Source organism: Misgurnus anguillicaudatus, chromosome 24 (assembly GCF_027580225.2).
Source record: "Misgurnus anguillicaudatus chromosome 24, ASM2758022v2, whole genome shotgun sequence".
Lineage (NCBI taxonomy): Eukaryota > Metazoa > Chordata > Actinopteri > Cypriniformes > Cobitidae > Misgurnus > Misgurnus anguillicaudatus.
In genome coordinates this window covers 5,113,507-5,401,864 of record NC_073360.2, presented here as the reverse complement: position 1 = coordinate 5,401,864, position 288,358 = coordinate 5,113,507, and the positions used below count along the sequence as shown (strand labels likewise).

Here is a 288,358-nt window from a genome sequence, read left to right as displayed (position 1 = left end):
CAGCTAACAAACATTTAACACTGGTTATTTAACATACAGTTTAACAAAACAATGAACACAATGCTTTGTGGTCCAACTAATGGATCTATTTTGGGAAATCCCACAACAAACACAAAGGTGCAATTTAGTTTAAAATAGTTCACTGCGGGCAACTAGACGTAGGATGATAGATACTTTGTATGATTATTAGTGTGCACACAAATGTTAATAAAGCCGAAAACAGCACCGAGAAGACTGCAGGGCTTTTCCGTGAATATAGAGTTAATGCATTGCTTTTGTGACCTTAACGGGAATAGGGCTGAATATCGATTAATCGCAACTAATTGTTTGCAGAATAAAAGTTTTTGCTTACATCATGTGTGTTTACTGTGTATAATAAGTATGTTTATATAAATGCACACACATAAATGTATTATTTTAAGAAAAAAAAAATATGGATGTAAATTATATATCAATTTAAAAATGTATATACACATGTAAATATTTCTTAAATATATACATGCATGTGTGTCTATTTATAAATACATAATTATTATAAACACATATATGATGTAAGCAAAAAGTTTTATTCTGCCAACGATTAGTTGTGATTAGTCGTTATGCAACCTTAAACTGGGACAAAGCAGATAATCTGTATCCGTTAATGTTTTGCATGTAAAGTAGTATAAGAATTTGATCAAAATGAACACAAAATTATTTAATTGTACAACCTTTTGCTTTAATCCACATGAGTTTGCATTGCAACTCCACAGGTGTGTGCAAAACTTAAAGCTCCATGTTGCCCTGTAATGCATGAATTTTTCAAACAGCACCTTGCGTGTTTCCAGCCTGATCTCACAGAAATGTGTATGTGTTTGACGAGTTGGCTAATTGGTATGAATTCGTACGAAGTGAATCGTAAAAAACGTACGATTATTAGAAAAAAACAATAATGAACCCCCCCCCACCCGTCCCTAACCCCAATGTCACTGAGGCTAAAGCAAATCGTACAAAAACATTCAAACGTGATTGTACGAATTAATATGAACTAGCCACCTCGTTGTCTTTCTAAGAAAAGCAAATCTGTCACTATACGGTAATAAGTGATTAGTAACCTAATATACATAATATCATATATTAAATACTTAAAAATGTAATTATTAACATGGACTTAGGTTAAAGGGATAGGATCTCATGCGTGATACCTTCTGTACCAAAACGTAATTTTTTGGGCCAATTTTGCCTTTATTTGATAGACAGTATGTTACGAAAGAACAAGAAAGTACCAGTCTGGTCTCACTTTTAATACGTAGTATTAATACGTAACTTTCAAAAACAAAAAACATACTTTTTTGTAAGTTTAAATAGACAATGAAGCGTACAATGCAGACGTATTTGCAACGTTTAATCGTAGCATTATTACATTAAACAATGTACAGAGAAGTATTAAAGTTATTAATCCACCAGAACGTTATCCTGGCTTCTCTCTGTCAAGGCACACATTTCAAATTTTAAAAGTACATCGACTGAAAGACATCAATGTCACGAATCTGTGATTTAGCACGCAAGAGCCAATGAGGGTTTGATATCATTGCCGTACAGCAATGTGTCGTAAAGCTTCTTGAGGCGCAATATTTACATTTGAAATCATAACTAACGTCAAAACCATGGTTATTTTATGGTTACCATGGTTTTACTACAATAACCATAGTTAATTTTCATAAAGGGGGTTAATAAGATGTTGTCAGACACTATCATTTCATTCATCTCTCTCTCTCTCTCTCTCTCTGTATGTATGTATCTATCTATTTATCTCTTTCTTACTCGTAAGATCACGGGGTTCAATTAAAAAAAACAGAAATTGTTCAAGTCAGTTTGTTTATCAGATGTCTCATAGAGATGATATACGCATATGTAGGCTTTTATAATGCACGCAGATTATCTTTGGTCAAAATGTATTTTTAGTCTTATACATCAGTAAAATGTAGGGTATAGAGCTTATATAGCCTCAGGACAAAATAATCCATTAATAAATTAACTAAATAATACGTTAACAAAGTCACACAAGACCCTCTGTCAGCAGGCAATTTTGTGTTTAAAAGACGTCTATTAGGTGTACAACCACAGCCCAAACGTCTAAGCAAAAACAAGGCAGAATTTGGGCTGTCGATAAAATTGTAACCATAGCCCAAAATAAATGAAATATATCAAACATATTCAAGTTTATTTTGGCTAGAAGAGGGTTACTCATAGGTGGACTACATCAGGTCTGTAGTTAACCTAGATGTCGAAATGACACGAGCAGCTTGTATTTGTTTACATGCGTGACCAGGGGCGAGTCCAGATTAGAGCTCAGTGTCATCACTACAAAACAACAACAACAACTTGCGGCACAAATAAATGCATCTGTCCCGTGCAATGTGGAACAACGAAAGGCTGAACATATATAAGAGATTTATTATCTAACTTTAAGTTCTTTGATGTCAAGTTTTTGTTACATTAGGGTTAAGGTTAGGTTAGGGTTTAGCAATTTGAGCTAAAAAGCAGTTGTCAAAACAAAAATAAGAGAAATGAAATAATCAATAATTAGCATGGTTCAAAAGGAACAAGGAGACATGGACTTGTATATGAGGTATATGAGGGGCAAAGATGCCAAAGATTTGTATTATAAAATCAGTTAGCTGTTTTAAGAGAAATCAAATGTTTGAATTTTTGTAAGAAACCACAGTGAATAGAAAGATTTGACACAACATCATAAAAATATTTGCAAATAAAACAAATTTATTTTTGCATCTCACTTTGCTCAGCCCAATCTTTGTTCCAATACCATAGCTCCAAACATCTCTATTCATCCTGAAGACAAATGTAAAAAAGAGAAAGGGAAAAACAGAAGGAGGTAGAAAGAAAGAAGTTCCTGTCATAACCACTGGTTGGGAGTCACCCCCCCATACACATATACACACACTCAGGGAGAGGGTGCTTATCTAATGTTCAGAATTAAATTTAGTTACCCTCGGGGGATTTGGTTAGGAGATGTCAGAAAGATAGATGGGCATTATGCTGGAATACCAATGCCAGAAATTATGATGCATGTGCGTGTGTGTGTGTGTGTGTGTGTGTGTGTGTGTGTGTGTGTGTGTGTGTGTGCACATTTTAATACCAATATAGACATGTATGTCTTCTCTTTCCGGCAGCATTATGTAAACAAGAAAATGGAAATGGCATCACAGCAAAGCGCTTTCACACAGCCTATGAATCATCTTTAAACTCATATTTAGTTGATTTCCACCAAAGTCACAATTAGATAAGAAGAAATAAAGTAAAAGAATTTAAGCAGAAAGGAAAACAATAATATAATTGCTGATGTATTCATCAATAATGACATCAGCAAAGAACAGGAAAATAAATCAATCCATTATATTACTTGATTAGCTAATGTGTTTTATTGTGATATTTGAATTACATTAACTAGAAATTGAAGATTTGTAAGTGCAAGTCAATTTTTTTTTAGCTAAAATAACATCATATTTATTAAATTATAATTCTGAGAGTTTATGTAATGGGGGACCAGGGCACAAAGTAGCTTTGGCTTTATCATTAAAAAAATATTTAAGTTAGATTTTTTTACACAGTCAACCCACACATCTCTACTACAAATGAACACTTACATTTTTTTTTCTGGGAACTACCATTATAATACAATTACACTGAAAGTGACAGGAGTGCAAACAGAGAACAGAGAGAAAATTTAGTTTAAACACAAATAATTCAATCAAATTCTGTCTATATACTAAAGGTGGATATACCTGTATATATCTGCTTGTAATAGATAGATATTCACACATTCATCCATCCATGATCCTTCATCTAACCATCCTTGCATTATGCATCAATGTATATAAATAGATTTTTTGAAAGGGCAAAAAAATCATAATTGTTAGTTATTTCCCCTGATATTGTATTAACAGTTATCATTTTGATGAATAGTATTTACATTGTTTTCATTTCATTATCATTGTATACCTAAGGCTTAACACACTGTGTGACAACTAACCCCGCTGTGTAAAATGTTTTCAATCCCAGCTATCAGTTAAACATAATTTTAATTAAATTAACAACAAGTTTATTATAAGCACTAACCTCTGATTCAATGAAAGAAAGCTAAATGATTTTCTTTCTAAGAATAGACATGTACAGTAGCTTATTTAACTTGAATAAATAATAAATATTTTTTTTATCTTGGCTTCGGACACACACACGCACACGCACACACACACACACACACACACATACGTCCGTCCGTGTCTGTGTGCCGTGAGGGTTCTCAGGAGAGTCTAGTGCCTGAAGTACTGGCTGGTCATACCTTTACCGAAGAGCTGCTCTGTGCCCTCAGGCTACTGTTTAACAATTCAACTCTGACTACAAATCCACAGCCTCTGCCCTTTATATTGTCTCTGTTTCAAAGACACTGCGCTGTAATGAATTTACAGACCTTGGAAAGCTGTTTGATATACTTCAGACAAGATCAACAGAAAAGACAGACTCTCCTCTTTATTTCCTTTCTTCCTCTCTTGCTCTTTCATTCCCTCTCTTTCTTCTGGCTCATTGAGTTTATCTACTTGCCACCGTTGCTCCATTAAAAATTAATTGTTCATATTATTTCTGTCAATAGCTGATACAATAACACAATGAAGAAGTAAAAGAACAAACATAAGGGGAGAGAAAGAGAGAGATTTTTAAAGGTCTATATTTTTTGTATTTTCTCTTTGTAATATATCCTTTAAGCTGACTCATCATTCTGCAACCATTTATATGTATTTGTCTTGTATAGTGGATGACCTAATCCACAGATTGTCCAAAATGCTGCAGCAAAATTTCTAAAAAATGGACGCAAATATGACCACTCCACCCCGTTACTTAGCGCCCTCCACTGGCTACCGATCCAGTACCGCGTAAATTTTAAATTAATCTTATTTGTGTATAAATATCTACACTGTCTTGCACCCAGCTATTTATCTGAACTCATCTCTCCTCATAACCCCACCCGAGTACTCCGATCTGGAAGCCAAAATTTACTAACGATTCCCTCATCCAGATTAAAACGTAAAGGTGACAGAGCTTTTGCCATCACGGGCCCAAGGCTGTGGAACAGCCTACCTTTACATATTAGAACTGCTCCCTCTTTAGGGATTTTTAAATCACTCTTAAAAACCCATCTTTTTTCCCTCGCCTTTCCTGAAGATCAGGTTTAGTTATGAATTTTTGTTTACTGCACTGTAAAAAGAATACTGTGAAAAATACAGTAACTTGCTGGCAGCAATTAGCAAGTAAGTTGCTGTATTTCATTTCACAGTATTCTTACTGTAAATGTATCTGCAGTAAAATTAAAATTACTGTGAACTCTTTTACAGTAATAATCACAGTACTGTATTTCATAACTACTACTGTAATAGGCACTACTGCTTTTATTTTGTGTACTGTAAAATGAAGACACTGTTTGTCACAAAAATGCCATTTATTTTCTGACTTTAAATGACAAAAATAGCATAGCATACATTTTTTCTGTGAACATCTCAAAACTTTTCTGAACATATACATTTTTTGTAATATGTTAACATTTTTCTTTGAATATTTCATTTAATTTCAACACTTTTCTGGACAATCAAAACAATCAATATTTATTAAAATGTTTCTGGTAAATTACAAATGCATAAAAATTAAATGATTTACATTACAGCAGGATTTCAAACCTGAATATTGTTTTTCTGCAAGACGTTTTTTTTAAAGAACTATTATTCTTTTAATACTGGACCTGAACTAGTTGACTTCATGGGCTGGACTCTACCCTGTAGTGAAAGAAATTGACTATTAATGTAAAAGTTTATAAGCAAGACAGATGGGTTGATGACATGTACATAAAACGAAATACATTTAAACAAAAATAAACACTTTAAGAAGTATTTTACTAATCGGGTAGTTGGTTAAAGAATGAGTACTCAAATATTTGTTCCTATCCCTAGTCAAAACTATATAAAAAACAAATAAGTGCTTACCTCTGGATAAATTCCAATGTAGTGGCTGCCTCATACCTTGCTTGTTGTGGTTATCGTGTGTGCATAGGATTTGTACCTTTTACTGTTGGAAGTCACGCACTATAACTGTGTGTTTCCACTGTTGTTTTACTTTTATTCCTTTTATTTTTTAATAGTGTTTATTTTTACCTTGCTCTGGTTGATCTGCTCTGCATTGTACAGCACTTTGGGCAGTCGTCTGACTGTGTGAAATTGTGCTCTATAAATAAACTCGAACTCGACACAGATAATAAACTAAAACAAATAAACATTTCCAATTTTGATATTACAGAAATTGTTAACTAAACATTGACAATTCAGCATTTACATATTTTTCAGCTGAACCAAACTGAAGATACTTGAGATAATATCCTGTTGTTCTCCTACATAGCCCACTGCACTCAAAGCAATTATTCACACAGAAAGTGTTGTATTAATTTGTCTTCTGTGTAATTTTAATATTTATATTTTTTATGATTTTCTTATCTATCTTGTTCAAATAGGTATAGGGCTTTTATAGTAGAACTGTAATGGGTGCTATGGGAGTGGAATGTGATTAGAAAAGTAATATTACCCTAACGAAAATTAACAATTTTTTGTGTAGTAACCCTGTTTTTTTTTTTGGTGTATTGATTACTATTAGCAAAACCATGGTTCATTTTCCTATGGGTATTAACAACATCATTTGGGATAATTGTTCATTGATCTCTTCATTCACTACAATTATTGTACATGGTTCTCATAATTTAGGGTTCTTCTTCAGTGGCTAGTAGAGACTTAAAATATTGGAAATGTGGGAGCAGGTGGACTATCTAGTAGACTTTGGCTCCCACTGTATTGTCATTTTTAGGTAAAGTTATCAACATGATTAAATTGAGACCAGTTTAATGACTGAAAATATTAATTATCATTGACAAAGAACTGTATGTGTGTTCCTATTCAAAAGCATTGACCAGGTGATGGGTGAGAAACTGTAATAATTCTTGTAATAATTTCTCCAATCCATTTCCAAATAATTGTGAAAAAGTGTATGCACCCTTTTTAGCTATGTATGTGTGTTTTAAATATGTTTAACAAATAATATTTTTGTCAATTTAAACCTAAAATCCACAAGAATAAACTACAGTATATAGACAAAAAACAGGTTGTATGTTAATTAAATGAGTGATTCATGCAATGGCCCATCTGTGTCTTCAAATAGACGTTAAAGGGGACATAGCATGAAAATCTGACGTTTAAGTGTTATAATTGGGTCCCCAGTGCTTCTATCAACCTAGTAAAAAAACAGCCTAGTAACTTAGTTTTGGTTAACCATTCTCTGCAAGCCTGTGAAATTTGGCTCCCCTTGTGATGTCAGAAGGGGATCTAATTATAATAATACTGCCACCTTAATGAAAATCTGACGTTTAAGTGTTATAATTGGGTCCCCAGTGCTTCTATCAACCTAGTAAAAAAACAGCCTAGTAACTTAGTTTTGGTTAACCATTCTCTGCAAGCCTGTGAAATTTGGCTCCCCTTGTGATGTCAGAAGGGGATCTAATTATAATAATACTGCCACCTTAATCTGCACTATCCAACCACGGCACTGCCATTTAGTGCAGCTCATTTGCATTTAAAAGGACACACCTAAAACTTCACAATTTTGCTCACACCTACAAAGTGGCAATTTTAACATGTTATAATAAATTAATTAAATTAAGTTAAATTTTATTTATATAGCACTTTTCACAATAGTTAATTGTTTCAAAGCAGCTTTACATTAATAGAAACGGGGAAAAGTGACAGATAGCACAACATAATACACAATAGCATAAGCAGTTAAATTTGCTGCGGCTATGACTCAACATTATATAAGCGAGCGTATTACTAATGTAACGTCTAGAAGAGGAAGCTAAATTAAGGCCAAGAAGGCTGCCTCCCCGGGTTAAAAATCCCCCTAGGAGAAAAAAAATAACCTGGGCTTTTAGCCAAGGAAATAAAAAAAGTCCTAGGAGGGAAAAAACCCTTGGGAGAGACAGGGAGAGAAAAACAAAATCATATTAGCGTAGGGGCCTTTCACATGTAATGCAAGTGTCACACAGTGATGTGGTTTAAATCAGCTTAGTTCCAGACAGACCAACTATTGTGGCATAATTATGTTAACCCATAGTTGAGGATTTTGCAAATTGGGTGCCCAATGCGAAGGTATATATGGTAACTAAGGGTCACCTTCCGATCTTTAAGAAAAATTAAACCTGTCGACCCGTTTGACTAAGGCCTGAAGCCCCACTGTCGTCATTAATGCAGGTTCAGTGGCAAACGGGTCTATTATTATGTGCTATTATTTGGTATTTTGAGCTAGAACTTCACATATGTACTATGGGGACACCAAAAATTTTACATAAAGATAATCCTAAACACTGTTGGTGCAAGCGGGAGACAGATGTGCCTGCATTGTCAACGAATCCCAAACCACCCCGAGAAACAATGTTCTTTGTTTGGGGGGGTTAAATTGCTCATATTGCCAGGGATGACATCTGAATGCCATTCTGCCATTTTGTGAGACTTTTGAGACTGTACTAACACCATAAATTCATCTTTATGGATCCCCTGAAGTCTCAATGGAGCAAGGGCTGAATCCATACATTCTTTGAACGTGAGAAACCATGTTTATTCCATGTAGACAGGGAACAAGGCATGTTTCGGGCCTTGCTGAGTCGGTTTGTGATGTTGTTACCTGCTCCTCCATCATGGCTGACAATACTGCCTAGGTAAGTGAAATGGGTGGTCATGGGTATATTTATCCCTTCTATTTGTATTTGTGGGGGGTTTGGGATGTTTAGCAACATCATCTCTGTCTTCATCTGGTTGATCTTAAGACCTGTTTGCTGTGCAAGTTGTTTAGATGACTGGTTTTCTCTTGAATATGTTGATGTGTGTGTGAGACCAAAACCACGTCATCAGCGAAGTTCAGATCCTCCAGTTGGAAGAATAGAGTCCATCTGATACCCCTTGGTTGCTCTACAGTGATTCTCATCATCACCCAATCCATGACCACGTTAAACAACACTGCAGACATCACGCAGCCTTGCGTCACTCCAGTCTTGACTGCAAAATTGATGTGGCTGCTTCCAACTTGGCCTGTAAAATTGCTATAGAAGCTCTTGATGAGAAGAACCATTTAGTTTGGGATCCCATATGGTCAGTATTCACCAAAGACTGTCTCTGTGTATGTTGTCGAAGGCCTTTTCACAGTCCACAAGTTTAGGTATATCTGCGTTTGCCACTCTGTGCACCGTTCGATTATGTTGCATAGTGTGAATATTTTGTCATTACACCCTCTACCTTTCTGGAATTCTCCTTGTTCCTTTCTAAGCTGGTCATCAATTGTACCTGATATTCTCTGTACAATGATTTTGGCAAGGATTTTACTAGGAATAGAAAAAAGAGTGATGCCACGCCAGTTGTTGCAATTGCTCAGGGCACCTTTCTTTGGTATCTTCACAATGATGCCTTTTGTCCAGTCATCAGGTGTCTTCTTCTTCGCCCATATGTCTGTGAACAGTGAACACTTGCCAGCCCTGGGGCTCAGCATTTAGGCTGTCTTGTCCAGGTCCTTTCCCATTTTTCAGGGTTTTGATGGCGGCAATGATTTCTTCTTTCTCTAGTGGTTCCATGTTAATATCCTGGTCAGCATCAGCTTCTTGTATCTCAGCATCTACGGTAGGTGGTGGTTTATTGGGGATTTTAGTGAAGTGCTCTGCACATCGATTTTCTATTTCTGTTTTGGATGAAAGAAGTCGTCCCTGTTTATTTGTAATTGGGGCATCTGTGTTTTGAGGAAACTTTCCACAGATCTTATTGGTGATCGTGTACACAATCCCCTGCACACCTTGTCTGGCTGCATTTTCTGCTTGTTTCACAAGATCTTCCATGTATGCCCTCTTGTCTGCTCTTATCTTCTTCTTTACAATTTGGTCTACTTCCCTGTATTCCGATTTGTACTTCTCTTGCAGCCTCTCTGTCTTTGCTTCAAGTACCTTTTTTTAGGTCTCTCTGGTTTTCAATGGATTGCCAGGTGTCAGTTGTTATGCATTCCTTCTTTTTATGTTTTGTTGTTCTCAGACGAGCTTTGCTGGTTTTCTTGATTTGTTCCCACTTGTTATTGATTTCATTTTTATCTGGTTATGTGATGTCCTCATTCATGTCAATCAGAGCTTGGAACCTATTCTTCAACTTCAGTATGAAGGCAGTTTTAATTTTGGGGTCACATAGTCTCCCTACATTGAGACGTTGTCAGCCCATTTCTTTTTGTCCTTATCTTCTTAATTTGAGCTTCAGGACTGCTGTTACCAGGTGGTGGTCACAGACCCACATTCTCCCCATTGCTTGGTAGTAGTTTGTTTTATCACTACCAACTTTTGCATTCAGGTCACCCATAACAATTTTTAGATCATGTCATGATGCCGCTTCTTAAGTATGATAGCTACCCCTTTATGGTGTTGGTTGTCATCTCTACCAAAGTAAAGTACTGTCTCCCCTGTGTTGGTCCTCTGTCTGCCCGATCCTGTCCATCTGCTCACACTGATGCCCAGTATGTGCAGATTGTAGCGCCTCATTTCAGATGTTACTTGTGTCATGATCCTGCCAGTCTGTCATAGTTATTTATAGTTGTTCATGGTCATGTGGAAGGATTGTGGCGATACCCATGTTTTGTGTGGATGCACATGGCCATTTGTTTGGGTAGTGTGCTGCTGTGTCTCGCTTGTATCCCAGCCCCCTTGTCTCCTCGTTAATAAATCATTATTGGTTACTCCGCTCACCTGTCCTTCCCTCGTTGTCTTGTTTAGTTTTTTTTATTTAAGGCCCCAGTGTGTTCTGTCCTGTGTTGGATCGTTTTGTATGTTTAGAACTGTTGCTTCTTGTGGCAACTCTACCTGTTTAGTCAAAGTCATTGTCATTGTCATTGTCATTGTCATAGTCAAGTTAGTCTAGTCTTGTCTTTAGTGTCATCTGTTTATGTGATGTTGTTTTCCCCCACGTGGGCCTTTTTTTTCTTTTGTTAAAAAAACAGTTTAAGTTCACCTCTACCTGCATTTGGGTCCCCTTCCCTGTGAACCGTGACAGATCAATCCAGCCAGTCAGAGACCCAGCGGTTTTTGTTGGAGTCACCTAGGACTTTGATGGACCGGCTGCTCATTGAGGTTGGCCTTCTGCAAGTCCGGCCTTCACAGCCGCAACCACTGCCACAGCCGCCACCATAGCCACAGCTCCTGCTGCCTGCGCATCCACCACAGCTCCTGTGCCTGCGCAGCCATCGCAGCCACAGCCGTCTGCCCCGACCACAGCCCGACCACAGCCGTCTGCCCGGCCACAGCCGTCTGCCCGGCCAACTTGTAGGCCATTGCCCAAGCCTCCCTGGACTTCAACCATAGCTCAAGGGGTCACTGAGGCACACAAGCCCCTCGACCTCAACAAGGTCTCGATCCTCCGGGGGACAACCTCCTTTAATTCCTCATATCAGTGTGTGATCTGTGTGTCTTTGTGCAAACTAACAACGTCTAACTTCTCAGAGCTAGAACATTGCATTGAGCTCCCAGTCGGGGTGTAAGAAACCACTGTGCAGATTGACCTCTCCCAGGAGCAAACGAACTAGACAGTGAAAGCTGAGAAAGGGCCAAAGCCATCTCAGACACCTCAGCTAGCTCAATTTGCAATCCCCACGACCCAAGGCATTACGCTGCCTCAGCAAACACAGGCCCTGAGCCGCAAGGAATGTTAATATTGCCCTCCTGATCTGCTCGGGAGCAGAGCGACTTTAGCAAGAGGCTCTCGCAATGGCTGCAGACCTCTACCTCAAGAGCTGCCTGAACGTGCTCCACCCCCAAACACTGCACACATAACTCATAAATTGCTCACTAGCCATTTAAACAATTTCTTAAACTAGTTCTGACTAAGACAGTTTTGACACAAAATTTGGACAGACAATTTTACGTAGAGCGCTTGCTGAATGACAGAAACCTGTAATGCGCTGTTTGCTTCTCCCTTTTAAACCTTCCATCAAACTCGTGACATAATCATCGCCTATAAGACAGGCTAGTTTTACAGATTATTCAGATGCGCAAATGCTGTGGCATTCTTCCCCAAAGTGTCATTTCATGACACATCGTCAAGTTTCCTCAAAAGGGAACTGATAAAATGTTTGTATACCCTAGTTTTTAGATTTGTTATACCCAATTTCTCTCTCGCTTTTAAGCCGGGTACACACCAAAAGATAATCGGGCTGATTTTGGGCCGATTTCCCCCCTTCCGACAATCCTAGCTATGTCCCGAGTATCGCGAAGGTTTCACAGATTATCTTATCAGATTGTCCCTTCATGTGTGGTGTGTTAAGAGTGTCCGAACCTGCTCGGAAGAACGTCGGAGCCGCGCCGATCGCGAATCGTAAATATTCAACATGATCAGAAATCCTGATGTGTGTGGGGAATCCCGAGAACAAACGCGAGCACGCTATTGAGATTATCACGTGAAACGAAACCATATCCAATCAGAAAGCGAGATGAGGGAAGACGGAAGCAGTCATGGTGCAGCACAAAGGCCGCTTCTCAATCCGTAGGTCGCATTTCCAGGCTGTATATACGTCATCAAGACTGTCTTATTTCAGAATATATAAAATTGGCTATTATTCGTTGTTCATCGTATATTGTTTTAATAAACTTATGACTTGTGAATGTAATGCTCAGTTAACTTGAATAAACCAGGTTTCATGACGTATGCAGCCTGCATATGCGACCTCAGCAGGCTACAGCCTTCGGATTGAGAAACGGCCAAAGTGAAGTTGATGTGGACAGTAGAGATGGAGGATCAGCTTGTTGATTTGTGGCAACAGCACGAATGTTTATACAACGTGTCTTGTAAAAATTATTCCAAGCACTATCATTGAAATGTCTTCCTGCATATCGTCCGCCATGCTTGTTTTGAAGTCTTGCGAGATTTTGTGGGATTTCCTGTGTTCACAGTCGAGACTCTGATTAAAAATCTGTTTGTGTGTGGTGTGCTGTCTTTAACACATAATGGCACACCACACACTATAGGAGCAAAACGGATAAATCTAGGATTTTTTATCCTCAAGTTTGTGGTCCATCACATTTTTAAAATCTTATAAGATGTAAAAAATCTTCTGGTGTGTACCCAGCATATGTTAGAGAAATTTAAGTGTGAGATTCTGGAAACAAGATCTACATTGAAGAGGATCCGTCGGGTCGGGGAAAAAATCATTCTTGGCAGAAAGCAGGTGAACAACAGGTTCTTTTCGTTCATTTTCTTTTTTATTTGAATACATTTGAAAATGTAATTGTTAAATAGATTTAAGGCCAGACTTACCAACAGCTTGCGCCAGTGCAAACCTTCATTTTGGCGTTAAATAATGACTGTCGGGATTTACTCTGATTTTGTAACATGTAACAGTTTATTTGGAATGCCAGGGGAACATATTATTCAAAAATATTGTTTGCCAAACCATTTTTTTTATTTGCTGGAGGAAATAAAAGAAGAGCCACTAAGTCACACAATACCAGGTGTTTCAAAACTTATTGTAAACCTTCACTTTTCAGTGTCCTATGGCTTTGTTAGCTGTGATGTCCGTGGTGCTGAATTCAAGCGCACCTCTCTACTTTTTTTGAGACCCTGAACTAATTTGCGCTGCTCTTACTAGATTGCGTTGGTCATTTTGGAAAATCACCTGTTGCGTTTGTGTTATTTAATTTGCATATTTTTAGTAAATAACCCGCAGATATTACCCGTGCTTTTTTGGAATTGCGCTCTTACGCTAATTTGCCCCGTTTAGTAAATCTGGCCTATAATAGATTTAAGGAAGGCTCTCTGACTTTGAGTGTTTTTGAAGACAAGAAGCCAAAATCATAGATCAGGACACAGAGAGAGAACCGCATGTTTCAGCCCTTTGAAACAGCTGTTTGAAAAGAGAATGATTTTGTGTCAAGCCCAATTTCTCAGGCTATTATCAACTACTGAATCCATTAACTCGGAGAAGAAACTTTAAGGTGCAATTATTCATTTTTATGAAATTCATTTTGTACAATATATCCTATCTGATTGTGGCTGTAAATCTGTATGTAAAATTGTAATTCTAAATATAGCTGCAAGCAACAATGATGGGATCATTGCTAAATAGTGGCTCTCGAAAAACAATGCATGTTAGGGAAATAAGTTTAAAGGGCCTTTAAGGAGAGGTGTAATGGTACGAACTGCGCAGAAGCAAATGCAGGTGAAAACACAATGTTTATTAAATAAACACAGAGAGAGAGATGACAGATTAAATGAATAGGCAAGCAATGTCCAGTGTTGTTGGCAATGGTGGCGAAGACTACGGTGGTAAGTTGGTGATGATGTTTATAGAGTGCGACGTTGGTGGAGTGGTGAGCAGTGGTGACGATCCAACCTGAACACGGGAACATCCACACGAAGACAACGACAATAAACAATCCAACTTGACAAACGGTAATCCACAAAACGACACGATGATCCACACAACACAGGAACCAAACAAAGAGTGAGAATCTGGCAGGGAACAGAGAGTCATGTGAGAATTTATGGAGGAGATGCAATGATGATCAGCTGGAGCGAGACAATCAACACACAGGTGAGCCGAATCACTCTAATGAGCACATGGCAGAGAGGTAAGCAAACAAACACACACACATCCGGGGATCCAAGGATCCGTCCTTCTTACCCACAAAAAAGAACCTGCCCCCGCTGTAGAAGAGGAAGGACGAATGAACCCCGTTGCTAGAGAATCAGAAATGTATTTCTCCATGGCCTCCATCTCTGGAACAGACAGAGAGTATAACTTGCCCTTAGGTGGAAACGTACCTGGCAATAAATCTATAGCACAGTCATAGGGACAATGAGGAGGGAGAGAATCAGCCCGTGGTCGTGGTACTCCGCTGGCACATTAGATAAATCCACTGCTTCCCCCTGAAACACAGACTCAGAAACAGTTAAACACGCAGATACAAGACAGGACTTATGACACTCCTCGCTCCAGCTGGTAACAGAACCCAGTTTCCAGTCGATCTTGGGGTTGTGAGTATGAAGCCAGGGATGTCCGAGAACGATGGGGGAGAGAGTCGTGTCCGTAATGAAAAAGGAAATTTCTCGGTGTGATTACCAGAGGTGATGAGTGTAACCGGAGCAGTGGTGTGTTTGATGGTGGGTAAATGATGTCCATTAAGGGCGAAGGGTGCAATCTGGTGTGTGAGCGGAATGAAGGGAATCTAAAGCTTACGTGCAAGTGAACTGTTGATGAAATTCCCCTCCGCCCCGGAGTCCAGAAGTGTATGGTCGGTGTGAGATTTCGTGGACCACCGTAGTCTCACCGGGAGGAGAGTGGATGTAGTCGAGGTCTTACTAACGGGCTTGGTCTTTTACCGGGCACCTCTGGCACTGATGACCCACCTCTCCACAGTATAAACAGTCCTTGGGATCTCCGCCGGTTCCTCTCCTCCTGGGAAAGCTGAGCTCGACCCACCTGCATGGGCTCCAGATCTGGGAGAACGCTGATGGGGACCTCGCTGGAGGACTGGATGGCTCAAGTCTGCGCTGTGTGCTGGTAGAGGTCCTTCTACGGGCAGCTATGGTCAGCCTAGCATCAACCCGGATCGCCAGATCAACCAGCCCATTGAGAGATGCAGGTAACTCCGCCGTGACTATCTCCCGCTGGATCCGATCCGCAAGCCCATGCAGGAAATGATCCCACTGCGCCTCCTCGTTCCACCTACACTCCGCCGCCAGGGTCCGGAACTCGATTGCGTAATCTGATACTGATCGATCCTCCTGTCGGAGCTCAGTAAGGAGTCTGGCAGCTTCTTTCCCGGCGACGGAGCGATCGAAAACCCTCCTCATCTCTTCGGATAATAGGGAAAACGAGGAACAGCAGATGTCTCTATTCTCCCACACCGCCGTTCCCCAGAGGGCAGCCTTGCCCGTAAGAAGTGAGAGGGTAAACGCTACCTTAGTTTCCTCGAGGTAGAATAACCGGGGCTGTTGAGCGAAATGCAGAGAACAATGAGACAGGAATGTACGGCAGTAATTAGGCTCACCGGAATATTTTTCGGGAATCGGTAACCGGGGTTCAGGATGAAAACTACCCCCTGGAGGAGAAGATGGTGCGGCCGGCGTGGGTGGCGCAGTGGGGAGCGGTGGATGTTGAGGACGCTGAGAGAGCTCGGACACCTTTGCCACCATTGCATGGACGGCCTTACGCATTTCCTCGATGGACTGATCCTGATGATCCATTCGAGCCAAAGTGCGCTGAAGAAACCCCTCGAGGGTAGCGGTGGGTTGGTCTCCTGCTGCTTCCATGTTGGCCAGATTCTTCTGTAATGGTACGAACTGCGCGGAAGCAAATGCAGGTGAAAACACAATGTTTATTAAATAAACACAGAGGGAGATGACGGATTAAATGAATAGGCAAGCAATGTCCAGTGTTGTTGGCAATGGTGGCGAAGACTACGGTGGTAAGTTGGTGATGATGTTTATAGAGTGCGACGTTGGTGGAGTGGTGAGCAGTGGTGACGATCCAACCTGAACACGGGAACATCCACACGAAGACGACGACAATAAACAATCCAACTTGACAAACGGTAATCCACAAAACGACACGATGATCCACACAACACAGGAACCAAACAAAGAGTGAGAATCTGGCAGGGAACAGAGAGTCATGTGAGTATTTATAGAGGAGATGCAATGATGATCAGCTGGAGCGAGACAATCAACACACAGGTGAGCCGAATCACTCTAATGAGCACATGGCAGAGAGGTAAGCAAACAAACACACAAACACACACACACGACACGGAGGAAACAATGGATTTCCTACTGTGACAAGAGGACTATGGCAAGTGACACACTTCCTGTTTCCAGTTGTTGGCACTATGACAGCGATTTACAATAGTCACATCTATGGAATAAGCCACTACAAACAAACATACTGCTCAAGTTATTCTAAATCTGACCATTTTTACTGCAATTTACTGCATTTTTACGGTCTTAATAATGTTGACCAAATTTGGTGACAGACCTATAACCAAGCATACATTTTTCACTTGATGCACAAACATAATAGAAAACACTTTCTGTTTCTCTTATTGTATTTATTGCTTCGCCATAGCAAAATTTTTTGAAGTCTTAGCATAATGTTGACCAAGTTTGGTAACAATCTCATGATTCTCTTGGAGTATATAAAAATTACACATTTAAAACTGGTTTATTTTACACACAGAGACTGATTCTCCACAGTTAATTTGTATTTGCCGTTCATGAATTCATGCACACCATGTTTGCAGACTTGCAATGCTTTTGGCAGTATTTCAGTGCAATTACCATGCCAAAAGTGTAAGCGTGGAAAAACTGAGGTCAGATGAGTAAAGATCATATTATTTAGCTTAAATATGAAGTTTTAGTCTTCCAAGACATGAATTACACTTACGATTAACAGTACAATGTTGCAAAACGTTGTTGTTTTGTTATGCTTGCAACTTGAACACATTTATGTATTCCTTTAAAATGTATAATTAGTTAAATATAAGTTAATTACTTGTATGTGGGTCATCTCTCTCTCTCTTTTTATATATATATATATATATATATATATATATATATATATATATATATATATATATATATTTTTTTTTTCCTTTAAGTAAATAGATGTATATTTACAATCATTAATATATATCTATATATTTTTATTATATTTAATCATTATTTGTCACATCCTTGACAATGTTGTTAGTGTTTAACACAAATGAATCCATGATGCTCACGCGTTTATGTCTGACATGGTTCCCAAACATGTCCTTCATCATTTCTCCCTTTGATCTGTGCAGTCTGTTCTATGAATGTACTCAGACTTTACATAAAATATTTATTATTTATCATCTTCTTGCCTCTGACATTATGTCGCACATGCATGTTGGGACACACATGCAATCCCATTAACCTTTAAGTCATAAACATGGCCCCAACTGCAACATACATGACTATCCAAAGCTTTATTACTCTGCTCTCTTTAAATACCACAGAGGTGTACATATCTCTAGGTATCCCTGTCAATGTTTTTCAATCATACACAGAGCAGGATAGTGATGTATGGGTGTGTAAATATAAAACCTTCACTTCCTGCCTGAGGTTGGTTGGTTCCATTATGGCAGGCGGTGGGGAAACCCAATCCTACTGAACAACAGACCTCTCATCAGTCAACACACATGGAGTCGACAATATTCCTCTCTCTCCCTACCTCTTTCTTTTCCCTTATTCAGAAGCACAGATTAGGTCAACGGTCATCTAGACATCACATGGCATTTCATTAGCATCTGCTCTGTGATAAATTGGCTAACTTTTGCGTCCCCAAGACTAAAATTAAGAACCAATGATTTATTGAGGTGTGTAAGGTCTGAGGCTGCCTTGGCAAACATTATTGCTACATTTAGTGACTTTTTAGACCTATTTTAACGACTGTGTTTTTCCTAAAAAAGCCTAGCAAGAAATCTAGCAACTGTTTGGATAAACTTAAGTACTGTACACTTTCTGTGTCATCTGTATACCGCCCAACTCTCAGACCGTACAGAGATGAGTTGTGAATGAGCTGTACACAAACAAAACAGCATTATCAAGGTACTGAAAAGAGGTACTAAAATTTGGCTCCTCCTGTGATGTCAGAGGGGATAATACCGCCCCTTATCTGCAGTATCCAACCACGGCACTGCCATTTAGTGCAGAGATCAGCTCATTTGCATTTTTAAGGACACACACAAAAACAACACATTTTTGCTCACAACTACAAAGTGGCCATTTAAACATGTTTTAATAAATGATCTATATGGTATTTTAAGCTAAAACTTTACATATGAAGAGTTTCGTTGCAAAACGAGATAAATCCATTTTTTTACATTTTTGTCAAAACATGTTTATTATTATGTTATCATGTTATTATTTTGTTTTATGGTGCTACTTAGCTGTATTTTTTAAGTTATGACGGTTTAAATTAAAACAAACCAACTGCAGTTGAATTGAAATTAATTGGAATGCACAACCAAAAAAACTGTGATTTCTGAACAATAAAAAAACGGTGGTTATCTCGTTTTGCAACGAAACTTTACATATGTACTCTGGGGACACTTGTGAAATGTCCCCTTTAAGGGGGCACAGTGCTCACAGAAATTAGTGCATAACAGACATTAAAAGAAATATTATAGAGCGTTCAGTCCTTTTTGCTTGGCACTCCCACTTACGTTTCTTACAATCTGAGCCCCACTGCCTTCATGTGAAAACCACCAAAATAAAAATGTTGACCAACTTTTATGTCAAATATATAAATTATGGATTAATATATAATGACATGCAGAAGTTACATCTGAAAAGGCATTTGTTTATTTACTTCTGTTTAATGCAGCTCAATTGTGCCATTAATGTATTTCCCACACAACTGTGTTATATTTTATATTATAAAACGGCTAGTTCCAATCCTTGATTCTGATTGGTCAACAGGTGTGCTTTATTCACAATAAAACACTGCTATGACCGCTTTACCCAACGGTTCTATTTAATATCACTGTGCCCTTAGCAACACCCTTAGCAACACATAAACATATAATGAGACAAAGTCTGAGAACAGTTTGTTGTTTTTATTTGAGTTTTCATGTTGTTATTCGCAGTCAGGGACTATTTTTTCTAGCGGAAGGAATGCTTTTATTGATTTAACTTCATGAAAGTTGCACTAATATTTTTTTTACTTTAATATTGTGTGGTAACCGTTTTATAAAAGCAATAAGGTACTCGAGGCAAGTGCTGTATCGTGAATAAGTAACGACTGAAGGGGTTGCAGGCACTCCGCTTCGCGTCGTGCCTAACAACGCCCTTCAGCCGTTACTTATTCACGATACAGCACAGCCTGTCGTACCTTATTGCTTACATAAATGAATGTAATTTTAAATGCATAAAGTATATAAGCGAAGAAAATGACATAAGTAACAGTCACGTGATTGATTTTAATGTTCAATACTGCAAAAGCAACAATGCTGTAATCTACACTTTTCGTTTATTTTCAACTTTCATTTTAATTGCAATTAATAAAAACTTTAAAAATATGTTTATATAAAATGATTAGGAGCAAATTTTGCACAAAATTTTACCTCATACTGACTGTGAACTCTGGTGTTGTATCCACACATTGAGGGTTAATGGCACATTACCATACTCGGGTTTGGAAGTGTTGTGACCGTTTCTGACAACGTTTTAATTCTTCAGATAACAAAACACAGCATCAAGGATCCCACGACCACGCTCAGATGCTCGTGACATCTGCAAATGCGTTGCGTCTGCAGGGCCTGCCCCCTGAATGAAGCAACACTTAACATGATCAAAAAACCCTATGGTAAAAATCTCTAAAAAGTGACAAGGATGCAGCACAGAACTGATAATATGGTACATATTAAACAGATAAAAGACAATTTACAGAATAAGGGGGGCTTCTTTGATTTGGAGATTGCATGCAAAAAAAAAACTGAGGTGGCACGTGTAAGTTTGAAAGGCATGACACCTCTGATCACGAATTAAGAATTATTAAGTGATCGTAAATTTTGACGAGTAGTGCACACATTTATAATATATTTGGTGTAAACAACATAAACACATGGATCCATTGTGCCTGGTGGTTCAGGCAGGGAGTGGTAATGTAGTTTGGAGATTACTTTCTTGGCAGACTTTGGAAACCTTAATACAGGGGTGTCAAACATACGACCCGCGGGTTAAACACGGCCCACAAAGGTGTCTAATCTGGCCCGCATGATGATTTATTATTTAATACATATTTTAAAAATCATTTGAGGAGGAATGCACCAGTTGCGCGTGTCTAGTTTAAAGCGGCAAAAAACACCAGCCGTTTCACAGGTGGAGCGAAGATGGACCTCACGTGGACCTCATGCACCTAAATATTCTGCCGCAAACAACCATACCTGCCGAGGTTGTGCCACGTAACGTGTATGAAACGGCCATGAATCAGTTTCTGCCTTAAAGGTGACATGCGATACACAGCAGTGGGTTCCAGTTTAGAAACGGTTTTATTTAAATGTCGTGGCTGGTCAGGACTCATAAACGTCTAGAAGTGAGAGTAGCAACTGCCCCAAAACTGGTAATGTTGACAGTGGACGAATAAATGTAAAGAAGCATGATTTAAAAGCATTTCAAACTATACTAGGTACTGTAATACTTTAAAAATCGAGTATTTTCTTTGCTAAATGATTATTCTCATTAAAATATATATATTCCAAAGAAAGCTTCATGATTTATAAATGATTTATAAATGATTTTGGCATTATTTGGCAATACCGATAGGATAAGGTATAATTCAGTTAAGGTTCCATACAGAGGAAGTTAAATTAACGCTTTTTAACCGAAGACCAGTGGTGTGATGCAGATTATTTTTACAGAAATTTGTGTGTATATGTTTGATAGACCCACCCCACACATCCACAACCCATGCAGGCAACAATGTCAGTTAGTAGACACGCCCCTTACTGCTGATTGGCTACACGTGTGTTTTGGTACTAGTCCCGACTACATTTTCCAAAGTGTTTTTCAAAAATCATGCACCCCGCCTTTCACACAATTATCAGAACACTAAGATTTAAAAAAGTTATCCGGCCCTCACATGGTGATGTTATTTACCATCCAGCCCTCAACCTAAAATGAGTTTGTTCGAGTGGCTAATTTTAGCATGATAATGCATCATGTCTTTTTTAACATGACAGCGAGTTCGCCACATTTTAATTGACCTCCACAGTCACCAGATCCCAACGCAATAGAGCATTCACATTGTAGATGTGCAGCCAGCAAACCTGCCTGTTGTTTTCATATAAATATTGACCAAAATCTCTTAGGAATGTTTTCAGTACCCTGTTGAATCTGTCATGAAGAATGTCGGTAAAAGTGAGTCCAACCCAGTGCACCAACCCGTGCCTAATAAAGAGGCTTGAGTGTATATATATATTTTCAGATGACCCAGTCCAGTCTGAGCTGTTTGTAATTATCTGTGTTCCCTTTTTTAGCCTTGACCTTGTGTGAGCTCAGAGTGTTTCCCAGTCAGCAGAACCGCTTTATCTCTGAAAGCAACAATCAATAAGGATAATTAATGATGCCTGCTGCAATGATAGCCTCAGCAGTCATTATGGTGCATTAATCCATACAGTCAGCATGGGGTCAAGGCCAGTCACCGCCACTCACCTGAGGGTGGGGCGCAAATTAAAATCATATCCATGACAGGCTCAACTGTCGGCCACGTTCTGATGCATTTACCCCCGTCACACTTTAATTAAGGCCTGGCCAATGCCCCTTCAACAACCCCATGTTTAATATACAACATTAACACGGCCAAGCAAAGCCTGACATGACTAGTAATCTAAGAGATTTCATAGCGCTGCTGTTGCTATTTTTTTACTCAGAGAAACATAAATTATCCGTAACGACAATTCACTTTTCCAAGCAGTCATAAAAAATGCAATTCAGCAGTGAGAATGTAAATTAAATGCAGAAGAGGAAGCTGCAGAATAACAGAAATGTACGTTTGCCACAGTCAATAATGACTAAAACTACAGTAAAACAACTTCAAGGACCAAAAACAAACATTCACACTATAAAACCTAATGAGTGTCGTATATCTTTGAGCAAATTAATTTCTCCAATCGTGTATTATGGCAGATCACAAGATTGTCATGCATTTCCACAATAGTGAACATATATTTTTTTAATTGAATATGAATGAAGAGTTAAGGACTACAAAGTATTTTTTAACCTAGCCACGCTGCTAGGGTTCACTTAGCAGGGTTTTGATTTTCACACCTTGACAGAAACTAACAAAAGTTTGTTTTTAAATGTAAAATTAGAGATAGCACATAGATTTAAGTGTGCAAGTCAACTCATTATTCATCGCCAGCAGATTAATTTGGCCTCACAATTACATGCTATATTATTGGTTATAAAATGAACAGGCAAATTCATATAGTGGGGCAGTGCAGTCTTATTATCATTACCCAATAATGTATTTATTGATGTTATAACACTGGTAGCATATACTTGCGGAAAATGAACCTGAAATATGTTTATTTTATGAAGATTGTTATGTAGTTGGCAGTGGGGGAGCCAGGGGGTGTCCGTGGTGGGATTAAACACCTATTACATTTGACTGGCCACCCCAAAATGTAATTCGCCTCTTTCATTTTTCCTCCCATTGAACGAAGTATTTAATTTAACATGCGGCAGCTCGGCACATTCTGCACTTTTTCATTCTTGGAACCAGCCACTAACAGCTTGTGCCAGCGCAATCTTTTGGCATTAAAAAAATACTGTCAGGATTTACTGAAGAAAAAAAATTGTGCTGAAAAGGCGTGGACCTTATTGCATATGCATTTGTAGGAGTTTCCCTTTCAGACGCAAAATTTATGGGTGGAGGGTTTAAATGATTCACGCAATGCGATTTACTTATTTTCGCTCATGATCTGCCACTGGTATTTGCTTATTTAATTATTTGATTATTTAACACCTAAAAAAGCATATTTTAAACCATTTTGCAATAATTTGCGCTAGTTTTCTTAGATTGTGTTGGTCATTATGGAAATGAGATTTTTGCGCCTTTGTGGTCAGTAAATCACCCACAGAAATTTCTAGTCCCATTTTGGAATTGCGCTCTCACACTAATATGCACTGTTTAGTCAATCTGGCCCTTGATGTCACAATGCCTAGCCTCCAGCCATTATGGCCACCACGCAATCATGGCCACCAAGGCAGAGCCTCCAGCCATCATGGACACCACGCAAGAGCCTCCAACCATCATGGTCCACCGCACTAGTCTCCGGCCATCATGGACACCACGCCACAAGCCATGATGGCCGCCACACCGGTGGTCCCAGAGGCTGTGGTCTCAAGTCTGGTGGTCCCAGAGATCTTGCCACTGTTGCATGAGCTGCCTGTGTTTGCCACTGCCATGTTATGTGTCTAGGCTGCACATTGTTCTTTTGCATCTTCAAAGAAGGTGTCTCCTTCGAGTACATGAGTTTGGCCCAGAGTCCACTCCAGAGCTCGCTATTGTTCTAGTTCTCATTCCTGTGTTGACTTCGCCCTCATGCTCCTTCCCACGGCCAAGATAGCTAACCTTGTGCCTCATGTGTTCCTTGCTACAGCCCAGATGCCTGCCCAATACTCCCCTGGCCTGTACCTTAGTTTCCGCAGGCTCCTTCTCAGCCTCCGTTGGCTCCACCCTGTTGGTCTCCTGTTCTGCTAGCTCTGTCATGGTGGAGTCCTCCTTCACCAGCTCCACTCTGGTGCTCTCCCTTGCTCCACTTGTTGCTCTTCTGCTCTGCTGGCTTTGCCATGTTGCTCCTCTGCTCCTTTCTGGTGCTCTTCTGCTTCACTGTGGTGGCCTTCTACCCTGTCAGCATCACCATATGTTCCTGGCACCCCTGCTCCTCCTCCCTTCTGAGTTATTTGGAATGCACTTCTACATCATCTTAACAGGCTGATTAAAGGGGGAATTATACTCAATGCGCTCGCTGGTGCACTATTCTTTGAAATGACAGGGGGTGACTTAAGTAATCTAGTCCAAAACCAACACAAATTAGAGGATAGAAGTCGTTCGCTAGAATAACCCTGGCACTTGCAACATCAGAGCTAAAACAACAATCTCTTAAATATAAATGGGGTCTTGCGCACTTAATGCTCACAACTGCCTAGTTCGGAATGACATAATTTTTGCTACGCATACAAACACGCTCATGCTGAAGCGCCAAGTATAAACAAGGCTTAAATTTTACATTTTCGTTGCACATTTTTTATGCTGATTGACAAAAAAAACATTAACTGCTATGGAACATTATTTTTATTTATAAATACCCTAAATAGTGCACTTAGTGCCACCAGCTATTGTCACAAATAATAAATGTTATACCAACTTGTTTTTATCATGGTCCTGATGGATATATAGTGTTATAAGTGCACCATTTTGAGCTGACTGCAGCAGCGTGATAAATGGGTTACTGTTCTTTATGTAGCCACAATAGTTTTTGAAGAAGTAAAAACATAAATGTAAATATGTTTAAGTCTTTGTGCACTGTTTTAATATACCTGTCCAACAGGTATACGACTGATAATAGCATTAATAAAGAATAATAATGTATTGAGTGAACAGGAATTGCTTGTCCAAATACACACACACACACACACACACACACACACACACACACACACACACACACACACACACACACACACACACACACACATATTTACATCTATTAGGTTATTGTGATGGGTTTTTTGGGGGGGGGGGCATGAGGGCTTCCTTGTCCTGTCTTTCTCCATTTTTCACTTCTTAGGAAAATACATGCATATAAAGGAGTGTCAGTCATTTGAAATTAACTTCATAATACAGCTGATGATTTGACTGGAGATTGCTGTGACGCATGCCATCATTAAAGATGGCAGGGTGTGTGTATCCACGCTGAATAGCTGTCACAAATCAGTAATGAATAAAGATGGCAGCAATGCATGATTAAAAAGAGAGTTGGACTGATTCACTCTCATCCTTTTATTTATATTTTTTCTGTGTATTTTCTTGTCTGGAAGTGTTTGTAATTAGATGTAAATAGGCCATTGTTTAATTAACAAAACATATCTGAGAGTGTTTATGTTGGTTTCAGTGTGAGAATGATCCATCCTACTGCTCATTATTGCTTTTAACCCTACTAAAAAGACCTCCCAGCCTGGTTTTACAGTAGCTGGTTGAGCTGGTGTAGCAGCTTAACCAGCTACTTCCATCTTAAACCAGCTAAGACCAGTCAACCAGCTTTGCCAAGCTTCCAGCCTTAGCTAAAACCAGCTAAAAAGTGTCCAAAACCCTTCTAAAACCAGCCTGCTGCACAAACTTACCCAGCTAAAACCAAGCTGGGAGACCAGCTAAAACCAGCCAACCAGACTAGGTTGGTCTTAGCTGTTATTTTCAGTAGGGAAAGGAGAGAAGACTCAACAGACATGCAGCTTATATCGGTTTTAAAGGGTCATGAAATACTAAACAACATTTTCTGAGATGATAACAGAGGTCATTGTGTTGCATAACATAGAACACAATGTTAGCCATCCATTTATTTTAACAGTAGGCAAAAACTAATCTCAGGACCCACCAATATATTTTTTATAGAAATATACAAAAAAGAAATACAAAAAGAAATTGTTCTAATCAAACCATTAATTAATTGTCATTAATATGACAACATTGTTTTTGAGTCATTCAATACAACCACCAAGTAACTTTGCGCAATCCACTATGGTCCCATCCCACAGTTTTAAAACCCCTTGTCAAACCACTGAGAGAATGAATGGGGGATATCTTTTTTCATTTGTTGTGTGGCTCTTCCTAAATCTGCAAATGACTTGTTATACACATAGGTCACAGACGATGCAATCATTAACACCTTCTTAAAAGTGTATTTGTAAGCATGGCCGTAGCCAGCTATGAGGCCACCGAGGTCTGGACCTTGGTAAATTTTTCACTCACATTGGCAGAGAAACACAGTCCTCATCTAAAAGACCTAGCTGCAAACCCCATGACCAGAGTTGATGTGCAGTCTTGATGTACACAGGACCCACAACTCTAAAGCAGCAGTCCGGCTCCCATTACTATTAAAGAGAGTGCCAGTGATATAACACATCTGCTAATATTTCATCATACTTGTTTTTTCTCTGAGCATGAGCTGCAAATGGGTCTCACACTGTGACCTCTGCATTTAACCCATCCGGTGAGAAGTGAACACACACACTGCATATCGTGAACACACCCGATGTAGCGGGCAGCTATTATTGTAGCACCTGGGGAGCAATAGGGGATAGGTGCCTTGCTCAAGGGCACATCAGTCGTAACCCGCCGGCCGTGAGCCTCGATCTGGCAACTCTCAAGATACAAGCCCGACTTTCTAACCATTAGGCCACGACTCCTCAGTCCATAGCCTGCATAGATGGAACCTTCTTTCCGGAACAGCAGTGATATAGTTCTGCTGGACCATGCTCTGTGGAGGAAGTAGAAAGAGATAGGTTAAAAGCTTTGAGAAGTGAAACATGAAATGTGGTATGAATTCTGTAGTGGGAGGGTAATTGAAGTTTATACATCATGGGGTTGACCTGTTCAATCTGAAGACTTTGTCTCGGACAAGGGACTACAACTTATTTCCATTTAATTCTCAAATATAATTGTTCCATCAAATACAGTTGTATCTTTCAGCTGAAAGTATCTTTCAGTTGAAATATTTAGTGGAAAGTCACACTTTTTGTCTAGGATGAAAGCTGAGATTTGTATTTCCAAGATCTTCCTCTCCATTTACCCATTTATACAGAGATGTTAACATGATGAGAGGCTCATGGTTATGCCCATAAGCAAGTAGAACCCTCCATACTCTGGAGATAAATTGTAGCCCATTGTCTGAGACTAAGGTCTTCAGAGAGGCTAAAGTTCCTGATCATGATGTTAAAGAGTAACTACTGTTCACCTATATAATTCTGTGGATAAAGATTCAGCTACACCCACTCCATGATGTGGTAACTAACAGTGTGTTTCATTATGTAGTGATCAGCCCAAGCCCTATTATTCCTTCCAAAGACTTTATCATCCTCTGTAAAAGCTATTGTCAACAGAGGATCACTACAGAGTTAACATCCACAATCATAGTTTATTAGTAGATGCTCAAATAAAACAAAGCAAGCAGGTGAGTATTAGTGTTTTTTGAATTGGCAGACAGTCATTTAACTTCAAGTATAAGCTCCTCATGTTACAGTTGCAGACTGGTGTGAAGATAGGAACTGAAGACAGATAATTCACAGCTAGGTCCAACAGGTAAGTGGTCTGATGATAGCTACATGTAACAGCGACGAGACTGGGCAGGGATGAGGTGCAGAGTGACTGCTTTTATAGGGAGTCTTGATTAGCGGGTGCTGGGTGGGAGGAGCCAGACACTCTAAAATGCAGTGTGGTTTACACACACCGTACAGCTTTAACACACATGGCTGGCAACAGTGAAGATCTGTGTGCAGGAGGGCAGTGCAACCTGCCCACCAGTATTCCACTAAGAACCCTCCTAAGGTTTCAAAGTGGTCCAGAGTCAGGCAACTTAACAATTAAAGTGCACAGTGAACTCTGTTGCCATGAAACTCCTGCTGGCGCCATTCATTTCATATTCGCTTCCAGCTGTATGAATGGGTCAGGTTACATTCGGACTTCTATAGTCCCTTTGCTGCCTCTCGTGTGGAAAATAAGAATATAGCTTCACTCTCCAGCTCATCACAATGGCTCAAGGATGATTTGTCTCAACTATGTGATTGAAATCGCCCAACACACTCTTTCTTTGGAGGCACTAAAAATCATTCTATGGTCTGAGATGAACACCTTTTTTGTTTTAAAGCAGATATATTTCATTTGATATATTGTATGTTTATATATTTAATGAAGAACATTTTCTAGAAGGCATTAAACTTTTGTGAAAATCATAAAAAAGGCTGGGGCTGGTTGGTAAATTTTTTTTTGAAAACGCTGGCGGGGAAAGAGTTAACATCTCAGTGTATAGCTGATTATCACGTTGCACTGGAGGGGAGATCTTTATCAACAGGATCTAATTATTCCTCAGAAGTGCTAGGGACTTAACCTTACATACCTTCTTCGTTTCTTTATGTCACTATTTGAGCACATGGGAGAAGTCAAAGTCAGCGCTATGACATTGAAGATGGCTTTCCTGGTTGCACACACCTCTATCAAGAGGACGTACAGGCACTGTCTGTCACCAATATCTGCCTGGAATATTGGTCGAGCTACTCTTACATGGTCCTGAGACCCTGGCCTGATTATGTGTCCAATACTCTATTGGAAACAGCCCAGACAAGTCCATCAGATTGTAGATGCCATTATTCGGTACAACTGGGTGTATTGCTTGAATTTGTGCCTGTTTCCTCTCTGTGGTGATAATGTGCTCTATTCTGCCCCACCTAGTTTCCTGTGCTGTTGAACACTGGACACTAAGAAGGTCTTTTTTAGCCCTTACAGTCAGGTCCATAAATATTGGGAAATCGACACAATTCTAATATTTTTTGGCTCTATACACCACCACAATGGATACGAAATAAAAAGAACAAGTTGTGCTTTAACTGCAGACTGTCAGCTTTATTTTGAGGGTATGTACATCCAAATCAGGTGAACGGTGTAGGGACCAAAAGTAATGGGACAGAATAATAATCATAAATCAAACTTTCACTTTTTTAATACTTGGTTGCAAATCCTTTGCGGTCAATTACAGCCTGAAGTCTGGAACGCATAGACATTACCAGATGCTGGGTTTCATCCCTGGTGATGCTCTGCCAGGCCTCTACTGCAACTGTTTTCAGTTCCTGCTTGTTCTTGGGGCATTTTCCCTTCAGTTTTGTCTTCAGCAAGTGAAATGCATGCTCAATTGGATTCAGGTCAGGTGATTTACATGGCCATTGCATAACTTTCCACTTTTTTCCCTTAAAAAACTCTGGTTGGTTTTGCAGTATGCTCTGGGTCATTGTCCATCTGCATTGTGAAGCGCCATCCAACGAGTTCTGAAGCATTTGGCTGAATATGAAACACTTCAGAATTCATTCTACTGCTTTTGTCAGCAGTCACATCATCAATAAATACAAGAGAACCAGTTCCATTGGCAGCCATACATGCCCACGACATGACACTACCACCACCATGCTTCACTGATGAGGTGGTATGCTTAGGATCATGAGCAGTTCCTTTCCTTCTCCATACTCTTCTCTTCCCATCACTCTGGTACAAGTTGATCTTGGTCTCATCTGTCCATAGAATGTTGTTCCAGAACTGTGAAGGCTATTTTAGATGTTTTTTTGGCTAACTCTAATCTGGCCTTCCTATTTTTGAGGCTCACCAATGGTTTACATCTTGTGGTGAACCCTCTGTATTCCCACTGGTGAAGTCTTCTCTTGATTGTTGACTTTGACACACATACACCTACCTCCTGGAGAGTGTTCTTGATCTGGCCAACTGTTGTGAAGGGTGTTTTCTTCACCAGGGAAAGAATTCTTCGGTAATCCACCACAGTTGTTTTCCGTGGTCTTTTGGTGTTGCTGAGCTCACCGGTGGGTTCCTTCTTTTATAGAATGTTCCAAACAGTTGTTTTGGCCATGCCTAATGTTTTTGCTATCTCTCTGATCGGTTTGTTTTGTTTTTTCAGCCTAATGATGGCTTGCTCCACTGTTAGAGACAGCTCTTTGGATCTCATCTTGACTGTTGACAGCAACAGATTCCAAATGCAAATAGCACACTTGAAATGAACTCTAGACCTTTTATCTGCTCATTGTAATTGGGATAATGATGGAATAACACACACCTGGCCATGGAACAGTTGAGAAGCCAATTGTCCCATTACTTTTGGTCCCTTAACAAGTGGGGGGCACATATGCAAACTGTTCTAATTCCTACACTTTTCACCTGATTTGGATGTAAATACCCTCAAATTAACTGACAGTCTAAAGCACAACTTGTTTGTTTGTTCGTTTCATTTCGAATCCATTGTGGTGGTGTATAGAGCCAAAAATATTTGAATTGTGTTGATGTCCCAATATTTATGGACCTGACTGTATAAGAGGGCTTTCTCAATATTCATACTACCTCCAGGTAAGTTTATATGATGTATTTGTCACATGGGACCTACCTTTTGGTAGGATGTGGTCTCCATAGTGTTTTTCCTTTAGGTGAGGGAGGTTACTTCCCAGCTTTCTATGTTACGTGGAAAGAGACACTGCTTGTAGGCTTTATTGGTAATTGCTCTCTCCCACCATATGGGTAGGGCGGCACCTTACTTTTTAAAATGGAAAGTCACAAAGGGCCACTGTGTCACTACATTGTGAGTGACAGAAAGAAAATGTATTTGGTTACTTATGTAACCTCCATTCCTTTATAGAAGAAACAAGACTCTTGCCACAGCACTGAATCGACTTCTGTTTGGGACTCTTTCGGTTCATCAGCACAAATCTGAATGAGTGGTGAATGCCATCTTTCTTTTATATGCAGATATCCAGGGCAAAGAGTGGCAAATTCAAGTCGCCAAAAATATCTTTGGCCTTTTTAAAGATAACAAAGTCCATAAAATTCTGAGAATTTTTGTCAGTTGTTTAAAATGTATTTTTATGAAATTGTCAAGACAGGTTACAGGAATCAGGATGAAAGTGCAAGTTCACGATGAATAAATAACATTTATTAACAAAAGAGGAAATAAAACACGAGAAATAACAACGGGCAGGTAAGTACTACAGGAACGCTGACAAGAACAACAGGAACAGACGTGGAACGGTGACAATGATCCGGCAGTGAGTGTAGCAGAGACAGAGGTATAAATACACACACTTAATTGTCAACAGGTGAAACAAGACAAGCAATCAATAAATAGGTGTCCAGGTGATAGTAATCAGAACAGACACAAAACATGGCACGGACTACCCGTGAAAGCACCCCCCCTCAAAGAGTGGCTTCAAGACACTACAACCTAAACGTAAACATGAACATAAACAAAAGTCTGGGAGGGCGAGTCTGAGGGGAGGGACGGAGGGCTTGGAGGGTGGTGGACCTCCCTGGAATCAAACCAGACGACTCGACCAGCAGGGGAACCAACTGCACTGATTCGACCCTCGCAGGAACAGGCTCGTGTGTCGCGGCAACCACCCTAGGGAATGAATCGGGTGTGGCGACCGCTAGCTTGAGCCCGTCCTGGAGTTCCGAGCGGTCCCTCTTGGTCAGCTCCAAGGGACATCAGCACTTCAAAGCTCGTAGATCCCGATGTCCACTACTCCCCCTTTAAGAAATTTCAGGGGAAGCTCTCTTCCTGGAACTCGCTGCCTCCTTAAATGGCCAGATCATTCTGTCACGCCGGGAAACAGGAAGTAGGACGCATATGCAAAGTTCACACGAAGACTGGTAAACATTTATTAACAAACCATGAAAGAAAACATGAGGAGTAAAACAACGGGCAGGTAAGTAAAAACAGGAACACTCAATACATGGAACAGGTACAGACATGGAAGAAGCGACAATGATCCGGCAGTGTGTATGACAAAGACAAGGGTATAAATACACACAGACTAGATAACAAACAGGTGCGATGAATCAGGTAATTAATCAATGAATGTCCAGATGACATGGGATCTGATTCCATTTATGGGGCTGCAATGGTCATTAGCTTCACCCAACAGGAAGTCCACCATTTTGTATAGGAAGGTGCAATGTGTAACGTTTACAAGGATCTATTGACGGAAATACAATATAATATAACTATAGTCTTAGTTTATACAGTGTATAAAGTGAACTGTATTGTTTTTATGACACTTGTCAACATTTGAAGTGGATCAAAAAAGTTCTAATGTTGCGTTTACACCAGCCGCGTTAGTGGCGGCAAAACGCGCTATTCGTGCATAGTTGGACGCTTGAACATTTGAGTTTACTCGCTTCATTCGCGCGTGAAATTCAAATCATTCGAGACATTCACACGGAAATTCGCGTCATAGAGGGGCTTCTGCGACTCTGCTGAGACTCCGCTCGCTTCCTGTAATCACGTTGCTACTACAGCAAGGTCCTGATTGGTTAACATGGCGCGGAAATCCGCTGAAGTTCAGATTTTTTTTGAAGCTCGCAATTCGCGCCGCAGGATGCCTAATCGCGTCTTTGCATTGACTTAACATGTAAATCACCCGCACTTGCCGCCTCTACCGCGGCTGGTGTAAACGCAGCATTAGATTGTTTTCAAACCTGAGCCTTTGTTTTGGAACTTTGGATTTTTTCTCTTGGTTCGGTTCATTTAGGCATATTAAAACGTGGCAATTGTGCTCGGATCCACACCAAAACAACCGATTGCAACGATTCGGTGTGAAAGCAATCTGGCCCAACGGACCAATGAACAGGCATCTTACTGCTTTTTTTAACCATGAATATACCTGATAGCTGTTATCCTGCCTAAGAATGTTGTTCCGCCTAAGTTTTGATTCCTGCTTAAAATAATAAAGTATAGCTTTAGCTTCTCTATGTGTTTTAAAAGGAAGGGGTGAGCTATGGAATCTCACCACTAGATGCTGCTAAAAATCGATGCAGTGGGCCTTTAATGAAAATTTTTAACATTTTCAGGACCTTAAGTTTTTATTAATAATTACTTTTTAAATCTGTCCAAATATAAGGGTAGAGTACAGTATCTTTAAAACGTGTGTCACACACTTTTAGATATTCTCTGTTTTGTGTAATGGATACTTTAATTTTCATAACTACTCAAATTGTTCAGCATATGCACCCTGCCACTACACCTGGCGTCTGTTCCTGTCCACGACTATTTAATTGGAGAAAGTGTGATATGGTTAATCTCAGTATTGTCTAGAAAGCCATTAACTGTGTAATTTCCTGTCTCCCGGCTGTGGGCTAATCTACTGGTTAAAACGATTAGAAGGTTCCTTTCATTTTGAACACGAATATAAGTAAGCCCCACCAAAAGAACCAGTAGAATGATCCTAGCTTTCCTGGCCTCTTAGGCTGTCTGTCTGTCTGTCTGTCTGTCTGTCTGTCTGTGTATGCATGTGTTTATCCCAAAACTTTTTACTATCATGTATTTATCAATTAAAAACATAATGAACTGCTTCAGTGTGTGATAGCTATAAAGGTACAATTTAAAAAGTCATTAGTGTGAGAAACATCACAGCCTGTCAAAAAGTCAATACTCAGTTCTTTATGTTTGTGTGAGCAAACATGAAGTAATTATCCCTTTATTAGGCACCAGAGCCACTCGCCAATAATGATCGTCAAGAATAAGCCATTCATTACTGTCAGCCACACCTGACTCTGGGCTTATTAAAAACATTAATAATGAAAAATAAAACCTAATTAGTAAACAAATACAATCACTCACGGGTGTGTTAGCGATATTACACACTTGTGACTTTGATACGCACTTAGCTTTTAGGTCTTTAACTCTGGTGTATGCATAAACACATAGAGAGTAAATAGAGAAAGAAAAGTGTATAGATTTGGAATGACACAAGTGGGCAGAGGAAACCCCTCCCTTTCTTTATTTCCCTTTCTCATCATTAGCTATAGCACGCTCTTCCTTGTTACTCGCCCCTCAGCGACCAAACATTCAATTACCATATAATAAGGCTTAATGCATGCTAAATACATGCAAATACATGGCTGGGGAGGACAAATAAGAGAGACTTAACCACTGTCATAAATGAAACTAAAGTTATATTGCCAGGGTTGAACCTGTTCTGAAACACTACCAAGGCACCAGGGTCTATTCTTGACCTTATATTGTTTTATTAATGCAGGTGTGTGGAGGACATGACATACTGGCCATTATTGAGATTTAGGATGTTTAGGATGGATATAAATATCACACGTGTTTAAACCTACTTCTTATTCGGTCTGGTCCCAGAGGGACAGATATCTTTTGGTCTGTCTAGACCTCAATGAAGAAGGCAGGTAATCTCTTGAGTATGAATGCGTGTATATGAACAACAGTTAAAGGTGCAGTGTGTAACTTTTAGAAGGATCTAATGACAGAAATGCAATATAATATACATAACTATGTTATCAGTAGTGTATGAAGACCTTACATAATAAACAATGATGTGTTTATTACCTTAGAATGAGACGTTTTATATACATACACCGAGGGACATGGAAGTCGCTTTTCATTTTGTGCTGCCATGTTTTTACAGTAGCCCTGCTTTACAGAGCGTGATTTGTCACTACTGTATTTTGTCTTAGACAACAACATGTTTGTTCGATGGGGACTACCGTAGCTTCTCTATGTGTTTCTGTGAACGGTAGACTGAGCCATTGGTTGCAATTCACAATCTCACTGCTAGATGCCGCTAAAACTTATACACGGCACCTTTTACTCATTCCCCGACAGCCATTTTTTGAAAAGGTGCCTGCCAGCATTTTTTCTGATTTTCACAAAAGTTTTACAAATTTTACAGAATTTTTTTTTTCTAAAATTATATAAACGAAATAACAGACCCTCTGCTTTAAAACAAACAATAAACATTTCATCCCATCTATATTTTCTCTGCTTATAAACTCTTCAATATGGCTATTTTTTTAAATACAATTTTTAGCAAAAAGCTGAAATAATTGCATTTTTGTGAAAGAATTTTGTTAGAAATTATCAAAACATACACAGAGTTTAAATTTAGTAAACAACGTTTTGGCTTCAGTTTTTTAATAAATTGGGTAAGTGTGGGTAATCGTGGTATTGCAGATCAGGGGCGCCGTAAGCTGAGCCCTCTTAGCTCCGCCCCATCTTTACTCTGCGTTTTAGCGCCTTCTTTAATCCACGGTCTCACAGTGCGCGTGAACTTCAGAAGGGAACAATGTGTGTGTATTTACTGCTATTTGCTATGATATCTGCATATGTGCACTTCCTTACTATAAATGCAGTTTACACAAGGTGACGCTGGAGCAATACAATGCAGTTTTCTTTTCACTGTAAAGTCTTCGCTCTGTTCACCCCAGTTTAAAAAAACACAAGGGGATTTACGTTCCCTGTTTTATGTTATGATTCTAACGCGAAGTCAGCCCTTATAAGCTGTTTAAATTAACTTAGCCCGTATAAGCTAATTAACATAAACTAGTAATGCGATCGGTTACACGCTAGTTTTGTAACGCAATATGCGAAGGAAGAATTTTTAGGCAGTCGAGAATAGAGTTCATTGTGATAAAACTGAAATGCAACTAAGGCTAAACTAGTCCAGTTATGAATATTAAAGCTTCTCAACTCGCAACAGGTTTAAGAAATCAATGGAAATCTATGTCGTAATCTGCTATAGTTGTCATTCATTTTATTTTAGAGTCCCGTTGATTAAAAAATAGTCTGAAGAATCATTTAATATAGCTAGTATAGCTGTTTTCTTAAAGAGTAACTAAACCCTAAACCAACTTTTTTTAGTTAATGATCTGTAAGAATGGGGTTTTATTAGTGCTGTTCATTGAGTTTAGTAAGTTTTTTGACATTTGGATATAAAGTGTTTCAAGTAAGCAATAAGATACGAGAGGCTGTGCTGTATCGTGAATAAGTAACGGCTGAAGGGCGTTGTTAGGCACGACACGAAGCGGAGTGCCTGCAACCCCTTCAGCCGTTACTTATTCACGATCAGTGTTGGGTAAGTTACTTAAAAAAAGTAATCCACTACAAATGACTAATTACTACTTTAAAATTGTAATTTGATTACATTACTGATTACTACATGCAAAAAGTAATCTAATTACTAATTACTTTACTTTTAAGTTACTTTGACAACATCAAATGTAAAAAAGCTACAAAGTGAAACTGTCAGAAACAAGGACGGATAAACCCAAACGCAGCCGATGACGGGGCTGAACAGAAAACACTTTATTATAACACAGACAAAACAAGAGCCCACGTGGGGGCAGAACAAACACGGAATACTGACAGATGACTTGACTATGATTCTAACGCTAGACAGAATCACACAGTAACAGTACAAAATGAACGAGCACAGGACTAAGAACACAATGGCATTAAATATGAAAAACTAAACAGGATAAGGAGAAAACAAGTGAGGGTAATGAACTAATGATTAAACTATTAACAGGGAGAAGAAGGGGGCGGAGACAAGAGACAAGACACCGAAGGTCATATTTGAATGCTTAAAGCTATTTTGGTGTGATTTGCACTCTCCTAAAATTGCTGGTCATAATGATGCAGAAATATTTGTAGCTTTTATAATAAGTTACACATGTTTAACATTTCTCATTAAACATTCTACATTCATCTATGCACATTCATTTGCGGTCGCGGAGACAGAAACTAGAGTTTTAACACGTCATCGCATTCGCAAGGGCTTTTTGGTCAAGTTAAAGAATGTTAATATTCATGTTAGTTCGTTAAATATAACAATCTGAAGTTGTTTTGGTAATTGTTTAAATAAACATATCGTCGCTGTCCGATGAAACTCACGTATGTTCATTTTGTCGATTTTGAGATTTTTCGACAGATTGAATGTCCAGGTTCATTTCCATATACAGTATGCGTCACATACCTAAATAGCCAATGAAAACTTGTGAAATCATGTCATCTGATTTTCACGTACCCGTTTGGTGTCAAAGCTGTCAATCACGCCGCATATCTTCCGCCTGTGAAGCATCTCGCCGGTCTCGTAAAGTTTCATCGAAGCTCAGCACTGGATATAGCCGAATAAACATTACAATGACTTTCCTTCGAGGTAAACGTTTCCCCCGGACGCTAGACTAACATCTAGGAGTGACTTAATTACGGTAGGACTGTGCAAACAAAGTATCTGTCTAGCATTGGTGTTATTTACGCTGGGGATGTCCCTGCCACTTTTTGAAAGCATTTGGTTAAAATGTTCTGAAAAATCAAGCGATGCTTAAGACTGGTTTTGTGGTCTAGTGTCACATGTGTTGTGTTGTATGCTTATGGTGTGTTTTCTTGTACATGTGTAATGAAATTCATTGTAATCATTTATTAAACGCGCTGCTGTTTTCTACGGTATGGTGCTTTGGCATTGTTCGGTTGAGCTGGTGTTGCAGGGACTGTTACATGTGTGATGTGTGCATTCGACATTGTTGAGGGTTTATACATTTATGCTAAGTATTTTCTTGTTGTTGACTGGCCTACGCTATGCCCATTTTTGATGCGTGTTATTCAATATTTTTCCCGTCCTGCAGCAATGTTTCTATAAGATCCCTTGTCCCCAACACCTCCCAACACAAACTGACGCCCCTGTTGTGTAGCATTACCATGTCAGTGTATTGATTCATTTTCCCTTAATGGTTTGCAAGAGACATTTAATACACTTATAATTAATATTAAATAAAGTAAGCGTATTTAACCAAGACGTAGGCTATTTAATAAACTGAGCGTATTCATCTGTCAATACGAAACGCGACTTTGGCCATTCTAATTAATGATCGGAAGAACGCGTATCGATCAAAGTTACTGTAAAATATGCACGCATGTCCATTTAAACTCAATTTTGGTCAAATGTGGATTATATCATGACACTGGCAAGAATATGGTTACATGTAAATATGCCGTACCAAGTATGACAACGCTACATTCAACTGCTTTTGATATACGGTGTTTTTTTCACTTTCTGAAAAGTTACCGTTTTGGACATACGTGAGTTTCATCAGGCAGCGACGATATGATTAATTAATGCAAGTGCACGCATTGAGTTCATGATTAAATAACATAGTTAAATAATGTTAACAAAGAAAACATTATTGTACATTAGTAATTTAAAAACACACCTGTACAATCGCTTCTGGCAGACCAGATGTCATCGCGCAAAGCCCACTTTTTTTGACATGTATTGTCTGTATTCCACTTGAATGATCAACCACCGCTCACACAGCATCCATTTGCTTGCGTCTCTGACGAGTGAGTAAAGCATATGCTCGTTAACTGACGCTGTGCGCATGCTCGTTAACAGACGTTGCTGAGCAACAGCAAAACGTCATTTTAAAATACATTTTAATTAATTTTTCAACACTTAATTTGTAACGCTGTAATTTTGTTGTCATTGGTAACTGTAATCAAATTACATACATTTAAAATGTAAAGCGTTACGTTACTGCGTTATCAGGAAAAGTAATTAGAGTACAGTAATGCGTTACATAGTAATACAGCACTTGCCTCGAGTACCTTATTGCTTTTATAAAACGGTTACCACACATATTAAAGTAAAAAAAATATTAGTGCAACTTTCATGAATAAAAGCATTCCTTCCGCTAGAAAAAATAGAAAGCTCAAATAAAAACAACAAACTGTTCTCAGACTTTAGCCGTTTCTCAATATGCGTTCGTGTCTGTACTTGCGTTCTTGTGGACTTGTGAAACGTCATCAGTCGCGGGCCTCGCGGCCCAAGTACTGTTCCAATTCATAGTTCGCATCAAGCCCAAGTTCACATAAAATCCCCGGATGTGTTCTTGATCCACCCATTTTATTGAGGATGCATCAGAGGAGACTTGTGTGGACTTATGACAGCGAAGTTTCCCCGAATGCATTTCGTGTCAGGAGTTCGTTCTTCCGAGTCTGAACTTGCAAGTTCGAACTACGAAGGACACAAGTCCGAGTTTGGCGTACTTGGTATTGAGAAACGGCTTTTGTCTCATTATATGTTTAGGTGTTGCTAAGGGCGCAGTGATATTAAATAGAACCGTTGGGTGAAGCGGTCATAGCAGTGTTTTATCGTGAATAAAGCACACCTTATTTCAGGCAGAATGTACATAGAAAAGATGCATTGTTGTTGTTCGCCATTTTTAAATGTTACAATGTCGTGTGTGTAACAGCTCAAGTATACAGTATGTCACTGAGACTGCCTGTGAAAATCAGAAAAGTCTCAAATCTTATTGTGAGATAAAAAGCATTACAGTTTAATTTCAAGCATTAATTTCACTATGATTTCAATCGCTGAAATGACATTACTCAGTCAACATTAAAGATATCAAGTTTATATTTTCACAAAATGTTCTTTACATTATATAGGATGATTTTATGTGGAAAACAGTAAATCACAAAGAAATACTTCAGCTGGGTTTTCACATGCATGGTCACATTTATCTTTAATCTTTAAGAATGTTGCATTTTCTCTGAATATTTGATTTAATGTACTGTATTTTTCAATTAAATTTACATTGCACAATAATTATCTTTGCTGATGACATTTTAGGTATCTATAAATACTGATAACTGTGGTCAAAACAATAGCAAAATAAATAGTTCTGTACAGTGTTGGGGGTAACGCATTACAAGTAACTTGAGTTACGTAATAATATTACTTTTCTGAAGTAACGAGTAAAGTAACGCATTTCTTTTTAAATGTACACATTAATATTGGAGTTACTTTTTCAAAAAAGTAACTCAAGTTACTTTTTTAGTTTTATTAATTTGATTAAAAAATATGTACTGAATTAAACTAAACGTATGCACTCTCTGTGCCTGTGTGGAAACAGTTTGAGTCAGAAACTGAGATGGCAGGCCAGAGCTAAACATTATTGTGATGAAATATGCAATTTCTGAATGCAGAACTTTTCAGTCATAAAAACACCTGCAAGGCCTGAAAGAGATCAAGCTTTAGCCAAGAAAAAGTAACGCAAAAGTAACTAAAAGTAACGTAAGCATTACTTTCCATGAAAAGTAACTAAGTAATGCAATTAGTTACTTTTTTTGGGAGTAACTTAATATTGTAATGCATTACTTTTAAAAGTAACTTTCCCCAACACTGGTTCTGTATTATTAAATTACAGACAAAGATTTTGAATAGCTACAGTAGGTTGGATTGTATGTTTGGTGTGAACTGGGTATGGTGGGGGCCCGACCCCCTATTTTTTCATAGGGACCAAACATATTTTTTTATGCAAATGTTTCTCTTAAAGGTGCAGTGTGTAATTTTCAAAAGGATCTCTTCACAGAAATGCTAAATAATATACAAAACTATATTATTATGGGTGTATAAAGACCTTTTAATAATGAACTGTAATGTTTTTATTACCTTAGAATGAGACGTTTTTATCTACATACACAGAGGGTCCCCTTAAGTGGAAGTCACCATTTTGTGCCGCCATGTTTCTACAGAAGCCCTTAACGGACAAACTTTTTAACTAATTTGTCTCCGTCGATGACATGTTTTTCCGGTGGCGGCTATGCGTTTCAAAAGCGAGGGAAGAGCAGTGGACTGAGACATTGGTTGCAATTCGCAATCTCACCACTAAATTTACACACTGCACCTTTAATTGACAAGATAAATCATCAATGTGGGGGAAAGAGTGAAAGGAATAGTTTACCCAAAAATGTAAATTCTGTCAAAATTTTCTCATCCTCATGTTGTTGTGAATCTGTATGAATTTCTTTTTTTCTGATGAACACAAAAGAAGATATTTTGATAAATGATGGTAAGCACACAGCTGATTGTATCCATTTACTTCCATAGTAGGAAAAAGAAATACGATGTAATTCAATGGGTACAGTCAACTGTGTACTTACCATCATTTATCAAAAAATCTTCTTCATCATTTATCACAATACTTCTATAATATTTGTTGTCCTACTATGGAAGTCAATGGATACAGCAGCTGTATGCTGTAAATTTTTATTTATCAAAATATCTTCAGAAAAACAAGATTTTAAACAACATGAGGATGAGAAAATGATGACAGAATTTTGTGTGAACTATCCCTTTAAATATATCATTTTATCATTGACCACTGCAAAAAATGAATGTCTTACTTAGTATTTTGGTCTTGTTTTCTAATGTAAATATCTGAAAATTCTTAAATTGAGATACATTTACTTGGTAAGCAAGTGGCTTAAGTTATTAAGTCTTGTTTATTGAAATAAATGATGAAAATCAAGAGGTTTCTTACTTAAAACAAGTCAAAATATCTGCCAGTGCAGGAAGAAAAATAAACTTAATTCCAGTTTAGACTTAATTCAATAAACTTAATTTAAGTTTACTTTTCTTATTGCAGATATTTTGACTTGTTTTAAGTAAACCTCTTGATTTTCATCATTTGTTTCAATAAACAAGACTTCATAAGCCACTTGTTTACCAAGTAAAGTATCTCAATTTAAGAATTTTCAGATATTTATATTAGAAAACAAGACAAAAATACTAAGTAATGCATTCATTTTTGCAGTGAAATAATTTGCTTCAAGGTCACATTCTTCCTGATCCCATTTTTTAAACCCTAGTTAGTGTGTAATGTTGCTATAATAGCATAAATAATACCTGTAAAATGATAAAGCTCAAAGTTCACTGCCAGGCGATTTATTTTCTTCAATAGAATTCCTCTTTAAAAGCCTACAATGAACAGCCGGTTTGGACTACAGCGCTCTACTTCCCGTTTAATGACGTCAGTAAAACAGTTCGTTGACTAAACTCCGCCCACAAGAATACGTCAGTCAGTTTGGCTCAAACGGCTCTGCTAAGCTAAGCTGCTATCGAATCCACAACATACTAAACAAACTACACAATCAGAACTCGATACGTATTTCTGAAGGAGGGACTTCACATAACAATGAAGACATCAGCTCGTTTTGAGGACAGTGAAAACAGCGCTATACAGATAAGTCAATTGTGTGAAAAATACCGCGTTTTTTTACACGTGAAACATGAACACATGTTATATTGCTTACTCTAAACACAATCAAAGCTTCAAAAACACAGAAAGAACGGGAGCTTTAAAACAAAGAGCAATCAGTCACTCATTAGCTGGCTTTTTTGCAATAATGACTATACATTACCATGCTTATTAGATTGCTGCTTAACAAATGAGTAATCAAATGGCCATGAAATATTGAACCGAGTCAAAACGATAAGTTATCAAGTATTCCTATTTAAAGTTCATATAAATAGGTTGTAATTGTTTTGTATTTAAATAAAGGAGTAAATGATGTTAAAAATGTCCTCCTTTAGTTTTATGTTGCCTTCTAGAAGGTGAGATAAGCCATTACAGAATTTACTCTGATCTTGCCGTTTTGATTAAACATAATAAGTGTCTGGAAAAGTTCAGGGCATGATGTTGTTTTGAGGCAAGAATAGGTAAGCAGGAAATTACTCTAATGCTCGTGATATCTGGAGAGAAACAGACAAAGAGAAACAGAGACGAGTCTCATCCTACCTCCTAACTAAACACACACACACACACACACACACACCCAAAGTACTTCACATAAGATTTATTACAGCCGAGCAGAAATATTATCTTCTGAAGGTGCCATTCATCAACCTCACTTTGAAAGCCACTGAATTATATGATGGAATTATGCAGATCAGGGATGTCTGAGGGTGGATTCCATTTAGTAACCTTGGCAACCTCAGGTATGCGTACCCATGAAGCCCCAATACAGCCCTGTACATTCATTAATGACAATCAGTGAGCCAAAGACAGGAAGGCGGGGCCAGTAATTGATATGTAATTGCTCGTGTAATTAAAATCATGACGTATTTTAGCGCCTCTTTTTATTCCATATTTTGTGTAGTGAGAGGAAAGGAAATGCGCACTTGTATGCATTTTCCCTACCATTTCTTTTTCGCTTAAGGACTGCGGGAATACCAGACCGCCTAATAGAACATAATTACTGAACAGCACTGAACGCATCCTAAACAGGCAGTTTTGCTTGACTGAATTTGCGTCTTGAATGCAAGCAGCAGCTAACTCGATTAGAATGCGAGCATGGCTTTTTGAAAAGTGCGGCCTATTGTAATTAAGACACACTCAAACCTATTTGTAGCTTGTGTCCTGATATTATGCAAACGACATGCAAATCATTTCAAATTATCCTGTGTTAGCTGTACCAGAGGTGGTCCGCTGAGAGACTTCGATGTAGTCTACGTGAGTTTACCACAGGGCAAAACAGAGAAGAGCTTCAATTCAGATTGCTGATATGAGACGGGAAATAATGGCGACTAATTGAAAATGAGCAAACCCAGAGAGGGAATAAAACCTGGAGAAGCTAAAACGCAAAAGCTGCTAAACGCCACTGCTGTCAAAAATTAGCTAATGATATGCACCTCGGCACGTATTGTACGTTCATCAAAAACGTTCACTTCAATTCGCTTAATCCCGGCCTCAGGCCATTCAGCATTAGCACTTTGTCGGCAGAATCCATTAAGAGTCTGATAAAGAACGCTCATTTACAAGAAAACATGTCAGACGCACTTAGAGGGTTTTGCATATTCATATAAATTATAAAATATAATTATTTCACTGTGTGCACTTTGAGAAAAACGTGTACAAAAGCTGTGGAGTGATATCTTTTCAAAAAGTACATCTTTGTACCTAAAGGATACATATTTAACCCATTTATGCTTTGTGTAAAAATGGCATGTAGTGTGAAAGTCGTGCAATACATATGGCAAATTACAATTTTGCGTGCACAAATCCTTCCCACTTACTTAATATGCCGCATCTTTTTATGTCATTTTATGTATTGGTTTCCCTATTTTTATTTTTTTTTAAACTATTGTCGCTTTGGGTTGGGATTAGTTTGGGATTTGCTTTATGATGTCATTTAAAGGTGCTGTGTGTAGTATTTAGAAGGATCTCTTGACAGAAATGCAAAATAATATACAAATCTATATTATATGGGGTGTATAAAGACCTTTTAATAATGAACCGTTATGTTTTTATTACCTTAGAATGAGACATTTTTATCTACATACACAGAGGGTCCCCTTACGTGTAAGTCGCCATTTTGTTCTACAGAAGCCCTTAACGGACAAACGTTTTTTACTAAGTTGTCTCCGACAATGACATATTTGGTCCGGTGTCGGCTACCGTAGCTTCTTTATGCATTTCAAAAGCGAGGGGTGAGCAGTGGACTGACCCGTTGGTTGCAATTCACAATCTTACCACTAGATGTCGCCAAAATTTACACACTGTACCTTTAATATATAGGTTTCTCTATGTTTTTGTCTATTTTTGAACCATGGTTGTTTGTAGTTGGGGTTAGAATTGGCATTTGGGTTAGCATGTCATTTTATTTAAAAAAAAGTAGTTCGAACCCCAAACCCAAGTGACAATGGTAAAAAAAACAAAAAGAAAAAATAACGTAATACATAAAACAACGTGAAAAGATGCGCCGTGTTAAGTGAATGGGTAGGACTGGCATATTATATGCATGCAAAATTGACATTTTTGGTTTATGTATTGCACGACTTTCCAGCCCAGTCTCACGAAATTTCGTTATATAGTCACGTAATTTTTGATTATTTTTCGTGATATTATCACGAATTTCCGTGTTTTTCGTGATCGTATAACAAATTCCGGTTTTCGTGTGATTATCACGTATTGGTTACTCAACTGTTTTGTCCTATTTTATTGTCGCTTTGGTTTAGGGTTAGATTTATATAAAATGACATCCCTACCCAAACCCATCTCGAACCCTAATGCCAGGCGACATATAAAAAAATAGTATAAACCAATACATAAAGTGACATTCTAATGCAAGCACCAAATCTAACCCTAAACCGAAGCAACAATGTCTTAAAAATAGGAAAAAGCAGTTGCGTAACCAATACGTGATAATCACACGAAAACAGGAATTCGTTATACGATCACGAAAAAACACGGAAATTTGTGATAATATCACGAGAAATAATAAAAAAATTACATGACTATATATTTCGTGAGACTTGGTTGAAACTCGTGCAATTCATAGACCAAATTCCAATCTTGCATGCATATGATATGCCAGTCCTTCTTGTTCACTTAATACGGCATATCTTTTTCCGTTGTTTTATGTATTACGATATTTTTTCTCAATTTCTTCTACCATTGTTGCCTGTGTTTGGGGTTCGAACCACTTTTTGTTACAAAAAATGACATGCTAACCCAAACCCCAATTCTAACACCAACTACAAACAACCATGGTTCAAAAATAGACTATATCACGAAACCTTGTGAGACTGGGTAGGACTTTCATACTGCGTGCTATTTATACCTCAAAGGCACGTATTGGTACCTCAAAGGTGACAGCTTTTGTATCTTAATTTCTGACAATATGCAATCGTAAGAAAAACCTTAAGTTTAACTATTTGTAACTCAACCGTCTACTATGGCAAAGAGCATATTTCCGTCTACGTATGTTTTTTCCACGCACTTATTCTTTGTGCATTAATTGTGCCTGAACACTGCCACATGCTTCAATGAAAAATAAATTGCTTTTAATTTGCGATTTCCTTTCTGCTACTGTCGGTGTCACTTAATTTCATTAGCTCTGAACCTGTTGATCGCTTTCCAAAGCTAGCTGCTCTCGAAAATGAAAGACGCCGGCTCCTTTTTATTTATTTATTTATGCCCCCCCCCACCCCCCAATTAATAGATTGTTCCCTTTCAACTAAAATGAATGTTATTGAAACCAATTAGCATAGACTGGAAAATCTCTCATTAATGAGAGGAGCGCGGGTGAGTAAACAGAAATGTAAAGATGAAATTAGAGGAGAGCCTCTTCTTGTTGTCCCAGAATAATTACACGCTTAGTCGCCTAATTGTCTGGTGAAAAGCGCTGCGGCGATAGTAACAGATTGCCGTGTTCATTAGGCTGCAATGGGCCACCTGCTGCTGGGGCCGCCGCGCTCCCGCTCCCCATACACGTGTTTATCCCAGGGGGGAGGGTTTGTTGGACCCAACACTCACGGTGGAAAGCAAATGAGCCTGCCAATATGCCGCAATGATAATGAGTCTTATGTGTTTGCTTTATAGCGGCCTGGTAATCCCCGTTTTGGGGTATGTGTGGGTCTCACTTAAATATGTCATTAAATAATTTGGGCTAAATTGCGGCTGCTGCGTTGTAATCTAACCGTGAAAAAGCGGGTGGTACTCTGGGATGTTTTTTCGTTTCTAATGAAATATTAAATCGCAGGAATAGAGCAAAACGCTACGTTTAACTCTAATTAATTCTGCATGCTCTTAAACACTCCTGCATAATCACACATCACCTCCAGCAGTGAATTGCATTTATATATTTTCAAGAACTTAACAATGCCAACCCGATTGCACAGATTTATTTGCTTCTTTTAAGACCTTGTCCCCGAGTATATTGCGCTTGTGGATTACAAGCATTTTTTGCTGACTTAAATGGTCATTTTATGTGCTTGATTTTGGTGCCGTGTCCATGGCACGTGCCATCTTCTGAACTGCCCTCTTAATGAGCTGTATCGTATGCACTCTGTCTTGCTTATTAATTGCTCCCTTTGTTCCCTGCCAGCACCATCTACAGCTGTTGGTCATAAGCATCTTGCTCATATCTGAAAGTGTACGATTAAAATCTAATTTCGTTTTATTCTCAGCGTGGTGGTAGCCATATATTTTATACTCGGAGCAATTGTGTGTGTGTAGAGGGGGAGAGATTGACTTGATAAAGTCGGGGTCCTCACAGGACATTTAATTTCCTCTCAGTAATTGAGATGGCTGTTCAGTTGACCGCCATTGAATTACATCTCAAACTTTCATTTTAAGGGCCAGAACGGTTGTTTATTGTTACAATAATGTGTTTAAAACCGACAACATGTTACTCTTCGAACACGCAATTAATCATAGTTGTGTACAAGGTATCAGTCGATGTTTGTTTGTGTGTGTGTGTGTGTGTGTGTGTGTGTGTGCGTGCGTGTGTGTTTGTGTTAATGTCCCTACAGTAAAAGCTGAAATACATTGCGGGACCATGCAACATTCCCCAAAAGAAAAACAAATTAAAAAACAAACTTATTAAATAATATAAATACACAAAATCACAAACATCAAAATTTACTTTTTTTGGTAATGCTTCAGCAAATATCTAGATCAAAGAATTGGTGTTTAAAGTGTGTTTGGTAACATAGTTTACAGCAACACTCTTGTAAAAAACATTGCTGCTTTTTTGTAGATTATACAAATACAGTTTATTTACGTTAACTTGCACTGTGATAAATTTGATGTGGTTATGCAGCTGTTTGCCAGTAACTTACTGTAGACTTAAATTGATGAAACTGGCAACAGTTTGTTTAAAGTTAAATGAACATTAAACATTAACAAGTCTTTATCTTTACAGAATAACACTATAAAATAACAGCCTCATGCAAAGCATTCTGGGAACTAGAAATCATCATCAAACGTTTTCTGTTTTTTTCCTTTAGATTTTGCACTGTAAAAATATGCAGCATTTTTGTCAAATCAACATATATTTTTATGTTACTTTAACTAAAAAATAAATAAAATAAAGTTCAAATTGTTTAAGTTATGTCAACTTTTCACAAGCCAAAACTTTGCTTTGCATGAGGCTGTTATTTTAGTTTTATCCTGTAAAGATAAAGACTTGGTAATGTTTAATGTTCATTTAACTTTAAACAAACTTATGTCATTAAATATACAGTAAGTTACTGGCAAATAGCTGACAGTAATACTGTCATTTTACAGAAATGTTTAACAGTGTGCAGCACGTTGCAAAACTACGAGAGTAAAAATACAGTAAAAAGTGTAAAAAAAACAGTACTTGAAGTGAAGCTGCTGCCTGTTTAGTGAAAAGTTTAACAGTGTACAAAATGTCTACAAATTAGACTAAAGATTTGGTGCCTCTTAAACACACATATATACATTAAAAACTATTTTCTCTCTTATCCCTTTTTAAATACTGATGAAGAGAAAGGCCAGAGAGCCCAACACAAACAGTACATTTCATCCTGCTAAATGTATTCTCTTGATCTTTATTTGCCTTTGCTTTTTAAAGCCTCCTGGGAGAGCAATACTTAATTGATTTACCTTATAGAATGAGACATCCGTCACGCACACAGGTGAATCTGTAGAAGGGTGGCAGAACAGGGCTGAAAATATGTACTCATATGAATCGATTATTACATTTATTTTCAGAGAGGAATGAAGATGGTGCAGATGACACTGGAGAGCGTCAATACATTATTTTGGGCTCTTCTCGTAAGCAGCTTCTGATTGGCTGTCTTTTAGGTATTGAGCTGCTGAAACATAGAGAAAGTTTGGTAGCACTTTATTTTACAGTACGTGTACTTACCCTTTACATATATGGTAAATATGTTGCATTTACAGACAAATGTGTGGTACTTACTTTTGAGTAACTACATGGTCTTTAAATGGTATTATTACTGTACTTATGGTGGTGCATACTTGGTAAGTACTGGGTAATAACAGATACATACTTATAGTGTAGGTATACTGTAACTAACAAGAAACAATACTACTGTAATTACAAATAAATGTACAATATAAGTATTTATAATTTACAGGCAAGTGTGAGTTAATGGCAGGTACTAATAGTGTACATATATGATAACTAATAGCAAACATACTGTACTTACAAACTGCATGTACATGGTAAGTGTATAGTACATACAGGCCAGTTTACGCTAATGACAAGCAAATATAGTGTATGTATACTGTAATGAGAAACACTACTGTACTTATAAATTGTATATACTGTATAGTAAGTCTGTAGTACTTACAGGCCATTTGTAAGTTGATGAAAGGCACTTATAATGTATGTATATGATAACTAATAACAAACATTACTGATGTGCCATTCTAGTAGTCTGTATCTTTGTCCTTTATTATACCCTTTAAACCAAAGCATTGAATACCATACGCATAAACTACTGGGTACATTTACTAGTACATCCATAGTAACTGCATGGAAACAGGACTGTAAAGTAAAAAGTGCTGCATTTTACGCAGTTATTACACAGGACCTACCACCTAAGATATAGCATAATATACATAATGAACTTATATTATAGTTATATCACTAGTTACTAGTATTACTTATTATTGGGTTATATATAACTAGTCAGACTATAAAATAAGATGCACTGTTTGGTTTAAAGGGTACAATAAAGGACAAATATACTGAGTACAAAATAGCACATCAGTAATTTTTTGTTATTAGTTATAATATACGTACACTGTAAGTATCTGTCATAAATTACACTGGCCTGTAAGTACTAAACACTTACCATGTACATACAATTTGTAAGTTCAATACTCTTTGTTAATAGTTATCATATATGTACCCGCACTTATCTGTAAGCACTAAATAGCTTACTATATTGTACATTTATTTGTAAGTACAGTAGTGTTGTTTCTTGTTAGTTACAGTGTACCTATACTTTAATTATTTATCTGTTATTACCAAGTACTTATCTAGAGTTACTTAATAACTACCAAATATGTACCACTGGTAAGTACATTGCTGATACTATTTAATTACCATGTAGATACTCAAAAGTAAGTACCACACATTTGTCTTTAAGTACAACATATTAACCATATATGTACAAGGTAAGTACACATACTGTAAATAAAGTGCTACCGAAAGTTTATGACAGTCTGTTGACTGTCATCAACTCAATTGCTGACAAATTAAGCAAAGTTTAATAAAATGTTATGTCTTTGATTTTAAATTAAATTTTAAGTTGAATCAGTTTATTTTACCTTACTTAAATCGCTTGATTTGAAAATTTTACCCATCATGCATTGCAGCATGAATAATTTAACTGCTGAGTGCTGTTTTGCTGTTTGTTGTCTTTATTTACACTAGTGCAGTTGTTCTTTGTTATCGATGTTGTTTATTATTTTCGTGTTGAATTTAAGAGCTCATCTTGTCACTTCATGACATTTGATTACTTAAAAACTTTTTTAAGCCAAAACTTAAAGAAGTATGTTGAATTGACTTGCAAAACCAAGTTATTTTAACTTCGTGCTTGCCTCAATCTGAAGAAATGATTCTGGGGTGCGTTTTCCGAACAACAACGTAATTCGCTGCTGAACCAACATAGTATGATGCATAGTTGGAGAAACGAACTACCTTGTCACGACTGTTTCCCGAACGCATAGTAACTTTGTCGCACATTCGTCGTTTGAACCATGTTGGTTTACCAACATAGTTGATGATGTCATGTGGGAGGTGAAGTACTAATTAATCTGTGCAAATCAAGTTAATGTCAAATTATTGCTGTAAATAACATGCATCGGAAGACTGATAATGTTATCGTGATTTAGTTATCTGTTGTTTATTTTCAAGATATATAATTAATTCGCAAGTTCCCTCTTACGTCACTCCTCCCAGGGATTCCCCAGGGTCTTAAAGCTCGTATGTGCTTTAATTCTGTTTACAAACCTAAAGACGTAAAATTAAATTTTTATATATTTAGAATGATGGATATACATTGTAATACATGTTTTTGCTTATTTTGTTCAAAAGCATGATCAACGTAAGTCTACATATTATAATAACAAGGAACGATGCTTCTAAGGACAGGTAAAGAGCTGTTTCGTGCTGTTTCAAGATATGCATAAAAATCATCCTTCTAAAATCGTTGTTTGTCTATTTCAGGTCCTAATTAATAAACGACGAGCACACGGAGCTTTGTGTCGTGCTGATTATCAAACAGCAGCAAAAACACCCATTCACGTGTGCCCAAAAAGTGTGTTTGACTTCACGCAGTGCTGCAGAGATCATCCGCGAGAGCGAGTCCAAACACATGCGTTTGTGCATTCGAGTATAAATCATGGACTGAACAGACAACACTGTCTCGTATCATCACTTTACAGGGGATTGGAAGAAGATTAGGAACATTTAAAGATTGACAAGACAGTCACTTCATGAGAACTTCCTTCAACAAAACAAACTTGCGTTATTTGCGTCATACATCATTACGCCAATTCTACGTCATTGTATGTGTGCATATGCTCCATACTCCAGTCCTGTAGGTGGCGGAAATGCACCTTTAAGTGGGTTTGTCAACCGCCATAGAAAAGAAGATTACCCATACGCAGAGCGTCACAGTTTCAGTTATCAATCCGATGAAGTGTTTACATGTCCTTTTGAGCGGATTACAAAAGGTATAAACCTCCCCTCTTAAACCGATTAGATTTGTAATCTGTTTGGCTCTTTTCATCCCAACTGAGGTGTTTACATGGAGCATTTTCATTCGGAATGAAAATTTAAACCGATTACAATTGTCCATGTTAACGCAGTTAATGAAAGCCTAAAGATCGTGCTGAACACTGTGTTCACGCTAGAAGTCAGAAACTATGTAAAACCTTGTGCTCGATACATCACATTAGATCAATAGGTGGAGAGTAGGCAGTCTCTCGTGGCTGTTCTAACACATTCGACCACATGAGCGTCTACACCACAAAAGCAATCCAGTCGAAAATGTTTTCGACTACCTCTGTATGTGGTCGCAAGTGGACGAGCTCAAAACGTTTTACACCTCGTTTACACCCGTATTTAGCATCAACCACTTGTGTTCCGATCGACCAAAATGCATCTTAATACCAGGTGTAAATAGCCTCTTAAAGTTACTTGTTTGTTTAACTAAGCAAAATTGACATTTTTAGGGTTACCCTAAGTATTTATGTTCATTTGGAGAAAAATATTTTTTATGATTTTTTTTTGTTTATTTGCCTTTTATTTTCCAATTATTATAGTTTAGATATTTTAATATTGAAATTAAAAAAGAGACCTGGAGAGACACATGAGTAGAATTTGAGTTAATTAATATTGTTAGTATTGTTTTCTGATCATTTGTGCTGAGCTAAAAGTCTTTATTATGATACTCTCTCATATGATAACCAAAGCTAAGTGTATTGTGTAAAGAGAGGACGCTACAAAAGGGCTTTTCAAACTGTGAAAAGGGGCCTCAAGAGGGTTCAAGAGACTCCCCAAAAATATTAGAGAATTAATGTAAAAAACAGACAATGCACTGTAAGCCCAGATAAGCTGATTCAACTTAAAAACATTGGGTAAAATGTTTGCCTTGTTAACACAAACAAGTCACTTTAAGTTAAATCTACTTTAGATTGCTGAACAGGAAATTATTTTTTTCATTCACTGAACGTACAAAGTCTCATTCAAGCAATATATTCCAGATTAACAAAACATTCCTGTTCTACAAATGGTCAGATAACAACTAGAAACTTTATTTCACATATCTAACTCGTAATGTTAAGAGAACTCTGTAATACTGTATTTGTCTTGCAAAAATTAAGACCCCTTGCAAAGCAAAGGTAGCATCAAGTAAAACAAAGGTTTCAACTTCAACACTATCTCAATATTGGTGACAGTAATGAAATCTCATGAAATGAAAAGATGACCTCTTAACTTCACCACAAAAATAATAACCAACAATGATTACAAAAACAACTGCAGTAATATAAATGAAGACAACAAACAGCAAAACAACAGTCATCAGTAGCAGTCATTTTATGCATCCTGCAATGCATGATAGGGAAAATTTAAAATCCAGAGATTTAAATAAGGTAAAATAAATTGATTCAACTCAAAATTTGAGAGCGAGAAATCATGCAATTTTTTCAGGGTTTAGGTTAAGTGTACTTATTTATTTGGGTTAAAACAAAATAAGGGTTAACAGTGTGCAAAAGTTTCCAGAAGATGTATAATCTTATAACATAAGACATATAGATAAGACATAATATTTTCCTAGCATTTTTAGAAAACAAGAGCATGTGCATCTATAATACTAGCAATTTAAAATACTATAGCCTGTATTATTTTACAGCCTAAAAAACTTGCCCGTGCATTAAGACGATTCTCCTTAATAAGTAACAAATTAAATGGTTTACTTGTTTTTGTTTTTTTATGTGAGTTTGATAAATATTTTACATTATAATGTATTGGTTTACAAGTGATTCCAGAATCTTATCCCTCTGCAAACACATAAACACTAAATATACCCTTTACTCAGGGTTACCACTTGTTCTTAAAACAGATGAATTAAGTTAGAATAATACAAATGTAATCAATATGAACATTAAAATGTAATTGTAATTATTTAACAAAAAAATATTTGGCACATAAGAAATGTTGGCCTGGTTTCACAGACAAGGCTTAGCTAAAGCCAGGACTAGGTCTTAGTTAAATTAATAGATATAAATAAATTAAGATGTTTAAGTGTCATTTAAAACATACCTGTATCTTAAGACAAATCAAATGCAATGGCAAAACGTGTGTTTTAGTTTAGGACAAGCCTTAAGCCTTGTCTGTGAACACATTATTATACAAATTAACATTAGCTCAGTCTAGTTACAGGTTAGATATGATAAATAAACAAAGGTTATTTACTTGTCATCTGTTTTCCTTGTTATCAAAAATAAACTACTATAAAAGGACTAAGCTTGAAAGTCTATGTGAAAGTCTACCGGAAGTTAAGTTTAGTCCACAAAAGACATTTGTTTATGTTGTTGCTCCCGAAACCGTCTATATTCATAAAATATTTGTTTGCTTAATTTTTGTTTAAAGAGATGGTTTCCTGGACAGGGGTTAGTTTAAGCCAGGACTAGACGGAAATATAACTAGTTTTAACAAACATGCCTTACTAAATACATTACTTGTGTGCATTTTAAGACAAAACAAAGGGCACTGATGTTTTAGTGCAAGTAGTTTTTACTTTGGACAGCTCTTACATTTATTTTAGTCTAGGACTAGTCTAATCCCTGTCCGGGAAACCGCCCCAAAATGTTTAGAATGGATAAAAGCGTAAATATTTGCTTCACAACATACTCTTTTTATAGTCTAATAACATATATTGTGGTAAAGTACTTTGCACAAAGTGTATTTCAGTAAATATAAAAGAAAATGTGATTTTTTTTGATCGCACAGATTGAAATGTACAGTATAGTGTATTGATATCTTGAAGACATTCGCACATAATTCACTGATAGTATATCGGCGGGTTGTTTGGGTTTCGTTCATTGCTCCTGTTTAATCTGCTCTTCCTGTGCCATGAGTGAGTCGAGTGCATAAACAAACACAGATGCACACGCACCCTGACTCAATTAGGGCCCTGGGCACGGGTCTACACCCTGCCGTCACCCGCCTGTTTCCTCTTGGAAATGAGACGGTCCAGCCAGTGTAGCATGATGGGAAATGGCCTGTCATCGGCGTGATAGGCCTCTGGACTCGGCTAATCAGATATGGGTGTCAGAGAGGCGGTTTTGCACTGACAGAGCTCGGCTGCACCCAAAGTCCATTTGTAGCGTTTCCGGGCCTTGTTTCCTCCTGAGTGGGTCTAAAGTTTTAACTGACCCGACAAGGCAAATATTTACTCCCGGTAGGGAAATGTGTATTTCCTGTCACTGTGAGTACAGAACAATATATGTCTTTCTCTCTCTTTCTACGAGTCAAGTTATTGCTTTTGGTTTCTCAGAATAGCAGCAATTATCACACTTCCCTTTATTATGTGCTTGTGCCCATTGTCTAAGAAAATTTAGCAGGGAGCTTTACTAAGAGTTTGGATATTAGAGGACATGGATATTATGTATATAGTAAAGCAAAATAAAGTCAACTGTGAGATATTAGACACAACGAATTAAGCGTTTTTTTCTTTAATTCAAGATGAATTTGTTTTGCAAATAAACTGTGTTTATTTTATATATTAATAATATATTAAAGTAATATATTAAAGACAAGTACAGTAAATGGTCAGTAATAGAAAAGAAATAATAAATAATATAACAAATACTGTTTATTCTTTTGCGTATATCGAATATTAAAATTAATTTAATAATTACATTACATTACATAATTAAATTAACATTGTGTACTTTTGCACTTGTATTCAAGTAAAACTTGTACATAAGTAAAAGTGAGAAAGTACTAGATGTTAAATGTACTGAAATATAAAATGATAAACAAAAACTTGTATTAATGAAGTGTAAAATGAGTAAAGCGGACGTGGGTGAAGCTGCGATGGCTGGTTGCTAAAACCACGCCGGCCTAGCTCGATGGTTGTGACAGCAGTGGCTATTTACCTGTCACTCAAGTGGCCACATCCATAATTATGCAGAACTTAATATAATTTAAAGGATGAGTTACAAAAAGTTCACCCCCTCACAGTTGTCACAAAGGGCAAAATTAGCTATAAAGACCAAAAACACTTTTGTACCAGGCTATAGACGGTTTTAGCAGTAACAACATAAACAAGCGGCTGTCGTGGTCCGCACGTAACTTCCGTCAAACTCCGCTAAGAATAAATAACGACAAAGTTCTTTAAACATATAACAAGCAAAAAACACGTAGATTACATAGGAAACCAAAACATTTGTTATTTTCGACGAGGCATTTGTTCAAGAGATCAGGGCCGGGTTTCCCAAAAGCATCGTAAGGCTAAGTAGATCGTAAAAACGATCGTACGAATCATCTAAGAATTACGGGCTGTTTCCCAAAAGCTTCGTAACTTAAGTTGCACTTGAAAATCATCGTAGATCTACGAGTGCTCTGGAGTAATCGTTCATTCATAAGTTCATCGTAAGACAACAGAGTTACAAGGTCACCTGCAGGACAACCAGCAAATTGCACTCCTGCAATGACAATAATGTAATGCTTTAAATGTTTTATTTATTTATTGGGTTCTTCTTTGTTTATTTTATATTAAATATATAATATCATATATTTAAAATTCAAATGAGAAATCAAATTTAAATGACTAAACATAAATTAATAAAGAAGGAAAACGTATTTTGTACAAGTTGGTAAAAGTTTTTTGTATTTTGGTAAAAGTTGGTATAGCAAATTGATAAATGGTTCATACCGATTGCTGCTATAATTCATCTAAACATTGTTTTGAAGGGAAATGGCATCTAATTAAATAAACCAAATAAATATTTACGGTACAATGCAATAATCCATAATAATAAATAAACATAGATAATAAACAACAACAAATAATAATAATCTAAACTATTATAGAAACGCAGAAGGCATTTCGCAGTGGGACGAGTCCTAACTAAATACGGAAAAGAATATTTAATAAATTATTAAAACATTTAAAAAGTCATTGAACAATAATAAAAATATATTATTAAAAATATTAGTGCACATCGGCTGAAGATCATTAGCCTAAACAAGCTTCTGCTACAAATTCGAGTCATTCTATTGGTGACATTTCAGCACTTGACAAACGGATAGCGACTCGTAAGTAGCACTTAAAACCCAGCTGCGAGCGATCGTTTTATGTGCATCTTTGGGAAACGCACGTAAATGAACAACGAATGTTCGTTAAGTAGCTCGTAGAAAGCGCTCTTAAGTGCTAAGTTCAATCGTTATCGGGAAACCCAGCCCAGACCATTAAAAAAACGAAACCGGATGTAAAGATCGGATCCAGACGTGTATCGCGTCAGCGCACCTGCGTCCAATGAAACGTCTATAAACATATTTTCATGCTGTAAAGTTAAAGTTTGATGGGAATTGAATCCCTTTTGGAGCCTCTAGTGCCCAGTTGATGAATTGCAGTTTAAGTCACTTCCGTATTGGCTTCATCAGTGAGATCGAAAGGTTGCCCCCCAGTTTTAACCCATCTTTTGGGTAGAAATAACTTTTTGTTTGGTTAAAACAACCTAATGTTTGGTTTAAAGCAAAATGTTTAAAAGTATCTTCTCCATTTTTTTGTGATTTTTTTGGTTTGTTTTGCTTTCATAACTGCATATATTTAATTGAGAAAGCATACATATTCCACATAAACAATAAAAAAGTACATAATCCTACACAAACCATTCATTTCTGATTTTAAAAATATATTAGAATATTTCATATCTCTAAATCTAAAAAGACAGATGCCCAAATATGCATTAAATAGTACACAACTAGAAAAACTTTTACTTTTGGTAAGCTATTATTAGGCTACTTTTCATCTGACAGTACAGTAAGTTAACATTATAATTAGAAGTAAAAACAAGTGGCACAAGAAATTGTCAATGCAACTGTAAAAATTGCTGTTGTTTTGCTGGTAATACTGTAATTTGTACATAAAAGGTTTAACAATGTAAGATCAACATGAAGTTGCACAAAAAAGTGTCAACATATGATCAACATGAATTATCACCTATAGCGTGACAAATAACGATTCAGTTCCTGGAAGTTTGTTAACAACAATCTGCAAAAACTCCCACAATGGTGCGCAAGTAATCTGTCTCTGCTATATAATAGCTCCGGTTAATGTCAAAGCATAGTACAATTTTTATTCTATTATGTATAAGAAGGACTTTTTAAGCATTGAACTACATTTACTACATATCACTTTTATTTTTTTTCCTTTCAGATTTTCTGCATGCAGCAAAGATGTTAAATCCAGTTTTTTTTTTACATTTTTAATTAAATCAAGTCTTAATTTTACATTCTAACACCGCATGTGTTTAAATGGAGGAAATTACAGCGGGACAGGGTTGGTACCACCCTCTCTGCAAATAAAATACTTATCATGGGCAATGAGCGCCCATCATTCTAAGAAACCAAAAATAAGTATTGTTTCAGCAATCAGAGAAAAAAGATGAAAAAGCGAGCAGCATTCGTATACGAGAGAGCTCCGTTGATTCACTGTTTTTATCTTTATTTACACCTTTGATTGTTTGCTTGCCAAGCAATTTAACAGCTATTTGAAAGCATAGCAGAATCAATATTTCACGGCAACAAACGGGGCTTGTAAATAGAGTGAATGCAATGGCTCTGAATAATAGCCTTTTCCATGAGAATCAGCGCATTGATTGGAATACCAATAGCACTCAGCACCGGCATGTCATCTGAATTAATGCTGCCTGGATGTGGCCTGGCAATAAATGATAGAAATTAATGTTATTTTGATGTGACTAAACCAATTGGCAAGAAGGTGATGCTGCCGAGCTTCTGATGCTTGAAACAGTGAGAAAGAGGTGTTGGGAGGGGGCTCTGAGTCAATTTTTTTCTACAGCAGCTTGACGTTTCATCAAAACAATATTATAGATTTTCAATAACAAATAAATTACGCATGAAAAATTATAAGAAAGAATTATGACGTTCTTTGCATGCATACTTTATCTGCTTACATTTCCAATAAGAACTGATATGCCGGACCATGAAAAACACTCCCCGTTCACTTTAAGACTGTGCTAAATTGTTAAATTTATCATCCGAGCTAAAACTGTCGCAGCGCAAAAAATATATTGCACAGAAAAGTCGCAAGCATAATGGTGTTGATATAATTTCCATAAATTTTCATTGGAAATTTGATATTTCTTTCATTGGTGAACAATAGAAACTGAATGAGAGAGAGAGAGGGAGAGAGAGGGAAACTTTCTGATCCAGAAATGATAGAGCCCATTTTGGCTCATGATGGATAGGGCACACATACGCACACACACTGATGGAGATGGCATTAGAAGCAACAAAAGCAGCCTGTCAGGAGGCATCACACACTGACAAATGCCCCGTAATCTCTTGAGATTGTCAATATTACATTTGGCTATTTACTCTCTTTTCTCTAAGGCTTCTTGCCGATCTGCTGGGCTGTATGTCAAGCGTACACAAACACGTAATGCTGTTTGACTTCCCTGCACCTCAACGAGATGATACCGGAGAGATTTACATAAAAAAGCATTAAATGAAGAAATGGCATGATCTGGTTTTATTTGAATGATGACATTAGCAAATCGGGCCATCAGGGCCGTCACGTTGTCCTTGGCCCAGTGACAAGCAAGGGCCACTAAGGTTTACCATGGCAGTGGCTGTGGATTTCTTACAGTACCCAGATTTTACAATAGACATCCCAGCAAGCAATATTGCATTTAAAAGATGTCTGATAGGTGTCCCCAAAACAGCCTAGACGTCTAACCATAGTAAATAAATAAAAAATCAAGAAATAAATGAAACCAAACACATTGTAATCACTGTTGACTTTGCTTACATGATCACATTCATTACATTAACTAAATTCAGGTCTAGAACTAGGTTACTTATAGCCGGACTATATCAGGTCTTTACCTAGATGGTGAAATGGTATCGCTTGCTGGGATGCTTTGTTTATCAATCAAAAGCAAGCATTTCCTTAAAAACTATTGACTTGTTAATATTATATATTAACTATATATATATATATATATATATATATATATATGTATATGTATATGTATATGTATATGTATATGTATATGTATATGTATATGTATATATATATATAATATTAACAAGTCAATAGTTTTTAAGGAAATGTTCTAATATATTTTTTAAATTTTATAATTTTTTCAACAGAATTGCATACAACCCACCTAATCTCACAAGAATTCGTATGTATTTTACGGATTTCCGTGGAATAGTCACAGAATTTTCCGTGGCATTCTCACGGATCTCTGCATTTTTCCGTGGCCCTACCACGGACTTTCTTTTCGGTGGCATTGTCACGGATTGGTTACTCAACTGTTTTGTCCTATTTTCTTACCATTGTCGCTTCGGTTTAGGGTTAAATTTACACAAAATGACGTCCTTACCCAAACCCAACTCTAACCCCAACGCCAGGGGACAATTGTTTAAAGTTTAGAAAATATTAAAAATAAATCATGAAAAAAAGGTATAAACCAATAGGAAAAAGCAGTTGAGTAACCAATCCGTGAGAATGCCACAGAAAAGAAAATCCGTGGTAGGACCACGAAAAAATGTGGAGATCCGTGAGAATGCCACGGAAAAATTAGCAAAAAAATTATGTGACTATTCCACAGAACTTTGTGAGATCATGTTGGTATTTTATGTGTTGGCTAATTTGTATTAAGTGATTCGTACAAAAACATACAATTATCATAAAAAATAACAATAACGAAACCCCACCCAAACCCCAATGTAACAGGGGTAAAAGCAGTGTTCCGATTATGTCAAAGGTTATGGGGGTCCCCTAGCTAAGCCACACCACCTGGCCCAGACCCTCGTCATTATAGGGTCGCCCAGATTTCAAGGAAGATGTGATCCTGGATAGAAATTACCCTTAACTTCAAACCCTAACCATTTTTAACCCTTCAAAGTAGTGTGAAATGATAGTTTGAGAAGAATTTCCCAATCCTAAATCTAACAATCTGTCAATTCATCCAGAAACATCTTGATAGTTTACATTTATTTCATACAGAAATCTTTTGGATTAGTTTTTTGTGAAATTTGGACAAATAATGGACAGTATCACTTTGTGGCAATGCAGCACGAGAATTTTAAATTCATGTATTGTTTTAATTTTTATAAAAAAAACAGGGGACCCCCCTAATTTATATTTTTGTGCTTAATAGGGGGTCCCTCAATGCTTATAGGAGGTCCGAGGCCACCCTGGCCCCCCCTCAATTCAAACACTGGGACAAAGCAAATCATACAAAAATTTACATATGTGGTCATACGAATTAATACATAATAGCCACTTCAGTATTTTTTTTATGAATTACCATGAGATAGCGTTGATACAACTTGTCCATGCTAGCGAATCAATGAATGTTTTGGTCCAGCCCACTCTTGAGAAAGACACACCAATGTTTAGGGTCACCGGTGTGACACAAACACTCCCAGCACATCTCTTTATCAGCAATAGCCAGACAGAGCTGTATGTGCTGGCAGTAATTGTTTCATTGCAAAGTGCTTAACCTTCCATTAGCCGGGTGGCTGATCTATGTGGCAGGGCCATGGAAGTTGATTTACAGTGCGGAGCAGATTTACCATCCACACACACACACACCGGGGAAGCTCCTCTATTGACCGTAAGAGAGTGCGGCCAGCTGTTACTGTACCAGCTGTTAGCTGTTACTACATCAATCAGTGCGTTCAACATACAATGGCCACATTTTGCTTCGTGTGACAAGGAAAGCCATCAGCAGGAAACATTTGTTACATACACGTGTTTCTGGTAGTATGTGACAATAAACCCATATTTCCATCAATGTGCAGACGTTTTGGCTAGTGCATCAGAGTTTGCATCCGCTGAATCCTTAGCATTTTTAATCATTGTGTATTGATCATGCTGTATTATGCATGTACTGCAGGTGTTGCCATCGGGTCCACAGTGACCTTTCTTACGGACAGTGGAAGGTCAAGTGTGGGATAAACAGTATCAGAGCATGCACTTAGCTCTGTTATGTGTGTATGTATTTATGATTATATGTTTGGCAGACATCTTTATACAAAGAAACTTACTTAAATATATGTTTTTATGTGTGTCAGAATAATTGGAACTCAAACCCCCAGCTTTGGTTTGATATGCCTGACCGAATTGCTTATCTATGCTTATCCTTTATTTTAAAAGTATATGATACCACACTGATCTGTTGCTCTTGTGGATTGGTTTGGTCTAAAGGCCTATACTTCACATATCATGCGTACGTAAGGGGCAACGTACAGTGAGTGTGATGCAAATTTCGTCGTCAGAATAGTACGTGCACATGTACGTGTATGTGCAGGTACGCTCACATATGCATACAAAACAAAGTATACTTGGGCCTTAAGTTGCTGGTTGTTAGCTGCATTGATAATTTATAAAAATCGCATAAAATCTATCATTTTGATCTATATAGTGCATTGTTGGCTACTGCTATACCCGTGCAACTTAAGACTATAGTGGTATTGAAAGGTCTGGGGGGGTCTCATTTATAAAACTGTGCATATGATCCTAAAAGTCTACGTACGCACAAAAGCCAAAAATGGCAAACGCCAAAAAATATTAAGACTTATAAAACGAAGCAATGTTCCCTTTATAAATCACAGATCACCTGCAAGTGTGCGTACATGAATCATCGTCAGATCCCACTCTGCAAGCCCATTCTCCCATTAAGTGTGTTTTTTTTAATAGATCACAACGTTTGCTTGAGAACTGGCATATGTGCAGAAAAAGTAACTTACTGCTGCTTACTGCAAAAATACAAAATGCACTGTAAAATACAATGTACAGTACTTAAAAATGTCTGTATGCATATGTGACACATTGTACATATTACAGAATAAATATAAAGACGAATGCTACATTTACATTTATCAGACCCTTTTACAAAAAAAAAACTTACAGCCAGCGACTTTTTTACCTTTGATGTAATGTTTACGTCACTTTTTTGTTACTTTTGCGTTACTTTTTCTTGGCTGAGGCTTGATCTCTTTCAGGCCTTGCAGGTGTTTTTTATAACTGAAAAGTTCTGAATTCAGAAATTGCATATTTCAAAAATGTCAAGCTCTGGCCTGCCATCTTAGTTTCTGACTCAAACGGTTCCCACACAGACGTGTATGCATAGAGGGCATAATGTGACTTTAAATGTGAAATTAATTAAACTAAAAAAGTAACTTGCATTACTTTTTTAAAAAAGTAACTCAAGTATTAATGTGTACATTTAAAAAGTAATGCTTTACTTTACTCGTTACTTCAGAAAAGTAATATTATTATGTAATGCACATTACTTGTAATGCGTTACCTCGTGTTGTAGTCAAGACCACCTAACCGAGACCAAGTCATGACCAAGACCAAGACAGGCCAAGACCGAGACAAGACCAAGACTTTAAAGGGTCGAGAACAAGTCAAGATCAAGACAGGCCGAGACGAAGTCAAGGCATTGCAGAACACTAAAGAGCTGAAATCAACTTAACCATTTATTTAGTCTTTTCATGGCTTGCCATCCACTTAACACAATGCAGGTGTTTTTAGTAAGAAAATTAAAAAAAATGTCATTGGGAGAAACTTAAACAATGCTTAAACAATGCCAACATCACATCCCAAACCTGAATAAACTGCATAAAATTAATGATAAAAAATAAATTTGTGATGTGCCATCAGTTGTGGTCTTGACCGGTCTTGAAATTGTTCATTACCACTGTCGTTAATACTGCAGCATAGCTGGCTCTGATTGGATTGTAGGTCTGCCGTAAAGCAAGTTTTTGTAGTTTTCACTCGAACTACAGGACCACTACCCGACGGTTGGAAACTTTTTTAGTGCGGTTTTGGCCAATAGAGGGCTGCAAAGCGAACGTGAAAGTGCCGTTCACCCTGTTTTGAGTGGATGAACCACTGAAACTTTTTTGGAAACTTTTTTTTAAAGCAAAAAAACTCTTTGGTGTTGCTTTAAAAAGTTGTAACAACTCTCTTGTCAAGATAAATAATAGTAAGTTGACATGACTTGTAAATCTGAGTTGATTCAACAACAAAAAAATTAAGGCAGCAAAGATTTTTTACAGGGAGGGCATTCAATGTATATTTTATTAGCATACTGTAAATAATGCAGCATTTTTGTCAAACCAATAATATTTGTTAATTTAAAGTAACAAAAAAATTTCAACTTGTTTTTATAAGTTATGTTAACTTAATACAGGTCAAAATTTAAAATAGTAGAACCAAAATAATTGCAAAACCAAGTTGTTTAAATTTCATGCTGCATTTTTTTTTACAGTGTATGTGTTCCCTGGGATCGAACCCATGACGTTTGCATTGCCAACCCAAATGCTTTATGCTGTGTATCTCGGTTCTGTCTTGTCTTGTGTTCAGGTCTTTTATTTTAAAGTCATAGTTATGTACATGTCTTTTATTTTGATATTGTTAATTGTCATGGTTGTCTCTAGTTTCCCTGTTCTCTGATGTAGCATTTTCTGATTGGTTCCTTGTCTGTATATGTAACCCACATGTTCCCATGATCTTTTTCAAGCTTTAATCAATATTTAGTGAGTTTGCCTTGCAATGCCATGCCATGCCATGCCATGCTTCTTGGTTCATGTGTTTCATTTAACTGCCCTTGGGTTCTTAAATTGCTCATCTCTCAGTGGCATACGTTACATTGTTGGGCGGTTTAAGCGTAATTCAGTGCAAAAATGTCGCAATACTTCTCAGTGTACAACAACTTGTCAATGAGGAAAAGTAAAAACCATTGCTGATACTATTTCTTGTTCATTTTTGATAGTGGCAATGATCAGGCTATCATTGAAATGTTTTTGCCTTTCCCAATTAGGAGGAATTTAGAAAGTTATCACATTAAAAATGAAAGGGGCAAATAAACATACAAAAGACAGGAACATCAGTGAGACATTAAAAATATTTTGTGTGTGTGTGTGTATATACTGTATTATATAGACATATGTCAGATATATTAAATGTATGCTTGTTATACTAAAATATATATATATATTATGTCTGTTTTTAAAGATTTCTATGTCCATATGTTTAAACACACTGTATGTTTGTTTGCACTTCAAGTCACATACTAAACTCTCTAAAATGTTAACAAATCATCCCTTTAATTCCATTCATAGCACTTTGTAGACAAAGTCATGAGTATGCAGAAATAGGGAGACAACAAAAGTGATGTGTTTTTAAAGCTCAAAGTATTGGGTCGTGTCTAAAGCCATTTCTCTTTCTGAAATCAGCGTCCAGATGGCCCTTCAACCTGTTCTCCATAAACAGCCAGACTGCACTTCATATATCTGTGTATGTTCATACCACCGTTCAATTATTACTGCGTTCAAAGTAATGTGCATGCATTTTTGTTAAGCTATAAGTCATCAATTTAAATAATGCTCTAAAACTTGTCAATATTTCATTTGCTGGTGTAATTTCTCTCTATTCATTCGGTCTCTCCACCCCTCTCTCTTTTTCTCCAGCAGCAGGTGAGTGGGAGATGCCTTGGGGATATGGATGAGCCCAGTTCGCACAAGCGTCTCATTAGTGAGCACTGAATTACACTCCAGACACGTCTTTATGTAGACTAATCATATTACAGCAACCAGGGGAGGGAGAGAGAGAGAGAGAGAGAGAGAGAGAGAGAGATGATGGTGGTGACGGGCCAGAGGTAGAGTCGGGTGCTTAACCTTTCTTGCAATCTGATTTGCCTGGGAGAACGCGATGCAATTGAAAAGCAACGTGTGACATCGCTACGGTTATCTTTCCATCTATCTACACACACGCCTCCCTCCACTTCTTCTCCCACCGCACAATTTTCTCCTCCCACAGGGACCCTTTCTCCCGCTCTCTCTCTCGGCATTGTGAATTCAGCCGAGCTGAATATAATCGCTGGTGTGGCACACGCCTCTGACCACTGTGCACAGTCATTAACCTTGACTGCCATAATTGAATTCAAGGTTGATTGCTTGTGACCCCACCTCGGCTGAGGTCCTTAAAATGTACATATTCATTACAAGGCGCTAGCTCTAAATGGATAGCACAGGAAAAGTGTAGCAATCTCACCGCACGTGGCATATCTGGGGGGGACTAATTGCACACTGGGGGGGACGATTGGATTATGAAACGACTGAGAGAATGAAGACAGATCTTCGTGACACTAACAGCGTCAGATGCAGAAATGTACAGTAAAATACCAGAAATGAAAGAGAAGAGAAAGGCGTGCATGTAAGATATAAAATGAAAGCAATGGTGAAAATAGCATCCGCATAAGATCTGATCACTCCAGCACCTAATCGGAGGAAGCTCTTATTCTGCTTCAGATTAATGTGAGGCTAGTTGATGCATTGATTATGCAAAATAATTACAATATAATTAGCGAAGTGCAACGTTAAAAAGGCAGACCATTGCTGAAGTAATGCTGTTTCATGGTTTTGTTTGTCATATAATGTTGCTTATATAAAAATTTTTGTTTATACCAAAAGTTTTTAATTGTACTAATATTTTAATTGTCAATATTTGATGGTTTAAATACCAGGGAGGTCTTGGTTTAAGTTTTTAAACATTATTTTCCAGTTACACTGTAAATATTACAGTATTATGGGCAGCTATTTGCTAGCAACAGTTTGTTTAAAGTTAAATGAACATTAAATATTAACCTGTGAAGTCTTTATCTTCACAGAATAAAATTAAAATAACAGCATCATGCAAAGCATTCTGGAAACCAAATTCTGAAGGAAAAACAAACAAACAAAAAAATTGATGAGGATTTCTGGTTCCCAGAATGCTTTGCATGAGGCTGTTATTTTTGTTTTATTCTGTAAAGATAAAGACTTGTTAATATTTAATGTTCATTTAACTTTGAACAAACTGTTGACAGTAATTAACATCAATTTAAATCTACAGTAAGTTACTGGCAAACAGCTGCATAACTACAGCATGTTTTTACAGTCTAGGTGTAGCTTTCAAAATTGTCACATCCATAGCAGAAGAAATGTAACGTACATAACGTTGTTTCTTCATTATTGTTTTTTTATAATGATAATCAAAAAATAATAATTTCTATTCAGTACGAATTCATATGAATATGCCAACTCCTAAAATACATAAGAATTCGTGAGATCAGGTTGCACATCCATAACACACGTATTGTATATATATATATTGTAAATAAGAAAGCATGAGTATAGACTAATATTGGTATAATAAATACATTCTCTTAGAAATTATGTTTTCATTTCGACTGAAAATGTCACACCCACAAGTGTCACAAGTGATCTCATGGGAATACGTGTGTATTTTTACGTAAAGTGTGGTTGTACCACACTTAAATTTATTTACGTTTTCATACACACTTAAACGTATAATATTGATGTGTTGTCAGGACTAATATGTTAATTATTTACATATTAACAGCTTTACACATACAAATTTGTACATATTCCTATTCATAAATATTAAAATCGCCGTTTCGATTAATAACATGTGTTCAGTCGTATTACCACACTTTAAAACTTTAAAATGAATACTATTTTTGTAATCATTTAACCATTTTGTAATATTTAAAAGTTTTCTCCTATGCAACAACAATTACACAATTGAATACGAAATTCATATGATTGTGAGGAACAGATCCAAATTCAGCCCTTTATCCAGCGATCTTGATCCCAGTTCTCATCAGCGACTGTAAACGTCAAATCTCGCGTTTGATATGAATTCAAATTCAAATATTACACCTCAAGAAGCTTTATGACACATTGTGATATCAAACGCTCATTGCGTCTTGTGTGCTACGTCACAGATTTGAGACATTGCCGTCTTTCAGTCGATGTACTTTTGAAATTTAAAAAATGCGCATCTTAACAGGGAGAAGCTGGATTAACGTTCTGGTGGATGAATAACTTTAATATTTCTCTGTACTTCATAAACTACAGAGGGGACCCCAGCTGCAGCACATCCTCATTTTAACCACTTTTGAAACTTCACAATAAATAAGTTATTGTGATTTCACTTGTCTGTTTGTTATGCTTTTATTTTCTATTACAGTATATGATTTTAATAAACAGGGTAGGACTGTAATAGCGGCTTAAAATATCTTTTACATGCTATATTGTTACAGACATGTTTCTACACATTTCTGTCCGTTACGTTGCATAATATAAAAATAATACATTTTATTTTTTAGGGTAAGGTTTGGGGTAGGTTTAGGGTGGTGACATTATCGCTAAAATAGTTTAAGGGAAATTATACAGCAATCTTTATAGTATGAAATATTTGTAAATGTTTTACGTTTTGTAGCTGTAAAAAGGTAATAATGCTACAATTAAATGTTGTAAATACGTCTACATTGTACGCTTCAGCATCTATATAAATGTACAAGAAAATAAGCTTTGTGTTTTTGAAAGTTATGTATGGAAACAATGAGAGCAGGCTGATATTATATTATAATATTAAACAGTGTAAAGTGTGTAACTGCAAGTTCATGTGTGGTATATACCGTTCCAGACGCCGCACCTACAGAAAAGAGGGATGAAAACAAATGACAGATGGGGAATGAAGCAGGACACATTCCACTGTGCGCACACACACACACACACACACACACACACTCATCTCGTCTCTCACACCTGCACTAAGTGTTTCACAATCCGACCCGCACACCAGTGCCTCTCTTACTGCATTAATGAAGGGGGGTCGGATGCCTGAACCACCTTAAAGAGAAAAACCTTTAACATAACCCAGACACATGAAGACATTGGCCCTGGATCGCTCCTCTAATGGCTGTCAAATTACCATCACCCAAACAAGACAATTAATTTGTTGCAAGCGTCTACGCTACACTCTGCAGCCAGCTCAGAGATTCAATAAAGGTTCTGTGGTGGCGTAGAGAAGCCGTACGGCAGGAAATGGATGACGGTGATATTACTGCACACCAAACTAATGGACATCACATCAGGGCAGAAAGATTGTAGTGTAGGATGATGTTAGCAAACAGCTACACCAATACGTGATTCATTTTGATTCAGCAGCGGTTCTACACTAACGTCATAATGGAAATCACATCGAGTGGAAATGACTTTTAGACGCAAACTTGCGAGGTGGGGGTGAGTCAAAAAATAGCTAAGCTTACAAAAAATAATATTTATTTTTTTCAGAAACACTATTTATGTAGTTTACAGGTCAACAGGCTTGTTACAAGACCAACACAATCTCATGGAAATTTGTATGTATTTAATGTGTTCGCTAATTCTGATTTATTCGAACAACTACATTCATACGTTTTCGTACCATTTGCTTTCACCCTGTGATGTTGAGGTTAGAGTTGGAGTTTATTATTGTTTTGTTTGTTTTTTAATAATCATACGTTTTTTCACTTCTTACGAATGATCATTTTTTCTTACAAATTACCAAAAATCAGCAGTGGCGTGTTTACCCACCACATAAACCACGAAATTGCGTGGGGCCCCGCGGGGTTGGGGGCCCCCTACTGGCCACAAGGTGTGGGAAAGTATGTTACGTTTATTCAGACCCAAAATCTAAGGTACAGATAAAGCATGCGCGAGCAAGAGATGTGCAAGTATGCACGCAGAATAATATTTGCGCGCATCCTCGCGAGGGCACATATAGGCTACTTCACAATTGAAACTCTACGGGAAAGCACACCTCTGCTCAGCGCACACAAAAGCAGCCACACAAGTGCTGGAATGAGCGCTCGCTCGACTCTCTCTGTGCTCTCGTAACACACAAACTTATCATTAAAAAACGTCCATTAACAATCTCCAAACAATTGATTATTCCTCAAAATCTGAATCTTTGTCTGATTCAGGCTCAAACATAAGATCTGTTTACACACACACAGAGCTACTGAAGGAGACAGCCAATCAGAGCAGAGCTCAACATTATTATTCATGACCCTTTCAAATAAGATAATAATAGACCATTTCATTCTAAAGCCAAATCCTGGGGTTGTAAATGGACATGGAAAACCATCTCTGGATCATTTTTGCACTTAATAAAGCCACATACCTTCTATGTAGATATCAACTTAACATATGCATTATTTGGCACCTTTAAGGTTTTATTGCATGAAAAGGTTTAAATTGCTTTATCTTTATATACCAAAATACTTTTGTTTTGCTAATTATTATATATTTAATTTTATTAAATAAATATTGATTGTTTCAAATGCTTTATTGTATAACAGTGCAGTAACTGTAGTGCAGTGGAAAATATCTTTGTCAAATATCAGCGCTCCCAGTCCATAGGGAGCAATCCACCTGTCAGGACTAGATTTTATAAGCATTTGGCTGTGTTCCCAATCATAATTGTGTGTTTTTGGTGGCTTTCCCAAGGATCAAGTGTGTGAAAAGTCTACTAGGATGAGGAGGTAGAACAATGAATGGTTTCCCAGCACTTAATGTGTTTTAAATGTGTCCCCTGACTCCCACCCACCCCATCAGCCAACGGACCACACTTACCACACATGAAGCGTGAGATTTAGACGTTCAGAAAAATTTTTGCTGGCCTTTTCTCTGACTATACATTCATGTGTATGTGTTTTATTTTTTGATTCATGTCAAGTTTGAGCGTGTAAGTCAAGATAAGTAGAAGGTGTCTCGTTCGGTGTACGTCAGTATGCATGTTTGGTCATCTTCCAGGATGAGGCATCCTTTAAACAGTTAGATGTTTGTAATCCTGATGCTTGTCTTACTAAACACGATTAATAAATGCATGCTAACAGTTTGCATATTTCATTAAGTGGCTATTTATTTTAGCTCTAAAACCATCTACAAACGTCCTTTTGTGGACTGTCAAAGGTAAAATAGGGCCCTTTAGAAAATGTCACCTCAGGTTGGAGCGTTTTGCCGCTGAAACAATCTAAAGCTGCCAATCAGTCGAGATCCCCAGAAGAACCTCTGTTTGAATGACAGTGAATGTTAAACAAGATGTGTTTGTATTCATGGACAACTGTCCAAATATAAATTACAAACAACATAGCTGTGTGATGAACAAAGGAATAAACTAAACTGACCACATAAAGTCAATTTTTCCTATTGTTTTGGGCAGGATGTTTAAAGCGTGTTATTGTTGATTAAAACACCTGGGGTTTGAGTTTGTCAAAAAAATATAAAAACGTTGAAAAAGTCTCACACTCTCATTGTTTTGGAAGAGCTAGACTGTAAAAAAAACAACAACACACGGACAGCGTGTACAATAACAACGCAAATAAAAACATAAAATAAAAATGCTGTCACATAAATCTCATTTATTGACTCATGATGCTGGTTTAAACTGTTTGGAGACTTCCAGGGCACATCATGATATGTGTGTGAAGTCTTTGCTCTCCTCAAATCTTCTTCTGGTCTTCCCTAGAGAGAAATGTCATTTAAAGAAATCTAGTTCAACAACCTTTGTCTCCACCAACAAAAATAACTCAAACATAGTATATATATATATATATATATATATATATATACCTGTATGTAAGAAATAATCGACAACAGGCTGTTGAATTATTAGAAAATAATGCACACCCAAGGTAATAATGCGGGACGATACGAAGCTGTAATACGGGTGTGCATTATTTTCAAATAACTCAACAGCCTGTCGTCAATTATTCTGCTTATACCACGATGACCACAGACATTGCTCTAGGCCCGGTTCCCAAAAACGTTCTTATCGCTAACCTATTGCTTAACCTCTCTCTTAACTCTATGGCACGATTCCCAAAACGTTCGTACGATAAGTATATCTTCTGTAAGTCACACTTTTGTAAGGTTGGGCTGGACCATTAGTAAGCTCTCTCTTAGCGTTGTTTGAGGGCAAAACGCTATCGCCGCCACTGTGCAGCAGTCTTTAAAAATCAGCACAGTCAGTACAAGTCAAACTATGGTATGCTGACAATGATTTTAAGTTATGGACATTTTAAGACGTATAATAAAATATGTTTGCAATGGATAGAGGACTATTTATGCAGTTGACTTTATTTGGTATCAGAACTAATGAATCAAAGACGGCGCCGGTGTTGTGTCGAAGTTTGTTCCCCATCGAAGTCTGTTCCCTCTATGTTAGCGTTTTCATCACGTTGCATTTATAATTTATTTAGAAAGATTAAAGATTTGAATTGGTTATACTAAAAAGCAATAATATCATGTATTCTATAATACAATTTATTAAATATTTCATACATTTGACAGCTTTATAGTAGGGTATGTCTTTTAACATATTATTACATTATACTGTTTGTTTTAAAAAGTTATGTTTGTATACATAATAAATAGTGATGCACCGATGTATCGGCCGCAGATATTTATCGGCCGATTTTTGATTAATTTGAAAGCATTGGCATATCGGCAATAGCACGAGAAAGGCCGATACCGATTGTTTATTAATTAACTGCATAAAGAAATCCATTATATGTAAAAAATGAGTTAATGTTGTTAATAAAATAAATACTGAATAGCAAAAACCACCTTTGAAGGTTGTCATGTTGTCTTATTATATTTGTTTTAGCTTAATTTGTGCCTCTCTTATCATGTTGGTCAGTTTCAATATTAATTAGATCCAATCCATGTTCAGTAAAAATAATTTGATGCAGAAATAAACTAGCTAATAGACCAACTGTATAGTATTGTATACAAGTGTTTTAATATTGGTATCGGCATCGGTATCGGACAGAAGTTGTCTGTTTAAATCGGTATCGGACCAAAAAAATCCTATCGGTGCATCCCTAATAACAAATATATATAATACATATAATATGATTCATACTGTAAAAATAATTGACTTACCAATAAGAACAATAAAGATACAAAAATGCATACATATACATTTCAGTAGCCATTAAAGCCATTTTTGATTTTAAAGTACATTACCATTAGTATTAAAGTGTATTAAATAATTTTTCAAAGTCGTTAAACCCATGTCAAGACGCAGCACAAGTGGCACAACGGGATAAGGAGGGTGGATGATTGGTTTGTCTACCCATATTACTGACAATTTGATAATTTAATTAAAAGTCTATATTTTAACTTAAACTTAAAATAAATGTTACTGGAATAGTTTGAGTAATGTTACATTTGTATAGAACGTGTTGTCTTTCTTAACGCCGTAATGCACCTTCGCATGAAGTGGAAAATCGATCCCTGAGCGATCGATCGCAAATAATTCAGCACCTTCACTTGGGACAGCGACATTGTTATGTCGAACTTAGAGGCAGCGTGTTAAGAAGTGTTAAGGGACACTTCGGGGAACACACTTAGGAACATCAACAACTTTGGTAAGATATATATTTTTGAGTCTTCTTAGCGAGCTAAGAGAGAGCGTTATCGGGGAACCAGGCCCTGGTGGTTACACTGTAAAAAAATTCAGTAGAAATTGCAGCTGGGTTGCCGGTAACTTACTGTAGATTTAAATTTATGTTTTTTACTCGCTACACACAATGAACATAAAACATTTACAAGTCTTTGTCTTTACAGAGTAAAACTAAAAAACAGCATCAAGCAAAACATTCTGGGAAACAAAATCTGAAGCAAAAAACAGAAAAAGGTTGATGATGATTTCTGGTTCCCAGAATGCTTTGCATGAGGCTGTTATTGTGTAGTTTTATTCTGTAAAGATAAAGACTTAATATTTAATTTTTTAATATTTAAAATGTATTTAACTTTGAACAAACTCTTACCAGTAAATAACATAAATTTAAATCTATGGTAAATTACCGGCAACCCAGCTGCAATAACATTGTAATTTCTACAGAATTTTTTACAGTGTATTTTAAGACATTTGACAGGTTAGATGTAAAAATAATGCATGCCCTTGAAACATTTCTCAACCAATCAGAATAAAGCATTCAACCTCACTATATATATTTATAGATAATACTATATGTGTGTGTGTGTGTGTGTGTGTGTGTGTGTGTGTGTGTGTGCGTGCGTGCGTGTTTGTGTGTGTGTGTGTATAAATAGCATGCAAATTCCAATTCCAATCCTTCCCGTTCACTTAATGTGGCACATTTATTTGTGTCGTTTTTTTTATTATTGTTTTCTCTTTTCTTTCTGTTTTTGTACACCATTGTTATGACAATGGTGAATAAAAATTAAACCAATATATAAAAGGACACAACTTTTCACATTACGTGCTAGTACTGCACGGGTTGACGTTTTTACCAACCCATGGGTCCGCTTTTATGAAATATTTGCCCCCCCAACCCGCCCCGCACCCGTGACCATTAAAATAGACATACTAAGCATTTTTAAATAAAATGTAAATAAAAAGAGGTTTTATTTCAGCCTAAAAGTGCTTAGAACAGCTATTAGATTACATCACCTCAAAATGAGGCCAAAGGTTTGGAGATGTCAAGTTACGTTGCGAAGTAGGCCTACGTAATTTAACCTTATCAAAGAACCTAATGAAATATGAAATAAATATATATTCCCAAATATTTTATACAGGTAACTAGAGGCAACCTACATGTTTTTTTCATGAAAATGGGCCGATATATATTTATATACACCGATGAGCTATAACATTATGACCATCTGCCTAATATTGTGTAGGTCCCCCTTTTGCCACCAAAACAGCCCTGACCCATCGTGGCATGGACTTCACTAGACCGTTCTATCAGAACCAGCATTTACTTTTTCATCGATTTCATCTACAGTATAGCTCATTTGTTGGAATGGACCATACGATGCTTCACACATGCGTCAATGAGCCCATGACCCTGTCGTTGGTTCATCGCTTTTTCTTCCTTTTCCTCTTTTGATAGGTACTGACCACTGCAGACTGGTAACACCCCACAAGAGCTGCAGATGCTAGAGATGCTCTGACCCAGTCGTCTAGCCATGACAATTTGGCCCTTGTCAAAGTCGCTCAGATCCTACGTTTGTCTATTTTTTCTGCTACTAGCACATCAACTACACTTGTCCTAAAAGTTGATGTGGTAGAAGCAGGAAAAATTGGTGTAAGGAAGAATTGACGACGGGCCGTTTAATTATTTGAAAATAATGCACACCCACGGTGGTAACGCAACATGGCGAAGTGGATTGCCGTTACACCATTGATGTGCATTATTTTCAAATAATTCAAAGGACAGGAGTCAATTATTCCTCTTTTATCACAGTTACCACAAACATTGCTCTATTTTTCAGAAATTTGACACCCACGGCACATTTCTCAACCAATCAGAATAAAGCATTCAACAGGCCCGTGGTATAAATATATTTAAAATGTGTTTGCCACAATGTGACTAACTTTGTCAATTTTTGCAATTAAATTGTCACCGTTCCCCTGTCATCTGCACTTACTTTCCGGACTACACTTCCCATAATCCTTTGCACCCCGTCATCCACCATCATTGAACATTTTCATCACGAGTTCACCATTATCTGGACTCTATATAATCTTTCCATTGTCTTTGTCATTTTTCGTCTATGTAACTCCTGAGTTTGCCACATGTGTCTTCCGTACTCCTGTATTTCGATCTGTTTGCTCCTGTTGATCTGTTACTATTAACACGACTTTATGTTTACTCCTCATCTCCCGTGTGTGCAAATGTGACAGATATATAAAAATGTAACGTGTTTAACAGCCAAATCAGAAAGCGTAAGATGTTCTGTTGACTATACATGCAATTTGATACAATTTGACCATTTTAAAAGCTTCATCTTTATTATTTTATGATCAGTGTTTCTTTGCCTCTAGTCATGTTTGTACGCTCTGAGAGTATTAATAGTAATCTTCAATTTATCTGTGACAAGATCTCTGCATGTATTATAATACAACCATAAATGTTTACCAAAAGGAACTATGGTGCCACAAATGATGTTGAAATTTCCCGGGGGATTTAAGCTCCCTGAATTTCCCCCATTTAATGTGTCTGTACTACATGCTCTTAACAGGCACCATTTATCCACGATAACGTTGAGCATTACAATATTTCTATATTTCTGAGTCAGCATTAAAATTCTGTCATTTCCAGGAACGTTCATCAATAGCACATTCAAAGTTAACAAGGTAAACTACAGGGTTAATAAAGAAAGCATTTAAACATATACAAATAAATGGTATGAATAAAAGAATATCACATGTACCGAATCGCATTTTAAAACAGGTTAAGGATAATATAGCATCATTTTGCATGATAGTTTGTTGTCCTTTGATGCAATTAATAAGAAGGATGTCATCTCCAGTCATATATTTAAATGACACGATGGCATAAATTATTATGTTTATCAGCGTGAGGGACAATCTAATAACTTACCTGTCAGGCTTCCCACTGATGTGCGAGAAAACACTATGAAATAACTATACAATGGATGTATTTCTCCATAGACATTGCAGGCCAAATACAGTACGCCACTGCTTTATACACTATACGATGATGAAATGAGCAACAAGGGTATAGATTCCTCTTTAAATTAGATAAACCATGAGAGCTATTATGAACCCTCCTTTATGCATTTAATGGACAATCTAATGTTACACTCACCTCCATCATCAGCATTATGATTTACTGTTCTTAGCTAAACATGAGACTTTCTTTAGTGAACTGATAAGGGCATCTTTTTTATGAATTAATAGGCATCTAGTTTGGCCGTCTATCAGTCTGGCGATCCAGCTCTGGAGTGCAGTTTCATGCAGTAGATCTCCTGTAATGCATCTGTGGTTGCCAGTGATCCAATATTTGTGTAGACAAACATATTCATTCAAACACACACATTTGGCCATACTGTACTTGCTACAGTATCAGTCTTTCAAATACTCAGTAAGACATTTGTTGACATTGTGCAAGACTCATTTACAGTACACACAATATAGCACAAGTAGTAAAGATATTAGTACTTAATCTGATTTGAAGAAGAGTGACATGATTTTATATCTTCATTTGTTTAGATTATCTTTAAACATTAGGTACATTTTCATGCAACCAAATAATCTGTTTGTAATTGTATTGATGGCTCAATTGTATTGAAAAGCCTTCATGTAAACACCTAAATCAATACGATTGAGGTCGATCGGATGCAAATTTCAATCTTATTAAAAGGGGTGGTGTAGTCCGATCTTTGATCCGATCAGCAGGAGAAAAGTATGCTTGTAAACGATTCTCGTCACAGAAACATGCTATAACAAGGCAATGGCAACACATTATTAAGGTAATGGGGTCATGCACTGTACATTCATGTCTTTCATAACATTACATAAAGCAATAAAATAGTGTTGTGCCTTTCTAAAAATGTGTTTCTATATCTGAAACTTCTTAAGAACAACTTTTTCCAACTCAGCTTTGACTTTGTACATTTATCCAGAGATAAAGCGTTGACTTGACGAGAGATGCTGTGCGTTGCCATGTCCTCTGCTTTTTGGCAGAGTTCAGATTTGGGCTACTGTTTAAACTGTTTCAGCGAGTAGATTTTTTTCTGCGAGTTTAAAATTAAAGGATTTCGTTCATTGGTTATTGGTATTTGGGCTGTGAATAGTCACTGGGATGCTTTTGGCTAGTTTTGAATAGTTTTGATATGCGAATCTGGCAACCCCGCAATGTTTGGGCTACAGGTAAGCTGAATTGTCATAACCTGCAATCTGATTAAATTCAGTCGGAATGACAGAATTTTGTGCATGTAACCATAGCCACTGAAGGGGGTCGCACACCGGATGCGCCGTTCTAAAAAAATTAAACACATTGTTTTCTATGAGTATGCGCCAACAGGTGGCGCCTGTCCGCGGCGCCCAGCTTTGACTTAGGAAGTTGCACAAATCCCTGTCGCGCCACAGAGCGCCACTCACATAGTTTAACATTAAATAACATTATATTTGTCCCATAACATTAACGATTAACACTGGCTGCTAATGTATATTTTGCCTTTTTAAGTAGATGCTATCTGAATAAGCTTGGGCTATTTAATGTGCACTTCTGGTTTATGATACTTCCGAGTTGTCCTAGACGCAACTCAACGCGGCGAGTCCTGTGTGCGACCCCCTTGAGAACTCACCTCAGTGCTGTACCTCGTTGCCTTTGGCTAAAGGTCACGTATTGAAGTCTAAGGGGCGCTAATTCAAAATAAGTGTTTAGAGTGTCATATGTGTGGTTCCCTTTTCCAAAATATGTGTTCTGCGTGTCGAGAGATCCTGCGTGCATCATGTGTTTTGTCAAAATAAGTGCCTGCTGCACACGCGTCAAAACCGTCTATGATAAAAGAGACGCTCACGTTCACAAAATACATGCAAGACACTACCTTAACAGTAAACTCTGATTACGCATGAGATTATGCGAGTATCTGGCAAACGCGAGCGTCTCTTTAATCATAAACCCTTTAGATGCGTCTGCAGCAGGCACTTATTTTGACAAAATACATGATGCACGCAGGATCACTCGACGCGCAGAACACATATTTTGAAAAAAGGAATCGCACACATAATGGGCTACATACATGTTGTGACGAACTTCGCATCGAGCGTCCTCAAAAAAAAAGAAGTCACCGGCCGCCACTGGAAATAATTCGCTTTGGATGAAAGCATCTGCCAAATGCATAAATGTTAAATGTAAATGTTATTATGACTGTGAGAGTGTAAAGCCTAGACTGTTAGAAAGAAAGAAAGGAGCATGCTGCAGAGGTCTCTCTCTCCATCCCTCTCTTTCTGTAGCTGTCTGTCTGTCAGTCATGTAGCTATACTGGGCCCTGCTGTAATTACTGCGCAGGACGGGTTACCTGCATTGATTTCCTTACACGTGTCTTATTACTCATTGCCCGGCAGGCGCGTGTGACACACAATAAAAGCCGTGTCAGACGCGTTAAAGATGCTGGGACAGATAACCCCCAACATTACCATTCTAACGGGCCGTCTGACAAAGACCCGCCGGTCTCCGAGAGCAGCTTTAAATTGGAAATTATTACACATTAAACCCTCGACAAGACTCGCGGATCGAAGAAGATCAATATTTTCCAGTCCTATAAATCAGCGGCTTTCCCTCTGCACTGCACTGCCACGCTCTGCTGAACATATTTAAATGTTCTTGTAACAAATTAATTCCAGCATTTTTTCTTGATTGAATTAGAGCAAGTGCCGGTGCTGTCACAAATGTTATGCTGCTTAGGGGAGACAAATTGCCGGCCGAGACACGGGTAACAAGCGCCAGTGTTGAGTCCCTGATAATCTTCCCACTAATTCTCCATTACAGCAAAATGAAGCCATAAATCTTCCTGACAGCTGATCGATGTAAACATTGTTTCCCTCATGATTGCCAGCACTCCCAGCGGAGGTACTGTCCGCTCGCAGCGCGCTGAAATTACTCCCGGCGCGAGGGCGAGCGACAGAGAGCGAGCGCCAGGAAAGAGATGTCGCGCGCACTCGCGCGCAAACGACTGCCGTATGATTGGCGCTCTCCGCCTTGAGGACTTTAACCATTATGTGTCTGAGCAACATGTCTGAAAGTTCATACTTCAGCAGATGAAGACTTGGAGATACAAAGTCACACGTAGCCTACAAATAAATAGCGGTGAGTAGAACAAAACAAATATCAGGGTGAAAATAATTTTTTTAAGAAAAACTTAATTTTAAAAGATAATGTTTGAGACAGAGATATATTTTTGCTTTGGTCAATAACTCACAAGTGTGCTCTATCAATACCAGATGAAATTTTGACCAAATGTAAAACAACTTAAGTATTATTTTACTTTGAACATAAGGAGCGCATTGTTACTTTTGACCCTGTCAGTAACACAACAGAACAAGATAGATGTTTGTGTTACACTTGTTTTTAGTAAATAAACATGACTATGACCTTGTTCATATGTAACTGCAAACATGTTTTGTCCTTAATTTTTGCAAAAAATAATTAAATTACATTTTCTTTTTAAAATTTCAGTTTTATTAAATGTTTCAAAAGCAACCGACAGTACAAACTTGAATTGTTCAGAACAAAATATTTATTAACAGTATGAACTCTATGAAAATGAAATTAAATCAAATTAGAATAATATTTATGTTCAACATAATGCAACAGTATTAGCAGCAGGAAAAAAGTAACAATGTGTTAAAACACTAAGGCCCTGTCCCAAATGGTGCACTTCATGTGGACTTTTCGGTCTCATGGGCTGTTTCTCAAAAAGCGATCTTGCGTCCTTGTGTTCTTGCTCTACGTCAGTGGTTTTCAAACTGGGGGGCCGCAAGATGGTGCCAGGGGGGCCCCAGTTTTATGACATTTTATAAAATACATTAATTTATCATGAATTCTGTGTAATTAAACCTAAAAAAATAAGGCTACTAACCAAAAGCACTAATTTTTTGTATAATTTAATTTTTTTTTTTTTTTTTTTATTAAAATGTTGAGTTTTAGAACAGTTTTTTGTCACAAATTTTCTTTGGGGGGCCGCCAAGGAACGCACCGTACACAAGGGGGGCCGCACGCTGAACATTTTTGGGAACCACTGCTCTACGTCATCATCAACCGTCGAAGTTCAATTCCAATTCTCAAGAATACAAGTACAGAGGACGCATGAACATACTTGGATGTGTTCTTCATATCGAGGATGGTTCAGAGTGCAGACTTGCGCACTGAAATCTGGGGAGGTCAGGTGACCAACAGGAAGATCGCACACATCTCAGTTCTCACAAGTGCGTTCTGTGATCTCGCGACCTTCTGATTTCGTTCTTCCAAGGTCGCCTGGCAAGACCAATCTCCATGAGAATGCAAGTCTGTTCTTTGCATTTTTGGAATTGAGAAACAGCCTTGGCCTTAAATTGCGCGTGCTCGTTTACGGTACATGTATGTTTACACGGGGTGTAAGCTTTAACGCTTTGCATTCAGTTTCAGCAATGGATGACATGAATGATCCGTCGGTGCCGCATCAATGCCGTTGCTCGCGGCATAAGTTGAACATTTCTCAACTTTTCAATCGGCAACGCGTGCGTCAGCTAATCCGATTGCCTTATGCAAATAACCCAGGCAATTACGTTTATGGAAGACCGGAGCATGTGTTGCGGCCACTGTGATTGGCTGTTGGCCACACTTCAGACAAGTTTTCCATCAAGCATTAATGCTTCCGTCCCGAATGAATGTCTATGACTTTGTAGGGTGTCCCATCTGTCATTTTTACGCTCTGAAGTGTGCTCATCAGCGCCCCCTTTGCGCCCTTGATGCGGTCTTCGGCGAAGCCCACACTGCAGCAGGCTCCACACACTTTACCAACCCAGAAGTCCTTGCGAAAGACCAATCAGATGACGGATGGGAGAAGTTCACAGTAATGGGTAACTTTTCTTTCTATTTCCGACGTGACGCTTGAGTCTGTCCCAAAATACGACTCCGGTGCACCCTTGTAGACTCGCGTCAGTTGCCACTGAGACAGGAGAAATACAGATTTCAGTGTTGCACTTCCTTCTTTCAATGATGTAAAAATCATCATTTTGCATCATTGAAAGCAGGATGTCCAATATCTTTGTTGACCGGGTGAGACTACAAACACCCCTTTTCTCGGTCAAATAGGCACCAAATTCGAAATGTATGTTACATTTTGACTACAAATATGATGCACTTTCAATAAAGATTAATGTTTCTACAGGTGAAATGCTCATTTAAAGTCTGTACTACATAATGTAATCAAAGTGTGAACTCTGATTGTTCTAAAATAGAATTAACTTCTAATATGTGGAATAAAACTTGAAAATATGAAATTTGCAATATATGGCATAAAACTTTGAATAGGCCTATATATTAAAGGGGACATGTCATGAACTTTTTTTCCTTGTTTAAGTGCTATTATTGGGTCCCCAGTGCTTCTGTTAACCTAGAAAATGTGAAAAAGAACAACCCAGTAACTTAGTTTTGGTAAATCAATCTCTGCAAGCATGTGACAAATTAGGTCATTGAAATTTGGCTCCCTTGTGATGTCAAAAGGGGATCTTATTATAATAAAACCGCCCCTTAATCTGCACTATCCAACCAAGGCACTGGCATTTAATGCAGAGAAAAAGAGGGAGAAAACAATTGACAGCACAATTGAGTTTCAATTTCAACAAACCACCATTATGGTGATCAGTGTTTGCATTTCATCAGTTTATTTGCACTTTAAAGGACATACACAAAATGGCACATTTTAAAAAGTGTCAATTTTAACATGTTATAATAAATGATCTAAATGGTATTTTGAGTTAGTTCACATATGTACTCTGGGGACCCCAAAGATTTATTTTACATCTTAAAAAAGTCTTGTGAAATGTGCCCTTTAAATGAAAGTCTAAATATATACGTATAATCATGAATATTTGGAATAAAAATCACATTATGGAGTAAAATCTAAATATATTGAATGAAATTCTGAATAAATGGAAAGAACTTATGAATATTCCGAATGAAAACAAATGTCTGAATATATGGTATACCTGTTAAAAACGTGTGTGGAATGAGACTATCTCAGGTCTCTTGCTGTAACCCTGGTTTTTCTGAGAGGCAGGAATTGCATCAGTTTGCTATAAGAACCTCCTTTTCACTTAAGCCATCGAAAGAGAGAGTTGCGTCAATTCAACTATAAAAAATGATAAAAATATCCATTAGAGTTAACAATAGTAGATCGCAGTCTCTCAATAGGTCCCAGAAGTTAGGATCAAATATTAACAGCAAAAAGAATTAAAGCAAAAATAATGTTTGAAATGAGCTTTCAAGGTGTAAGACGTTTAAAGAATAAGATTTAAAGGTGGTGTGTGTAGATTTTAGCGGCATCTAGTGGTGAGATTGCAAATTGCAACCAACAGCTCACCCCTTTATTTCAAAACACATATGGTAGCTTCCACAGGACAAAAATGTTGTCGTCTGAGACCATGTAGGGACAAAACACGCTCTGTAGAGCAGTTTGTCCATTTAGGGCTACTGTAGAAACATGGTGATTTCTGTGTTAGGAAACCCGTGGTGTATGTAGACAAAAACGCCTCATTCTAAGGTAATAAAATCAATATAGGTCTTTATACAACACCCAATATTGTTATGTATATTATATTGCCTTTTGGTCAAAAGATCCCTCTAAAAGTTAAACAATGCACCTTTAAACGTTAAATTAGCATTAAGATTAATCCTCATTACATTAGTAGGTTTAAGGGATGTTATTACATAATTAGACTAGTCTACTGGATAAAGGCATCCGATTTATTTGAAATTCAAAGTATATATTTAGGCATATTTAAAAAATGTACAGAATGTGGAATATTTAAGGCATTGTGATTCTGTTGACTACTATATCAAGTTACAATGATTCGCCCAAACCTCAGAAGATCCACCGTGGCCTTAATAATCAGAACTTATATCAGAATGTGTTTCAATAAGTCTCCAACATGCACTAAACATCAGGCTCCTTTTAATTGTCAGTTAACATTTGGTTGGAATTTAATTGGCCAGCAGGCAATTGTCCAAAATCACCATGTGTGCAGCTATATCAGAAGATGAAGTTAGGATGCAGACCTCGTATTGGCTCATATAATACAGTTCACCTTGTAACCTACTGAATGAGCTAAATAGGTGATTCTCACGAAAACTTGGTTTTAAAAATGTCAAGCATGAAAATGTAAAAATTGCTTAAATGTACTTTTTTTCCCACCAGACATTGAAAAACAAAGTCTGGAGTAAATGGGAACATTAATTTAAAAACTTTTACTTATCATTTAACACTTTTTGTAACATAATTTAAAAAATTAGTCCTAAAAATCTCATTACCGCAACAGTCATAAAACATCAACACTGACATATTTTCAAAATGACATGAGAAACCTGAAAGAACATAATTTGGAGATTCTGCACATGCATTTAAAATCAAAGTATTATGCTTCTATTAATTAAATTAACATTTAATAAGCATCTGTTGCGGTAATGATAATCAAAATGTCGTGTAAGCATTCTGACAAGACAATATTTCAAATTAACTGTAAAAAAATGATCTTACCTGGTAGCCATCTTGAAGTAACTGGTCCATGTGCTTGGTCACTCCAAATCAAACTTTATTAAAATTCTGTATGTGTGCTTAAACTGTTCTCAAAAAGTGTTGCGGAGGATGAGAACATCAGGCATGGACACATCATTTTCCTAATTTTTCTTCTTTATTATTATACATGAATATTCAGTAAATATTTTTTCTGTCATCTAAAGTAGTCTAGCAAAACATCCATTTATTTTTTTTTCTTAATATTTTTGTGTTAATTTGATTAAATTACAACATAACTCATGTTCAAACACAGCCGGACACATTGCGGTAATGAGAATTTCAGCAGAAAATGAGATAAAATTTACAATTATAAATTCTTATGTTGAAATCACACATTGTGCAAGGTAGAACACAGTATTGTGTTAATTCTGATGCTTTTTAATGTTACTATATTACACATTTTAAAGCTAAAATCATTAGTGCCGTGGTGTTTCAATGGTTTCGTGAGAATCACCCAAATACGTTCTGTAGAGCTAATAGTGGGATAATAGTAATAATCTGGGATAATGTTTAGTCTATTCTGCTGAACATGCTCAAATGGATTTAGCCCCATATTTACCATTTCTTACCTTTTTCCTTAAGTTACTCTTCTCAAGGTCATGGATGACGCATGCAATGATAGATTTACCATGCCAGTCCCAGTTGTTAGTAAAACCCTCTCCGCTCATAAAGCATTGAGGTACGATCCTTCGAATTAAATGATTTATAATGCATGTCCGTCTCTTGAAATGGTTTCAATTTAATGAAGTTGTCATAATTTCATTCTTCTGTTTAGAAAGTGATTTCAATCTTACAGACAATCATTTCAACAGTTAGTATTGTCTATCTAAATCTTATGAATATTTGATACACTTACTTAAATTGCCAGTGTTGTGCCTGAACGAGCATGAACTGAACGTACTGTATTACTGCATGAGGAACGTTACTGTGAACTCGTTCATTCTGGTGTTTGTGAACGGCATGCTCTCTCAGTTTAACGTCGTTCAATAGAGTGCCATATAGAGTCTTCCGGGCGAAAACCTGGCTAAAACACGCTGTAAACAGACCTTAATGTGTAGCGGAAAATACGCCCAATCTGGCAACACCCGCGTTTCGAGGCTGCATGCGTCATCGAAACAAAAAGAAGCATGGAGGTGATACACTGACTCTGGACCGTGCTGAAATCCCTGCCACGTCACTCACATAGTTTAACGTTAAATAACATCATATTTGTCCCAAATCGTTAACGATTAACATAGGCTGCTAAAGTATATTCTGGATCTTGAAATAGACTCTGACTAACCTCATACGTGCACGTGCGGTGTGCAATACCTGCGAGTTATACTACACGTGACGCCTCACAGCGCTTCTCGCCCGGTGTGCGACCCCCTTGAAACACCCGGCTAGCCTTTCAATGTATGTGCAAGCAAATACAAAAATTAAAAGACAGTCAATGGTTGGATAAGGATTTAAAGTTGGATATGAAGATGAAATCTGAAGCATTTAGCTTCAGTGTTAAAACTGAAAAAATAATTGCTGTCTGTGGTTCTATATGGGCTATATGGCAATCATTTAAAAAAAATATATGTGAAAAAATAACTATAAATTAGTTCATTTTTGGAACTGCGAACTAGTTCAAACTGTTGAAATATGAACTATGAACTGAACTAGTTCATTTTAAAATTTGTGAACTGAACTTTGAACTAGTTCATGTAGAAAGTGAACTTTCCCAGCACTGTAAATTGCACTAAAATTGTGATGGCTACCAACCCACAGACAATTGCTACCATCGCTATATCTTATGAAAACAAGAAAATTGCAATAATACCATGTATTCTTTACATTTCATAATTTACTAAAGGTGCGTTTACAAAAAACATGTCCTCGTAAATTTCGTAATTGCAGCTTGTTGACTAAGTTTTATGAGAGCTACATCTTGTACCACGTGACCACTGCAACCTCACGCGGAAGCACTTCCATTATGTTAATATTGTTACTTGACGCGCTTTCTGTCTTTAATTTCTGTAATTTAATGTTGAAGTTTGTATTTGTATTTTACAGCTGCCAACAATATTCTTTCACGTGGGTTCATTTTGACGTTGTTAATGTTAGAGAAACAGCCTGGTATCACTTTTTTAATTTGTTTAGTATTAATACATAACTTTAAAATACACAAAATATATTTTTGTATGTTTAAATAAATGCTGAAGCGTACAATGTAGACGTATTTCACCATTTAATCGTAGCATTATTACGTTTTTAAAGCAACACTATGTAGTTTCCATGTAAAAATGACTTACAGCTCCCCCATGTGGTTGAAAAGCGCAAAAGTGCCTGGTATCAGACACTAATCTGCAGGCAGGGGGAGGGGCGGGCTGTGTTTCCTACCCTCCACCGCCACTTTCAGAGTGTGCTTGTAGCAGCTAGGAGGCTGCTCAGGTTGCAGCAACAGTACAATTTATCCAGCTAAAAGTTGTTCTATCACTGAAATAATTTTAGAGACATTATTTAAAGGTAAAAAAAACTACATAGTGTTGCTTTAAGAATACAAAATGTAAAACATTTAGAAATCTTTCATACCATAAAGATTGCTATACAATTTCCCTTGACCCATTTTATCGATAATCTTACCACCCTAACCCTACCCCAAACCTTACCCTGACCCAAACCTTACCCTAAACCCAAACCCTTTTTACACCAAAAAATTATAATGTCATTAATATGAGTAAGAAGGAGATTGTAATATTTATAATTAGGAATACGTTTAAATCTGTATGTCTGTACAGCTGTTAATGCGTAAAAATGTGTTAGTCCAACTTAACACGTCATTATTATAGGTTTCAGTGTGTATGAAAACGTAAGTAAATGTACTTTACGCAAGTATGCTCATGATATTACTAGGGGTGACCCCGAATAGTCGAAGATTCGATCCATCGATAGGAGAAGCCTGATTCGACTACCAATCTCACAGTCGAATCGTCGCAGATGTGTTATGAAATGAGGATCATTCAATTTTGGCCGTATATGGGTGCACACATTATCTGATTTCACATATAACAGCTTTCTCACAATATATTAATATACAGCATATTATGATAATGCTGCAAATAATATGTGAAGTAACAGCTTTCAATAAATATTTTTAAAATGCGTTAATAAATCCAACATCCCCTGTGACCGGGCTACACGGAGGTTTCTTCGTTAATAAACCATTGCCTCTTTGTTTCTACATTTAAAAGACAAAGCTGGCAATTATATTATGGCTATACTTTTCTATTCTTTTAATAATTTATTTTATTTTATTTATAAATCACTCTGGGTTATCTGATTTAACTATTTGGCTTGTGTTTTGTTTCTGTGCACTTGAGGCATTTTGCATATTTGTTCTGCACTTTATTACTTCTGACCTTATTTTATTAAAAAAAATGTATCTATTATAAACGTAAATTCTGATCTAATTTAAGTCTGTAAATTTTGGATAGCTTTTCGTTGTATCAATGTTGCGCTATTGCGTGCTGGCCATGCTTGCGCATGTAATTTAGCCGAACGGGCTAGGTGCTCGTTACAGCGCTCTGCGTCTCATATTTAGGAGTTTATCAAACTAAACATTAAAAAACGGATGTTTTTCGACGGGTATAAGTTTTTAAAATGTATTTATCATACATTTTTGTTATCTTGTCAAAAGTTAAACTACAAAACAGGTAAGCCGTTTTTTAAAATTTCGGTGATGAAACGGAAACTATCTGCACCGAACCTATTTCTGCCTGACACGAATGTCTTTCTTGTGATTTAATATTATGGTTGGTGTTCACTTTTAAATGATAGCAAAGAGATTCCTGAAATAAATAATATCATCCGGTCTTTCTGTATCTAAAGTGAATACAGAGATGATCAAAGTCAAAGCAAGCAGGTATTTCTGTGCTAAATAATAACGCATAGTGTCTATAAAATCATTAATTTCAGTGTTTTTCATGTTATAAATTAACGTTTAATGAATTGTAAATAAAGATTAGTTTTTATCATTTACAATCACAATCACAAATTATTTGTCATTTCTCATTTGTCGGGTTTTTTTTGGTCATGACTGCTTTGACGCGCTATATCTCCAAATTAAATAAAAACACTGAATTAGACGAGGTTTCCAAGGCAGAATCACCTTTGTTATTTTTTTTAGGTTTAGTTATCAAAATGTATTTTTGTGTGATGTTCTGTAGATAGTGGCTTAAAAATGTTATGAGGAATAAATAAACAAATGTTGCCTTATATATTTTACCTTAAAAAAATAAATATATAAATGCATCGTCAGTTTTGTCTTCGTTCATCAATTGAAAGACAGTTTTGGTCACTTTAACAGAAAGTTGTTTATGTGTGCTGCTTGTGAAAGAAAATAAAAGTTACCAATTTGTACCTGGTCTGGCCCCCTCCCAACCCATGCAGACAAACATAGATATGATTCGACTATCGGTCGACTATGGAAAGATTCGACAATTCTGATTCGAATATGTAAATCCTTAGTCGAGGACACCCCTAGATATTACGTTGCATAATCACCAGCCCGAGATCATCACGACACAAAGGTAATTACGATCATAGGCACAGTTTTTTTTCTGCCGGTGGGTGCTCGACACAATGTCATGCAACACTTAGGTTGCTTAGCAATGGCAGACGATACGGGAGTGCCCAAGCACTTTGGAAGCAAAAGGAAAGTATTTGGGTTTACAAAATGTGAAGCATCCCTTATTTAGCTTATTTATCAAAGCATTGTAGAGATATTACAACTCGCGGGATCCACCAATCAGAGAGGCTTCCAAATTTCAAAAGTGTTTTTGATTACAATTTATTGAGCATATCTGGTATTTTCCTTGAGCGCCGGAGCACCCATGGGATCGGCGATTATGATTACGATAATGCGTGAATGCAGCATTTCTCTCTCAACAAAATGCTGTTCATGATGATCATGTCGGTTAATTTGTCTTCGGTTTCACCAACAAGTATGCAATTCTCAGATTATCAAGGATTTCATTTCTATCATTATTTATTAATGGTATGGACAGGCATTACTCATATCGCATCATTATAAATACTTATCAATATTAAATTCAAATGGCACATTATTTCCAAACCCCTTTATGTTTCCACTGGTTAGCCCAGTGCAGACTTGCGAGTCAGCGGCTTGAGTCAGCAGCCAATCAGGCCTTGAGCCCTGGGCTTGAGCAATTACTGTATTATTGTATTTATGAGGACTGTCCAGCAGACACCCGTGAGGCATTAGTAAAGGACAAGAGAAGCCCCTCTCAATACAGACGATGTCTATTCACTTTAAAGGTTATTGCTCACCCAACTGGTCTCAGTCTGGCAGTGTCACTTGCATTATGACTTCATCACCCAGGGAGAAGAGGATGAGCGGAAAGAAAAACAGTTGCTAGCCATCCATCAATGTCCGTCTCAAATTACAGCTCAACCAATCACTGCAAAGGATCAATAGGGAGCCAGTCAGGGAGGAGTGTGGGATGTGGCCATTGGGGGATAGAAGAATAACTGATCAATACAGGAGGATGGATTTTGTCATCTTGGAAATGCACTGTCAGAGAGAGATGCCGCACCGCTATGACAATCCTACCAATATCAAAACTGTCCTAAGAATTGCACCAAAATTTTGAGTTAGAGAAAACAAGGGCAATAAGCTCCCCAAGAACCTGGAAATATTTTAAGAGCTCAGATGCAGAACCCTCTAAAGCTGGATTTACACTGCAAATATTGATGCCCGATTTCCGATTTGTTTCCTATATCAGACCCGCTTACATCATCTTTTAAAAGCGACTCATATTCGATATCTGCATTCATACAAAACATATCAAGGTATAGACATAGCCTACTGACCCGGAACAGCTTAAACTACAGAGGAAATAAAGTGTCGCGATATGCAATGGTCACAGACAAAATGATTATAGATCATCAAGCCTAATTTCTGTAACAAGACCTAAAACTTCAACATTACAGTAATAAGTGGACCCGTCGTCCTCCATTATTCTGCTAAGAGTCATGTGATCGCGGGTGGTGTCCACTTCAGTTTACGTCATTTGCCAGTGTCACATTTTCAATGACGCACTACACGTCTTGAGATGGGTTGAAGCTAGAAGGGACACAGCTAATCTCGTTTGCTGTTTTATCCCGATCCTACCCCCAGACCTAACATTTCACAGGATGTAAGCCAAAGCTGTATTCTATCTAGCCAGAACCACTGTTTTCCATTCTAATCCTACCCCTAAACCCACAATCTCGAGATTTGGCCGTAGCTGTTTCCCCTCTAGCCAGAACCATTGAGATGGTAATATCCGATCTGTCCGCTTACATTGCGGACATGAATGCATGTATCCGATTCATATTCGATTTATTTCTTCATATGAATAAGGCCTGTAACCATTTTTTCTGCTTACATGTTCGTGGGTCATATGCGATCTGTGCCACATGAGGGAAAACATGCAATGTAAGTCCGTCTGACATGTTTTCTTGTTAATTAGCATTTTTTATCAGGCTCTTATGTTTAGGTTCATTAAATTAACTTTAATCCCAATGAAAAGATCATTAGTCATGAATTGAAATGCATTTTTTTTTTAAATTCACTTTAGTCATTTTTATTGGTATTTAATGAATTTCACTGTCTTTTAGTGCAAAACCCTCTAAGTACATGCATTCCTAGTTGATATAACTAGAAACTGAAACTGAAGCACACATGGGGAGTGCTGTGATGCATGTGGTTGTCATATCCAGGTTGTATTCAGGTTTAAGTATTCACAAGTTTAAATGTGATCCAAGGTAGTTTCAGAAGCCTTTTTTAAGATGTAAAATAAATCTTTGGTGTCCCAAGAGTACATATGTAAAGTTTTAGCTCAAAAAACATATAGATAATTAATTATAACTAAAATTAATTAAAAAATTGTCGTTTTTGGCTGTGTCCATTAAAATGCAAAGAAGCTGATGAAATGCAAACACTGATCGCCATAATGGTGGTTTGTTGAAATTAAAACTCAATTGTGCTCTCTCTCTCTCTCTCTCTCTCTCTTTTTCTCTCCACTAAATGGCAGTGTTTATTATTATAAGATACCCTTTTGACCTATTTTTCACATGCTTGCAGAGAATGGTTTACATTTTCTTACTTTATTGCGATGTCTTTCTTTCTTTTCTGGCCGTGATTGTGAAAATTAAACTGCAGTCTATGGGACAGTAACAGTCTCCCGGTTTTCATCAAAAATGTGTTCTGAAGACAGTCAAAGTAATTGGTGGTTTAGAACGACACAGGGGTAAATGATTTATGATAAAATTGTCATTTTGGGTGAACTAACCCTTTTAAGACTTTTAATCAAAACAATGTTTTAAGATTTTTCTGAGAATATATCAAAAAGTCAGAAATGATATCTTGATAAATAAATCCAAATTAAGGTTGCTTCTTCAAACTAAATTGCATTTTCACATTTCCTCTTTGTTCCTGTAGCTCAAATGTGTTGGACCCAATCCCATGGAAAACACACAAACCGATGATAATTTATGCAGTCGCTTTAAAAAAAAAAAAAGTCTGCCAAATGCTTATATATAACATGGTTTCATTGTGGTAAACCAACCATGCAAAATCATTTAGATTATAAAACATTTGTGTGATTTGATTTAAATCAGGGATGAGATCCAATGGGACAACAAGGAGGGGTAGAGGGTAGTGAGCAAATTCGCTAAAAAAAGTCAAATGTCAAAATGTACACTTCACAAAATTGGCTGGAATAAAGTGTGCTGTGGCCATGAGCGTTGGCCTCCGTGTAGTGAACAATTGCATGATCAGAACTACACAAATTGAAAACTAGACCTCCATGACTCCTGATTAAATTTACACAACCCTCTCTATTGCTCATTTCATTTGTATATTAGATCTGTGTTTTGGATATGTGTACAAATATTGACTTGTCTTCAGGCATCTTATAATCTTTGGAAATTTCAGTGATTCAAGGTCAAAGCCATGTTCTCCTCCTCCTCTTTCGTTTCCTCTTGCTTGTCTATCCAACTGATTGTTTCAAAAGATCTCACATGGCATGCATGCATCCTGGGGTCCTCCAGCAACTACTGAATAAGCAGGCGGAGGAAACACTCTCCCACCTTTTCCCAAATCTGAACGCTGGCAGCGTGACCTCAGTGTCAGGGCGAGCGGATGTGTTGGCACAAGTACAGGACTGCTAAGGCCCCATGAGAAACTGCCCTGGCTGCCAATATGCGCTGAGTGTATGCACCCATACCCCACTTGTGCTTTTGCCAACTGCCTGGATGAAGAGTTGCTCAGAGATGCATGTAAATGTCTTGCTCTCTGTTTATTAAAGCCCGATTACAAGACTGGCCGTGGTCAAACGGATTCTTTCATGTCTGACGATGCAGTATGTTTGCTACGCACATGAGGCCACGTACCAGGTCAAAAGAATGCCGAGTCTTTTCAACCTAAAGCATGAAGCGGTCGAAATGCATAATGCAAGAGAAAACATCAAACACGCAGTGTTAAACAGAAAGTTAAATGTATGTGGCCGTGCAGTAAAGCCTACCTTTTGATAACTTATCCTGGATCAGCCCCCTATCCACATAGTTGGCCTCAAAAGTCAGTTTTTTATGTCAGAAAGAGATGGAAACAGTTATGGATTTCAGGAGAGTTGTGCATTCTGACATATATGTCTCAAAGATGTCTCCCAAACCGCATACAACTCTGGACCAGATTTGCACCAGATCTGTAGCAGATTTGCACCGGATTCGTTGACTTTGGCCCCTAATCCGGTGCAGAGTCATCTGCTGTTTGGACTATTATGTGGCTTATCATCTAGAAACTGTTCTAAATATTGTGAGCATAAACGTGTTCTTGCATCTCAATCTGTAGAACTTTGCTTTATAAATGCAAAGGTCATGGGTTCCATCCCTGAGAACATGCGTACTGATAAAGTGTATACTTTGAAAGCACAGTTGATCACTTTGGATAAAACATTATACAAATTTGAATCATAAAGCTTCTCTAAGACAATTGCTAAATGTTGTTCTGACATCCCACAGACACTCTAGAATGTCTTGCAAAAAATATCTTGAATGATGGTGTACATCTCGGCTCAGCACGGCATGACACGCTTTACTTTGACTATTCTTTACAGCAGTTTGGTACCGCTTCAAAGTGGGTGTGATTATAAACTTATCGTTATAGTTGCGCTGCCTCTACTGTCGTGACATCTTCGTAAATGCGACACAAACAAACGCACAGCACAAGAGCAATGGAGCATATCGATAAATGGTGTTCTTGATTCTCGGCATTTGGATGTTTTCACTGCTTAAAAATATAAAAATGTAACCTTATACAACAAAATAGCATTTAGCAATGACGCTAGGATTGACGATTCTCTCTGATCAATCAGTGCCCTAACGGCATAAGCAAAAACCGATCGGCACCGGTAGTTTTTTGCTCATTACGCCCATTTCGCGTGGCATGAAAAACACCTTAACGGGCTTTCTCACGGTTTTATTCATGTGCGCATGTCTCCACGTATGAAAAATAAACGTTGTGGGAGTAAGCGCAAAGTAGCGCATAAAAGTCTCAGCTCGGCTAAAGCAGTTGGCCTAGAAACTGTTCAAATTAAAACTCATGTTACATTTACAGGTTCTGCAGACCCGAGAAGAGATACAACAGTACAGCTTAAGACAGATATGCCGTTGGCTTTTGAATGACTATTATGTACTATAGTGACGTCACTGTCTGCGAGAAAACGGATAATTCTTCAAGTCCCATGTAAACGCAGTTGTCTGCATAACCGGCTTATTGATTTGCATGTAAACGCATGAAAACAGTTTTCTATAATAAGCAGATTTTTGATAGTTATCTGCTTATTCTGTGCATGTAAATGCATGTAAAAGTGTTACACATCAAGTTTTAGTATCGGTACGGGCTTGCTTGGACCTCAACCGAGGTGGTTCTAAAAAAAGACCATTAGTGGAAACCTGCCAAAAGTGAGCCGTACCATGAAGTGGAAAAGCACTCTTTAAGAGGTATTGCAGATAAGGAAATACTATAATATTCATTCACACGTCTAAAGCCCATAATACACTGCAGGATTTTTGCCCTCCTATAAGATCATTACCTTATCACACTGTGCGACATGGATTGTTTAAACTCGGCATGTAGACTGTACGATGATGACACGGAAGCTTCGGCGGCTGCGTCACACATTAGCGCAAGTCACCAGCATGCGCTCGTGGTTAACAAATACCAGTACGCAGGTCATAGCAGCAAACACACTGTGCGGTGATTATGCCAAATTTCTGACACTGTCAGAAAACTATCGTAGGCTATCTTTGGACACAAGACCCGGAAAACGTCCGTCTTTGAACCTCTCTTATTGTACGTCATAGGACCACAGATGAAAAGCCACGGTCACAGAAATCGCGACGATTTTTTCACGATGGCAATCTTTCATCTGGGAAAGCCAATATTCGTGCAGTGTATCCCGGGCTTTAAGCCCAGAATATATTGCACAGTTTCGACGGTCCCAAATGAAAGATTACCATTGTGAAACAAGTGTGGCGATTTCTTTAATTGTGGCTCTTCATCGGTGGTCCTATGTCGTACAATGAGAGAGTTCCAAAGACGTTTTCCAGGTCTGGCATCCAAAGGAGCCTACAATAGTTTTCTGAGATTGTCAGAAATTCAGCATGATCACCGCACAGTGTGTTTGCTGCTACGACCTGCGTACATGTTTACCAGTAATGATGATGATGATAATGTTGTGCTAACATGTGTCGCAGCCATCACTTCCTACGATTCAATAGGTGTCATCATTGTTCGGTCTACATGCTTTTCGTACCCAAGATTAAATGCTCCAAATAGTATGTTGACTTGACTTCCATTTTTATCCAGTGCACTGGTTCCAGGATAAACCCAATTTCTAGGTTTTAGATCGAGGGAGAGATCCAGTGCTAGGTTTGCCGTTGAGCAGGTAAAGAACTTCAGCTCTGTGACCTGCGACAGCGGCTGGGTCTCGCTCAGTCTCATTTCTTGGAGACGACGACGTGTGCTCCGCCACTGTCCTTGCCGCTTCAGCCCCACAGGGGGTCAGCTGTGTAAAGAACATAAAAGGCCAATTTAATTTAGCACGTCCACAGCTCCCAAGTATTTTAATTCAGACAGCTATGACTGAGGAGTTAATATTTCACTTGTCAGAAGGCAGGTCGAGGCCACTGAATCATTGTAATTCTCATTAAGAGGCTCTCCCCCAGCAGCACCCTAATTCAAAATAATGAAAGTAAAGAGTGAGAGCAATTCTAATGCCAGTTGAGTCCTATCTTTTAATATTTCCCCCTTGATGGATTAGGGAACCAGGAAATTCATCTTGGATCATGGGACTAAATTCAATAAGGGATCATTCCAGGAGTATTGCATTTTATAATAATGTCATTTAAAGTGTCGTCTTCCATTCTGGTTGTCCCATATGTATGCTTATATAATGGTGCCAGAGGGATAAACTTTTACTGCAAAGAACCCCACTATCTGCTACAGTTGTACACTTTCAATCTCTCCTTTTATTCACTTGTGCACTCTTTACAGTACACGTCTGCAGTCTTTTTCTCCTCTTCTGACCACATTTTAGAAATTATTAAATCTAACGACATGTTCAGGTTTTTAGTATTTATTTGTATTGGATGAACCTGGCAAACTAGAGCTGCTATATAAAACTCCAGATAAGGTTTTATGCATTATTGTAAAATAAGTGGGCCGAATGTAGAAAGTGTTTAATAAAGTCTCACTATAAAAAAGCATGTATATTGGCGCATGGCAGATTGCTTGAAACAAAAAGGCCTGGTACATGCTATTAAACTGGCTTGTGACCTTCGATTAAAGATTAAATACTTTTGATAAAGAAAATGTTTGTAAGTGGCAATAAAGTGCCTAACAAGTGTTTTTATTAGGTTGGGTTAGGGGTCGATGTAGGGATGGCTTTTATTTAAGCAATATTGCTCGAGTAGGAGTGTAATATAGCTCTATATCATCACGGCTGTGATTAGGCCAGAGGCAATCACAGCCGTGATGATATAGAGCTATATCACACGACTCCGAGAGCGATATTGCTTTTATACAACAGTTCGACGGCACACGTTTGAAAAACGAAAACTAGAAAACAACAACGGAGTTATTTTAAAAGCCTCTTTGTTTGAGAACTACTTCTTCCGCCACGGATTTGAGGGCGGCCAGAATGACAGGTAAAACTTTCGGCTGCTTTGAATCTCATAACAACTCAATGGACGGAGTAGCCGTTTCTTTATATTACCGTTTCTTGGTCACAAAGTGTAGTTTTAAGATTAGTTCAGTCGAGAATGTATCTGTATTATATTTAAATCTGCAGTCGATTAGTAAAGATAGCGCCTGTTTGAATGTTTGCTTAGTGAGATTCGGTACGAATGAGAACCAAAGCATGAGCGGACGTCAGTGTTCACCCGCCCTGTTGACCACCGCCCTCTCTGGGCTACATCTCTGACAGGGATTCCCTGCCTCTGATGTTGGCCTTGTTTGTTTATGATCGTCAAAATGAGATCAAATCAGCAGTATTTGGTGTCATGATGAAACTATTACTTGTTTTCTTATTCATATTTAGTGTCTTTTGTGTTGTTATTGTTTTGGAGCGAGGTAAAAGTTAATAAAACTATACTTATATAATGTTACTATTGCTTTCTCATTTATTCTTAACGATACGAGCACTCGCTTATTATTAGACTTTGTTCTTGTCAGTACTATATAAAACGGTTTTTTATAAGTGTCAGAGAGATGTTTTTGCATGCTGCTTATAAATATATCAGTGGCGATATCTCATAACATGTTTTAATAGTCACGTCACGATAAAATAAATGATCAATGTCCACATTTAAAAGCCGCGGTGCTTACCTGCAGTTCCACGGTGTTTCCGCGTTCTGAGAAGAGATATCGCTCCAGAAAAAATGAGTGTTTACATTCCTCTTTCCAAGTGTTAATCGTCCACAATGTGACAAGACATTACTCCCATTAAGTTAAACGTAACATCCAAGAACGCTGATCTTTGACGGAACAATCGCTTCCGATTGGGATTCACATACTTATTTACGAGCTAGTGAACTAATGAGACACACGGAGAGTGTTTAAAAACAGCGCGTCTGTGTGTGTCCGTGTGTGCGTGCAGTTTTTCCATTCAGAGATGAGCCTGTTTAGAGGACCTCCATTCACTAGGTGGCAGAATGATACGAAAGGTGAAGCGGTTACTGTGCCGTTATCAGTAGAATATCGCATAGCTCTTAACCAATCAGATTCGAAAACCAGAAAGAACTGTTGTATAATCTACCAATAATGCAGCATCTATTTAATAATTTTAAAGAGCACCTATTACATTGTTAAAAAACAACGTTATTTTGTGTATTTGCTGTAATACAATGTGTTTGTGTGGTTTATGCCCTGCCTTTCACTGTCCTCTGATTGCCAGCTAAACGGTACATTGTGATTGGCCTGAAATTTAATGGTCCTTACCATGTTTTGAAGATTAGCTTACAATGCAATTCTGACAGGAGTTAATATCGTTTTTACTATCTTATCAATACAAGCGTAATCTGATCCAGAAAATTAATCAAACTCTAAAATGCTGCCTTCAGAGGCAGCATTCCAAGCCAGGAAGGCATTAAGGCATGTCCGAGGTTTACTTCCTGACTCCTGAGTTACCTTCATTGTCCTATCCCACAATTCTACGCATGGGTGTGCACAGGGAATGTGATTGGTCGAGCCTGGTTGAGTTCGAAAAAATAAAATGGTAGCCAAGAAAGTGGCTGGAGCACAACTTTAGTGTAAATAGTAGTTTGAAATACTTATTCCCTGTGTCATTTCACTTTATTTATTATGACTCAACTTGTATACTTAAATGTTCTGATTTCTTTGTATGAATTCAATATTTGGCTTGATGGCTACATCTGGTGTTAATTTTGTGTCAATAGCCTACTTGCTTCCTTCTGGGTTACGTTATAGTATGCCTAAAATTAAGAGTAACCGGTATGGATTTTCTTTTATTCCCACTGCAGTAAGATTTTTAAACCTGTGAGATTGTTGTGTGTATTGTTTATGGATTGTTTGGTGTGTGATGCTTACAAATTTTCATGTTGCATAAAAAATTGCCCCTTGGGCTTATAATAAACCTGAACCTTGAACCTAATTAGAAATCCCCTTACTAATAAAAATGCTGATGTGTCAAAAACTTATTTTCCCCGGTGTATGTTGTTAAAAGACATATTTATATTTAATGTTTGTGTAATATTAAACTGTATCTATTAAAATGATTTGCAGCATCCGGATAACTGTGTGTTAATAGTTTTAAGCGGTTGTTATCTAGATATAACATACCTTGGAATGTCGCGACTGGCCAATCAGAATCAAGCATTTTAAAAGTGCTGTGTAATAAAACAATTATAATCTCTAAAAGTCAGTCTTTGTAACATAACATGACAGCAGATCTACCAGATGTTATTGTACAGGTGGGTCATACAATCCGGTATAGGTTAGGCTATTTTATACATTTCATATTTTATTGCAGTGATTTCAGGGCATTTGTGTCGTTTGTCTGTCCATGTATACAATATAAGTTTGTGTCATGTTTTTCTGTTTGTTAAGGGGTTAGGGACATATTTCTGTGTCCAGAAAATAAACATAACATTGTACATGCAAGTAGGCATGAGGATTATCAAAAAAACAGACGACACTGAAACTGATGAGAAATGGGACGAATACTTTTGACAGGAAGTAATAAGTAAATTAATGGGACATTCCATCAAATTGGTGCCATTTCTGTCCCCAAGACATATTATGTATTAAAAATGTTATTATTACATTTTATTATTAAGCAAAGTGTCCTGCATGTTACTCTAACACAAAATTTAAACTATATCATTTAAAACATTAACAAAACTACATAGACCACTGAAAAACAGCATTTTTATCCGTCCCTGTTCTCTATCTCTATACTCCACATTTAAATATAATTCATCAATTCAATATATTAATCATTTATCTTTATTTTTTGCATTTTTGTGTGGGTTCATATTCCACCTTTGCTTTAAATATTGTTTTACCTTTGAAAAAGTCATAATATTTAATAAAATATTTTTAAAAATAATGAAATGCAGATTTTAGTCATGTCCCCAGGATTTCACTCCAGTCCTGTTACCCAACAAGTTCCCCCCTCTGAAAATCAAGGAATAATCACATTTCCAAGAGGAAGTTACATCATCTGGATCTTCTGAAGGCCATGTGAAGATCAAAAGTCACTTTTCTCATTTTCTATTTTATATATTTTATGATACTAATGTGTGACTATGAATGTCAATCATAATGTTCAGTCGTGTTACTTATATTATTTCTTTGATGTTATCGGTTTATTTTAAAATAAAACATTTTTGTAAATCACTCAAATTTGCTCAGTGTCTTCATGCTATAAGCACATATTTATAGCCTGCATTACCTATATTTCGTGCTAAATCTGTGCTAAAAACTCAGTCCTGTTACTTTCAGTCCTGTTACCTAAAATGCCTCCATCCTCCATTAAGAAACCATGTTAGATAAATAAACTAGTTACCTGAAATTGACCAATACTCATTTTGAAAAATGTGTGTTATTAGATTTAATGTTAAAAAAGATTAACTTCAATTTTGTGTTACAACATGCAAATGGCACTGATTCGGTACATATGGCCCAATATTACTTCTGAAAAGACGAATGCGTAATAAAATACATTTTTTGAGTAACAAGCCCACTGATCAGTTAGTTTCTAAAATGGAGAGAGGTGGTTGAAATATATATTTATATATATATTTATGTTAATGTGATTCATCTAAACAATATCCTAAACGACAAATCAGAAAAAAATGACATGCGTAGTGATATCTGGAGTATGACCTGTTAAAAGGTTTCCCTGTACTCATTAAGATAGAAACCAACAGCATCTCTTGAGCTTTCTTCAAATGGCAAAGGACTGCACTTGTGTGCTCAACCCACGCCAGTGTGACTCCTGAAGTTCTTCTTCTCCTATCTGCTCTTGTTTTATCGCTACTGTCCTGCACCAGACCAATCAACACACACATTCCTCTGTCACTTGGTGTTGGGGTTTTATGCACTCAGGGGCTGATCCCCTTTGACTCTAGTGTTTTATCTTAGTACACAGGTCAGAAGATTCATGGAAAGAGCCTTTGTGTCTCCACTTCCAGTATTAACAAATACTCTGTGAGCGCAGTGCTTAAATATTTTTTTACATTAGAGCGTATTTTGTATCTATTTACACAGCAAAATCATCAGTGTTAAATGTGAACTGCTGGTGTATATATGGGTATCACCAGGTCTGGTAGTACTCGTATAAACACCAGCAGTGTACATTAAACACTAGTGATTTTGCTGTGCTACTATAGTTTTGCCTGGCATAAGCTTTTTTACAATTTAAAAATTGTAAAAAACTTTTACATCTATTTTTACCTTTTATATTTTTTTTACTTATTATTACTATTATACAAGTTATAACTTTTGTTGTTTTTGATACTTTATGTTATAGGTCATATATACAAAAACATGCATTTTCAAAAAAGATGCAAACTCCAGTATTTTGCCTTTTAATTCCTGAAAACTCCATTGTACACTACATTCAGACACGACTGTCGGAGTTCACCCCCTAGTGGCAGTCATAATGAAATTTCAGTTTAATCGTAAATCCGTGCTAACGTGGGAGGAAAGCTCATACCAGCGCAAAAGCCTTTAATCTATGAATATATTTATACTTAATAATTTACTTATCAGTAATCAATCATCTTATAAGGATTCAAGTGTTACTGATAACGTTAAACAAAAAAGTATTAATAATTTTCACCTTGCACACAGTGTTTTGATTGGAACACACTTAAATATATTACTTCCGGACGGCCTGTTTATTTATTTTAATGCATCCAAAGCTTGCATTTGATCATAGATATATACACTAGATGTCACCTTGGGGTTCTAAGCATGCGTCAAAACCGCCGCCATCTTGGAACAGGGGTCTTGTCATAGGAAGTAGCTAGGTAGCGATGCTATCTCCGCCTGTACTTTGAATTCATGGACGATTACGGACTTTTGTGCTGCGTATGGATGTAAGCCTAGTAGCACTATGCATTATAGTTAGAAAAAGTAGATTTTCAAAATATGAAAACTTTATTTTTTTCTGGACTCAATGCTAAATACATGTCTGACTGTTGAAACGAACCAAAAGAAAACCAAGAAAATCGCATTCATGACGATTTATGGTGATTGCCTACAATGACGCTGATGCGTGGCTCCCCTGTTTCAAGATGGCGGCTCTATTTGACGCATTTGTTCCAATGAACTGCCGTAGCGACATCTAGTGTACATATCTATGGCATTTGATAATTACTTGCATTTGATAATTACGCTCCCGTAGATGGTTGGCACCCCGTGCAGCCCCTTTACGACTCTACTTTTGTTTTATAGGCTGTCATTTGTCATGTACATTGGAAAGGCGGCTTTAAAGTAACCACACTGACTTTAAATCTGAATAAGATGACGGGCAGATAAAGATGATTGGAGGGCTGCATTTGGCAGCAAGTTGATTAGCCCTGCACTACGCCATCTAGTGTTGAATACTTACATTTGATTAATATCTAATTCACAGCATAGCAGATGTTGAGCTAGCACACAATGATGTCACCCATTAAAGAAAAATGAAGTTGTTTTTAAAGCCTTTAAGGCAAACTTCCAATTTTCATTTTTGTATTCAGTTCAAGATGTCTCACGCACATACACACCGTCAGCCGCGTGCACACTGAGGCTAATGCGCGGCTATTTAATTAAGCGTTGCCGGATGGCTCGGCCAAAGTAGTAATCGAATAGCGCTGTGGAAGCCGTGTTAAGTCCTGTTCTGTCAAATGCCTGCTTGCCCCTGACAGTCCGCTGGACCATCATGTCAATTTAGTCCGTCCTCTTTAAAGAGCGTGCCGTAATGGTATATTGAGAGGCATTATGTTCGTCTACATTATCCTCCACACACACGCACAGATACGCTACATCTCAAATCTGACACTGGTCCAGCCATTATACATTCTTGAATTCTCGAGTCCTGTAATCTCATAACGCATTAGAGTGGGTCCATCACATGCACTGGGTTAAGTTAAACATTAATCCAGTAAGTCAGAGCTTTACTCTTAACAAGATTACCACGGTAATACTCCACTAATACGGCAAAGTAGGTAAACTCCAACTGACAAACCTAATCTAAGTCTTTCATCTAAATACCGACGTAGACATAGTGTGGGGGGTTTCTTCCTCAAGCATGAATGTGTGAGATACTGTAAGCCAAACCAACACTTTCACATTCACATTTGATAGAAAAAACACTTACTGTCCCAACCCTAAAAGTTTGCCAAAGTTGGTAACACCTTTACACATATGCATTACATTTTGTGTGACCTTGACAAGCTTTTATATGGGAAAATATTTCAAAATATGGCATACCAACCGTACCTCAAGGCATTTTGGGTATAGTCATGAAATTTTTTTTTATTTGTGTTTGTGGACACGATTTTCCTCTTTTTTTCGTGTCATTGAGCACAAATGTCTTTTTCATGTCACTCAGCGCGAATTTCAACACATCCTCACCCCATGTCGTCAATATTTGACGACACTTGACCATTCGTCAATATGTGACGGGGAGGGTATACCTTTTTTGACGAACTGGGGACTTCAATACTATTACGTCCGTTGCATTCTCTTTCCTATTTTCTTACCATTTTCGCGTCGGTTTAGGGTTAGATTACGCAAAATTAAACAGTGTACGCGAAATTAAACAGTTGTCACCTGGCGTTGGGGTTAGAGTTAGGTTTGGGTAGGGATGTCATTATGTAAATCTAACCCTTAACCGACGCGAAAATGGTAAGAAAATAGGAAAGAGAATGCAACGGACGTAATAGTATTGAAGTCCCCAGTTCGTCAAAAAATGACGCGAAAGGTATACCCTCCCCGTCACATATTGACGAATGGTCAAGTGTCGTCAAATATTGACGACATGGGGTGAGGATGGGTTGCGAATTTCTATAAATTGTTTTTTGTGTCCACGACTTTCTTTTCTGTATAATTTTATGTATTGGTTTTTCAAATTGTTTTCTATTTTTAAACTATTATCACTTGGGGTTAGGATGTCTGAAATGTAACATAAAGTGAGTAATAAGTAAAGTAATATTACTTCTGAAAAGAGTAATGAGTACTAAATGGAGAGAGGTAGTTGATATTTCTTTTTCTGTGGTAATTTCATTTCGTGTTTTTTCCATTTATTTCTATTTGTAAACTATTGTCGGTTGGGATTGGGGTTAGGATGAAACTTTCTTGTAACATAAAGTCATTCTAACCCCAACCCCAAATGACAATGGTTAAAAATAGATAAAAACTGAGAAACCAAGATAGTTGTGCTCAGGGACACGAAAAACTGTTTATAGAAATTTGTGCTAAGTGACATGAAAAAGACATTTAATGACACGAAAACAGATGAATATAGGAAAACAGATGATATATGATACATATATCAAATATTCCATGATGATACCATGTTGGGTTTACATGGTGTATGATATGTTTGTTTATTGTTGCTTTCTGACCTGGATAAATAATAATGAAATGACAGTTTTTCATTTGTGCAAGGAGAAAACGTTCAGTTATTAACATTCAATTATTTAACATTAGAGATGTCTTCACCATTGTTAATAAAACAAATAAGCCAAATCTCTGCTTGATCTCTGCAATTCATTATGACAATGAATAATTATCTAAGATTGTAATAAGTGAGGATGAATCGTTGTTGTAGATTTCATTGAGGCAGTGTTAGCAACCAATCACATGCAACTTTTTTTGTCCTTGATAGGTAAGAAGCTACTTTAGCAATATAATGCGGATGGGGGGCTACAAACCTAGAGGGTCGCCGTGATTTCACCAAGTAAGATGTGATCCTGGATCAACGTTTTAATCAAAGATACCCCAACTTACCCTTAAGTCAAACTCTAACCAATTTTAATGTGAAAAAATAGTTTGAGGGGTATTTTTTAAAAGCCCCTATCCCAATCCTAAACCTAAATCGAACATACACCCTAATCCTAACCCTGCAATCTTATTGTTTAATTAAAATGTTGATCCAGGGCCAACAATGACCATTACAAGCGGCAGGTACTTCTACAAAATATACATAGGTCGTGCATTGAGAGCATTTGATCCATTGTTGCGATATATCCAGAGTATGTGAACGGAGTGGGACTGGAGCGTCATGATCTTGCCTGATGCTAAGATTTGTCTGTATTATTGGCGGGGAGCTGAACTTTAAGTTTTTTTGAAAGTCAAAGGGTTGTGATTTTCTCTCACCCTGAGAGCGCGCCACTCCTGTTAGCGACCCATAATTCAACCAATTTGCATGTAACCAAACATACAGTAACATTTTTCAAGATCATATTTTGAGGGGGACACAAAAAGTACAGACAATACTGTACTTGTAAGGATACACAAAGGAAAGCCGGTAGCACTTTACAACGCACTTTACAGACCGTTAATAACTGGATAATGTTATGTAATTTCATGGTAATATTATTTTTAAACCACATATTACAAGTAATTACTGTGCAATATCCAGACAATCACTGTGCAGTTTTCAGGTAATAACAATGTAAATTACGTTGATTTAAAAGTATAAAGAAAGAAAATACGGTTACTGTTCCAATAAGCACATTGATGTTTTTCTGCTAGTATTGTGCATTTATTATACACTAAATACATATTCTGGACAGAGGTTTGTGATCTCTAATAAATATTTCCATGGAGTGAGGAGTTAGAGGAGCAGGCAATAGTAAACCCAGAGCGGAGCTGGAGCGGGGTGATTATGAAATGCTTTGAGCGCAAAGCAGAAATTCTTGTTCCTCCACTCACCTATTCTGGTCTTGGCAATACTGCCCTATAAACCACACTGATCTCACGGAAAGTCGTATTATAGTCACGCAAAATTTGATCAATTTATCCATGTCCATGGCATGAAATTTAGCTTTTTGTGCCTTGAGCACAAATGTTTTTTTTGTGTCACTCATATAATTTCTATAAATAAATTTTGTGTCGGTTGCACAACTTTCTTTTTTGTATCATTTAATGTATTGTTTTTTCATTGTTTTCTCCTATTTTCCTACCATTGTCGCTTGGGGTTCTGATTAGAATCACTTACTTGTTACATTTTTAGACATCCTAATGTAAACCCCAACTCCAGACAAGAATAGTTTTAGAAGAAAAAACATGTAGAAACCAATACATAAAAGCACATCCTAACCCAAACCCCAAATCTAACCCCAAGTGACAATAGTCCCTTTCACACATACAGTCTTTACTGGTAATTTACTGGTAAATTGCAGTTAACAGATCATGTGTGAACAGAACCTTTCCGGTAAATCAGTGCTCCCAATTTACCAGTAAGACAGGTTGTAAGATTACCAGTAATTTACCGGTAAGCGCTGTGTGTGAACGAAAATTATAGGATTACCGGCATTTAGAGCGGACGACGTCAGACCGTGCTGACAGCTTCGGGCCAATCATAGCGTTTTAATACAGATGACGCGTTTACCCCCGCACTGTTTACGGACGTTTCCACACACATGCTGCTTGAAAGTTGAGCACACCTGCAGTTTACGTCCACATTTCTTCACCAAAGTTGTTAAAAACAGCTTACCGCCGAATTGCCGACGTCCTTAGCATGCCCTCTGTGAAGCCTAAAGTGCAAACAGTACTGTTGCTAAAAACGCATTTTCAGTTTGACGTCGTCTCATTCAATGTTGTTTGGTCATGAGCAACTTCGCGACTGTTTTCCACAGACGTGAAAACAACAAAATACGGACCATGGATATGAACGACGTGGATTGTTTACAAATACAACACTGAGCTCGCCGCGTGCTACAGGTACTTCCGCTTTCTCAACGAATTTACCGGTATTTTCTGATACTGATGTGTGAATGATGTCTTACTGGTAAAATAACGGAACGCCACTGCGTGTGTGAACAGCTCATTTTTGTATTTACTGGTAAATTAATTCTGGTAAATACATGGTAATTTACCAGAATTACTGTGTGAAAGAGGCTATTGACTTAAAAATAGGGAAATAAATGAGAAAACAATACATAAAATAACACAAAAAGTATTTATAGAAATTTGTATCACGAAAAAGACATTTGGGCTCAAGGCACGAAAAACAACTGAATTTCGTGACATGGACACGAATAAGTTGATCAAATTTTGCGTGACTATAACACAACTTTTCAAGAGATCAAGCAATTTCAATGATTTACAATCTTACAGTCTCTAGTTACCTAAAATCTTAATAGTTAAACTTGGACACCACATGAGCAGCAACAATTTAATGCATCTCCTAATCATTCACAAGGTCACTAAACAGGCAAAAAGTGTACTGTGCATTGCCGGTCTTAGAATTACAAGCCGTTTAGCAAAGCATCATAACTTTCTGTTCTGCGACATTGCAAATGTTTGGGATAACTACAATACTATGGATTGTGACATTTAAATAAAAACACTGAGTTGGAGTTAGGGTTATTTTCAATACTTTAAAAATCACAAAACATTTTTTTTTTGTACGTTTTAATAGATGCTGAAGCATAGAATGTAGACGTATTTGTAACATGTAATTGTAGCATTATTACCTTTATACAGCTGCAAAACATAAAACATTTCCAAACTTTTATACCATAAAATTTGCTGTATAAAGTAACAATAACAATAGGGCATTTAAAAGATATTTTACAAAACTGCTACCCCTAAACCTATACCCAAAACAGGTTCTTAAAATCATGTAATGTTAGAAATAAAAAGCATAAGAGACAGACAAATGTAATCACAACAGTTTATTTATTGCAAAATTTCAAAATCAGTACCAAAAGAAGTTAAAATGAGGATGCTGCAGCCGTTGTCCTCTCTGGAGTTTATGAAGTACAGAAAAATATTAAAGTTATTAATCCACGAGACATTAATCCAGCTTCTCTCTGTCAAGGCGTGCATTTCAAATTTCAAAAGTACATCGACTGAAAGACGGCAATATCACAAATCTGTGATGTAGCACACAAGAAGCCAATGAGTGTTTGATATTACTGCCGTAAAGCAATGTGTCGTAAAGTTTGTCGAGTCGCAATATTTACATTTAAATTCATAACAAACATGAGTTTTGACGTTTACAGTCGCTGATGAGAACTGAGATCAAGATCGCTGGATAAAGGACTGAATCTGAATCTGTTCCTCACAATGAATTTTAAAAATGTGGATTACAGAGAATGAATAAAATCTTTTGTAAATTTATGTTATGTTTTGGTGTTCTGGATAGTGTAGTGTTGATAAGAGTATTAATTATACAGTATATTAAGCAGTTACATAATTGGCATATTTAATTTGTAGCTATAAGTGTTCAGTGGAACACTCCAATTATTAACAAAAGTGTTCAGAAAGTCATCTTACAATTACTAAATGTTGTGGAACAATATTGCTATAACCCTCTAGCATTGTACATTACTACGTTATTACAGTGTTGCAGACATATACTGTAGAGAGCAAAACCAATTGTAAACCCTTACAAAGATTATTCATGCTAAACACAGATTTGCTCTCTCCTCGCTACCCATTGTTGTTGATATTTGTGGTAAATCCAAATACAGATAAATTCACCAAAAAAAAAAAAAAAACATGGTTATTACACTTTCACTTCAATAAAACTTTAGGTAAACAAGAGAGGGGCTCACAATCTCTGTGCCATCAGAATTCAACCAGCCTAAACCAATAGTGAAAATCACTTCTACAATCTACTTACAATGTTTTTGGGACCTGTAGTGCTGTACATCTTGCCTTAGTTTGTTTATGGGTCAGGTTTTAGGTATAGGGTTAAGGAGAGAGTTGAATTTACTAAAATAATATTAAGTTCTCCAGAGAGAAAGAGCATTTTAGAGGCATTTATAAACTAGCACATTGATGTTGTGAGCTGCAGTCTGTTTATTTCTGTATGCACTGAGGTCTGTGTAATTCAAGACTTGCCATATAAATTTCATTGTGAGCGTATGGTTATCGTCTCAGTACTTTGTTTCAAAGAATTCAAACACTTTTCCCTTTTCTTGATGAAAATGTATTAAAGCAAAGTAAACAATAAAAATGTAGCGTTAACTTCTGACTTCAAGATATGAGGAAAACACGTGCTGTGTATATGTATATGCTCACGTGTGTGTGTGTGTGCGTGTGTGTGTGAATTATTACAAGCGTGTGTTTCTTTGCCAGGGTGACATTCAAAATTACCCATAAGGTTGCAACTGTTCTCCTTTCAGGCCAAGTTCATTCATCATCTTCTTCATCTTTCTGCCAGATAAAAGAGCAGGAAAAAGTTCTCATAACTCATAAAGGATTTGCTCTACCTAAACAGGATGTTAAGCCACAATTACTCGCTTTGTTTCACTTCATTAAGTTTTGTAAAGATTTTTCTAAACAGATAAATCTTGTAAACAACACTTTATTCAGTCCCATTTGATTTAGTCAGTCCCATCGTTTTCATCTGCCTTTATTGACATCTAGTTCTTGACTGAATGGAAGAAAGGGGCTTCGCAGACATCTGCTCATCAAGGCCTGTTGACTGCTTACAGGATAAACACAAGTCTGCTCTAATTGGTTTATTTGAGACAGTTTAAGGCGAGTTTCTGCCTCACTTTCACTTCATATTTGCCCTTTGAAGTCTTTCATGTTTTCACTCCCTCTCAGTTGTCTTTTGTCTGATATCAAGTGCATTTCTTTTTACAGCACTTAATATATAACAAAGTTCTGCAATGACTGCTTTGTGAGTTTGCTTCAACATTCAAGGGTTGAGTATATAGCTATACAGGGTGAGTATATCAGTGGAGAAAGAGATTTCACAATATATCTTTCAAATAACAAAAAAACTCTGCACATACTGTATGTCTAGATACAATTGCTCTGTACTCAACAAAAATAGCTTGTCGGTTTAAATAAATAAAATGATGACACCTAATTCCACACAATTAAATTTATCTGAACATAAGTTACTTACAAGTAAAAATTAAGTTCACTCAACTTAATTGGTTTCAAATTCATATTGAAAAGTCAATTTGTGTTGAGCCAACTAACTTTACCTGCTTTTGTTGGACAGGAAGCACCACTAAGTTTACTGCTTGACTATTTGCACATGATTACTCATTGAGTTAAGTCGCATACATGCCAGAATGGTATTAACATGCTCATCCTGAACCTAAGTGAGACACTCGCACTTCCACCCCAAAAATTACACATGTTGGGTAAATATTGGACAGAACACATCGCTGGGTTAAAATTGACCCAAAGCTGGTTTGTTTTAACCCAACTGCTGGGTTATATTATAACCCATGGTTCCATAACAATAACCCAACATTGGGTCATTTTTAACCCAGCATGTGTTTTGTCCAATATTTACCCAACATCAATAATAACCCAGCCTTTTTTAGAGTGTTCATTTGTCATGAGAGCAAAGCATGCTGGGAACTCAGTCCTCTTCAAAGTCTCAGTTAGTCAAAGTCCCATCAGAAATGGATTAAGTAAACTTTCAACTTATCTTAATTAAGTAAACTAATCAAGCAGTTAATCGTCGTAACCGAGATGAGTATTTTCAAAAAGAAAATGTAAAGTTTTGTCAAATAGTTACCTATTTATATCCATGTTATGCATTAAAATTGTGTTTGAACAAAACACTAAAACAAATGTGTAGCATGAAACTAAGCTGCTAAAAAACATTAAAATCTTTTTTTTTAGTTTTAAAACTTCAAGCCTGTTTACAAACAATGTAACATTATTACACTGCTAACCCAGATATTGTCTTTAGTGAAACAATGATGTAAACTTTACTTAATATTTTGTGTTTTGCACATATACTTAAAAAAGTCAATTTAACGTTAAAGCATATAAAATTCATTAAGTGAAATTAACCTAAAAAAATTAGTATATGTTATACCCATAATCCTTTGTGCCTGAATATTTTGATTATTTATGCTTTATCACAGTATAAAAACTGATGAGAACTTTAACTACTTAAATATTTGTTAATAAAATGTCAAAGAGGTTTAAGCTAATAAATTGTTATAAGTAATAATTTTGTGAAGTCACCGTCCAGGTGATCGTTTCCTTACATAAACCCTGTTCAGGACATTGTATTGTAGTTCTCTCCCAAGTACTGACAATGCAGGTGAAAAACTCAGTTTTGTGTGTGTGGTGTTTTTTTTGGAGCTTTTATTGGAACTAACAAACATGCCTTACTAAAAACATTACTTGTGTGCATTTTGAGGCAAAACAAAGGGCTAAGATATGTCAGTGCAAGTTGTTTTCAGTTTGGGCAACTCTTGCTTTTATTTTAGTCTAGGACTAGTCTAATCTCTGTCTCGATAACCGGCCCCAAAAGTAATATGATTATAAATAGAAAATCTTTAACTCAATTTACTGTGTCAAGTGGACACGTTAAGAGCAATTGATATTTCAGTTAAATCAACTTAAAATTAAGTTTAATAAACTTGCTTTAGTGCAATAACTTGTCCGAGGTTACAGTGAATAATTTTTTTTTGAATAGTTGATTCTGCTTTAATCCACTATATAAGAGTGGTTAAGAAAAAAAAAAGATTATTTTTGAGTTGAGCCTGACCTTAAATATGCTGCTATAGTTTTGTTCTCATCACCGTGGTGCAAACTGATGAAAGTTTACATAGCTTTGAATGACTCTGAGTATCATTTGTAGGGCAAAATGTGCTTACTGTTGATACAATCTTATGAACCTCCCACTCCTGTGAGTCACTCTTAAGGAACATTGCGGAAATAGAAAGCAATAGAGGCAAAGGAAAGACGGAGAGAGAGAGAGGAAGAGAGAGGGAGGAGTGTGAAAGCAGCATAGGGTCAGTGTTACTCTAGTGTAAGGGTCTGTTGTCTGAAGAGAGTGTGGAAAGAAATTCTGAGGATGATTGTTCTCTCCATCATTAATCTAGAGAGTACTTCAGTGTCCCCATCCTGTTGTCTCCTCCAACACTTATAGACTATATTTCCACTGATATGACTTAACTCTGACCCAAACGAAAAGAAAAAGAGGACTTTAAGTGTAAGTGTAAATCAAGGGAACCAATTTGAACCGTCAGAACAATAAATGTTTATACACTTTGGATCATTTTTTTATTTATTTTGAATTTCTAAACTAAAACCTTTACTTGATCCTTAAATCAGTTCTCTGGTTTAGGTCATAGACAACATAGATTTGCTAAGAAAATTACTTTGAAGACTTTGGAGAGAAGAGAAAGTCCAATGCTTAGTTTTTTGTCTAAGCAGAAACTGTTGTTAAATTGCTTAAAAGAAAACATTAAGTAAAATGTAACAACATTTTTGTTGGCAAGTTATTGCACTCAAATCCTTAAAGTGATAGTTCACCCAAAAATTAAAATTCTGTCATAATTTTTTTATGATGAACATGAAGGCAGATATTTTAAGGAATGTTTGTAACCAAACCGATCATGAGCCCCATTAACTTCCATAGTAGGAAAAAAGAATACTATGGAAGTGAATGGGGCTCATGATCGGTTTGGTTACAAACATTCCCAAAAAAACTTCCTTTGTGTTCATCAAAACAAATAAATATATACAGGTTTGTAACAACATGTAAGTGAGAAAATAATGACAGAATTTTAATTTTTACATTTTCACTTTAAAGTAAATTTCAGACCGAAGGCTAAGTCCAATTAACTAAGTCAACTTAGCAAGACCAATAATACATAGATTTGTTTCTAACTTTTAAAATCAAGCATTCTGTTTTAACATATATTTGCCATTGCTTGAGACAGGACTGACATTTGCAGAGCTTGGTCATGTACCAGCAAGTGTTACTTTTCAACACAATGGTACAAAAACTTCAACAACCGAAACACTTAAATATAACAATTGTGAACAATAGGACTTTGTCTTTGCTCAAAAATGCATAGAAAACACATAATTTCAATACGAATTCAGTCCAATGCAAAGCAAAGCATACTGGGTACCAAAATTGCATTAATACAGTTTTAGTTAATGAGGCAAAAAATGATTATGTGTTGTAGTCCCAATGTAAATCAATTAAGTCAAATAAAATATTGACCTGCTTTACAACATGAATCGTTCATGTAATCCCAAATTGAATGTATCGAGTTAGTTGATTGAAATCACAAAAATACTTTTTTTAGATGGTGCTAATTTGTCTTATTTAGGCCTAAGTATATTCATTTTCAGTATACAACCCACCTTTTGTCCTCTGTGCAACAATCCTCATTCACATGTTTGTCTTCACTAGACAGTAGCATGAATCAATAATTCAATAACACTGGCGTCCAGAGCAGGTTACACAAGCCTCCTTCATCCCACACATTGGTTAAAGCAATATTAATTAATAGCCCAAGTCAAGACATTGTTCTGTGTATCGAAATCCAGGCAGTAACTGGACCAGAGGGCTTACTCACAATTAAATCAGGCGTTTTTAAATGTGCAATAAAATCATGCCCATAAGTGAATATTAGTTTAGATAAATAGCAGCCATATAAAATACATTATTGCAATACTTTATTCTGTTGGTCCGTTAGGATATGTGATAAAAACCAGGGTGAGACATCAGTCTGACGGTTTATTCTGCGATAACAACTGGCTGGCTGTACGTTATCTCTTACGTCTCCACACGTTACAAGTATTATCCTGGATTTTCTTTAACACTGGATGATTGTATTGTCTCCCTACCTATGTTCCTCCACATCAAGCATGAGGCACTGATGCTCACCATAAAAACACTTAGGACGAATCACATGTAAATGGTAAATAATATTATAAATTGCATATAAAATCTTGAATAAATCTACGTTTGTTTAACGTAGATTTATTAATTAATTTATATATTATAGACTACACATTTTAACCTAAAAGCTGTATATTATTACCTCAAAGTTATTTACCTAAATAGTACATATAAGAACTTTTTTTTAAGTTACCTTGCAGTGACAGCTTTTGTATCTCTCTCTCTCTCTCTCTCTCTCTCTCTCTCTCTCTCTCTCTCTCTCTCACTTCTGTAGGCTATGAGTTATTTTGCTATTAGACATACATATCTTAACAATACTCCACGCTATGGACAGTATCCAAAATCTAAAAAAGTAAAATGTGCAATTTAATACTCCAGTCACAGTATGTTGGGCCTATATGTCAAAAGAAGACAACAGCCGAAGCGCAAACGATGTATTTTCATTTTGAAAATGTATTTCCTATTCATAATTAAAAGTGTATTTTTTATTAAAATAAATATTTAAATAATTAATTAAACTTATTAAAATTAATAGACATTGGTCCGCTATCAGGACAAATTTTAAAAGACTGAAGTTCAAATATAAGCGAAAGATTCGGAATTCCAACGCTTTCATTAAGTAAATTTGAAATAAAAATAATACAAAAAACGGATGTTACAAAAACATTTTCATTTATTTTATAAATCAAAACACCGTGTTCAAGTGATCTCATGTTTCATAGTCATGATAAAATCATAAGATTTCATAAAAAATGGCTTCCACCGATTTCTCTTAGAGAGTCGTCCCCGCATTTGACGTTTATACTATATTCCTTATAAAACAAACACTACACTTAAGAGATTCACATGGTTTTACACACTGAGAAAGAGATGATAAAGAATGAAAAGAAAGAGTGTTCCCACAATGTCTTGATGAAGCACAAAATAAATAAAGTCATTTTGTTTCCATTAACATATTTTACATGTGTCCGTACCATATCAGTATCAAGTTATTGCCTAAATTTGATTCATACACCCAGGCTTTGCGTTCATGTCAATTGGGCACCATTGGAATTCGCTGTATCGGACACTTTTTGAATAATAAATTAGACGTAGGCCTACTTCTGTTCACCATACATTCAGTGATCAGTTCCCATTGACTCGTGCGTTATCCGTGAGGACAGAAACGTATGTGAAGCACTGTAGCTTTTATGTTGGTTAACAAAAGTAAGAATCCTCAATTAATAACACCAATGCAGTAGTTTTATGTAATAGTTCACAAATATCCACAGAGAAACTCTGTCGCAAATAAAACGAGGCCAGCCTCTTAATTTTCATGATTAATGTCTTAAAGCAGAAATGTTCGCTTTGTCACACCAACAGTTGAACAAGCGTCCCAGCTGCCTTAAATATTCAGTATTCAACTCGTCCCTAATTTTCCCATCCGCAGTCTTCTGCAAAAGTTCACTTTAAGTTCAATTTTGTTGTAGTAGTTCACGTCCCTCGATCCACGAAGTGCTTTTCCACAGAACGGTTTCATAAATAACTCGTCTTTAATTACGTCCTTCATAAGAAACATAAATAATGTCTTTTTCTGTTGTTTATTTCTGATGAGCAACCGCTGTCCGCCGAAACGTTGTGGCATCACAGTCCCAACGCCGCGGCGTGTTTCTTTGCCTTCAGTCTCAGGTCCGCGATGCTAGAGTTTTTGTTAGTGGTTTTCGCGGCGGCAGCTGCCGCTACCACCGATGCCGCGGAGGCTGATTCCGCTGCAAGCGTCGCCAGGGGCAACCCGAACGGCGGGGCCGGAAACATCATATACGGTGCGTGGGCCGCCAGGTGCGAGTGCAGGTGATGGTGCGCGTGGGCCACGGCGCTGTCAAGCTGCAGCTGCGCCTGCACCTGAAAGGAGAAGGGCGGCACGTTGCAATGACTATCCTATGGACGCACGAGTAGGGAGAAAGGGGAGAAACACATTAACTTAAGAGAGACTATGCAGAGTTCTTACTGGGCACTGGATTAATTGCATACATCATCATCAATGACTGACACCTGTACTAGGATTTGGTGTTGAGAACTGTGCTCCCCAAAATGTGATTAAGGCCTATTCATATATTTAAGGAATAATAATGCAGCACTTTGTTTGTCAATAAAATTACATCTCGGTTGGTGACAGTAGTAAACTGAATTTAAGTTGGCCTATGATTTTAGTGTTTGAGCAATGCCTCCACAGCAGCATACGCAAAGACACCTCGTCTTTGGTTTTTTCAGAGTCACTTGCCTGTTGGAATGGCATGCGTAAAGCTCCCACGTTGACATATGGAGCGACCCGACACGCTTCAAACTGACTCGCAGCTCCGATGAGAACACCTGAAAAGAGATGCCACAGTTTATCATACTTTCTTATCTGCTGCACGAATTATACTACATTTCAAAATAAACCTTTTGAAAAAAAAATCTAAATTACACTATTTACACCTAGCAAACCAACTTTTCATTATTTATATTTTAGCCTTAGTCTGAAAAAAATCCAACGATTTAATTTACTAACAGAAATTAAAAAAAATGTTTGGAAAATGTTTACATTAAAGAGTATAAACGCACCTTTATGTAATTGATTTTCCTGCTTTCTGCACTTAGCCCGTCGGTTCTGAAACCAAACCTGAAACAATAAGATACTGATTGACAGCTGCTGTTGAGGGCACGTGTAAATCCTCCCCAAATTAAAAAAACCCCAGCCAAACTATTTATCCCATAGGACCTCTTAAATATTAATGAAGCTTAAGCTCATATTTTAATGACTAAAATTTAAGAACGAACGAGAAACCAATTGAAATAAAAAGCGGCCCACTGACCACACATTTAAAATGCCAAGCAAACAGAAAGAAATACGCTTGATGTAAAATATAATTCTGGCCACAATATATTTCTCTACAACGGTTTCATCTTTCCAGGGATTAAAATCCCAAAAGAGGCAAACTGACTCTCTGATAGCAAATACCTAGCATGAGGTTACAAGCATCACAAGATTGTCACATATTGCTTATCGTTTAATGATTATCATAATAACAACCCCATATTTTAATATTTAATTTTGTTTAAATTTTAATGTTATTAATATAACAAAAAAAAAAAAAACGAATTTCCTGAGACAACCTACATTAGCGCAATTTAGAAAGACAACCTTAATGCCATTCTCTAAAGATAATGGTATGGCCATGCAACATGACTTTGTTTCTAAAAATGGCAGAGACGTCTTTGAGCCAGCAGTGTGGCCTTGTCTATGAATATACTAAAGATGGAAAGAGCATCAGATCTTCATTTGTGTAGAAATGATAGATAATTTATGTAAATCCGCAGGTCTTGCTTCGGACAATGAGCTTTAGTAAGATCTTAAAAAGAGACGCTGGTTTAACTTTTTCAAGAGAGGTCTTTTGAGCCCGTTTTTTAAAAAGAACCAGTATATTCCAAAGAGTGAATTATATTTCCCCAACCAAGGAATGAATAGATAATAAAGAATGAAATAAGATATTGTTTTTTTTTCTGATCAATCACATCAGAGCCAATGTCTATGTTGAATGTCATTATTCGGCTCAGTTGCTCGTCTCTCGTTACACATAGATTGAGCCTTATTATGTTTCTGTGCAGATGGTCTTCCCCATGCTAAAAAACACACTACAGATGTTGCCTGCAGGGCCGACACGTATACGAATCAGAGAATATATATAATGTAGGCCTATAATATATATTAATATAAATATTAAAATTATATCTTCATCACAACAAAAGCGCATGTTCAACAATATATGCACATGCGCGTAACTATTATTTTCTGAATATTATTTATTTTATCTTAATTGGCTTATTATTACATTTATTTTGCTAGTATTTTGTATATCTTTTTTATTTATTGTATTACGCTGAGATATGAAGTCTGCAATGTAAATATAGCATTGATCAGGCTACTTGGCCTCAACAGCAATGTCTTATTTATATACTATAATGCAACTATTTTATATACATTAAAGCAAGCACTGTATAATAGTAATGAACCCAAATATGAAAGTAGTTAAAATGTCATTAGTTTCTCGATCAATATTTAACGATTTTCTGGTGCCGTTAATAAATGCTATTATATTTACACAAAGAATATTATATATTCGAATCTGTAATCTAATTTCGTTTGCGTAACAGATTCCGAAAATACACAGCACAGCCCATGCATAAAAATATTATGAGCCTGACCTGTACTCTGGCCTCCGACAGCCCAAGCCTTTGACTTAGCTCCTCTCTCATAAAGGCGTCCGGATAGTGAGTCTCGTCGAACAGTCTCTCCAGCTCGTTCAGCTGCTCCAGGGTAAAGTTAGTCCGACTCCTTCTCTGTTTGATTTTAGTCTGTGTCTCATCCTCCAGAGGCTTACAATCCTCTTTGCGTTCCTTCATCTCTGTACAACCTGAACACAGGACAAAGAGAAATAAACACTTCGTCTAACAGAAAAGGAGAGCAGTGTATGGCCACTGAAGTCGGTCGCAGATATTTAGTCTTACACAGCACTCTTGAATTATATATGGGTTATTCATGTGCACGAAGTTTCTCTTTCTACTGGATGACAAGATTATTATCATGCGCAAACAGTTCAATGATAATAATCAACGACAATAATTAACCAGTCTAAATGAATAGTAACATTGTCAAAATAACAATTATATTGAAACGACAACATCTGTTTCTATTTTGTTGTTTAGAGCTAAATAAGGATAAACATAAGGTAAAACGAATAGGTAGATAAATATAATAAAAACATATATAATAATAATAATAATAATAATAATAATAATGCTATATTTATTATTATTATTATTATTGTTATTTCATACGTCTACATCAAATCAGTCAACAATCATTTGACTATGCTTTATTTTATTTATTGTAATTCTCTGTTTAGGAGTTCACTAGCTTCTTTAATGTATATTCTTCTTACATGATGTTAAGTATTTATCTTATGACTTTTACTCGCCGCCAATTTTCACGCGCGATAGCATTAACCAAATGTTTACCAAAATATTTCCCATATTTTAATATAAAAAAGTCCATTTGCTATTGGTTTTAAAACCAAACTTTGGTTGTGGTTAAGGGTTTGCCTCCATTGCATTATGACAGTGTAGCTACGTGTCAAAAGATTTATAGTTTTAGTGTTGTATAGCCAAATAATCACATAATAAAGGAGTTCAAAATAGAAAGTAAAAAAAAAATTGAAAATAGAAAGTGACTGAACACGGAAAAAACTATGTCTGCAATTTACTTACTAATTTACAGTACTGAAATGAGGCAAACACTCACCCTCTGTAAGTTTGGGACTCATTGTTTCTCTGCTTTTTTCTGACACTATCAGGTCCGCTTCGCTGACCGGCGACGAGCGCGAGCCCCGTGTGATACCGTTAACTTCCTCGCGAACCGGTTCTCCCGACAGGCTCTCCCTATTTCTTGCCGAACCAGCCTCCAGTACCTCTCGGTAAGTGATCGTCTCCTTCTTTTCCTTCACTTTCTGATCAAAAGATTTGGACACAAATGCGGTAAGTTCTTCCATCACTGCTCCCAAAAGGAGAGAGAAAAAGCACACACAAAAATTTCCTTTTATATCCTTAGCAGTCTACCATAAGACATCAAGTCTGTTTTTCTCTGTCGGCCTAAATGCGAGATGCTGTGATCTTTCACAATTCCTCTTGTTGCAGAGTGTATAGACTTGCTGCCGATCCGTTATTGAAGTCACACTATTTATACTTTCAAAGCGTCTGCCCCTTCATTCGCGCACATTGCCTCCCCTCACCACGATCCTCTTCCTGTAGAGGCGGGGGAAAACCTCATCTGTCCTTCAGATCCACATCACCCTTCCACTGCTGCTATTGGCCATTCATCCACGACTGACAAGAGGAGCAAATTAATGTCATTAAACGCAGACCGGTTAGAGTTTGGAAACACCGAATGATGATGGTGGGTAACACTGCTGAGGTGGGGCTAAACCGACTGAAAATGATGAGAGCACAGATGCACATGAGCTTTACCATTGCAAATCTTTGATCTGAGCCGGAGAAAAGAGACCACGACAGAGATAACTCGACGAGCAGGAGAGAAATAAATGTGCGCTGTGATCGCGAAACTGACATGCGGTTAACCCCAGTGAGAATTTCCGAAATTTTATCTACACTTCTCATGTAATTGGGACAACAAACGTATAGGTATTAATGACAAGAAAATCGGCATTTTGCTTTAGGATAAATTAGGTTTAATTATTAAATCGCGTTTTTTACGATCGATATTATTATATAGATATCGATTTAATAATGATTATATTTTTGTTTTCTGTGGTTTACCACTGTCACTAATAGTTTTGAATATATTTATAACTATGACGAACTTGCATGAATACTAAAATAAATGTATATGTAAATCAAACCAGTTTGATAATTAATAGTCAATGCTTAAATGATCAATTTTTAAGACATATGATGCGATATGGTGTAGAACGACATCTATTTTAATAAATCTGTATTAATACCAAAATAAGCATGATATAAAAGTATGATGTATAAAAGTATAAGCTGCATTCGGCAAAGAAATGTATCATCTATGAAAAACAGCTGATTCATGAACTATTAACAGCTGCCAGATGAACTACAATATTTTTGTCTTGAAAATATTTAGTTTTCTGTATAGACACTGTAGGCCTAATATGCAATTAGCTGCGAACGTAAACAAATATCTGGGGACGAAGAGCGAATTAAAATAAGACAAAATAGCACATAATTTAACAATATAACACTCTATATTGTTAAATTATTATAAACATTATTTTCATCTCATTTAAAATAGTTACAAAACATACCTCAATATTATACGCAGTAGCGTATTTATGTTGCTCTTCATTGTGAAAATCAATAAATTGTCCTATTTTGTGCCGCATATTTCACATATTTAAATATTTGATAGGTACGTTACAAAAATTTACAAAATAGATTTAAAACAAATAAATTACACACCAGGTAGCATAATAACACAAATATCAATAATAAATACATAATTTGCAACAACATATTTATACTTTTCTTCAGGTTTTAAAAAGTACTGTAACCACAAGACGTTGCATCCGATTTTCAATGCAATAAATAACCCAACATGAATATTTAATTCTGCTTTGAAAAACGAATATAAAAATATTTAATAAGCACCATATTAATCCGTGGGTAGATGAATCTAATGTGCCTAATGTGGCTGTGGCAATTGCACGTGCATTTGATTAGTACAATTGGCTTGTAGGTAGAAAAATATTTTTAGTTACAGAAAAAAAAGGATGTCCAGCGCACGATTGTTTTTTGTTTCATATGTGCAACTATTTATTATAACGACCATTAGTTAGTTTTAGCATCTTGTTAATGTAGTCCAGCTCTTTACTAATTTAAATGATTTGCTATTTAAATTATTTACAATGCGTTTATTACAGTATTTCTGTACAGCATCTATAGAAATGCTTCAAAGCCATATCGTCGATGGCACTTTTTTTTTCGTTTTGACAAAAGTAACAAACCTGACCTATAGACTTTTTCAAAATATTAACTTTAATGAGCCTAAAGTTTTTCACCACGAGCAAACAGATAAGAAAAATGCTAATTAATCAACGTAATGAATCATCTAATGAACCTTTAAAATTTTGCAGAAAAATACAAAAATGACAAAATGCACATTTCTATATCTTGCGCAATCCTAAAGATTGTGAAAGCAGTCAACTAAAGAGACGACGATCTCGACGGATCTGTGTTTGATTGTAAAGCCTGCAGCGCTCCGACATCCATGAGCTCCAGATCGATTACTATCGTCTGTTCAGCGGCTCATGGCGCTGTGTTGTGAATTTCAGTTTTGAAAAGACAGGAACGTCTACATTTAATTAGGTAAGATCGAAATGTCAATGTTTTAACATGGCTTACATTTGTTATTTTCGAGGTGCATAGCCGGCACTATAAATAACATTGTGTTAATACACGCAAGGCAGTAAAGCCGATGGACTGGCTTTTGTTGTTGTATTGTAGCCCACGTGAAAAGGGACGACAATGTAATATTCACAGTCTCCTGATACCTTAAACTAGCTCTGTTTAAAAATGTTTAATTGCGGAACTAAATAAATCTTTAAACAATTTCAAGTAACGTTAAGAGACTTGGAAGAACTGAATACTGGTGCAACACGTAGAAATATATTTGTTTTCCTACACATAAGTTACTCTATATTCATTTATTTATTCATTAATTGCAGTGTCAGGAGTAAAGATGGGCCGTCGCTCATCAGACAGTGAGGACAACAGTCGTAGCAAGAGGAAGAGGAGGCACAGACAGCGATCGTCCTCCTCCAGGAGCTCCTCAGGGAACAGAGTGAGCAGCAGCCGCAGCAAACACTCCAGGAGACGCACGCGCTCTCACTCTAGAGACCGAAACAGAGACACGGACAAAAGGTAGAGAGTTCATCCTAAAATCCAAAATTGCCACTCATATTTTATAGGTCTAATCAAAATGTAATAACTTTACACGGTGATGGGGGTTGAAAACTGTCATCAAGTCAGACTCTTTTTACAACATAGCATGCTGAACCCACAACAGACTGCAAACATCCTTCCAAATCATCACTGGTGTGTTTGTGTGTCCGTCTATATGTCATTCCTTGTTCCTTCACCTGGTTCTGTAATGTCACAGTTATAATACAAAAGATAACCTCTGAAGCAAATTTGACTTCAAGAGCCTAAAAGATAAATGACGTCCATCATGTTTTTGAATGATCTTTCATTGATACACCCGCTTTTGGAGAGCTTTTTGGATGCACATCTCTTTGAAGTTAAAACATGGCTGACTTTAACTTTGAAGTGACTTTCTGTAAGTTGTAATTACTGTAGTTATTACAGTGCCTTTAAGTAGATCAAGCAGTTCATGTGCACTTTGAAATCATGAACTGATACAGTCCCCAAAAATGTCCAGGTATTTACCTTGGTGGTCACAGAGTGCTTGTAACTGGATGTAAAGCAGTGCTCTTCATCTACTCTTCTTTGAGGGCCAGATTTTAAAAATGTTAATGTGATGCGGGCCAAACGTTTACCCCTATTTTTACCTTGTATACATTTTTACTTTTACCTATAATATATATTATTATTCTGTATGTTATAACTTATGTTGTTTTTGTTAACTTATTGCAAGAGCCAAATGTTAATAGTTCAACTATGAACATTGAAAAAATAATCCACAAATGTATTTTTGTATAGCACTAACTATAATACAGAGCTCTTGCAGAACTGTTTAACTTTCATACATTTTTACATTTCAAGCAGGGCTCAACATAAAGGACTGCCTGGTGGCCTGGGGCAAGCGTGAAAGACGTTCAGGCCAGTAAAAAGTAAAAATTGTCACTTGCCCGAGTGGGCAAGTGCTTCACCTTCAGTCACTAAAATATATTTTCATCAATGTATATTGTTTAACATCTTGAAAGCAGACATTTACTTTGGTAAAACACGACAAAAGAAACAATGCAATGTTTTGCACAATTTGCTGTCAGTTTACAGGTAAAGCAGAAAAGTTGGGAGCCTTGGGGGTAACACATTACAAGTAACAAGCATTACGTAATAATATTACTTATGAATAATATTATTCTGAAGTAACGAGTAAAGTAACGCATTACTTTTTAAATAATAATTCATATTTGAGTTACTTTTTAAAAAAAAGTAATGTAACTTACCTTTTTAGTTTAATTAATTCAATTTTTAAAAATTATGTACTAAATTAAACTAAACGTAGTCACATTATTTACTCTATGCGTACACGCCTCTGTGGGAACAGTTTGAGTCTGAAACTGAGATGGCTGGCCCGAGCTCGACAGTTTTGTGAAGAAATATACAATTTCTGAATGCAGAACTTTTGAGTCATAAAAACACCTGCAAGGCCTGAAAGAGATCAAGCCTCAGCCAAGAAAAAGTAACGCAAAAGTAATTAAAAAGAAATGTAAGCATTACTTTCCATGAAAAGTAACTAAGTAATGCAATTAGTTACTTTTTTTAGGAGTAACTTAATATTGTAATGCATTACGTTTAAAAGTAACTTTCCCCAACACTGTGTACAATTATATTTGACTTTTGAATTATTATTTAAAAAAATACGTGACACTGAGATTTTTTTATTGGGGCCAGTGAAATTTTGGCAGGGCATGTGAAAACCTGAACCACTGGCCCGACCGGGCCGCTTTTTATGTCAACTGGTTTCTCATTCGTTCTAAAATTGTAATCATTAAAAAAATATTTACGTTGAGCCCTGCTTGTCAAGTATTCACAACATATAACATCTTCTCCTAATGACTAAAATAGCACTTCATGTTTTCTTTTTAAATATTTTAAAGATATATGGGCTAAACCGCCTTTCCATTGTACACTACATTCGGACACGACTGTCAGAGTTTGCCCTCTAGTGGCAGTCTTAATGAAATTTCAGTTTAATCGTAAATCCGTGTCAACATTGGAAAGAAGCTCATTCCAGCGCAAGAGCCTTTAATCTATGAATATATTTATACTTAATAATTTACTTAACAATAATCAATCATTTTTAAAGGATTCAAGTGTTACTGATAAATTAAACAAAAAGGATGAATAATTTTCACCTTGCACACAGTGTTTTAATTGGAAAACACTGAAATACATCACTTCCGCTCGGCGTGTCACATGTGATGTTGTCACACAAGTTTATTTTTTTTAGCATCCAAAGTTTAAATAGCATCTGAAAATTATGCACCTACAGATGGTTGGCATCCCACGCAACCTCTTTCCAACTCTCCTGCCGGTTTATTAGCCGTCATTTGTCATGTACAGTGGAAAGGCAGCTTTAAAGTAACCATGGATGACCGGCGGGCAGGATAAAGATGATTGGAGGGCTGCATTTGGTCCGTGGGCCGCCAGTTGACTAGCCCTGGAGTAAGGTCTGATTTGCTCACTGATGGTATCCTAGTTGTATGGCTTCCTTCATTTATTTAGATGAACACTATAAAGGAAGTAATGTCTCCATTTAAAAAAAGTATACGTTCTGTATGCATATTTTCCATACTCTACATCCACCATCCAAATGTTTTCATATATGACCCATATGTTTATTCACCTGTGATCATTCACTTTTCTTAGTTTCTGTTAAACAACTATAATTTAGCCATGAGTAATACATTTCTTGGTACTTGCACCTCGTATGGTGTGCGTTTGCATTTATGATTTATTCTAATACCAATAAGAAGTTACATACCATCCATCCAATGAAATTGAAATTTTTGCAGTTTTAGTAAGGAATAATTGACGACGGGCCATTGAATTATAAGAAAATAATGCACACCAAGGTGGTAATGCGGCACGACGCAAAGCGGAGTGCCGTTACACCGCAGGTGTGCATTATTTTCAAATAATTCAAAGGACCGGAGTCAATTATTCCGCTTATACCACGGTTACCACAAACATTGCTCTGGTGCCTATTTTTAAGACATTTGAAAAGATAGGTGTGCGGTTTACAGAAAAAATAATCAACACCCATAGAACATTTCTCAGCCAATCAGAATGCAGCATTCAACAGACCCGTGGTATAAAAAGAGAATAATATGTGCCTTAAGTAAAAGGTGGGTCTAGAATGATGCCAACATTTGTCACATTACTGGATGGCTTTACTATTCAGCAAGACCATGACCCTCATGTCCCATACAGACACATACAGCCTCCTTAACCCAAACATTGCTTTTTGAAGTCATTTAGCACTTCAGTTCAATAAGGCATGATGTTTTCTCAGTTGCCATTATGTGTGTTGTGAAATCATTGCTCTTGCAGAGAGGAGAATAGATGTTGGAGGACCGGTGAGAGTCGGATTGGTTGATTATTGGTTACATTTTATGTAAAATAAACATCCATTGTACTGCGCATTCCAGTTTTCAATTGAACATGAATTTGGCTAAAACTGTCTTTGGCTGAAATTGGATATGTAAGCATAGCATTAGCGGCTTGCGTCCAGATTGCTTTCATATTGGCTGCATTTAGCATAGTGCAATTGTACAGCAAATTCAAGAGTTAGCAATTTCCTTATTTGAGTATGAGTAAAATCTCTTCAAGAAGTGCATTTTACAATAGAATGAGTTTATAATCTATATTTGTTTTCATTTTCTTTATGTAATGCGGGTTGAGTTCAGTCAACCAGTCAACCAGGACAGATTTCCAGCATGATGCGATAGTGTTTCCCACTCATGTATACTATTTAAACATAAGATTGTGTGTGATTATAGTTTTAATATCATTGTAGTATAAGTCATATGGTAGTATTACTACTTATTGGAGTCAATCCATCTTTATTTCCAATGCGCTGTCATTTTAATTGAGTGTGAGCAGCAAAAATTAATTTGACCCAAAACAATCACGGCACTGGTGATTCTGTTCCTTTTTAGCATTTGGTGTGAATGCTTTAACCTGTTAAGATGGTTAACGGTAGAAAAATACACTCCCCTTATGCGTCTGGTATGAGACGGGTCTTTATTTTTAAATGCTTCCCTTCATGTGATACTCAACCTTTGAGTGCCTTTTGCCTATACAATGGCAATTACAATGCATACTCTTGCATGAGAATGAAAGTGTACAGCTCTTTAAACAGCACAGAGGCCTGTAATATAAACTAGGCCCTTAAATACTCTGACAGTTGTGAAGAGACGGTCTGAAGCATAAGCCACAAGCAATATAGCTTTAGATGTATGCAATTGAATTAGGCAGCATCTGATGCAGAAATGCATAATAAATTAAATTATGATTTTTAGATAAATATTTGATTTATTCATGGCACGGGAATGGGCTTGCCATTTTGATTTGTTTTTTTGAAAGTAGCTCTAAGAAGTCTTGAAGTGTCAGTTGATATAGAGAACGGGGAACTGACTGCAGCACACGAGAGAGAGAGAGAGAGCGAGAGAGAGAGAGTCTGCTGGTTTTTATAGTTGTTTATATCTCTATGTTAGGGATGTTAACAATTAATCGATCTTCAATTAATTTTTGATAATAATTAAAACGATAAAACTTAACGATGGTCGAAAAAGCAAGGTCATGCACTTGTGTGCGGCGCTTGTGCAAAACACATAAAGCAGGAGAAAAAATATGAAATTAAATGCTTGCATTACAAGTATATGTTGTGATGCTTTCATGTTTGCACAAAGCAGACAGTTTAACCCACAGCAGTAAGTGACCATTGACTTCCATAGTAGGAAAAAATATTTTGGAAGTATTGTGAAAAATGATGAAGAAAATATTTTGATAAATGATGGTAAGCACACAGTTGACGGTACCCGTTAAATTCCATCATATTTTTTTTATTCCTACTATGGAAGTCAGTGGTCACTATCTGCTGTGTGTTTACCATCATTTCTCAAAATATATATTTTTTTATGTTCATCAAGAAAAAGAAATTCATACAGGTTTAGAACAACATGAGGATGAAAAAATGATACAGAATTTTCATTTTAAAGTGAAATGTCCCTTTAAGTTTACTTCATAAATGGGTTAATATTGCTATTATTATTTCACCTTAATTTAATTTTGTTACTTTATTGCAGATATCAGTAAAGAAACACCAAAGGAAACAATATGTGCTATAATTCACATTACATGTGCTGTAATAGTTTACCTCAATCAAAAAAATTGACTTGGAATCAAACTTAATCACAATAAAATATATTTACTAACATTTATTTCATCAGAAAAAAACGAAAACTTTAATATACCCTCTTGTCTGGAGTCTGTCCTAATGATGGTCCATAATGCCCAAATTAACAGTGGGGTTGATTTGACTCCACGTAGGGTACACAGTTGAGGTGCAGGACAAGCAACTTTACCTGGACACAAGAAGATGTTCAGAAATGTATTGTGAGAGCTGCTTAAGCGGTTAAAAACTTTATTTTTAATTATCTGAAAAAGCAGATTATGTGCGTTTACATGACATTAACCGCATCACACACCACTCGTCATCCTTTATTACAACATGTTATTTGCTTAGGTGTAACCTCACGTAAGTCATATATTTATGACAAAACATCGCATTTTGATTAAAGGAGGTGTTTTAAACATCCAAAAAAAAAAAAAGAGTAGCCAACATATTTTCGATCCTGTGGGCATAACTTATCAAACAAGCTAACCGCTAATGACGATGCATGTAATAATGTTTCACGTCATGTAAACTGGACTGTTGTCAAACATATTTGCTTTTTCTAGTAAACATGAATGGTTTTATTGATAAATACGTTGATACCAACATTGTTTATCCGCATGAGCCTCTCCACACCTGAAGTCAATTGAAACCCCACACTGAGTTAATTTGATCCAACATTTGGATTGACGCATCACAGGAGGGGTGCATTCATTCAATTGTCAGTGAAAATCACCAAAACTTTCCAAAAAAAACACAATTAAATGACCTCAAAAGGCTCAACCCATCGTTTGGGTAGTAAAAATAACTAGAGTGTTGTCCTGTTTTTAGGACTCATCACATACAGATAAATTTACTTTGACAGTCTTGTCTGGTTTGATTTGGAAATGCTGTATGAATATAACAAGATAAAGTGAAAGTCATGTAATATGTATGATAACCCACCATACATTGGACTTCTGCATTTAACTTATTTTTCCCGCCCGAGGAGAAACTGGGGGGGGGGGGGGGGGTAAGGTGTCTTGTTCAATGGCACCTCAGTCATTGCCTGTCAGTCTTTGGTTTACAAGCCTGACTCTTTAAACAAGGCCCTGACTGCCTTATAATGATTAGAGGGACAGAATCCTGCTTGATAGAAGCTACTTCTCAATGTTAACACTTATTTTTCACTGTTGGTCAGATGGTGCTGCACTCATTGTTCTGCTCGTGTGTTTAATGGACACTTGTGCCTGTTATTTCAGGCGCAGGCATCGCTCCAGCAGTAGCTCTTCCAGAGGGTCCAGCCACAGGAGGAAGAACCGTAGGTCTCACAGGTCTCAATCCCGCAGTCGAAATAGAAGGTAAGAACAAGCAAGCCCACAAAAATAAATGAAAATGAAACACGGGTTTTATGACTGATATATAAATGATCCTTAAAAGCCGTAAATTCTTAACAACAAATGTACAAGGCCACCATTACTATTAATGTGTTTTAAATCCATGCTTTAAAGATCTAGAGTTCTCATGGGTCATGGAATTTCTGGAATATCATGGAATTTTAAAAGGTCTGTTCCAGACATTGAAAGTCTGGGAATTGTATATTTCATGAAATATCAGGGATTTTAGTTTGTTGCTTTAAATTTTTGTTTCAATTTATCAAAATGTAATCTGCCTATTAACTTGTGACGTATTGGGATATTCAAAAGTTGAATTTCCCAATGTCCGGGATGCCGTGAGCCTGGATAATTTCAGGCTCACGGCATCCCGGACGTTGGGAAATTCAACTTTTTAGTCTGTGAAAGTCAGGGAATTTGACATTTGACTCACCCCCCAGTCACATTAGCTACAAGCGACAGAGACAGAGCGACAGGCTACCATTCATTTTCAATGGAAGTGGCCGTTTGCCAGCGACAAGCGACGAGCTCGCCGCTGCGCGAACAAGGCGGGGCCAAACTAGACAAGCAGGCTATTTTATGCAAATGCTGAGCAATGCGATAAAGCGACTGCCAACAGGAGTGAAGAAGCAGCGTGACGTAGGTCTGTGGTCGACTCTGAGAAAATAATTCAAGATGGCGGAAAATGCATATTTATGTTTATAAAACGGTTAGTTCCAATCCTTGATTCTGATTGGTCAATAGGTGGGCTTTATTCACGATAAAACACTGCTATGACTGCTTCACCCAACAGTTATATTTAATATCACTGCGCCCTTACCAACACCCTTAGCAACAAATAAACATATAATGAGACAAAGTCTGAGAACAGTTTGTTGTTTTTATTTGAGCTTTCATGTTGTTGTTCGCAGTCAGGGACTATTTTTTCTAGCAGAAGGAATGCTTTTATTGATGTAACTTCATTAAAGTTGCACTAATAAATATTTTATACACTTTAATATTGTGTGGTAACCGTTTTATAAAAGCAATAAGGTACTCGAGGCAAGTGCTGTATTGTGAATAAGTAAAGGCTGAAGGGGTTGCAGGCACTCCGCTTCGCGTCGTGCCTAACAACGCCCTTCAGCCGTTACTTATTCACAATACAGCACAGCCTCTCGTACCTTATTGCTTACATATATCTGATAAGTTTGGCATTTTATCTCATATATTTTGTTACTTTTATCGAGAAATAAATACTTTTAACCCTCTGGGGTCTAAGGGGTTTTTAGGGCCCTGGGGAAGTTTTGAATTGCACTGACATTTGTGCTTTTTTCAGTTGCTTAAAAACATATTAATGGCAAAAGTCTCATAACACTGCGTTCAGCACAAACTGGGCTACAATATCATATAATCAACATGTATGTACATGTTTGTATTTTTGAGAGAAAAATGTTTATGCGTGGTTTTTGAAAAAGCAAAAATTTTAAGTCACTGATATAAGTCCACAAAACTAATTCTAAACATGTTTTCCCAAGACTTTTCAAAACAGGATCTAGTAGTCTAGAGTTTTTTCTTCAAAATGATGTGAAAATCATTCGGCCTACTCGTTCACATAAAGCAAGATACTGATTTAGAATTTCTAAGACACTTTTGCTTGGGAAAGGCTGTATGCGTGGAGGCGGGAAAGCTCCTGAATAATCAGTGATTGACAGCTGAGAAACAAAAGGGTTGCATAATGAGCCACATGAGCCTTGTGGGGATGTTCAACAGGAATGTAACTTTCTCTGTAGTAAAACCATGATAAGGTTTACTTTTCAATTTAAATGTAAATACACACACAATATATATATATACATATATATATTACATTAATTTCACATGTAGGCTATAAGTTACCTTTTAAAAACCATAGTAGCCTAATCAAAGTGAACACAGGGTTTGTGTGCAGCAAAAAGCTCAAAAGAACAACTGCCTAACGTTGTTTGGACTCTTAGTTGTGTTTTTGTAATCATTATATCATTATAGTAGAAACACAACAAGGGACAAGCATGATAAACTTGCACGATAAACTTGCTCAATGTTTGTTTACAGCCGCCGCCATTACCTCACGTGTTGCTCATGAAAGCAGTCGGCTTGTTCGACTTCATGCGGCGCTGCAGGGATCGACAGCCGGGTGACGTCAAACCACCGCGAGAGCGATCCGTGAAATCATATGGAAGAGTTTGCTTTTAAATCGCTCTCGCGAAACTCTGACGTCACTCGGCCGCCGGGTCCCGCGGCGCCGCATTAAGTCGAACAAGCCTATTAACTTATGTGTGCATATGCGAGTGATCCTGTGTTTAATAAACGTGCTGTGCGGAGATATATGCTTAGACGCAACTAAATAAGGATTGTACTGTTTGCAGTCGCGTATTTTATAAGAATACCAAAAACCGCGTTGATTTCCTGACTCGCGTGTTTGTGCATGCGTTTCCCATCGCGTGAACTGTTTGACGGAAGACAAAGAAAACACTCGCGTCTGGAGATAGTGACACACATACGCAAGTAAATAAGGATTGTACTGTTTTCAATCGCGTATTTTATAAGAATACCAAAAACCGCGTCGAGTTTCCTGACTCGCGTGTTTGTTTATGTGTGTTCCCCTCACGTGAAATGTTTGACGGAAGAACAATGAAAACACTCGCGTCTGGAGATACTGACACACATAACGTACGCAAGTAAATAAGGATTTAGATGTCATGTTTTGGTGCAATCGGATGAAACAACAAGGAATGGAGAGACTGGGTTGTGGACTGGATTGCGTAAACATTGACTGCAGGAGGCACAAGTTATGCATATGGATGTCTCTGCTCATTCACTTCAATGGCGCGGGGGCGTGGCGATCTCTTCTCATTACAGATAATCAGGTAACATTAGAAAGACGGTCCCTCTCCTACTTCCAGTGTTGGGGTAGTTACTCAAAAAATGTAATTAGTTACTAGTTACTAGTTACTTCTTTAAATTGTAATGAGATTACTTTACTAGTTACTGCATTTGAAAAGTAACTTCACTACTTATTACTTTACTTTCCTTTTTCTTAATTTACCACATAGATACATGGACATGGTTTAGGCGAGGTCGGCTGATGATGAGTGACTACTTTAAATGACCGGCCAGGGCTCTACAATAACTTTTTGCACTGGTTGCACTGGTGCGCCTAACATTTTTTCTTAGGTGCACCATCACAAAAGTTAGGTGCACCCTAATTTTTGACCCCATCGGATTTATAGTTCGCCCAAAATTTTAAATTCTGTATAATTTACTCACTCTCATGTTGTTACAAACCTGTATAAATGTCTTTGTTCTGGTGAACATGAATGAAAATATTTTGAGGAATGTTTGTAACCAAACCATTCATGGGCCCCATTCACTTCAATAGTATTATTTTTTCCTACTATGGAGGTGAATGGGGCTCATGCTTGGTTTGGTTGTTGACATTTCTCAAAATATGTTGCTTCGTAAGGAAATTTGTACAGGTTTGTAACAAAATGAGGGAGAGTTAATGATGACAGAATTTTTTTATTTTTGGGTGAACTGTCCCTTTAACACCACAAGTTAGGCTATTTTATAATTTTCATGTTGTCATTCCATTTTCCTTATACGAGTCATGCACAGTCCTGTTTGATAACCCGCATCCGCGTGATTAAAAAAACAGTTGACCCGTTATCCGACATCAGCATCAATTTATTTCATACCGTTTTACATACAGTTTGCGACCGGCCGCACCGCAAATCGTGATGTAAGTAGAAACCTTTAAAGATCTTCATGCAGAACATTGACAAAAATAAGCACAGGACCATGACTGTTCAAATATATTATCATTTAATGTGAAACTTTGTGAGGGTCGGCAGATTGACAGCTGAGCGGACAGCAGTGTTTGAACACTCATAAGCGCTGCGCTTATATTTATTATTACCTTATAAATTGATGATATGATTGCAGTGATTCCAAAGGGATGTCCAAAAAAACTCAAGTAGAATGTTAAATGTTTAAAGTTTAATGTCTCTTTCTCGCTGCCCTGTGTAAACCCACGTGGGTGATGGCACGAAACGCGTGAGGAGCTTGCATTTTGCATTACCTTAAATTACCTTTAATTATGGTCATACAAATAAAAGTAAAACAACATTCAAAACTGTAATGTGTACATTTATTTATGTAAAGTAACGTCACACAAAAATAAACTCATATAGGCTATAGGCTACTTTTGAATTCGTTTTGTTAATTTGCTAATTATTTAAGTGAAACACATTTCATATAGGCTTATTTATTGTATTATTTTTTCACCAAAGAAAGACGTAATCATCACGTTCTATTCATTTTAATGCTTTTTGCGCATAAACTAAACCATTGGGGGAATTATTTATAAATGAATCAACAACGCAAATCAAGGAATTAACTTATTTCTCTATTTAAGACAGTCTGGCAGGGCGGTAACAGCGATTCATCAAACACCGAAAAGTTTATAGGATTAGATTTGGAGGCTTTTTTCTATAAATTGGGCGCACGCGACATTGCTGTTCGGGTTACGTTCAAATAATTTTCTTTAAAAGAATTATGCTCTGGCTCTGACTCGATTGAGGTTCATTAACTTACCTAATTCCGTCTTCGGGTTCGGACCTCTCGATCCCTGACCAGTAAGTTAAGCAGGATCTTTCGCCACAAGTGTTGTATTGCCATGCTGGGCTTACAAATGCTCAGACAGGTTGCTCATCGCGTTGTCAGCAGTTGAAAGACACTTGTCGTGTGGGAATAGTGTGCATTTCACACGAATATTTTTGTACTTTCGAGCAATACGCTGAATGTGAATCGCCCCAGTGGCTGAAACCCTCCGTCTTCATTTCCCGCTCCCCTTTGCACCAGCAGCTACGTCAAATCAATCTCTATGGCAACGGCACACGTACAGGGACACGCATGCACGCACCACTTAAACAGACAGAACTTTACACCCAGGCAAACACTGCATGGGTAACGCAGGAAAGCGCGTTCCTATAGTCTAGTAAAGTAGTGTAGTTACCAATATTATTAGTGTAATGCGTTACTTTACTTCGTTACCCAAAAAAGTAATATAGTTACTGTAATCCGTTACTTTGTAACTCGTTACCCCCAACACTGCCTACTTCTCATACAGTTTACACCGAATGACAATATATGTTTTCGATCTCACTTACATCATTTAAAAGCTGACATTCCAAGCATTATGTAGACATTTATCTTTTGTTTATATGACATGTATGTGTGAAGTTACAGTTAATTTTCTGACGCGTTTCTGAAATGGCTTCACTGAGGGAGAGAGAACAAAACGCGCATCATGTTTATTTTCTTAATTTTGCGAAAAGCACAACATTCTGTTTTTATTGGGAGTGGACAGAAAAAAACTAGACACTTTAACGTTTTAAATGATGTATAAATCATATCTGTATGTCCAAAATCAGCAGAGTTATCTAAGTCTCTTTACGGAGTGATTGAAAAATAAAGAGTTGGCGGCGCCCGCGCCGCAGCCGACCCCAGAGTGTTAAATCCAAAAACACCGTTCTTGTAACTTAACAATACCTCTAAAGTGACTTTTGATACCGCTTTTAGAAACTAGCCAAGGAACGCCCATCAAGCAAGTGCGTGTCGCTCAGTGTCGCTCACTTTTGTAGCTAATGTGACTGTAGGGTTAGAGTGGGAACCCTGAAGATCTTAAAGCTTTCATTCGTAACTTTTTTGGTTAAAAATAAGCAACAGCATTTGTATGGTATTAAACGGTTTTAAAAAGTCTTACATTTTTACTTTCCTAAAACTGCAGATAAACTGTGTACCAGGAACACAGAACAATCAAATGCACTTAAAACTAGGACTGCTAGATATGCCAAAATAGAAATGCAAACATACATATAGCAATGGTTTGTAATGAATAAATGATTTTAATAGTTTTATTTCTACTCAAATAACTAATGAGACACAGTGACACATTTAAACTATGGTTGTACAGGACTGTCAGTCAGCGGTCATGGGCGGGGCTTTAGCAGGGTGACATCACATTGCTAAGAGAATCAAAACAGCATGTCTACAGAGACTGCTTTGGTTTAATGAGGATTAAATAGAAGTAGTGGGTTGATTTTTTTCATTGAGGTGGTTGTGTTCACATACTGCCAGTACACATTATGATTTTGTATAATAGGTGCCCTTTAAATAGATGTTATTATAATGTAACACTCAGGCTTTTTAAAGAATGAATTCACTTAAAGAAAGCCCTCTGTTAATTTACTCCCTCTCATGCTATGTAAGATGTAGGTGACATCATTTTTTAGTAGAACAGTTAAGATTTTTAGCTGAAGTCATCTGTGGTCATTCATATAATGCAAGTCCTCGCTAATTAATCCTCACGGCTCCTGATGACACATTAAGGTCAAAACAATCGGTCTCTGCAAGAAACTGAATGGTTTTTACATTATTACCGGTAATCTACAGCTTGCTTTGAACATCCCAAACCCGTCTGAAAATTTGTGTGATTTCCAATCGCATCCATGTGCGCGCCTCGCAGGAATTTTTGGGTAGATGGGCGATTGTATCTCATAATATAGCCGTTTTGTTAACACTTGGGAATTGTTAACAAAACATTGACAAGACATCTCGTCAATCAAGAGAAAACGCTTCCCTGCCAATGACGAGCATCTCTGGCTTTCCGCAATACCGCTATAGAGACAGAGCGCCGTTATGCAAATTTGAAAACCACGCCCACCGGGGGGGAATTCAATCCAACCGTCCCCACCGACTCCGCACTGCGAGAAGCCGCCTCCCCGTCATCCCTGGCCCACAACAAAAAACTGAATAATGCCCAAAAGCTGCTGTGTGACAACATGTACAGCCAACAAGCCAAAGAACCCAGAAATAAGTTTTTATAAGTTGTCAAGCCGTAAAACCCAGCCTTTAAGGAGAATAAAGTGGATCGCCGACTACGTTTCCCCCTAGTGGACGCAGTTCTACTTGTAGAAGTGCTATGGGGGGTTGCCTGTGTCCATTTCTGTGTCTTTAAACGCTCGTTTTTTGGGGTTGACAGCTTATAAAAACTTATTTACAGATTAAACTTAAAAACAAATAATACGTAAAAGCCGCTGTGTGACAAGGTGTACATCTAACACGCCAAAAAAATAAATAAATACGTTTCTATAAGCTGTCGACCCCAAAAAACGAGCGACCAGACACAGAAATGGAAACAGGCAACTTTTCATAGTACTCCTATTAGTAAAACTGCGTCCAATAGGGGTAAACGTAGTAGGCGATCCACTTTATTCTCCTTAAAGACTGGGTTTTACGGCTCGACAGCTTATAAAAACTTATTTCTGGGTTCTTTGGCTTGTTAGCTGTACATATTGTCCCAAAGCAGCTTTTAGGCATTATTCAGTTTTTTGTTATAAGCCAGAAATGACAAGGAGGCGGCCTTTTGCAATACAAAGTCAATGGAGACTGTTGGATTGCTTTCCCCCCCGGTGGGCGTGGTTTTCAGGTTGTGACGCGATGCGCTCTGTCTCTATACCGCTATTATCCACCAGGTGGTGCCCTTCCGCAACCTTTTAAACCCGGAAGTATTGCCCTATGGCAAGCGGCTGCATGTTCATGTCTGTTTTAAAGATCGCTCTGAATGGGATCTCTATGAAAAGTCCGTCACAAAAATGGAATTATCTCTGCTTTTTGCTCAAAATGTGGTGTTTTTGTAGAAACCTACCCATATTCAAAAGCTGATTATAAAAGAACTACTGAAGGTAGGATGAAACGTTTTTTTTTTTTTTTTTTGAAAACAGAGGGTCTGTTCTTTCATTTGGTATATTGTATGTTTATATATTTAAAGAAGAACTTTTTCTGGAAGGCATTAAACTTTTGTGAAAATCATAAAAAATGCTGGCAATGAAAGAGTTAAAAACAACAACTTTTTCTTTATTCAAGAAGATGAGTTTATGAGTTCATGAGGCATCTCTACTGGTAGAGCATAGCTTAAGTAGCGCAAAAGGTCATGGGTTCAAACCCATGCAGCGAACCTTGTATACCTTGTAATGCACTGTAAATCGCTTGTCTAACAAATGCATAAATGTAAACAAGTTCAGTTTCTTGCATGGACCAGTCAACTCTTAAGATGTCAAAATGTCGTCGGGAATTACTTTACATTGATACAGTATCTGCTTTTTAAACTTTCAATGAATTGGGCACTAGCGAGAATTGGACCACGATTTCAGTTAAAAAGAAACAATTTCAAGTTCAATGACATCTTGGATGGCCTGAGTGTTATTAGCAACAATTGTTCATTTTACCGGTTAATGCTTTAGTTGCGTTTTGGAAAAAAGAAATTGTGTGTTTTTATTTGATACTTATAAAACTAATAAACATGTTTGCCACATCCTCAGCAACAGCATGATTTTTTCTGTAATTGGACTGAAATGATAAGGAGTGCTTTAGGTAATTACTGTATGACAGGCTGCCATTAAAGACCTTCTGTTCACAGAGTCACTTACTCTCACAGCTACTTGTCTTGTGAATATGCACGCTTACACTCATTACTCGGGTCATTAGACTGGATTTTTGTTATTTTGTATGTATTAATTGAATACTGGCACTGGCGCCCATAGTTGGGTCTTTATTATCTGTCCCAGTCTGTTTGGTGCTTAGAAGAAAATGTTACTTTGGTGAATTAACACAATTGAAATGTAAATATTCTTTGGCTGTTTGTATCATTTGTAGGGCTGTCAAAATTAACGTGTTAGTAATGCGTTAACATAAAATAATTTTAAAAACACTCATTTTATTAACGTGCGATTAATGCAACGTGCAATTTCAGTTTGACCCTTGGTCTAGCATGTTGTTAGACAAATTGAGATGTGGCCTTAGACAGTAAATAGTCATCAAACGTCTGAAATGACTTTATTTGTACATTTTCTGAGAGATGTACCGTCCTAAATGCTTAATCTAATACAAAGATGCGTCTCCATTCACTTGCGTCTGAGATTTTGGTTTCAGTTTAAAAACATGTAGGAATTAGAAAATAAAGTGCAGGACTTGCTTGATGTTAAAAGAGTTATTAAGAGCGACAAGACTCGAAAAGATCTTCTCATTGACTCACACATCTGAAGCAATGCACACAGATGCGCGACCCCGATATATACACACATAGACAGAATTACAGTTTTAAAAATATCTGTTTTGACAAGAATTCACGGAGATATAATCTGTTATGTAACATGTATTAAGCGAATGTTTGGTTAACTCTTGGGGAAATATATCTGATGTGTAACATTATATCAGTTATTAGATTACAGTAGATCTTAAAGCTGTCTGTCGCAATGTCAATCAAACAGTAAAAGAAAGAAAAAAGTTGTTTTTGACTTTTTCTGTGCCAAATCTATTAGTTTTACCAGTGATTTTAAGGTATGGATGTAAGTGATTTTGTTTTTGAACCTTAAAAAAATCTTTAACTGGATTTTTTAAAAATTATTTTCGCTGACTAATTTTTTTTCCTCAAGTTCGGCGCTTTTTTTGGAATTGCGATTTCAGCCGACAATGAAAAGAACTTGCGTACAAAAATGAAGGTATTGTGTGACTTCTCTTTTATTTCTTCTAGCCAATAAAACATGACATGGCTTGGGAAACAATCTTTTTGAATAATATGTTCCTCTGACATAAAAATAAAAAATGCCTCTCCTATCTGCAACAATTGCAGCCAATTCAAGACCGAAATGATTTAAGACATGCTGTTTTCGTCATTAAATATCATTAAATAATGGCACAAATATCTGTAATATACGCACAGACATTAGTAAATCGCATGCGTAAATTATTTAAATAATCTCCTCCCATAAATTTTGCATATGAAAGGGAAACTCCTAGAAATGCATATGCAATAAGGTCAGTCGCTAAAATACCTAGACCACACCTTTTCAGCGCTAATGATCCACTGCGCGTCTTTAGTAAATCCAGATAGTTCTTATTTAATGCCAAAATGATGGTTTGCGATGGCAGTAGCTGTTAGTAAATCTCGCCCAAAGGTTTTAGGTGTTTTTTAAAGTAGACAATTGAATTAACATCGCAAATGTGTGTAAATGAGTTATTAATTTTATAATAATGTATACAGCTATAGAGACGTTGTAATACTATATAGACGGTTTCAGCAGTGACAACATATATGGCTTTGTGACCTAAACTTAAAGGAATTTACCCCATGTTTTACTCACCTTCAAGCCATTTGAGATGTATGTGACCATCTTCTGTCAGGCAAAAAGCAATTAAAGTTAAGAAAATTTCCTGGATCTTCCAAGCTTTGCTTTACAACGGTAGTAAATGGTGCTTTGGATTTTTAAGTTCAAAAAGTGCATCAGTCCCTCTAAAAAATATTGCTTGGACTCAACAAAAAAAAATTCACGCAACAGTTTGCATCAATTATTTTCAGTTAAGACAACTACTTCTGAAATTAATTCCGGCCAACAAACTATAATACGTTGGATGTACTTAAAAAATTGCGTTGAATACTCATAAAAATTAAGTTGTTTTAACTTGTTTTTTTTTTTTTTTGCATTTTAAATTTTATTCAATCGTGGACACTGATTTACACAAAACTACTAAAATGATTCGAACTCTTTTATTTAACATTTGTCAGGTTGCAGAAGACAACCAGTTTTAGCATTTTTATCAAAATGCCATCTGATCAAAACAGCAAGATAATGCTCTGTGAGTGTGTTCTCAACTTGAGCAAATGCTTTATTCTCCAGCACAATGGTAACCACTTAAAAATCAACAATATAACAGAAAATCTTTTAAATACCAAAAGTACAGAACAATAATCATTAAAAGTCTTCTCATGTTTTCATCTTGATTGGAAATGCATAAAATAACACCATGGGCCCTATTTTAACGATCTAAGCGCATTGTCTAAAGCGCACAGCGCAACGTCTAAATGGGCGTGTCTGAATCCACTTTTGCTAATTTAACGACGGGAAAAATGGTTTATGCGTCGAGCACATGGTGGAAAAGGGCTGGTCCTATTTTTTTAATGATTAATGGGAGTTTTTTGGGCGTAACGTGCAATAAACCAATGAGAGTCTCAGATCTCATCCCCTTTAAAAGACAGTTGCACTGGCGCTATGTCTAATCCCTATTTAGATGACGGACTTTGTAAACTGAAAAACTAAGCGGAGGAAGAAGATCCCCAGTTTAAGATTAATGTTAAATAATTGTGTTGTTTTTCACTTGTATTACAACTGTATTTTTTTCATTAAAACCTTTAAAACACGTTTTCTTTTAGTCATGGAAGTAAAAAAGCAGGCTTTTATTTGCTTTAAATGTATGGCTATCCAATATCATCAAAAAATAATTTACAAGTATGTAAGAAAAGGTTTGTACTGTAAAAATACTTTTATTTGTAACAAACAGGAGATAAAGAATTTACAGACGGCTCTCTGCAAGGTTCAGCACTTTGACAGCGTCAGTTTTTAAGCATTACTTAAAAATGTGTCTCATCTCACCATATCCACAGGTACAGAGTCACTAAATACAATAAATCCGTGAGGTAGCATTTAAAAAAAAAAAACATTTAAAAACAGATGCATTTGTTTAAAGCAAAGCATTTATTTACTTACCCGGCTGCAGGTGAAGCAGCTCTTTGCGCCTTCTAACATCTCATAATTAGTCCTCATTTATGTCCAAGAGACTCAATAATAATGTTTTACATTCAATCCTTTAATCTTTCATATTTAAAAGCGTTTTTGTGCTGCTGCGCATTCATGTGTGTGATAAGCAAATCCGCGTTTTCGTCCCGTTTATAGGCGCATATTTCTAATGCGCTCTTTAAATAACAAAAAAAAACCGTATTGCGCCATTGACTTTAGACTTTAGAGCAGGTTTTTGTTGGTCAATGGCGTAGTCTATTTTAGTTGCCTCAAAATAGCAACGTGCCAACAATGCGCCTGAACACACCTTGTTTTCAGACCAGAACACCCATGGGCGCAAAGGGGGGGGCATTTGCATTTGCTATTTAAACAACGCGGCGCTAAATGTGAAAATTATAATTGCGCAGGGTGGAAACAAGCAAAAGCATTGCATTGCGCCGGGTGTAAAATAGAGCCCCATATTTCTACATTTACTCTCACTATCAAGTCCCATGCAAAGCATGCTGGGAACCTGATGCATTATCAGCTAAATGCATTGAGTTACTACAACTTTTTTTAAAACAAACTAACACAGATAATTAATTTGAAGTTACACACAATATTAACTTGATGTAACTATCAACATTATCATGTCTGGACAACTCAATAAAAAAACTTTTGCAACTTTAAATCTTTCAATAAATCAATTATTTAGAATTTTTAACTTGCACCAATGCATTAAATTAAATAGTGGCAACAGATCCCCTGAATTATTTTTTAGAATGTAATCCACACGGCTCCAGTGGGTTAAAAAAGGACTTCTGAGGGTAATCGAAGCAATTTTGTAATATAAAAATATCCATATTTAAAACTTTATAAACTATATTAACTAGCTTCTGGTAACATTCAAACGAGTTATGTGAAGAAGAAACTTCTAATTTCTTTGCCCAAGCAGTGTCTATGATGTTTTTTCTTTTGTTTTTAATGCAATTTCAATGTAAAATTAATTTGAAGACTTTATTTTTTATATTTGTATGTTAGTAAGCATTTTCTTATTATAGTGTTATTTTATAATTTTATTTACATTCAAAATTAAGATCCACCCTCATTACTAAAGATTGCTTATTTTATACTAAAGTGCTTTTTTAATTTGGGTTGGTTGCGGGCTAGACGAGTGAAACAGGTTGCATGGTTCGGGCCTACTATCCGTCACTGTCGTGTTAAAAAGGTTTGGGACTAGTAATGGCGTTTGGGATGAGGCAGACTGATAAATCAGGTGCGGATTGAGTGGACAGCTCTCTTTGATTGATACACTGACAGGATATGAGCAAGTGCCATGCCAGATAAAGAATACAAGAACGGGAAAAAAAGAGGCAAGGAGGGGAGGATGTTGTTTGGAGGAATGAAAATAATAACTGCAGCATGGAAATATTGCAGGAAAAAGATTAGGGCAGTTCAGTAGGGAATATAACTCTCCTTGGCCTCAATAAATAAATAAATAAACAAATAATGCAAGAGATATAAACAGAATTAGAATCATGTTGATTCTAGTGTACTGTTTACCTCTCCGCTTTTCAGCTTTTCGTAGCAGTCAGTGAATACGATGCCTACAGAGACTCGCCATCTTTTCCCCGGACATGTAAAACAGACACTATATACCATTAGACATTAATGTTTATTCCCTTTGATCAAGCTCTGCGCTTCATGCAGCCTGACTCCTGGGAATGAACTATTGTTGAACGCTTTTCTCTGGTGGTGTACAGACAGTTAGAAACCAATACACATTTTGCTAGTTCGTTATAAAACCTATTTTAGATTTTAAAATGATTTTATAAAATATCCTACTGTTAGAGATTTATTCCGTTGAAAAATCTTTGCAGAAAAGTTTTACATGTTTTTTTTGATTTTCTAAGATGCGACCTTGGCATAGAATTATGTGCTTAACAAAACACTGAAAAAAATTTTGTTAACTCTTTTCACACCAGCATTTAAAAAAAAGTTGCCGGCCAGCACAGATTTTCACAAAAGTTTAATGCCTTCCAGAAAATCTTCTTTAAATATACACTCACCTAAAGGATTATTAGGAACACCATACTAATACTGTGTTTGACCACCTTTCACTTTCAGAACTGCCTTAATTCTACGGGGCATTGATTTAACAATGTGCTGAAAGCATTCTTTAGAAATGTTGGCTCATATTGATAGGATAGCATCTTGCAGTTAATGGAGATTTGTGGGATGCACATCCAGGGCACGAAGCTCCCGTTCCACCACATCCCAAAGATGCTCTATTGGGTTGAGATCTGGTGAATGTGGGGGCCATTTTAGTACAGTGAACTCATTGTCATGTTCAAGAAACCAATTTGAAATGATTCAAGCTTTGTGTTATGATGCGTTATCCTGCTGGAAGTAGCTATTAGAGGATGAGTACATGGTGGTCATAAAGGGATGGACATGGTCAGAAACAATGCTCAGGTAGGCCGTGGCATTTAAACGATGCCCAATTGGCACTAAGGGGCTTAAAGTGTGCCAAGAAAACATCCCCCACACCATTACACCACCACCAGCAGCCTGCACAGTGATAACAAGGCATGATGGATCCATGTTCTCATTCTGTTTACGCCAAATTCTGACTCTACCATCTGAATGTCTCTCAGACCAGGCAACATTTTTCCATTCTTCAACCGTCCAATTTTGGTGAGCTTGTGCAAATTGTAGCCTATTGTTTCTATTTGTAGTGGAGATGAGTGGTACCCGGTGGGTTCTTCTGCTGTTTTAGCCCATCCGCCTCAAGGTTGTGCGTGTTGTGGCTTCACAAATGCTTTGCTGCATACCTCAGTTGTAACGAGTGGTTAGTTCAGTCAAAGTTGCTCTTCTATCAGCTTGAATCAGTCGGCCGATTCTCCTCTGACCTCTAGCATCAACTAGACATTTTCACCCACAGGACTGCTGCATACTGGATGTTTTTCCTTTTCACACCATTCTTTGTAAACCCTAGAAATGGTTGTGTGTGAAAATTCTAGTAACTGAGCAGATTGTGAAATACCCGTCTGGCACCAACAACCATGCCATGCTCAAAATTGCTTAAATCACCTTTCTTTCCCATTCTGACATTCAGTTTGGAGTTCAGGAAATTGTCTTGACCAGGACCACACCCCTAAATGCATAGAAGCAACTGCCATGTGATAGGTTGATTAGATAATGGCCTTAATTAGAAATTGAACAGGTGTTCCTAATAATCCTTTAGGTGAATGTATAAACATACAATATATGAAATGAAAGAAAAGACCCTCAGGTGTTTCAAAATTTCTTACAACCCTTCATTTTTTGTTCAGTTTGACATAACTTTTCAGTCTACTGTGGCTTCATTAGCTGTGATTTCTCAGTCCGCAAACCTGCATGAAGATAATGAATAAGCATATAATATTCCCAAATTGCCCAGAGTTGTGTTGGTCAATATGGAAAGGAGCTGTTGCGCCTTTGTTATTTTCGTCTTTTTAGTAAATTACATGCAGATATTACCCCTACCACTTTTTTCAATTGCGGTCTCACACCAATTTGCCCCGTTTAGTAAATCTGGCTCTTTGTCTTAATAACTGCGCACCTCACACTGTTGTATTGGAAAAGGCCAGCAAGTGGTCTCATAGACCAAAGTAATCGATAATGACATTTGTTGATCCATATTTCCATCATCGATTATTACTGACTATTTGGTTAGTGTTTGCAGTCCTGTATATTATTGCATGATATTAAAGCACCAGCCATTTGAATTGCAGATTGTTTTTTATTCTGATACTTTGGTTTTGTGTTTTTCTCTGGCATTTTTCAAGTAGAGCTGCACAATACACCGTCCCAGCATCGGCGGCAGAAACACCGTATCTGCATTAGTCACATCGCAATATATTTTTCCAAAGCAAAACATATTTTTGATGCCTTTGCCAGTGTTACACTATATGGGAATTATTTAAAATATATTTCTCTGTGAGAAATCTGCAAGCTATACAAGTAATGCAAGACAGAAGTTACTGTAATTCTTCTTAAAAGCAACCAGTATGGCTCATATCGCAATATACAGAGAAGGAAAGCAATATATTGCAATGTCAGTTCCCACTACTACTTTGCAGGCCTACTTTCGTTTCAAGTGCTTTGGTCCCAAGGCTCACAATAGGGGTTAACATCTCTTCTTAACCCGTCTTAAATATGCTCACTATGCTCCAGAAAAGAACCCAAACATTTCTGACTTGATGCAAACTCAGAGCCTGACCTGCTTTTGTCAGGTGTACCTTGCTCTGTGGTTCAGGTGTGTGTTCTGTGTTTCATCAAATCAGCATGCTTCAGTATCCTGGATCTGAGAGACGGCTCTCTCCTCTCCTCCTCCGTCTTTCTTCTCTCCTTACATCCCGAGTGTGTGTTGCTCTTTATTTATTATCTTCTCTAAAGACTAGTCAAACGCTTCTGGCCTTTGTTGTCAGAAACTTTTATTTACCAAAGAGGGAAGTGAGTGAGTGACATGGCAGGGGTCTTTTATCCCTGGTTAGCCTCGAGCGCAGCTGCCTCTTGCTGCCAATAGCAGCCCAGCCCCCTCACCTCCACCCGTCTGCCTCCTTTAGCACATCCAGGACTAGCAATCCCCCTTGGATGAGCCCAGCCAGACAACTGCCTGTATAAACCGCCTGTAAATGCTATACTTAGCTAGTATTCTTGTTTACATTTGGAAAAGCAAAAGTCACTAAATGCCACCTCGGTCAAAAATGAGATAACGATATTAATTGAATGCTCTTAAAACATTTATGATAGAAATAATTGACGACGGGCCGTCGAAAATATTCGAAATTAATGCACACCCAAGGTGGTAATGTGGGTGTGCGTTATTTTCAAATATTTAAAAGGACCAGAGTCAATTATCTCTCTTATACCACAGTTACCACAAACATTGCTCTGGTACATATTGTTATGACATTTGATAGGTGCACGGTTTACAGAAAGTAATCAACACCCATGGAACATTTATCAGCCAATCAGAATAAAGCATTCAACAAACCCGTGGTATAAACATATACGTTGAGGTGCAATTACACATGCAGACCACTCGTAGGCAGTATCCAAAAGTGTAACGCACAATAGCAGAGCAACAGCCGAAGAAGAAGCAACTTGCCCAGTAAACTCACAAATGAAGAAGAACCTTGTTTATGTTATTTGAGAAGACCAGCAGTGATGAAGGTAAATAGACAGTGAATATTGTGGCAGTTTGAGTTTAATATCACATCTCAACTTTTTTGTTTTTATTGTCGTAAGCGAAGATTTATGAGGAAATGTGACGCAGATCTATTTGACCTGATTTTGAGGGTAAAATCGATGTACACTCGCTCACATTTCCTATGATGCAATGGGAGATGAGTGCGTAACTGGAATAAGCTAAAGGATACTGACAGTAAACACCACAAATTTATGTTTATACACTTTTGTTACTTGTTGTCAGTTATTTTCTACTTTTTGGGGAAAAAATTGCGATTATATTTTATTTAAAATCGAATACAAATTTTTATTAAACAATAAATAAACAACAGTAAATGAATATGATAAGCAGTTGTTTTGTTCTCTTTATTATCAACTAATACAATAAACATGACAAATGTGAAAAACCATAAGAAAGAATACTTTACCATTTCACAGTACAAACAATACAGCCACACAGGTGTAAGGGTTTATGACAAACCTCTGCAGCTCTCTGACGCATGGTATTTACGTCACTGTCCCAAATCGCTCACTCATTTCCCATATAGTGGACTCAATTGTAATTCGCTATATAGGGAATAGTAAAAGAGTGAACAAGGGAGCGATTTCAGACACAGCTTATATCTTGTCCAAAGAATCACATGCACTTAGAGGGTTTTGCAGCGAAAGACAGTTACATTATGACTCAAGTGAAATTTGTGAAAATAAGGCATTTCAGTTACTGGCTAATAACCTTTTTATTGCCATTAAAGTGAAATTACTCAACTTAAACATATGAGCCTGATACACAAATGCTCATTTGCAAGAAAAGATGTCACTTGCACTTACTGTAAGGCCGAAGTATGGTCCATTTTTTTTGCGTATACATGCGTAAAATGCAAATTTCCGTCATATAGAAGTATGCGCACGGCCAGATTTTAGAAACCCGCGTAGGTTGTGCATCTGTCTGCAGGAGAATGTAGTATGTAGCTCAAGAGATATACGTTGAACGGCTGTGGACACGTACAAGTCAAATTATCTATACTTTGCAAGGCTGTGCATGCGACAGTGCCTGTACCTTTATGTACACGTAAAAAAACACTCTAGGCTTTAGAGGGTTTTGCATCTGAACTCATTGGGTCTCATTCATGAAACATTCGTAAATATATGAGTAAATATGTGAGTGATTTACACGTAAACAGACCTTCCCGAAAACTCTCCTCCTGATTTACAAACACTTCGTAAACGTCAGATTTGATAGTTAAATGTGTGCATTTGTTAATGAATTCCAATCAGTCGTACATGGGACGCGCATGCACGCTTATTCTCAATCACCATAAATCCCACCCATTAAATCCGACTGACAACTATATATGGGCATCATATTATGACACCAAACGAAGGATTTCAACATGTCTTCTTAAAAGCAAATTAAAAAGAAAAATGTATCAGATGCAGAAATTGAAGTTTTATTATCAGAAGTTAATTCAGAAAGCCAAATTTTATTTTTAAGCATACATAGTGCCGTCTCGGGTCCTAAAAAAAGGAAGCTTGGCAGCACATTACAAATGCTGTTAATTGAATTTCATCTGTTAATCGAACAGTCCCACAAGTGAAAAGAAAATGGTTCGACATGAAGCTTGACTGCAAAAAACGAATTAGTTAACTTCGAAAAAATCTTATTCAAAAATAAAAAATATATAATTTTAGAGGAAATACACAAGAAGCAGTTTACATTTCAGCAGATTTAACTTTTCACAAAAGAACTGGTCTGGGTAGCCTGAAACGACTAATTAACCAGTCTTCATTCTCGGCAAGTAATTCTGCGCGGTCTCTAAAAATACGCCTTTTGCGCAGCGCTCTGCCAAATCTATATATTAGCCATCGTAAATGTGTTATGCCTGATTTTGCCCATTTTATAGGAAACAATTTCCTTTACAATTTCGTTTGCCCAGCCCTATTAAAAATCAATAATGTATTTGATGAAAGTGTTCCGTATGCAGATGCTATTACTGGAGCTTATCATAAAAGTTAAAGGAAAAAACGTATATAATTACTGTATAATATTTTTTACAAAATGCTGTGTAATATGTACATGATTATGGTGAATTAAAATACAGCCTTATTGATTAGCAAAATGTTCGGATGTTAAACACACAATTTACGCGTGGCTGGGAGCAGGTGTAGATTTCTTTCGTACCAACTAACATTTGGAAAATACGAACATTTTCATGAATCCGAAAATTTACGCCAAAAGGACTTTACGAACGATTTACACAAAAATTCGTTCTGCTCGTGTTTCATGAATGAGACCCTTTGTGTGTGTGTGTGTGTGTGTGTGTGTGTTTGTGTGAGAAAGAGAGAGAAAGAATAAATGAGTGATTACAACAATTTTAACTAAAGAAATGACTTTGTGTCAGTAATTTGAGTGCCAATTAAGAGCAATTGGTTACTAATTCATCGTAAGCTCTTTTTATTTTAATCCTTTTCAAAGTTATTTAGTGACTGTCTCTTTGAAACCCTAGATTTTTGGAAAGTGAATATAAAATGAATCTGTTTCTCATTCCTGCTTTCTATCCCCCGTTTAAACCTTCCTTGAAGTTCGTCCAAATTAGGTTTTAAATGCCAATTAGGAGGTTGAATGTAGTAAAACAAAAGCCGGCACTAGCAGAATAGCCTCACCTTCTGGCTGACCAGGCTTCAGAGAGCACACGCCGAAACTTTGGCTCTAGGCACCGCTTTGAGAGAAAATATCCTGCCTAATGAACTCATTAATTAAAAGCATAACTATTTATAAGATGATAATTAGAAACTAAGTGAGGTAAACTGGGCTCTTCCTGCAATTAATGGCGGATTAATTACGGTCCATAATGAAGTGGAGTTTTGAAATGCATTAAGGTGAAGTACAGAGGTGCAAGGCAGCTTTGTGATCACTGGCATAATTATTTGCTGGCCATTTGAGCCCCTGCTCACTCTGAGCCCACTAATCAGCGACATCGCTTCGTTATATATGCACTTAAAAAGACTTGCCATGGCAATGAATGCCTAATTATTTCTAATTGGCAGGCTCAAGCGTGGTCTCGGCACTGAAGGTATGAGCTTCTTTTCAGCTGATCTGCAGGGGCTAAACGCTTCAAGACAAGAAAAGTCTCGGGCTACTGCTTGATCGAGAGCTCTTAGAGAATCGTACAAAATATAATCACTGACCTCTGCACAGCCCAGTCCACCTTCAACAGGGGTCCTCAACATGTTTTACAACGCGGACCGGTTTCAGCTAGTGAGACTCGCGTGTTCCACATACCTATGTATGTTGCACATACATAGTGCTGAAAATCCTCCATTGCTGAATGTATAACGTTTTAAAAGGAAGATCAAAGAACCATCCATTAGGAAAATATTTTTTCTTTATTTTTGTAGACGTGAAGAAGCCTATTTTGGAAGATTGTTTTTACTTTCATTGTTTCACGAGTTTGCCAGCCAATTTAATTTTAATAAGTAGCGGTAAACTAACTCGACTTGCTGTCCTCGAAGGCAGCTCAAACTAGAGGTCTTCACGGGTGGGTGATTCTCACGAAAACTTGGTTCCAAAAATGTCAAGCATGAAAATGCAAAAATTGCCCAAATTTACTTCCCTCCCCCAAAACATTGAAAAACAAAGTCCGGAGCAAATGGGAACATTAATTTAAAAACTTTTACTTATCATTTAACAGTTTTTGTAACATAATTTAAAAAATTAGTCCTAAAAAATCTCATTACCGCAACAGTCAGAAAACATCAACACTGACATATTTTCAAAATGACATGACAAACCTGAAAGAACATAATTTGGAGATTCTGCACATGCATTTAAAATCAAAGTATTATGCTTCTATTAATTAAATTAACATTTAATAAGCATCTGTTGCGGTAATGATAATCAAAATGTCGATATGTTACAATATTTCAAATTAACTGTAAAAAAAATGATCTTACCTGGTAGCCATCTTGAAGTAACTGGTCCATGTGCTTGGTCACTCAAAATCAAACTTTATTAAAATTCTGTATGTGTGCTTAAACTGTTCTCAAAAAGTGTTGCGGAGGATGAGAACATCAGGCATGGACACATCATTTTCCTAATTTTTCTTCATTAATATTATACATGAATATTCAGTCAATATTTTTTCGGTCATCTAAAGTAGTCTAGCAAAACATCCATTTATTTTTTTCTTAATATTTTTGTGTTAATTTGATTAAATTACAACATAACGCATGTTCAATCACAGCCGGACACATTGCGGTAATGAGAATTTCAGCAGAAAATGAGATAAAATTTACAATTATAAATTCTTATGTTGAAATCACACATTGTGCAAGGTAGAACACAGTATTGTGTTAATTCTGATGCTTTTTAATGTTACTATATTACACATTTTAAAGCTAAAATCATTAGTGCCGTGGTGTTTCAATGGTTTCGTGAGAATCACCCGGGTACACTTAGATCCAAAAATGTGAGGTCCAGACCCGAGACCCGAGCGAGTTTGCGTCTAAAAGTTTCGTGTAATTTAAAATGTATGTGTTTTTGGCAAACGGACCCGAGAAGACCCGAACTATCTCGCGTGAGTGCATCAATGTCCTTCACCAACCCATCCTCTGTTTGCCAAGAGCGCTTGTGACATTGTGTGGCTGGCGGTAGGTAAATTTTTGTTGAGACAGACCTATCAATCAATTTTGAATGCACATTTTAGTGGTTACCTAAGTGTCATCGTCAGATAACAAAATAAAATAAATGGAGCACCGGGGCTTCTTCCTGTCTGACTCGTGCGTACGGGGCTACAGACTGTTCCCGTCCAGTCGGGTAAAAAAAAAAGCCACTGGTTCGGGTCGGACTTTGGTCTAATTTTCTCAGGTTTGTCTCGGGTCGGGTCTTTCTTAAAAATTAAAATTATTTATGCACCTCGGGTTCGGGTAAAAAATGATCCAGGTCATTTCGGGTCGGTTGCTCTCTCTAAAGGCCATAGGTATGCTCGTGGCCAGGATCCAAAACATTTATGCTATTCTAACGTTGCTATATTGTTTATCATCAAAATAAAATACATTACACTGCCCAATAGTCTGTTTATACACAGTGAAGGATATTAAAGGTACAAGTGCCTGTTTCTGTTTTGGCTTGACATTTATATGTTGTTTGTGATGAATGCCAGTAGGCTATAATTTGGGTTTAATTGTATAATTGTGTAATTTTATAGCTAGTTGCATTCTTGTTCGGTTCTAAACAGCATTAAATTTAAGGATTTGTTGTGAAGTAATGGGAACTAAAATAGCCTAAAACCCAAGCAAGAACAAAGAAGAGAGAAGTGGAGAAATTATTTTTTTTCATCTGCGACTTCAGCTCATATCTCAAATTCAGGATCTGACACAGATCGATTTATTTACCATATTGTTCATACACGTTCATAGAAATTTCATTTCGGTTAGAACCAAATGCATAGTTGCATTGATCATTGCAATTTGATTATTTTATATAAGATTTTTGATACTTGTGTTTTTGATGTTTTAACTCATCTAATTTTTATTCGGGCTGGTTGAATTCATTTCGGGCTACCAAAATCTGAAAAGTTGTACGAGCCCTGAATAGTAAAATGTGAGCTTAAAAGGAATAGTGGACCTGTAAATAGCTGGGTTTCCAAACGTGAACCAAACCCTATTAAAGTTCATATTAACATATTATATCAATTATATCTACTATGTACCATATTACAACCAAACTCTTTTATTTTTATAAACAGAACGTCTAAAACAAAATTTAAACGTATTACTGGAGATTTGCCATTGACTGTTGTATTGAATAAATAATGAGGTGAGTCGAAGAAAGGATAACAGGGGCTATTTTGGGAATGTTTTACTTTTTTCATATTATTACGTTATATGTTATTATGTTTAATGTAGTAATGCGTTAAATTATATCATTTAAATTTTAAAGATCCTTTTTTTCATGGTACTATCAGTAGTTCCTTTCCTGTGGTTAAATACTGCTGAAGAAAGCATTCATTGACCAAGAGCGAGCGAGCACGCTCATACTTAATAAAGTGCTCAAGTTCATGTCAAATTTTTGTCTTAAATAATACGTTTGACGATACGATTAGGGGGGCACGCTGTGTCACTGCCCCCTTAGTTAAAGTCACTATTATGTTGGTTAGTATTTGCTTTAGCTGGGCTCTTGACTTTTATTTAAAGTCCACCTATTTCATTTTTAAAATCAATGTTATTTTGTGTAATTGGTATATTACATTGTGTTTGTGTGGTTTATGGTTCAAAAAACACATTATTTTCCACATAACGTACATTTTTTGTAGCTCCAGATTTCACTCTTTTACTGAAACGCACTGATTCATGTACAAAACTCATTGATTTGAAAAGCTCTGTGTCCCTGATTGGCCAGCTAATCTGTACGTTGTGATTGGCCTGAATACCTCTGATATCAGCCGGAAATGTAACGCTCCTTATCATGTTTGAAATATTCGCTCACAATGCAATGCTAACAGGAGTTAACTTACAGGCTGTGAGTCCGAAGCAGGAGGAATTATGATAATGTCGGTCTTGTCTACATCATCAATCCCAGGAAGTAAACTGTTGCCTACAATCTGTGTGTTTGTTGTAGTCCAAGAAAATACGATTTACATTGGAGATGATAACTCGCGTCATTGTTTACTTTGGGGTTTTTACCTTTTGCATATCGTTAACATGTACTAATACACACTTACACACCAAAGAAATGTAAAATCGTGAATCAGATAATTGGTGCTCTTTAATAAATTCTCTTTTTGCAAATGCGCTTGTGTTTCACTTATGCATTGCTAAAAAAGAGGTTGATGGAGTTTATTGATGTTAATGGATTGTAGTTTGTTTGTTTTCAAGTTTATAATATCAAGTTAGCATGAGTGATTTATGGAATTGTTATTTAAATCAAATGGAACTGATAGATGGCGGGTTGAGAAGAGACAAACTTTATTAACATTAATCAACTTTAGCAAAAGTGACTATCAACAAACCATCAGATAAGCAAATCAACTCTGAACATCGCAAAAATGTATTCATCAAAACTCATAGATGAGTTTTGTGCCATGCTGGGGCCCAACATGCATTGAGATAAAAAGCTTTTTTGTTAATTATCACCAGTGTTAAGTTTCATGCTGATTGTTGATGTTAAAATGTGTTTCATACAGTAGTTTTTTATTCAACATTTTTATCCTCCAGAAGATTCAGAGGGGTGTTTATATTTGGTATTAAGTTGCAGTTTGATCAATTGGATCACAGGTGGACAAGAGAGATACATTGATGTTTTCATCTGATATTTAAATCCGTCTCTTTTGTCCACTTTCAACCACGTCTGTCCTGATAACTTTGACGGGGTGGTCTGTTGGCGAGTCCCTCTGCTGTCGTTTAGACACAAGTGGGAGAAATGGTGGGTTTAAATTGACCCGAACTAATATTAGGTCAGAGTCTGCTGCTTGTGTTGTTAGTAAACATGCTGAACAGTGTTTTGTACATGTATATGTAAGATCTTTCTCTGATATGTCAGAGCAATTGATGGAATAAGCTCGCGCAACTTTCAAACGCTTGCAAAATGAAACTAATGAAGGAGGCAGAGAGATCAATAGGCAGAGAGTAGACGCTCTTTTGTGGATTCTTAAACACATGAGCGTCTACACCACAAAAGCAATCCGGTCAAATGCCTTTTCGACTACCTCTGAATGTGGTCGAAAGTGATCAAGCTCAAAACTTTTTACACCTCGTTTATACCTGTCTTTAGGCCAATTTGCACTGACCAGTGTGAAACCCCTGTTGGCAGTTGTTGGATCAAAGTAAATGAGACTTTAAAATGTTGGTTTCTGTTAGTATCTGTTGGAGTTGGAAGTTGTCTGACCAGTGTGAACTGGCCTTTGTCCACTTGTGATCCGATCGACCAAAATGCATCTTAATACCAGATGTAAACAGCCTTAAAGTATTTAGATCTCCTCTACTTTAAAATTTTATGTTGCAGTCTGATACTACAATCATTTAATTATTTTTCCCCTCTTTAATCTACATTCGGTAACGCATTATGACAAACATAATGTAAAACATAATTTTAAAAATATTTGTAAACTTATTAAAAAGAAAACACTGAAATATCACATTTACATAAGTATTCAGACCCTTTCCATCAAATTTACCCCAGGTCCCTCCCATTTCTCTCTATTGTTACTGAGATGTTTCTACACATTGATTGGTGTCCTAGTTCCCGAATGAATACCTGTGAAACAACACATCAGTTTCGAGTGGACACAGTTCTGCTGGGATTCTGGTACTTAAGAAAACCTGGTTCCAATGACTTTATTATATTTTAGAACTGACTTGATACCGAAGGCCTCATACTTTTGACAATACTATGCTCGCCTCAGGCCACTGGGCACTTCTTATTGTCAAACTTTGTCTCTGAAGTAAAGCGCACACATTAAAGGTGACATAGAATTATTGAACGGAGTATTTATCCTTGTTCTGTGATGTGACATGTAGACAATTTTTTTTTTGTTTGGGTCTGTAATGCCTTAAAAGCTTCCTAAAAACCTCTCTAAGAAAGCTCTATTAGGGTGGTGGATTTTAAACAAGTGGTTTTGCACGTATTTGGCTCCCTCTACTGGCTTAACTTGCAATCTCATTACTGATTGACTTTGCTGCCACTCAAAAAATTTAGCCAATTATTTTAAAGTGGAAGGGCAGTTAGATGCCTGTGATGTCATAAGCATCAGTTTTTCAGTTTTCTGGCTGACATTTCTAAAAGAGGAATTTCTATGAGACTTGAGATGTTTAGCATGTTTAGCACTTTTTGTATGTTTGTGAATGTGGGTGGACTACCATTATTCAACAAAGACAAGTTAAAAATGGTTTTTCATTCTCTGTCCCCTTTAAAAGCCAGATTTACTCAACGGGGCAAATTAGCACGAGATCGCAATTACAAAAAAGCACTGATATGTGCAGGTTATTTAATCAAAAAGGCGCAAAATAAATAGCACAGGCGCAACATCTTATTTCCATTATGACCAACACAATCTACTAAGAACAGCAAATTTATTCAGGGTTGCAAATAAGCAGAGCTGATGAGGTGCGGGTGATCTACCTACGCCTGATGCGCTTGGGATCAGAACCATGGACATCACAGCTGACCTTTTCAGTGCTAATTGTTCATCGCGTGTCTTTAGTAAATCCTGACAGTTGTTATTTAACGCCAAAATGATGGTCTGTGCTGGCGCAAGCTGTTAATAAATCTGGCCATAAGAATCCAGAATGTTTTAGTTGAAGAGCAATTAAAGTCTGAGAATCTATATTTTTACCCAACCCTAATGGCATATAGTATAGTAAATCACTGATCAGCATGAGAAGAGTCGTCAGATGATGTTAAGTATTTAATTTCTAGCTTGAATCTGTCACTTAAAAAGATTTCTTGAACTGGTGTTGGCACTGCAGTGTTCATGCTAGAGATACCAGGACTGTCAGAGGTCTTTAAGGACCCCTGAGCTGTGTGCCAAATGTCATTGTTTTCCTATGCAAAGCTGCATATATCCCTATGACTCTAGCTGCATGTACAGGCTTACAGGAAGAGGACTGTGTTGGGGGAGGTCAGGAGATCCACAGACCTGTAAAAGACCATGTCTGGTTTATACAAGTACAACTATGTCTCTGCCATCAACATCTTTCTTTAAAAACACTTTAGCAAATTATGTTATAATCAAGTAGACCCTGTCTTTTTTTCTGCACCTTTGACAAAAGCCTGACTATGGATCCAGTTACAGGCTCAATATTCCAACGCAAGGGAAAAAGGGAACACTAATAAAAGTGAAGTCTGAATTATGTGCTTCATGACTCAAATTGTAACGCCCCTCTGAAAATAATGAAACACTTTCCTCTCTCCTGATATTTGGGAGTCATTTTTCAAAAAGTTGTACTGCATAGTAACACTGGAGTCCTGGGCCAAGAGTATGACTCCAAATGTGAACCTTAGAGAATGGATTACTGTATATTTTTGTCTACAAGTTATTGCACATAAGCCAGTGCAGTGTCTACTAAAGTCGGCTTAAAGCAAGCTTTCCAATGTGTTTTTAGCCGCTTTTCCATCACTGTGCCAAACTGTTGTTGTTGTCTAAGCGGGCATGTGCACAAAAGCCGTGGCTGAAAACGCCAGGCGGACGCCGACTGTGGGCACTTGCCAGCTTTTTTAGCTGAACTATTTGGTTGCTATGATACTTTTGCCTCATTGAACGATGATGGTTGTTGTGATATTTGTCCCGCTTCTCCTCCACTGTGATTGGACGGCCGAGTGAAAAGTGACAATGACGAGCTGAGCGTTCTCCCGAATTTTAACATTTTTCAACTTTCAGTGCAGAGCATCAGCGCTCAGCACGGATTTGCTCAGTTGCTGGCATTTTTTTAAAAGTGCGGCGTTTACATTGGTAACACTTGAAGCATACGCAGGCGTTACCACATTGGTGTGCACGCCCCCTTACCATTCAATTCTGTGATGACCTAACCGAGCCGGTACGGTAATGGTTTCATTTTCCACTGTTGGCCTGCTAAAGTTGATATAAGATGTAAATAGCAAATATAGGGCCCTATAATTTCCACGATCACAGAATCGCGGACGGAATCGCGGAATTGGCTAATTAACACGGAATCTAGTATTAACGTGGAATTTTGCGGAATTTTACATATTTTGAATAAAATTATGTTTTTGTGTGGGAGACGATGTCTGGGGGAAATGCAGACCGGGGGAAGTAAATCTGGGCGACACGCCCCCTCCCGTCGTTTCAGATCCCCTCCAAAACACTGAAACCATGGCGAAGCGACTCTTCACGACTCTGCTTTTGTCAGCGAAAAAATTAAGAAATTCGACGCTAAGCACTTAGTTCGAGCAGGTCTCACATGACTTTTATGTGACCGGAGAACTGTTATTTTGTAAGTTTTGTCAACACTCTGTTCATGGTGAGCGTAAGATACATACACTCTCTCATCCACGTCTGTCTCACTGTACCTCTCTCACGTGCACGCGCTCACGCATCTGTCCGAAGTGCGAACACAAATCCTCATGTATTTGTTCAGTTTTACGCATTTCATGCGAGCTGAGGCAAACTATCCCTCGCATTTAAAATATAATCATCTGCATCATGGCGCCGCTCTCTGTCTCTCTTTCGCTCGCACGTGCAAAGAGCTGCGTGCTCATGCTGTCCGAAGTCAGATCACTATCCTGTGTATGTTTGTAAAGTTATATGCATTTCAAGCGATTGTGTATAAAATATGGATCGCGTTCCGCTGGATTGATGTGTTTAAGGCACTTCTGAAGGCACCACTGCTTTGACACCTTGTAGCCTCCTGCAACAACACTAAACAATGCATTGAATTGAGTTGTGTGCACGCGCGCGCGTGTGTGTGTGTATGTGCGTGTGTAAACGCATCTTTTATAGTCATTAAGTAATCCTGTTATCCAGTTTTCCCCAAATCATTTACATTTTAATCATTAACATTAAAGGCACACTCTTTTTATGACTAAAATAACAGTAAAGGGTTAAAAATATAATTGCCAAAAATTAAAACGGATAAAACGGAATTTGCAAAAATTAAAATGGAGAAAACGGAATTTGGGAAAAAATAAAACGGATTTTATAGGGCCCTACAAATGTACAGAATGCAAGGCACTGATATCTATTTGTTATCTATTGTTATCATGTCTTATTACAAGGCTTGTTGGAATGCTTGATTCTGTTTGGCCAGTCGCAACATTTGCAGGTTTGTTATTCCCAGATAACAACCGCTTAAAACTAATAACACACAGTATGATGCAAATCATTTTGACAAGTACAGTTTAATTTTACACAAAATAAAAAATAAATATGTATTTTAATAACATATGACATTATACTTACAAATGATTAAACCAAATAGTGTGCTCGTGACATTTGAACGTCTTGTCTTATCTTAAAACCGAAAGTAAACAGGTTTTTCTCACGAAAGGTCTGCATTTGTTAAAAATAGGCTAATGAAATATTTTATTTCAATATTTAATGTCCTTTACCTTACTTATGAGGTAAATAGCCGTGTAAAAAGTCGGATAATGTACAGGCAGCAGGCTGTTATCCCAAAATAAGCCCCTGCAGCGCACACTATCGGGGCTTATTTCTGCAAAAACAACTTGCTGCCGGTAGATTATCCCTCACTTAGAACGGGTGTCTTTATTGCCAGAGCTACGATTAGTGAAAAAAAAACTGTTATTAATGTCAGGACAGCTGAACAAAGTGAGTTAAAGGGACAGTTTAATCACTCTCATGTCGTTCACACACAGTTGATGGTACCCATTGACTTCCATGTTATTTGTTTTTCCTACTATGGAAGTCAATAGGTACCAACTGTATGGTTACCAAAATATCTTCTTTTGTGTGTTTAACAGAGTAACTCATACAGGTTTAGGGCATGAGGGTGAGTACATGATGACAGAATTTTCATTTTTGGGTGAACTATCCCTTTAACAATTAGGGTGCATCTTTCAGATCTTTCAGTGGTCAAGCAGCAACATTACACCTTAAATAAAGTTTTACTCATTCTGTGCGTTTATAATGTCTTTGTGGCTGCCATTTTAGAGTCTGGTTCAGTGTTTAAGTGTAGTTTTATGTTTAATAGTGGAATGAATGTCTGCTCTCTGTCACAGATCCTGTGCTGTAGTTTTACAGTTGGTGCACATGCTTTCTCTCAAATTTTATGATTTTTCTCGTGCGAGTTCTTAAATCAGGACATAACGCTCCGCTCTGTATGGGGACCAACCTTAAGATCTACCATCACCTCATAAATACACTGTCATAAAATGCAGAGAAAAGCTGTCATCTTACTCTTAGAGAACACCTACTAATTATAAACACATGTCTTCAGCTTTACCTTTATATTTACTCTTCTTTTACCTCCAATCTTCTTTTGAAGAAATTGTCACATTTATCATTTAAAGAATACTTCACCCACCAAATAGTTAAAATTACTCACACAAAAGACAATTTTTAGGTCTATACAGTGCAAATGATAAAGACCAAAAAATGTTGACGCTCGCACAAAGCACACACAGCCATCAAAAACAATCATTTCATTTTAAGATAAATATTCATAATTTGAACTTATTTCCTGAAAATCTTGACGTCAGCTGAAATTATATCGTACTGTAAAAATTGAAAGTTGGATCTAAACAAATTACTTCAATTGGTAACACATAATTAAAAATATTTTTTTCAACTTGTATGTTTCACTTAAAATATAAAAAATTAAGGTGAAAAAATTTAAAAAAATTACTTAAATTGGTACATCTAAATTTATTAAGCTTCTTCAACTTGTTTAACTCAAAATGAGAAAAAATGAAGGTGAAAAATGTTTAAAAAATTACTGAAAATGGTAACACCATTTTTTAACACCAAGATTTAACATTTTTTTTGTGTGTTTGTAATTAAAGTAATTAATTCAAGTTAATCCAACTTTCACTTTTTGCATTGTACAAATGCCCAAATGAAATATGCCAAGTCAGTTTGCTTCATAACATTTCATCACGTTTAGGTTATGTTTAATATGGGCCTACTACAGAGAAGAAATATTGTTATATTCACATCTTCTTTTCTGTTCAGCTGAAGAATGAGTACATTTAAATTTTTTTTGGTGAATATTTGAAAGAGAAGCTCAATATGTCTCAAGTTGTTGCTGACAGGTCAGTGTTTTACCATATATGCAGAACAGTAATGTAAATTGCTTTACTGTGCATTCATACCAGATGCGAATGAAGCGAATATTTGGACCGTTGAACATTTTAAGTTAACCGGCGTCATTTGTGTGGGAAATTTGCATCAATTCGTGTGGGAAATTTGCGTCATTCGTGCAGGAAATTTGCTTAATTCGTGCATAAAATCCGCGTCATTCGCACTTGAAATTCGCAGCATTTATCTGTCATTCATGTGACGTGAATTGAACCTGATTGAATCACGCAATACGTCAAACAGTTAAAACTCTCAATACGCGTAAAACTTGTAATTTGTGCCACATCGTTTCCGCGAATCATGCCGCAGGATGTCTATCGCGTCTTTGCATTACCTTAACATGTTAATCACTTGCACTAAATGCTTAATTCCCACTGAAAGTAGTAAGGTAGCACCCATTTCCTTTATAACCCTTTGTTAACCTTCATCCTATATATCTTAAAAATATGTGTAAAGCTGCACTTAATATTTAATTAAACAAGTATGTGTATTTGTACCTGAACCTTGAAACAAATATGTTAGTGCTGATCTGAGCACTCTCAGAGGGCTTTGAACTCTTTCTGGTGGGTGGTCCAAATAAAAGATGATGTCTTTTCACCGTTGACTCAGAGGCAGAGAGCTCGTTTTAAAAGGGGCCTAAAAATCCTGTTTTTATTTAAAAATCGTATCAAAATACAAATGACCAAACCTGCTGACTTACTGTAAGAATAAAACCATAATAAATAATAAACACAGTTTATTTTCTTTTTCGAATTGTTTATATCAGTGGGTGTGTGCTGTTTGAATGTGGAGAAAGAAAGAGTCTGGGAAATGTTTTCATCAGCTCTGGTAATTAGGGAAATCTCATAAATTAAATTGTTGCACAGCATTTAGGAGCACTTGGAAATAAGACATGCTGAACGCTGGTGAATATTTTTCATTATGCAATACACTTGAGAACAAGATGGAACAGCCGTTTGGAGCAGAATTGTCTATATTAAGCCCTAATCTCCTATTCAAGGTGATCTTCCATGCTCTGGTAATATATTAAAAGAACATTACAAGCGGCTAAAAATAAAGTTGCTAATGTTGTATGTTGTTGTTTTAATCGTTAATAAGCTCAACCATTAACTGATAAGATTTTAATAAAAAATTTAGTAAAAATACAGTTATACCACAGGGCTGTAAGTTGTAATGTTTGCATTCCTGTCCATTTCGGTCTAATTGTACGACAACGGTAGGACCCACAAACAAAATTTTAAGTGTTCAGTTGTAGCAGAGATGTGTAAAAAATATTCATCTAACTTAAATATTTTTTAAATGATAAAGCCAAAAAGTGTTACTTTGTGTCACGCTCTCCCCTACTAAGTAAAACACGGACATAGTTGTGCAAGTAGTCCATTTATTGCTCATTTTTTTTGCTTTTCATCTGTGACGCAGGTTGTACATTGCAGTCGAAGCAACTACTTTAGAGTGTTACCTTTAAGAGTAAACTTTGAGTCCCAACGTTTGCCTTGTTTGTAATTTATAGATTTGATTTTGAGGTCCTTTGCTGATCTTGCTCACCCATCTCCACCCAACACTTTCCTATCTAATCTACACTTTCCTGTCTAAATAAAGGCACAAAAAACATATCTTAAAAAAAATTACTCTTTTCAAACTGGTAAACTAAAATTATATTATATTTGACTAAAAAAGTTTTTTAAAAAATCGAAAAACGTTCTGTGACCATTAAAGAAAAAACTAAACTTCAAAGTTCGGTAAACAAATAAAGTATGTATTTAATTTTATTTACAGTCAGACCATTGTTTTTTTAAATTACACATTTAAATTACACAAATTACTTTTAGCATTCTTTATTGTTTGGTATTATTAAATATATTCATATTTCTCTGTGTAAAAGCATGTCTGCATTATGAAAATTGCTGAAATTACTTTTGGGGAATTCCCACAAAATACATCCCAGAATCCCCACGCCTGTTTCATTCCTTTCATCCCTTTTTGACTTCAGTTATCAATGATTCAATTATTGAATACTTTTTTGGTATATCACAAAGAATGAAAGAACAAGAACAATATCTCATTATAGTAGGAATGAATGAGCATATACTGTCTAGCTGCACTTCATCATGGACTTGATGTGTTTTTGACAATGACATGAGGTGGCAGTAGAGACAGAGAGAGAGGATGAGTCACAGCAGGAATAAATAATCATTTAACCAGGTTAGGATTCCAGTGGGGAGCGGATGTATTTTAGCTACAGTAGTGCTATCGTTCACGACCATTAATGCACAATTTCTTAAGAAGCAAAATAGCTTGTTTAGCCGGAATATAATATGGTCAGATAACAGCGGGACACCATCCCGCTCGCATAATTACCCAAATGGGATGCGTTTTGCAAACGGGCAGGGGGCATTGGCGATAAGCACCCAGCTCGCTCCCACATGCTGGTAATTACTTTATTGATAATTCACAGTAAAATTGCCTGAGCCAATAGCTGGGCTACTAGATTTCATGGATTGGAGAAAAGACAGAAACAGCGAGGCTCCTTTCAAAATAAATGAAAATGTGTTTAGGCCACAAGGCTTGACTGAAAGTCATGTATAACAGACAACTTTAGGGTATGGGGCTGCTTGCTGTGTGTTTGCGGTGGGGGATGTTTATCTGGTCGTCCTGCATTAACGCTTTTACCCCTCACCTTAACCCAGCTAATAACTCTCTAAGGGTAAGGCCTTGGTAATGAAATTGACATTTAGCAGCCGCACCACAGTCTATTAACTATAAGATATTTCATTTGAGAGAGAGAGAGAGAGAGAGAGAGAGAGAGAGAGAGAGAGGGGGGAACATGAATACAGCAAACCAGTAGTCTATGTATTTGTTAAATGCTCTGTCCATTTGTTAAAATACGCTCTTGTGTTCTCTCTCATGTAAATGCTTTTGCTCGCCCTGCCTGGATTACTGCAACTTTTGTCAGGTTCATTGTCATGTGTTGTTTCTTTTCTCAAGGCTCCAGAAGCATGGCAGTGGGTTTGCAATTTCTCACACACTTCATTTTCGTTCATACTACTTTTGATTAAAACAGACCTACAAAACATAGAGTTTCGTTTTGTGTAATTTACATCTTAATGGATTAGTTCACCCAAAATTACAATTTTATCATATTTCATTTACCCCGTGTCGTTCTAAACCACCAAGTCCTTCAATAGCCTTCAGAACACATTTTTAGATGAAATCCGGGAGGCTTGTGACCGTCTAGACTGCAGTTTCATTTTCAAAATCAAGCCCAGAAAAGAATAAAAGACATTAGCCAAAAAGGTCCATGTGCCATCAGTAGTTCAATAATAATCCTGCAGATTATACTGCTGACCGTGACCCGCTGACGTAGTTGCCAACGTTTTTTACATTTTTTATTTGAGCTATTGTAAACAATACTTAAACAGCCCGTATTACTTGCCAGCGTGTTCTTTGTCTGTACTTTGGCAACTACGTCAACAGCATGCGCCATAGTCTGAGCGTGAACACGCACTGAACGACCAACTTGCTATGAACTTAATAAAAATAAAGTTGAAATAGCTAATTAAACTTTGTTTTTATAATTTATAGCAACTCTTCACTAGCCAAGAAAGTTGAATTGAATTCAAGTTGATTCAACTTAAAAAGAAAAGTTTTTTTACAGTGTAGTGTAGCGATGTGCAAGATATGTTGTTTGCGATAATATCATAGTTGTTGTTTTAACGATGTGCAAAATTACATTTATTTTTTCACCTGTTTGTCAAAAACCAGCCTTCAGTGCCCAAAAATTCAGTTTGCATGCGCTTTCAGAAGGCAATGTAGCAGCACATTTAATTGCTGCCTGTGTGTGTTTTTCAAATCAACGTCATGTTAATTATTAATACTTTAATCAATTGCGCTCTTTCTATGTCGCACGCGGAGGATGTGCGCGAGCTGGCCGTGCTTTTTCTCATGACTGTCACAAGGGAACACACACCACACTTCACTTCATCATCAATCCCAGGAAGTAAACCTACAATCCGTGTGCTTGTTGTAGTCCAAGAAAAGAGATTTACGTTGGCAACGATGGTCTCATACACACTGCAAACTTTCGGGAGGTACAACCGCATTTAAATGCAGGAGTGAATCTCCTAACCGTTCGTTTCATGTCTGTACGGAACAAGACTCACTCCTGAAAATGTGATGATTGACACAGAAATAATCATAGCAACGTTCTGCCGTCTCGCGTGCTTATCACTCACAGCTTTGACCAAAATAATCTAACAGCATTGCGTTTTGCAATAAACCTCCATCCTGGCGTTGTGTATTGTACGCTTCTTTTGTGAGGCTGTTTCACAGCGCGCGGCCTTGCAGTGTTGCCAGGTCCTCGTCTTTTTTGTACTTAAAAACCGTTTTGGCGCTTAACTGTTTATGGCTTTGGCTCATGAAGCGATCAAGATTTTGGTGTTATTTAAGTGGAAAGGTGCCGGTCCCAATATTTTGGTCTTTGAGGTAAAGCATTTAGATTTATTTCGGTTTATTATTGGATTTTTCTTGTTCGTTGTTGTTTTTTTAGTGCAAGATCTGGCAACACTAGTCAGCAAACGCTCGTGCCTCTGTCATTTTCTGAACCGCGCATACAGAAGACTTTTTCCTCTTCTAAGCATTTATTTTTTCAGAAGAGAGACCTGTCCTGTTTATGATGAACGTTTAAACACTTTATTAACTACTAGTTGTTCAGTTGGGTTATGTACACACTATGCAGAGTTTCTGTTAATGCGGTTGTCACTACCTGCATTTTGCGGGAGTTAATTTGGTTGTAGAATGCGGTTGTCAGTCCCGTAAATGACTGAACTGTGTGTGTACAAAGCAAGATTAAGCATTAAAAGGTGAAGTGACAACCAAATTAATATGCAGTGTGTACGGGACCGATAACTCACGTCATCGTTTACTTTGGGGTTTCTACCTTTAAAATTTTTTTTTATTTATATTTTTGCCCATTTTGCCTTTATTTGAACAGTAAGTGAGGAGAGTACATGAAAGCACAGGGAGGGAAGAGGGGTACAGGACCGGCAAATGACGACGAGCCGGGAATCGAACTCCGGTCGCCAAAAGTGCAAAAGCACCACATGCCGGAGTGCTGCCCACTACACCATCGGCTCCGACCTTTTGCACATTGTTAACATGTACTAATACACACTTACACACCAAAGGAAATTCTAAAACGTGAATCAGACAATAGGTGCTCTTTAAGGGAAGTTACTTGAAGTTATTTGGTGTGTTTTTTTCAGTCAGTTTGTAAGAATATTTTCAAATGGACTATAAGATTACCAATATGAACTATAAACAATTAACTATTATAAACATAACAGCATGAGATTGCTGTACAGGAACGCGCTACATTAAAGCAAAAAGCCATTATGTAAAGCTGTGCATTACTTCTTATGGTGTGTTTGATGGAAGTTGGCATTTGCTGACTTGTATTACAATGTTATTTTTGCTTCAAGTACGCAACTGTTTAGTACTGTTTACTTCTGAATGCTTCTGTTTAAATCATAAAGACCTTTCTGTTTGGTTAATAACACCAACATTTACCTTAATCATATTAATATGTTGTATGAGGAAGCTAAAACAATGAAAGACTTTCACAAACATATTTTTTAAGCATCGAAAATATATTATCATTATCGTCAAAATCGCATACATTATCCTGATAAGAATCACACTGTCAGGGTTTATTCCTGCTATAACAACCGGCTACCTATACATTAACTCTTATTTATACCACGGGTCTGTTGAATGCTGCATTCTAATTGGCTGAGAAATGTTCTATGGGTGTTGATTATTTTTCTGTAAACCGCACACCTATCTTTTCAAATGTCTTAAAAATAGGCACCAGAGCAATGTTTGTGGTAACCGTGGTATAAGCGGAATAATTGACTCCGGTCCTTTGAATTATTTGAAAATAATGCACACCTGCGGTGTAACGGCACTCCGCTTCGCGTCGTGCCGCATTACCACCTTGGTGTGCATTATTTTCTTAAAATTCAATTGTCCGTCGTCAATTATTCCTTACATATGATTGATATGTTCATTTCCATAATCAATAACTCTTAATTCTCATTGCTTAAGTTCTCATTTAAATAAATGTTTTACGCAACTGCGGTTTGTTACTGTACATGATGGTTTTGACAGCTAATTTGTTTTGGACAAATATAAAAATATATACAGTATTTACAAAATATATGGTACAGTCAACACATGAGTTTGCAGTCCCTGTGTTTGTGTAAGCATGTCTGTATGTCACTGTGAGAATGTATGGTTTTGGGGTCAGGTGTTCTGGTAAGTGGCCCACTAAATCTCCCAGCATTCTCTGGCCTGTCTGTAAGGAGATCAATACTGTGTATACAGTCATCTCAGGCTATCCCTGACCACCACTTTATGCAGCTGACCACAGAAGTACATGTGCAATTCATATTTGCCTGTTCAGGCACAACGTTTGTGTGTTTTACCGCCTCCACTGTCACTGCAGGAATAAAACAAGCATTCATTCATCTGCCTGTGATGTTGAAGTAATGCATCTGTTCATCACAAATAAATACACATTTTAACTTACAGTAAATGATCGTCTAGTAGGTTCCTGATTAAAAATGAACATGTGAACGAAAACAAAAGCTATTAATTATAATAATTAAAATATGAAATGACGGATAATAATTGATTATGATTATGACTTTATACGACCCTGTCCATCAAAATGACGGCAAATAAAAAAGTTGGTTAGTTATGCACATTTGCATGTTACGTTAAGTGTTTTCCGCGCAAGGTACTTGTTGCCATGATGTTCACGTGCACACAAAACTACTGCAATGGTACCTCAACGTTTCACAGTGAAAATACACTGAAACCGCTGAAACATGATGCCTGGAAATGCAAGTTTCAAGATATTTGACTCAGCAAAGATTACAAAGAATGGCTTACCAGAGTACCATCACTTCGCCAAGTGGTTACTTGAGCCTAAGGTCTTTTCAATAAAATCCATGCAAAGTTATATTAAGCATACAGTATAGGATTTACCGATTATTTTTTTATGCAAAACAGAAATACAATAAATAGAGAAATATCAGATTTCTGGCATATAGCTAAACATAAATGCAAAAAGTGTTTGACACATGAAACTGTAACAATGTCTTACAAGGTAACCCAATGTAACCTTGTTCTCACTTGAAATGTGTCCCCATATTAAGTTTTTAAATATAAGGGTATTGGACCTTGAAAGTTCTTGAAAGGTCTTTGAATTTGAAGTTAACCAAAGTGTGGAAACCCTGATAATCAAAAAGATTAATATATAATTTTTTAGGTGTTTAAAGATGGTTTCATCGGGCGCACGTGCGGTGACGCGATAAGCGTCTGGTCTGAACTTTACTTCCGTTTTCTGTTTGTTTATTGGTCTGACTAGTTGCTGAAACTGAACTATTAAACAAATACCTCGTCGAAAGTAACAAATATTTTGGGTTCGTATGTAATCTACGTGTTGTTTATTTTGCTCGTTATATAAATAAACTACTTCAAAAGGACTTTGTTGTTATTTATTCTTCGCGAGTTTACCGGAAGTTACGTGTTTTCCACGAAAGCCGCTTGTTTATGTTGTTACTGCTGAAACCGTCTATACAAAATGTTATCATTTGTCGTACTGCCTTTATTTTTAAAAAATGTTGATGTTTGTGTTTTGAAGGTCTCGCTCCTTTCACCGGAGGTCTCGCAGTCGCAGCAGAGACAGACTCGGCCAGCACAAAACAAGAGACAAAGACAGGACACGGGACAAAAATAAAGACAAAAGCAAAGACAGAGAGACAGAAAAAGCCAAAGAAAAGGAGAAACGGAGGTAATTTTTTGTCCGTCTATTTCTCACAGACTGTGCCAGCCTATCATTGCATCTGCTTCACGTGTATGTGTATGAAAGTGATGTATTTTATATGCAGCTGAGAGTTTGACTAAGTTGTGGGGTCGGCTCCATCAATCCAGTCTGATATCTTCCCTTCAAACTCGGTGTCTACACCATCCCGCTGAGCGACTAATGTATTTTCTTTCTTTCTCACTGTTGAGGCAGCTTTATCTGCTCGGTTTGATGCAATTTGGCCTCTCTACCCAGATTTCCATGCGGGTGTAATATGTGTGAGCAAGAGCTAACTGCATTTTTATTCCTTTCTGTCCTCTTTGCCCCCCTCCCAGAGGTACCACCTTAACTCTACCCTTATGTGGGACAGGCTAATCTGATTGGGGAAGCTCCTATATGGTGCTGTGCTGTCAGTCAGGTTGAGTGGCTTGTCCCACTGACATATACAGGTGCTCACTCTAAATAGAGAGAGAGAGAAAGTGTGTGTGTGCGTGTATGAATCTCTTTTCATGTACCAGCACAAATTTACATTCAGTAGGTAAATGTTTATTTATTTAAATATGATATAAATTTTAAAAGAATAACAACAGCAAGTCAAACCAAAATGCTTTTTTGCATAGTTGTGTTTGAGACATGAAAACGTCTCGGGTTACGGATGTAACTGTTGTTCCCTGAGAAGGGAACGAGACGGTGCGTCTCCCTTGCCATACTTCCTGCGTCCCTGTAACGCCGTCTTTGGCAATATTTTGGATAGTATATGATATACTATAATTTCAGATATACTTCCTGGCTCCCGCATCACTCTGTCTTTGTCGTTAAGCCTCACCATTGGTTGAATTTGATATACACATTCAAACGCACTTACCCTTGAAGGCGTCCCCAAAGTGTCCGCAGCGACGCAGCGCAAGTTCCCTCGAAAGGGAACTGTAACAATGTATCTTAAAAGGTAACACGATGTAACCTTGCTCTCACTTGAAATGTGTCCCCAAATTAAGTCCTTGAATTTGAGGGTATTGGACCTGGAAAGTCTTTGAAAGGTCCTTGAAGTTGAAGTTAACTAAAGTGTGGGAACCCTGATGTAAACACTAAAGGTCTTCAAAGGTCCGGTTAGATCCGAAAACCCAAGGTCCGACCCGAGCGGGTTCGGGTCTAAAAGTTTCACGTGTGTCTCGGACACGGGTCAGGTATAATAATAGGAGCATCCGGTAATTTAAGATGAATGTGTTTTGCCGAACGGACCGGAGACGACACAACTGTCTCACGTGTGTGCATCGAGTCCTTTACCAACCTCCCCTCTGTTTGCAAAGAGTGCTTACGACATTGTGTGGCTGTTGGTAAGTTAATTCTTTCTTTAAGACAGACCTGTCAATCAATTTTTAATGCACATTTTAGCGGTTACCTTGGTGTCATTGTAAATGAAGCAACGGGCCAAATTGGATGCAATGCCTACTGGGTTTCTTTCCTTCTGACTGGTGCTTGCGGGGCTGCAGACTGCACACATGCCGGTGCTGTTTACATTCAGGTCCAGTCGGATAAAACAAATGCCACTGGCACGGGTCGGACTCAGGTCTAATTTTCTTTGATTTGTCTTGGGTGGGGTTTTTTCATAATAGGTCAAAGATGGACAAACCCAACTATGGGTTACTTTAATCCGGTGCTATCTGGGTTAATTGTCTTCAACCCCGGTCTTCGAGGACCCCCTTCCAGAATGTTCTATATGTCTCCTTATTTAACACACCTGATTTAACTCATTAGCTTGTTAAGGAGACATTCTGGAAGGAGGCTGATAAGTTGGTTCAGGTGTTTCAAATGAGGAGACATCTAAAACTTTCTTGAAGGGGCTCCTCGAGGACCAGGGATGAAGAACACTGGTCTACTCTATCTTATGGGTAGTGCTATTTTTTTGTTGAGTTGGTAAAAATGACCAAATCTGTAATCCAACTATCTGGGTTACACAAGTACATAGGGCTGCAACAACGAATCGATTAAATCAATACAAATCTTATTTAGCGCTTATGCTTTATGGAGCGACGACAACAGGTAAAAAAGTTTCTAGAACCAATAAAAAGTCCAATGACAAACTCCAATAATATTAAACAAAGAAGTCAAACTTTGAGAGAGAGTTGTATGAACGCTTTTCCCCGTCATGGACCTGTATGTAAATTCATCGCGCCGCCACTCTCCTGCTGCTCTTTACTGCATTTACTTTTTATTATTATTGTTACAGCTCAGGTATGTTCAAGGAGCAACATGTTTGTGCAATTTCTAAAGATTTTAGTTCTGTTTTGAATAAGGGGTTGGAAATGAATGCTTTTCTTGTTTTTTATCCGATTAATCGATTAATCGAAAAAATAATCGACAGATTAATCGATTATTAAAATAATTATTAGTTGCAGCCCTACAAGTACAACACTTAGAAAATAACCCAAAGATATGACTCAACTGGCTCAACCAGTGATTGGGTGGAAAAAAATAACCCAGAACTTGGGCAGAACTTAGGGCAGTAGATGACATCACTTGTGCGCTTCGTCACATGCAAAAGTCTTTAATTTTTTTTTACATTTTTGCAAATGTCAGCTCCATGGCTCCATAGATCATTTCTCTTTCAGCATGTTTACTGTAGTCCTATTTAGCACATCTTAAACTTTTTGTAAACAGGAATACTTAAAAGCCACTTTTCCATTGTCTGGATCAGTACCATGCACCTCAACTCGTCTCGCCTTTCTTGGCTCAGTTTTGCTTTTCCATTGAGTTGAGTACCGCTTCGGTGGCTGGGATTATAGGTGTGTTTTTATATTTGCCCTGCCTACTGTTGTGACATTAAACATGGGAGCAACAGAGCATCGATGGAATGCAGTGTTTTCCGTAAATTTATTTATGTCAGTCCAAATAGATGTTTGCACATCGCATTAATCACTACCTCTGTACAGAAACTGTCATGTGAGACAAACACCCATCAGTCGAAGCACTCCGCTTATCCCTTATTTAATTTAGCAAAAATTTAGTGCATACATTCGGACGTGCACACATGCAAACTGCAAGTCTGTGGAAAACTATTAAAGTGTGCTATTAAACCATTCACTCAGCACAGTATGTACAAAGACTGAGCCAACTGGAAAAGACTGGGTATGATCAGTTGATATGACCAAATTACATTCATAATCTTTGCGAAAATCCTTAGGTGTGTCCCCAGCTTTACAGAAGTTGAACAAGTGAAAAAGCATAATATGACCCCTTAAAATTTGATATATGGGCAGCTACAGGTAGCAAAAAGAGCCTTGAAGCACCATCAGCTGGCAGCATGAAGTGTGTCTTGCTTTTAAAAAATGTGGTCATGATAATGCAGATGAATCGAAAAGTATTTTTGCTCGTCGGTCAGTCACTCTTTCAGTTTAAACCCTGTTTTTCTGCGCTCAAGGGCATACACACATTTACAGCACTTCCATGATACCTGTTGACTTTTCCGCTTAACCTGTCTTACCATGAGTATAGCCATAGATGCTGGAATGGCATTAAGAAATAAATGAAAGAAAAATGTGCATGCACTTTGACATTGAGACACACACAGACACATCTGAAACCATGCGTGAGTTATTTGCATCCAGGTTCCAAAGTGAGTGTGTGTGAGAGGATCAAAGGGGGCAGCGGTCGTGGTGGGGGGCTGACACAACCACGTGTGGTGTTGTTTTCATGAAAGATTTATGGCACCTCTAGGATGACAGCAGGCTTCTTGACACCTCGCACAACATGTTTCCATGCAAAATTTATTTAAAAAGACAAAACATTGTAAAGCAATCCTATCTTCCTTCACCAGTGCCAAAGGCCAAACAGGTTAAGACAGGGTGTAAATATTGGTCTGATGAAGAAAGAGTTGCCTATTTTATGTGATAGTTTTTGGGAATAAGACAGATGTCTGTGTTTTATCCTGCTTTTGAAGAGATGTTTGCACATGCAAAATAATCAGTCATTTTATGAAAAAAAAATACTACAAATGTTCAGCTTAGCTCTGTGATATGTGTCCCCGACCTCAAACATTACGTAATTCAGATAAATTTTTATTTTATTTATATAGCACTTTTTACAATTGTTTAATTTTTTCAAAGCAGCTTTACATTAATAAAATGCGGAGAAAACACTGAAAAATTGGTGAAGAACAAAAGTACGAGAGTACAGCGGCTAAGATTAAACCTTAGTAGCGAGCATATTATATATATATATATATATCAAATTACACATATAATAACACATAAAATAATCAAATTACGATCATTAATACAAATATTTGCTTCTAACGGAACTTAATTTTTACAACAAAAAACAAATAAATTTGCATTTCCAATGCATGCCAACTGTTACTGCTCATCTCCACACTGGATAACTCACCATTTAATAGTGGTTCAAGGGGTCACCAAACTCACACTTTGGATCATACAATGTTTTTCCAGTTACAGATTGGATCATTTTTCCGATCAGAAAAATAGGGGCTACTGTTGCTTTAAGAGCGAGTTCTGCACAGAGTCACATACTGTTGCCTTTTTCGCAAATCTCTTCAATGCACATGCAATCTATATCACCTTTATGCTTGCTGCAGGAGATTTCTTTTTTACGTGAGAATAGTAATGACTGACAGGACAACATTAGAAGATATTTTGCGCCAAATATCCAGATCATCAATGACAAATCACTACTGTTTGCTTACTGTACAGTAGTGTTGTCACGATACCAAAATTATTGTTTCGATACCGAAATTTTAGCCGCATTTTTCTCTAGTGAGAATTAGCATAGTAAAAAAAGATAAACAAGTACTTAAACAAATCTATTGCTTTTTGTTTGTTATTGTTAGTTAATACATTCACATTTATATGATAAACATATTATGGTGTAAATGTGAAAATAAACCTCACTGAACGACATGAGGGTTAATAAATGACATGTTTTTGTGAACTTAAAGCACAACAGTATCTGGGTTCATTTACTTTTTACCACAGTAAAAGTATTTTCTTGTCAGCTAAAATGCTGTCTGAATTTCCTAAGTCTGATAACTGTGAGGCGATTGTATTAACTTAGATCATTACAGAAAAAAAACTGTGACAACACGCATATTAATAAACAATTTCAAGTCTAGAATTAATACTTAGTGATGATAAGCAATGCGTTAAAATTAACACATCCAGGGTGTGTTAATTTTAACACATTGCTTTGTGTTAAACTATTTAACACATTATGTGTTAATTTTAACACATTATGTGTCATTTGGTGCTGATTTAGAGTTCATATAAATAAAAGGGACAACACAAGATGTGTTAAAACAACACAAAGTGTGTTGTTCTAAAAATAACACAGAGATGTGTTAAATTAAGGACAACACACTAGGTGTGTTGTCCTTAACTAGACACAAGATGTGTTAATTTAACACATTCGCTTTAAGAGTGTATGGGCTAGTTTTGAATGTCCATTGGGCTGGTTTTGATATGCAAATCTGGCAACCCTGGCTGTGGGCTTTTGCAGATGTTTGGTTGGGATTATATATAATGTACATGTAAAAAACATTTATATCAGATTGTAATGTTTAGGGTACATGAAAATGGTATTGTCATAATCTGCAATCGGATTAAATTCAGTCGGATTTTATGCATGTTAACTTAGCCATTGTTAAATGAAACCAAAGCGTCTATAAAGCATTTTCTAACACTGCAAGTGTGTCTTAGGTTTTAAAGAGTTGTTTGTCAAATTCATTGAGGATTTTTCTTCAGTGTACTTTTTAGTGTAGGTAATTGCAGCCGTATTTCTTAACGTCTGTTGTTTCTGTGTTAAGTGTGTTAGTTTGTGAATGGACACAAACCGTCTCTTTGTCTGTATGCGTGTGAGGATTGTTCTGGCCGCTGCTAATCGCAATAGAAACACCACATGTGAGAGATAGAAAGCTGGAACAATCCAATTACTGGCCTCTGTAATCTGGTTAACCATTTAGAGGTAGTTAAATCATGTACGCATGAACGAGACTGGAGTTTCTTACTTACAGAAGTGTTTCCAGGCCTTTAACATAAACATTTTATCAGTCACAAGTCTTGTTTTATGGCCTTGTTAGGTTTCATTAGTTTTATTGGTGTGTGACACACGCTGTCATAAACACGCTCCCAGATTTGGCCCTAGAGCATGATGACAGAGCTCAGGAAAAATCAAATGAAATCCCACAATCCAATTACAATTATCTGCCCCTCACACTGAGCAATGTAGTCACCATCCATAACAAACTCGTATCTAATCACTACTGCCTATGAACAGCCAACTTTACCACTTCATGTGTATTAGAATTATACTGTTTTATATTCATTTATGTCCTCTGTTTGAATTATTACATTAGGTAAAAAAGCTATAGAAACAAATGGGCAAAAAACAAATGAAGACACAATCTGAGAATCTGTCTTAACACATTTTTTTTTATTTCTTTTAATCATAATTCTAACTTAAAAATTATGTCTGCCTTTCCAAAGTTAACAAATTGCATTTTTGAGTTTGTATAAAATTAACATATTTACTCAGTGAAAGTAAAAGTTGACTTAAAAAAGTTTACAAATGACCAGGTTGGCATCTTCATCACAATAAAGTGATGTTTTTGCACGATTAAGGGATTTGCTGTTGTTGTTTTTAAATTGCTTAAGACCTTAATAAATGAAGATGCTCTGTTGAAGGATGTGAAGTTTGTTTATTTATACTGCATAAAGTCCTTTTCAATTTTATTTATTTAGCACTTTTCACAATTGTTTAACTGTTCCAAAGCAGCTTTACATTAATAAAAGCAAGAGAAAATGCAGAAAAAAATCAGAGGACAACAAAAGTACAGAGGATCGACCGTACTAGTGAGTGGAGTAATAATGTAACGCATAGAAGAAAGTACTAAGTTAAGCTAATGTCAGCTGACTCCTGAGGGGTTGAAAAACTCCTTGGGGAAAGAAATCCTTGGGAGAAAAAAAACAGAGCCAGACTTATATACTATACTATATATTGAATACTATATTATAAAATTTTATAGGAATTAAAAGTTAAAGGAAGTGGTTTGTTGTCGCTGGGCAGAGGCGATTCAGTAGAAATAAAATACTATTAAGTTTTATATATTAAACAAATATTATGCTATAAGATTTAAAACAATTAGAAATTGATGGGAAGCGGTCAGTGGTCGCTGGGCAGTGGTGTGATGAGCTTCACATCAGCAGGAACTGGGTCTGTTAGTCTCAGTGACCTCGGGCTCGAGGACGAGACAGGGAGAGAGAAACAAAATCCTATTAGCGTAGGGGCCGTGTCATACAGTATTGTAATTTAATATCCGCTCGGTTCCAGACAGGCTAACTATTGCGGCATAAGTATATTACCTAGACGAGTTATGTGAATGCTGTGTTCCGGACAAGCTAACTATTCCGCCATACATATATTTGCTAAGTGAATTATGTGAATACTTTGTTAAAGAGATTATGTCTTTAGTTTAGACTTAAATTTATCGACTGTGTCTGATACTCGAACATCACTGGGTAAATCATTCCAGAGCCTAGGGGCTAAGTAGGATATGATCTACCCCTTTGATATTCTAGGGATAATTAAGTGACCAAAATTTTGAGACCGATGGATTGTATTCTGATAGTAATTCTCTAATATATAAAGGTGCTAGGCCATTTAAGGCTTTATAGGTGATTTGCAATATTTTAAAATGTATGCGATTTTTAACCGATAGCCAGTGTAAAGATACCAGAATTGGATTTATGTGATCACACTTTTCATATTGGGCGGGATGAAGCAACGCGATTGTGAGATGCGATAACGTGCTGGAATAAAAAACGATAGATCCCTATGAACTGAGCGAGATCAGTTATGGCACGAGAAAGCGTACATTCACTGTGTGTTTTTTTCTACGCACTGCTATGAAATGCCCTATCCAATTATATTTGAGCTTTAAATAACATTTGCATCGCTTTATCTCATTGTGGCAATCTGAAAAGCCCTTATGAAGGATGTAACTGTTGCAGTAATTAGGGCTGCTTGATTATGGACAAAATCATAATCATGATTATTTAACACGATTATTCAGTGACTTTGAAAACATGCATTTTTTAAACCTTTTTTTAAAGGCTGTTTGAAAGCCAGTGTTGATATTTGAAATCACCTAAACAATCACGCCCCTACTCCAATAGAATCTGGACTTTCTTTTGATAGACCCGCCCCACACATACACAACCCCCGCAACGATGTTGGTTAGAAGACACGCTCCTTACTGCTGATTGGCTATAAGTGTGTTTTGGTAGTCGGCCCAACTCCCTTTTCCAAAGTGTTTTTCAGAAATTGTGCACTCCGCCTTTAAGTAAGTGTTGCAATAGGCTACATGTGTCAAAGGGTGTGTGGCCTTCGAGGTGCCTTACAAATACATTGGTCCAGCAGCACGCAGTTTATGTTTTAATCACACAATTGTTTTACCTTGCTTATCTTATTGTTTAAAGCAAAAAATTTAATTGAAAATCAAAAACGATTAATTGCACAGCCCTAGCAGTAATGTTAATAGGGAGGCAAAAAAAATAATATTTTTTCTCTCTGATCTGTCAGATTTAATTTTAGCTTATAGTTTTTACTATATATGCAAAATACAATAGGGCTATAGCAACTGGCACACCTTTGCAAGACCCCACGCCTACATCATCTGTGAGACAGTGGCATCACTATCTCCTCCCTCAAGGCATCTTCTTCCAAACTAGGTTTCTGCAGATTTTTAAATTGGCAACCTCATGATGTTTTGAAACCTCTGTATTTCAGCACCTGTTTTCCATCAGAAGGAGTTTTAGAAAGCGCCATAGTCAACTGTGATAAAGTGGGAGGGTAAAGTTCAGAAAGAGGAAGGGTATTACCTAGGCGTTTAAATACTGCTAATTTGCACAGCAGAAACGTAAACAGACACACACTGGTGAAATGGACAGCGATGCTGAGAGCAGCGATTACATCAGTAAGACTCATGCTGCTAAAACTGAAAAAACAGTGTTGATGAACCATCTGAATACACATACATAAAGAATATTTAACATCTTCAGCCGTATCATTACATATTTGTGATGCTTAAAGACTTCATCCACAGCATATCATCACATGTGACTTTAAACACGCTGTGGGTTTTACTCACAAATACTGTACAGTTACTCAAACGCTCTTTTGAAGCACATTATGCATTTATTCATGTCACAGACACCTAAGCAAGCACTTAAGGGCTCATTATAGTAGTGCGTACGTCCTACGGTTTTCATATATACTTTTTGGAGTTGTCCAGCGGGAGAGCGAGTCACGATCAAGCAATACACACAAAAAATTATCCCACTATCTCTGGATAACTTATGATTCACTACATGTTTGTGTAGTTTACATTATATGCACTTATGTGCCAATTGCCATCAAAAAACAGACATTTGATGCAGATTTACTTACCGCCTGCGACTCATGACCGCCCCATTTCAGCAAAATCCAGCGTTAAACAAACACACGCTGCTACCCTGGATAAACAAACTATATACATTGTTTCTATAATGCTGGCTTACTTGGAAAGCTGAACAAGGCTTTCTTCTCCTTACATCTAAAAACACACTTCTTCTTCTTTGGTATCATTTTTGATAAAACAAAGCTGTTGTGTGCAGTGATGCCTGTGACTTCTTCTGGAAGGAACAATGCTAATGTGCGTCCACGTTCTCACTCTGATTGACATGCGGGCGTGCTTTTCCAGGGGAAGTGCCCATAAAAAGAATATGAGGTCAATGATATGTAACGGGTTCTCATGTTCGAAAAAAAACATTCAGAAACTTGTAAGAAAGGGGAGGCGTGAGTTTGGCCCAGAAATACTCTGTAACATGCTCAACTGCTTTTTTGACATTTTGCATTTGTTTAGCATGAGGATTACAACTTTTTAACTGTGTTAATAAAATAAAGTGTCTGAATGCATGAAATAGCATTAACCCCCCACCTTTAAGTTTACGCTGCATCAGGGAGCTCCTGCTTCCATCTCTTGCTTTCATAGCTCACATCAGGGGACAACATTTTTGTATTTCCTTAAACAACAACGAAGGTTAAAGAGATACATAAGATTTTCAAGCGTTATTTTTCAGAGCGGCTTATTCAGATCATGCAGAGAAACACTCAAAACTGACGACACGCAAGCATATTGACCAGTCATTCAGCAGTCGGAATTTATTTCTCACATTTCGTGACATTGCTTCAACTTTTTTTAACCCGGAGGAACCAAATTGGCTCCTAATAATGCAAATACAACTTGTTTACATTTATTAATAACAATACTATATGCTATTACTGTTTCCAGCTATAACCTGTATACATCTGTTAACATCTCAAAAATGAACTGCAAAAAATGCTTTCTTAGTATTTTGGTCTTATTTTCAGTGCAAATATCTAAATATCTTAAATCAAGATGGATTTATTTTTGTTTGTTTTTTGATTATCAAAATGACCTAAGAAAATAAGTCTAGTTTTTAGACGAAAAAATATACTATTTAACTGAATTTGTACACTGTAAAAATACTTTGCTGCCTTAAAATGTTTTGTTTGAATCAACTCTGATTTACAAGTCATTCCAACTTATTATTATTTATCTTGACTAGAGATGCGTTGTTATAACTACAGGTGAGTTGTTATAACTTATACAATTAAGTTGACTTTCTCAACTATATATTATAAGTTGTGACAACTCATCTCTGTTGACATGACTTGCAAATCTGAGTTGATTTAACAAAAATTTTTAAGGCAGCAAAGTATTTTTTAAAGTGTACTTTAAATGAGCCAAAACTCTGCCAATGGGGTAAAAAAAGTTTCTTAATTTTTTTTTGAATTAAGTGTTAAAGATTTTTTTTTTCTTACCCCATTGGCAGATATTTTTATTTGTTTTTAGCACAAATTCACTTAAATGTTATGTTTTTTGTCTAAAAACTAGACTTATTTTCTTAGGTCATTTTGCTTATCAAAAAATGCATCTTGATTTAAGAATTTTTAGATATTTGTACTGAAAACAAGACAAAAATACTAAGTTAAATTTGGTTTTAATTTTCTTGTTAATTTCCATTTTCAGTTCCAAATTCCAATAATAACTTGGATTACACACAAAGTGGTGGGGTGTAAATCGGACAGTTAATTCCGATTCGATGCAATATCGATTATCTCCACCAGCTATTCGATTTTTGCCGATACATTTGAAAATGTCTTTGATGCGATTACGATTTGATTCAATTAATTTATTGGTATTTTTGTATTACGTGCCAAGTTAGGCAGTTACATTTTTACTTAAAAATGCAATCAAAATATATAACATAAACATTTCATTTAACTCTTTGAAAATGGCACAATCTCTGCCCCACTGGAACATTTACAACAACAAACTAACAAAAATAAAAAAAATTAAATAAAGAAAAATAAATAATAAGGGGCAAAATGTCACATAAAATCAAGCTTAAGGAGGCAACAGTCAAAGTTTTTCAGTATTTTGTGCCAAAATATGCAATCACAGAGGTAATTAATTAAAAACTGTAATTAAATGTAAAAATAAATTAATATAAAAAATAAAGCTGTTAAACTTGAGCATTTGATCTGTCACACAAAATCAGATCTAACAGTCAAACAAGTGCTACAGTCGTCTCTTTTGAGAGATTTTTCTTAAAAAAAAAAAAAAAAAAAGATCAACATGTTCAGGAGAGAGGACACTGTGTTTTGCATGGACAATATCACCTGCAGTGCTAAACACATGCTCTTCTTCTGTCTCTTTCGCTGTGTTTTCACTGCTACAACCGCTTTTGTTGCTACATCGCATTCACTTGCTTATGCTAGCAGATGAAAATAAACAAAAATGTGCACTTTGCAGAAAAGCGTAGATGGATGTTACGTCGAGGAGGATGTGGAGAGTGTCAAAATAAAGGTACCTTAAATCGATTCTTTATGTGTGCTCGATGCATGCGTTGGAAATAAAATCGATGTATCGATCCATATCGATATATTGTTACACCCCTAGGCATTAAATAGTGAATTTGACTTCACTTTACACACTTTGTTAATGCTAACTTAAATGTTGCAGGACATGAAATTACACCATGTTGATATTTTTTTTAAATATGATGCTGTGAGGTTGAATTCCTGATACCATTTGTGCAAAGTTAAACAAAGTTTGCTATATGTATATGTAATCGTATCTCTGTATAACACATGTAAATCACAATTATGTGAAAACCTCAATGTTATATGTTGGATTTGTTTTCAATCATGTGCTTTTTCTTTAAACACACCATCTTTAATGTCGTTGTTTTTATTCATCAGATGTTATATAAGCAGCTTGCATGCACGCGGGTGATTTGTCTCATACTTTACTCATAGAGTCGATGTTTCTGTAGACACAGACAGATTGATGAAATCCCTCAATGCGTAGCAGCTTTGAAAATGTAAGAGCTGTTAAAAATGTCATTCATTTGTAGCTGTACACATGGTGCCAAGTTTACCATTCAGACTGAAGTTGATAAATTACAAAGGAGAAAATGTTATGACTTTCACAGCAGTCAGTTTGCCATTTTCACCAAACTGCCCTGTGTTGATGTGAACATTCGAAAAGCTTATTTGAAGTAATGTGCACATGTGTGCACTTGTAACATTTAAATAGATGAGTTGCATTTTTTTTGGGTGTGTTTTTATATGTTCATGGAATATATCAGTATATATCTTCAGACCAGGATGTTCGTGTTTGTTCTCACTAGAGGACATTCAATTTGCTTTGTTTCTTCCACAATATCAGTGTTCTCTTAAAAATGCTTCATTATTTGGAGAAATCATCCACCTTCTGAAAGTCTCAACCTGAGATTCCCTTCATGCTTATATATTTGATGACTTTTTCTTTTGTAGTGAAAGAAATTGGCACAGACATATTTTGTCTACAAAACTAATGTCAAAGATTTAAGCATTTGCCCTCAGCTCAAAAGGTTTCATGAGATTCATTTTAGCATTCGGTTTGGCAATTACAAGCTGCACTGCTAGTAAATTTATAATTTGCCAAATCGTTACTAAATGCAGTCCTGTCCCTATTTTCTAAGCGTACCTGTACCACCATCATTTCGCTAGAGCAACTTGATGGAAACGCACCTAATTGGCTTTTTTAGCGACTTTCGAAAAGATTTGCATCATGTTTCGATGGAAACCCAGCTAGTATCTCCCGTAGCACTTTGCTGTTCGGGTGGCCCGTCTAAGCTGGGAAACCCTACCGCCTTAACTAGGTCGTCCAAAAAATATATATAATTTTGCTGCACAAAAGGCCGTCAAGTGCATCTCGGAGAATAGCGCGGACGCACTTCACACCACGAGCGGGCACACGTGCCACACGGCAGAAATGAGAAAGACGTGGTCCGGACCGTCACTGTCTGGAGGATAATTAGCCAGTTGATAAAACATCTCGGAGAATAGCACGGACGCACTTCACACCACGAGCTTGCATGCGCGCTCACAGCCGAAATGGTCCGTCACCTTCTGGAGGATAGTCAGTTGATAAAACGTGTGTCCTTGAGAACTGTAAGTGGACTGTTATTGTATTAGTCTATAGTTTTTGCAAATTTAAAGTAAGTTAGCTGGTGATTTTGTTGTTTGAGCAACCTGCTAACTAAGTTTCACGTGCCTGTTGATTAGATATATAATTGCGCTCTTGCTCACTTTATTTATGTGCATTATTTACATGCTACAGTAGTTACACTCCTTTAAGATAATGTCATTAATAGTGGGAAATAATCAGTTTTTACAATCTTTGCGCTGTCTGTCATCTTTCGCCACACGTTCTACAACATCTGCTTTAGTTTGTGTTTATTAATCCTTTAGTTTCATTTCATCATGCAGCTATTCCCGTTAGAGGTAAAACATTAAATGCATTAATAATCCAGTATGTGCCCCTTTGATTACCACGTCCCCCGGAAACACCCACCTGCCCAACCCTACCACCTTAACCAACAAATTTTCTGTGGGAAACCCTGTCAAGTAAGCAGTAGTTACTACTGAAGTTTACAGAAGAGAATCCTTGAACTCACAACATGTTGATACTTAAACATGTTGATAAACAGGTGATCTACAGACCTCCTGTCAGTAAAGAACAAGAAATGAGCACATGAGCTTTCAAAAATTAGATAATAAAAAAACACTGTCTGGTTTTGATGTCATCTGCTTTAGATTGCAAGGTTTAGAAATTGGTGTAAACAATCTAAATGCATTGATCTATAGTGTTTTCATCACTCGGGTTCATGGTGGTGGTTTATTGGTGTGGGGCGATACTTTCTTGGCACAATTTGGGCCCTTAAGTACCAACATGAGTTCACTGTATACAAATTACTTTTTTGAAAGTTTAAAAATGATTTGTGAGCTGAACTATTCAAACTCAAGCATGTGAGAATATGATATAATCAGTGGACTGTACAGCGTACAAAAAGATTTGTTGTTGTTAAACTTAAACAAGTAAGTTACCAGGTTAAGTTAATTCACCTTAAAAATATTACTTAACTCAATAAAATTTTGTATAAACTATTTTTTTAAGCTTAACTAACTAAAAAATTTAAAGGCATGCAGGCAACTTACTTTTTTAAGTGGAACCAACTTTTTATATTTTACAGTGTACAATGTACCTTTCATAGCTTTGATACTGTAGATTTGTTCACATCAATTAATTACGTTATCTACTTTGATATTTATTTAAAGTTGATTTTATGTATGCATTTAAACGTATACCTTTATGTTAAACATGTTTTAAACATCATACTGTCAGCAATATTCAAATTTTAAAAACCCCAAAGAACAGATGCCACCTGGCTGCAATGCGCTTGGGGCCAGATTGGATTTGGTTTTGTCTGTCCTGTGGAAAACGAGAATGAGGGTCTTACTGTTCCTTCCAGCATTGAACTGGGAGAGATGTTCATAAAGGCAAATTTGAATCATGGTTCCAGCTATGATAACCCACAGGCGGCCAAGCTCCCCTCGGCCCAGTACTCGGCTTCTGACAAAACGGCTTTGTGGCCACTTATCCTGTCTGTACGGTGGTGGGCGTGCGGGAAGATAATCGTTCTAATCTAGTTAAGGTTAAAGAGGGCCATGACTGAAAGCTGGCCTTACACACACCGATCTCTGCACACAAATCCCTTTTAGGCCAAGATGAGATAGGTGTCATTTTGATTATTCAAACGGAAATCTAGCAGCCCTGTCTATTTACAGCTGGCTAGATCTCATACCTCATGTGATGAGAAAGAATAAGAGAGAGATAGCAAAGTAGCTAAAAAGAAGCAAGGTAAGGTATTCACTTTATTAGATTACGTGGAAGATTATTCTGGTGTCTATTTTTTATTTCATCTCTTGTGATTGTAACCAAACTTGGTAAAAATGAACAGACCAAATTACTAAAATATTTTTGATATTTTATTCGGTCCATCTGTTTTACCATTGCAAGTGGAAAGCATGTGTTGACCTGAGGGAGGGGTTCTAGCACACCAATCGCAGTGCTTGTGGTTCGCATATAATTGACGCGTGATTACATTTTTAGGGAGGTGCGCATCAGGCTATGCCATAGGCTATATGTAGACATAGGCACATGTCTATTTGTAGGCAATGCCATACACTCAATGCAAAATTATAAATTGGCCTTTGGCCATAGGCGTGGGTGGGGGGAGGTCTGTAGCGCTAAAGCACTTTGGCTAAACTGTTTTTTTAATCACAAATCTCTGAATTTATTCAAGTTGGGCAACTTTCAAAAATCTCAAGATGTGTCACAAATTGCATTTGCTATTTTGCACCATTTGTAGTATAAATAGTAGTAGTGTGAAAATTGAAAAAATTGAAAATTCCGATAGGAACAACTGCATTTCGAGTGCCTGGTTTGTGCGTTCATTCAATCGATAAATTAAGTGTGGACTGTAAGGGGTGTCACACTCATAAATGTACATTAACTCTAAAAAGTTAGATAAGAATGTCAGGAAGGCGCAAGACTTCACTGCTATTAGCAACTTTATCATTAATGTTTTTGATGTTAATTGCAACAACTATCTTCCTCTCTGTTGACACTAACTGTCTTCATTGTGGCACGATCAATAAAGATCCACTTTTTTTTATTAAAAAGCTGATTTTGGGAAGCAATTTTGTTGTATTTCAGCATTTGTTGAATATCTTTACAGGCAAAATCTATACACAGAATTGCACTTACTGGGAACGTTTTGTGTAGTATAGTTTCTTATCTAAGTAATGCCTCCATGTAACCTTTGACTTTCACTATTTTGTGAACTAACCCTTTGAATGACCTGTGAATAAATAAGGTTACTTTTACAGGAGGAGAGAGATGTTTGGATAATATTTTATGTGAATACGATGCTGGATTCGAGGCTCATGCCGTTCATATAGGGATGGACAGCAAATCAATATATTTCGATATATACTGTATATATAGAGACATTCGTGTTTTTTTCCAATAATGGTGATATGGTTTTAAAAACATTTCAATACACATTAGAGCTTCCCGTGGCCATTCACGTCACTTGAAAAAACGTGGGTCAAGGTGCTTTTTCCTTCCAAATCGCCCTCCCGTGGCATCTTTCGTAGCTAAGCAACCATGAGCTGTCCGGGACAGCGAGGAAAACGCAATGTCTGATCGGATTTAAATCGCTCATCTGTACCTCACGTCAGATCATATCTCCGTTACCATGCGATCAATTAATCTGTTTGTGACCCAGAGAAGAGCTGTCACTCAGGAGTACGTGACGGAGGTGCGGGGTTAGTTTGCATCAAGTCACAGCTTCTAATGGTGACATTACATAGGGAGAGAGAACGGGAGATGTAATGCAACGCAAACTGAATGAGAAAAAATGGACTTACTGTAAGCCATCAGGTGCCCAGGTTAGAAAAGGGAAAGATGAGAAACGTACAAAAGATAAAAGTATGTATGCAGCTTAGACATTCGTCTCGTTATGAGTATAATATGTATATAATGTAGTATGTTGGTCTCTCTAATATATCATTATGTAGCTTGCTATGCCATTAAAAATAGAGCTTTAATATACATTTTTATGTCCAACTGTCTTATGTAGCATTAAATAGCCTACTACCATTCAAAAGTTTTAGGGTCACTTTCACTTAGGCTATTTAATAATATTTTCTCACTTATTACTATAATAGCAAATTGATCAAAACTATAGAACTATAAAAGTTAATACTGTGACTGAAGAATCTGTTATTAAAATTATCCATTATTTTTAGACCCCTGCATTACAGCATTTATCACTGACTTATGTTCAGGTGCAACTTTAATATTAAAAATTAATATTAAAGGTGAGCCTTAAAGTTGACAGTGAATTTACATTTAATTTTGTATGAAGTCTAAATACAAAAAGATGAACACACTGTAAACTTGGTGTGCAGGTAAGTTCAACCTACTATTTTAAGTTTTGGCATGCAAAACGTTGACCTAACTTATATAATCAAGTTGAAATTGTATAATTTAATTTTTTAAGTTAAAATAACATAAAATATACACCCACCTAAAGGATTATCAGGAACACCTGTTGAATTTCTCATTAATGCAATTGTCTAATCAACCAATCACATGGCAGTTGCTTCAATGCATTTAGGGGTGTGGTCCTGGTCAAGACAATCTCCTGAACTCCAAACTGAATGTCAGAATGGGAAAGAAAGGTGATTTAAGTAATTTTGAGCGTGGCATGGTTGTTGGTTCCAGACGGGCCGGTCTGAGTATTTCACAATCTGCTCAGTTACTGGGATTTTCACGCACAACCATTTCTAGGGTTTACAAAGAATTGTGTGAAAAGGGAAAAACATTCAGTATGCAGCAGTCCTGTGGGTGAAAATGCCTTGTTGATGCTAGAGGTCAGAGGAGAATGAGCCGACTGATTCAAGCTGATAGAAGAGCAACTTTGACTGAAATAACCACTCGTTACAACCGAAGTATGCAGCAAAGCATTTGTAAAGCCACAACGCGCACATCTTGAGGCGGATGGGCTACAACAGCAGAAGACCCCACCGGGTACCACTCATCTCCACTACAAATAGAAAAAGAGGCTACAATTTGCATGAGCTCACCAAAATTGGACAGTTGAAGACTGGAAAAATGTGGCCTGGAGACATTCAGATGGTAGAGTCAGAATTTGGCGTAAACAGAATGAGAACATGGATCCATCATGTCTTGTTACCACTGTACAGGCTGGTGGTGGTGGTGTAATGGTGTGGGGGATGTTTTCTTGGCACACTTTAGGCCCCTTAGTGCCAATTGGGCATCATTTAAATGCCACGGCCTACCTGAGCATTGTCTCTGACCATTTCCATCCCTTTATGACCACCATGTACTCATCCTCTGATGGCTACTTCCAGCAGGATAATGCACCATGTCACAAAGCTTGAATCATTTCAATTTGGTTTCTTGAACATGACAATGAGTTCACTGTACTAAAATGGCACCCACAGTCACCAGATCTCAACCCAATAGAGCATCTTTGGGATGTGGTGGAATGGGAGCTTCGTTCCCTGGATGTGCATCCCACAAATCTCCATCAACTGCAAGATGCTATCCTATCAATATGGGCCAACATTTCTAAAGAATGCTTTCAGCACCTTGTTAAATCAATGCCACATAGAATTAAAGCAGTTCTGAAGGCGAAAGGGGTTCAAACAAAGTATTAGTATGGTGTTCCTAATAATCCTTAAAGTGAGTGTATGTTGATTTGACAAAAATGCTGGGAATGTTTTACAGTGCATTAATTTGCCATTAAAAAAATGGTTTTATAAGAGTAGGGCTTTATAGACTTGGCAAATGAATGTTTTTCAGAAGTTTGTAGGGACAGACACGTTGTGGGCATTCTTTGCAGCTTATCCCAAGGCATTTTTTAACATTCATACCGTTAACGGATTTATACCGTATCATCCGAAATGTAGAAGTATAGCGGCGTATAGATGGGGTATAGATAGCGGAAGTATGGATGTCTTACTTGTTCTCTAAAGTCCCTCCTTTAGAAATACGTAACGAGTTCTGGTTGATTAGATTGTGTGTTGTGATTCAACGACAGCAGCTTAGTCCACGTTGTCCACAAAGGTCACGCCTTCAGCAAAGGCCAAAGAAAGGGGATTTGACTCCGGGCTGACAATAACATTGCACTTGGCATTGCACTTTGATGCTTATAATTTTGCAGGTATTATTTATGGTCTAACAGCAACATTGCACACTAACTTAAGTTTGAAAAATGGGATCACGAATAACGGCACCTTGAAGAATGCGCTTATTCTAACACACCTTGCAATTCTTTTTTTAAATTGACAGCCGCAGCAATATGATAAAAACAATCAGTTGTTTGCATGGATATGATGGAAGTCAAGTGTGTCAGTCTACAAGTGATGCAGATCTGAAATCACTGTGCATTTCCTTGTGTGTGTGTGTGTGTCTGTGTGTAGACCCTGTAGATAGGTGTCTCTATTCTCCTAGAGGTGTGATGAACAATAACAGGCTAGTCTTGCAACTGATTACCTTAACTCCTACGCCCGAGTGCATGTGTGCCATTTGCAAATGAATAAGCGCTTTCTTTCCACCCCTCCCCCTGATCTTCTATCTTTTTTATTTTGTTCCAGCATCATCTTTTCATACGCTGCCATGACAGATGCTGTGTTAGGCACCATTGTCTCATTGTTTCACACACCGTGTCAGCAGCCAGAACATCTCTATGAGGCGTTTTAATACCGGTTTGCCCCCTGCCCTGCACTGCGCGCTCAAACCATAGATTTCTGCCTCGGGAGAAAAAGAAACTCAATGTTTGGAAAAACATCATCTTGTGCTCCATAAAAGAGATTGATTTCAATTAGTTAAAGTTATAATTGTGTAAAGAAAAGAGGTTGCTTGAGGAAAGCGGAGGGAAATGGATAGCCTTCTCAATCTTTGTCTTTCTCCTCCCATACATTTACCTCCTCCATGTAAACAAAGTCAATTTTCTTTAAATTGTGTCAGAGGGGGAAATTGTGAATGTTGTGAACATTTTCCACTCTGCTGAGAATCTTGGAGCAGCTTTCTCTTTGTGTGTGTATGCGTGTATGCATGTAATGCTTGTTTTCTCAGGATAGTCTTTGCCACTATAATTGTGTTATTTATAGTACATGAGCTCTTTTAAACTGAATAATTAAAGTATTACTCCACTTTTATATAAAAAAATCCCAATAATTTACAAGATGAGTTGTTGCTTTTAATATTACACGCAACTACTGTTTTAGCATGTGCTTGTATGTACAGTGTAGAAAATAAGTATTTGAACACCCTGCTATTTTGCAAGTTCTCCCACTTCATGGAAATCATTGAGGGGTCTGAAATTTTCATTGTAGGTGCATGTCCACTGTGAGAGACATAATCTAAAAAAAATCCAGAAATCACAATGTATGATTTTTTAAAACTATTTATTTGTTTGATACAGCTGCAAATAAGTATTTGAACACCAGAGAAAGTCAATGTTAATATTTGGTACAGTACCATTTGTTTGTAATTACAGAGGTCAAACGTTTCCTGTAGTTTTTCACCAGGTTTGCACAAACTGCAGGAGGGATTTTGGTTCACTCCTCCACACAGATCTTCTCTAGATCAGTCAAGTGTCTGGCCTGTCGCTGAGAAACACAGAGTTTGAGCTCCCTCCAAAGATTCTCTATTGGGTTTAGGTCTGGAGACTGGCTAGGCCACGCCACAACCTTGATATGCTTCTTAAAGAGCCACTCCTTGGTTATCCTGGCTGTGTGCTTTCGGGTCATTGTCATGTTGGAAGATCCAGCCTCGACCCATCTTCAATGCTCTAACTGAGGGAAGGAGGTTGTTCCCCAAAGTCTCGCAATACATGGCCCCGGTCATCCTCTCCTTACTACAGTGCAATCGCCCTGTCCCATGTGCAGAAAAACATCCCCAAAGCATGATGCTACCACCCCCAAGCTTCACACTAGGGATGGTGTTCTTGGGATGGTACTCCTCATTCTTCTTCCTCCAAACACGCTTAGTGGAATTATGACCAAAAAGTTCTATTTTGTTCTCATGTGACCACATGACTTCTCCCATGACTCCTCTGGATCATCCAAATGGTCATTGGCAAACTTAAGACGGCCTGGACATGTGCTGGTTTAAGCAGGGGAACCTTTCGTGCCATGCATGATTTCAAACCATGACGTCTTAGGGTCCAGTCACACCAAAAGCGCTTTAAACGCTTGCAAACGCAAGGCGCGACGCACTGCCTTTTTTAAAAAAGAGCAGTGCGACGCGGCTTTTCTTATTGCTAAGCAACCACCGAGTCAGCTGTCTTGTCAATCAAATATTGAAGCGTGAGCGCTCTTTTGCTGTTAACTGTCATATTAGCAGAAACTTTAAAAAGAAACGCTAGCTCTGACCTTGTTTGAGGATGAGAGGTGCACAAACACGCAGGAGAGAGTGAGCGAGTGGAGTCCGGTTCTTCAAAGCAACTGTAAACTTCCCTCGCCACAACGTAAGGCCCGCCTCTCCCCTCATTCCATTGGACAATAGAAAGAGGCGAATGACATCGGACGCTTCTCCGCTCTCAGCACTCCTTCAAAAACGCGTGCGCGGCAGGCGGCAAAAAACCGCAAGGCGCTCGGCGCGCATAAAGAGCGCGCAAACGCGCCCTGCCCATAGAATATCATTCAAAAAGGCGCCTGCAACTGCCATAAACGCTTTTGGTGTGACTGGCCCCTTAGTGTATTACCAACAGTAACCTTGGAAATGGTGGTCCCAGCTCTTTTCAGGTCATTGACCAGCTCCTCCCATGTAGTTCTGATTTCTCACCTTTCTTACGATCATTAAGACCCCACGAGGTGAGAACTTGCATGGAGCCCCAGTCCGAGGGAGATTGACAGTCATGTTTAGCTTCTTCCATTTTCTAAAGATTGCTCCAACAGTGGACCTTTTTTCACCAAGCTGCTTGGCAATTTCCCCGTAGCCCTTTCCAGCTTGTGGAGGTGTACAATTTTGTCTCTAGTGTCTTTGGACAGCTCTTTGGTTATGGCCATGTTAGTAGTTAGATTCTTACTAATTGTAGGGGGTGGACAGGTGTCTTTATGCACCTAAGGACAGGTGCATCTAATTTAGGATAATAAATGGAGTGGAGGTGGAAATTTTAAAAGGCAGACTAACAGGTCTTTGAGGGTCAGAATTCTAGCTGATAGACAGGTGTTCAAATACTTATTTGCAGCTGTATCATACAAATAAATAGTTAAAAAAAATCATTTCTGGATTTTTTTTAGATTATGTCTCTTACAGTGGAAATGCACCTACGATGACAATTTCAGACCCCTCCATGATTTCTAAGTGGGAGAACTTGCAAAATAGCAGGGTGTTCAAATACTTATTTTCCTCACTGTAATCTGCACTGATGGATTAAAAACAGCCCTAACTTATTTATTTATTTTTTTTGGTTGTTTGTTTCTTTGTTAACCAAAAGATCACATGGCGATTACCAAAAACAGTCGCCACACTGACATAAAACAAACAGTCGATAGAAAATTAATATGCATGTTAAATCATCATTGATTTGAATTTAAAACTTACATTTGATTTATTTCAAATCCATAAAAAAAAAAACGACACAAACAGGATCTGTTTGGGGGGGGGGCATTGGTATTTCATGCATTCTGAATTATTTACACAGTTAAAGAAATAGTGTAATCCTCATGCTAAACAAAGGCAAAGTGTGACAGAGTATTTCGGGGCCGAACTCCACTTTCATACAAGTTTTTTTCGATCTTTATTAACTGTTACGCATCATGGACCCCTTATTCCTTTTATGGCCACTTCCCCCAGAAAGCACGCCCACACGTCAATCAGAGTGAGACCGCTCAACATTAGCATTGTTCCTTTAAGTTGAAGTCACAAGCATCACTGCACGAGACAACTTTGTTATATCGGTATATATCAGAGCTTCAGTAGTAATTCAAAATTTAATCTGAAGTGTTTAGTTTTGTTTGCAACATGAACATATAGCTGTGCTTTACTCGCAACCCTTTATGTCCTCCCATCGTACGCTTCCGAGAGTTCGTTCTTTTTCGGAAAAAAAAACAGAAAGGTTCTTCTGTCTTTTGTACAGTCCCTCCAGAAAAATGCGATTGTGCGATCGCGCGATATTTTGCATAATCAGCCAAAGTCCGCATATTTATGCGGGGCTGCATTTTTTCCAAATATGACGCACTTTCGCCGCATTAATTACATATTTCCGCGCACAAAATATGCAGGGCTTGCATGATTTCATAATCTCCGCATTTTCGTAGCAAAAACTCACATATATATTAGCAGAAAGTTGAAAAATTTACTTCCCAAAAGCGCAGCCGTGTCCTCTATTGCCATGGGAACGTTATGAAGTGACGTGATTATGTGACGTGAACATCATTGCAGCTTTTGCAAGTTTCCGCAGTTTTTGAAAGTTCCGCAATTTTCGCAAATTCCCGCAATTCCATCGCATAAATTGCATAAATATCCTGCATATTCCATCGCATTTTTTAAGAAAACGTGCCGCAAAACTCTTTTTCTGGAAGGACTGTTTATAAATCTGACAACACGAAAGACTCTTTGGACATATGAAGGATGAAGTCTATAGATACCCAAGATTAACATAAGATTGGCTTAAACTGTGTGTGTTATGTCATCTTTAAACTTCAAAACGTCCATAAAATTGTGATGAATAGGTTAAATAGATAAACAGATTTCAACAATTTCTCTGGTTCTTCAATCTCTCGAGCCTCTTGACCATTCCTGAAGTGCCAATTCTTAATAAAAGCCGTCAAGTTAGTTCTTGTTTATAGGGAGCTACGGCTAAGAGCTGGATTTTCAATGACGACTGAAACCTCCGAATCATGAAAGACTCTTCTGACCTAAAAAAATAACAAACCTGGTGGGGAACCTGAACTCCTCTGACCACAAGCTGCCCTCTACCCACAGGAAGGCAGAATAAAGGATCCTTAATGTATTTGAGCTGAGCGGCGGTCTAACCCTCAAAAGGGTCTTTTTTCGGTCTGTCTTTTGTCCGCTTTATTTACTCGACGCAACTATCTTAGGCCTTGGGCTGCCTAGTGAAGAGTTTTGCTGTTTTTATAAAGAGCTCAAGTCTCCGCTATGTTGGGATTATGCTGCGAGCACAGCTTTATAAATCTCTCTCTTTATGTTTCGCTCTGTCTTTTTAAGGAGTAGAGCTCTAAAGAGGGGAGGGTTTGATCTGATTAAAGATGTACTGACCGGCCTATGGCTATTATCAACCTACTATTGTGCTGAATCCAGACGGCCACGGTCTTACCAGCATGCTTTTGTGTGCGTCTGCCTGCCACTCTTTTCTGAACAGTTTAACAGTGATATCAAAAAGGCCAGCACCGCTATACACTCAGGAACGTAGTTTCAATTTGTATGTGATTTGGAGATGACAATCAACCCCCCTGTCCTCCGATTGATTGCAGAGCCATGACTCTGCCACGCTCCTCCTAGCTCTCCTTTCAGGGAGATGGGAAGAGACATTGATGAGTGGATCATATGCATGAAGGATGTGCCATTATTCAGTCCTCCGTTTTTTCGGGATTTCGCAATCACAGAACACAGCGTGAAATCAAAAATCTTCTGCATAATTTGTCATATCATCACAAAATAATCACAGAAATTGAAAAGCTCTCATATAATATAAATAAATAAATAAAATGATCTAATAATCTGTCATGATGCATATAGTAGCAACCCTGGACCTCACAGTCAACAGTCAATTACCCGAGTCAAATATCACCACATTATCTCTTTTTCATTCTAAAGTTTTAAATCGTTTGTTATAGATGCTTTTCATTGTTGTTGCGGTTACGCGTCTTGACAGAACTTAATCTCTGTTTGTTCAATGGTCTGGGTGATAACTAAACTGATTTCTGGAAACAATACCTCGTGAAAAATAGCAAGAGATTCACCGATCGACTGGCCAGAGACCGGGATTGGCTGATTTTATGAATGACTTGCCAGACTGGTAACCGACCGGTCAGTCTCACGACATTCTGTTTCCGAGCCGGTCTTTTGTTGCCAGTTGTGCAAGCAATAACGTCACAGCCAAACAGTGGAAGCAGCACCCGACCCCTTATCCAACAGATGCATTTATTTAAATCCGGAAATGTGATCTGTTTTACATAAAGACTGCGACCCGAACCACACGTGCATTCTGCTCGTGCCTGTATTAATTCCTGCCCCGCAGCCGCAAATGACACGTAGATATTATTCCACCAGTTTACCTGCTCATGTGCTCAGGGTTTCGTTTCCCAAACAATGACATAATTCGCTGCCGAGCCACCATAGTACGATGCAAAGTTTGAGAAACTAACTAGGTTGTCAGGACTATTTCCCGAAAACGTTGTAACTTTGTCGCACATCCGTTGTTTAAACCATGTTGGTTGAACAATGTAGTTGATGAAATAGGGGGTGGAGTACTCATTAATTTGTTCAGATGGATTTAATGTCAGATTATTGCTGTAAATAACATATATTGCATCTAATGACTTTTGTTATTGTGTTTTAGTTTTCTGTTGTTTAATTTAAAGATATTTAATTCATTCGCAAGCTACGTGACTCATCACAGGGATTCCCCTGGGTCTAAAAGCTTGTATCTTTGCAAACATGTACAGTTTTCAAAATCAGCACTTTAATTCTGTTTACAAACTAAAAGACATAAAATGGACTTTGTATATATTTAGAATGACAGATATAGATTGCACTGCATGTTGTTTATTTTGTTCAAAAGCATAATCAATCTAAGTCTACACGTCATACAATACTTACTACAAACTATGCTTCTAACAACAGCTATTCAACTGATGTTTAGACACCTAACATAATCCCAGTGATCTTGACTGGGTTTGAGAGCACTTTATTTTGGGATTTGTTCAAATAAGAGATCATGTAATTTAATGCAATTTGGGTGAAGATGCAAGGTTTAATACATTATTTTATGATGTGATTAAATTTTTTGTTTGTATAGATTTTTTCAGTGTGTATAGGGTTACCCTAACCATAACTAACCCAAACATTACCCTAACCCTTGCACAAAATAGAGGTTGGTCAGGACAGATCCACTCCAGTTCTTCTGTCATGAGTGCTGCAGAGATAATATATTTCTCTCTCTCTCTTTCTGTTGCATTTGAACTTCCTTGTTCCCATTTATTGACTGAAGTTATTTATCTTGTCCATCTAAGGTAGTTTAAATAAGACAATATTGATGTATTTGAAACTTGACCCCAGATAAGTGTTCATCTACTCCACTGGCTTTCATTAATTCAGTCGTACCTGTTGCAGAGGAAAGATGAAAGAGAGATGGAGAACGTGCGCTTTCAGAAGTGTAATCACATGCGTCAGTCAGTGCTTCCTTCATTTGACAGATTAGTCAGACATTTCCAATTGGGCACTATTGACTAGTGAACAAACGACTGCCATTGCATCAGGCTCCTTTAACACTTTGACTTGTTTGTCCTCTTTTACTTAATTAAGTAGAGATAAATAATGGCCTCCTTACGGGAAGCTAGAGAGAGAGAAAAAATCTTTTTCCCGTCCTCCACGCTGCCTATTTGTCCATTTACTGATTTTTCTTCATTAGCTTTGTTTGTTCGAAAGATTTAGTCTCGTTTTTCTTTTCATTATTTAAAGGCACAGTGTGAATGAAGCTCAAAGAGAATTCTAATTCAATTAAAATATAGATGCTTTAAAAGTTAGACATTGTTCCTAAAACTAAAGATTCTGTCATTTATAGAGTACAGAACAATCCGGAATTATTTGTTACAACAAAAAAATACCAAAAAGGACAAGAGTAGCAAATTTAAAGAACCCTTATTACGTTGCTAAAAATAACGTTATTTTGTGTATTTGATGTAATCCGATGTGTTTGCATGGTTTATGTTTCAAAGATATATTATTTTGGTAACACTTTACAATAAGGTTCATTAGTTAACATTAGTTAACTACATTAGTTAACATTAACTAATAATGAACTGCACTTATACAGCATTTATTAATCTTTGTTAATGTTAATTTCATCAATTACTAATACTTTATTAAAATCTTGTTAACGTTAGTTAATGCACTGTGAACTAACATGATCTAACAATTAAAGCTTTATTTCTATTACTAACATTAAAAAGATGAATAAATACTGTAACAAATGTATTGTTCATGGTTTGTTCATGTTAGGTAATATATTAACTAATGTTAACTAATGAACCTTATTGTAAAGTGTTACCATTATTTTTCACATACCGTACATTATTGTTGCTCCTCTACGCCCCGCATTTCTGAAATGCGTCTACACAGCTCATCGTTTTGAGAGCGCGGTGTGCTCCGATTGGCTAGGTATTCAGTGCATTGTGATAGGCTGAACACCTCAAGCATGTTCTGGAAATGTGACACTCCTTTCCGTATTTGGAAGATCAGCTCCCAACAGGAGTTCATATCGTCTTTACTACCTTATCAATACGAGCCTGAATCTGATCCAGAAATTGCAGATGATCCAGCTGATCGATCAACTTTACCAGTGTGGTTTGAGCAGAACGTAACAGATTAGTAATGTAAGGATACTAAAACCAGTGTTGTGCCTGAACGAGTTTATATTTTGGGGCGAACGTGAACTGAACGTACTGTATTACTGCCTGATGAACGTTATTGTGTGAACTCTTTCATTCTGGGGCTTGTGAACGGCACGCTCTCTCAGTTTAACGTCGTTCAATAGGGTGCCAGATTTCTATAGAGTCTTCCAGATGAAAACCCGACTAAAACACCGTAAACATACCTTAATGTGTAGCGGAAAAAAACCCAATCTGGCAACACTGCCACCAGTGTTTCATCCCTGCATGCGTCATCAAAACAAAGAGCAGCATGAAGGTGACACTGACTCTGAACGCTGCTGAAATCCCTCTCACATAGTTTAACATTAAATAACAACATATTTGTCTTAAATCGTTAACGATTAACATAGGCTGCTAACGCATATTCTGGATCTTGAAATAGACTCTGACTAAACTCACGTTATTTAACGTGCACGTGCGGTGTGCAATACCTGCGAGTTGTCCTACATGCGACGCCTCGCAGCGCTTCTCGCCCGGTGTGCGACCCCCTTGAACCACCCGGCTAGCCTTTCAAGGTATGTGCAAGCAAATGCATAAATTAAAAGACAGTCAATGCTAATGTAAACCCTGGTTGGATAAGGATTTAAAGTTGGATATGAAGATGAAATCTGACGCTTTTAGCTTCAGTGTTAAAACTGATAAAATAATTGCTGGCTGTGGTTCTATATGGGCTATAATGGCAATACTTTTAAAAAAAATAATATGGGGAAAAAAGAACTATAAATTAGTTCCTTTTTGGAACAGTGAACTAGTTCAAAATTTTGAAATATGAACTATGAACTGAACTAGTTCATTTTAAAATTTGTGATCTGAACTTTGAACTAGTCATGTACAAAGTGAACTTTCCCACCACTGACCAAAACATTAAAATCATGTCTTCATTTGTGATTGTAGAAATGACAAGCGAGCATCAGAAGTGGGCAGAAAATTCAATCCAACCGTCTCCACTGACTTTGTATTGCGAGAGGCCGCCTCCTTGTCATTTCTGGCTTATAACAAAAAACTGAATAATGCCTAAAAGCTGCTGTGTGACAATATGTACAGCTAACAAGCCAAAGAACCCAGAAATAAGTTTTTATAAGCTGTCGAGTCGTAAAACCCAGTCTTTAAGGAGAATAAAGTGGATCGCCGACTACGTTTCCCCCTAGTGGACGCAGTTCTACTAATAGAAGTACTATTAAAAGTTGCCTGTATTCATTTTTGTGTCTTTAAACGCTCGTTTTTTGGGGTCGACAGCTTATAAAAACTTATTTACAGATTAAACTTAAAAACAGATTATTACCTAAAAGCTGCTGTGTGACAATATGTACAGCTAACAAGCCAAAGAACCCAGAAACACATTTTTATAAACTGTCGAGCCGTAAAACCCAGTCTTTAAGGAGAATAAAGTGGATCGCCGACTACGTTTCCCCCTAGTGGACGCAGTTCTACTAATAGGAGTATTATGAAAAGTTGCCTGTTTCCACTTTTCTGTCTGTAAACGCTCGTTTTTTGAGCTCGGCAGCTTATAAAAACTTATTTCTGGGTTATTTGGCTTGTTAGCTGTATGTATTGTCACACAGCAGCTTAAAGGCATTATTCAGTTTTTTGTTATAAGCCAGAAATGACAAGGAGGCGGCCTCTCTCAATACAAAGTCAATGGAGACGGTTGGATTGTTTTCCCCCCGGTGGGCGTGGTTTTCAGGTTATGACGCGCTGCGCTCTGTCTCTATAGGGGCATTTTGGACTTGCTAAAATGAATCATATGTGAGGTTTTTTGAGTTGTAACTTCACAGACATCTTTCTAGGCACACCTGAGATTTATATTACATCTTTAAAGTGGGCATAATAGGTGCTTTTCAAACCATTGTCCCATGGGGTTGGGTTTAGAATTAGGATTTGGGTTAGGATGTCAGTTAATATATAGTTGGAAAGTTGTTCTAACCCCAAACCCAAGCGACAAAAAACAAAAACAAGAAACCAATACATAAAACGGCATAAAAAGACACGTTGTACAGGGAACTACACTAACCTTTTCCACTGGTGGCACTTGCGCTACCAACTTTTTCAGTTACTGGCGCAAAATATGATTTGGTCGCACATATTTTTTTCAAGTTATATTAAGGCGCTCTGGTTAATAATGAACAATAATGAAACTGTATTGCATACAGATATGCTTTTTATTTTACTTGCCATCTTTTAAACCACAGGCCGCCTTGTTTTCTTAAACGTTGCAGTCAGTGTTTCCCACAGATCTGAAATTTACTTGGTGGTGGTAACCGGTAAAAAGGTCAATCATTACCCACTGACAAATAATGGTCTACTACAGTATACATATGACAAAGAACTAATAATGTGTGACACAACACAATACTTTGATTTATTGAAAATTAATATTAATTTCACATTATATTTCATTAATCTAAACACTCCAAACTTTCTTTGCCATTAACAAAGCTGACACTGTTTGTCAAAGCACCACGAAAACACCTACTGTTTTTGCACTGATATAAGAAGCAATTAGACCCCTTTTATCAAACTCAATATAATACAATACTATGTATGTAAGGAATAATTGACGACGGGCCATTGAATTATAAGAAAATAATGCACACCAAGGTGGTAATGCGGCACGACGCAAAGCGGAGTGCCGTTACACCGCAGGTGTGCATTATTTTCAAATAATTCAAAGGACCGGAGTCAATTATTCCGCTTATACCACGGTTACCACAAACATTGCTCTGGTGCCTATTTTTAAGACATTTGAAAAGATAGGTGTGCGGTTTACAGAAAAATAATCAACACCCATAGAACATTTCTCAGCCAATCAGAATGCAGCATTCAACAGACCCGTGGTATACAGTATATTAATAGACAGTGCAGGTCTACAGATTATAAATGTGACTGTTATGATTGATGTTATAATGGTAATAATTTCTATTAAATAGGCACATTTACTGCTTCTGCTCTATATTTCTATTTCTCTCTTGCCGATTTAAAAAGCTTAATCCACTTATTATTTCAATAATATTATTCCACTTATTTTATTTTCAAATCTACTTGCTGTCCCGGTGACAAACTTTACATTGCTTTGCTCGTTTAGTGCAATGGGCTTGACATTAGCACTGTTTTTTTGCTACAATCTGTGCAAACTTAATATGGATATGGTTTTAGAAAATATATGGTTTATTAATAATAAGATTATTAAAAACATGTGAGAAAGAAAACGCAGCGCGTGGTCAACAAGAACCATCGCCATAGAAACCGAAGGCACGCTGAAAATTCACTCGAGCTTTAGCGCGGTAGCGCTCATGGCCGTTTTCCGATCGACTCGGGTTATAAACTCAATATCAATCAGACTTGGGACCCAAAGTAATTAAACTAGGACCTAACCGGACCCGACAGACCATTTAAAATATAAACCCGGAACCATGCGGGTCCCGCGTCCTCAGTGAAGAAAGACTTCTGCTCAAGTTCAGAAACATGGAAGACACTGCGCTTGCGTCGCGTCGCACCCAATTCATTGAGAAACAGCTGAGCACGCAAAGCACACTGATGGGGAGAGACACGACGTGCTTTCACGCAAAATGAAGCCAACGTGTTGATGGCTCAGAGCACGTTATAAAACGTATTCTTAAAATCCACATTTATTTTTTAATAAATGCTCATAGTAAATCATAGCATATTGTCTAAAACATTAGGTAGCACATTTGCGACCCATTAAAAATTAGGGTCGCAACGGCAGTTCAAAAGGTCGCATATGCGACCATTTTGGTCGCAGTGTAGCTCCCTGTTGTATTAAGTGAACGGAAAGCACGCAAAATTGGAGTTTGATGTATGTATTGCACTACTTTTCACACGGCATGCAATTTATACGCGTGTCATGAGAATGGGTTGGAAAATCAGTGAACACTGCATCTCTGAAGAGGGATGGAAAAATGGTAAAGGTGAAATGTACTTTAATGCAAATATTAATTAGCCAATGATGTCATTTTGTTTCTGTGTTGAGCAGTGCTGGGATATGGTTTATAGTATATTATACAACAGTTCTTTCTGGTTCTCGAATCTGATTGGCTAAGAGCTATGCGATATTGTGCTGATAACGGCACTGTAACCGCTTCACCTTTCGTATCATTCCACCACCTAGTGAATGGAGGTCCTAAACAGGCTCATCTCTGAAAGGAAAAACACAGACGCGCTGTTTTTAAACACTCTCCCTGTGTCTTATTAGTTCACTAGCTCGTAAATCCCAATCGGAAGTTATTATTCCGTCAAAGATCAGCGCTCTTGGATGTTACGTTAAACTTAATGGGATTAATGTCTTGTCACATCGTGTGGACGATTAACACTTGGAAAGAGGAATATAGACACTCGTTTTTTTCTGGAGCTATATTTCTTATCAGAACGCGAAAACACCGTGGAACTGCAGGTAAGCGCCGCAGCTTTTAAATGTGGACATTGATCATTTACTTTATCGTGACATGACTATTAAAACATGTTATGAGATATCGCCACTGGTATATTTATAAGCAGCATGCAAAAACATCTCTCTGACACTTATAAAAAAACGTTTTATATAGTACTGACAAGAACGAAGTCTAATAATAACCGAGTGCTCGTATCGCGTTAAGATGAAATGGTAAACCAATAGTAACATTATAGAAGTATAGTTTTATTAACTTTTACCTCGCGCCAAAACAATAACAACACAAAAGACACTAAATATGAATAAGAAAACAAGTAATAGTTTTATCATGACACCAAATACTGCTGATTTGATCTAATTTTTAACCATCAAAAACAAACAAGGCGAATATCAGAGCCAGGGAACCCCTGTCAGAGATGTAGCCCAGAGAGGGCGGTGGTCAGCGGGGTGAGTGAACACTGACGTCCGCTCATGCTTTGGTTCTCATATGTACCGAATCTTACTAAGCAAACGTTCAAACAGGCACTATCTTTACTAATCGACTGTAGATTTAAATATAATAAATATATATTCTCGACTGAGCTAATCTTAAAACTACACTTTGTGACCTAGAAACAGTAATATAAAGAAACGGCTTTTCCGTCCATTGAGTTATTATGAGATTTAAAGCAGCCGAAAGTGTTACCTGCCATTCTGGCCGCCCTCAAATCCGTGGCGGAAGAAGTAGTTCTCAAACAAAGAGGCTTTTAAAATAACTCCGTTGTTGTTTCTAGTTTTCGTTTTTCAAAAACGTGTGCCGTCGAACTGTTGTATAAAAGCAATATCGCTCTCGGAGTCGTGTGATATAGCTCTATATCATCACGGCTGTGATTAGGCCAGAGGCACGAGGCCGTAGGCCAACGGAGTTATTTTAAAAGCCTCTTTGTTTGAGAACTACTTCTTCCGCCACGGATTTGAGGGCTGCCAGAATGACAGGTAACACTTTCGGCTGCTTTGAATCTCATAATTCAAATTCTAATGGCAATACGCATTATATAGAGCTATATCACACTCCTACTCGAGCGATATTGCTTAATAATGACATTTGGGTGGTTTTGGACAGGGATGGTCCACGGAAAGAGAAACATATACTGTACTGTATACAATCATGTACAATACAACTAGACAGGAAAAGCAGAAAGGTGACCAAAATGGTGTGTGGGTAAAAGGATAATAATCATGAAGTCTAATAAGTGATTACAGGAATAGAAACAATTCATATTGAATTAAAGAGAATTATGAGAGAATTAGAGTAGGTGAAAAGAGAGGGACAATTACAAAGTTATTATGTTTTCCCTTGTCACTTTTTTGTAGATTTCCTGTTAATTGTTCTTCAAGCTTCCTGTTACTACGACAGCTCATATGAGTCAGTCACCTAACCCTCTTTTCGTGCCCAAATTGCGACCCTGTTTACATTGTAATTAAAACCAGATCGGATTTTGCTCAAGGACTTATGTTTTGTTGCCACAATAATGTTTTGTTGACTTCATTTCATCCTTTCGCTAGCAACTTGACATGTAAACGAATAATCAGTTTGTAATTGGATGGCTCAGTTGGACTCAATAGATAGATCTGATTGAAGTTGATCTGAAACAAATTTCAATCAGAATGAAAGGGTTGGTGCAGACCTGAAGTAATCTGATCTACAGAAGAAATAAAGTATGTAAACACGTGAATAGTAATATTTTTTCAATCGGCTCCCAAAATGCCTTGCACATATGCACAGTGGAGTCGTGTTTATTTTTACATCTTATATTTACTCCCCGCAAAAACATGCAATGGGAAGGCAATGGCAACACGCATTATTAAAGGCACAGTATGTAATTTTCCCTGCTAGAGGTCAGTTAAAAAACAGTTAAATCCAACAGGACTCACAAATTGTTTTCAGGGATAATGTAATGAAATAAAGTTTTACAGATAAAGCTAAATCTAACGACAGGCCCATAATAAAAATTAATTGTGGTACAGGATGATTCACACATTTGCATTGTTTGTTGCAGGGCAACAGGAAGCAGCAAAGCCGCATCGGAACATCTGGTAAGTTCTGCTGCTTTTTTCCTCCAGTCTATTTTTTGATATTTGCATCCAATTAGATGTTTAGTAGTTTACCCTTCCTTTTTTGATCCTTATTATGTTGTAAAGACATTTTGTTAAACATATACTTGTTAGTTGGAAAACAAGCCCACACAATCTGTATCAACAAGCTTTAATTTAGGTGTCCCATACAGTTCACAGATTAAAATCTTACACACATTAGCTTTAATATCTGCTTCCTCCTAAACCATCTCTAGATATACGGGGTGTGCCGTTGACCCTTAAAATGTCCCTAAGGGAGTGTTTAAAAATGTAAAGTTTGACATTTCCTCAGTTTTCGTCAGTTTTTCCTAATATGAGGTCAGAGTGGCGTGCATTGGAATTAAAGGTTGATTTTTCTGGGGGATGAATAATGGAGAGAGGTCACAATGGGGTCCCGACTTTCTGAATGTACATTCACCTTCCTGAGCCGTTGCTGCTCCAAACTCTTAATATTTCAGACACATCCAACACTTTAAAGAGCACTCCTTATCTTAACCCTCCCTTATCAACTACAGTCGTGGCCAAAAATATTAGCACCCTTGGTAAATATGATCAAATAAGGCTGTAAAAAATTCATCTGCATTGTTAATCCTTTTGATTTTTTATTAAAAAAATTCACAAAAGTGTATCCTTTTATTGGATAATAGGAATTTAAAATGGAGCGGAAATATCATTATGAAATTAATGTTTTTCTCAAATACTCGTTGGACACAATTATTAGCACCCCAAGAAAGTCTTATTGGTAAAATATCTCTGAAGTATATTCCCATTCATCTTCACAATTTTCAGAACTCCAGCATGATTGTAAACACAAAATCATTCAGCTCTGGCTTCTGTTTCACAGAAATATAAAGAGGAGGGGAAACAAAGCCTAAATTCCCTTAATCATCCATCACAATGAGAAAAACCAAAGAATATATTTCTGATGTGCAGCAAAAGATAATTGATCTTCACAAATTGGTGAAGTGGCTTTAAGAAAAGAGCTAGAGCAGTGAAAATGACCATTTCCATCATCAGGGCAATAATTAAGAATTTCCAACCATCAGAAAATGTTACAAAACTGCCTGGAAGAGGACCTATGCCTATATGGTCCTAATGTGCGGTGAGAAGGAGAGTTTGAGTAGCTAAAGACTCTCATAGGGTCACCGCTGGAGATTTGCAGAAAATTGTTGAGCCTCTAGTTCAGAAAACCTTTTAAAAAATTGTCAAACAGAACCTACATCAACACATGTTGTTTGGGAGGGTTACAAGGAAAATTCTCCTAGCTCATTCAAAAACAAACTAAAGCATATTCAGTTATCAGTCATGACTGGAACTTTAAATGGGAATGGCTTCTATGGTCAGATGAAACTAAAAAATGAGCTTTTAGCAGCAAACACTCAAGATGGGTTTGGTAAACACAGAGAAAAAAGTACCCCATGTGTACAATGAAATATACTGCTGTGTTTTTGATGTTGTGGGCCTATATTTCTGCTGGAGGTTCTGGACATCTTGTTAAAATGCATGGCATCATGGATTCTATCAAATACCAACAGATAAAAAATCAGTAAGTGACTGACTCTGTTAGAATTCTTATAATGGGCCATGTTTGGATCCTCTAACTGTACAATAACCAAAACACAAACCTCAAAAACAACACAAAAATGGGTCACTGAGCTCAAAACCAAGCTTCTGCTAAAGTCATTCCACTCTTCTGACCTGAACCCCACAGAAAATGAGAGGAGTGAACTGAAGAGGAGAGGCAACAACATGTAGCTGGGAATCTAAAAGGTCTGGAGTGATTCTGGATAAAGGAATGGTCTCTGATCTCTTGTTAGGTGATTTCTTACCTCATCAGGCATTATAGGAGAAAATTTAGACCTGTTAAACTGGCAAATGGAGGTTTTAAAAAGTATTGAATAAAAGGGTGCTAATAATTGTGGACAATGTGTATTAGAGAAAAACATTTATTTCATAATCATATTTCCCCCCATTTTAAATTCTTATTATCCAATAAAAGAATAAATTTTTGTGAATTTTAATAATAAAAAATCAAAAGGATTAACGATGCAGATGAGTTTTCGCAGCCTTATTTGATCATATTTACCAGGGGTGCTGATATTTTTGGCCACGACTGTATATCATGCTTATATTCTGAAATCAGATTATAATGATGTTTTTCTTCATTTATTTTGTAATTAAATATGTATTCTCATTAAGTTCATTTGATAACAACACTGTAAAATAATATGCAGCCTTTTTGAGAACAGACCTATGGCCATCCAAAGCGCTGTACATGTTGCCTCACATTCACCCATTCACTCCCACATTCATACACCGACGGCGGTGTCAGCCATGCAAGGCGCCATCCAGCTCGTCCTGGTCCGGTGGAGCCGGGGATTGAACCACCAACCTTCCGGTGTGTAGACAACCTGCATGAACCACTGAGCCACTGCCGCCCCTTTTCGCAACATATTTTATGTTGCTGCGCGCACAGACAGTAGATGTAATGTTTCATCAGGCGCAAATGGGTTAACTTAGTTAATTTTAATTTAGTTAAACAATTTCAACTTTATTTTATAAGTTATGTCAACTTTTCACAAGCCAAAACTTAAAATAGTAGGTTGAATTGACTTGCCAAACCTAGTTGTTTTAACTTCATATCTAATCAACTGGCACGTGAAACCTAGCTAGCAGGTTGCTCAAACAACAAAATCACCAGCTAACTTACTTTAAATTTGCAAGAACTATAGACTAATACAATAACAGACTTAAATAAAGACAAAACATAAGTCCACTTACAGTTCTCACAGACACCCGTTTTATCAACTGGCTATACTCCAGACTTGACGGACCACGTCTTTCTCATTTCGGCCATGTGGCGCGTGTGCCCACTCGCGGTGTGAAGCGTGTCCACGCTATTCTCCGAGATGCACTTGACAGCCTTTTGTGCAGCAATGTTTTTTTTTTTTTGGCCGACCTAGTTTAGGTGGTAGGGTTTCCCAGCTTAAGCGGGCCGCCCAAACTGCAAAGTGCTGCGGGAAATGCAAAGTGCTCCCTGATGTGTGTCCATCCACTTGTGCGTCTCAGATTTTGGTTTGTTTTTTAAAAAACATGCAGGAATTAGAAAATAAAGTTCGGGGCTTGATTGATGTTTAAAGAGTTATTAAGAAAGATAAAATTCGGGAAATGATTGATGTTTAAAGAGTTTTTAAGAGTGACAAGACTTGAAAATGATCGTTCTCTTGCTAACTGACAGATCTGAAGCGTCCACACAGACACACTGATATACACACATAGACAGAATTACAGTTTTAAAAATATCTGTTTTGACAAGAATTCACGCAGATATAGTCTGTTATGTCTTAAATAAATGTTTGGCTAACTGTTTTTCAGAAAATCTCTGATGTGTAACATTATATTAGATCCTTGCATTACAGTAGATCTTAAAACTATCTGCAATGTCAACCAAAGATAAAAGAAAGAAAACCGTTTAAAATATATTGATATTGTTTTTGACTTTGTGTGAGCCAAATCTATTAGTTTTACCAGTGATTTTAAGGTATGGGTGTGGTGATTTTGTTTAATAAATCTTTTACTGGATTTTACTGGATTTTCAAAGTTATCTTTGCTGACACTTTCACTAATAATAAATATACATTTGCATAAATCATCCATATTTGTCCATGCCCATGTTGATTCGAGTATTAAAAACTTGAAAAGTGTTAAATTAAGGTAAATATAGAACAGATAAAAATGTTTGATTAACTCATGACAATCATGCGATTAATCTAGATTAGATTAAATATTTTAATCGATTGACAGCCCTAATAGTAATAGTGACAGAAACGGACAGATGTATATGGAACAGATGATAGTGGGAAAGATTGAACAGGACTGATAGAGTGAGAAAGTGATAAAGAGGTAGAAGAGAGAGTGTGTGTGTGTGGGGGGTGCGTGCTTGCATTGATTTACAGCTGTATGAAATGTCAGTGAATTATTGAAAGGAAGATTACATGCATAAACATCTCGAATCAATGTGCCCGTATGAAAAGTGTTTCTAAGGCACCAAAACTAGAGAGCAAACACACAGATACACTACCAAAGATTGAAGAAACATCTTAACTTCAAACAATCAATTCAAAGTCAAACAGTCATTCAAGAATCAAGTCATTTTAGATATGACCATCTGTATATTTTTCATACGAGATGATGGAGTAGCTGCAGTGAAATACGCAGTCGTGTGATATGTTTGCATATGATCGACTGTAAATTGCCAGAAAAATTTCCATATGTGAATATTGAGCTTAAAATTTATCGTTGACTTTATAAAAGCTGGTAGATTACATGCCAGTCGCTGGACACCAAGTGATATAATGTTTTACTAGAATTCAAGCTGAAGAACAGTAAATAAAGAGTGTCTCATTTTAAGATGTTTATGCTGTCTAGTTATCCTTAAATATTCACCCCTCTCCCACAAATAGGCTACATGCACATTTACCCTGTAAACATAAGCCATAAACAGCTCTGCATTTACAAGCTTCAGATGAAGAAATCTGTACTAAGTTGAAATGGATGCATGTTTGAGCCAGTCTTGCATTTGTGATGCTAAATTAAAACTGTCGTTGTGTATTAATATTAATGCTCAAATGAATGAATATCTCAGTGGTAGAGCATTGCATTAGCAGCGCAAAAGGTCATGGGTTCAAACCCAGGTAAAACAAAAAAATGCATAAAAAATGTCTGCCAAATGCATACAGTATATGAAATGCAGATTCGTGCCATTACACTTATTTTTGTACATGTATTAGTTTCAGTTTTATTGGATACCTTCATGTAAAAAAATACAGCCAGTTCATTTATTTTGTGTTATAACACTTGCTCAATTACTTAATTCCAGTGGTAAAATTGCATTCAAGATCACCAGTCTGATAACATTTTAATGTCCTTAAACTTTTTTTTTTTTAATTCACAATAATTTACTCAGCCTTATGTCATCCAAGATGTTTGTCTTTCTTTGCTGGTCGAGAAGAATTAAAGTTTTTTGAGGAAAATATTCCAGGATTTTTCTCCATTTAGTGGACAGACGTGCTACCCATTATGTAAGGTTGCGCTGACGCGTCATGCAGCTAGTGCAAGATGAAAAGTTGGGGTTTAAAAGTGCATATTTTTATTTTTCTTGCTGTTTTTCTAGATAAGACCCTTATGTCTCGTTTGGGATTGTTTAGAGCCATTTGAAGCGTGTTGAAACTGCAAATGTAAACTGCATTGAAACTGTAAACGGTTGAGGTCCACTAAAGTGGAAAATCCTGGAAATTTCTCCTCAAAAAATTTAATTTCTTCTTGACTGAACAAAGAAAGATATCTACATTTTGGATGACATGGGGGTGAGTAAATCATTGGGATTTTTTCTTAAGAAAGTGGAAAGAGACTTTAAAGTCTCATATTTTTTATAATTGGCGTTGTCCCGTGAGCAGGACACCTGTGTTTACTTCAATATTTTGCATATGTGAATTTTAATCCATCACGAAAAAACTGTATTATAAATGGAAAGCTTTAAGAATGTCATTTTTATATTTCAAAACATTTTAGCAGTAATATTAATGCGGTGACAGTAGTTTATTAATTTATGACAAGAGTATGCGGCAAACTGTTGACACCTAGTGGCCGTTGTTGGTAAAACCACTAAAAGTGTAACGCAAACTTCATTTTTTGTGATAATTTGATGTATAAAATATATACTTTATTGCATTATTTTTTTATTACCATAAATATAAACTGCTATAACTGCTATGATTTTTTTATTTTATATTTTCACGTCCAGTCACTTTTTTCCAGTGAAAAACTTTAAAGTTTTTTCTTTAAAACAAGACCAGGATTAGGCTTCTAGACAAAAAAAAAGAGGAAATGTAAATATTTCAGAATTATTGAGCCTGGATTGATCTCATCCCATTGTCACATTGTCTGGCAGAGTGAGTAAAGATCAGTTAAGAAATCAATAGCGTTAGAAAGCCGACATGTCCAGCCATGGCCTTTAATGCTCATCTGTAGTTCCTGTCTTTCACTCTCGCCCCTCCCTCCCTCTCTCTCTCTCTCTCTCTCTCTTTTCTCTCTCTCTCTCTCTCTCTCTCTGGGTCTTTTGCCGGTAATTTGATTGTGGTGGATAAAGAGACAAGCTGACAACACATCGCAGTGTGTCAGCTAAATGAAAGCAAAGGAGCTGTGCGGGTATAATTTGCCAACAGATTTATGCTTATTACACTAATGATTTCATCAGATTGGATGTGTCTAGGGGTGCGGGGGGTGGGGTTGCCATGGCCCTTCATCTACCACTGTTTATTTATTGAGCCGCTGTGGTAAAATACTTTTCATCAGACAGACCAGTGACCCAGTATTTGCCTAGAAATCATTGCACATAACACATAAAACTGGAGGCCGACAGCATCTCATTTCTCCTCTTTACAACTAAAATGAACCTAAATAAATAAACAACAACAACAACAAAGAAATATTAATTTTCAAAAGATGGTTGTTCCATTTAGTGTTAACGGCGAGTTAAACGGTGCTTTACTGTATATGCATAATCTATATATGGTATCTCTGAATGTCAAGGGCATAAAGGAAATTAAATCGGAAAGTGCAGATAGAGCAAAGGCGATTTTATCTCCAGATGATTGCAGTTTTGATAGGTATTTCAGTGAATTTCATTTTCTCGGGAGAGCGAGGAGATGAGTTAGCCGGCACATTTGCTCATTTTTCTTCTTCGTGATTTATATGAGTTGAGTATAAAACCAATCCCTCAGTCTGTCCTGCCTTTAACACACACACACACACATTTACAAGCATATAAATGTGTGTGTCAGACCATTCAATTAATACAACTGCCTTCCATTCTGGCCTTAGTATGTGGATTTGTTTCTGTGGATGTGGATTGTGTGTTTGAGAGAGAGAGAGAGAGAGAGAGAGAGAGAGAGTGCAGTTAAACCTCTGCTGTCATCGCTCAAGCTTGTTTACATTTTAAATACGTAATGAAATCTTGTTGGCAATAATGAAGGAAATGAAAGTTTGGGAAATTGTAAAAGTGGTGACGTTTGAGAAATGAGCATCAGACTGCTTATTACTATGCAGCGGCAGTGCCTGCCGCAGACACCAAGATGAACAACCTCCGCTTTCCAAAATGCTGTTAGCGCCATCCTGAAGTATGGCACATTGTAAAAAGGCCCCAGATTCCATATTGAGATTATATATAAAAAATATATCCATACACAACATTATGTTTTATAGACACTCAACCCAGGCCTCCTGATATGCAGGATTTGTAATAAATATATATAAATAAACGTATTGCACTGGAACCCATCTTTGCCCTGATCTCATAGGCCTGGATATTAAAAACAGAATATTGCATTTTCTATGAGAAATATTTATTTATATACTGTATGTTTATTTATTTATTTATTTATTTTGGTTATGGAGAGGGGCAGTGGTTGGAAAAAAGTAACAAATGAAACAAGTGAAAATCTGTTATTGAGGAAAAAGAAGTCTTGTGAAGAAACAAATGTGCAATTGGCATTGTTTGCTTTCTGCTGTTTTTATTGCTGCTTTTATTGTTGCTTTATTTCGATTTTAAGAGTTTAACTTTCTCATTTCCACCAAACCTTCTTAGAAAAAATAATAGATAAAAGATATTGATATTTCATCCCTTGGTTGAGAGAATAACTGCCACTGTATAGATCCAAGTGATATTTTGTAATTTTATAATTTCACATACCAACATTGCCATTGCATTGTGTGATTTTTTAACAGTAGTATCTTGCCATTATAATGACACTTTTTATCATATTTAACCTCCTAAGACCCGAGCTTTGGTACCAATAAATATAATAACCAAATATTTTTCTTTGAGCATGAAGCAGTGTAAATTTCCATGTTTGTGTACAACAAGTTACAGTTACACAGAATTGAGTATTATGGTGCAAACAACAAAAAAATGTGATGTCCACGTATGTGGCCACCAAGTTAAGTAAACTTATATATGAAGAGTTTGGTTCCAAAACGCAATAAATCCATTTTGACAAATTTTGGTAAAAACGTGTTTTCTATACCAAGAAAGATGAAAACTACTATTTTCTGTTACAAACGTTCACATAGCATCTTTAGGTTATAAAAACATAAAACATTCAAATCCACAACTTGATTTTCAAAGATTTATTATAAAAACGAATTATTTTTTCCACAAAATGCAATAAATCCATGACAAGTTTTTTTTTCAAAATGCTATAAATCTATTGAATCAATATATAAATGTGCATTCATCTTTGCCATGTTATATTCATTTAGTTGACTAGTGGAATACACTGATTAAAAAAATAAACATTAATGGCATTAATCAAAACACTTACTTTCTTATATTAATGACACTGTCATTGCTGCGGTTATACTTGACGTCGTCTCTTAACGTTTTTCAAAGCGATCAGCTGTAAAATGTTTTGGTCCAGCTCGATTTTCGTTGGCTTCACGTAAAATAATGGAAAGTTTTATAAGATCCCCTGGGGTCAATGTATTAGAATCACATAAACTTCACAGATGCTGTCGGGAGAACAAGGAACCGTCTCCCGAGTGTCTCTCACGTAAGTTATTGGATGTTGATGACTTACAATCTTTCCCGTCACTGAAAACCACCACAGGTTTATCAATGCCATTAAAGTATTATTTTGCTTTTGTTTCTTTGTTGATCACGAAGTACAAAGTAGATGAGGAAAACTAGGATTCCGTGTACTCAACGCGCCGCCATTGTTTGTTTATATTGCGTGAATGGTCTGCTGTAATATGTGGAGCGGATTTATTGCGTTCTGTAAAAAAGCAGGAGTGGCATATATATTGCGTTTTGGGAAAAAGGGAGAAAAGATGACAGAATAACACGGCGTATATTGGATTTTGCGTAAAATTAATTATTTACTTTTAAATACTGACCTGATATAATACTGATTTTGGCAGTAACTAATTTTTTTTCAAAAATGGCGTTTATTGCGCTTTGGAACCAAACTCTTCATATATGAAATAAATTTTTAGGAGATCAATTGCTTTAATTGAATTGAGGGAACAAGTTTACTCAATTAAATGAGTTCAGTCTACTTTTTAGGGTTTTCAGTGTATGCTATTATACATCTCGACAACCTATATATCATTGGAAATCATGACTTTAATTTTGCATTTTGGATCCATAACTTAAATATCTTTGTTCATTTAACTTATTTACTCACAAAAAACATAAACTTTTAAGTGCAATTAACTTGTGATTATCATGCAAGAATGATGTTTTCTTATTTCAAAACATTTTGCAGTAGTATTAATGCAGTGACAGTAGTTTATTAATTTGTGCAAACCAATAACACCTAGTGGCCATTGTTGGTAAAACCCCTAAAAATGTAACAAAAACATATTTTTGTGATTTTTAACTTGAAATTTAAGGCTTTATTTTTGTAGTATTTTGGGCATGAAACATTTGAATTTTTATAGTTTTCAACCACTTAACTTTTATCCCCTCTTTCAGAGTGGGTTGTGCCAGGGTGATGTTCACCTTCAAATCAGTATAACTCTGAAATTTTTTTGGTCTAGATCCTAATCTCTTTTTTTTAAAGAAGATACTTTACAATTTTTAATTGAAGTGTCTGGATGTGTAAATATTAAAGGTCCCGTTCTTCGTGTGTTTTTGAAGCTTTGATTGTGTTTACAGTGTGCAATATGAAATGTGTTCGTGTTTCACGTCTAAAAAAATGCATAATTTACATATCTGTTTAGCGCTGTTTTTACTGTCCTCAAAACGAGCGGATGTCTTCCTTGTTTTATGAAGTCCCTCCTTCAGAAATACGTAACGAGTTCTGATTGTGTAGTTTGTTTAGTGTGTTGTGATTCGATAGCAGCTTAGCTTGCCGTTAGCTTAGCTGGCGACTGATGTATTCCTGCGGGCGGAGTTTAGTCAGAAAACTCTTTTAGTGAGGTCTTACCATGTTTGTAAGATTAGCTCACAATGCAATTAGGGCTGTGCAAAAATATCGATACAGCTAACTATTATAATAATCCATGATAGTGTATTGATATTTCAATCTCTACTATCAATATTTAAAAAAAAACCATCAAATTTGCGTCAAACGACCTCATCCGCTGCTGCTGTAGTTGTCGCTGTTTAGTTGTCTGTCATATACGGCCATTCGTCCAATGTCTCAGGAGTTATCGGGAGTGAGAAAATGGCAGAAAATTTAAAAACACCTGCAGCTTACAAAGCCAACGTGTGGAAGCATCTTGGCTTAAAAAATGTAAAAAAAAAAATTCTGCTTTTTTACATTTTTGATCAAAAAAGCAAAAGTATTGCAACATGCAACGTATTGTATCGTATCGTGATACATATCGTACCATGAGGCCCTTGACAATACCCAGCCTAAATGCAATACTGTCATAGTTAAAATCATCTTTACAATCCAGAAAATGCAGATGACCAAGCTGATCGATCAATTGTACCTGTGCGGCTCGAGCAGAACGTAACAGATTGGTAAAGTAAAGATACTAAAGCATAAAACCATGTCTGCATTTGTGATTGTAGAAATTACAAACAGCAAACGCTGCTCTGCATTGCACAAACTTGTGTTTGAATCACAGTTTAGTCAGTAATAAACTCTTTAAATATAAAAACATCGACTACTTACAGGCTGTGAGTCAGAAGTGGGTGAATTATGATAATGTCCACATCAACCGTCCCAGGAAGGAAACTGTTGCCTAAAATCTGTGTGTTTGTTTTAGTCCAAAAAAAGAGATTTAAGTTGGAGATGATAACTCATGTCATTGTTTACTTTGGGATTTATACCTTTGGCATATTGTTAACATGAACTAATACACACTTACACACCAAAGGAAATGTAAAACCGTAAATCAGATAATTGGTGCACATCACATTTTCAGCCACACTCAAAAAGGGGGTTGACAGTTAAGGGGTTAAAAAGCCTAATAATTACAGTATTACATCTGAAATCTATAGAGAAAATCTATCACTGAAAGATGATTCATTACAATCAACAACACGTCTGTTAAGCTTAGTTGGACAAAATTATTATCTTGCCACCTATTTATGTTTTTCAAACAAATTATTTAAATAAGTATATATTTTTGTGTTTTTAACACAGGATGTAACTGTACTAAGATCAACATAAACTGTGAGATCCATCTGTTCATCCCTCTTTTTATTGCAGCATGACTGGAGAGAGAGGGGGTTTATCTGAACATTCAATAATGCTACCTTTATTTCTTTCGGCTTGATTGATGCCCTTCTGATAACAATGTAAAGAACTAGGAAAAATGAGCGTCGCATATTCAACAAAACACATAGAAGAGGCACCCGTGTTTCTTAAAAGTTGACTATACTGCGGTGTCAAAAACCAGCAGATATCCAAGATGAGCTTGATATGTTTGTCATCTAAGACACAGCAGAGTGACAGTTTTACATTAAAGCGGGTCAATGTATTTCTACGCTGTCATTCTTGATGACGTTTTTACAAAGTGACATCTTTACAGTGTGATAAATCAAATTTAAGCTGTATAATGCATGCATCCACACTTAAATTTCATCCTACTAACATTTAATTTCTCTGTAATCCTACGCACCATCATAACATCAACACACATCAGCATTTCCTGCGCTTGAGAGAAATCTTATCCCTTTATTACCTATAACTATCTTTTGAAAAATAAGGCGGCACAATCTTATAAAGGAGAAAGTTTTGTGTGTTTAGACACAATATGCTCATTGTTGCAAAGGTTTATTCCTTGCTCTACTGTATGTAGCAAATGATGTGATTGTGCTGAAGAATTTAACCTTTGCCTGCTTTACCGTACCACTTATCTTTCTGGTTAAAAATGTTTGTGGCTGTTCACTCTTCCGGAGAAATGAGAGAGTGGACTGATCATTTCTTATTGTGTTATTTCAACAGAAATAAGAGTTATGATGACTTTATAATGACTTTCTCTTTCACTTTAGACACCTGCAGAACAGGCCAAGGCTCGACTCCAGCAGGTGCTCCAGGCCGCAGGTACTGTAGGAGTTCACTTTTGTACTAATGAGTTCAAAGCCATTCTCCTGAACAGCTTATGGCTTCAAAAAAATACTGTGTGATGTAAAGTAAACAAATATATTTATTTCTATGTCTTAACCGACCAATAGAAACATGCATTTATTGAAATTCATTTTTTCAATCAAAACATTTAAAACGATTTCCGATATTTAACAGTTGGTGAATGTCAACTAAATATTTTATTAATGTGTGTGTGTGTGTGTGTGTGTGTGTGTGTTTATGCCAGAGACCGGTCTCGAGAACTACAACACTAGCTAAAAGTATTGTTTTATAGTACAATAACCTCGTGATATGATAAAGACCAAAAACAAAACAAAAATTCTGCTTCTGATTTTTCACATATTACGGCATTTAACTTTTAACTTTTATTCACTCTACGCAAGGAGTGGTTGACATGCACATATAGACTGTCCTTAATACACCGTTAATAGATACAATTACATGATACAATTTAGCATTTTTCCCCAAAGACAACTAAGAATGCTGTTTTATGCATTTCCTCCAGTTTTTCGTAATTCCACGATCGCAAAATCAACAAAATTTCTCATTTGATTGCAAAATAACCGCAAAATTTAAAAAATCTCATGAAAAAAATACAATTATATACTATTTTGTCATGATACCGGGTAGACAGGTTCGTGAAATTTTTTTGCTTCATCCTGTTATTCGACAGCAGCATTAATTTAATTGCGAAACCTAACCGACCCGTTAGACTCTAATTCGCAAATCGCGCTGTAATTAGAAACGTTTATTAGTTTTCAGAGAGACAGTGATCACAAATAAGCACAGGGCTGCTTAAAACAGCTATCTAGACCGGCAGTTCGCCCGTGCCTGTTGATTTCCATCTCTACCTTGGTCGGCACCATAAATTACATTTTATTTTTATTTCACCCATTAAATAAAACGGGGTACCCGCCCACGTGCAGGACTTAATTAAAGAACTGTGTGTATGCATGTTGACATTGTACCTATTTTCATTTGTTTCTCTGTTCTTATTTTATCATTGACTGACTTAAGAACTTACTAATTTAATATTAAGCATTTTTGCCGGGGGCGTGGCAATCAAAATGGGCGGGGCATATCCATCATGATGAAAATGTAAATATTTTTTATTAAAAACACTCAAAAAAAACTTAATTTTGAAGAAACTATGACAGAAAATGAACACATACTAGATTATTAATGCATTAAATGTTTATACCTCTAACAGGAATAGCTGCGTGATGAAGTGAAACTAAAAGGTTAATAAACACAAACTAAAGCAGATGTTGTAGAATGTCTGGTGAACGATGAGAGATTGTAAGATTGTAAAAACTGATTATTTCCCACTATTAATGACATTATCTTAAAGTAGTGTAACTACTGTAGCATGTAAATAATGCACATAAATAACGTGAGCAAGAGCGCTTAACAATTATATCTAATCAACAGGCACGTGAAACCTAGCTAGCAGGTTGCTCAAACAACAAAATTACCAGCTAACTTACTTTAAATTTGCAAGAACTATAGACTAATACAATAACCGGCTTAAATAAAGCCAAAACATAAGTCCACTTGCAGTTCTCACGGACACGTGTTTTATCAACTGGCTATCCTCCAGACAGTAACGGACAACGGCTCTCATTTCGGCCTTGTGGCGCACATGCACGCTCACGGTGTGAAGCGCATCCGCGATATTCTCCGAGATGCACTTGACGGCCTTTTGTGCAGCGAATTATTATTATTTTTTTTTTTTTGACGACCTAGTTAATGCGGTAGGGTTTCCCAGCTTAGGTGGGCCGCCCGAACTGCAAAGTGCTGCGGGAAACCCTGTGATTTGAGTATTAACATGCGTATTAACAGTGAGACCAGGCTGGCTGGTGGATGCATCTCCAATCATCAGATGTTTGCCCATCACAGGCAATCATAGGTTTGCCTCCAACTCCAAAAAGATGTTATACTGAAATCTGACCTTTGGTACAAAAAAGTTCATAGTCAATATGAAAATTAGCTTACCCGTAAATTAGCTTTTGCAGGATTTTATTATGAAGCAGATGTTCGATGACTTTTTAAAGTGTGATCATTCTGTGTGCGCGGTGACTCAGCTGTCAGTCATTCAGAAACCATATTAAAGGGCCGAGTACATCATCTACATGTAGCAGCCATCACTCCTGAGAAAGACACACATACTGCTGGTGTAGGGATAGACAAGAATAAACAACTGAAAACAAGTAAAATAAGTCATAACCCAGCAGTTTTAAAAGAGAAATAAGAGGCAAAAGAATGAAGTGAAGGCTCTGTAGTTCTCGCCATCTTGTGTTTATTTCCTGTGACTGGCACAGAGCTTATTTGAGTTATTGTTGTTTATGTTGCAGTCACTGCTCTCTGATCATTCCACACATAACCTCTGCTGTATTAAACAACATAATTACAACATTATACCAAACATCTCCCCTCTACCCATCTAAACATGTCTGTCAGAAAGTAAAGAAACTTTCTTCTGTTAGGTTTTGGCATGTTGTCTTAAAAGAAGCCCATTTATCTTTCGTTTGGACACTCTTTTGTTTTTGATGTCTCACCCACCCTTCACTTTGAATGTACTTCATATAAAGTTAGGGATGCATTGAAATTTTGCCCACCGAATATATAAATCCATATACAGTACTGTGCAAAAGTCTTAGGCCACCATGCCAGAATTAGATTTGTTGTTTTTGCATGTTATAGTGATCATATATAATTGTTTCTCAGTCTCTTTAATACAATACATCCAGAAAATACAGAAAATGTGTATATAGTATTAAAAACAGTATAAAAATGTAAACTAATGTGTCAAGTTTTTAGGGTAAACTCCCCTTCCAATAGCAGAAAACTGCAGGATCTCTTAAACCTAAATCAAATTAAATCCTAATTTCTAATTTTAAAGAAATTCGTTTTTTTACTTCATTCTGCTCAAAAACACTCAAGATGTGTTTCGTGCCAAGAGAGGTCACACTAAACACCGAAAATGCCTAAAGAAATTTTCCTGTATTTTCTGTTTGTATCTTAATAAAATAAATTGAAAAATAAATAAGAATGGACATTAAAACTTCTTAAACAACAAGTCTGGTGGTGGTGGCCTAACTGTACGTTCACACTGCCCCGACTTGAGTTTCCAAAGCTACCAGAAGTCATTCATTTACAATGGATGCTGCCTTCTCTACGCTACAAGAAACGTCAAACCCATTGGCGTTGCGTTTTGAGGGACCAGATTGTCAATCAGAAAGTTGTGTAGCGAATTTGCGGGAGGAGGGAAATAATGTTATTTGAAACACTATGAACCTCCGACCGAAACACTACGGGGATTCCCAAGGGAATCTTAGATTTTAGCTCAAAAGGGAATATTATGTATAATTAACTGTAATTAATTATACAAGTTTATCAGGTTTTACCTGATGTAGCAGAATTAATAATAACAATTAATTAATATGTTCGTCCACCGAAGACATATATCCATAATCGTATATTAACGTCTAAGAAATGTTAATTTCATGGCCTTTAAAATTAACCTTCTCACTGATATTCAGTGCTACTCGCAGCGTGTAGCTGGATCAAAAGGCAGAATTAGTGACTTTACTTTCAGGAGCATTGAACACAGAAACAATTCAATTGTGAAAATGCAAACCGGTTTATTAACTATAAAATGAAGTACACATAACGACTAACTAAACATACACACATACAATAACATAAAACATAGATGAGAAAGTAAAGATTGAAAAAGCTAGAGAGAGAGAGTAAAAGATTGGCAAAGCACTATTGCTTAACATCTGCACAAACCATCGGAAAATCTCTAAGTAGCGCCTTAATTTTATAAGGGGTAAAGCTTAAACATCAGCGAGTAAAACAAGTTTATACTTGCATTTGGCTCTTTGTGTTTTCGTTGCGAAGTTTCTGCTGCACGCGGTGCGAGCAAGGAGAGAGAGAGAGTCCAGATGTGTTCGTAAGATGTAGTCCGTTAAGTTGTTTCGTAGGGCGGATTGGTCCGCGTGGTTTTCCGAACTCTAGCGCAAAGTGCAAGCCAGGAAGACTGTCCCGAAGAAAGACAGGGCTCAGAGAAAAGATGATGAATCCAAGGGACTCTGGTTGAGTCTCAGCGAGTTTCCAAACTGCGCTGGCGGGTTACCTAAGTAACCGGGCGATTGAGCGCTCATGAGTGAACTAAGCCACTGACTGAGATACTGAGCGAATCAGCGATTGAGAGATTGAGCGAACTGAGCAATTGAGCTAAATGAGCCTTGATGGCTTGGGCGATAGGCCGTTTTGACCTTTCACACGCCCAGCCCATTTTGGGTGTATGGCCAATGTGTGCGCGGGGAAACAAGCCTTTGTTCTTTCAGACATCACATTTGCATTATGATAAAAGTTTGTTTCCATAACTCTTCAAATCGATACTAAATGACATTGATGCGGCTTATGGTAATATGATACATAGAAATGATTGGGAAATAAAGAGTAGATTAATTTGATACTAGACAAGACATGGGTTTAAGATCACGTTGAATAATAATTTCATACCTAAGATATGAACCATGCTACAGTGAACAAAATCTAACTAAAGTGTTAACACACAGTTACATCACACATACATGATCATGCAGTAAAGGGATATAACATATATATACATTAAAACAGCTCATTGTGATTTTTAAATGTGGTTTCATCACAGACATATAGTCTGTGCCCCCAGCTGTGTCTCTGGCAATCGTCGAACGAACGGCTCTCAGGTTTCTCTGGTGGGATCCCTTTGAACCTCCTTTGAAGACTGCATTTGTTTTAATTGTCGCCCACTTTACAGCCTTGATAGGTGGTAGATATCTGGGTGATTGTGTTATCAGGACACAGGGTTATCTAAAGTCACAATTTTAGGGCTGTTTACGATCCAGATGCCAAATGGCCTCAATCTGACTCCGAGCCATTTGCTACATATCCCCCCTTCATGGCCACCAGGGTCTTGAGAGACTTTGGTGGGCGATGGTTCAATAGGCGATGGTTATACAGGTCATTTGGTCTGGATGGCAGGTGTATCTTAATTTTCTGCAGCGCTTCGGCGTGCCTGCAGAGGGGTGATTTCGATGAGATTGGGCTCTTGCTTGGCTTGCGTGTCTTGCTTCCCATGGTTCCGCTTGAAGGCTTGAGGGACGGCAGCTGTGCACTTGTTTACTGTTTCCTGCATCCCGCTGACTCTTCGGTACAGGATGAAAGTGAGGACAAGAGTAAGGGCGTATCCTACTCCTGTGGAGAGGCACAGTACCGTGTCAGTGGCGGTCCAGGCTCGAAAAACAGGGAGGCTGTGCATAGCTGGCATGCGAGCAAGTGCCTGGAGGGCAGTGTCGATGGGCGTGACATCAATTAGTTTGGTCCCCCCTTCTGCAATCCTCATCTCCAGTTCAGGGTCTAAAGTGAAGTTGTGGTCCCTGAAGAAAGTTGAAAATTCCAGTTCGGTGTTGTACTCCTCACTGGGAAGGTGATAGAGTGCGAGTTCATCGATGTGAAGAATCGCACCTTTTGGAACTTGGATCCACATTGTCTGGTTTGGTAGACTGATGCGGGTGTCTGTGTCGTGTTGGTCGTAGGTCAAAGTGGCCGTGCTGGCTGGGGTGTTGACCAGCCATCGGTCACCTACGATTTCAGCTTGGGTGTTAGTGACCTCGGCTCGTGGTTTAGCTGAGGCCGGACAACGAGAGTCAATCTTCATGGGCCGCAGCCCACAGATGCCGTCAGTGTTGTCCCGAAGGAAAGGTTTGCTGGGGCAGAGATAATGAATGTCCTTAGTGGGGCTGCGCATACGAAGGTTTGGTGCAAGGTACAGCTGTTCGTTGCTGTCATGGTAAGCCACAACAGTGGGGGTGCGTATTCTGATGTGAGTGTTTCCCTGCCAGAAGCCAACATTGACAATGTCTTTGAGTCTGTAGATGTTGTGTGACTCGATGATTGGCAGGTTTATCAGAAAAGCAAGTTCGCCTTGTTCGGGGGCTATGCTTAATGGAATTGCGCTACCTAGGGAGTAGGCCAGATGCGCCTGCAGGGTGTTTGTTGGGCCTGCAGTGGCAGAGGGTAAAATGGTCTGTACCAGGCTTAGGGGTACCAGGCAGGGTGGAATGGCTGCTGCGGCAGCTCCGAGTAGGGCTCCCAGGAACCGCTTGTGACGCTTGGTTTGTCGGCCAAGACCTGCCTGTGTCTTCTGAAGTTGGTACAGCATGTGTTTGATGTCAACCTCTGCGTGAATCATAGCGTTCTGCGCCCATTGTTCTCCTGCCCAACTGGTTTCTGGTGCTGATGCTGTGTAGTGTGCTCTGTAGACATCACGGGGGTTGAGTCGGACATAGACTTTTTGGCTATGTGTTCTGCAGTTCGTGATCAGGAGTCCAGGTTGCTCTTTAAGGACGATGCCTGAGACGGGACCCGGCGACACGATTTCAGGTTGCGGCCACCCCCCCTGTAGGCTGATGTACAGAACAGTGATCCACAGCAGCATCCTGGTGACAGAGAGGGAGAGAGGGAAGGAACAATAGGTGAGCGCTACAGGTCCTTGTTTGGTCAGGACAGTTCTCTTTCTTTTCATTAGCGGCTGTTCCTTAGGTGGCACAGTTCTAGTGCTGAGGCAGTCTGGAGGAAGTTTGGCCTGGTTAGTGCTCGTCCCCCCTTTACTGTCATGCCACCATGTTGAGTGTCTCTTGACTTGGTTCTGGTGGACCCATTTGGAAATTGGTTCCTTCTGACTCCCGCCCATCCTGATCTGGTATGCAATGGGGGAGAGTTTGTCCACAATCTCATGAGGTCCTGTCCAGTGTGGCAGAAATTTCTTTGACAGCCGACGGTGAGCTGTCTGAATTGGCGGGGCGAAACTGTAGTACCAGATCTTGGTCGTTCGAAAAGCGAAGGTTGTTCCCGGATGAAGTTCATCCAGATACTGGTGAGTGGTGTCATTGGGTGCTGGAAAGCATTCTGCCAACTTTGTGAATTTGCAGATGACCGTGAGAAAGTGTTTGTTGCCCCTCGTTGGCCTGGGTGATGGTCCAACCCAGTCTATCTGGAGGTCTGACACTGGAAAGTTGACACCTCTTTTTTGAAGTGGTGCTCCATGGTTTGGCTTAGCCGGTTGGAACTGGCAGCAAACCAGACATTTCTTGATGTGTTCTGCTACATCGTGCTGCATTCCAGGCCAGTATGCCACCTGTTTCGGTGTTTCATAAGTGGCTTTTGTGCAGTGGTGTGCGGCACATGCTGTGTCATGCGCATACATTGGTATGACCCCCCTATGGTCCTGAGGAACCGCAATCGCAGGTGTAGTGCGGTCATCAGGGACATACCCGAGGATGTTGTGTTGTATGCGCAGCAGGTGCCTGACATCGTTGAGACGTTTGCGGGTTGGAGCAGCAGACAGGTCAGAGTTTGTGATAGGGTAGGTGGAGGGGTCTGAGAGGTGGTTTAACATAGCTTGGGTAGCGATGTTAAAGGCTTGTAGTTTCTGATGATCTGCATCGTCCTGCATGGCATCTGCATCTTTTAAATTTTGTTGAACTTGTGTGTCAAGTCCTGGGTATGGCTCTGAGTCTTTGGCTGGATGCAGAGTGCAGAGCAGTGAACTTTTGAAGTTTAGGTCTGAGACGAAGTTCCCGCGGCTGGCTGGGGGGTCGTCCATGACCTGTGTGACCTGGCAGTTTACCTCAGATGATCTGGCTGATTGAAAGGGTAAAGGTTCTCGCACTTGAGCCCAAATTTTTAACTGTTTAAAGTCCATTAAGGGTTCAAAGCGGTCTAGCAGGTCTTTGCCAATGAGGAGAGGGTATGAGTCCATTGGTGAGATGTACACAGGGTGTATGATGCTCATAGGACCGATCGTCAGGTGGATGGGAATCACCTGTTGCAGTTGAACTTCAGTCTGGCTGTAAGACTGCACATTCAGCATACACCTTTGGGGTTTAAGGGTCAAATTTTGGGCCTTAGCTCTGTTCTGGAGTCTGGTGAAAAGCTGGGATGACATCAGCGTTAGGTCAGCTCCGGTGTCGACGAGGGCTTCTAGTTCAACCTCATTTTCCAAGGTGATGGATAGATATAGCTTTTTAGCTTCTCCTCTTTCGATCAGGTTTCCCAGGAGGCTTGGTACTGGAGCTGCTGGTGTATTAATGGGAAGGCAGTCAAGGCTGGTTTCCTGTGACTCTGTAGGGAAAGAGACACTTAACACAGCACTCTCTGGTACTTGCAGGCATTGGTTGGTTGGTGTTTGAGATATTGTTTGTATGCCAAAGCCTTTGGTTTGTGGGATGAATAAGGAGTCGGGTTTGTCTTCGTGGTCCTCCTTGTGGGGCCTCTTTTGGATTAACTCCTTCAATATTCTCAGAATCTCTGCTGTCTCAGACGTGTCTGTGTCACACTGTTTCTGGGGTAGTTCAGGCTTAGCCTTGCTCTGTGTGTATCGAGACTGATCTCTCTGTTGACTGTTACCAGTATTTGATCTGCCAGGTGCAGGACGGTTACCTCTAGGTCGTCGGCCCGGTTCCCACGAGCCGCCACCCTTCTGGTTGTCTGATGAGTTTGGCCGGCTCCATGACCTCTCGGCGCGTCCCATTTGGTGCTTGGGACGAGCCCCTTCATGGCCGTACCATTCCTGGCTGGCTGTAAAGTCTCTTGACCCTCTTGGCCCTCTGTTGAAAGGTCTTTCACTGTGGCGCTGTCGGGCGCCCTCCAGTGGTAGTTCAGGGTACAGTTCAGAGACAGGGAGAATGACAGGGTTTTTAACAGTCTTGTCAGAGGCCGCTCTTTGTTTACTATAAGCTTTATGGGCCAAGTCCCGCAGCTGCCTAGTTGTCATCGTGCGAGGGCAGGCCATAACTCCTAAGTGTTGGCTTACTGTGAAGTGAAGATTTCGCAGGAAGAGGGTCCTGAAGTTAAAGTCCTCCTCCATTCCTGGCTCATTCCGTGAGCCAAAGTAAGCTCGCCTGAGTCTGTTGTAGTAGGCCTGTGGAGTTTCGTTTCGGCTCTGTTTGAGGTCCATCGCCGTAACAAGTCCTTGTTCCGACTCTGGATCCGAAAACTCTTCTATTAAGGCCTTTTGCAGCTGCTCGTAATCCATCTTGACGTTTTCTGGCTGCCGGTCAAGGAAACTCCTCACCTCACGACTGGAAGTAACCCGTAGCAGATACAGTTTGTCTCTTGTGGTTACATTTGGCAGTGTTTGCAAATAAAAGTCAATGTCCTGCAGGTAAGAGTGGATATCATGGCCACCTGCAGGCTCTGGGGTAAATGTTGGGATATTTCTAGCCAGCTTGTCGAGGTCTTTGGGTGCCACGCCGGGCATGTCTGCAGGTGACCTTGGGAAATTTGTCTGTCCCCACCCCCCTGTGGTAGTGAGAGGTTCAGGGATGCTGGCTGATGTCTTTAACAGTGGGCTCCCGCCCCCCTTTTCAACAGAAAAGCTTTGGTGGGGGGTTGCAGGCTCACTGGTTGAATGAAAGGGAAAGGTTGCTTTTTCCCTTACTTGTTCAGCTTGCAGTTTATATGCATAAATGAGTTCTCTTTGGGCGGAGTCAAGGTCGTCCCTAGCCTGGTCTCGTTGCTGAGCCAGAGCTCGACCTTCATCTCGAGATGCTCGCAGGTGATTCTCACAGGCCTTCAGCTTGGCATCACGTTCCTTCAGTTCTGCCTTTGCTCTCACCAGAAGATATTCAGCCTGCTGGAGCTTTCCAGACAGCTCTTCTCTGGCTGTCTTTTCCTGTTGCTCCTTGTGCTCTGTGTCTGTGCGGAGTTTTGACAAGGCCTCTTGGAGTTGTCCAATCTCGTCCTTTAGCCTCCAGTGTTTCTCCTCCGTTGGTGGTTGTTGGTCCTCTAATCCCTGTGTCAGCTGATCTAGACGATTCTGCTGCCTCCTGATTCCTCCGTGCCTCTGCCGCTTGGAGCTGTAGAGCTGCTGCATCCTGTTCCAGTTGGGCGATGTTCCTTTCGCCCAGTTTAAGCTGGATGATGAGGTTGTGAGCGATGGCACCTGTGATCTTGGCTATATCCTTGTGACTGTAGCTCCTCGTTGGGTCGTGGGCTATGAACTTGTCCAGGGTGCCGTCGAGTTGCTCTCTTTCCAAGTGTTGCAGTTCATTGGCGAGGTTGGGCAGGAGTTCAGATGTCACAGCGCTGAGCCAGGCCTCTAGCTGGTTCCAGTGGTTGACAGGGCTTGGTGATCTGGACATGTTGACACACTGATAGAAGACAAAACACAAAGAGCCAATGCGAGTCCGCACAGTTCAGCGAGCTACGGCAATAATATACATATATATGTGGCCTATAAGCTTATTATCAGGGCCTTTCTCCGGCGGCACAGATAATCAGTGTGGGGAAATAAGGGAAAAATTTTAGTAATTTGTCGCTTTGTTAAAACCTATAGGTCGCCTTGGACATTTGGTTATTCGAGCGTATTACTAATGAATTCTCCTAATGGTTTGTGCAGTTTTGCTCTTTCAACCCAAAATAAAGTGAATCAAAATAATTAAAATTAATTAATTATAATGATAAAAATAAAATAAAACATAAAGCAAGGTTGCTGGAAATGAAATGAAACAGGAAAGGGAAAAGAGAGAAAAAAAACAAATAAATAATAAAAATAATAATAGGAAAAAAAAAATAATAAAATAAACTGAAAATGGGAATTGAGACAGCCAACAGACGAAGTCCTAAGGCTGGGAAAATGAAGAGGAAGGGGGGTGAAAAAGGGGTTTCCTGTTTCAGCTTAGCAGGTTCTCTACCCTAAATTTGATGACAGGGCCTTACAGGGAGAGGGCACTATGGAGTCATGCGAGTTAGGGGAGTGGCTTAGCTAGATTGGCTGGGCTAGACCCAACCTGATAGGGATCTGGTGCCTCTAGTGGCTACAGAGGGGAGAAAAGTGCATCTCTTTTACACCAACACTTGTTGACTATTTAAAACAACCCAGGGTGGAACACAGAGACAAGGCGCTTCCCTGAGCACGCAGCCAAGAGTGCCGGGCCTTCTGCCCTCCCCACCTCGACCGCTCAACAGTCACACCCTTCACACCGCCGGGCCGCACTCAAAGGTGTCACCCACCAACTGGCACTGCCGCTAGGGCTTTTGTGTGTCAGCTGGCAAGGTTAGCGATTGGAGTGCCCGGTGGCAGAGGTTGCACTGTGTCTTGCTGCCTAAGGTGCTAAGGAGGGAGCTACCGCAGCACCCCGACTGTACACACTCGAGTCAGTTCAGCGGGACCGGTCTCTTGTAGAACTCACCGCTGGCGAAGCCTCTGATTCATCTATCAAGTGTTAGCTTTCAAGAGATGCACAGGGGCTTATCCTATTGCACCAGTTAAAACATAAATGAATTCACTGAGAATGGGACTTATGGGGCTGAATTCTATTCACAGTAAAGAATTGATTCAATTAAAATTTAAAATAAATCAAACTGCATTGAATTTAAATTTAAACTTAATTAAAAATAAAATCTCTACAATAGAAAAGAGAACAGGAGAGTAAGGAGTGAGAGAGACCAGCAAAAAAAAAAAATGAAATAAAATAAAAATAAAATAAATCAAAATGAAAATAAAAATTAAATAAAGAAGTAATAAATTAATAAAGCCACAGCAATATTAATTATTATTTATAATTTAAGACCATAACATTCAATATGTAGGAAATAAAACTACAAAGTAGTAGAATAACCTAGTTATTGAAGTAAGGTCAAAAATCCAAGTTTGATTCCTGTCACACACTCCCAAAAGAGTTTATGAGAGGACCAAACGAGCTTTTCCCACTAGATGGCGATATTTCGCCCAACAAACAAAGAAAGCGGAAGTCAGACGTAGAGTAATGGAGAAGAAGAAGTGTTAGACACTCAAGACTGACATCTAGTGTTAGAACTAGGTAGTACGCTTTAAACTGACAAAGATTCGCTTCTATACAGTAATTACATCGGCGGCCGCTGCGTTGCTAAGACGACGGATGTAATTTGCTCGTGTTCAGCCGGTGCCTCTTTTGGCTTACGTTACCGGGACACGAAATAAACAAGAATCCAACGTGCTTTATCATACGTTGTGACTATAAATACTTGATCAAGTTTTTATCTCCTTTAAAATTGAAAAGTCTTACCCTCGGTGCTTACAATTTTAAAAATCCACGTACGTGAATAAAATGGAAAAATACAATAGACAGCTTCTCTAATTGTAAATCATTTCCTGGAGATTTAACAAAAAGGCCTTATCAGATGGGAGTGCTCACTCGACCACCGCTTCGCTCTAAATAAAGGAATTCTACTCTTTATTAGGCGGAATCAGAGGGTAATGCAGCGTATTTTTTTAATACGGTTAACTTAAAGACTGCAGTTAACTATACATAACAGGGGCGCGAGTCTGTTACGTCCTGAAAATGATACAGGAAAATACATTTTCATTCATACAAAGAAAGAACGAAATCAGTTATAGCTGATAGTTCTTTTTCATTCACACAATGCAAAAACACATTTGATCTGTAACTGGTTTGCTCAGAAAATAATGTTTAAATCTGCCCGCGCGTTCTCCACCATTATATGTAGCGAATTTGCGGGAGGAGGGAAATAATGTTATTTGAAACACTATGAACCTCCGACCGAAACACTACGGGGATTCCCAAGGGAATCTTAGATTTTAGCTCAAAAGGGAATATTATGTATAATTAACTGTAATTAATTATACAAGTTTATCAGGTTTTACCTGATGTAGCAGAATTAATAATAACAATTAATTAATATGTTCGTCCACCGAAGACATATATCCATAATCGTATATTAACGTCTAAGAAATGTTAATTTCATGGCCTTTAAAATTAACCTTCTCACTGATATTCAGTGCTACTCGCAGCGTGTAGCTGGATCAAAAGGCAGAATTAGTGACTTTACTTTCAGGAGCATTGAACACAGAAACAATTCAATTGTGAAAATGCAAACCGGTTTATTAACTATAAAATGAAGTACACATAACGACTAACTAAACATACACACATACAATAACATAAAACATAGATGAGAAAGTAAAGATTGAAAAAGCTAGAGAGAGAGAGTAAAAGATTGGCAAAGCACTATTGCTTAACATCTGCACAAACCATCGGAAAATCTCTAAGTAGCGCCTTAATTTTATAAGGGGTAAAGCTTAAACATCAGCGAGTAAAACAAGTTTATACTTGCATTTGGCTCTTTGTGTTTTCGTTGCGAAGTTTCTGCTGCACGCGGTGCGAGCAAGGAGAGAGAGAGAGTCCAGATGTGTTCGTAAGATGTAGTCCGTTAAGTTGTTTCGTAGGGCGGATTGGTCCGCGTGGTTTTCCGAACTCTAGCGCAAAGTGCAAGCCAGGAAGACTGTCCCGAAGAAAGACAGGGCTCAGAGAAAAGATGATGAATCCAAGGGACTCTGGTTGAGTCTCAGCGAGTTTCCAAACTGCGCTGGCGGGTTACCTAAGTAACCGGGCGATTGAGCGCTCATGAGTGAACTAAGCCACTGACTGAGATACTGAGCGAATCAGCGATTGAGAGATTGAGCGAACTGAGCAATTGAGCTAAATGAGCCTTGATGGCTTGGGCGATAGGCCGTTTTGACCTTTCACACGCCCAGCCCATTTTGGGTGTATGGCCAATGTGTGCGCGGGGAAACAAGCCTTTGTTCTTTCAGACATCACATTTGCATTATGATAAAAGTTTGTTTCCATAACTCTTCAAATCGATACTAAATGACATTGATGCGGCTTATGGTAATATGATACATAGAAATGATTGGGAAATAAAGAGTAGATTAATTTGATACTAGACAAGACATGGGTTTAAGATCACGTTGAATAATAATTTCATACCTAAGATATGAACCATGCTACAGTGAACAAAATCTAACTAAAGTGTTAACACACAGTTACATCACACATACATGATCATGCAGTAAAGGGATATAACATATATATACATTAAAACAGCTCAGTGTGATTTTTAAATGTGGTTTCATCACAGACATATAGTCTGTGCCCCCAGCTGTGTCTCTGGCAATCGTCGAACGAACGGCTCTCAGGTTTCTCTGGTGGGATCCCTTTGAACCTCCTTTGAAGACTGCATTTGTTTTAATTGTCGCCCACTTTACAGCCTTGATAGGTGGTAGATATCTGGGTGATTGTGTTATCAGGACACAGGGTTATCTAAAGTCACAATTTTAGGGCTGTTTACGATCCAGATGCCAAATGGCCTCAATCTGACTCCGAGCCATTTGCTACAGTTGAAAGAAGCGATTCAGCGGCAAGCAGCGGCTAAACACCAGCAACCAATCGGAGTACAGCCTAGACGTTCTTCGCTGGCTGATTTCAGAGAAAAATACGATGTAAACTTTCATTCCTACCAAAACATTAGTTACAAAAAAACAGACTTCAGAGCGGTCAAAGCATCAACAAGCATCCCCGTACTTTTTTTTTTTAAGTTATGTTTTTGGGTCGTTTTTGCCTTTATTAGATACATAGTATGGTAGGAGAGGACAGGAAAGTATAGGGTGGAGAGAGGGGTACGGGATCGGCAAAGGACCTCGAGCCGGGATTCGAACCCGGGTCGCCGAAAGTGCGTCTGCACCATATGTCGGAGCACTTGCCCACTACACCATCGGCTGCGACATCCCCGTACTTTTTGACAAGCGTCCTTAACCGGGCTTCTCTGGAAGCTCAAGACGGCGGCGTTGTGATCGTACAGTTAGACTTTTGCACAGTACTGTATATTTGTCGTATATCCACTGTCCCATGAACGAACTTCAATGTGTCTCTAGTTTCGGAGATCACGCGCATTGACTTGTGTTTTTAAGTCAAGCTAAGTCCACATTAGGCCTGCAACAACCAGTCGATAATAATCGATTATGAAATTTGTTGTCAACGAAATGTATTATCGATTAGTTGGTCTGTGACGTCATACATACAGCGCCAGCTGTGCGATTATAACTAAAGTCAGGTGCTGTTTCTTCATACAACACGAGCTGCACGTTTATCAGCCGTTGTTTCTTCTCACCGCGTGACCGGTGGACCTACATTGCCTGTTTTAAAGTAAGAAGAAAATCCAGGTTTTTATTACTGTAACAACGCAACAATGTAGGCTATGTCACTTTCATATCATATGGTTTATTTATTTTCTTAATAACGAATAATGTTAATATCATCAAGGTTTAAAATTTATTAAAGCGTAACTAAACCCCTGTTCAGAGCCTGACTCCACCCACTGACAATATTTGAAAAATGCAAGAAAAGTGGGCAGATCCCAACGGAGATAGAGGGGACGAACTAAGCTCGTACCAAGTGTGTGGTGAGATCGTAACAAGGGCGTGGTGAGTTTGAACCTGCTTACGTCACAAGTTATTTTTTGGACCCAACATCCAATAGGAAAATTCAACTGCAGTAGCCACCGTTCAACCTGAAGAGGGCAGCACTTAGACGTTTTTACACCATATATTGTAGTATTAAAACACTTTAAATACAAATGTCAAACAACTTACTAAAATCAATGAACAGCACTAATAAAGCATCATTCTTACAGATCATTAACTAAAAAAAGCTGGTTAAGGGTTTAGTTACTCTTTAATCAATGTCTAAAATGAGTTTATTAATCTGGGTCTAAGCACATCCTTGTAGACTCAATAAGTTTTGTTTATTATTATTTTGACATTGAAAGATGTTTTACTTTTTAAAAGCTGCACAAACGTTTTTATTTAAGTCTTAAAAAGTGAAAGATTGCATTACTAAAACTCTGTAAACCAAAGTGGTCTCATTAGACATGCCATTTGATTCTCTTGTTAATGTGATGTCACACTGATAAAGCCCCGCCCACATGCACTGACTGACAGTCCTGCATTATCGTAGTTTCTGCCCTTGTACACTGTCCATAATCTCAATCATTTGATACTGTTGTCTCAGACTGTATGCATAGGGATGCGATATATTTTAAGTAACTGAAGGTGTTCACTGAGAATTTTCATGTCAGTGCATCACTATAAAACGGTTTTGTTGCATTACCTGTAGGCCAGTTGTTAGATCCAAAACATTTCTTAAAATGATTTGAATGCTTCAATAATTTATAGACGATAAACAGGCTGGAGGAGCACTAACCTCCACCCTGTGTCTCCCTGTTTCTCTCACACTTTGTGTCTGTAATAGAACAGATGTTGTTGGTTTTGGAATGGTAATGTCCTCTGACTGAGATCTGTGCCATGCTTTAAGCCCCCGTTCCTCTGTACAACCGCCAAATGCTTCTTTGCAGCTTTTTCTATTCCCTTACTTTCCTTTCTCGTCGGAGTCTCCTGAGATCTCTAAATCCTGCCCCGGCGCTCTAAGCTAAGCTGCCCCCACCTCCTGTCCGTGTGTGTGTGTGTGTGTTGAACAGATCATCCTCACGTAAGCTGCTCACACTCAATAGTAGAAGGGACGTGGTGGACCTGTAATGAGGTCCCTTCCCAAATCTCTCTCTCTTTTATGGGTGTCTGTTCTCTGGGGTCCCTGACCCCGTGCAGACTGCTCATTCAAAGCGCTACATCATTGTATCAATTTGCTTCTCTTACTCCACCTAAATCCACTCATACTAATAAGTGTACAAACATATTCCTTTGACTGAATAACTTTGTATTTCTGCAGTAACATTTAAAGACGTTTCTTGTTTTTAAGGTGGAGGAAATACAGGGAATCAAATTGAAATATTTTCAAAAGTTTTTTAAATCTAAAAAGAAATTCACATATAAACAGTATTAGTTTTTTCTGTAATGTTTGCTTACAGAACATAAAACATGGCTTGACTTTATGGAAATTATTCACTTCAATAAAAAAAAACAGATAATTTCCCTACTGGCCCCCTTAAGGTCCGGACCTGCTACTTAGCTGTATTTTTTAAGTTATTAAGGTTTAAATCAAAACAAATCAACTGCAGTTGAATTGATATTAATGGGAATTCACAACCAAAAAACGAGATTTCTGAAAAATGTAAAAAACTGAGTTATCTCGTTTTGCAACGAAACTCTTCATATATATATATATATTTCGATAAACACACATTTGACCTGTCAAATGTCTTAACATAGCAATGTCTTAGCAAAGTCTGTGTGTAAGCGTGGTTTAAGTCGAATAATTGACTCGGTGTGCGTTGCGCTCGCCGCTGGGTTCAGCGCAGCCAAGCGATTTGTGCTACCAAAGTAGGCGGGGTTTTCAATAAATTACTACAATGAGGGATACAGAGACTGATGTTGCCCGTCTCCATTTCACGTAACTTTAAGCTGCCTACCTACAACAAGCTACTTGACTTAAAACACACCTGACATGCCAACTTGAATTGCTACGCATGTCCATGTCACAGCTTTTCTTCCGATGTCTCTGTAGGATCGTAAACTTGTATAGCTCCAGGAATTCCGAAACACACAGTATAAGCTTTTCGTCCATTTTGATTTGCTTGTTTGGATGCCCTGTTTCTGTTGGCCGCGCAGGTAATTGTCACAAAAGTTAAACTATTTTTGAACTTTGACCGCGCATGAGCGCAAGCTGCGCAACAACAAACCACCCTCACGCGGCGCAAGCCATTGAAATGAATGGGTTCATCGCAAACCGCGTCCTATGTGAAAGCCCCATAATAATTCAAAGCCCATCGTTAATTATTCTCTAGTGTTCGAATTGAGGGGGGGCTGGGGTGGTCCAGGATCTCCTATAAGCATAGAGGGACCCCCTATAAAGCACGAAAATGTAAATTAGCTCCCCTAGTTTTTATTAAAATTAAATCATACCTGAATCTAAAATTCTCGTACTGTCCATTGTTTGTCTCAATTTCGCAATAAACTAATCCAAAAGATTTCTGTCTGAAAAATGTAAACTCTCAAGTGCGCCTCACGCTGATTTCTGGAGGAATTCAGAGATTTTTAGATTTAGGATTGGGTTATGGGCTTTTATAAAACATACTATTATTTCACACTAATTTAAGGGTTAAAAATGTTCACGATGACCCTACAATGGCGGTTGGCGGTTCATAGCTAGCGGACCCCCATAATCCTTGACATAATATATATATGTATATATATATATATATATATATATATATATATATTGTGTGTGTGTTAATAATCTGCTAAGCTTTTGTTTTGTTGTATAATAAAAATATCACTGTACTTGAATTACATTTTAAGGCTAATTCAAACACGAAGCGTTCCCAAATATAGTTAGACGTGTTGCATCTTACATTTTTTAAAATGAATCCACTGAATCATAAAATGTTTAATCCAATCAGCTGTGTGTAAAGAATCAGCTACAACTGAAGTGTTTAGCGGATGCCGTTTGGGGGTTCAAGAGGAGACTGGTTTCTTTTAGCAGATTTCAAACAGCAGCTGGTGAGCTTTTAAAACAAACCCTGCTATGTTCAAATCCAAATTGAATAACTCTCTCTCTCTCTCTCTTTCTCCTCGGTGTGAGTATTTTTAAAACAACCTATCTCTATTTCTCTCACTCTCTCTCCCTTCCTCGTTCCCCAGTTTAAACGTGCAAATTAGCATAACATTCAAAAGCAAATATTTTTCATCATGCTGGTTTCCATAATTTCTTCAACATATGGTGTAAATGTTTTTGATGCAAATATATGCAGTAATTTGCAGACGGATTTCAAACAGGCAAGTAACTCAATGAAATGAAAGCAATTTTTACGTTTTCTAACCACTTACTGTTAAGTAAACTTCGCAAAGTAATTTAATTAGCTTGGACTGCTTACCGGGGTTTGTAAGGTGATGCGATCCTGTGGAAGAAACTTCTGCAGTGAGAACAATGAACATAATCTTGATTTCAGTGACAAAATATAATGTATAAAATATACAGCTTGCGATAATAGACTGTGTCATTTTCAATGTTATATGCACACAATTTCTCTTACATTCAATAAACAGCATTTCATATTTAGCAATTTGCCTCAACAATGATTACAATAATTTCCCAAATATCTAAAAAACTACAGGCCTGTTATCAGTCTGGAAACGGTTATAAGGCAATTTCTGCCATTACTTAAAAGGAAAGTTCACCCAAAAATAAAAATCCTCAAGTTGTCCAAACAGATCAGGGGCACTATTCACTTCCATAGTATTATTTTTGTCCTACTATGAAAGTCAATGGTAGCCTAAATCTGCTCAGTTACAATAAAAAAAATCGTCATTTGTATTCAACAGGACAAAGAAATGTATAAAATTTGGATCAACTTGAGGGCAAGTAAATTTTCAGTTTTTAACTGAACTATCACTTAAATCGGCTAATTCAAAGATGCAGACATCTCCAGCCGTAATGAAATATGTTTTTTTTTATTAAACGGGCAAAGAAAGCCGTGACCACGGAACCTACTGTATCTGTTTTAATAGCGCGCAGGACATTAGTGCTCTGATGGATGGCTGGTTGCGAATGATCAAACCGCACGAGTCTCTCAGGTTGCTTTCAGATTGTTGTTGACAGTTTGGCAGACGGCTCTAACTAGCTCACCCACTGATTTCTGTTTAAAGAAAAGCCTGAAAGTTTGAGTGTAACGTGAGGCGAGAGCGAAAAACAGCTTTGACATTGGCAGGGTCTTGTATGCATTATCTCATTATCATGGCCCTCGCTCATTTAGTAAACATTTTAAAATACACTTTCACACCCACATCATTATTTACACTGGGATCGGAGACTGAAGGGATTGAGTTCAAATTGAAGTAATAAAAATGTCTTTGTTTTAGTTATTATTGGCTCATTCATCATCCCATAATTTAATACGAGGAAATAATTGTGCCATCCGCGGCCACTGCTAATGGCAGTATGCGCTTGTATTTTCTTTGTTGTTTGCAATGAATGAAATTAGGATAAACAACCTTCCTCGTCGTCTATAATCAAGAGCTGATTAATGGATGTGTCGTTTCAGCACTGCTCCTTATTCCAGAACACCTGATATCTTTCCCATAAACAAGTGCTGTTTGTCTAAATACAGAGACGAAATGACGCATTTGATGAGTTTCTGATTGACCCCGTCCCACAGTCGGCCCATTCCTCTCTGTTAGCGAATGCTTTGCTGTGACTGATGCTCTGTCAGAGAAGAGGCACGAGGATTTTTTCGACACCCTGATTAATGAGAGGCCGTCCCACCCCTTCAACTCGGTGGCCCCCAAACTACGTTTTCATAATGATGCGAGTCCACTTACTTTCAGAGAAAGCGAGTGTTAGCAGACCGAAAGGACAAGGGGGTGCTAAATGGAGGAAGTATGTGAAAGTAGGTTGAGGGCAACCTCAAATATTCCAGTGTTGCCTCATTTCCCTTTCACTAATTACAAGTGAGCTTTTTATTAATGTTTTGTAGGTCATGGCTTACAAACAAAAAATGCTTAAGTAATGTTGTCATCGTTTACGTTTGAACATTTGTCCTTTCAAATATTGACTTGTGGACCTTAAGGACAGACTAAATATGCACCGGCCGAATCTGATTTTTCTGTAGGTGTGTCCTGCCGATAACGATTTTTTGCCGATAACGATTTTTCTTTCTAACGGTACATTCACACAGGGCGAAAGCGTTAACGCTTGGCGGAAGGCTTGCCTGAAGCGTGGCCAACAGCCAAGTGGCCACAACTGGTCTTCCATAAACGTAATTGGCTGGCTCTGCCTAGGTTATTTGCATAAGGCAATCTGATTGGCTGACACATGCATTGCCGTTTGAAAAGTTGAGAAATGTACAACTTCTGCCGCGAGCAATGGCACTGATGCGGCGCCGACGGATCCCCAATTCAGTGTGGCAATGCATGACGTCACCCATTAAAAGTGAATGGGAAGGGTCAACACTTCCCCCCCGTGTGAATGTACCGTAAGAACTATAATTGACATCATATAGACTACAAAAAAAATTAAAAAGGCATTAAATGACAGGATCTTCTTTTATTTGAACAGATCTCAAACTCAGTCAGGCTCACTAACATTATCTTAGAAGTTCAAATATCAGTTGGACAGAAGTGGTTAAAGCATAGTTTATAGTTAATATGACGTTTAGACTTTCACACCTAGTTCGTTTGAGCCCTCCAATCGCTTTCAGAGCAGTTCAGTGTGTATATGTGAATCTCAGACCCCCCTAAAAGGACCGATCATGTGTAAAATTGGCCAATTTTGGTCTCTGGACGGTCGATCGGTGCATCTCTAGAAAAGACATACTGTATGTAGGTGTGTTTTGTTAACTGGCAGCATCATATTTTTTTCTCATTTTCTTCCCTTATCCCTTCCTCATTTGTTATGTGTCTTTTTGTCCTCTGGCACTAAAGGGTGGGGATAAAGAGAAATAAACATTTAAATCATTCCCTCTTATTCCTGTAGTGCATATTTCTGTCTAATTAGTCTTGGAGAAGTATCCAACAAGTTCCTCAGTTAGAGGATAAATAAATATAAAAAAATTACACCAGCGCTCTTTCATCTCCAGCAGAAAACACACTGGGAGAATTAATTGGTTTAATTTTTTCCTGCTTGTGTGTTTGCATTCTTCGGCTATTTCTTTTTCCGAACAGGGACACTGTCTACACTACATCTGTATCGCACATGTATGTCTTTAATGAGTTTGCTGGAATTATAGAGAGGTGTACAAATCTACGCCTGGATTCAAGAAACCTTCGACGGGAATATTAACCCGTGTCAGACCATAATATTGAATTCCAAACTTACATGATTATCCTTCCTTTGTGAAACTCATTATCTACTGTAGTAATGACACTGCGCCTTGTCTCAGCTCTCAAAGCTCATTTGCCTTAATGCAAATTGAAATATGGCTTGTCAAGAACAAGAAGTTCAAAAAAGTTTGGACAAAGCCTTCCCTCTTAATTCTCATGACATGTTCATGGCGTAAGGGAGCACATAGATTCCAGTGATTTCTTGATTGCCCTATTTCTTCTGCCTCATTCACACACTTTTCTGTAGTTGGCAGAGATGCTTCCCTTGGTGTCAAGGCAACAGTTCAACATCAGATGATTTCAGAGTTCATAACAATATCATAACACTCTCTTACTATGCTGACTGAGCACTTTAGTCAATTTAACACCTTAATGTGCTTTCTGCATGGCCCTCAAGCCATTGATAGATATGACTCTACGGGATCTTTACAGTATGTGTGTGAATGCACACACAAATTCTGGAAAATCATTGACACTGTGACTGAACCAAAAATCAAACAATTCCAGAAAAGTCTTGGACACATTTTCTGTGTATTTTCCGTAAACTCTTTATGAAAAGGGCTAAAGAGGCACAGTAGCCACATGACACTTTTTTTTGGGCTAAAACACATGATTCCAGCAAATTCACATGTAAAATGTGTGTTTTTGGAACATTTTTGTGTGAATCCATGTAAAACACATGTGATCACATATGAAATCAGTGATGTGATGACATGTTGTCCACATGTCAAAAATTGTCACCACATTATGCACATGTCATTACATGTGTTTCACATGAGTTTCACACAAAAATGTTCCAAAAACACACATTTCACATGTGTTATTTCAGTAAGGGGCATGATCTCTGAAAGACAATGTTGATATTTGAAATCACCTAAACAAGCCCACCCCTACCCCAATAGAATCTGGAGCTTCCTTTGATAGACCCGCCCCAGGCAACGATGTTGGTTAGTAGACACGCCCCTTACTGCTGATTGGCTACAAGTGTGTTTTGGTACTCTGCCTGACTCCCTTTTCTAAAGTGTTTTTCAAAAATCATACACTATAAATGACAACTGTTTGAATTAAATTTAACCCGTTTACTTTCGGTTTTGAGATTAGACAAGACATTTAAATGTAACAAACACAATACTTGATTTAATCATTTGTAAATATAATGTCATATATGTTATTAAAAGACATATTTATATTTAATTTTTGTGTAATATTAAACTGTACCTTTCAAAATAATTTGCAGCATCCGGGTTACTATGTGCTTGTTACTTGTTTAATTTTAAACTATGCAAATTTATTCTAGCAGATCCCAAAAATAGAAAGATGAACTTGAAACTGTGAATACATTTAGCGCTTCAGTTAGTAAACTTTTAAGGTAATGTTTGAATTGTCTGTCTCATTTCCAACTTGAGTAGAAATTAGATATGTGCTAAATTATTTACTTATTTTTATGGCAGCTCTTTATTTACTGCTTTGATATTTAGCTTGTGTAAGTAAGGTTTTTGTTTGTAGATTTTCTATTTGTTCTAAACTGTTGAATATCCGAATGGATTTGCTAAGTTATAAAACATTGAAATGCAATTGGAAAGGGACTTTCTCAAGACATTAGTCCCTTCACACGCTGCCAATTTAGCAGTAAGAGAAGGTTGTAAGATTACCTATAATTTAGTGCTATGTGTAAACAGAGAATAAGGATTAACGGCATTGAGAAATGACGATGTCAGAACTTGCTGACAGCTTCGGGCCAATCATAGGGCCCTATTTTAACAATCTAAGCACATGGTCTAAAGCGCACTGCACACAGTCTAAAAGGGTGTGTCTGAATCCACTTTTGCTAATTTAACGACAGGAAAAATGGTTTGTGCGCCTAGCGCACAGTCTAAAAGGGTTGTTCCTATTCTTTTAATGAGTAATGGGTGTGTTTTGGGCATAACGTGCAATAAACCAATGAGAGTCTCATCTCACATCCCCTTTAAAAGCCAGTTGGGCTCACCCCATGCCGATTTCCTATTTAGATGGTGGAATTTGTAAACTGAAAAACAAAGCATAGGAAGAAGACCACCAGTTTAAGATTGATGTTAAAAATTGCGTTGTTTTTGTATTGAAATTGTTATTTTTTAAAACCTTTATGTTCTCTTTAAAAGTCGTTTTCTTTCAGTCATGGAAGTAAAATTAGCAGGTTTTTAATTGCTGTAACTGTATGGATATCCCAGATCTGTGCAATCTCAAAGAATAATTTGCAAATATGCAAGAAAAGGTTTGTACTCTAAAAAAAACTTTATTTGTAACAAACAGAAGATAAAAATGTGTGGAGAGACAAAACGTTTCAGAACTCGGACAGCGTTGTCAGCATTCGGAGAGGGTTTTATAAAGCATAACTTAAAGGTTCTCATCTCACCATATCCACAGGTACAAAGTCATCATATACAATAAATCCGTGGGGTTCTGGGAGCCAGAAATCCTCATAATTTCTGTTTTTTTTTGATTTTGGTTCCCAAAATGCTTTGCATGAGGCTGTTATTTTAGTTTTATTCTGTAAAGATAAAGACTTGTTAATGTTTATTTAACTTTGAACAAACTGTTGCAAGTAACTCATATACATTTAAATCTACAGTAATTACTGGCAAACAGCTGCCTGTAATACTGTCATTTCTACAGAAATACAGTGTGGTTCTTATGCAATGGAAAATTGTATTTCTTTATCTGTTAACGGTCATGCTTAATCTTGCCATTTGTCATCGTCATTTACTCAGACTTGATACGTGTCATCATTCGATCAGCTTTCCAGCATTCACTGTGCAAGCAGTGGGTGAGCGTCTTAACAATAAATATCTAATCCCTATACACACAGAGCCATAATTTCCCAGGATTACAGCCCATGAGGAATTACCACTGGATTTTAGTGTCATCCTTTTCTTTTCCGCCTTGTCTGCCTGCTCTCGCCCTGTAAACATCTACACTTGGCCCCGCATCCCAATACCCAGTTTTGATAAGACTGTATTAGCTGCTTCCTTTGGCTGCCCAAAACGGATTACTGAATATAGAGAAGGCCATTATTGAATACGCAGAGGAGAAACTATTTATGATTGTGTAAGTAATCTGTAATACATCCCTGGGTTTCCTTATTATCTTTCCTGCCTTGCTCTCCTCTGTGGTGCTTTATCTTCTATCCACAGACATCTTTAGTGAGAGCTGCACCTAATTTTTGGTGTAATCGCTTGTTTTCAAGATTATCTGATAGCAGAAGATCATCTTTAGGCCTCTGCACCATTGTCAATACGCTGAAACCAGCTGTGACACCCAGATTCATACAGAGACCTTTGCCAAGTAATACAATTTCTTTTTATCTGATCGCAAAGCGGTAAAGTGAAGATTTCATGAATTCTGTTTGCTCCTACAATGAACATGTAAACCGTTTATTCATATTCTACATGTGCTACTTCAAATTGTTTATGGCCTATTCACACTAAATCTGAATGTTTGGCACAAAAAGCATGTATGACAAGATCTAAAAAAAATGAAATGATTTATCTCTTTAACCTCTTTACTGTGAAGTCTGTTTGATGTTATTTTTGGAGGCGACTTGACTTTCATTTGAAACTCACGACCACTTTGCCTAAGACCTTTGCCACCATCTAAATTACACATTGTTTTAAGAATTACAAAACCAAACTTAAATCTTTTAAAACAATAATTATTATCTTTAAATGCCAAATTGGGCTTTACTAATGTTTTTTTTTTGCAAGTGAGAGACATAATCTAAAAAAAATCCAGAAATCACAATATATGATTTTTAACTATTTATTTGTATGATACAGCTGCAAACAAGTATTTGAACACCTGTCTATTAACTAGAATTCTGACCCTCAAAGACCTGTTAGTCTGCCTTTAAAATCTCCACCTCCCCTACATTTATTATCCTAAATTAGATGCACCTGTTTGAGGTCCTTAGCTGCATAAAGACACCTGTCCACCCCATACAATCAGTAAGAATCCAACTACTAACATGGCCAAGACTAAAGAGCTGTCCAAAGACACTAGAGACAAAATTGTACACATCCACAAGGCTGGAAAGGGCTACGGGGAAATTGCCAAGCAGCTTGGTGAAAAAAGGTCCATTGTTAGAGCAATCTTTAGAAAATGCCCAGAACTAAACGGGAGGAGCTGGTCAATGACCTGAAAAGAGCTGGGACCACCGTTTCCAAGGTTACTGTTGGTAATACACTAAGACGTCATTCTTTGATATCATGCATGGCACGGAAGGTTTCCCAGCTTAAACCAGCACATGTCCAGGCCCGTCTTAAGAATGCCAATGACCAGTTGGATGATCCAGAGGAGTCATGGGAGAAAGTCATGTGGTCAGATGAGACCATAATAGAACTTTTTGGTCATAATTCCACTAAGCGTGTTTGGAGGAAGAAGAATGATGAGTACCATCCCAAGAACACTGTCCCTACTGTGAAGCATGGGGGTGGTAACATCATGCTTTGGGGATGTTTTTCTGCACATGGGACAGGGCGACTGCGCACTATATTAAGGAGAGGATGACCAGGGCCATGTATTGCGAGACTTTGGGGAACAACCTCATTCCCTCAGTTAGAGCATTGAAGATGGGTAGAGGCTGGGTCTTCCAACATGACAATGACCCGAAGCATACAGCCAGGATATCCAAGGAGTGGCTCTGTAAGAAGCATATCAAGGTTCTGCCGTGGCCTAGCCTGTCTCCAGACCTAAACCCAATAGAGAATCTTTGGAGGGAGCTCAAACTTCATGTTTCTCAGTGACAGGCCAGAAACCTGACTGATCTAGAGAAGATCTGTGTGAAGGAGTGGGCCAAAATCCCTCCTGCAGTGTGTGCAAACCTGGTGAAAAACTACAGGAAACGTTTGACCTCTGTAATTGCAAACAAAGGCTACTGTACCAAATATTAACATTGACTTTCTCAGGCGTTCAAATACTTTTTTGCAGCTGTATCATATAAAGAAAGAGGAAAAAAATACAGATTTCTGGATTTTTTTTAGATTATGTCTCTTACAGTGGACATGCACCTACGATGACAATGTCAGACCCCTCCATGATTTCTAAGTGGGAGAACTTGAAAAATAGCAGGGTGTTCAAATACTTATTTTCCTCACTGTATTACTGTGTCCATCAGTTATTTGATAAATCAAAATGAAATTGATAGATCAAATATTTAAAAATCAAAATCATGGAAATTGTCAAACGACTGTATACATTTGGCATCAATATGTACCTCTCAGTGCACCTGTATGTACTAATATGAACTCGTTAGGTGGAAAGTTATAACTTTTGAAAGGGTACCACCCCTAAGGACTATTTTTTAGTGTAGGATTTTCTTATTAATGCAAAAATGAAAATGTTACATTTTGTGCAGCGACTGGAAAAAAATATTGCATCTATCCATCCAACCATTGTGTGCCCCAAAACCCACAAAATCTTTCACGCTGTAGTACTCATTACATGAATTTATACGCACACACACCTGTGTGCATTCAGTGAGATCTCAGGTGATTAGAAAGGAGTGATCCCCTCTAGCTGGCTGTAGGGTTTGTGCATTATGCATGAATAACTGAACCCTCCATCAGTAATGAAGTGCTTAAGACTGAATAAAGGGAGGATGGGATGTCTCAAGACACAGATATCAAACTCCATCAAGTCCCTCCCTGGACACAGTCTACCAGACTTCTGACCAACACTTACCAAATTAAGCTGTAAGATGGCTATCATAAGCATTACACGGTACAGCTTCCTATACGTCCTTACAAAAGTAATTAAATTAAATTAAATTAAATTAAATTAAAAGGAAAGGTAGAGTAACATAATGAATAATTGTGCCTAAACATAATTCAGAAGTTACTTAACAACCATTAATCAAGAGACTTAAATCAATAAACATAACATAAATATGGAAATAAAACGCATCTGGCTAGCTGGCTATCAGGTCTAGTATCCTTTGTCTTCCTCCTCCTGGCTTTTAGTCCGCCAACTTTAATGAGTAACTCGTAGCAGAAAATTGCAAACAGGTGCACCAGCCTGTAGGAGAGACGTAGAGGGCAACATGCTCAGAGATAGGGTGGTGGCAAACCCGAAAGACGAAACGGGAGACCCCGACCATAATACTCCCATAATATACTCCATACTCACCCAAACAAAGAGATGAACCTGTGTTTCAGGTTCTGAGTAAAGTGCAAAGAAAGACAAAGATAACATACTCACATAACACTTCCGTTAAAGCAACACTAAAGAGTTTTTGCTCTTTGCTCCCCCTACAGGTTGTAAACGGAATTGTTCATTACCACTGTCGTAAATAATTTAGCTTACTGCAGCAAAGCTGGCTCTGATTGGATTGTAGGTCTGCCGTAAAGCAAGTTTTTGTAGTTTTCACTCGAACTACAGGACCGCGACCCGACGGTTGGAAACTTTTTAGTGCGGTTTTGGCCAATAGAGGGCTGCAAAGCAAATGTGAAAGTGACGTTCACCCTGTTTCGAGTGAATGAACGATTGAAACTTTTTTGGAAACGTTATTTTAACATAAAAAAACACTTTGGTGTCGCTTTAAGAGAGAAAGAGAGTATCTGCAACAATATTTTCAGACCCCTGCTTATGCTTGATTTTCACCTGAATGTCTTCTAATTCTTCTGCTTTTTGTCTTGTATATAAATACTTTGCAATGTGCAACTGCAATTGCTTATGTTTTGGTCTGTAGCAAATGACTACTACCTATTTCTATGTTCTATTTAATTGTTGAATGTCTGCTGTATTCCAACTGTCTTTGTAAAGCGTCCTTGAGCATTGGAAAGGCACTATAGAAAATAAACATATTATTATTATTATTATTATTAGTATCACCAACCAACGCATAAAATGGCGGAAGTGAAAACAAACAATCCTATCTTTATCAGAACATAAAATTGGTTGTTGTTTATAATGTACAACATTCATTGGAACATTCAGTCAGAATAATTGACTCCAGTCCTTTAAATTATTTGAAATAATGCACCCCCGGGTTGTAATGGCGCTCCACTTCGTGCCGCATTACCACCTTGGGTGTGCATTATTTAGGAATAATTTGATTATTCCTTACATATATATATATATATATATGAAGAGTCTGGTTCCAAAACGTGATAAAAGCCATTTAAAAAAATGAGTTACTGCCAAAATCAGTATTATATCAGGTCAGTATTTAAAAGTTAATTCTTAATTTTACGCAAAATACAATATCTGCCGTGTTATTCTGTCATCTTTTCTCCCTTTTTCCCAAAACGCGATAAACGCCACTCCTCTTTTTCTACAGAATGCAATAAATCCGCTCCACAAATTACAGCCCACCATTCCACGCAATGTAAACAGTACACAGAATCTTAGTTTTCCTCATCTACTTTGTACTTCGTGATCAATAAACAAACAAAAACAAAATAATACTTTAATGGCATTGATAAACCTGTGATGGCTTTCTGTGACGGAAAAGAAATGTTAGCCATCAACATCTAATAATTTCCAAGAGAGGCACTCGCTGTTCTAACGACAGCATCAAGCTTCTCATGCTAAAACATTGATCCCAGGGGATCTTATAGAAAAAATTAACTTTATTTTACCTGAAGCCAACGGAAATCGAGCAGGACCAAAACATTCTACAGCTGATCGCTGTGAAAATGTTAAGCGAAGACATCAAGTATAACCGCAGCAATGACAGTGTTCTTAATATGACAAAGTAAGTGTTTTGATTTATGCCATTAATGTTTATTTTTTTAATCAGTGTATACCACTAGTTAACTAAATGAATATAACATGGCAAAGATCAATGCACATTTATACATTGATTCAATAGATTTATAGCTCAACTTGTCATGGATTTATTGCGTTTTCGTGGAATAAAAAATTTGTTTTTATAATAAATCTTTGAAAATCAAATTATGGATTTGAATTTTTTATGTTTTTATAACCTAAAGATGCTATGTGAAAGTTTGTAACAGAAAATAGTGGTTTTCATCTTGTCACTTTCTTGGTATAGAAAACACGTTTTACCAAAATTAGTCCAAATGATTTATTGTGTTTTGAAACCAAACTCTTCATATAGTTTATGGGTGATTCCTGCAATTTTTTGTTATTATTAATATGAATGTTATAATTAACATTATAACAGAGCCAGAATTAAATATGTTTAAAAGACATTTTTAAAAATGTATATTATGCTTTAGCTATGATTTAAACTAAGGTAATTTACTTGTTATTTATTTAGCAAAAATAAACTACTCTAAAATTACTGTATTGTTATTGATTAAGTTTACCGGAAGTTACGTTTGTTCCACGATAGCCATTTGTTTATGTTGTCACTGCTGAAACCATCGGTCTACTCGATCTAATAATCGGTATTGACATCGGCCCTGAAAAACACTTATCATTTGACCTCTAGTGCAGGGTTACTTGTATTCAACAGATTGTCAAAGGGGACCATCAATATAAAATGTAACCACATTGTGTGTAGCCAACAGTGCAAAAACAGCAGCAGAATAGATTGAACAAAAACTTGGCCAAATATTGTGTTTTTTTCCCTCTTTCAATAAACCCTCTTCAGAGCTGTGGATTGTGCTCTTTCCTTTAGGGGAGCCGCTTGTGTTCTCAGCAGTACGCTGTTTGCTTCTCACTTATGAGTCAGGATGAGGGGAGGTTAAAATAATAGCCCTCAGCCAGAGACAAAGAGAAAGACGTTCTGATGCTGAGTGGGATAGAATGGAGTGATGGAGAGGAGGAGGGTGCAAAGAGGACACAGAGAAGAGGCAGTGTTGTTGTTGCCGATTGCTTCTCTAATGTCTCCTGACATGTTAGCACTGTGTTTACAGAAATTTTCTTTTATATCTTCCACCTTCTCCTCAAATTCGCTTTTTTGGATTTTGACGATGCGGACGATCATCTGTCATTCTTGTCCGGCCTTAAATATTTTTCCCAAAATGTATTATTTATTTTTTTCTTGGGATCTAAAGTAGCACCCAGTGTTTGGTAGATAAAAGGCCTGGAATCAAGCAGAATCTCTGCTCTGCCACTGAAAATCCTCAAATACACTGACAAAGCTGTCAGGCCTCATTTTGCTTTTAACTGCTATGGTAAACACTGGCTGCCATTCTCAATAAAGACGGGCCAAAGCCCAATGCTGGTTTCAGGTGCTGTCAAAAACTTTTCCCATCATTTCAGATATTATTAACCGCACACTCCAGCTCATTTGCCAAACGATAAAGTAGATCAAAATACAGATTTATTAGTTCATAGGCCACAATATCAGCAATAGATGATCGTTTAAACTTGTAGCATAGTTTACGCACATGATGCAGAATGTCAAAAAACAGCAGGCGCTTTTTTTAATGAGGAGCTGAATAGAGTTGCTTTTGGTGGTAATGACTGTAGGGGTGTACGCAAGCTACTATTTCACACCATTGTGGACAGAACCACACTGTAAAAAATCAACATATATTTTTATGCTACTTTATATATATATATAATATATAATATATAATATATATATATATATATATATATATATATATATATATATATATATATATATATATATATATAAACGTGGTGATTTTGGTCACTATAAGCGTGATGTTTCATACCATTTCATCTCTAATGCAAACATGCAGGTAACTTTACCATTGGATAAATGTTCTTGTGGTTATGAAACCTATCTGGGCATTTAACTAGTATAAATATCTTATTTATTAGCGTGATGCTCATTTGAATGGGATTTTACTTTGCTCGAGCGATAATGTGAACTTTTATGTAAGCACTTTTACTGTACATTTTTCAAGTAGTGTAAATATCACTGACATGCTGCGGTGTCAAATTTGGAGAATATCTGATATTTTTCTTAGTCATCAAAGTCATTACAGAATGCAACTGGACATTTCATCTGCTAAAGAGGTTTCCAAGTGGATTCTTAGCATCCCTAGACCTCAAGGAATTCTCCTTGCTTGCCAGATGTTTTCCTCATTCACTCTCTGAGTCTGGACTACCTTTAAGACTGTCAATATAACTTTACTTTTTGTTATGTAGGTAATGGGTTAATCACCTCAAACATCTATGAGTACTAGGCCATTGACTGTTTGTTTTAACAAATGATGTTGAATTCAGTCCGGTTTAAACCATTTGTCCTTTTATTTACTTCAAAGAAATGAACTTCATTTTCAACATAAGCCTGTTGAGGAAGGCAGTGTGTTCCTGCTGATTTTGCAGGTGCTTTATATTGTTTGATACTTGTTTAATGATCGGTAAAGCTGGAAGTAGGGCTGTGACTCTTGTTATAACCACTGTGGTGGTGAAGTGCGACCCTCGGTTGTGAAGTGTGACCCTTGGACATCAAAACTATATGAAATATAGAGTACAGTCTCGCCCAGCGAGATGTCTTCTAGTTTGTGTGAACGCAAACGGCCAGCAGACTCAGAGTTAGTGCGCTATTTGCAAGGGGAAGCAACTGATAACCCGCTGACTTGGGGGTGGAACAATGAGGCAAGATACTCTCTCTTGGTCACTTAAGGTTGCGAAAAAGTATTAATCTGTGCTACCAGTACACCATCAGAACGCATTTTCAGCATGACTGGAAACATTATAACCCCAATAAGGTTCCTCACTTAAACCGTGTGTTGATAGAAGTGCTACAATAAACACGCACATATAGGCTCTGGTCCCGTGGGTGCTCAGGGGCTCGGCTTGAGCACCCACTGAAATGGCCAAGCACATATGCTCAATTGCTTTACATTTGCTTTACTTTTTGTGTCTACAACCATGCAGAAACGTGACCGCTTTTCTTCTTCTTTTTAAAGCGGCGCTCCATCGTCTGCTGTTGCTAAGTAACCTACGCATTGCTTGACGTTGTGGCAAACACTCACTGGCGGAAAAAGTAATTGGTGCCTATGAACACACACATTTGTTAAGAAGCGTATATCTGATCCTTGTTAACTTTTGTATATTTAAAAATATTAGGGCTGTCAAAATGAACGCGTTAATAATTCGTTAAGGCAAATTCACTTTAACGCCACTAATTTTATTAACTTGGGATTAACGCAACGCGCAATTTCTGTTAGCCCATATGATGAGTTGAGACTCAGCCTTAAACAGTAAATGTGACCCATGCTGTCTTAACGAGTTGGAGGTTTTCATAAAAATAAGAACATTAAACTCTCGTCTAGTGAATCCAATGCTGTAAATGGTCGTTTCACCATTTAATTAGCTCATTCTGACTCATTCTGACTCAATTTGCCAGCACGGTCACAAATGATGAGGCAGCAAAGAGAAAATTAATATACATAACAATAGGGGTGTAACGTGCAACTGTGCAAATGCACGTTTTCTCAATGAATGAATTTTAATGAATTGCGGTGAAATCCCGGCACATCCAAAAGCAAGGGGGCGCTCTCGTGCAGAAACACCCTTTGTGCCACAGAAGAAGTAGCATTACAAACGCTATTCCAGGAAATGTCTACAGGAATATTTATATCGCCGTTCTTCAAATTGTTTCAGGTATTTTCATGATAAAGAATATTTTTAATGATTTTGCTTTAGTAAATGCACATTATAAACGACTCTGACTCATAATGATTTTAGATCAATAAGGACTTCCTACTGACCAAATGACGTAGTACATGCACAAGCTGTGCATGAAACACAGAATCGCAGCCTTGCGATTCAGAATCGATTTCAGACACACGATTAATCGTTACAGCCCTACAAAACAATGGCTGATGGTTTTGTCGAAAATTTAAACAGGCTGGCGTAAACACACATTTGCATAAAACATCTATATTTGTCCTCACCCATGCTGCTTAGAGACTTGAAAAGTGTTAAATTAGGGTAAATTTAGAACAGATAAAAATGTGTGATTAATTTGCGATTAATCTCCAGTTAACTCATGACAATCATGCAGTTAATCAAGATTAAATATTTTAATCGACTGACAGCCCTACAAAATATATGTATGCATTATATAGAAGCCTATATGCATGAATGCCCGCATGCACATACGCGCACCCACACACATATTCTATAACCACCACCATAAAGTGATGCATTATCAACACGGTGGTAAAATACTGACAGCGTCACAGCCCTAAAGTATAGTTCATATAGTCGAACACACCTCGCAAAGCATACTTCATTTGACTTGAATGCATGCAGGTGTTGGACACATGCAATACCTCTCCTGGCCTGCAGGGGCTTGTAAGGAACAGTTAAAGATGCAGTGTGTAATTTTTAGAAGTATCTCTTCACAGAAATGCAAAATAATATACAAAACCATATTATCAGGGGTGTATGAAGACCTTTCATAATGAACCGGTATTTTTTATTACCTTAGAATGAGTTGTTTTTATCTACATACACAGAGGGTCCCCCACGTGGAAGTCGCCATTTTGTGCCGCCATGTTTCTACAGAAGCCCTTAATGGACAAACTTTGTTTAATAAGTTGTCTCCATCAATGACATGTTTTTCCGTTGGCGGCTACCGTAGCTTCTCTGTGCGTTTCAAAAGCGAGGGGTGAGCAATGGATTGAGCCATTGGTTGCAATTTTCAACCTCACCACTAGAAGCCGTTAGAATTTACACACTGCACCTTTAAGTAGTTCCAAAGGGGTGACGCCAGGAGTTTAAACTCACATAAACATCATTGTACTCTTTCATGGTACAGTTGCATAAATAAGGGTACTTCCTGGCCTCTTTGCAAAATCTCTTATATATGGCCTCCATTGTCAACGTAGCTTGCATGCGTTCTGGTCCGTTTTGTTTATGCAGTTTTTCATCTGCTACCTTGTAAATCGAAGACCCCAGGGCACGTTTGCCACCTTGTGCATGAACTAATTATTGCAAGAAAATTGTGCGACCTGCATGTACAAAGTTCGTCTGATGACGAAATTTGTGTCACTTACCCTCGTGTACACGTAAAAAGTGAACTATACCACCACCAGACCATGATCAGTGTTACTAGATTGGAAAAGACAGCGCATGCCATTTTCTTTTTCTTGTTTGAGGTCTCTTACTTGATCTCACGTTTATGTTTTTAGTCCCCTAATACGAATGGCAGCTTTTTTAGTTTAAAGTCAAACGAGCAGCTTTCCCCCATTAAGGTGGCGGTCCCTCATGAAGAATATTCACCCTGCTGCAGATGTTCATGAATAATGTCCATCTCCAAACCCCTGCTGTTCAGACTAGGACACCCCCCGCCTGGGAAAAGGGTTTGCTGGGGGTGTGGTGTGGAGAACACAGGCTAGATGAATTACACGTAGGGGGATCTGACAGTCTGTGTTGAGCTTCATGATCATTCCAAACTTCTAATAATCTCCCTCACCTACCTCATCACAGCTGTAATGAAAGAGAATAGGGGATTACACCCCGGGCTATGTTTCCCGACTAATGACTTCTCCAAAGGCGAAGCGACCGCGGAAAAAAATGAACTTTGAATAAGCGCTGAATTGGATTTGACAGCGTAATAGACCGTGACACCGGTTCTGTGCCAAAACAGACATGGTGCTAATTGATTATCAATATTTTAAGTCAAGTCGTAAGCATTAGGATACGAGAAGACTGAGAATTGAACTTCTCTGTGGTGTCTGGCCTTCATCGCACATCCCCTGATCTTCTGATTTACATCTCTCTGTATATGTATACCTCTCTGGCCTCAATAGCCTGGACTGACAGCTTACACAGGAACTTGACATTGCAATTAGAATTTAATATAACTGAATAAGAAAGCTTTACCCTGGCCCCTCTCCCACCCCAGACCCCCACACCGTTCATCCCAGCTTAGGCGTTGCTGCTTGGCTAATTCCAAGGACCACCGTGTCTCTCGCCCTTTATGTGGGCTGTTTGCTTTCTCTTTTTTTCTCTCCCTCTCCAATTTCAAGGTATTTTATTGGCATGATTGTGTGCACTTTTAGTTTTGCCAAGCATTGTACATAAAAACAAGAAACATACAACAACACAATAACAAAGAATAGACTGAAATTTAAATGAGAAGTGAAGGCTAAAATCTAAATCAGATAATAATTACTTAATATATAAATGTACAGATTAGGGCTGCAACTAACTAATATTTTTATAATCGATTAATTGGGTGATTATTTTTCAATTAATCGACTAATCGAATAAAAGCATAACTATTTACTCATTTAGCGAATTTATTTAAGGCATTAAATTCGGGTATTCACATGTAGAAGTCTACTTTTAAACACTACTACAGAGTTTTACTAATATAATATTTTTGTAAATAAAAACGTTGTGCAGTTTTTAAATAGTAAAACATCTTTAAATGCCAAAACATAAACAAACAAAACAAATCGAGTCTTCAGGGATTAATAAACTCATTTTTATTTTCAACTTTAGACCTTGATGAGAATTAACACTATTCGTTATTAACACAATGAATACGCCATTATGATATGAAAGTGATATACATGCATTGTTACAATAATAAAAATCTGGATTTCCCTCTTATTTTAAGGTGGGGTGCATGATTTAAAAAAAAAACTTTGGAAAACAGTAGGGCTGCCTAATGATTAGTCACGACTATTCGTTTGCAGAATAAAAGTTTTTGTTTACGTAATTATTATACACAGTACATCAAAAAATATTATGTATATATAAATACAAACACATGTATGTATAATTTTAAGGAAAAAATATATATAAATAAATATAATATATTTCTTAAATATATACATGCATGTGTGTGCATTTATATATACATAATCATTATAAACATTACACACACATTTAATAAGTGTAAACAAAAACGTTTATTCTGCAAACGATTAGTTCAGGGTGAGTACCAAAACACACTTGTAGCCAATAAGCAGTAAGGGGCATGTCTACTTACCGACATCATTGCATGGGTTGCGTATGTCTGGGGCGGGTCTATCCAAAGAAGGTCCAGATTCTATTTGGGTAGGGGTTTGTTTGTTTAGGTAATTTCAACTATCAACATTGGCTTTCAGAGATCATGCACCCCGCCTTTAAAACAGATGCTTAGTTTGTGGTTCATACTACAAACCCAACAACAAACAATACAAACTCACTTATATTACAGGACGAAATGAAACCTTTAACCAGCGTTCGTTTACGCTTTGCTTCCATTATTGTCCCGTCAGGGTTGCCAGATCCGCATTACAAAACAGCCAATGGCTATTTAAAATTTGTCCAGAAGCATCCCAATGACTATTCACAATCCAAATACCAACAACTATAAACCATCTCTAACCTGTGAAAACAGTTTAAAAGTAGCCCAATTCACAACTCTGCAGAAAGGCCAAGGACCTGGCAAAGCTGCCTTGCTTTTAACCCAAAAAATAAAAACCGTGCTGTCCGATGATGGTGTGAGAGCATGTGACGTCACAGACCAACTAATCGATGAGGAAATTCGTTGACAATGAATGTCATTATTGATTTTTACGATTTTATCGATTAGTTGTTGCAGCCCTATAGGTAAGATTTACATAAAGAGGGCCTTGAAAGGAAAAGAGCACTATAGGATACTGTATGTGTATGCGCACATATCTCTCTTTTACTCTCTCTCTCTCTTTATTTCTCGTTGTCTTACCTGAGCACCTGAGGATATGATCTTTGCAAACTTTTCTGGGGTAAAGATATGGACACGAAAAGCTTTATTTTGTCATGCCTTGCGATAACATAGCCAGCAAGTTTTTTTTGTGTCAATACACAAATGAGACTCAACCCTGAAACATATGCATTGTTCAGTTAAAGTATAGCCCTTCATAATAAACCGCTGCTCTCATTCAGGCTTTGCGGCATTGACTCAGATTGACTTCGAGTTTGAACTTACAACAGATGCAATGAAGAAAGAGACAGACAAGCCTACGCACATATCTCTCAAACTCATGAATAAAACAGCCCTGTTTAACCAAAGTCTCATGTGGACATGATGAAAACTCTCAATCTTTGTTTCTGCATCGAAATCTCCAGTTTTTACTACGTGTAAATTAAAGAAATCATCTGAAATTATTGCTGTTGAAACTTTAGGCCAAGTGCGGAAATAAACCCAAAGCGGTGTTATTTAAACGCAGAATATTTCATATTTGTTTAAGGTTTATCGTGATGCTTGTGTGCTGTTTTTCCCTCTGCCGGCTCTCTTGGGCCTTATTGGAAAAACACATCTCGTGTAATGAATTAATTACTTTGTACTTTTATATCTTCATTTGAGTCAAATCACTTAAATATTTTGTTGTCAGTGGATAGAGGAGGGATCAGTCAGGGGTCTGCCGCAGCAGACGTCTGATTATAGAGTCATTGATCTCTCAGACTCGCCCCACAGTCAGCATCTAAAATAGAAATCCAGTGAGACAACTTGTTATGAATAATTTATCATATTGATATATCTCCTTTCTGATTGTTTAGTTTGTTAATATTTCATGAATATCATTTAAGTTGTACTTGAATGTGACAGTGTTATCTACATTTTAAGTCAAGTGCTTGTTTGTTTGTTTGTTTTTCCCAAACAGGCGGTTAATGCAGCTGAAATATACAGTATATGTCAGCAGTTTGTACATACAGATGATTGGTGTGTTTCAGTTTAAGTATTATAGTTTAAGTAAGATTTGATGTTAATTGCAGTTTGCTCAATTCTGCTGTTCCTGTTTCTCATTGTACAAATTAAATTCATGCCCGAGTCCAATTTCCCTAATGCAAATTATGCCTAACAAGATGTACATGGACTGTGTTTTAATCGGGCCGCTCGTTGTCACTGTACTTAGCACATGAAAACTGATCTCAGAGATGGAGAAATGCAACATGCCATCTAGTGGTGATGTGATGTACTGCACCCTGCCATTACTATGTGACCTATCACCCTTATTAGTCCGATCTTCAAAGACAGGGCATCCAAGTTAAATGTCCTCCTATACATTATTACATTCTTAGGCTTTTTATTTTTTTCTCTTATAAAGTTTTTATTCAATTGTGATATTTGATACATGATATTTGCTACAACAAAACCAGTTTTATTATTGGCTATTCATTTGTTGATGATTGTTTTGTTTGTTTTTTTAAGTGTGCTTTATTGGCATGACAAAAACTCTATGTTTATATTGCCAAAGAAAATATAGTATATAGCCCCAGGGGACAAAGTAGTACACTTCCATAGTGTACTTAAAGTGCTTTATTTTCGCACACTAATTTTGTACTTAATATACGAAAAATTCATCTTAAGTACTATCTAAGTGTACTATTTTGAGACACCATAAATATGAACTCAAAAATGTGCTAAAAATGTATTGAAAAATGTATTTAGGTACCACTTGTAGTAAACTTGAACTCAAGTCTAATACAAGTGTTAACTAAATAAAGTTTTTATACAGAGATAGTATGTTAAAAGTGCATTTTAGTTCATATTCATGGTGTCTAAAAATAGCACAAATAAGTACACTTAAGAACAAATTAAGAAGTACTAAAGATTAATTTTTAGTATATTAAGTACAAAATTAGTGTGCAAAAATAAGACACTTTAAGTACACTATGGAAGTGTACTACTTTTTCACCTGGGAGTGCAAAATTAAAAGTAAAATAGTTAAGTTACAGAAATAAAATAAAACAATGATAGCAAAAAGCTTAACACAAAGTTTAATAATAAAAATAATTCAGTATTAACATTAGTCTCTCTTTTGCTCGCTCTCTCTCTCTCTCTCTCTCTCTCTCTCTCTCTCTCTCTCTCTCTCTCTCTCTCTCTCACACGCACGCACACACAACACTAATTTGCATAAATAATAGTGTGGTTTGTAGATCTAGTATGCACTCTATAAACAATATCTCTTGTATCTCCAGGCGGTTCACTTCAGTAAAATACCTCAAATTCTTGTCCATCACAGAAAAGACAATCCCACGCTTTTTTATTTTAGCATTATAATTAACCATTAAAGGGGACATATCATGAAAATCTGACTTTTTCCATTTAAGTGCTATAATTGTGTCCCCGGTGTTTTTATCAACCTAGAAAATGTAAAAAAGATCAACCCAGTAACTTAGCTTTGGTAAACCATTCTCTGCAAGCATGTGAAAAAATAGTTCATTGAAATTTGGCTCCCCTTGTGATGTCAGAAGGGGATAATACCACCCCTTAATCTGCACTATCCAACCACGACACTGCCTTTTAGGACAGAAATCAGATCATTTGCATTTTAAAGAACACACCCAAAAACGGCAGATTTTTGCTCACACCTACAAAGTGTCAATTTTAAACATGTTATAATTATCTATTTGTTATTTTGAGCTAGAACTTCACATATGTACTCTGGGGACACCAAAGATTTATTTGATATCTTTAAAAAAGGCTTGTGAAATGTCCCATAGTTTTGAAAAAAAATTATGTGTGTTTGTGTGTGTTTTTCTGGCTGATTCTTGTGCTTAAGTAGTTCATCAAACCTCTCTGACTCCTGAGGGTTTGCTCGATGGTCTGGCGCTAATATGAAGCTGAAAAACGACTGGTCGATCTTCATCACAGCTTACCTTTCACTTTTTCGCCTTTGTCTCCGTTACAGCATTCATCGGAGTCATACGATCATCCACCCACGCAATTCATTCACTTTAGGAATTTAATAAAGCATTTTCATCGTTCTTTAATACCGTCTTTTCCGACTTTTCTCAAACCGGCCCACGTCCTTACACGCGCAAACAAATAGGATCACATTCTTCAACAACCTCCCCCTTCCCGTGGCTTCATTTACACGCTCACGGCCGAATCTTTTTGCGAGCGCGCACTTAAATTCAATAACCTCTCACATGTCTGCCTAATGTAATTTTGTGGGCCGGTAACCTCCTTCGGCCTGCAGTATTACACCAATGAATTGCTGCTGTCGGAAGCGTGAAAGGAAGTGGGTGAAGGAGAGTAGGTGTTGCGTGCGCCTCTACTATAGCGATTAAATTAGATTGGGCTAAAGTACTTTATTCAATCTAAATCGTGGGTCCCTCTGTGCCCGTGTTTGTGCGACACAGAACTGATCCATCAATCATGAAACGATAATGGGCCTCAGCCATTTCTTACTGATGTTTGCGCCGTTGCGTCCAATTTTAACGAACGGCGGATGCTAATTGACCCGGGAGGAAGGAGGGGGAGGCATCCGTGCGCATTCGAGGACGCGGCGCACCCAATTTGTGCGCGAGAGCCTCGGAAACAGGGAAAGATCATTTCGGTGAAATGTAGACCTCCGTGCCTACATGACTCTGAGGGCCTGAAGCTGCAATTACACATATAATCACAATTGGATTTCAATGAAAGCTCCATTATCTGTCCTGCCAGCCAAACTGGAATGAAGTGTAGATGAAGTGAGTCTTTAGCTGTCTGTCGCAGTGAGGGCTGTGCTATCGAATGCTGCTTTATTTCCAGCACCTGAAAATATGTTTATAATAAGTGTCCATATCTGAAATAAGGTTACAGAGCATTTGATAAACATAAACGCGTTTATGTACTCGAGGGTTAGTGTACATGCATGTGATGCAAATTTTTGTAGCCGTGCGTACTTTGTACAGGAGTATGTAGGCCAGGAGAGGTATTGCAATTTGTTGCAATGCACATGCGTACACCGATTTTTTTTTGTTTATTTGTTAAATCTACTAAGGCACATAATCATTTTTTACAGTGTACGAATCAAGAGGTTGTGCATTCGAATCTGTGTACGCTTACTAAAACGAACTATACTTCAAGACTAAGCCGTGCAAGTGCCGTTAATTAAACAGTTCAGCTTTTGTTTGTCTAATGTGCACCCAAATCAAATTCACACAATCGTATCATTCACTTATTTCTGCAAGGTGTACATTTACCAATATGCAGTTTTTTTCAACAGCTTTCGTTTATGATCACCCCCAGCACCTCCCTTTAATGTTATAAGGGACTCAATTTTGCATGACTTCCTTCATCAGCGAGTAAAAACAGCAATAAAGGCAAATTGCTCCTGGGAGACATGAACGCTTTAGAATAAATGATGTGCGGGAACAGAGGTGTAATTAATTTACAGGCTGTATTGATAGTTTCCCCTCACCGCTCACTATATTTCTTCATCTCGGCTAACGTCTTCATTATTTGGAGGGCAGGAACGGAGCAAATCAACAGACTGAATGAATTGCAATACACATGTACACAACCTGCTTCAGTAGTATAAGAGTTTCTCTTAAGCATTTAATTAGAGTACTGAAAAATTATTTTAAAAGGTGCACTGAGGAGCTAAAGATACAAATGTATATATGCATAGAGATTTGAAGGAATCAGGGGTTCATGAATACTCAATGAAATGAACGGTTTAAACTGTTTATGTCTACCAATTGAAATATGCTCGATTAATCCAGTCTTGCACAGCATGTTGAAATCAGTAGCTGCGTTTACATTGCAGATTTGCCCAAAACTCAGGGTTCCCACAGGTCCTTGAAAGCCTTGAAAGTTTGTGAATCTGGGGGGTAAAATTCAAGGGAAGTTTTTGAAAATATACATACATAGATACATATCATTGAAAGTGTTTCAATCTATTTTATGCAAGAAGTTTTTTGGGGGAAAAAATCCATATTATTCCCTGTGTTGTCTAGGATAATATCATAAAAATTCTAGACTTTTTAAGCACACGTGCTAAACTGTTAGCTTTAAATGCTTATATTTTCTGTATGCGAATGTTGATTCATACCAAAATGCTTTTTTGCATAGTTGTGTTTGACACATGAAAACGTCTCGGGTTACGTATGTAACCAGTGTGCCCTGAGAAGGGAACGAGACGCTGCGTCTCCCTTGCCATACTTCCTGCGTCCCTGTAACGCCGTCTTTGGCAGTATTTCAGATAGCGATATACTTCCTGGCCCCCGCTTCACCCTGTCTTTGTCGTTAAGCCTCTCCATTGGTTGAATTTGATATACACATTCAGACGCACTTACCCCTGGAGGCGTCCCCAAAGTGTCACCGCAGCAACGCAGCGCGAGTTCCCTGGAAAGGGAACTTTAATAATGTACGGTAAAAGGTAACACAATGTAACTTTGCTCTCACTTGAAATGTGTCCCCACATTTAGTCCTTGAATTTGAGGGTATTGGACCTGGAAAGTGCTTAAAAAGGTCCTTGAATTTGAAGTTAACTAAGGTGTGGGAACCCTGAAAACTTTAACGTTATTTTCTAAATTTCTGATATGTGACTGAATCATACTGTAGTTTTTCCTCTCGCGATAAGTCATTCAAAGATTTATGTTGGTAGGTTTACTAATATCATATCCACCGCACTAGGCATTATTTTTTAACTGATTGAGACGTAAGAGTATTATATAAATATTAATGCCAAGGAAAGCCCCTTATATATGGAGCAACAACGTATAGGTGTTTGTTGGAGGTAATAGTACATTATTTTATATCAAAAGAGATGTAGGAGTGTTATCCAAACATTAATGGCAAAGAAAAGCCTCTTATACTTGGGAGCAAACACGTATTGAGGTGTTTCTTGGAGGTTTTAGTACATACCGTGTCATCTTCAAATAATAATTATGTGGCTTACTTACTTCAAGTGACCTGAAAATGCCAGTAAACTGTTTCCATTGCAGTCTTTCTGAAATATAACTTTTCCGAATTGCCTTAAAAACCAACTAATGCAAACTTTTTTTTTGCGATCATGACATTTTTCCATTGGCTGTGTTTTCAATTTGTGCAATTTAAAGGGTAATGGAAACACAGCTATTGACTTGAAATCTATGATTATTAAATCGTCCATTATAATGTTTTCCATTTGTCTCCTTGCAGCAAAAACCGATGAAGTACTGCGAGCAAAAGAAAACGAGGAAGAGCAAAAGAAAATCAAGGAAGAAGAGTTAGTCTATCCATAAGAACATTCATTACAGACTACAACGTTTGAGAACAATGCACACCTGTAAATGCACTAACACTTCAGATATCACATTTGTGTACTTAACACAGCACATATTAACACGTCTATTAAAGTTTATAAGGAAAAAGTGTACTTACAACTGTACTTAACATGGGTTAGGGGAATGAAAGCCGTATCAGGACGGCTCAGGCACAGGTTTCCCTTAAAAACATCTCCTCTAGGATAAAGAAAAGAAAGCTTTTTAAACATTTTAAAATGTCAACCACATTTATTTAGATATAGATATAAAGGTTTCACATTTTAATAGTTAGTGCTATGAGCATAGACATATATTTGGGCTTTATTCGGGTGATAAAGGAAGGATTTTTTTGTGTAGGGTAGGGGGTGGGGGTTATGAAGTTTGGTAGGTAAGATTAAAGAAAGGAAAGGGTTGGGATTTATAGGGTTCGTGTTAGGAATACGGGAGATGGGGGATCTAAAAATACAAAATGAGCACGCTGTCATAAAATTCCAACTTCATATTAATGAAGTATCTCATCGTCTGCCTTCCCAACATGTTTACAGGCATGTTTATAAACCAAGTGTGCTTTTGACCTGATTTATGTAGAGGCACTTATTTATACATATTATAGTAGTGCTAATACAGGTCAAAAAAGAGAAAATAAAACTGATAAATATATTGTGCATATTTAGTACATATTTTGACTATTTTTCAGACAGTGTAAACTGGTATAACTAAAAACTAGCATTACTAAAGTGTAAGTAATTGCTAACTTGCTTCTAATCATTAGATTGTTGCCTATAGAGTAATATAACATACCACAACAATACTACAATAGGTGCCTCTTAGAAATCCCTGCAGTATAAATAATAAATAATAGTATATAGTATAAATAATCTTTCCCTGTATTCCCCAATTTTCACGTTTTAATATGTAATATGCATGAAAGCTCAAATAAAAACAACAAACCATATATAGTACACGACAAGACTTTATAATCTGAATTCTGACACAGTTCCATGCTGTTTTTAGAAAAAATTATTTGTGTTAGAAAATATAAGCAAACGGCACGGGCATGGCCAAAAGTTGTTTTACTACAGCAAAAAATAGTTTAACTACGATATTTATAGTCAAATCAAAGTAACCACCTGTCTGCTATAGCAGACGCAAATTTTATATTTTTTTCAATGTGTTTAGTTGTTACATGTTTTGTTTTGTTTAGTTAAAGATTGGGAGTTTCACTTTTTTAGGTGTTACCAATTGTAAAATATTTTTTTTAAAGTTTTTTCATCTTAAAGTTTTTAACTTAGTTTTTTTTTTTTTCAGAGTAAAGCTTAACTTTTTAAGGTGATACCTATTGAAGTCATTTTTTTAAGTTTCTTCATCTTAAAGTTTTCCAGGGTTCCCACAGGGGTCCTTAAATTCCTTGGTGGATCTGGGGGAAAATTTTCAAGGCCCTGGGAAGTTTTTGAAAATAAACATACATAGAAACAGGTCATTGAAAGTGCTTGAATCTATTTTATGCATATCATATATCATAAAAATTCTAGACTTTTTGAGCACACGTGCTAACCTGTTTGCTTTAAATGTTTATATCTTCTGTATGTGAATGTTGATTCATACCAAAATGCTTTTTTGCATAGTTGTGTTTGAAACATGAAAACGTCTCGGGTTACGTAAGTAACTGTTGTTCCCTGAGAAGACAACGAGACGCTGCGTCTCCCTTGCCATACTTCCTGCGTCCCTGTAACGCCGTCTTTGGGAATATTTCAGATAGCGATATACTTCCTGGCTCCCGCGTCACCCTGTCTTTGTCGTTAATCCTCACCATTGTTTGAAAGTGATATACACATTCACACGCACTTAAGGGAACTGTAACAATGTATCTTAAAAGGTAACATGATGTAAACTTTTTCACAAGTTTAACTATTTTAGGCGTTACCAATAAAAGTATTTTTTGAAACTTTTTTCACCTTAAAGTTTTTCACTTTTAGAGAAAAGCGAAACTTTTTAGGCGTTACCATTGAAGTCATTTTTTAAAGTTTTTCACTTTAAGAGAAAAGTCGTAAATATTTTAGGTGTTACCAGTTAAAATAATTTAAAAAATGTTTTTCGTCTTAAAGTTTTTCACTTTAAGAGACAAGCTAACATTTGGTAAGTTTTACCAAGTGACATTATTTTTCAGTTGATCCAACTTTCACTTTTTACAGTGTAACGGATGTGTGATGCAAATAACACTTCTAAAACCGTTGTCATGCAAGATACTAAAAAAAATGAATGCACAAAGTCTACAGTACACAAAGTCTCTCAATTACATTTTAGGCTTCTTGTCTTCTGTGGTTTGCCACCTCCGATATCTCCCGATTGATCGTAAGCCAAAAATCGCACTGTGTACGCACGGCCTTAGGTGAAGCATTGGCAAACTGTACATGCAGCGCTCCAGGACACAAAGTCTGCCTCGCAGTCAAGTGGTTATCTTAGACAATCTTGCAATCAATTGACTTCTCTCAAACACACTTTCATTTCCCTTTTAAATTTCATAAAGTGACGCATTCCTCTTGCTTAGTGCTGGAAGGTTTTTCTCCTGCCCCCCTCTTATGCTTTAGTAACACACCAAGAGAGATACAATTTCAGAGTATTTTCAAAATGTTATGTGCTGCCGACTTTGAACCACAACTCATGTGATGTGGACATGAAATATAGAGCATGGTCCTAAAATCCCCCCCGCTCAACTAGCCACCATTCTTTAGACTTGACAGGGTCTGCCCACATATCTCTCAGGGGCTCAAAGAGCTCCGCTCCACACAAAAAACACACCTAAACAAAAAAAGTTTGTTAAACACTTACACTAATCATTTAATAGATCATTTTATAGTTTATTGATGATTCTAGTTTTTTTTTTATTGTGATTTTTCTGTATTTAGGATCCTATTACAGCTCCTAACTTCAGTGTATAACCGTATTTCATTAACACAGAATCTGCATTCCGTCTGTATTCATATGTTCTGCTTTGCTCTCGAGTCTGTCCGTGAATAAAATGCAAACTCGTCCCCTTCAGCAGCCAGATCATATATTTTAATGAGGCGTATAATAGCGTTTAACCCTTATCATAAGAGCAGTCTGCTCTTTCACCACGTATAAGGGAGAAACTTTTCTTAATTATGCTGTGTCGGATGGGTCACGGTTGCAGGCATGTATCCCTTCTCCATTAGCGTCTAATCTCACTTTAACAAGCTGTGATGTCAATCACAAGAGATGTGTTGTAGTGCTGAACAAGCCTTTTGGGCACGTATTTGCACAAGAGAATATGAGACCGTGAGTAGGACAGAGGACCAACTATGACAAACAGAGAGGTTTACAGACTCTATAAAACGCCTAAATCAGTTTTAGATACCATTCTCGAAACAAAGGGAGCCACAGTGTTTTAACATGGTCCCGAACTGCTGGAGTTATGCTATGGCTAGTTTCCCTTATAACTCTGGCATATAGCTTTTTAGGTTCCTTGGGTAATACCAAAGTCCATTTAGGGAACCATGTTTGCAATGCCTCCTGGCAGTTATTACAGTCATGCGAGACTAAAGACCAATTTGAATTGGGAAAGACGGATATCTCTAAAATCATGTGCTAAAGTCACAATTAAACAACAATTTCTAACCAACAATTAAATCTGACAACTTTATAATAACTATTATTTCTTAAGCTCAATTATGCTTTAAAAACAACTTTCTTCAAAGTTGTTTGACTGTAGCTACTGTGCGTGTGAATCATCAGTCTTTTAGGGGCGTGTACATAGACATGTATAAAGGCTAGATGTCTCGCCCGCGCTGCTGGCCAATTGAGTGGAACGTCCACATTTGGCGGCCATCTTGCCACAGGCAGTTCGCTCACTCGTAGCATTGAGTTTTGGTGGTGCAGGTGCTTTTGGATGGCCATAACTTGCTTAATTTTTTACTGATTTTCAAACGGTCTGGTTTGTTATAAACAGCAAAGATGTACCTGCATACTTATACTAATTTTTTTTTTTCATGAAACTTGTTAAAGCATCCAGAATTATAGCCACGTTAATAACGTTTGTAAGAAACCAAACCATTTGAAAATTGGTAAAAAATAGAGCAAGTTATGGTCATTTAAAAGTACCTGCACCATTAAACTCAATGTTACGAGTGGGCGAGCTGCCTGTGGTAAAATGGCCGCCAGGGGATAACGTTAGAGACTCCGCCGTAACACATCTAGCCTTTATACATATCTATGGGCGTGTACACCAAAACATTTAAACATGTCTGAAAAGGCCAGGCGGACACCGAATGTAGGCGCTTGCCAGCTTTTTTTAGGTGAGCAATTTGGTTGCTATGATACTTCTGCTTTATTTACTAGTCGTTGAATAATGCGCCGGTTGGTTGTTGTGATATTTGTCCCGCCCTCCTTCACTGTGATTGGATGGCCGAGTGAGAAGAGACATTGATGAGCTGAGAGTTTCACCTGAAGTTAAAAAATTTTAAACTCTCGGTGCTCAGCGTTGAGTGCGGAAAAAACTTATGGAGATAAAAACCCACTAGCTGCTGGCATTTTTGAAAAGCACGGTTGAAAACATATGCCGACTGCCGGCATAAACGCCTTGATGTGCACGCCTACTTAACCTTCCTATTATGTTCAAATTTTAGTGTTTTAATGACCTCAGATGGTTTAATATTTGCTAAATACCTTCAAATTTAAAATGTAATTGTAGGAAAAAAACTATTTTTTTATATACATAAATTGTTTATTTAATAGATTCATTTCTGCGTAAAACATATCTTTTGTAGCACGTACATTTGGTGTATTTAAAAAAAAAATTCAAAATAAAAGTAGTAATGAATATAATATATACAATTTTATTTTGTTTGAGAAGAGTTTTACCAGTTTTTCACATATTAATAGTTAAACACACTCATTAGATCAGTTTTACAGGAACACTGTGTGTACTGAATGTATGTACATTTATATACTTGACGTACACATTTTTTATCCAAGGTGACTAAAAGTAACTTCAAGTCAAAAAGTAGGTTTAAAGGTTTAAAAATAAAATTATCATGTTTTTTCAGAGATGTCAAAGTAGCTTTGGGGTCAATTTGACCCCAAACATAATAAGAGGGTTAATGATTGATGATTGGATGTTTTCCGCTGCCAGAGCGGCCATATTGAGCATTGCATTTCGCCCCATACTTAGTAATAGCAGTGCCACATCTTGTTATATCCAATATCTTTGGTAATACGGAGTTGAACAATACAGAGTAATTTAGAATCACAATTAATGTATATTATTAACTTCAGATTTTTCGCTTAAAACATGAATGGATAAATATATGTAAGGAATAATTGACGATGGGCCGTTGAATTAAAATGCACACCCAAGGTGGTATTCGCATTGTGCCGTTACACCGGGGTGTACATTATTTTCGAATAATTCAAAGGACCGGAGTCAATTATTCCTCTTATACCACGGTTACCAAAAACACTGGTGTCTATTTTTAAGACATTTAACAAGTTAGGTGTGCAGTTTACAGAAAAAAAATCAACAGCCATAGAACTTTTTTCAACCAATCAGAATAAAGCATTCAACAGACCTGTGGTATAAAGTACGATAATCGTTTTAGAAATGAAGTTATTTGACGTGAGCTCATCCTTAGTAGCTCCTACTGGGCTGTTGTTAAATATTTAGTGCTCTCCTATCATGAATATAAATGCTTCATAAATGATGGTCTATAGGCGGCTGACCCCAAGACTACAGCTCAGTGAGTGAGGGGGCTCACAATGACCTCAAGGATTTAATTCCAGCCAATCCCACCAGTACTTAAGAGACAAGCTTCAGAATATCCATCTTGATGAGCATCACTTTTCCTTGTCTCTCTTATCAATTTTTTTTATTGGTATATTTGAGAGGTTTTTGGGTTGGGGTAACACTGTAAGGAAGTTTCTAAGATGGGCACACATTTCTGTTATGATGTATGTTGTTTGCTTCGGTCATCATGTATAATGTACCTTAAATGTTGTTGTGTGAGTAGCATAAATTTAATGAAATACATAATATTGTAGTACTTACAGTTAGGCATAGGCTGGCCATCTGGAGCACCGGGACATTTTCCGGCGGTCGTTCTGGCCTTCCTGCTGTGCAGTGACAAGCTTGACATGAGATAGACTGATGAATGAATGACAGACCTCTCAAAATTTTTGAATCAGGCAATCGCAGACCTCACGATGCGGAAATGCTGCAAAATCACAGAAATGTTTGGGGGAGCAGGGTGGTAATAATTACCAGTAAAAGCACACATCTTTATAGTTATTGCCTAATAATGGCGCTGCTGCAAGTTTCAAAGTCAGGTTGCCCATGTCATGAGCAGTTAGGTCTCCCCTGACAATTCAACTTAGTACCCTGACTGGTACCTAGCGCTAATGCCTGATCAAAATGTGTTCACTTGTTACTACTTCGTACAAAATAAAAGCATTAAAATATTGTTTTAAAATAAAATCTTACAATTCACGCTAGCAGTAGCAGTTTTGTCTCAACATCTGCTTAAAATACTTAAAATTTGATATTTAGTAATCATGTTTCTTACAGGCATTAAGAACACAGATAAAAGTTTTATACATGTATAAGTCAATAATCAGTAAAAATAAAAACTAATGTCTGATAAGTAATGCATGAGAAAAACATTTCTCATTTCAACTTGTGTTTATGCTAAGCTAGCCAACCCGATAGCTGTATGCTATGCTAGTACGTAAAGCTAACAAAAAAAAACGAAAGGGCTCATTATAGTATTGCGAATGTCCTAGGGCATAGCCTCGACGGCGTAGGCTAGGCATTGGTTTTGCTGCGTCATCATCCGCGTCAACATGCAATTATGCTACGTACACACCAAACGCGGGGCATCGCGTTACACACTCTAGATTACTTGCGGGATCATAAATTTTTTTTCCCTCAAGTTTAATATTTTCAACTTGGGCGAAGACAGGTTTGAGGTGAATTGCGTGTGTTTTCGCAGCAAATGCGCCGCCCATATCGCGTCATTCGCTTCGCCCCACGCGAGAATGCGTCTGATCGCGTATTTGCATTGACTTTGTATGTAATCTACTCGCGCAAATCGTTGAACTCACGTCTGGTGTGAACCCACAGTTACACATGCAGACCACTAGTAGGCAGTATCCACGCGTTTAACCACAGCAGCGCAACAGCCAACGAAGCAGCAGCAGCTTTCTGTATGATTTGAGAAGACCAGCGGTGATGCAGTAAATAGACAGCAACTAATAAATGCACAATTATTTGTTTAATGTTTAGTTATTTAAATATGTTTTTCTTCTTACTCACTTCTTTCTCTTTCATCTGCATTGGACTTTGGATCTTTGTACAATTCTATTCTTTGCTCTGCTTGAGATTAGAATTTGGTTTAAAAGAAACATGACACTACATGTGTGTACTTTTCTCAAACTGTTCTCTTGGGAGACTCAGATTATCTGGACAGGGCCCTGACCACACAGGGTGGCCCGACCACGTGCTCACTCACTGAGAGTGTTCTCACTGCATCACAGTCTTTAGTCAAACTGTTAAACTGGCATCCACTGATATGTGAGAAGGTGTCATTTAAAAAGTGTGCTTGTGTTCATGGTGGAGAGTCAATGTGTGTGGTTGGGTCATTCACACCTCATAAACTCAGGAGCAGCGGTCTTGTACACATATGCTGAACAGTTAAGAGTCTCTCTGATTGGGTGTGAATGCAAGTGTGAAAGGTCACACTGTGGCTAATGAGGACCATCAGTCGTCTTAGGCCACGTTTACATTAATGTGTTAACGTTTTAAATCGCATTACTTTTGCTACGGTTACGCCTTTCATCCAGACTACTCCAGCGTTTCCACCCTCATAAACGGAGTCGTTGGTAAACGCTGCAGATCTTGTTTTAGTTTGAGAATTCTGGGGTTGCGCCGCAGTGTAGACGAATGTAGACGGCGCTCATTATAGTTGTGCGTAGGTCCTCAACGGCGTAGGCTAAGCATTAGTTTTCTTATATAAATCTACAATGTCATCCAAGTCAACATGCAATTACACATGCAGATCACTAGTAGGCAGTATCCACGCGTGTAACCCACAGTAGCAGACCAGCAGTGATGGAGGTAATCACACAGCGATTTTTGTTGCAGTTTCAGTTAAATCACTCCTCAAATTAGCCCATTTTTGTTTTAAATGTTGCAAGTGGAAATGCCTATAAATATTTTTTTACCTGACGGGAGGGGTTCTAGTGACCAATCACAGCACTTGCGGTCCGCGTAGAAAGGACGCATTGTTAACATTTTGGCAAAGCAGTGTTGCCAACTTGGCGACTTTGTCGCTAGATTTAACGACTTTTCAGACCCCCTTGGCGACTTATTTTTAAAAAAGCGACTAGCGACAAATCTAGCGACTTTTTCTGGCATTGTTGGAGACTTTTGAAGACTTTGACTTGTCGTTTACTCTTCTCAACGAGCAGCTGCCGCCGCTTCCGAAGGCTCCACCCCCATCCCAAAGCACTCACAGGCGGCCTAGTCCTCGCGCAGCAGACCAGTTCTCTCCCAGCTGCAGTCAGGGCAGGAGATGTGGTTAATCTCTGCGTCCAGACGGCATAATCGTGCATGCGGGAAGCCGGAGCTGGCTGATCTCGCAATGACTTACATTAATGGCAGGGTGTAAATGTAAAATGGTCTTTGAATAAAAAAATCACTGTACCAAAAAAGTAAGCTGAGTAAGCTGAGCAGCAGCACATTCAGAACAGACAAACTGTTATGGAGCTGATCAACGCGTCCTCATATGTTTTGAAACTGGACTGTTTGGACATTTAAATATGAACAAACACACGTTTCATTTTATAAGAACAGAAGCAGATAAACGAATGAGAAAACATTTTTAGACATTAATGTGTATTAAAATTAAATTTTCGAAAGTTCAGAGAGAAAGAGAAACGTGAAACAGCCAATGTAGTAAGAATGCAAATACGACGTGATGACGTCACTGGTATGCTAATGAGGCAATGACGTAATCTAGCGACATTTAGAGACTTTCCAAGCAAGCTTTAGCTACTTTCCATTGAAAATAGTTGGCAACACTGTGGCAAAGTGCACGCAAGGCTACGCACAGCCTATGCATTACCTACAGCGTAGAACCTCTGCACGACTATAAATTGTAGTTTATGTAAATGAACAGACGTTTTTAATAGGACAGCACAGCATTTTTGAAGTGAAAGTGATTTTGTTCAGTTAAAGGTGCAGTGTGTAATTTTTAAAAGGATCTCTTGACAGAAATGCAAAATAATGTACAAAACTATAATTTCAGGGTGTATAACTCCTTTTTATAATGAACCGTTATGTTTTTAATACCTTAGAATGAGACGTTTTTATCTACAAACACAGAGGGTCCCCTAACGTGGAAGTTGCCATTTTGTTCCATGTTTCTACAGCAGCTCTTAACGGACAAACTTTTCTTACTAAGTTGTCTCAGACAATGACATTTTTCTGGTGGCGGCTATCGTAGCTTCTCTATGCGTTTCAAAAGCGATAGACTGAGCCATTGGTTGCAATTCGCAACCTCACCACTAGTTGCTGCTAAAATTTACACACTGCACCTTTATATGGCGGTTTTGCCCAAAATAGTAAACATAGTGCCACCAATTATTATAAACGCTATAACAGATGGATTAAATGTCTGTTTTATATTTATGTTTGAGTATTGTTCGACTATTGTTGTCATGTTGTTTACATTTGGTAGACAGGGGGTAATTTTAAATGTCATATAGGGCGTTGTAATGGATTGAAGGCCAATATGATGGAGGAAATGGAGTGGGTCAGACATTTTTGTGTAGTTTAAGAGCTTTTTTTAAATGTACAAACTAATTTTTATTAAAAGATATAATATTATATATTTAAAGTACAATATATTTTTGTATTCAAAGTCACAAGGATCACGTCTGTTAATCCTTCAAAAACACCAAAATGACTTACTGATAAATTGAAAAAGCTCTGAGGTCTAACCAAATGCTTCACATCTGTTCAAAACTTTTGCAGAATAGAAAATTAGATTTTTAGAGCTGCTGCAAGTAAATAAAGATTTAAAAAATAATATTTTGCATACATAAGAAAAGAAACCTCACTATGTGTCTATATTACAACTTTACAGTAGATGCTGTATGTCCTCTCTCATCCAGCTCAAAAATGATGAGACAGACTTTCCAAATAGGCTTACAATACCCATGTCCCATTTTCCTCTCAATGAAGACAGTCTGCAGAGCTCTTAAGTTATTTGCTTGAGACCGAGGTTACTGGGGCACGGTTAATTAGTTTCATTAGCTAAAGGAGTCAGCCTCTATTGTGGCAGTGACCTTCTCCTCCATCAATTATGGGAAAACGACTCTCTGATTTGCCAGACAAGCTAAACTACAGCTCTGTGAAATAATGCTGATTTTACATATCTGTGAATTAAATGTCTAGCAGGATAAATAAGAGATACTCTCAATCTCACTGTAAGGTTTTCCCCTCAAAAATGGAGAGGGACGTACGCTTATCATAAAAAACAACAATAATAAAACCCCACCCCTAACCCCAACATCACAGGGGTTAAGGCAAATTATACAAAAATGTACAAATGCGGTGTGACCAATTAACTCTTTCCCCGCCATTGACGAGTTAACTCGTCAATTAAGGAAAAACACTTTCCTTGCCAATGACGACAATCCAATTTTTACGGCAATCCGATTTTCCGCTTTTATCCACGTCTTACCCAACTTATAAAACCTGGAGGTATTCCTTTAGGGCAAAGAGTTCAAACTCTGTGTATGTTTTGATGATCGCTCTGAGTCTGATCTCTATTAAAAGTCCTTTACAAAAATGCAGAGTTAATACAAATTAGCCACCTTGTAAAATATGAACAAATTTCAATGAGATAGCGTTGGATTAGAAATGCATAAAATTATTTTTTTGTCTTCATTTACTCTAATTATCCATTCCCATGCAAAGCATGTTGGGATCCAGTGGCGTAGCAAGTCAGTCCCGGGCCCATATGCAAAAAAATTTGCGGGCCCCCTTAAGCCAAAGCCCCCCCCCCAACCTTGCCCGTTGGCACTGTTAACTGTGGTGTGCAGGTCTCTTAACAACATATACTTTTAATAAGGTAGTTAAATATTTTTACTTTACTTTAAAGGGTAGATTTAAATAAAGAAAAATGAAATGTTTTGGGTAGTTTTTGACTCGTGACAAACTTCTCCGCCTTCTCTTTTCTCTTTAAGGCCCCACTTTTATGTTTATATTTGTCCATCCTTAATGTTCGGCTATCTACGCCGTTATAATAACCTTTCACACTGTGTTTTCTTTTTTTTGGCGCGGTGATGCGTCATGTAAAAAAAAATGATGGCGTAGTAGTCTACGGCAGCTGCGGAGTGCAAAAAAAAAAATAAACAAACAAGAAATGATGGAAAAATGAGAAATTATGTAGAAATAAGTAATCCCTACACATGATATGCATACAAAAATATATTTATTGCTGCCACAAATAAAATGTAATTGAAAAAAAATGTTTTATTAAAAGCTGGGGCGGGCCCCCAATTGGCCCGGGCCCATTTGCACGTGCATACCCTGCATGCCCAGACGCTACACCGCTGTTGGGATCCAAAAACTTGAACTTGAAAGAATTAAGTTATCAAACTAATTACATTGAGTTACTATACTGTTAAAAACTTATAAAAACTAGTTGAAGTTGTTTAACTTAATTTTGTAAGTTATGTCAACTATTCACAGGTCAAAACTTAAAAAAGTACATTTAATTGACTTGCAAAACAAAGTTGTTTTAAAGGGTTAACGGACATGATTGTCTGTGCATTTACTCATCCATTGCCAGTCATGAACACACACAATCCACACACAGACACAAATACTGGGAAACTATCACTGCAACACCAAAACACTTCATTCACTTCCTGTCAGCGGTGGGAATCAAACCAACAACCTCTGGGTTACAAACAAGTCTGAATCTCTAACCACTAGGCCACGATGCTTTGACAACACAAATCAATAAATCCTGGTCACGTTTACCTCAAGTCTATGTGAGCTTTATTTACAAGCTTCTTGATGCCATGTCTTGACCTTTTATATGGTATATATAGGCACACTTATTTTGCACTTATACCATAAACTTAACATTCTGAATTCACAATCAGCTTGCATATTACTCACAATGTGAGAATGTCACTGTGATCATTGTGTGATCTCACATGCTTACTGGGTTTTGCACCTTTCTGTGATGCTTAGGTTTCATTGGGTAAGTGATAGTTAATATCATTAACCTAGAAAATATCTTAAATGGATTTCACCAATCATTTTTAGGGGATAGCAGGGCCGAAAGTACTTTTTTTCTGAAAAACGTCATTTTAAAAGCTAATGTATTCGACAGAGATATATTTTGCTGTGGTCAATAACTCACAAGTGTGCTCTATCAATACCAAGTGGAATTTTTAACAAATGTAAAACGACTTCTAGGGACATATAGGGAGCGTGTTGTTACTCTTGACTCTGTCAGCAGGTATGAAAGTAACACACAGGTGGGTCAAAAGTAACACAACAAAACAAGATAGATTTTTGTGTTATTTTTAGTAAATATACATGACTATGACCTTGTTTATGTGTAACTGCAAACATGTTTTGTCCTTAATCTTTGCAAAAAATAATTAAATTACATTTTCATTTAAAATTTCAGTTTTATCAAATGTTCAAAAGTAACTCGACAGTACAAACTTGAATTGTTGAGAATAAAAAAAGGCTTTACTTTAATACTGAAAAACTTCAGGATGTGTTAGAGCACTAAATAACCTGTAAATTGATCAGTACTGTAATACATGAAACCAGAAACACAACCCGTTATTAGAAAAAATGACCACTTTAGGAATTTACTTATCATGGTTGAAAAGACATTTCTGGATCTACAAAGGTGAGTAGATAATGCGATATTTTCTCAGCTCTGTCAAGGGTTGCATGCTGAAGATGCTGTCATAGTTTGAAATGCAAATGTAGTCAGGGCTCTGAGAAAATAACTTTGTTACTTTTGTCCCGCGTTACTCTCGCCCCCATTTCTCCAATTCAGTCTAAAATGACCCTATACACTTTTTACAATAAATTAATTATCAAACAAATATTTTATATTTTTGTGTTTTTAATGTTAAATTGTTAGTATGGTCATGCACTTTAAATATAATGAACTACACATTTAATTACAGATTTTTTATTGTAAATTTACATGAAAAAATAATTCATAAATAACGTAGTATTTTCCTGTATAAAAGCATAGAATTTCTGTATTTGTCATCAGTGACATAATACTTAAAATCACAGTCGAGCTGTTAATTGACCAATAATGTTTGTCATTTTACCGAGTTTTAATTATAATTTGAAATAATGGTAAACCACTGTAAATTAATTCAATTTAAAGGAATTGGTTGCAAAAATAGGATCTTTTTTAACAGTGTGCCCATCCTGGACTCAAGGACTCAACACTATCAAAGCAGCGTGTCAGATAAAAGCATCATAAAATAATGTGTGTATAAGCAACTTCTGGCCTGTTTCTGAAATCCATGTAAGCAGACATAGTGTCCCAAGACTAAATACATTTACTTCTCATAGCTATTAAACTCCATTTATTTTCCTGCCACTCATTCAGGACTGGGTTGCGGTGCCAACAGGCTGAGAGAGGTAGCACACACATTTATTTCCTTTCCTCATAAACCAAATGGCTTAAAGAACATACTAAATGTTTTTTTTATAAATTAAAAAAAATGCCAGAAGTTTCCTGTGAGTACAAAACATGATTATGAAAATGTGTTGCCTAGTTTTCTGTCTCATTTGTTTGCGACTGTAAGTGCCATTCATTTCCTTGTGTTCACATGTATCCACCGTCTTATAGTTTGGACCACATGCTCTTTTATGTGCAGTGTACCCCTTAGAGACATTGGTGACATCTGGCATGACATCATTTCTAACCTTTTTGACAAACTTTTATGTCGCATGAAAATGTTTTTTGATTTGTCTCATTTGTGTTCGTGTTCTGATCCATGTAGATGTTGCTGGAGGAAGACTTTGGCCATGACTGCAAACTCTCCTCCTTTCTTTCTCTTCATTGAGATCCCATTTGTCAAGGTCGAGTGCAGGGGGTATTAGTTATGCAAATATTGACATGCCGTTTTGGCCTGGTAGCTATCAATTCAAGTCAGAAAATCAATGGTCCTAATAGCTGCTCATTACGCACTTGATGCATTTTCAGGGTTAGCATCAGCTTCTCCAATCAATGCAGTCAAAAACTATTACTTGACTGCCAGCTTCGCTCGCTGCTTTGTTTAAAGTATTCTCAAATCTTTTGTAGCATTTCTATCTTTCACAAATTCGGAAATCTTTCAACAGACAAGCTTTTGATTTTGTTGGGGAGTTGTTATTGCTATGCTGGCATTTTTTTATGGTATATGAATATTCTCGTTGGTTGCATTGACCTTTTACTCGGTTTCAGATTTATTGGCATGATGAATATTTGTACATTTGTTTTGCCAATTCTAAATGATGAGCGTACAAAACATGAAAATCAGCCAGATACACAGTGCCTAATAAAGAAGTGAGGTTACAAAATAATGAAATGATTATTACACAGGCATACAATTTCAGTGACATCCATGTTGTCTTTTCTGTAAAATGCACACTTCACAGCCACACTTTAGGAAGATTCATGAAGAGAGGATCTTTATTTAGACACCAGATCTTCTCAGATAAATAAAGGCAGCGCTAATGGAAGTGGGACGAGCCGGGTGTGTGTCAGAGGTTTGCCCAGATAAATCATTAGATGGAAGGTTATTGGAAATGCAGGGAGATAAAAGAGTGAAGAAGCCAGTAATTGCCTTAAAGATCAGACTACAAAGCATTAGCCTGGCTTTTACAAGGCCGGTCGACAACAAAAGAGCCGTAATTTATGAGCTCAGCGTAAAAGAATCGCATAATTGCATTAAAAATTAATGCTAATGAGGCCTAAAATGGGAAAGGTGGTTATTATGAAAGTTTGTATTCATCTTCTCGGGCCTGAATGATGGCTAGTGGCTTGATTAATGGCGTAATTTCTATCAATTAGCTGTGCCGAAAATAAATAAATAAATCTATCCGCAGAGACCAGACCAAATAGAGGATTGAATTACATATCTTGGCCTGATACTGAAAAAGATTGTGTGTGTGTGTGTGTGTGTGTGTTTACCCATTAGTTAAATTTGCTGCGTGCCCATGAGTTGCACATAGATGTAAATGTCTATGTTTATAATCTAAACAAATACGTTTTTCATGTACCCTGTGTGTTAATTGCAAGCACTCTCCGTGGACCTTTTGGTTATCAGTCAGTGTCATCATTAGGTTTTGTTTTGCTTTGATTGTGATATTCAAAAGCAAGTTGAAATTTGTAGCCATTTGTGACCAATCGCCGCAGTTACTCCTTTAATAAATGATTCGTTTCCATCAGTGATGAGAACCGTTGTAATTTAGTTCAAGGAAGTAATGCATTCAATTATGGGAATTAATCGGGCGCAGTGATGCTTTGCGCTCGCTGTCCCTTGGTCGACTGAACATGTTATCAGTGCTCGCCTATTGAGTTGAGTTGTTCAATGATGCCCTCTTCTGGTTTGAGCAGTCCTGCCTGATGAAAAGTCTGACAGATTGTTGGATTTTAAATTAATTCCTCTGTACACTGTAAAAAGTTGGATCAACTTAAAAAAACAAATACTTCAATTGGCATCACCTTAAAAATGTAAGTTTATTCAACTTACTATGATTTATCTTGATTAGAAATGAGTTATCATAACTTATAAAATAAAGTTGACTTCTTTCAACTCTATTTTATAAGTTGTAGCAACTCATTTAGGCATTTAGCTGACACTTTTGTCCAAAGCTACTTACTGAACAAAGATTAGGAAACAATAAAAGCAATGTGTCATAGGGAGGCAATAGTACAAAACACTCAAAAAAAATGAAATGTTGGGTTTAATTAAAGATATTATTTCAACAGGTTCCACACAATTTGTTAAAGTAATCTCAACAAACAATAATTTAGTTCATTTTACAAAAGAAATTTAAGTTAACTTAACAAACCTTAAGAGAGTCAACAAACAACAGTCAATTGAGTCAATTGAACATGAAAAATTTTATTAATGACAAAATTAAAATTAATGACATTTTATAAACTCCACCCCTTTAATTAGGATTTAATAAGTCCATAACACAGAATCAATCAATCAAAGTGCAGCTGCTCGGTACAACTCATCATATAGACCTTTTTGAATTACAGTTTATCAAACATATCACAAACTTTTCAAACTGTTTGTTTTGTTCTAAAATATATCAGAACAAGTTCATTAACTTATACTTGGTCATTTATTACTCACGTACTGGTGCTACACTTTTGCAAGATTTTTGCCAGAACAACAATTACCCATAATACACTGCAAAATCCTCAGCCAATGAGATGCAAGTCTGTATAGTTTTTTAATCTTTTACTTTTATGCAACAATGTGATGTTGACTGAACAAATAAGTTTTAAGTAAAGCTGACAAGACACTTTTTTGTTTAATTAACTAGATTAAAATGAGTGTTAAATTGATTTTTTTTTTTTTTTGTTATCACAACATGAAAGAATTAAGTACAATTGGCAAAAGTGAAAGTTCTTTTTTTTTGAGTGAATGTGCTTATAACAATATACAAGTTTTCAATATTTCAAAACAATACCTGTTTGAGAAAAATGAAAAGGTTAGTTTAGGTCTTGAAGATACAACACAGTTTGGTTTACGGAGAACTAGGATCACTGGCTTACAAGAACAATTTATCTTTAGTCAAAATAAATAATAGGAAGTTAAAATGACTTGTAAATCTGAGTTGATGCCAATAAAAAATTTTAGGCAGCAAACTATTTTTTACAGTACAAAAAAGTTAAATAAACTACATTTTAGGTCTTGCCGATGAAAAACAACCTTTTAAGTTGAACCAACTTTTCACTTTTAACAGTGTCATTTCTTGTCTTAGTTCTTATTAAAATAAATTCCTTTAAAAAGGTAAAACTAAAATGTAAAACTATATTTTATAACATTTTTACAAGATAAAAAGCTTTCTGTTAGGGTTAGGGTGAGAGTTTGGGAAAAAAACATCTGTAGAAATTACAGTATCCACTGTTTGCCAGTAACTTACTGTAGATATAAATGTATGTTATTTACTTGCAACAGTTTGTTCAAAGTTAAATGAACATTAAACAAGTCTTTATCTTTACATGATAAAACTAAAATAACAGCATCATGCAAAGCATTCTGGGAAACAAAATCTGAAGTAAAAAAAATGGAAAAGGTTGATTAGGATTTTTTGGTTCCCAGAATGCTTTGCATGATGCTGTTGTTTAAGATTTATTCTGTAAAAATAAAGACTTGTTAATGTTTAATGTATACCTACTGCTAATTTTTTACACTATGTGTGCATGCGTGTGCCTACTGTACCTGTTTTGGGGACAAATTTGTATCCAAAACTAAGCAAAACCTGACAAATCTTTTGAAAGAAAAAACAAAGCGCTATAACTATGGAGTACTTTTTACATGCTTTCTGTTAGAATTACGTCTATAGAGTGGGTTAGGGTTAGATTGCCAAACTTGACCAATCTGACCAAATCCTCAGTTTGGGGTCGTTCTATTTTGGAAAAAAACATAGTAAATATTTCTTTTATTTAAAAATGCATAGAAGTTTTCGGTTAGGGTTAGGTATAGTATTTATAATTCATAAGTGCTTTATAAAAACAATATACGTCTATGGAATGTCCTCATTTAGATAAGTAAATGTGTATTATATATAATGCTTTTTTTCATTTATCATCAGTTAATTTCCATGTTCAAACCCAATTCTTTATTTATTCGTGTTTAAAAGTAGGGCATACACTCACACACAGTATGGTTGAAGACCGCTTTATGTTCAATGTGGCAACAATGGACTCTAAATTAATTTTGTGGATAATGTGTCAATATTAAATATCAACTTTGACCTGGCCTTGTGCTGATCGTGTCTGGCAAATATGTCTCTCCGACAGCGCTATCGATTTTCCACAATCTGTTCAGCTTGGGCTTCTCTCTTAAAGTCCATTATTTTTTATTTTCCTATGAAATATATCTTTCCTCGCTGACATCTGACAAACAGCATATGGAAGGCATTTTATCTAGCAGTAATGCGTTTGTCAAATAGTATGAGGCATTAATGGAATCTTGGGTTTAGGATAGGTTATTACTGATATGTCTTGGTTGCTTGTGTGTTTGTGTCATTAAGATGTGGGTGACTGAGAATCAGTAGACTTCTGTCATGTAAATGCAAGGCCACAGATTTTTGGAGAATATTGTGTCTGCGTTTTTCAACATTGTGAACTATTTTAGGAGGAAGTGTGTGTTTATGTCTCTGTACGTACAGTAAGGATGTGCTTACATAAAACGTTTTCGGTCTTACTAGAGCAGAGATCTGGAGTTGTTTTATTGAGTTTGCTTCTCAGACTCATATGTTTTTTAGGAACAGCCGATAACATTATTGTGTGATTGACAGAGACATGCAGACATTATACGTGAGCAATTCCATACAAATCTCAACCTTACCTTGGAAATAAAGTTTTTACCAAACCTAAGTGCCGCTTTCAGAATAGGTCACTTTCATAACATTCTTTCTTCATTAAAAATGCGCTCATGAAAATTAACAATAATTATAATATTTATGTAAAGAGCCACCCCTTCTCCATTTGTTTTTAGTTTGTTTATTTTAAATCAAAGAATTCCTATGTCTCCCAAAAACATATGAAGATTTTGGTTCCAAAACGCAATAAATCCATTTTGACAAATTTCGGTAAAAACGTGTTTTCTATACCAAGAAAGTGACAAGATGAAAACCACTATTTTCTGTTACAAACTTTCCCATAGCATCTTTAGGTTATAAAAACACAAAAAATTCAAATCCATAACTTGATTTTCAAAGATTTATTATAAAAACTAATTATTTTTTCCACAAAATGCAATAAATCCATGACAAGTTTTTGTTTCAAAATGCTATAAATCTATTAATTCAATGTACAAATGTGCATTCATCTTTGCCATGTTATATTCATTTAGTTGACTAGTGGTATACACTGATTAAAAAAATAAACATTAACGACATTAACCAAAACACTTACTTTGTCATATTAAGATCACTGTCATTGCTGCTGTTATACTTGACGCCGTTGCTTAGCATTTTTCACAGCGATCAGCTGTAAAATGTTTTGGTCCTGCTCGATTTTCGTTGACTTTGAGTAAAATAATGTAAAGTTGTTCATAAGATCCTCTGGGGTTCCCATCACAGAAAACCATCACAGGTTTAGCGATGCAATTAAAGTATTATTTTGTTTTGTTTGTTGATCACGAAGTACAAAGTAGATGAGGAAAACTAGGACTCCGTGTACTCAGCGCGCCGCCATTGTTTGTTTACATTGCGTGAACGGTGGGCTGTAATTTCTGTAATGGATTTATTGCGTTCTGTAAAGAAGGAGGAGTGGCGTTTATCGCATTTTGGGAAAAAAGGGAGAAAAGATGACAGAATAACATGGCGGATATTGGATTTTGCGTAAAATTAATTATTTACTTTTAAACACTGACCTGATATAATACTGATTTTGGCAGTAACTATTTTTTTTCAAAAATGGCGTTTATCGCGTTTTGCAACCAAACTCTTCATATATACTGTGTGTGTGTGCGCGCGTGTGCGAGGTGAGTTTGTGTGTGTGTGTGTGTGTGTGTGTGTATGTATGTGTGAATGTGCGAGCGAGTGTGTGTGTGAGTGAGGGTGTGCGTGTGAATGAGTGTGTGAGCGAGTGAGTGTTTGAGCAAGTGTGTGGGTGAGTTTGTGTGTGTGTGCGCGTGTGAGTGTGTGTGCGAGTGAGTGAGTGTGTGCGTGAGTGTGCACAAGTGAGTGTGCGAGTGAGTGAGTGTGCGAGCGAGGGTGTGTGTGTGTGCGAGCGAGTGTGTGTGTGTGTGTGCACGAGCGAGTGTGTGCGCGTGAATGAGTGTGTGAGCGAGTGAGTGTTTGAGCAAGTGTGTGTGCGCGTGTGAGTGTGTGTGCGCGTGTGAGTGAGTGAGTGAGTGTGCGCGTGAGTGTGCACGAGTGAGTGTGAACAAGTGTGTAAGCGAGTGAGTGAGTGTGCGAGCAAGGGTGTGTGTGTGCGAGCGAGTGTGTGTGTGGGCGAGTGAGTGAGTGTGCGCATGTGATTGAGTGTGCGCGAGTGAGTGTAAGCCAGTGTGTGAGCAAGCAAGTGAGTGTGCAAGCGAGCAAGTGTTTAAGCGAGTGTGTGTGTGCGTGCAAGTGAGTGAGCATGTGAGTGTGTGTGAGCCAGCGCATGTGTGCGTGTGTGAGTGTGAGCGAGTGTGTAAGTGAGTGAATGTGTGTGTGTGTGTGTGTGAGCAAGCAAGTGAGTGTGAGCGAGCAAGTGTGTGTGTGTGTGTGTGTGTGTGAGAGAGCGAGCGAGTGTGCGACCGAGTGTGTGTGTGTGCAAGCGAGTGTGTGAGCAAGGGTGTGTGTGTGCGAGCGAGTGTGTGTGTGGGCAAGTGAGTGAGTGTGCGCATGTGATTGAGTGTGCGCGAGTGAGTGTGCGCGAGTGAGTGTGCATGTGTGAGTGAGTGTGAGTGAGTGTGTAAGCCAGTGTGTGAGCGAGCAAGTGTTTAAGCGAGTGTGTGTGTGCGTGCGAGTGAGTGAGCATGTGAGTGTGTGTGAGCGAGCGCATGTGTGCGTGTGTGAGTGTGAGCGAGTGTGTAAGTGAGTGAATGTGTGTGTGTGTGTGTGTGTGTGTGAGCAAGCAAGTGAGTGTGAGCGAGCAAGTGTGTGTGTGTGTGTGTGTGAGAGAGCGAGCGAGTGTGCGACCGAGTGTGTGTGTGTGCAAGCGAGTGTGTGCGAGCGAATGTGCGTGCAAGCGAGTGAGTGTGCGTGCGAGCGAGTGTGTGAATATTGTGTCAAATAAACAACAAACAAACAAACAAACACAAAGTTTTAAAATATAATACAAAGAAGCCCAGAAAGACAAATTAAAACACATTTTAGAGCAGTCGAGGATGATATGCACAAAAAAGCCATTGTCTTATTTCATGTGGTGAGTGATAGATGTTAAGCGAGTGAGAAATGCGAGGATTAAGTGGAGACATTTGTGTATTGACTAAGTGGGCAGCTCACAGATAATTCTTACTCTTGTCATGTTACAGAATTTTGTATTTTCTCTTTGTATTACCAGTGTACAGTTTTTTTTCTGTACTATGCTCATCTGCTTTTTTTGTAGTCTAACAGTCTACTGACACTTAACATCCACAGGCCGGATATCGTGGCGCTATATAGTTTCATACAAGCAGTGCACCAATCAACATGATGTTTTTCTTTATTCTGTGGCTCGTGACCAATTGACCTCCCCGGCTGACCTCTCGTCCGTCCACTCGTCCCTCATTACTCTGTTTTATTTCTGTTGTTCTTGCAGAGGTAGTCTCTCTCGCAGAGCAGGTGAGGAGAATAAAGGACATCGAGGCCATCGAGAGTGACTCTTTTGTTCCTCAGGCTTTCAAATCATCTCGGGATACCACCAAGGTGCGTCTCGCTCTCCCTCCTTCTTCTTTTCAAATCATGCCTTCCTCCTTATTTTTTATTTGATTTCCTTGCACTGGGTTGCGTTCCGTTTGTCTGCAGATGAAATGATTCCTATTCATTGTCATTTGCTCTGTGCACCTGTCCATTTGCACTCGGGCTCCTGAAAAGCATTTGCCCAGCGGTGGTCCCTGCTCACTCTCTCCACAAAGAGCATTACTGAATCTGGTCCCGTCAGAATTCACATCCACTGTCCCAATTAGAATGCTAACAAATGCACACTGATCTCTGTGGCCTGAGACAAAAGGTGACAGTTGATATGGCCCTTGTGATAGATTACAGCATGGCAGGGCTGGGTGGACTGATCTTAGATCTGTCTGCGCAAATTTCTTTCAGCGTTTTAGCTTTACGCACAGCACCCTGATTAATGCAAGAACCGGGCTGCAGATGGAGCAACAGAAGCATTCATGGCGAATAATCTTGGACAATTACAAATAAAACTTTCGGACCCATCTGATTCTTTTGCTGATCTCCATTTGATTTTATTGGAAAATGTTGTTTGAATAATACACTGAATTTGCTCCACACCAATAAGACCTTCGTTCATCTTCAGGACACAAATGAAAATAGTTTTGATGAAATCCGAGAGCTGATAGACGGCAAATTTCAAGACCCAGAAAAAGCATGGTTAAAATAGTGAATACAGGGGTTCAATCTTCATTGTAAGAAGTGACGATAAAAGTTTTGGTGCTCTTTGACGTGTATTCACAAAAGCAGCACACGCATTTGTTTTAAACGACAGATATAGATATAAATACACATAGATGTGCTATTAACGCCTCGTATCTATTGCGAGGTTGAATGAGGCATCGATATATATCGATATTAAAAAGGTCCTAATATGTATAATCATGAACACATGTGGTACCATTATGAACTCTTATGTGTACTTTTTGAAAGGGTACAGCCCCAGTGACAGGAGGAGTACATATTTGACCATTTTTCGGACAGTGTATTCAGAAACATACCCCACCCATTCACAATGAGGTCATATTGTTACTGAACTGACATAAGGAATCAAATGTTGTAATGTGCAAAACATTTTGTGATATGGTTTTGTGTTGCCTATTTGCTAAAGTTGATTTTTACCTCTTTCTTGATCATTATAATTGTGACATTTTATCTGTATATGGGACACATGTAAAAAGGGCTATTACATAGCTGTTTTCACAAAATATAAATTTACACTGCGACTTTTCAGTGCATATGTTGTATCCACAATGGGTGCAAAAGCGTGCAGACAATTCAATAATTGTGTTTTTCTTCAGTTGTTCTGTGTGATGATGTTGTATTTTATTGTGAAAGTCATACGTGTTTATTTTTAGGTGACTGAATCTTCAGAGATTAAGAAAGAGACGGAGGGAGAGAGCGCTACTGTCGCCTCTCTGCCCACCTCCATCACGTACAGTGACAGCAACACCTTGGCTCATCCCAGTGTAAGTCTATGTGTTTGTGTTTCATAAACCTCTTTAAAGGGATAGTTCACTTTAAAAAAGAAAATTCTGTCATCATTTACTCATCCTCATATTTTTTTTTATATGGATATAACAACAGCATTGGACGCACCAGATACTTTGTTTTTAGTGTTATAGCAATACTGCTAATTTACAACAGCTGTCCATGGAAGCCTACATATTTCATAAATATTGTTCTAAACCTGAGAAATGATGGTAAACACAGCAGAAAGTGACCATTAACTTCCATAGTAGGGATAAAAAAATATGATGGAATTTAATGGGTACCGTCAACTGTGTGCTTACCATCATTTATCAAAATATTTTCTTCATCATTTATCACAATACTTCCAAAATATTTATTCCTACTATGGAAGTCAATGGTCAGTTACTGCTGTGTGTTTATCATTTCTCAAAATATCTACTTTTGTGTTCATCAGAAAAAAAGAAATTCATACAAGTTTAGAACAACATCAGAATGAGTAAATGATGACAGAATTTTCATTTTAAAGTGAACTATCCCTTTAATTCTTTAAATCACAAGTTCACACTCAATGTATATCAGTGTTTCCTTAAAGGAGTGGCCTCAAACTCCCGGCCGGAAAGATCTTTATTCACTTTGTTTGATTTAAACGTTTAAGGGTTAGTTCACATGTCGCGTCTAACAACGCGTTAAAACGAGTCAAGGCGTTTCTTACTTTCTAAAGTGCTCGGGAGCGGAAGTTGCGCTCCGTGGCGTGGCCTCACCCGTTGCTACGCAGCCATGAGCCGCGCGCTCCGTGATGTCGAGGATAACGGAATGCGTCATCGGATTGTAATTCCTCAACTGAATCTCGTGTCAATCATATCATTGTCACCATGCGATCAGTTTATCTGGTCGGGACTTTGTAGTGTTTGTCTAAAGATTTGTTACTTCCGGGTGGATACTTCATACTTCCGGGTGGATATCAGTTGTTACTCAGAGAAGAGCTGCGGTGGGGTTCACATCAACAAGTCACAGCATCTAATGGAGACACTGCATAGGGAGACAGAGCCGTAAATGTAATGCAACACATAAACTATAAGATAAGAAAAAGAGCGTTCAGGTTAAGAAAAGAGGAAAGATGAGGAGAAACATACAGAGAATAATAGTATGTATACTGCTATAGAATGAAGTATAATATATTATTATTTAGCTTGCTATGCAGTTACACATAGCAGTATTATTATTTTTTCTGTCTAACTAGCTTATGTAACATCGACTACCCATTCAAAAGTTTTAGAATCACTTTCACTTATTCCTATTTTTCCACATATAATAGAAAATATATTAAAACTGTAGACCAACAAAGATGGAACATAATGAAGTCAATACCATGACTGAAAACAATCCAAAATAAATAAAAACAGAAACACTTACTGATGTAAAAAAAAAATTATAATAGTTTTTAAATGTACAGACATTTAATTTGTTAGTTTAGTGCAAGGTTTTAACAGGCCTTAGTTAAAGATAATGTTAAGAAAAGATTTACTTACTTTTATAAAATAATAATGTATTTAAAAGATAAAAACCACTGCTATTATTATACATTAAATAACAGAATTTAAACAGTACATTTACAGAAATATTCTATGTTTATAAACCAAAAATAGCTCTGCGGCCCCCTGAAATGTCAATCTCAGAAATGGCCCCAAGCCAGTTTGAGTATGAGGCCCCTGCCTTAAAGGATTACTCCACTTTCCTAAAAAAATAAAAAAAATCTGGATAATTTACTCACCCTCATGTCATTCAAGATGTTTATATCTTTCTTTGTTCGGTTGAAAAGAAATTAAGTATTTTGAAGAAAATATTACAGGATTTTTCTCTATATAGTGGACTTTAGTGGACCCCAACAGTTTACAATGCAGCTTTAAAGGCTCTAAACGACCCATAAGGGTTTTATCTAGTGAAACCATCATCATTTTCACCAAAAGAAAGTACTTTTTAATCACTACTTCTCGTCTTACACTACCTGTGATACATGTTACATATGTGAAAGTTTGAAGTTGCATTGAAACTGTAAACTGTTGAGGTCCACTAAAGTCCACTATATGGAAAAAAATCCTATTTCTCAAAAACCTTTATTTTTTCTCGACTGAAAAAATACAGACATAAACATCTGGATGACATGGGGGTAGACATAAGCCGGTTACCGGTTTCAAGGTATACCAAGGTTTTAAACAGTCAAGGTTCCAAAACCACTAAAATTTTCTGTGATATCGTTTCCAAATTATAAGCTGTGTTTATACAAAATTAATTAAGTCATGTGGTTGATTTGATGTTTATATTTAATATGCATTACGAAAATATTATATATTTTTTGAATGCATATTATAATTTAAAGGCTTTATTTTTACCTGGCATTTGAAAATAACACATTTAAGTGTTGCAATGGAAATACCGCAACACCATGAAACCGTGGTATTTTTGCTAAAGGTTATCATACCGCCAGAATATTATACCAGAATATATTTTTTATAAAAGTGGAATAATCCTTTTGATTCAAGGTTTATAAATAGTTAATTAATGACTAATAACTAATTTACAAATGCATTATAAATCACTGAGAAATAAATGGGACTTTTATGCCATATTTGTGAAAAGTAATGAAACATTTTTAGTTTTAAATCAATGCTTAAAGGGATAGTTCACCAAAAAATGAAAATGCTGTCATTATTGGATACAGACATTCTTCAAAAAATCTGCTTTTGTGTTCAAGAGAACAAAGAAATTTATACAGGTTTGAAACAACATGACGGTGAGTAAATGATGACAGAATTTACATTTTTGGGTGAACTATTCCTTTAATAAAGATGCCTATTCATACTGTTATTTTTGACCACATTTAAGTTGAAAGTATACACGGAGGTAGTGTACACTTTACTTTAAGATACACTTTGACTAGTTAACATGTCATTATGGATAATTCAAATAAATACATACATTTATACGCATAAACACACATTAACACAACGTTTTATGTTTGATTTGTGAATTTCGTTTTGATGAAAATAAGAATCGACATTTTTACTAAGCATTGATAACTCTACCCTTAATAAAGTGCCTATGAATGTATTTGTTTTAGTATTCATTAATGAAGACCTTTAACAAAGCAAACGTTTGTTTTGCGTCTCTTCATTTAGGCGGTGCATCTAAAGTTCCACTTTGCCTCTTCCCAGAAGGCCTGCTGTCGGCAGTTGTGCATTTGCGAGGCTTCTTCTCTAACCCCGATGCGAAATTATCAATTTTTACAGATCCACTTTCGACAACGCACTCAGGGCCCTTCCCGTGCACCCTCGGTAATATCGGCAGACAGAATTTCCTATGAAAGCGCGCTCCATCTCGCTCGCTCCACAAACTGGGTTATGTGTGACGAATGCAGATGAGCTTGACAGGCTGATCTATGGCAGCAATATGCCCAAGGCGAGAAAGCTCTGATCACCAGTAATGATTCAATCATTTAGCCCGCGCCGCTTACTGTATCTACTGTAATTTCAAACTCGTTAGCCGCGCATCGCTAGGCGCAATAAGAGTCAGAGGAGGCTCACGGTTTCGTGTCGTGGCATCGCCGAACATACGAGGATGCGGGCGGCGAACAGATCCAGTCCATTAAAGCTACAACGTGCACGTGTTTCCCGGCCCAACAAAGAGCCTGCGACACGCGCTACGGGCGGATCTTAACCCGTTGAAAATGATACTTTTCCTCCCGTAAGACGCTCGCACGCACGCGCACGCTCGGCGGGATGGAAGCGATCAGTCTTTTGAAAGTGCAGATTTGATTTTATGCCTCTTGTGTTGTTTAGATGAAGGAGATGAGTGATGAGTGTTGGAGAAGAATCCATAACTTCCAAACTTAAGGAACTCATAAGCACAACTAATGTGGGAATCACTCAAATTCTCCCTTCATGCTGACATCCAAATCAGCCTCATGCATTTTTCTGTCTGATGTGTTTATGATGCAATACCATTTACACTTTCTCCAAATCGAATCACGGCTATGATCGTCTTATATTAAGCCAACAATTAGAGACCAGGGCTCCAGATCCATTAGAAGCCGATAGGAAAGATTTGTTATTTCAGCGATCTAACCTCATTATCAGACCGTGACCAAATCTTGAAGGCGTTTGACTCTGAGCAGCAGAGTAAAAATCTGTTCATTTTAAATGGCTTACATGCACAAAATAGTCACGGGAAAAATAAATAATGCAACTTATAGAAATATGTATGCATACTGTAACTATTATGTTAAATTGTTATTTCCTTTGGTTATTTTACAGGATTATGGTTTTGATAATCCCATACGATTGTCTTTCAGTACTCCCTGGCCTGGTTTCACAGACGTTGCTTAGTTAAAGCTAGTTCTTAGTTAAATGAAGATGTTTAAACGTGCCTCAGACGAAACGTGCTTGAGAGATATCAATGGCACTGGCATATTTTAAGATCTGTTATTTTAGTTTAGTCGGCTCAAACATGTGTCTAAGTCTAGGATTAGCCTTAAGCATTGTCTGTGAAGCATATGTTTTTAATAATAGTAAAATAACCATGAATTCTTAGTTATCTAGAAATTGATTGATTTAGGCTTTTTAATAATTCCACTGCCCTCTTGACTGATACTATATGAATGTAATGTATACATTTAACACGAACCGAAATGAAGTATTGTTCATAATTCTTTTTTGCATGTTAAAATAGGTTCCTGTTTTCATCCAACTGCATTCACTTTTATTACAGTAACACTTTTATTTCTAAAAATTCTTCAGCGTTAATTTTATGTCCACATTTGTATATTTTTGGAAATAACTTTTTAGCAGTAATTTTGGCCACACAATTATCAGACAATAAAGATACAAATGTTGTCACTGGGACGGCACCTTTAAAAAGGTCCTAATATGCAGTGGTGGGAAGAGTACTGAAAAATCCTACTCAAGTAAAAGTACCATTACTTACCAAAAAATAGAGTAAAAGTACCTGTCCTAAATACCACTCAAAGTACGAGTAAAAAGTAGCTTCTTTAAAAGTACTTAAGAGTTGTGAGTATTGAGCATTATGCTGTGACTCTTATTCTACCTTATACCATGCAAATTAAAATGTAGCTTTATATCAGTGTGATTCTCTTTTATGGTAATTTTTCAGTAAAAAATACTAATAATCAAATAATAATAATAAACAGGTTATAGAATTGCCATAGAATTTTCATAATTCTCACAAAAAAAAAGAAGATAAATCAAACAAAACTCAAGCTTACTGAAGATAGTCAGTGATGAAAGAATGATAATAAATAAATATATACGGTATGTATACATGTATGTATATCATATATAATCTCTTATTAAAGGTAGAAAAGTGATTTAGTCAAAAGCAGTGAGAGATTATCAATTCTGTTTGATTAACATGCCCTTTAAAGGTGCAGTGTGTCATTTTTAGAAGGATCTCTTGACAGAAATGCAAAATAATATACAAAAATATAATATTATCAGGGGTGTAAAGACCTTTTTATAATGAACCGTTATGTTTTTATTACCTTACAATGAGACGTTTTTATCTACGTACACAGAGGGTCCCCTTACATGGAAGTCGCCATTTTGTGCCATGTTTCTACAGAAGCCCTTAACAGACAAACTTTTTTACTAAGTTGTCTCCAACGATGACATGTTTGTCCTGTGTCGGCTACCGTAGCTTCTCTATGCGTTTGGGTGAACTGTGAACTGAGCTGTTGGTTGCAATTTGCAACCTCATCACTAGATGCCGCTAAAATTTCACACTGCACCTTTAAGTTCGGATCCAAACATGCATTTTCTCTTTCAGCTGTCTACTTTCTCTTAAGCCCTAAATGGTCGTGTTTATGAGGATACTTGTATTTAAGGCCAATAAAGCGGCAAAAATGCTCACGAGCTTAACGAACAGTGGATACGCGACATGCGCGCTCCTCTCACACAGAAAAAGTATGCGCACATAGCACTGTTGTGTTTCAATAGCTTAAAATCACTTGTTTTAAAACGGCGGTGCTTAAATAAGTGAACAAACGTTAAAGGCGTAGTCCATGATGTTTGAAAGCCAATGTTGATATTTGAAATCACCTAAACAAACACGCCCCTACCCCAATAGAATCTGGACCTTCTGTTGATAGACCCGCCCCACACATACGCAACCCGGCATTTGATTTGATTTGATTGGCTATAAGTGTGTTTTGGTAGTCGGCCCGTCTCCTTTTCCAAAGCGTTTTTCAAACATCGTGGACTCCGCCTTTAAGTTTTCATGGCCATGCGCAAAGCAAAGTGACTTGGGGCGTAACCAAGACGATAGTCTAAAATCTCTACTGGTTGACAAATTTCTACCCATTTATCATATCTACCGGTTTTTCGGACACCCTTAACTCTTAGCTCATAAAACCTATATTTGTGACTTGTATTATACTATTATATATTTAAGACATGATACTTTGCAGATATTAAAAACTTTAAATTTGATGAATAAATCTTGAATTGTGTTATTTCAACCAGTCTGGGCAAGCAAAGTAGGCATGACATAATGACACAAAAGCTTTTATTCACCTTCACTGCAAAAAGCTAATTCGGGTAAAGCCTTTCTGAACTACTGTATTTTGAGCATGTTGAAGCATCCACCACACTGCTTTCCTCCTTCTCCTCCATGAATAAACTAAATTGGCACCAGCTAGGTGTTTTGAAGTTTGTCTGATGCAAGTTTTCTATGCGTGATTTGATTGGACAGGAATCACTGGACTGATGATTCTCTTTAGCCAATCATCACTGACAATAAGAAATAAGTAGAAATGGCAGGTTGAGAGAAAATAGTGGAGTAAAAGTACAGATACAGCACTAGAAATGTACTATCAGCGCTGAAGCAGAGATCATTCACCAGCATGACAGAACAGCGCATCATGTGCTCCTTATCTTATCATAAACAAACATGCAGAAATCGCGGATAATTAACAAACCTTAGACGCTGTGGAAAAAAACTTACCAAGTGCAGGACTTTAAATACATCATGTTATGGGATCTGTATGTGTGTGAATGCACAGATTCCAGAAAATCATTGTCACTATGAATGAACCAAAAATTAAGAACAATCCTGGAAAAATCCTGGATGCATTTCTGTAATCTTTTTGTAAAAAAATAAATTTTTAAGGTACCAATGTGTGCCTTTGAGATACCATTATGCACCTTTTTTACAGTACTTTATTGTACCTTTTTCTGAGAGTGCATTAGACTGGACAGAACATTTTGTCTAAGACTACAAAGTAATCATTATTCTATTTAAAATGTATGTCACAACTTTGCACTCTTGCGGAGCAGCTTTACAGAAATAGATTTTGGCACAGTTGAGACGTGCCTGTATTTTAACAGTAGAAACGTAAGATTATACTGCTATGTCATGATAACAGTGGTTGCTTACATAGAGGTCTTCATCCGGAAACCCCAGGTCCGACACGAGCGGGTTAAGGTCTAAAAGTTTCAAGAGTGCTTTGGACACGTGTCTGGTATAATATTAGCTTCAAAGGGTCCTTTTCCAACCCCTCCTCTGTTTGCCAAGACTGCTGGCGACATCGTGTGGCTGGTGTTAGGTTAATTTTCGTTGAGACAGACCTGTCAATCAATTTTAAATGCACATTTAAGCGGGTACCGAAGTGTCGTTGTCAGATGACAAAGGAAAATAAATGGAGCAGCGGGCCAAATTGCATGAGAGGCCACCGGGTTTCTTTCTGTCTGACTGCTGCATGCGGGGCAGCAGACTGCACACACGTCAGTGCCGTTTACATTCGGGTCCATGTCGGGTTCGGGTAAAAATGTATTAAAAACTACACTTAGCTAATGTGTACTGTAATGTATGCAATGTTAACTACAAACCGCCTGCCAATCCTCCCTTCACATAGTGGTGATTCATGATCGATGTCTTCCCTTGTCTTTAGGAAACCAAAACATTTGTTCTTTTTGACGAGGTACAGGATTTTTTCCAGAGTTCAGTTTAGCAACTAGTCAGACCATTAAACAGAGACCGGAAGCTAAAGGAGTAGTCCACTTTAAAGATGGGGCCCATTGACATAGTATTTTCTTCCTACTATGAAAAGTCAATGGACCCCATCTTTAAAGTGTTCATTCCTGATGTGTAACCACGACAATGCAATACTGACTAAATATTATCAATGATCACATGACTTGGTCTTGGTCTGGTACCTCTCATGTTTCCAGAATAGATAGAAACTAACAATATAAGATTGATTTATATTTTTCCAGAAGATGATGTATTTTTATTCTTTTACTGTTATAAAAATCATTCCAAACGTCCTGTTTTATTAATCTTCTCTTGCAGTTATTCATGGATAAAGAGCAGGCAGAGAAGTTGTGGTTAAACAGACTGATATCTCTGCGTCAGGAGAGACTCATGGGGAGTCCAGTACCTTGAAGACGCCGACACCTCTCGAGAGATTAAAACTGAGAGAATAACACTTCATCACGGAGTCAAAGTTCATTCCTGGAGTGTTAACACACAATATTTTAAATAGATTTTCAATGACTGTTTCTAGATTGTTTGTATGATTTGTTTTCTTTCTATGACCCCAATCTATTGATTACAGAGTGTATTTTATTCAGTGTGCTGCAACAATGCTCAGAAAAAGTGCAAGGGCACCACCTGGTGGTTTAAATGAGAAATATCTACCTGTATATTCACAAACCTTATTCAGCTGTGGGCCGTTCTTGTATCAAGATTTGATTAGGTTAGCTCATGTATACTAACAAACCAACAGTACTCTAGTATTACCAGTGTTACTTTCAGTTAATCTCGATATCTGTTTTGTTTTCTATCTGCTCTGTTTATCAACTGATTTAAAAAAAACAAGCAACAAAATAAAGACAACTTTTCTTTTCATCACAATGCATCACAATTCATTTATTTTATCTGTTTTTAAAATTGGTGGGGTTGTTTGAATAGTTTGTTAGAGCTTTTACTTGTGTCAGAACTAAACTAGTTTTGTTTAAAGTACTGCTGATGATGAACCATTTTTGATGCTTAATAGCTAAAATAAAAATCTAAGATGAATGTCTTCACAGTTTCTGACTTATTTTCTTTCTAAATCACAATATTGTATTAAGTTGCCAAATGTATGGATCCAATTTTCAGAGAAAAGAAAATCATACAGGTTTTTTAACCAACTTTTGGTGTTTTGGGCAGTGTACGGAAGGTGCTAAAACCTGCTGGAAAATAAAATCATCATCTGGTCAGCAGCTTGTCTGGTGATCAACACCAGCAGATGACACTGCAGCCCAAATCACCAGACTGTGG

General features: G+C 37.4%; 2 protein-coding genes across 5 annotated transcripts; one reads left to right on the top strand and one right to left on the bottom strand.

Annotated features, from left to right (window-relative positions):
* Positions 1-113,113: 113,113 nt before the first annotated feature.
* shox2 (shox homeobox 2) lies at positions 113,114-118,208 on the bottom strand. Of its 3 annotated transcripts, XM_055195697.2 has the most exons (6): positions 118,093-118,201; positions 117,779-117,983; positions 116,683-116,891; positions 115,042-115,099; positions 114,719-114,807; positions 113,114-114,375 (listed from the first exon to the last, which is right to left on the bottom strand). In XM_055195697.2, exons 1-6 carry the CDS (start codon positions 118,093-118,095, stop codon positions 114,082-114,084), a joined length of 858 nt encoding a protein of 285 aa, XP_055051672.1. In that variant the 5' UTR covers positions 118,096-118,201; the 3' UTR covers positions 113,114-114,081. The 3 variants fall into 3 exon arrangements, with proteins under 3 accessions (XP_055051672.1, XP_055051671.1, XP_055051670.1); XM_055195696.2 differs by having other exon boundaries at positions 113,114-114,339; positions 117,779-118,208; XM_055195695.2 differs by having other exon boundaries at positions 117,779-118,207.
* A 2,022-nt stretch (positions 118,209-120,230) lies between these two features.
* On the top strand, positions 120,231-288,119 carry rsrc1 (arginine/serine-rich coiled-coil 1). 2 transcript variants are annotated; one of them, XM_073862786.1, is made up of 10 exons: positions 120,231-120,381; positions 120,741-120,936; positions 127,402-127,500; positions 165,873-166,022; positions 200,160-200,196; positions 212,243-212,294; positions 255,776-255,843; positions 277,424-277,528; positions 278,911-279,021; positions 287,387-288,119. In XM_073862786.1, the coding sequence occupies exons 2-10, from the start codon at positions 120,755-120,757 to the stop codon at positions 287,477-287,479; spliced, it is 897 nt and encodes a 298-aa protein (XP_073718887.1). In that variant the 5' UTR covers positions 120,231-120,381; positions 120,741-120,754; the 3' UTR covers positions 287,480-288,119. The 2 variants fall into 2 exon arrangements, with proteins under 2 accessions (XP_073718887.1, XP_073718888.1); XM_073862787.1 differs by having other exon boundaries at positions 120,251-120,381; positions 120,747-120,936.
* Positions 288,120-288,358: the final 239 nt, after the last annotated feature.

What these genes read in the sequence shown, in the direction of transcription:
- shox2 (XM_055195695.2), bottom strand. Translation starts at nt 118,025, where the DNA reads ATGGAAGAACTTACCGCATTTGTGTCCAAATCTTTTGATCAGAAAGTG. An exon ending in GAGTCCCAAACTTACAGAGG is followed by an intron (nt 116,892 to 117,778) that starts GTGAGTGTTTGC and finishes TCCTGTGTTCAG; the next exon opens with GTTGTACAGAGATGAAGGAA. An exon ending in GGAAAATCAATTACATAAAG is followed by an intron (nt 114,808 to 115,041) that starts GTGCGTTTATAC and finishes ATCTCTTTTCAG; the next exon opens with GTGTTCTCATCGGAGCTGCG.
- rsrc1 (XM_073862786.1), top strand. Translation starts at nt 120,755, where the DNA reads ATGGGCCGTCGCTCATCAGACAGTGAGGACAACAGTCGTAGCAAGAGG. An exon ending in GCAGGTGCTCCAGGCCGCAG is followed by an intron (nt 212,295 to 255,775) that starts GTACTGTAGGAG and finishes GTCTCCTTGCAG; the next exon opens with CAAAAACCGATGAAGTACTG. An exon ending in CATCTCGGGATACCACCAAG is followed by an intron (nt 277,529 to 278,910) that starts GTGCGTCTCGCT and finishes GTTTATTTTTAG; the next exon opens with GTGACTGAATCTTCAGAGAT.